This window comes from Cyanistes caeruleus, chromosome 3, assembly GCF_971803275.1.
Source record: "Cyanistes caeruleus chromosome 3, bCyaCae1.hap1.1, whole genome shotgun sequence".
NCBI lineage: Eukaryota > Metazoa > Chordata > Aves > Passeriformes > Paridae > Cyanistes > Cyanistes caeruleus.
Window position 1 is genome coordinate 101,847,982 of NC_141703.1, and position 288,358 is coordinate 102,136,339.

The 288,358-nt window shown below is 42.8% G+C and overlaps 5 protein-coding genes and 2 long non-coding RNA genes across 12 annotated transcripts; 5 read left to right on the forward strand and 2 right to left on the reverse strand.

The window, feature by feature from the left end:
* Positions 1-14,939: 14,939 nt before the first annotated feature.
* On the forward strand, positions 14,940-19,228 carry LOC111944001 (somatotropin-like). Its single transcript, XM_023946835.2, has 4 exons — positions 14,940-15,104; positions 15,737-15,853; positions 16,225-16,386; positions 18,932-19,228. Exons 1-4 carry the CDS (start codon positions 14,970-14,972, stop codon positions 19,130-19,132), a joined length of 615 nt encoding a protein of 204 aa, XP_023802603.2. The 5' UTR covers positions 14,940-14,969; the 3' UTR covers positions 19,133-19,228.
* Positions 19,229-20,170: 942 nt separating this feature from the next.
* LOC111940993 (uncharacterized) lies at positions 20,171-29,989 on the forward strand. Its single transcript, XR_002869800.2, has 4 exons — positions 20,171-20,694; positions 22,927-22,989; positions 29,627-29,704; positions 29,849-29,989. It is a non-coding gene; the product is annotated as an uncharacterized LOC111940993 (long non-coding RNA).
* A 12,409-nt stretch (positions 29,990-42,398) lies between these two features.
* On the reverse strand, positions 42,399-89,736 carry MAP6 (microtubule associated protein 6). 4 transcript variants are annotated; one of them, XR_015285152.1, is made up of 5 exons: positions 88,957-89,736; positions 57,664-57,877; positions 55,756-55,952; positions 49,259-49,534; positions 44,824-49,047 (listed from the first exon to the last, which is right to left on the reverse strand). XR_015285152.1 is itself a non-coding variant. In XM_086883386.1 (4 exons), the coding sequence occupies exons 1-4, from the start codon at positions 89,673-89,675 to the stop codon at positions 42,525-42,527; spliced, it is 1,173 nt and encodes a 390-aa protein (XP_086739512.1). In that variant the 5' UTR covers positions 89,676-89,736; the 3' UTR covers positions 42,399-42,524. The 4 variants fall into 4 exon arrangements, 3 of the variants coding, with proteins under 3 accessions (XP_086739512.1, XP_086739511.1, XP_023802212.2); XM_086883386.1 differs by lacking the exons at positions 44,824-49,047; positions 49,259-49,534 and adding an exon at positions 42,399-42,567; XM_086883385.1 differs by having other exon boundaries at positions 44,824-49,534.
* Positions 89,737-102,515: 12,779 nt separating this feature from the next.
* On the forward strand, positions 102,516-131,212 carry MOGAT2 (monoacylglycerol O-acyltransferase 2). Its single transcript, XM_023943946.2, has 6 exons — positions 102,516-102,708; positions 115,662-115,840; positions 125,519-125,723; positions 127,138-127,312; positions 127,458-127,657; positions 129,605-131,212. Exons 1-6 carry the CDS (start codon positions 102,615-102,617, stop codon positions 129,757-129,759), a joined length of 1,008 nt encoding a protein of 335 aa, XP_023799714.1. The 5' UTR covers positions 102,516-102,614; the 3' UTR covers positions 129,760-131,212.
* A 17,541-nt stretch (positions 131,213-148,753) lies between these two features.
* DGAT2 (diacylglycerol O-acyltransferase 2) lies at positions 148,754-172,615 on the forward strand. Of its 2 annotated transcripts, XM_086883405.1 has the most exons (8): positions 148,754-148,978; positions 156,523-156,642; positions 157,627-157,734; positions 158,513-158,583; positions 166,068-166,272; positions 169,412-169,586; positions 170,267-170,469; positions 171,186-172,615. In XM_086883405.1, the coding sequence occupies exons 1-8, from the start codon at positions 148,852-148,854 to the stop codon at positions 171,338-171,340; spliced, it is 1,164 nt and encodes a 387-aa protein (XP_086739531.1). In that variant the 5' UTR covers positions 148,754-148,851; the 3' UTR covers positions 171,341-172,615. The 2 variants fall into 2 exon arrangements, with proteins under 2 accessions (XP_086739531.1, XP_086739532.1); XM_086883406.1 differs by lacking the exon at positions 156,523-156,642 and having other exon boundaries at positions 148,859-148,978.
* On the reverse strand, positions 156,485-164,586 carry LOC111941021 (uncharacterized). The gene is made up of 3 exons (XR_002869803.2): positions 164,456-164,586; positions 164,218-164,309; positions 156,485-162,405 (listed from the first exon to the last, which is right to left on the reverse strand). It is a non-coding gene; the product is annotated as an uncharacterized LOC111941021 (long non-coding RNA).
* A 12,650-nt stretch (positions 172,616-185,265) lies between the features above and the next one.
* On the forward strand, positions 185,266-283,108 carry UVRAG (UV radiation resistance associated). Of its 2 annotated transcripts, none has more exons than XM_023943973.2 (15): positions 185,266-185,692; positions 200,177-200,294; positions 201,711-201,745; positions 203,489-203,650; positions 204,486-204,560; positions 209,142-209,227; positions 222,437-222,542; positions 224,454-224,580; positions 225,497-225,581; positions 226,060-226,147; positions 226,704-226,764; positions 228,756-228,921; positions 247,104-247,182; positions 266,799-266,890; positions 279,455-283,108. In XM_023943973.2, exons 1-15 carry the CDS (start codon positions 185,612-185,614, stop codon positions 280,155-280,157), a joined length of 2,064 nt encoding a protein of 687 aa, XP_023799741.1. In that variant the 5' UTR covers positions 185,266-185,611; the 3' UTR covers positions 280,158-283,108. The 2 variants fall into 2 exon arrangements, with proteins under 2 accessions (XP_023799741.1, XP_086739533.1); XM_086883407.1 differs by lacking the exon at positions 185,266-185,692 and adding an exon at positions 194,789-194,946.
* Positions 283,109-288,358: the final 5,250 nt, after the last annotated feature.

Here is a 288,358-nt window from a genome sequence, read left to right on the forward strand (position 1 = left end):
CTCTGCAGCAGTATTGCACATGCCAAGGTGCCGCCTCCGTGCAGAGACCTGCTTTGCCTGTAGTCCTGCACAGCATATATGCAATCACTTCCATGTATTGCCAACGATGTCATCTTGGAACCACCGAGGCTTGCAACCTCCACCTACAGCATCACCTCTGGCTGCTTCTGTTGTTGCAAGGAGGCGGGGAGAACAGCGAGGAAAACATTTTAACACAGGAGAAGGGACAGATTTGCAAGAAGCAGAATCACCAGATCCAGAAAGAGACCCATCACATTTTAAATCAAGGGGATTTTACGGAAGAAGTTTAAAGTCACTTCATTGGGGTGAAGTGGGACAGAAAGCTTTAAAGGGAGGAGATTTTGACGTAGCAGAAGAACAGTTTTCAGCCTTGCCAATGCTCTAACACAGAATGAGATGAAGAAGGATCGTGACAGTGTGAGCTGAGAAGTTCAAACTGCAGGACAAGCTACATTACATCTCCAGGAACACTCACACCTGAAGCTCAGGAGGCTCTTGGTGGAGTGGCAAAAGCCTTTCAACAGAGACAACTAATGACTAAGCTGTGGACTCCTTCCTGACTCAGGACCCCATTTTATCTCCCTGCTAACTACTGGTCATCTTACCCCAGTCTCACACCATTGGTCCCATTCCTGGATCTCCCCCTCCCTATGAAAACCCCAGCTTTTGCCCAGATCAGGGTTAGATGATCACTGGTCCCCTTCACTGAAGCCTGCAATAAAGACTCTGTGGAGCACCACATGGTCTTCCCGTCTCTTGTCTACATGTCAGCTGGGGTAACCCCTGAACAGAGCTGGCTGGGCTGAACAGAACTGCTCACTGCAAGAGCAGAAATCACTTCTAAAAGAGTTGGTCACCTAAAGCCACTGCCTGTGCTCCTAAGGATTACCCCTGGCTGGAGACTGCCTGGAAACCGCAGATGGTGGCTCTCTTCCCCGGGACGTCTATCTGGGCTTGTTGCCAGCAGAACTAGGGGTCAGACAGATCCCCAGCACCAGCAGGAACAGTCCCTGATCTTGAACTCCACCCTGGTTCTGTCCCTCAAAATCCATCACCCTGCCTCTGTTCAGGGCTCTCTGTCTCAGGATCTGAGTTTGTTCCTGTGCTGAATAAATGGTTTCCTGAGCAGAAGCCCATCTTGTTTGTGTCCCATGCTGGTTCCTGGTAACTGTGGCTTCTCTGGACACAATCCTGCAGCTGTGGAACGCAACAGCCAGTGATGGTCACATCCCCTGAACTGGGCAAAAGCTGGGTTTTATAGGGAAGAGGAGAACTGGGAAAAGGACCAATGGTTTAAGACCGGAGTAAAATGACCAATAGTTTACAAAGAGATAACATGGGGTCCCGAAGCAGGAAGGGATCCACAGCTTAGTCACCATGACTAAGTAGTTTTGTTTTTCCTTAGGGGACAGATCTCCAAGGCAGAAGCCTTTCAGAGGACTGGTCTTCCTCCACAACTTTCTTCTCTGTATTTAGTAAAAAAGCATCTCTCCTGTAGCTCTTTCAGAGCAATGGAGAAGGCACGAGAACATAACTAATACAATAATGATCACAAAAAAAATCCACAAAATTCCCTTAACTAAAGATGACACCCATCCCATTGACCCAGTCCAGGTTGTTTTCCACTTTTAAGTCCTTCACTAGTTCCTTCAGTTTTTGGATGTTTGTGTGGATGGATTTTGAGTGTGACGAGAGGTTGAAGCAGCACATCACTTCAAAGTCCTCATAGCCATGTCCATGGGCAAGTAGCAGGAAGTCTATCGCCACATGATTTTGTAGGGATGCATGTCTTATGGCTTCCTCATCCCTTAAAAGATCGCTCAGGGCAGCAGGTGTTGCGTTGGCCTGTGTCCTGGGGTGACTTTAGGATACTAGTATCCCCAGTCACCTGGTTTATGTTATATATCAAGTTCTGCATGTTTAAGACTGGCTTTGAGAGCTAAGGAAGTTAAAACTGCTGGAGGCTGATGGGGGTTTTTCTCCTGGCCAATAACTGGCCACTTCTGAGATTTGACAGTAGTTTTAACCATTGAAAAGTGAGATCAACCTGTGAACACCACATTAAGACCTAAGCCCGAGACTTTCTCGCTCTCTTTGGTTTCCAGCTTTTGAAGAGGCAACAGAGCTCCAGTTCAGCCTCCTCCCACCCCCACCAGGCCGGACAAGGCCGCGGAGGGTGGCGGGGGGAAGCGGGGCTGGCCAGGCCAGGCCGGTTCCCCAGCTCAGCTGCAGTTTCTGCCACTGAACTGAAACCTGGCACCATGAACAACTGCAGCTTGAGCAAGACTTTAGCTCTTTTACTACCCAGATGAGACTTGCAGATTAATCCTTTTTTCCAGAGAGAGGGGGAGAGAGTGATCAACAGGTAAAGAGACAACATAAACTATCAAAGACAGTGAAGAAAGGAATTAAGCTTCAGAAGGGGGAGAGAAATAAGGAGATGCTGTAATAAGCTGAAATATTTTTCTGTTAAAGCTATGGAGATGGACAGTAGTGTTCTGAAAAAACTCCTTTAATTCATGATAGAGTATGTTGGGGAGAATGGAGCATTTCAAAATATGGATTTAAGCAAATGGTGATGTAGTTATGATCTTATGAGATGCTGGAACAGAAAAAGAGAGAAGTAATAGTTGAAGTTTTGTAGCCTTTAAGAGGCAAAGAGAAAACTTCTGTTTCCAGAGAGGCTCACAGAGACAGGTGAAGAGAACTTTGGCCTTTGAATAACTCATCCTTAAAATGACACCCCTAGACTCATGACCTATAACACACCTCTGAGTGATGTGAAATGGGAGGAGAGAACTGATGACAGAATTTCCGAGCAGCTGGCATCAGAGAAATAGAAAGCCATGAAGAAAATGGTTTTCTTGTGAAGAAACTTCATAGATTAGCAGAAGAGGACTTCTTTTTCTCTACAAAGATTGATCAAAAGACTATAGCAAAACAGAGACTGTTTTAACCACCTGGGTTTTTTTGTTTCTCTGTTGTCATGTGAACAAGGGAATGGTTGGGTAGTGGGGGAAGAAGGGTTTCTGGAAGTATTATTCTGGTTCCTTCTTGTAGTTCTTGTTAATAAACTTTCTTTGTTCCTTTTAAGTTTTAAGCCTGGTTTGCTCTTGTTCTAATCCATATCTCATACCAAAAAAAATTAAGTTTTCTAGTGATTTTTTTAGCTAATACATTAAAACCACGACAGCCTGCTTGCTAAGCCAACACCCCAGGTGATTTATTTCACCAAGGGCTTTATCTGCAGCTACCGAAGAGAGAAACAGGGATGGGGCTTCTGATAGGGAATATAAGCAAAATTTGCTTGTATGACACCTCTGGCTTGTTTTTGGGTCCTTGATGCTGTGGGACTTGGTAAGGGAAGCTTGGGAGGTTTGGGACCTAATGAGGAAGGTCCAGGTTCATCCCACTCACTGTCACCACTAGGTTGTGGTGTGTGTGGCCTTGTTGGCTCTCCTAGTTGGGGAGTTGGTGGGGAAACTCCTACCTTAATCGCTGTCCTTTCGAAGAAGGATGAGGCCCCAAACGAAGGGGGGATGTGGGGGAGGTCGGAGTTGATGGTGGTTCTGAGCTTACTTTCTCTTCCACCCTCCCTCTTTCTTGCCTTCTAGGGGGTGGTCTAAGTAAGTCTACTGTTTCTTGTTCCAAAACCTCCACTTGATATATCTTGTCAGGGTGTGTGCTTCTTTGATTTATTGAGCATGCACTACAACACCTGTTAGCTTTATTCTCTTTCTCAAGGGCCAGTACCAAGGGATCACATGGTGGTCTAATCTCACAATCTCTCTGCCACTTGGGGTGACCCCAAAGAGAAAAAAACATACCAGCATAAGTCACTTCCAACCACTTCTGTTCACGCCAGAGAAAAAGCAATAACTGCAATAATGTTTCGTAGTCCAGCGTACCATTTGCGGGCCACCTCACACCTCTGTCAAGCCTATAAAGTGGCTGTAGCCCTGAAAATTAAAACCTTCTGATAATGTTTTCATCGTTTTAGTTACTTTTCCAGAAAAGTTCTATAAACATAAGTTGTTTATGACATTCCTTCTAAGAAACATCTTCTGATGAATGTTTTTTATGACCAGTGTGCTTGGGAGGGTGGTAACTTAATTATCCAATCCCTGGTCATTGTCAAGAATCTATAAATACTGGAGTCAGAGAAAAAGGTTGGGCTTTTCTGTTCTGACACTGAAAGGTGTTTGTGTGAATCATTTTGTGTCCTTTAGTGACAAGCAGCCACCATTATGTACTAAAAACAATTTCCCTCTTGGTTTCTGTACCATCAAAGGCAACCAGCCCTTTCCAATGTGTTAAAATGCATCCTAAAGGGCTACTCTTAGGAATCTCTTTGCTCTCACTTGCCCCCATGCTGGAAGTTCTTTTTCTCCTAATGTCTCTCTACTATGTTCCAATGTCAAAGCTTCACTTTGTAATATTCTTGTACCTGAGTGTACTGGGCACACTCAACCCTAAGGATTTCAATAGGTTTTTGTAGGGTCCCTGAGACTCCATTCTCTAATAGCTAAAATATCTTACCACTGCCCTGTGCTACTTTACCAGTTATCAATAAGATCTTTATCACTATCTGAGTGGTTTTATTTTCTTCTGAATGACAAAGCAAACAGATTTCTCTTAGGGGTCCTCCACTTTAATGCCCAACGTCAGACCCAAGGTTCCTGACAAATGACACAGTGAAACGCAATCCATGGACTACAATCACAGCCTTTCCTTAAACAGGAAAGTTCTTTCACACTGGGTGACCAGCGCCCCTTATTCCTAGGCACAGAACCTTAGTTAAGAAAAAGTTAGCAGTATCCAATTATTGCTTTTGTCACTAGATGGCAGCGTTTCCTCAAAATGTTTATCACACCAAACCACGGTGGGGGAACTTGTTATTAAAGGGGTTCACGCAGCCAAACATACCCCCGGAAACACTTCATCCTTCTCTAGCCACTCGCGGTTGCCCAGAGTAGAAGCGTAGATTTGGGCTACCACAGTCACAAGCACCACGTGCTAATAGCATGTCTGAAACACACACGTTTGCTCACCTTTCAGCACACACACACACACAATAACAAACCAATTTATGTCTCAAGCTACACAAATTGCTGCTGCTGGGCTGAAACTGCGTGGAGTACCGTGTGGGCTATATTTGCAGTGCTTCCCAGAGCCATGGGTTGGGTCCTTCGGCTGGTGCCAGACCTATGTCTTGGACCACACGCTCCCTCCTTGCGGGTTTCTAGTAAAACTTACCATCCCTCATCAGAGAAATTATCTTGCTGGATTCAGCAATTTAAGCTTCAGTTTAAATTAGATGTTTTCTGAAAGGTATTTTATATGGGGTTTTAATAACATTTTATATGGGGGTTTTTAAAATAAATAATGACCCCATTTCTTAACTGTGCCAGAAAAAAATATAAACAAGATAAAAACTTAAAGCCAGATCTTTCTATTTGCCTACCTGGGCTCCCAGCTTAGATGGAGCTGAGAAGCTGTAGTGGGAATGAATTATGATTTTATTTTGCAGCCAGCCAGTTATGGGTTGAGGGATGAGAAAATGTCTGTCCATTCTCCATCTGATGCTCATCTGCTTCCAGCCTCTCACAGATGCACTGAATTGTAAATTCACAATGGAATCTGGTCCAGAAGAGGCATGACAAATGAGGACAATTGGACAGTAATGTCAGCAGAAATGACCAAATACTTAAGCAGCTGAGGCAATCTGAATAGATACGTATTAGGGGATGGAAAGGCCATCTGGTCCACAACCAAACCAGAGGGCTTGTTACATGGATTTCCACTCAGAATGAATAGGGTTACTCATGGCTACTCTGTAAAAAGACATGGTTACTCTGTAAAAAGACAAATCTTGTAAATACAGGCTCTTTGGGGAAATGTTTAGACAGCATAATCCAGTTTTACCCTGACTTTCCAGCCACTGGTCATGAGTTGGCATTCCTTTTCCATTTGCTAATGGTCTGACATTTACAAGATGTTGGATGCACAAACAGCAAAAAAACCCCAACCAAACAAAAACCAACCGAACAAAAAACAACCCGAAGAAAAACCAAAAAGTAGCTCCCAATCTGGGGCTGACCCAGGGGCCAAGTTTGCTTTTGGGAAAATCCTGCCCTCCTTTCTCATGGAATAAATATATTTCCCCTGATAAAAATTTAGGTATTAGGTTCTTGGTTTCCCTAAAGCCTCTGCTGGGTCAATGCTTCCCCTCTTCCTTCTCTTGTGGTGGTAGAAGCAGCCCAGACTCTCCTTCAAAGGGAGGGGAAATCCTGACTAAAAAAGCAATGACCATTTCAGTCATTAAAGCTGTGAATGATCAACTTGCAAAATGCATTGTAAAGGTGTCAGTTGTGCTTAATAGCATTTGGATGGTTTTATGGGTCTGTTCTGAGAAATCATCAATGAAATTACCCTAGAAATAAGCAGATGTGAGCAGAAGGGTCTCATGTGGTAAAGCACAGGCTCTGCTGCAATGACCCAGTGTTAACCTGTGGTTAGTAGACCACTAGTGAGCTATAAAACCATGAGAAGATGTTCCACAGAACAGAAACCACGTGTATTGTGTATTGTGTATTGTGTATTAATACATTGCTGAAGTCTGTAGACATCATCAAGGGCTGGTCCTGACTATAATCAGTATCCAAAAGCTAATGCAGAATTGTACAAATTATCCTCATTTAATTAACCTTTTATAGTCATTATTGTATAATTGTGCTTTGTTTAGAGCAATAAATTTATTATTAAATTTAATTTATTAAATATATTCTTATAAATAAATAATTATTAATTGTTATTATAGAAATTAATTTCCATTTTAATATTTAATATTTTTATTTAAAATATTTAATTTATTTCTTTATAAATAAATATATATTTATTTTAAATATACTGTTTATTCTCCCCAAATTCACCCAGACTATTTTGCTGATTTCCAAACACAGATGCAAAGTGCAGTGTATCTCCAAATTGCTTGGATGCTCCTAAGACTGAAAAGCATCTGGGAAATCTTTAATGCCCCTACATTTTGAATGAACTACCTTCTTCCACCCAGCCTGAGTGTCAGGACTTAAAAGAGGGATCAGTAGGTGAGAGATGTCAGTGGCATGAAGTCCCCAGGCAATTTAGCTGTCATGTCCAGAGGAAATGGGCCATGCATGTGGGATTCACAGTGGGAGTAGGACATGTCCATGGCACATGCCCCATCTCTGGAAGGGTTCAAGACCAGGCTGGACAGGGCCTGGAGCAACCTGGTCTAATGGAAGGTGTTCCTGTCCATGGCAGGGATTGGAATGAAATGAACCATCATGTCCTGTCTCACCCAAACCATTCTGTGATTCCATGGTTTCTTCAAAGATGGCATCTTGGAAGAATTTAGCAGCCAGGTTTCCCCCCTGAGTGATGCAATATCCGATGCAAATCTTGTGGGTTTGCCCCGAGAATTTGCCAGTGTCATGCAAATTCAGATAGCTTTTCCCTCTGAGGACCAGTGATTGTAGTTGCAAGATTTTAGTACTGAAATTAGAGCTGCACATTGAAATATTGGTGTCCAAGGAAGAGAGAGGAAAGCAGCTCAAAAGATGATGGTTCAAAGTAAACCAGAGTGTTTTCCTTGCCTCTTCCTGGGGAATGAGTTAAACATTGGGTTGAAACACACAGCAAAAATAAAGACAATTACAGGTCCTGAAAATCTCAGCTAAGGATTTAAATATAATAAATAAATAATGCCTTGGAGGGGAGTAACAGAAAGTTCTTGCTTCACAGGATGTGGCTGGGTGCATAGGAACCCTGAGGAGTCAGGGAGGGCCAAATTTTGTCTATGTCAAGTTCTAAATGGTTCAAGTTTTCATTCGAGCTTCTCCCTAAGCAAAGAAGAAGAAAAATTTCATAGTTGCAGAGAGTTTTGCTAATGGAAATAGTCAATAACCATAATTTGAGCTTGGCTTTCTCATAAATTCAAAGTAATTTCCCCATAATATCATGAAAATAAATGGCCTTTCTTGAAGTGGCAGAAACACCAAATAAATCAAAATTTTAATTGACTCAAAAACATTTGCCAGCATTTCAGATTTAATTTGTCTGATGAGATGGAGTCAGAATATAAAACCAAGCAGATATTAGACCATGAATACACATTAGTGAATCATAACAACAAAAAGGAAAGGAGCCACAACCCTAATGCCCTAAGAAGCAGCCTACCCAGAACAAACCTTGACCAGAATCTTCAAGTATTGCAAAGACAGGAAGTACTTTGGACCTGATTAGCCTAAGAGATTTGATAATCAGAATGCCTTGGAAAGAACAAACATAGATTTGAAGATTGCAAGAATGACCAGACTGGTGACAGGAAAGAAGATTGAATCAATTTCTGCAAGTAGAAGAGATTTTGCAAAAAATGTATAAGTTTGATTGTATGATGTTTAACCCAGTCATTGTAGTAAAAAATTACTAGCCTTCCTAGAATGGTATATAAGCATATGTAGCTCACAGTAAATTTGGATTCTTATCACAACTCAGTTGTCCCCATCTCTCTCAATCACTGATATTCAAGGACCAAATCTTTGATTTTTTGTTTTTTCCCAAAAAATGTACATTTTAATAGACGGATAAAATATTGCTACCTCTGAGATTGTTGTTGAAAATGGGTTGAGAAATGCACAGAAGCCAGGTATGTGGTCACACAACATCCCTTCCATCTCAGGGGTGGTCCAAAGCACCTCTTGAGCATCCTGGAAAAGAGTTTTTCCTAACTGAGCCACTTGGGAGCTGAAGCAGTGGGGAATGCTTCTGAGAATGAGTGCGCTTCAAAACCCCTTTGCATACATGGGGAAACTGGAACAGGCAGTAAGATGGCTTTCTCAAAATTAAATTACAAACTGAGTCAGCCCTTTTGCAGACCTATAAAATTGCAGTTGAACCATGCTGGCAGACTCTGTATTTGCTGACCATCCCCAGTAGCACCACTGGAGTAAAAAGTGCCTTTTTTCAGAAGGGAAGCTAAAAGATCAAGCCAGAACTGAGCACCCAGAAATCAGATCTATGAGAGCTTGTGCTGAACACCCTAAGCCATAGAATCACAGAATGGTTTGGGTTGCAAGGGGCCTTAAAAAACACCATCTTCCATCCCCCTGCCATGGGCAGGGACACCTTTCACTCAGGAGATTGCTTCGAGCCCCATCTAGTTTAGCCTGGAACACTTCCAGGGATGGGGCAGCCACGGCTTCTCTGGGGAATCTGTGACAGGGCCTCACCACCATCACAGCCAGGAATTTCTTCCCAGTATCCCGTCTAACCCTGCCTTCTGTCAGTGTGAAGCCATTCCTCCTTCTTTTCACTCCATGCCTTTATCCAAAGTGCTTCTCCAGGTCGTTTGGAGCCCCTTTTGGCACTGGAAGGGACTTTAAAGTGTCCCCAAAGCCTTCTCTTCTCCACACTGAACAATTCCAGCTCTCTCAGCCTATCTCCAGAGCAGAGGGGCTCCAGTTCTCCTCATACTGTGTGCCTTGGGATGGCTCCTCTCCACACCCTACAGCAAACCCTCCAGCATTAGCTATTTTGGGAATCTCTATGGGACTGTGGCATTGCTAGAGCTGGGATTTGGCCTCAGCACCTTCCCTCCCCACCCCACTGGCATCCCATAGGACAGTGCATTCATTTGGAGAGGCACTGACCAAGAAATTCAGCCCAGGAAATTTAAGGCTGATGGTTCCTGAGTGGCAGCTCATGCTGGGAGACACATGATGGTGTCATATCCACTGGTGGACAGAGAAATTGAAAAAATGGGAATGAATGACTTTGCAGAGTCTGTTTTTATTCCCTGCTGCTTCCTGTTCCTGCACAACTTGTTGTTGCTGCATTTCAATTTAAAATACTTAATAAAAAAATAAAAAAAAAATGACTGGAAAGGGGCTAAATTGACTGGCTTTGCTTTGTTTTCAGCAGAAAAGATGAGATTTATTTTTAGTTTACCTGTGTCTCTGCAATCATTACCTGCTTTCCAGCTATGTTGCTAACGAGTGTCAGAACCATCATTTTACTAATGGAGAAACTGAGGCATGGGCAGTGACTGTAACATTCCTCAGGACATGGGTAGGGATTATTCCTGGGATCTGAAATCCCCTTGTCTGGCTCTGGTGCTGCACCCCCAAGCCAGTGACACAGAAATTGCACTTCATTGATACAATCTTACTGACTGCTTTTGCACACATCTTTATATATGATTTTTCTTACAGGTAATTATAATGGAAAAACAATTGCAGAAGCAAGGAAGAGAGGTAATGGTCCATGTGGACCATTTGCTCATGGCCAATGAACATGAGCAGTAGACCTCCAGCCTGACAGGTAAAGCAGAAAATCAGCATTGGTTTAGTAAGGAACCAGGCTAAAAACTCCAACCAACATGTATGGATACAGAAAACAAGAGGGTTTTCAGGAAAAATCATTGTAAAATACATTTCCACAGGCTGGAAACTGGAATCAGGACTGCTTGGACAAGATGGCTGGTTTTGCATAGACTGAGTTGCAGTCCTGGACCTCTTTAGCTTAAAAGAGCCCACAAGATGGAGAGAGACTATTTACAGGGCAGTGTAGTGACAGAACAAGGGGGAATGGTTTCACACTGACAGAGGGCTGGGTTAGATGAGATATTGGGAAGAAATTCTTCCCTGTGAGGTGCCAAGGCCCTGGCACAGGTTGCCCAGAGCAGCTGTGGCTATCCCATCCCTGGAAGTGTTCCAGGCCAAAATGGATGGGGCTTGGAGCCATCTGGTCTAGTGGAAGGGGTTTTTAAGATGATGAAGAAGATTATTTTTAAGGTCCCCTCCAATCCTGGCCATTTTATGCATTTATGATTCTAAAATCTTTCCAAATGGGTTCAGTGAAATTGTGCAGCCTTACCTCCAGTAAGCAAAACCCATAAATTCCAGAAGGAACTTACCTTCCAAGCAGTGAGCCAGAAGAGATATCAACTGCCACTTCAATGCTCTGATCATGTTGTTGCTTTCCAATGTGCAGAGCCTAGCCTGTGGGCTGGCAGTGGCTCCTTGGTCAGGACTTACCAGCCGTGCTTACCCAAGAAGGTCTGTGGAGGCAAGTGAGCCTGCCAAGGCTTTCCCTTGGAGGAATGTGTCTTAAGGGAGCTGTAATAAACTTATCTCAACCCTCTCCTGGAGAGATAGATACCCCTTAAATGTGACTATCCTCTCTTCTCATGGTAAGCTATCCCATCTTGCTTTGGTGACTGTGCTGATCCTTTGTAACCCATTGGTTTTCCCCCCTGGTACCAGCCTGGCTTTCCCCCGTAAAAACCCCAGCTCCTGCCCAGTTCAGGGGGGAGCTGCTGTCCCTGGCTGCCCTTCACAGAGCTGCTGGACAATAAAGGCTGTCTCTGTGGAATCACCACACTACACTCCTGTCTCTGTCTCTGTGTCGGCCCGGGATAACCTCACAAGCTGAGCTGGAATCACTGAGCTGAAATCACTGAGCTGAAATCACTGAGCTGAAATCACTGAGCTGAAATCACTGAGCTGAAATCACTGTGCTAAAATCACTTGTAGCCACAGGCTGCCCCTTGCTGAGTTTACCTGGTGGCCAGGGATTGCCAGAGATCCCTCAAAGCCTGTCTCTTGCAGGACAGCTCCCTCTGGGAAGGTTGTGGCTTCCCAGGTCAGATCAACCGACCTGGCCTGGCCCACCACAAAGGTCTAGGCAAGAAAGGTCAGGCTAGGAAGTTGAGGTCAGGCTGGGAAGGTCCTCTCCACATAGCCACCCCATGATGGGGGGTTCCCAGTAATCAGGGAGCACATGCACTGCAAGGAGAGTTGTTTCACTTCTTTAGTGAAACTTGTTAGAGTAGGTGATGCTCAGGGTAAAGTGGGTGGATGTGTGAACGTGCTGAAGGGAAGTAGGGTTTTTCTCTCTTTCAAAAATAAAAGGAACTTGCCAATTACAGAGTGACACATTGCTTTTAAGAGATACTGCTTTAGATTGCAAATTCCTGTGTCTGAAATCTATAAAAAAAGGTTGAGATTTAAGAGCTTATGCAATTAAATTTTTGCCAGTGGTGTGTGTTTTCCCAGCCCAACATTTCAGTTACACTGCCTTTCCCACAATGCTTCTTTCTCATTTAACGCCCAGAAATGATTGAGGACAACCCAAACCTCAGGGGAACCACACAGGCTGATCATCCCAGCATCTCCATGCTTGGCTACAACATAAAAAATGTTGATTTAGCACCAAGCTTTCACTAACAAAACCAGAGAGCCAGCCAGTGAAGCAAGAGGCAGCAGGACATGGGTTCAAGGTGCTGCAGTGCCACATTATCATCATTCACAGGCAGCAGCCCGTGGGTTGTGCTGAGGTGCTGCTGCTTTGCTCATCTCTGACAAATATTGATATATTTAAACATAATATGGAATAGAAAAACACAACCAGATGTTGCTGGTTATTGGGTGACGGGATACCTGATAGCCATTCCCACTTCTCCAAGGACTGACATTTACCTTGTGACACCACCACATCTCCACCCCAGGGGCTTTTCAGAACAGACCATGCTCTCCACAGCATGTTTATTAACCACCTCTCCACCTTCTGCTCCAGCTGCCCCAGGGCTGATGCTGCCTCTTGGAAACTGGACCCACACTGGGAGGCATAGCAAATGCTCTGTCTGGGGTCTGGCAAAGACAAATCACCACTTGTCCAGAAAGAAACAGACCCTGAACTCCCAACAAAAGTTCAAACCAGTGTGGTTTGGGATAATCAGACTAGTGCCTTATGAGGAGTAAAAGGCCTTTAAGACCCCTCTGTAGAACCATCCAGGGTTCTGTTTCATTTTGCTCAAAAGGAAGTGTAGGCATGCTGTGGCATTTCCTCTTCAAGGTTAGGCTGGACTGGGCTCGGAGCACCCTGGTCTAGTGGAAGGTATGCCATGGCAGGGGCTTGTAATGAGATGAGCTTTAAGTTCCCTTCCAATCCAAACCATCCCATGATTCTATGACTCTTTTCCCCATCTTCTCTTCTACCTCTTTTCTACAGCAGCCCTCTGCTTAATCTGTTGCGGAGCAGGAAGATGTTCTCAACCAGATCTTTTCACAGACTGAGAATGAGAGAAACCTCCCAGAGCTCTGGCAGTTGTATTTGCAGTGGGCAGGCTGGAACACAAACAAGCACCTAGGCATGACAGCTCTTTGTCACACCCTCAGCAATACTAATTGCTGAATATTTAATATTTTGGTAGAAATTGAAAGAAATAGGATTAATCTGACAACATCCATCCAGCTCTATCCCTACTAACAATAAAGAGGAAAACATACCATCACAGACCTGTTTAGGTTGGAAAAGTCCTCTGACATAACTGAGTCAAACTGTTCCCCCAGCACTGCCAAGCCCGCCACTAACTTATGTCCCCAAGAGCCACATCAACAAAGCTTCTGAATCCCTCCAGGAATGGGGATTCCACCACTGCCCAGGAAAGCCTGTGCCTGGTTTCCTTTGAGGAAGCCATTTTCCCTCACATCCAACCTGAACCTGCCCTGGCATAACCTGCCATTTGCTTTAAATCAGAAATCTCTCAAACTGGTTAGTCAGGCCTGTGAATTGTGAGCCAAGGCTGCAGAGCCAGACAGTAAAAAGAGGTGGACAAAGCAAATTCCACCATATAAAAACACTGATGTGACTTGGGATGGGTATTCCAATGACCAGGAAACTTCTATTCGTCATAAACAGCAGGATATGGTGAAATCATTGAGCACTGATTTTATTCTGAGGCAAACAACCTTCCCAACTTGTACTTTTGTGTATAAATTACTACAATGAGGCAGCACCACTGTAACATCTGTGCATTTATGCATGGAGAAGATGCAGAGTTGTTGTGATCACAGACACACAGATCCATTTTAAACAGACCCCCTGCTATATAAAGGGTGGCTCAACAGTTCCCCTTGCCAGATGAAAGGAGGAAATATTCACTGTCAAGCAACACCTGAGAACTCACCAGGCAGAAATGGCTCCAGGTACTTTTTATTACAGTTTTAAAGGATTTGTCAGTGGTGCCATGTGTGTAGGGTGAGAGGAGATGATGATGATGGGGTGGTATGTGGTGGGATACGCATACTCTGTGACAGCCCTAACTTAAAGCATGGCAATTTATAAACCAATGAGTAAGAATACCTTTCCTTGAAATGTGACTTTAATTCATTAGGTAATCTTTAGCCTAAACAGGCCAAGTCCTACAGGCTCCAGGACATTTCTCCTCCAAGGGGTATTTGTCTGAGATTAAGTTTGTGGTCTTTGCAGCAGACAGACACTAGTGTGAGTCAGATGTCACAGGCTGAAAATATTTAGGGTTGACAAAGAACACCAAATTCTGCAGTCATATCCCAGGAGTCAGTCAGAGCACAGGCAATGTGCTCTCACCCCAGTGAAGCAGACAGCCAGCATCACATTAACAGTACAGCATAAACCATGGCTACAGTGAGGTGCTCCCAGGCCCTCACTTGGTGCTCACCATCCACTGCTTGCTCATGTGTGTAGTGCACCCTCAGAGTGCACCATGCTCTTTTCACATGGGCAAGGACTCATGAGAAAAGGAAAACCTTGAGTGTATCACGTGAAAACATTGGGGTACACACTAGTTTTCATGGAGCAACCATGACTCCTCCCAGGAAAACACTGCTGGTAACACTAGGAGAAGCACAAGCTCTTGGTGGGTGTAGGTCTTGGTAAAAAGGGTTTCAAAGAATTTTGGAGAAAGCTAAGCTTACTCTTGGTGCCAACAGGCACCAAGGAAGATAAGCGTTCAGCCAGCATGGACAGAAGAGAATGGGAATTAACTCCCAGGTGCCACTCCCTCCTCAACCCAGTTTCCTGAGGACTACTAACACCTTCAGTTGTGCTTTGCTGCAGGGTCATGGTTCTCTCCTCTTGCCATTGCCATGATCATTCTGGGACTGCAGTGGCCACAACAAGCTGCCACCTTCCCGGCCATACCCCTTTCCAGCCTGTTTACCAACGCCGTGCTGAGGGCTCAGCACCTTCACCTCCTGGCTGCCGAGACATACAAGGAGTTTGTAAGTGATGTGGCCTCTGCTCATCTCCTCCACTTTATGGCTTCAGGACTTTGTAACAGACACCTTTCAACTATTGGTGTCTCCTTTGTCCTCTTTTGATGAGGAGAGAGGGTTTTAACAGAATAGCACAGGTTAGGTCCCATCAGATTCAACCCTGTTTCATCCTCTCAGCCCTCTGCCCCCATACTCTGTATGTCCCTCTTCTCAGGACCATGGCTGCACAGGATCAGCTGTGACATGGCATAGATGTGTGATAAGACTTCCCTGTGTTGGTCACTTTTGTCCCTGGGAGAGTCTGAGTGCTTAAAACGATCTAGTTTCTTCTGCTGACAGGAGCTGGCATGAGCTGGCACTTTGTCAAGAGCTACCTTTTGGGGTCTTTTACTCCTTGGGAGAACCTAGTTCAGATGTGGTTCCCCTCAGCACCTTGGCTTAGGAAGACCTTTAGGCCCAGTGGCTATTGTGCCAACATGATATTCCTGCTTCCCACCTACCAACCCTGTCCAAAGGCACCTCATGTCTCACATTTATTTCTTGCAAGGAGTAACCATTTCAGAGCAGCTTTGGAAGTGTCTGAGGTCTTGTCCAGAACACAGGCAATAGATCTGAGTGTATTTGGGATGTCTCCATAGGAACGCACCTACATTCCAGAGGACCAAAGACACACAAACAAGAATTCCCAGGTAGCATTTTGTTACTCGGAAACCATCCCTGCTCCCATGAAGAAGGATGATGCCCAACAGAAATCAGTAAGTTTTTTTTTCACCCTCAGGTCAAGCACAGACATGCCTGAAGAGCCCAGCTGTGCTTCACTGCAGGAACAGAGGGTTTTCATCTGAACCTTTGAGTGTTTCATCTCTCTCCTCCCTTTTTCATTACTTGAACCAAGCATAAGTAAAGAAATACTATTTTGGGCTACACTATAAATCACATTCCTATTCCAAGCATGAGAAAAACTATTGTCTGCACAGGACACAGGTCAGGGTGGTGCTTCCCAGCATGAAAACTTTGTGTCTGCTGAAGTTGTAAGTGGTGGCACATCTCCAGGTATTCCAAAGGGTGCAGGACACGCTGTCAAATACCCCTGCACAGCTTTGACTCTTTTCTGTCTTAATTTCAGGACATTGAGCTTCTTCAGTTTTCCCTGATTCTCATCCAATCCTGGCTGACCCCGATGCAGTACTTAAGCAAGATGTTCACAAACAATCTGGTTTTTGGCACCTCAGACAGAGTATATGAAAAACTAAAGGACCTGGAAGAAGGGATTCAAGCTCTGATGAGGGTAAGTTGCAGCATGTAGCATGACTATAGAACTGAACTCCCAGACAGAGGGCACTCAGCTCTCACGGATCCAAAGACCTTGAGAAATCTCACCACCATCCATGCTAAAGACCAGTGGCATCCTTAGGACTTTGTTTACCTTTAGATAATGAGATCATGATACTACATATTGGGTTTCATTGCTAGGGAGGATAAGAAAACACAAATGTTAACACCCATCGCAAAGCACTACTGATCAGGAATCACAATTCACACCCAAAGTCTTCCCAAACACAGCAACAAAAAAATATTCAGTTGTACTAACAGCAAAATAATGTTTGCTGCATCTCCATGCAAAATACTTTGAAATGTGGCAAATTTTGCGATGATTCACATTTTATAAAAACATCTGTGTACAGATGGAAGCCTGGACTCTGGTGTTTCCCTCCTACATTATTACAGCATCCAGAGAGCTGAAAGGTGAGGGGTGATCCTCTTCAAGGAAGGACTAACCACAGATTCACAGAATGGTCTGGGTTGGAAGCGACCTTAAAGCTTGTTCCAACCCCATGCCATGGGCAGGGACACCTTCCACCAGACCAAGTTGCTCCAAGCCCAGTCCAGCCTGGCTTTGAACACTTCTAGGAATAAGGCAACCACAGGGTCTCTTGACAACCTGTGCCAGGGCCTCATCATCCTCATAGGGAAGAATTTCTTCCTAATACTTTATCTAAATCTCTCCTCTTTTAGTAAAAACCATTCCCTCTTGTCCTGTCTCTGTCCATGTAAAAAGCTACTCTCTACCTTTGCTCTAAGTCCCCTTTATAATCTACTTTATTTTTGCACTGTTGTTTTAAATGAAGTTGTGCATTACCTGCCAGGACACTTTTTCAGTTATGTTTATTCTGTAATTAAGTTTATCTGGCAGGTTCATGTTGTAGCTAGAGTTCTGAGACCTGCAGCTGTGAGAAATGAGTCTGGAATATTGTTTATATCTTCCAGCATTAAAATTATTCTGAATGTCAGGCTCAGAGGGTAAACAGAGACCTTCTGTCCTGGCACTTCAGCAGGAGAAAGTAGGGGTAGGTATCAGTACCACTTCCAGATTTTTGTGTGGGTGAGAAATTCTTTACTGTGAGGGTGGTGAGGCACAGGTTGCCCAGAGATGTGGCTGACCTTCCCTGAAATTGTTTAAGGCCAGGTTAGATGGGGCTTGGACCAGCCTGGTGTAGTGGAAGGTGTCCATGGCAGGGGGGCTTCAGATGAGGTGGTCCTTAAGGTCCCTTCCAAACCAATCCAGTCTGTGACTTCACGATTCTATGATTTTGGTGCCCATTAGGTATGTGCTTGGACATTAGGAAATGGTGCACAGAAACCAGAAAACACTCATATTTCACCCATTTATGGCACCTTTTTTTAACCAAAACTTTCCTGTTTGTGGCAGCTGGTGACCACAGCAGGGCAGGAGGAGTGCAGCTCTCAGCTCCAGATGTACATGGCTCGGGTCTCGGTCAGAGATTTATTTGCTGGCAAAGTGGGAGAAAAGAGAGAATTATTTGCCTGGTTCCCTGTCTCTTTGACTGGAGGAGCTACAGAGAGACCCTGAAACTTTCCCTTTAAGATCCCAAAGACACACTGCTCCCTCCCTGCAGCTCTGTGCCCAGCTCCCTTCTCACTGTAGCATCACCCCTGCATCACTGCTCTTCCTGCAAACACACACACTCAAAAATATGTTTGAAATATGCTTTAAGACTGGAGGAAGAAACCCCTGACCTCATTTAAAGTTCAGTGGGAGCTGTGGCACTGGGCCTGTAGAAGATCATAGAATTATTGAGGTGGCAAAAGACCTCCAAGATCACTAAGTCCAAGACTGACCACTGCCTTGTCAACCAAACTGGAGGACTGTGTGCCATGTCCAGCCATTCCCTGAACACCTCCAGGGGCAGTGACTTCACCACCTCCCTGGGCAGTCCCTTCCAATGTTTAACAATCCTACCTGTAAATAAATTCATCCTGATGTCCAGTCTGAAACACCTCTGGCACAGCTTGAGGTTGTTTCCTGTTGTCCTGTCACTTGTTCCCTGGGAACAGAGCTTGACGCCCACCTGGCTCCACCCTCCTATCAGGGAGTTATAGAGAGTGAGAAGGTCCACCCAGAGCCTTCTTTTCTCTAGTCTGTGCCCCTCCAGCTACTTCAGCTGCTCCTGAAGCTCCAGACCCTTGCCCAGCTCTGTTCCCTTCTCTGGACATGCTCAAGCACCTCAATGTCTTTGTTGTAAGGAGGGGCCCATAACTGCCCCCGGGAGGTATCCCAGCAGTGCCCAGGACAGGGGGGCTATCATGGCCCTGGTCTTGCTGGACACACCATGGCTAATGCAAGCCAGGTGCCATTGGCTTCTTGCCCACCTGGGCACACATGGGCTCATGTTTAGCCACTGTCAACCAGTATTCTCAGGGCCATTCCCAGCCACTCTGCCTCAGCCTGAAGCACTGCATGAGGTTATTGCGACCCAAGCTCATTCCCAGGCACCCACCACCTCCTTCAGCACCTCTCAATCCTCTTGCAGGAGCTGCAGGACCGAAGCCCACAAGGTCCCCAGATCCTCAAAGCCACTTATGAGAAATTTGACATCCACCTGCGCAGTGAGGACGCACTGCTGCAGAACTACGGCTTGCTCTCCTGCTTCAAGAAGGACCTGCACAAGGTGGAGACCTACCTGAAGGTGATGAAGTGCCGGCGCTATGGAGAGGGGAACTGCACCATTTGACACCAGGGACAGCTCTGTTCCCACTCCAGCCTCCTGCTGACCATGGCTGCACTACTCCTCTGAAAGAAAGCTGGAGAATAAACCTGCTACTGCCAACATGTCTGTTTTTTGGGGTGGGACAGGCTACTCTGAGGGGCTGGGAGGGGGGAGCGGCCAATGGGACAGGTTGGATCTGGGGCTTGGGATGTAGATATGGGATTAAGAAAGCATATTTGGAGCTTGGGGGGACAGAGGATTTAGGGGTAGATTTGTACTGGGGAGTAGGTTTGTTACTATGGGGTTAAATGTTTCTGAAAATCATGTAAAAGTAGGGCACAAGAATGCTTGGTATTAGGGATGGTTTAGCAAACTAAAATGTTTATAGTAATGGGAACCGGTACTTGGGTCTCTAAGATACCCAGAGATAAGATTTGTACATGTTTGTATACGAATGGATGAGCTAACTCTAATGAAGCAATATTGATAAAGTTAATGAAGCAATATTGATAAGATTGTTATAGTGATTACTGCTACAGCTGAAATTGTATAAATATGTGCACTTTGGACAAAGACAATGGAGCTAGATTTGGGTTGCTGATACCCCTAGTTCCTGTGTGCCTCAATAAAAGCACCTGCATGTAATCGTTCTGTGATTATGTGTGCTCCTGAATGCTAACAGGTTCAGGACTGTGGGTAGATTTGGGGCTGGGGAGCAATTTGGGAGTAGATTTGGGGCTGAAGTGTGGATTTGAGTCTGAGCAGGGTGGATTTGGAACTAGGGGGTGTGCAGATTTTGAGCTGGCGTGTGGATTTGGTGCTGAGGGTAGATTTGAGACTAGGGGGTGGATTTTGGGTTGCAAGGGATAAAGTTTAACCAAAACATGTGGAGCTGGGACTGATGGTTGGATTTAAGGCTTGACGGAACAAGAATGAAGAGTGAAGTGCAAGAGAAGGTAGAATGGGCTTGTATTCCCAAAGAAGATTTTCCAGAGACATCTGTTTGAAAAGGGTTATTGGAAAAGGTCCTGCTGTGTTTTTTATTTTTATTTTTCAGTATGAATGTGGTGAAGACCTGGCAAAGGTACTCAGAGAAGCTGTGATTGCCCCATCCCTGGAAGTGTTTACAGCCAGGTTGGACAGGGCTTGGAGCAACTTGGTCTGGTGGAAGGTGTTCCTTCCCAAGGCAGGAGGGTGGAACTGGACAATTCTTCTAAGCCAGTCCATTGTAGGATTCTATGCTGTAGTCCTATGAGTATGACATAGTCTCTTGGTGATGGACATTCCACGCCCAGGGCCCCGGTCCTGCTCCAAGCCATGACATGAGCACCATCACAGCAACGCCCCAGGCTCTGCCTCCTCTGTTACCAGGTGACTGCAGGCAGTCATGGTTCAGACGTGCTCACACATCCCATGTGTGATCTGCTCCTGCTGGGCTTGCTACTGGCACTGGCCCTGTGCCCAAGGCACTCCAGGAAGCCCTTCTGGCACCCCTGAATCTCTCCACAGTGTCAGCTGCTGGACTGCTGCCATGCTGGCCTGACCACTGTGCCCCCAGCCACCAGTGGATGGGATCTTGCTATCTTGTGAGTACCTGTCAATCCACAGAGCCCCTTCAAATTCCTCTCCTCAGCTTGTTCTTGCTGGCAACCCCTCCTGGGACTGTGGAGGAAGCCAGTCCTCTGACAGGCATCTTCCCTGGAGATCTGCCCCCTAAGATAAGATAAAACTGCCTGGTCACTGTGACTAAGCTGTGGACCCCTTCCTGCTTCAGGACCCCATGTCATCTCCCTGTTAACCATCGGTCATCTTACCCCAGTCTCAGACCATTGGTCCCCTTCCTGGATCTCCCCCTCCCTATGAAAACCCCAGCTTTTGCCCAGATCGGGGTTGGATCATCACTGGCCCCCTTTTCTGGAGTCTGCATTAGAGACCTTCTGTGGAATGCCATATGATCTTTCCATCTCTTGTCTGCGTTGGCTGGGGTAATGAATGGAGCTGGCTAGGCTGAACAGAGCTGATCACAGGGCAGAAATCACTGCTAAAAGAGCTGGTCACCCTAAAGTTTCTGCCCATGCTCCAGGGGTTACCCCTGGCTGGAGACTGCTCGCAGAACCCTGGACGGCGGCTCTGTCCCCTGGGACAGCCTGACTATCTGGGCTACTTGCCGGCAGAAGCTGGGGGCTGGACAAGCCCCCAAGACCCAGCAGCAACATGGGACAGTGCGCAGATCTGAGCAAAAGTATCCATTGATGAAGCTAAGCATGTGATCCCATGAGATGCTGGAACAGAGAAAGAAATGAGAGTTGATAAAGACCCTTGGCCCCCAGACAGAAAAAAGAGAAAACTTTTGTTCCCAGAGATGATCACAAAGACAGATGAAGAGAACCTTTGCCTTTGAATAACTCATCCTTAAAATAACACCCCTTGAGTTCATGGCCTATGAACACACCTCAAAGTAGTGTGAAAATGAGAGGAGGGGACGATGGCAGAGTTTTTTCTGGGTGGCTGCCATCATGGGAATGAAAAGCCATGGGAAAATTGTTTTTCTTGTGGAGAAATCTCCATGGAATGACAAAAGAAAACCCCTTTCCCTACAAAGACTGATGAAAAGACTATTGTATAGTTAGTACTGCTTTAGCCACCAAGTTTTATCTCTGTGTTGTCAGTTGGACAAGGGAAATGTTGGGTAGTGAGGAGGAAAGGTTTCTGGAAGTTTTATTCTAGTTTCTTATTCTTGTAGTTCTGTTAATAAACTTTCTTTATTCCTTTTAAGTTTTGAGCCCGTTTTGCCTTTCTCCTAATCCATATCTCACAGCAAGAAATGAGTAATTCTAGTGATTTTTAGCTAGTGCTAAAACCACAACAATAGAGTTTTAAGGCACTATGATTAAAGAATCAGCCTTGAAAGTGAGGCACTTTCAAATTTCTCTTGCAACCATCAAATATGCAATTGATGCACAGATGGACCATATCTCTGGAGACAATGAACTTGCACTGAAGGAACTGTTTACTCTGGGTTGCTACTACATACAGTTGTTCATGATTTACTTTTAAAAATAATGTAATTTATATGAATTTCCATTTTCTTCCAGGAAGTGAAGGGGGGGGAAAGCCAACTCTGCCAAAGAAATACTTAATCACTTATTGTGGCTAAATGGTTTCACAATCAAGCCCCTGGAGGGACAGAGGCAATAGCTAACCAAATTAAAAAGATATGGATAGCTCCAGGTATTTATGTTGCCATGAAAAGAATCACAAACTGTTTCCTAACTTTCCAGAAGTTCTCTAGTATCAGATGAGCTCAGAGTTAGGATGGCAACCATGGACCTACCTCCTTTCTCAGACACTGCAAATGGACTCTGGGACATGCCACCTATGCTGGGTGCAAGCATTTTCCAGTGACAGTAGATAGCTGTCAGGCTGGGCAGAAGCCTTTCCAGCAAGCAGGGCTGACACAGGCAGAACTGTAAAAGCCCTGCTAGAGGAAATTGCACCTAGATATGGGGCTCCACAGTCAATTGAATCAGCCAGAGGTGTAATTTGACAGCAAATATAATTGATCAGCTGTGTCTTTGGGGACAGAGAGATTCTTGATTCCATCCTCTCCAGCTGGATGGAGATTAATGCTAGAAACAATGACCAAGCAGTTGATCAGTAACTGACATTTGAAATTCCTATGTGATTTTATATTGATAATCATTTCCACTTTCTTAAGGCAATCTTGTTAGCCTTAATTGTGTTACATTTGGTACTTGAAATAAAGTTAGATGGAATGACAGTGTTTAAATGTATTGAAATTTCTTTTTTCCTTTCAGAATATTAACAGCAGTGCTCAATTAAAACAAAGTGATGGCTCTTGAGGAACACATTCAGTGCAGGTAACTTGGTGGGCAGCTGCAGTGTGAGCTGCAGGTCAAGCTCTGGACAGGAACCTGGGGAAACAAAAGGCACAGGGTGACCAGACACTTAAGAGACACAGCAGGAGCCCATGACCCAAGACTTTAACACTTAGATATGAATGTAAAAAAGCTTGGGGTTTCCTTTGTTCAGGCCCTTGTCCACAGTCACTCTCCACCTCTTTTGGAGCCCCTATATGCATTAGAAGAGAGATCTCCCTGGAGCCTTCTCTTCTCCAGGCTGAACACCCCAGCTCTCTCAGCCTGACCATAGGAGAGGTGGTCCAGTCCTCAAAGCATCTCTGTGGCCTTCTCCAAACTCCTTCTTGCAGCTCCACATCCTTCTGATGTTGGACCCCAGAGCTGGAGTCAGCACTACACGTGGGGTCTCACCAGAGATGGACAGAATCCTCCCCTCCCTGCTGCCCATGTTGTGGGATCAGCCCGGCATGAGGGGTATCAAGGTGCCAGTGCACACAGCTGGGGTATGTCCAGTGTTTATACATTAGTACCCCCAGGTCCTTCTCCATTTCTACTTTTTTTTTGGCAGCCTTCCCTCCTCTCTATTTCTAAACCAGACCTTTGCGGAAAATAAATCTTTGCTACAAGATTTCCTTTCTTCATAGAGAAAGAAGAGGGAGAAAAACCCTCCAAAGGAACAATTTTTGTGATTTAGTGTCTCAAAGTAACCATATCACATTTCCAAATAGATACATAGTCTGTGGCATGAGTAAGGCCATTCCCTGTTTAAAATACTGCCTTAGGCAAAGGTTCATCTCCAAGTGCACTGTTTACAGAGCTCCTTGAACACACTGGAGATGGGACTAGCTGGTACCCCCTTGTCAGGGTGTGACACTTGTGGCTGGGTTCTTTTCCCCCTTGGACTGAGACTGATGAGAGGGAGGCAGTTTTCTCTCATTTGGACTTGGTTATTTATTCTTCTCTTATCTATTTTACATACATACAAGGTTCAAGGAGCTATATGCACTAAGATAGAAAGGTGCAAAATGGCTAACAAAGAACTATTTCAGGGTCTTTTATATGTCTATTTATCCAATTAACAAATGCCAAGTAAGTTATTTTTCTTAGTGACCCAATGACCTGACACCTGTGTGCTGCAGTGCAGCATCTTCTATCCAATCCCTTATTATTACCCAAAAGTCCCTAGAAGAAGATGAAGAAGGAAGGAGAGACAACACCCTGAATCCTCCATCTTGTTTTTTGTTTTTTTAAAAGAGCTTAAACTTTTAACTTTTTCACCTAGTCACTTAAGAAAATTCTCTAACTTACACACTCACACTCCTAGTTTTTGTACTTAACTTGAACAGTTGTCTCCATGGTGTTATGTGAAATTCGGTGCTTTCTTGGATGTCAGAGCCAGGTATCAAAGATAAGGGCACACACTCTGTGCCTCTGACTCCAACACACCCTTCATTCTGTGTTTGCTTGTCATGATCAAAATATGGCAGGATAATTTCTCCAAAGAGATCAGCCTCCATTTGGTCATGTGGTGTTTCTGAAGCATCTGCATCCCAATGTGCTGCCAGATCCCCCTACTGAAAACAGCTCAGGAGCTGGTGAGCTCTTCCAAAAAGGAACTTCCTTCTGCACAGATGCACTCTTGGCTTGCTTCACACAAGTGGTAAAATTAAATCCAAACCACAACTAACCAGATGATTGAAGAACTCAGAGTTAAGGATTATAACTCATATATTTTTAAGCCCATTAATAACACAACATTCATTCTGAATGTTCAAATAATTCTGAATTCAAATAATTTGCCTTTTTTTCCTCTCTGGCTTAGCAATGAACTGTTCAAGACATGTCTTTTCTCTGCACAGAGGAACAACAGAGATAAGACAAACCAAGAGGGGAAATTTGGTCTAAGAAAATGTGGATGATATCTAGAAGCTTTTCAGAAAGAGCCAATGAGATTCCCAAATACTTTGGTTTGTAGCACAGAGGGACACCTACTATCAAAACCTTCTCTGGTGTCTACAATTAAAAACACTGAAATGCAAGGGCAAAAAGGAAATCCTATATCTTGTATTATATACAGTGGCAAAAGAGAAGAGAAAATGAAGGAAGAGAAGCTGGATGCTGCAAAAACCCCAAGGTGTCTAGGGACAAGATAGCAAAGAAATGCTGCAAGAGAAAGGGATGAGCTCTAGAAACAGGTTGGAGCTGTCACTAAGAATTAGTCAAACCCTCAGAAAGTCATGTTGGATGCTGTATTTCACCTGCATGACAATGACAAGATATTTCTACGCCATCAGCAAAAGGAATGTTGATCAATGATACAAGAGAACATGATACAAGAGGTTTCCATTACCAGATACCAGCTGGGTGACTTGAACTCTCAAATTGCTTGCAGAACTTTGGAATAGAGATCCACAGAGGCTGCTACTAGGCTTGATGCTCTTCAATGTTTTCCTCAATAATCTGAAAAGAAATATAAAATTATTACTGATACAATGCACAGAAAACATATAAACCACAAAAACTGTCCAGGAGACCACATGGGTCACCTGGGGGACGTAAAGCCAAAATACATGTTAATAAAACCAAAAAGATCTTGGAATCTGGGAAAAAGTAGGAGGTTATGGCCCGATTTCTTGGGAGGAAGGGCTCTGAATAGGCTTTGGGGGTCACCAAGAGAAGGCAGTAAGTCTCATCTTCTGGGGAAAAGGGGCTAGTGAAATCCTTCAAGAGGAAAACACTGCCATCAAGAGAAGCTCCTAAAAATTCAGTGGGGCTGTTTATTATCGGACAAAATAAAGCAATTCATATTTAATTGTCAAGGGAGAAGAGCTTTGTGAAGTAAGGGGTGACTTGCCATGTCCTGATAAGATGCCCTGCTAGATGAGAAGGATTAACTCTGAGCTCTGCTCAGAGCATAACTGGGAAGGGTGGAAAAGCCTTGGCTGCAGAGCCTGTCCAGAGAGAAAGCATCTGACTATGCACTGCCATGAGGAGGGGATTGCAGGATCTTCCTGTTTCTGTGAACCCACTAACCTATTTTTATTTCTGCATTACTAGAAAGCTGAACCACAAGCACAGCTGCACACATATCACATTTCCTCCTTATGCAACTGTTCTGAAAATTAACACCTGTCATACAAACTAAAGAGAGACACACCTCATACTACATATTGGGCAGGATGGAGGACCTTTGCTGCTACTAGCCCAGAAAGGTGGGCTGAGGAATTAAACTGATATTAATTAATTAATGATGGGGAAACCAAGACCTGGGTTTTTCACTCTGTGCTAAATGGTTGGTCTGAGACACCACTGTCACAGGCAGTCAGATCAGCTCAATGGTGACACCGGTTTTCAAGGAATTATGGATTGCAATGATCTCTGTTGGGCATAAGGCCTTTCAGGATTGGGGTCTTCTGGATGACTGGATGTATAAGAAATGCTCCATGACTGTTTGGAAAGGGAACCCCCTCTTGAAAGAAATTTCTTTTGCAATTGTGGCCATTACACTTAAGCCTAGGGGCTGTCAGCGAGCAATGGAGTGTTGCTGCCTTGAAAGCCCATCAAGGATGGTGGAAGTCACTGAATTTCTGTACTGGATAAAACTGGTCATCTCTTCAGTGTCCTAGTGCTAATGAGGCCAGCTCCAGAGGGATCAGAGGAGAAGCAGCAAAAACAATGAAAGAATAACAGTGGCAACATAGACTCAAAGAAGACCTAAATTTTACTTCACTCCATTGAACCCTTCCTTATTTTGTAGTCTCCTAAGATCAAACTCAGTCAGTTCTTAAGAAGGAATATAATGTCCATTTCCTTATTTTGTAGTCTCCTAAGATCAAACTCAGTCAGTTCTTAAGAAGGAATATAATGTCCATTTTCCTGCACTTACAGCCAGGCTGTCCTACAGCAGGAATCTGTTTAGGGCACAATCTGTAGAAAGCCAGTACAGAGGGGTTCAAGTTCAGTAATGAAGACACCGACTTAACCATGGGCCAAGCCAGTAACAAGTGTCTGCTTGCAGGAATTATTTAATCTACAAGAGTGGACATTGATTGACAGCACAGAGGTGATTTTAAGGATTTTTTTCTCCAAGGACTTTGCTCACACTGCATGCACATCTGAAATTATCTCTGAAAGCTATTGAGACTCCTTCTGCCATGGATAACACAAAGTGACTTCAACATCTGAAGCGTGCAAATGAGATACTGAAGCATAGAAAAGCAGGGCTCCACTGCAATTCAGAGGAATATGGTCAAAGATCCTCTTCCTTCACTCTTTTAATCCTGTGATAAGTGGAGATGATTAGTGCTAACTAAATTGCAACTATTTGGAAAGTTATTATTTTAAAGCAATCAAGGGAATTAGTGTTAGAAAGTTATTATTACAAAGCAATCAAGGGAATTAGTGTTAAAAGGCAGATGGACCCCTTTGCAGATGTTACATGTTAAAAATAGGATACAGGATGTAATTTTAAGATAAGTAATGTCTCAAGACAGAAGTGACCTTGAGATGGACAAAGCTACAACGACTTCAAGCATAGAGTCTAAAATAATGGTTTTACCTACGAAATGCAAGGCTAGTTATTGGAACATAATGCTTAATCACATAACACAATGCTTAGTACACACATGCAACCTGTAAGGTTATCCAGAGGACAATGAGGATGACTGTAAGCCTTCATCACAAGACCACCAAAAGGAGACTGAAGACCCCCTAGCAACAAGTGAGGCATGCAACATGAAGTATAGTGACGTAAAATTTAAGAATTGAAAGTAGGAGGAAACTTTCAGGAAACATGAATGAATATGTATAAGAAGAATATAGTACATAAATTTAGTTTGAATTGCTTTGTTTTGTATGTGAGGTAGGGTGAGAAGCCTGTACCCCAGTTGGTTTTGCTTATGTTTAATCATACTTAATTACTGGCAAATTACATATATATATATATATATTTAGTATATTCACTAAATTGTATTCATTTATACCAAATTGCTATTCAATTCACTAAATTGCATTCTTTTAGTGAATTGTATTCTTTTATACCAAGTTGCTATTCAATTCACTAAATTGTATTAATTTTTAATTAAATTGCTATTAACTCAATAGACCTAGTTGTCTAATTTCATTCATAACAATGCAAACTTCATCTACTTATGCCAAGTATAAGGAAATTCATGTATAAAGAAGCAGTGGGTTGGTTATTTTCCCCCACTGGAAATCTGGCCTCAAATTTTTCTTTAAAGTAGTGGGCACAAGAGATTTCAGACTTAAAAATCCAGCAGTGAATAACTAGATTTTTTTTTTATGCTGGAGATGTGATATTATGACTTAATGCTTGATGTGTGATATTTTAGGGGAAAAACAGTCTAGAAGGAATACTGCAAAAATAGCTTATCATGAAAAGAAATCACTGCCCTAATTGAAGCAAGAGCACCTATTTACAGGTCCATAAAGGTAAACAGGAAAGGCACTGACTTGTTGGAGTGAATCCAGAGGAGGCCACCGAGTTGATAAGAAAGATGGAGCACCTCTGCTGTGAGGAAAGGCAGAGAGAGTTGGGATTGTTCAACCTGGAGAAAGATTAGGGATGACCTAATTGTGGCCTTCCACTACCTGAAGGGAGTCCACAGGAAAACTGGAAGGGGATTGTTTTACCAGGGCCTGGAGTGACAGGACAAGGGAGAATGGCTTCCCACTGCTAGAGGGCAGGGTTAGAGTGGATGTTAAGAGGAAATTCTTTGCTGTGAGGGTAGTGAGGCCCTGGAACAGGCTCCCCAGAGAAGCTGTGGCTTCCCACATCCCTGGAAGTACTCAAGGACAGGTTGGACAGGGCTTGGAGCAACCTGGTTTAGTGGAAGATGTCCCTGCCCTTGGCAGGAGGTGGAATTGGACAATCCTTAAGGTCCCTTCCAACCCAGATCATTCTGTGATTCTGTGATTTTGTGACTTACAAAGTTCTCTAAGGTTCTGACTCCAAAGCCTGTTTGGAAGAAGTGGTGAGTGCTGTGGGGAGGGTGGATAAGGAGCATCAAGTTCTTCCCAAATCTCTTTGTAGTACACCTTTGGTTTAACCTTTTCCTTGCACTTTTTACTGGGAAATCCAGCCTATCGTGTACATAATGTCATGCAAATTAAGACAAATGAAAATGTTCCTGTAGTAATTATGAATAATTTGTGTGTACCTAGACATAAGCATGAAATCCATTACTCACTCATTTCTATATTCTATACAAATGCGTGAAAGCAATTAAATTCTTTATGATTTAGTTTTCTATTTGCAAACATGCAAAAAAAGTATCTTGCTCTTTTACAGCATCAGAGTAGATGATCTAATGTTGTGTTAGCAGATGCAGCCCTGACATTTTTTGGGGTTGGTGTGTGTATATATTAAATTTAGATGCAAAGAATCCACATTTTGGTATTGTAGCAAGGCTTTATCCTCTATATTTCATGCAACCTTTGATGCAATGCACACTTCATGTAAGATGTTTCTGGACTTTTGTGTATGCTTCTCTGGGGCACACCAGGGAGTACAATTCCCTGGATATCAGACATCTAAATATAAATATTTGAGATGATCATTCCTGACCCAGTTCTCTGTGACATGATTCATGCAAGCTATTTTTACCATTTCTCTTAGTATGAATTGTGTTGTCTCCTGGAAGAGCTTGTTTCTCTTTTTTGGCCATGAAGAAGGCTGGAGTGAACATCTTGGATGGTGTGGACTTGTGTACTTGGATAAATCCCTCCTTGCAATTTCAAACCTTCTGCCCTTCTCTTCTGCTGCCAGTGTCCCAGGTCACTGCCTGGACGAGTACCTGGGCCTGATGGCAAATCTGTCTCTCTTTCCACCTCCTTCTAGGCTGAGGCTGGACCAGTCCCTTTCAGGATGTCTCCAGTCCCTCTAATTCCAAGTGAAGTTAAATAGAGGCATTTGTGGTAAACCTGGAAGAATCTGAATAAAATATGTCTCTGGTGATGCTTTCAGCTCCTGGTTGCCTTTACACATGCATACAACTATAGAACCATAGAATCACATAATGTTTTGGGTTGACAGAGAGAGACCACTCTCTAAGAGACCTTAAAGATCATCCTGTTCCAACCCCTACCATGAGCAGGGATGCCTTCCACTAGATCAAGGTGCTCCAAGACCCATCCAACCTGGTCTTGAACACTTCCAGACATGGGGCAACCACAGCTTCTGTGGGCAGCCTGGGCCAGGGCCTCATCACCCTGAAAATTAAGAATATTTTGCTTGTGCCTCATAATTGGTTATTCCTATTAAAATACTGTATGTGTGCATTCGACTTCTTAATCAGCCCTTCCAAGGACACTGGAAGGGTCTGGACCAGCATCCTCAACTCAGTTTGATGTAGCAGTTCTGATCCTAAGAAAATGTCCTCTCAAACCCTTGTTCTGCTTTATAATGGGTTGACTTTGGCTGGATGCCAGGTGCTCAGCAAGCCGCTCCATCACTCCCCTTCCTAGTGGGACAGGAGAAGGAAAATAAGACAAAAAACAGCTAGTAGGTTGAGATAAGGCAGTTTACTAAAGCAAAAAGAAAGTGAAGGTTTTTGCACACATAAATAGAAGGGAAGAAAGTTTAATCTCTACTTCCAATGTTCAGTCACTTTCCCAGAAGCAGGACTTCAGCATGCACAGCAGTTGCCCTGGAAGGCAAATATTTTAGTATAACAAATGTCCCCTGTTATTCCTCCATCCCTTAGCTTTTGTATCTGAGCTGACAGCATACAGTGTGGAATATCCCTCTGGTAAATCTGGATCAGCTGGCCTGGTTCTGTCCACTCCCAGGATCTTGCCCACTTGCAGCCCCTTGATGAGGAAGGGCAGTGTTAGAGAGATAGCACTGCTCAGGAGTAGTCAAAAAAGTCGTGTGTTATCAACAGCTTCCTAGCTACCAATGTAAAACACAGCACTGTGAAGGCTGCTATGGGAAAATGAACCAAATCAAATATACTCTTCCAATAAAAGATAAAATAGCTACCAACCTTGCCTCACAGGTATCCCTACATCACCAGGACTACAGCAGCTCTCCCATCTACTGAATGAATTTGTCACTGATGTTGGAGACAGGCACACAACAAAACACACTGAAGTTTGTGCAAAAACAGCCAAAATTTATTGATCAGTGCCCCCTTTTATAGGGGCTTCAAATTTCCCGCGCTTACATATGTGATTCTTAGTTCTTAGCACTGCCCAGCTCACTGGCCAATGATACGTATGGATCTGTCATTGAATGGGATTGGCTGGGGTCTCCTGTTTGAATTTGAATAAAAACTATCATTATCTTACCTGGGGACTTGTTTACTTCTATTCTCTGATGAGCTAGGCTGGTCGAGTTGGTGTCACTTATGGCTGCTTTTATCTGCGCAGCTTACAGACTGACTGTAGCAGTCACAGGAATTCATGAGGGTCATAAGTCTCATCTACATCTTGGGATCCATTTTGGACCAGCTTGGGGAAATATGCAGCTCAGGAAAATTAATAATGGAATCTTGAGTGGTTTTGGAATCCTGAGCTGTGTGAGTAAGGTTTTATGGCAAAGATGTTTGGGGTCTTCCTCTTTAAAGTGGTTTATCTCTGTGCTGCTTAGCTCTGAGCCATCAGTGAAAGTATTTTGATGGTTCACATCTGTCCTGTTTTTGGATGGGAGAGGGAAAGTTTTGTTCTTAGGTTTTTGATGTTCTCTACTATAAGGCAAAGTAAAGGTGGGTTTATTCCTTTCTCTTCTTATCCAGACCCCAAACATTACCATCATCTCAGCTGTTCCAGTCTTCTCTTTCCCCTGAATCTTGTGGCTTATTTTGCACCAAAATAGTATCTGGGGGTAATACCTTCCAGCCCATCTCTGCTCCTCAGCATGGAAAAGGCATTTCAGGATGGTGATTTCGTTATACATCTTTGATGTGTGATAAAATATTAAAGCAGATTCATACAAAATTAAAGTTATTTTACACAGGAAAGAAATTAACAGTAACAGTAACCTAGATATGCCACAAAAACTGACTCCACCAGAAGGAAAACCTGCCCCTTGCCAGAGGAAAGTGGGGTGAATTATGAAAGATGCATAAGGGTAGAAGGAGAAATGAAGTGACTGGAGTGACAAAGCAGAAAATAAACACATCAAGGTAAAGGAAACAAAAAATAAGAGTCAGTGGAGGAAAGGGAAAGTCAATCAGGGTTAAATAATTCAGGTTAGGATTTATGAGAGTCGAGTAAAGAAGGGAACATAAGTCATCTAGGAATCACTGGAGGAGGGGAGGGAACCAACCAAACGCAATATGATATTCATGGCATTAAAAAGACCTGTTGGATATTTTGTGCCATTGAAATTGAATCACCCCAAAGCAGGTGAAGAGACGTTTCCGAGGCAAAGTCCAAGAAGTGCGTAATCGCTTTATTCGGTGTGCTGTGTGTGTGGGATATCTCCTCACACGCACACACCATGAGTACACAGCAGATGACAAGATACGGTTATACTTCATGCATATTCCTTGTTTGCCTTGGAAAAGGTGTGGTTACTATGTACAAACTATTTCTTAGAACTCATCATTGTCGTTAGCATACACAAAGAGCAGGCATGGTGCACCCTTGTGGTCGCACTGAGGAAGGCTCCGCATCTTCCTCGGTGATCCTTTGATGAAGGTGAGGTATTTTCCTTGCCGTGCCCTTTTCACCTTTCTCCTCTAGGCATCCACAGTCTCTTGTTAGCTGTTTCAGTGATTTCCTAATTAGTTTTAGCAAGCTTTGTCCTTCATTATTTTCGAGTTTTGTTCCCTATTTCTTGCCATGTTTCATCTAGCTTCTGTCTTGGTTGCAATGGATCTTATTCTTGCCCAATGTTGCATTCTGCAGCTGCAGGATCATGTCCAGAGAAGCTACAGTGGCCAGGAACTGGCATGGGATACCCATGAGATGGGCTTTTGCTCAGGAAACCATTTATTCAGCACAGGAACAAACTCAGATCCAGAGACAGAGAGCCCTGAACAGAGGCAGGATGATGGATTTTGAGGGACAGAACCAGGGTGGAATTCAGGATCAGAGACCACTAAAAACACAGCAAGGGAGAAACCCCAGGGTCTCAAACCCAATCAGAACTCCCTGGGCTGACACCTCATGAGGGGTCTGGGGTGGGTCAACTCTTCTTGGGTTCACAGGGCACATCCCCTGAGGCAGAGGTTTAGAACTTACATTTCCTGGGCTTTAAAACCACGCCTCTCACTTTAACAATGCTTATCTGAAACTGAATCTTTGCCTCCCTGGGTGGGGGGCGCCTCACAGCCCAAGAATGCCTAGGCACAATGCTTTTAACCCTTACAAATTAAAGAATTGTTTTGCATAAGCAAGCAGAATAAATTAGCATAAGTAAGTTCTTAGGCAAGTATACAGAAGTGCTTAGCATAAATTAGAATAAGAAAGCCTGGCAGGCCTAGCTTGACATGAGTGTGACTTGACAAAAAGTTTTAGTATACCAGAGTAGCTAACAGGCAAGTAGGGAATCAAGGAAGCAATAAGGAAGACTAGCTGCTTTAGGCTATGTAGATTGTGTGTGGACAGCGCAGGGACACTAACTTAACCTATAGGAATCTGATGCAATACAGCTCTCATCACTTTCTTATCAAACACTAACCTTAAAAGTGTGAGGATGTATGGTATTTTTTATAAAAAAAATTTATATATTCAGTTTTTCAGTTTTTATACAAACCCACTGAAATTTTTAAGCATTGGAGAAGCGCTTTGGTGTCCTGTGGACCCCTGCTCTACTGACAACTAAAATAAAAGTGCTTTTGCAGACAATCAATTTGTCTGTAAATTCCTCTGAATCACTCTTATAAATGGCAATGTAGTTATTGGTTTTCGCATTTATGTATTGGCTTTTGCAAGTTATTATTAATCACAAAAATTCTGATATAGTTCAATATGTATTCCCTTTTAACTGCTTTTTTGATATAATCTGCCAGCTTTTGTATACAACTGTCTAGCTTATATAAACAGTAGTGTGATAAATAGAAATATATTATAGCTTAGACCATCACATAATATTAAAATAGAGGCTATGTACTGTTAAATACTATTATTTGTGTAACTAAGTCAGATAATGGTGTGAAATAGCTATGCTGATTCAATGTATTTGTGGACTATACTGAATTATAAGATAATTAGATATAAGATAAAGGTGACAAGAACCAGGACACCAAGAGAAAATTTACTACTGACTCTCCAGTTATCAGGAAGTGTCAAAACAACAGAATGGAGCCTTGAGAAGAAATAAAATATATTGATTTAATCCACCGGGTGGCATGCAGACAAGTCAAATGTTAAAACCAAGCAAAAGAATTCCCAAAACATGTAAACCCATAGGAATGTTTGAGTATGTATCACCTTCATTAATATGCATTAACGAATGTCATGAAAAGTATATAAGAAAATTGTTTTAAGATAATGGGGTGCTTCTGGCAGCTTGCCAGGAACCCCAGTGCTGGCTACTGTCCCTTTTATCCCTTATTAAACTTTTATTTTTTAAAAAAAAAGTCCTAAATAGTGAGCCTTGTTTCTCACAATCACCATTTGGACAGACTGATTCAGGTAAATCAGCAAGAAGTCAATCTAGTTCTGGGTATTTATACCTTACCAGGACCGTGATGAACCAATTTAACTTTTATTTATGCCTCAACATTTTCGGATTTTATGTTATAAAGCCATTTTCTGACATCAGGTGGAAAATTACCAGATGGGCTGAGCCCTAACGCGTGGCATGTGTAGAAGGTGGCTGACACATGTGAGGAGGGGTGGAGACTGCCAAATTACAGTCCCTACAAAGGCAACCCCTTTGGAATATGGAGGGGAGCTCTGTCTCTGGGGGTGACTTCGCCTGACAGCAGATCAGGGGGGAGAAAACTTCCACCTCAATTGGGAACAACCATTCCCCTTCAAACCAGGCTGCAAGTCTCTCTCCCTGCAGGCAAACCCCTGCTGACTAGGAAAAATTTCCCTGGCTAGCCCATGGTTGTCCTTAAAGGACTGGGCTATGGGAGGAACCTGAGCACACCAAAACTGTGTTAACTGCACCATAACTGATTCCTCCCATCTCACTTTCTTGCTGGGGAGGTTCTCCTTTGGCCTCTGCTTGCCTTTTCCTTGCAGCCCTGCTTCTTCTCCACCTGTCTCCCCTGCCAGCACCTGTTCCATCTCCTCTTGTTTCACTGCTTGCCCGCAGCAGCCTGGCTGCCTGCAGTAGCCACGCCTGGAGCTTGCCCACCGCCACTGGCAGCAGCCCGCTTGTGCCCCAAGCCTGCTATCCCTGCCTTTGCCCGGCAACAGCCCACCATCGCTGCCCGCGATCTGTCGAGACGCTCTTCGTGCTTCTCATCGCCGCCACCATCAATGGCTCTACTGAGGGCTCTGACCACCACCATGATCATCATCATCATCATCATCATCATCATCATCACGATCATCATCATGATCATCATGATCATCATGATCATCATGATCATCATCATCATCATGATCATCATGATCATCATGATCATGATCATCATCATCATCATCATGATCATGATGATCATCATGATCATCATGATCATGATCATCATCATCATCATCATCATCGTCATCATCATCATCTTCATCATCATCATCATCATCATCCCGCAGCCGGCCCTGCCCGCCAGTCAGCCTGAGCAGCAGCTCACCGGGCATCCCGCTGCCCATCACTACGGGAGACACGCTGTCTGTCAACCATCCAAGCCTTGGCTCCCACCAGAGTTGCACAAACTCCCCCTGCAGGGAGCGCACAGATGCCAGCTGCCGATCGAATGCCAGTGGTGCATCCCAGAAAGAGTCCCGGTGGTAATGTTCTGTCCTTGTCCTCCTTTCTCCCTTTGTGTCTTTCTTTTCCTCTCTACACTCGACTTTCTATCCTTCTCTGGTTGGGACACATACATGTCTTTATCAATAACAGTTCTCACATTCAATATTCGGCTCGTGTGTGCTTGATTTCATCTGAGCAGTCTGTTAAAAGCAGCATCCCATGGTTTCCCTTACAGCAAAATGCAATGAGGACATAACCCATAAATCAGATGGACAGATTGAACAATCCCAACAGTTTTGGTCACTTCACACCAGAGATGCTCTTGCCCTCAAATCCTAATTGAATCCTCCCTCACTTCTGCCCTGGTCTTTGATGGATCTGTCTGGGAGCTGTTCTTAGCCACTGAACAAGTTCAGTCACTGCCTCATTAAAAAGAAATAGCCCATAAATAATTAATTTAATTAATTTGCAGCATTAATCCCTGCCCATGCTGCCAGTGCTGCTGGTGAGTAAAGCATCTCCAGTGTGAACATTACACATCTCCTATCCCTGGGCAATGCTGTTCCCTGAAAATGAGCAAATGCCCTCAAAGCTGTGAGGCCTGGAGCCTACAAAAGGTGAAATCCAGTCTGAAACACTCACCCAAGCACTTTCTTTTCCTTTGTTTTTCAGTACAGCTGCTCCTCTTCTCTAGGGTATATGTACTCTCTCCACCAGTATTATTACCCAGCTCCTGGATGTAGGAAGAGAAAACTTTGCCCCCTTGCTTCTGTATGAATGAAATGAAATTATGAATGAATGAAATGAATGAAATTCTCCATTTCATTAATTTCTGAATCTGAAATACTACTTTTCTTTCACTCCTCTAATTTCTGGTCTCCTGTGTTGCTCTTATTTCAACTTTGACTTTTTTTGCTTGAGGTATTTCCTCTTCTCCCTCAGTCTTACACATTTACACCACTCTGAGGCAAACCACAGCCAGGGCTGGAAGAATGGGCCACATTCACAACACAACAGATAAAAGTAGGCATGCACAATTCAGCAGCATTGAATTAAGCTTGCTGGCAGGAGGATAGTTCCTACTGTCACATGTATTAATTACAGTAATAGCTCAGGATAAGATCAAGATGAGCAGGTCACAAATGTAGGGAAATTCCCAGCTGCAAAGACTTTGCAATGTAAAAGGAAAACCAAGGCAGGAAATCATCTATTATACATAGGATGGGCAGTGCAGTTAGTAACTTGATTATTTTTGAGAGTAGGAAGAACCTGAGGAGAACATAATGTGTAGGGAAAGAAAAGGTAATGGAACAAAAAGTGAAAGGAAACAGGTGTCTGAGGATAGCAGCTGACACCAAGAGGGAGGGGAGAGAAATATGAGGAATGGAGAAATTATTGATTTTTCTTTATAAACTGTAAATACTCCAGCTTGTGGCAAAATGAAAATTCTAAGGTGATGAAGAGGTGATGCTGGTCTGCATCCCCACAGTGGGGACAGCTGAGGAGGGGGAAGACTGTCCTGTTCAAGAGCTCTCCACCTACAGTGCTACCTCTGGCTTTGGGGTCCAACATTACAAGGACATGGAACTGCTGGATCAAATCCAGAGGAGTCCATGGAAATGCTCCAAGGAATAGAGCACCTCTGTTATGGAGACAGGCTGAGAGAACTGGAGGTGTTGAGACTGGACAGGAGAAGGTCCTAGGGAGACCTTAGAGCCCCTGCCAGTGCCTAAAGGGACTGAGAGAACCAGACAGGGACATTGGACAAAGGACTGGAGTGACAGGACAAAGGGGAATGGCTTCCCATTGCCAGAGGGCAGGATAAGAAGGGATATTGCCAAGAAATTCTTACCTGTGAGGGTGGTGAGACCCTGGCACAGGTTGCCCAGAGAAACTATGGCCATCTTATGCCTGGAAGTGTTCAAGGCCAGGTTGGACAGTGTGCACCTGATTTTTTGAGCCTGTAAAGGTTTTCAGCCTGTCAGTAAAAAATCCTCTTCCCAAGGGAAAGTTTCTTGAGAACATTTCTGTCTCAAGGACTATTTTTGTAAATAGTTTATGGTTCTCAAAACAATATTGTACAGCTGTGCTAAGTGTGTTTTCTCTTGTTCCACCAATGGAACTAGAGAGGTATTGTTCCCTTTACCAATCATGTTAAACCTGTAATGGAACATCTTATAAAAGGGGCAGAAAGTTCCAAAAAAAAATCCTTTCTGATGATCTACCTCTGCTGCTGCATTGAATCAACTCTCCTTATTCAACTGTTCAACAGCAACAGGACAGGGCTTGGAGAAACCTGGTCTAGTGGAATATGTCCCTGCTCATGGCAGGGGGTGGGATGAGAGGGTCTTTAAGGTCCCTTTCTGTTGCGATTCAGCATTCATGACCTCAGGACCGGACCAGCTGGGAGCTGAGTGGCAAAATAGAAATAGAGATGGGTACAATGGAGTAGCCCAGAAAAGAACTTTAATAACAAGCAAAACAACAAAGGAACATAATTTGTGCACAGAATAGGGCAATCTCCAAAGACCACAAAACGGGGGAAACATAATAATATATATAACACAAGCAACTAATCATCAACAGGAACTCAGAACATAATCTTATACGTAAAATGATAATAACCAATCAGAAAAAAAAACTAGAAACATTGTTTAGTATGGAATGACAACATTAGCATAATAACTCTCATGATCCTGTTCTTCTCACCGTAGCCTAGCTAGATGTTTTCCCTCTTGGCATCCTGCTTCCCATGGCCTTAAGTTGATGCCTCCTGTGTAATCGGTTGAGGCCAGCCCCCTGTCCATCCCAGCCAGCCTGACTCCCACACCTTTCAACCCAAACCATTCCATGATTTTATGGTAAGTCAGAACACTGCAGTACTATATGAAATGAAATTAGAACTTTAGGTTTTTTTTGGTTTGTCTGAAATATTGTACCCAGTCTGGTGGAAAACCATGTCACTATTTACACAAGTGTTACACAAATGTTTTCTTCTGCCTTGATTTAGGTCAGCATTTAAATCAACTCTACTGCTACAAAACCTACCTCTGGGAAATTTCACCTACTTAACTCAGACACATTTCCCTACATTTTCCACTGGTGAAATGAAAGCTGGTGACCATTTTTTCCTGCTCTCACCTTCAGTGAACTGAAGAGGCAGACAAAATGTTTCTTCTGATGCATGTTTGAGTTGGATTTTCTGCCTCTCCAAGCCACTCCAGAAATCAGATACTGCTGGAAGAACAAACATCTTTTTCTCAAGTTTTCCACTGTGGATATGTGGGTTACTACTCATAATTGTGTATAGATAAGGTTTTTGGCTAACTGGACACCAACAGCTCCAGGGAATTAGAGCAAAACCTCCTGCAGGCAACCAGCATCTGGCACCTGACCTTTGGACTGGTCTCCTCTGTAATAATTGTGCAATCATGGTAATTATATATAAGAACAGTTAATTACTTAATCATGTGTAACAAGGATCCTTGAGCTGCTGAGGCACACAGTGCAATTATTCATAGGCATGTAATCTCCATCCCTTTAAAGTAAATATTTAATTAGTTACTATTACTCTTGTCAGGGAAACTCCTCGCAGGAGGGCTTATCTGTTCTGCCTGTCAGCTGGTGGGATAGCTCAGGGCATCTTCCCCCCCACATGAGTTTGCTGTTTGGTGAGATAAGCTGGACATCTGCCTGGTAGTGAGTTATTTCTTGAGCCATTGAGGTGGCATTCCCAGGTGACAATAAACATGCCCTGAGAGTGAGTGTGGAGGCTCTGGAGCCAAAAGCTATCATGGCGTGGAAGGAGACACAGGGTGTAAGGCTCTCCCCCCTTTTTAAATTAATAAGAAAGGCTTTTCCCATAGCGCTTTGCACCTCCATTTTGTTGTACCCCAGTTGCTATACCCGGTTAGCCTGTTGGCTGTCCGTCCTCTTTTTACCTTGTACCTCTTGTTACCTTGTTTTTACCTTCCCTAGAAAGTTCTCCCTTCCCTGTTTCCCCATTGGCCCCAGTTTGGTGCAATCCTCCGCCCCTGTAATCCCATTGGCTCTCCCTCTCCTTGACCCCTCCTATGCACCACTTTCCCCTGTTTCTATTTGACCCTGACCCTTGGATCCTCCCCCTCAATCCTATATATATTCCTGGACCCTCGATTGCTCCTTATCTTTGTTCCTGAACCTCTTTGGTGTGTGGTTGGAATAAACCCCACTGGAACTCCGTGCAGAGACCCTTCCTGCCTCTCCGTTAGCGACTGCTATCCATGGTGTGTCTGAGAGCGTGTGAGTGTGTGTCTGTCTGTGTCTGTGTTTGTGTGACTGCAGCCTGCCCAGATGCTGTCTCCTCTGGAGGTGCTTTTGGGAAGGTAGCATCACCTTACCATCCACACCCAATGCTACAAGTGAGATTGAAGAAAGATAAGCTCAGATTTCTGATTGAAAGACACTTAACTTTACAAGCTGTGAAAGCTACACAAAATTTACACAAAACAGAATTCTTCTGCACAATTCCTGGATATGTGTGGGGCTTTTCCCTGAAGTCAGGACTACACTTTGTGGTTACTATTCCAGACACTGAGTGAAAAGACTCTTTGTGCCATTGACTCCTAATCTATACTGTTTCTTTGCTAGCTATAGTATAGGCACATTTATGTTGTGCACAGTTTTATGGAAGTCTAGTAGTAGTTCTTCGTTTTAATCTGTGTAGTAAGTAAATCTGTTTAAGGCCTTTTGTCTGTTATCTTCTATTCAATCAGTAACTCATTTTTATAATAGACCTGATTGGCCATTCCTGAGAATTTGCAAGCCAGAGCTTTTTAGGAGCAGGTTTTCTGAGTAAAGCTGCTACCAAAAATCTGAACCTAATGCAGAGATGGTCTAAAGGCTCTCACTTGATCTATAAAAGGTTGTAGAAACAAAATTGTGACAAATATTTCTCTGTATTTTATCCCTTTAACAAGGATGTTCTTTCCAACTTCCTTGCTACCAAAGAGAACTCCCCACAATGTGAACATCAGGAGGTGGGGGAGGAGAACGAGGATGATGACAAGGATGAGGAGGAGGAGGAGGTGGAGGAGGTGTGTCATGGACTTGCATTTTCACTTTGTAATACATTAATGACTTCTCCAACCCCAAGGCAATTTTCTTATGAACTAGACCCAGCAAGCCAAACCCTCTGGATTTGGAGGGCTACGGAGCTGCCATGCTCCGTGGAGTATTCCAGTGAAGTACCTCCTTTGCATAACTAATTTGTGAAGGAAGAGCAACCTTTTGCCTAGTTACCACTTTAGGAAAGTAAACCTAATCTCATCTCTAAGTGTCAGAACACTTCAGCCTAAACCTAGAAATATATATTGGAGTATGCTGAGTCACTGCTTTGCTGGAATTGCAGCCTGGGGACTCCATGCCATCTGTACAGGACATGCTGTAGAACTGGATTGCATCTCCTGTCATGGCGCCACATGTATCCTATAGGAATCATAAAGGTTGGAAAAGACCTCCAAGATCACCAAGTCCAGTCTTATAAACATACAGAACCTCATTCAGAAAAGATGAACATACAGAACAACTATGAGTAAACTATATTTTTCCTACATCTCCATTTGTGAACAACCTCACAGTTTTTCAGTAAAACATGTTTTAGAAAATAAGCTGAGAAGAAATACTAATTTTCCAGCAAGTTTTGATGTCTTGTCCAGCATTTGATAAGGAAACGCCTCCCCTGAGAAGACAGGCTGAGAAAATTGGTGCTGTTCAGCCTGGAAAACAGAAGGTTGTCTGGATACCTCAGAACATCTTCCAGTATATGAAGGGGTCTACAAAGAAGACAGAGAGGAACTCTGCATCAGGAAATGTAGTGACAGGACAAGGGCTCAGACTGAAAGAAATAAAATTTAGGTTAGATATCAGGAAGAAGTTCCTCCCTGTGAGGGTGGCAAGACCCTGGAGCAGGTTACCCAGAGAAGCTGTGGCTGCCTCATTCCTGGAAGTCTTCAAGGCCAGGTTGGATGGAGCTTGGAGCAACCTGGTCTAGTGGAATATGTCCCTACCCATGGCAGGGTGGTGGAACTGGATGAACTATAAGGTCCCTTCCAACCCAAACAATTCTATGATTTGCCTTAAGTGATACCCAAATTTGCAATTAGTTGAATATCAGCAGCCTCAGAAGGTCTGAAATACTTGTGGCTACAGCACAGTGACAAGGGGATCTGCCAGATGTTGCACAAGGTGTGCCTCACTTGGCAATATCCAAACACAAGTTCCAGTCAGTGATTAAAAATTTATAGTGCATGAAATCTTCCAAGGATCTTTGAAGAGAGTTGTTGCTTCTATTGGCTTGGATTCTGGCCTAATCTCTGAAATCTAGTGTGATATTTCCACAAGCTATGGATATGCATCTATCTCTCTGTTGCCCATGTAAAATACAGAGACCTTTAAAACCAGTGCTGCTTCCCATCTATGAATAAAGGGAGAATTGGGCCCATTTTTTTCTGTAACTTTACTATACATAAATCAAGGCACAGACATGCTAACTGCATCACACAATAACTTCAAAGTGCTTGAGAGACAATAGAAGTTGTCTTTCAGCTCTCAACATCAGCTTTATTTTATGCCAGCCAGACAATACACATTTCATGCGAACTATACATTTGTTTCAGCCGCTGCTCAGTCCGAAGTTCCTGACTTCACGTGAGTTCGTCCTGCACTAAGGTTCTTGGTCGGTAGCACCAGTGTTTTTTTCATGGGTCCTGGAAAGCAGAGAAAGAGCGTCATTGCAAAGCTATCAGAGCAATCAGCTGGCCCATGACAAAAAAATGCCACCCCTGAGCTGGACTTTTCCCCATTACCAGTGGCTTTGCAGAGTGTTCCCCAAGCAACCACACATTTGGTATGTCCTCAGGCTGGCTGGTGAGTGGTTCTGCTCCCTGCAAAGAACTGGTCCAAAAGCCATGGATGTCCACAAAACCTGTGAGGGCTTGGGTTGGACTTTTTGACCAGCCCTTCTTTTAACTGTGACCAGGATCATGTCTACCATCAGCTACAAAAAATGCTTGCAATTTGATTATAACCTGCATCAAACAAACACCTTGCTGTAAAATTGTCTCACAAAGAAGCAGTTTGTTTCCCTCATGACAGGTAACAAAAGCCGTGTCACAGCTGAGCTGAGCTCTTGTGCCACTCAGGAAGCATCTGGAACCTATTAAAATAGGCAGGAAAATAAGCACAGCTAACATATACTAACTCCCAATTTTTGAGAACACCCCTTTTCTGTTTGATACCTCCAGAAGACACCAGGAGGTGATGGTGGCACCAAGATACTGGATGCCTGGCAGGGTCACCTTTGTACCTGGACAGTCTTGGATGGCAGCACAAAAGAAAAAAGGCACCCTGGAGTTAAGGTAGATGCTGCCAGTAAAAGCTCTGGACACGTGTTGGAAAGAAGGCTGGGTCTTTCTTGAGAAAGCACAGAGGGAGGGATGGGAAAGGAAAGACCTGTAGGGAATGAGGGAATCAATCTTCATTAGGAAAGAGGAGGAGGATCTCTGGGGATGAGGAGAGACATGGATGGATGGGAACGGGTTTCTGAGGGTGCAGAAAGGCATAAAGCGGTTGATGATGCACAAAAAGCCTGCTTAAGATTTAAAATGAGCAGCTTTACATGGTGGTTTCATCAAGGGACTGTGGAGATCCCCATTTGTACCCCAGTCTTGCATCATTTTTCTGGAAGGAATGGTTCCAGGTTAGAGGAGGGAAGGAGGGGCTGACACCATGGAGTGTCTGGTTACCATTTTCTTCATCTATTAAATCAGCCCAACCCAGACACAAGAAAAACTGTTTCTGTGTGAGAGGCTTGTGGGGCAGGACCATGTGAAGAGCCCTGGAAGGACATCTGTCTCTCAAATACTCACCCTCAACTTGCTCTTTTTGCTTACTACAGAGAGACATTTGCTGCCAGAAGCTGTTGGCAGAGGTTGGTAGGAAATCTGACGAGTTCTTTCAGCCCAGTAGTTCCTATGGGAATGAGGTGAGCCCAGCACTGTAAATCGAAGGATTAGGGAGAAAAAGCAGAGCAGCTTCTCTTTGGAAAGATGCCCCACTGTCAGGGTAGACCAGGTCCATACTGCTGATGCAGTCATCTGCTAGGATGGGACCCATTGCCTGGTCACTGGAGGAGGCTGGAGATGCCTGCACATCCTTGCCAGTGGAAGTGGTGCCCAAGGGCACCTGCACTTGCAGTTTGAAGGCCATCAGCAACTACTGCAGATACCGAGCACATTGTCACAGCTCATTCAGTGAGGGAGGATGCAGGAACTATGGGGTATGATCGCAGGTGCCAGTGTGCACATGATGATCCATGTTCAGCTGGCTCCAGGTGGGTCAACACCAGAGCCATCCCACCTCTTCTTGGTATCCAACCCTGCTCTTGCTGCTACCCTGCATTTCAAAGGAGAGCTTTGAAATCAAAAAATCATCTCTCCCTGAAGCAACATAAACTGTTTTCATTTGCCAGCATTTTCCTGAGCCCTTGCTAGAAACACCAGGGGAATTCCTCTATCTCAGCAGCATTTGGGATGGTCCCCACCTGTTGAGACAGTCAAAAAGCATGCAATGTATGTTCTTCATTTTAATCTGCTGTCTCTTTTCCCATGACTGTGTGCATCCTTCAGCCATGGATTTCAGGCCTAAGGAGAGAAAGAGACTATGTCACATCTCATCCCCTGGCTTCCTTTTTGTTTGCATGAATATAGACAATTTTGTGACTGTCCATTCAAACCTGTTTTAAAATGGAAGGAGTGTGAGCGGTAGGTAATTACAATATTTTCCCCTGGAGTTGCATGAGCATGCACAGCTGACAATAACTGTGGCTGTTCTCTTCAGGGCTGCACAGTGAGGTCTAGTCCTAGGTACCAGCCTTGGGAAGAGTGAGCTGGCAGTGTGCAAATTGGAAAGTTGAAAGGAAGCCTGATCCTGAAACATAACAAGCCCCAACACACATGCAGTAACATTTATGAATGATCTTTATTTAAGCCAAGCGAGGAAAGAGTCTGGAGATCTTTGCCCTCATGAGGGCTGCTGATGGCAAATTGTTGGGTTAGTTTTGTGAGAAGGTGAGAAATATAGAAGAGATGAACTGGAGGTGACAGATTTCTCCTCCTGATATGTCTGAGAGAGGTGCAGAAAAGAGTATGAAATTCAGCAGGGGTTCATTTCCCAGTGGCAGCACAAGGTGTCTGGAAATAATCAGGGGTGTTCATGTGCCACCATGAGCACACATAGCACCATCTCCTCTTTGTTGGTCCTGGTATAACCACATGGAGCTGGGATTTTGTGACTTGGGTCTAAACTTGCCTCTGACAGCTCCAGCAGTATTATCCTGTTCCTCAGAGATGTGGAGGACCTGCTCACATCTCATCCCTGTTCCTCTATGAATTCACATCTTCATGTTGGCCTCATATCAAAATGATCCGGTAACTTGTCTTCTGCAAAATGACTTTAATTTAAAGCAGTTTAGCTATTTGGGAGCTGTTATGAGTCTGTAAAGGCACAGAGAAAATTAAAAGTTGCCTCTAAGAGAACTAGAAGCAGCAGGAATCCTCTACCAGTAGCTCAGAAACAGCCTCAGGCACAGAACTTGGGTGCTGAAGGAACATTTTAAAGAAATCTGAGAAATCTGTCCTTTCTTTCCCAGAGGATTCAGGCGAGAAGACAGCTCTTGTCTGTGGAGGAACCACCTTTTGGTTAGTGCCCTTATCCAGGAGGACATTGGCAGGTTCATATTCCTCAGAAGACAGAAAGTTGATTTCTCGGCAAATGCAATTCCCAGTTAGATTGTAGTAGGGTATGACAAGTCAGTTCTGTCTTCCAAATGCTGTGTTGCCCTTTGTGCACTGAAACTTGTCTTTACAAAACAGCAACAAAAATAAAAAAAAAAAACCTTTTTTGTCCTGAAAAATGGTCTTAACATGGTGCTTTATAATTGGTCTCAGGTGTATTCTTTGGAAAAGGCACATCAAGCAGTAGAGGTATCACTGTGAATCGTATCAGGGAAGTGCAGAATTTCAGCCTTGCTGTATACCTCAGCAAGCAGAGGGGTTGCTGTCCTTGCAAAGGTGTGAGACCTGGAAACGTGCACCTGTTTGGGTCCAGCAAGGTCTGAAGAAGAAAGTGCCTGGTTGTATAATCTGGCCTGATGTAGGTGTGGGATGAGCAACAAGGAATTCAGCCCTTTGGAATTCAAACCAAACCAGCAGATAGACAAGCTCTTACAGAGCTCTGATAGCAGAAATCTAGATGCTAGAAGACTTCTGCATACCTCCAAGTCAGATGAGGACCTGAGCAGCATGGAGGTATCATGTCCTAAACACTACTCAGCCCCTAAAACTGCAGCTGAGATTTTCTTTCAGTGCTTTTTTTGCTGGTGGAATCTACAGCTTGGAGGAGGAGGCAGCAGCACTGTGGAAGCAAGGCAGGTGGAAGTAAGTCATGGTGGCACATAGGAAAAGATGGAGGATATCACCTTGTTCTGGGGTGACTTTATGCTTCTATCCCCAGTTGCCTTGTTTATGTTACATACAAAGTTCTGCACCTGTAAGACTGAGAGTGAAGAGTGGGGAAGAAGAAGTGCACAGTCTGTGTTCAAAAATAGCACTTGCTCCCCTGCATGCTGCTCCTGGGCTGTGTTGTTCTCCCAAATTTGCCCTAAACCAGGACACACCTACATCAAGTGATTGATCCTCTTTCCCAATGCCTCCTTCCAGCACCTACACCAAAATTCCTGCAGCCTGGAGATGTCAGGCACAACCCAGCTTCAAGTCTTGCTTGTTCTAGATGGCATTTCCAGGCTCATCACTGAATATTTGAGCTCTCCACACATTTAATCTCTTCTGTCTGCTCTTGCACTGAAGGAGGCCCAGGGGACTGAGCACTGCTCCCATACATGTCCACCAAACCTCTTCAGTTTTGCCTCTCGTTAAGTCCTCAGACCTAACTCCTGCAGATGGCCCATGAAATCAGGCTGATGACCACGCTCTGAGCTCACTCAGCATGACCAGGAGTCTCCTTTGCTTTCTGGCAGGCTGGTGTCACACCACAGGCAGGGAGGGTCACTGTAAGGGTTGAGGAACCAAGCTGCTCCTGTAACTTTCCATGAGCACTTGGGAAGAAGTACCATCTTCATGTGCATCAACAGCTCCAGCCAGCACCAACCAAACTGGCACTTTGAGGCAATAAATTAGGACAAGGAGGTAGCAAAGAGCCATCTGAGACTGGGTCACAACTGGGTCCTTGATGTACTCACAGGTAGAAGGAACCACAGGCAGGTGATGGTCCTTCATCTCGCCTGGGATGAAGGAAGCAGATATCCAGGGCACCTTCTGAGCCACAAGATGCCTCCTGGGCATCCATCTCTGAAACATGCTAAGCCATCTTTTGCTGATTCCCCTGAGACATATATCTGCTTGGATTTCCACTGAAGTATCTCTGCCCACTGCTTCCTCTTACAGTGAAACGTCATTCCTTTACCATCAGCTGCTTCTGCTCTGGGCTACAAGATTTCTCCTTCACTTTCCTCATCTGCTGCATTTGTTGAGCCACCTGGCAGCACAGGACAGCTCTGCAAGAAGCTGGAGAAAGGCCAACCTCTTTATCAGATGCACCAGAATAGCAAGGGACAGAAGATCCTTCAGCTTTGAATGTGCCAGGTTCCTACACTGATAACAAAGCTTGTCCCTGTGGCTGTAAAAAAAAGGAAACAAAGGTACCAGAGGACAAAAGCATAAGCCAGTGTCATCCTAAAAGACAGACAGATCTGTAGAAGCAAGACTGGCCACCAGGACAGACACACTTGCAGACACATCTAGTGAAGTCACACCAAGAAAAGAGATAGAAGGGGCAGTTGGTAGGTGAGGTATCATTTATTCAAACAGTGAGTGATATCACACAGTACAGGCAAAGAAAAAGGCTTCCAATCTAAGAGAGACAGGACATGAGACAGTAACTGAGAGAGGATGGGAAGGAGAAGGTCCTTAGTGGAGCTGGGTATTTGGGGTGATGTGGAGGGGAAAGGTGTTGGAGGGGGAGGGGTGGGAGAAAGCAAAGACTGAAGAAGCAGCTGTGGGACGGACACAGAAAAGCTGGCAGAGAGGATGGAAAATTATTCTGAAGGCAAGAAGAAATGGTGCTGTGGCAGGCAAATGGGTCAGATGGGGAGGTGAGGGCATTGCAGACTGCAAGGGAAGGAGCCAACAGGGAGAGATCTCTGATCAGCAGAGAACCTTGGGGAGAGGGGAGAGAGCAAGGGCAAGGAGGGCGAAGACATTCACTATCCTTTGTGCAGCTCCAAAGCGTTATCTGTTTCATTAAATTCAGGGTACACTGGGGGGGGGGTGTCCCTGCTGATAAATCACAGGATCACAGAATTATTTGGGTGGGAAGGATCTTCAAGATCCTCTTGTTCCAACCCCCCTGCCATGGACAAGGACACCTTCCACTAGACCAGGTTTTCCAGTACAATCTTGCTTTGAACACTTCAGGTATGGGGACGCCACAGGTTCTCTGGGAGAATCTCTTGGGTCCAAACAAGGCGGCTGCAGCTGAACTTGTCTTCAGTTGGGTACTAAATCCTGAGGAGCAGGTCAGTCCAATGGGCAAGGTCTGCTCTCAGGATCTCCCTACCTCGACCATCTGGTACTGGAACCATGAAGTGCTTATGGATGTTGTTAACTGACAAGAACAGACCCACCTGCCACCCATCATATGGTGAGATTCCCTCCGCCTGTGCCATGCAGGGTGCTCCTCACTCTTTGCTGTGACCCAGTTCTCCAGACCTCTTTCAGAGCTAGAGAGGACACACTGGATTCTCCAAGAAGATATGTGAACATCCAGCTTTCTTTGGGGCTTGGGGTTGTTGCATGCCACAGGCTAGGTTGGGGTAGGCAGAGGACAACAAGGAGGGTTCAGAAATGCTTTCCCTTTCCCATTTCTCATACCACTGAACACATTGAAAGCAGTCAGGGCTCTCACATATCACTAAGATCTGCCACTACCATCCATCATTTTCTTGGTGACTGGTCCTTGTCGTTGGCTCCCGTGGAGTAGACTGCCTGAGGGGCAAGCTGGCATTTTAGAAAGCATAAAGATGCCTTCAATGCACTTGTAGGATTCTTCTATTCTTGCCTCACATGTCCTTGTCATGACAGCCAGGATAAGGCAGTTGTTCCCAAGGCACCCTGCAACAGAAATTAAGAGTGTTTACAAGCAATTCGGAGTTAATGACAGACCTGTTCTGAAGTAGTCAGAGCTGTGTTACCCCTCATCACACACCCCTGAGCTTGGGAGTAGACTGAGTGGCATCAGTGGAACTGCTCTCAACCCAGAAAGCTCAGGTGAATAAGGACAAATGGAAGTGAGGTGCCAATTCCCCAACAGAATCCAACTTACCATGACGCTGCTGGAACAAGGCAGAGCAGAAGCCTATGTCTGAACATCACAATATTTTCCAGTTTTGGAAAAGACACTGTTCTTAGAGCTGAGCACATCCATATCATCATGTTTATACTAAGGAATTTCTCCTTCCTGTATGTCTTCTCTTCTTGATCTGACGTCACTGTTGGGGATGGTTGTTATTCCTTGGATGTTGGGAGGTGCAAGCCATGTCAGAAGCATCTTCTTAAAAAGTCTCTTTCTCTCCTGCACTGGCACATCTCTAAATAAATCCTAAATCAAAAGAATATCATGACATGCATTTGTATAAGGGCTGATATGTCAGCTGATGAAGCATCCTTTTACCAGTCAGGGATGTAAAAATGATAACTGAGGTTTTCAAAGGGAGCTCAGTTCTGTGCCCAAGCTGAAATGGAAGGATGGAGAGTGTCAAGGAAAAACTTCTTCATCCGCCCATGCACAAGGATCCTAGATGAATGGACACAATGTATTCCAAAAGCAGCTCAGTAAAACTGGACGCTGGGAGGCAACTTCTCGTGAGACTACTCATGGCAGTCAAAGCGACAACTCTGCAAAACCTCTGATCACTCTCTGATTATTTAGAATTATTTAGGTTGGAAAAAGAACAAACTCTAAGACACTCCGTTATTAAGTATTTGAGAGGGAGACTTGACTTTCAAAATTCCATTTGTTGTCTGCCCTCCTTGTTCACTTCATCCAGATGCCAACACTGACAAAGACTCCTCCAGCCAGTGCCTCCACACCTCCATACTAAACGCTCTTGTAAGACAAAGTACTTCATTTTCAATGAAGCCCTCCACACAGCCCTTGTAAAGAGGTGGGCAGTGCCAGCCACTAGTGATTTGGAGAAGATTAAGGGGTCAGTCAGCACCAGTGGGTTCAGGAAATGATGGTTAAACACCAGGGAGTCCAGGCCTTTCATTAGCCCAGTAGGTCCCACTGTTCCCTTGAAATGCATCCTGCCCCTTTCTACGTTTGGGCTTTGCAAGGCTGAGCGGGTTCAGAGGTTAACAGGGCAGGGAAGGCATGCTTTCCAGCATTCACTTTGGGCAGCTGCAGGGATCAGATGGATTACCTATCCAGACTGCAGCATGGAAAAGACCCCATACCTTTGTGTTATGGGGGAAGCACTTCGTTGCCCATCATGGATTGTCACAGATCAGCCCAAATAATAACCAACCTTTTAGAAATGGGCATTTTCTCCACTACCAGCTGTAGAGAGTGAAATGATAAATCCTGCAACCTACAACCCAGCTCAAACACTCCCAAAATCATATAGGTAGGTGTAACTGATGAATGGATGAAACTGGTGGGGAAGGGAGAGGGAAGGTAGGGTGATACAAAGGACATCAGAAAGCAGCACTGGTCACATGTGGTCACAAGTGGAATAAATTCAGAAAGTGATTTGTAAACCAGGCAGGGATGAGAAATAGCACCCTTATGAACAGGAAGGCAAAGAAGGTTTGGAGGTCCATGGATGTCAACAGAGAGGAGGAGGAGGTGGAGGAGAAGTTTCAAAATCATAGAATCATGGAATGATTGGATTGGAAGGGACCTTAAACACCATCAAGCTCCAAACCTCCTACTATGGGAAGAGACACCTTCCACTAGACCAGATTACTCAAAAATACAAAAATACAAAAATTTTCTTCAGTTTGGTGGGGATATTAAAGGAGAAAACATGATTAAAAATTGGAACTGTGGGCTAATTAAAAGAAAAAAGAGATTAAGCTAAGATTAGGGTTCACAATTTAAAATAAAATTGTGTCCTCAGTTGTGCTTTCTTCTCAAGCGACATTTTCTCCAGATAGCCAATACTTTCATTAATAAAAAATCACTGCTTTACACTTCTACAGACTCTGCCAAGCACTTGCTCAGCAGGGGCTGGGTTTGCAGTGCACTGAAAGTGTTTTTCACAGAACAATAGAAAGGTTTGGGCTGCAAGGGACTTTAAAGCTCAGTTAGTTCCAATCTCCTGCTATGGGCAGGGACACCTTCCAGTAGACCAGATTTTTCAGGTGTGGTTTAGAGAGAAAACAAAAGCTGTAGGCAGTTTAAAAATGTGTAATTAACATTGGTAAATACACATCATCTACCCTCCTCCAGCTCTTGATGGCATTTGATTTCTGTTTCCTAAGCCAGTACAAGGTAGACATGAGCAAGGCACTGCACAGACCCTCTACTCAAAAATATTTTATATAGAAAATTAAAGTTTCACCATCCACATGACTTCACTGTCCATCTTTGCAGTTGCAAACACGTATAGCTCATGCCAGACCGATCTGAGGTTAGCAGCCACCTAAAGGGAGTTAGACTGTGCCAGCCCAGCTGTCCCTACAGCAGGCATGAAAAGTGGCAACTCTAAGCAACACAAGCCTCACTTTGGTTGGATAGGCATTTCTTTCACTTAACTGTGCTTCTGATTGAGAAAACAAGATCAAGGAGGTGGTATTTGTCTTCAGCATTTATTTATCATTGGAAAAAGAACCCTTTGAGCAAGCAAAGATCACAAGCACATCACAATCAATTGGCGGTACATTAATGTGTGTGTGTGTGTGTGAGTGTGTGTGTGTGTGAGACTTTCATCAGAATATCAACAATGAAAAAGCACCACAAGGAGGTATGCTTAACATGTTTACAAGAGACAATTTGTGATATGCAACCAAACCCAGGCCACAAAATATTAATTAGACACTTCCTATCTGCCTCCAAGAGGCAAGAATTCTTGGAATGCATGGGTGCCAGGTTTTGGCACTGGCTGCGCTGCAAATGAAGAAGCAGGTGGTTGGTGTGCAAAGCAGTCAGGAGCTCAGCCAGCAATTAGCACCATTTTGCAGAAAGGAGTAACAGTACAACAGTGAAAATGCAAAAGCAAGCAATAGCACAGGAGCTCTCACAGAGTAAAAAGCAAATAATTTCTTTATTTTCTTTTTACAATAAAAGTATAATACTACAAATCAGCAGTGGAACAGAATCAGCATTGTGGTAGGTGGAAACACATAACAGCACAGCACTGTTTCCCAGTGGGATTGACAAGTTCAGAGCCCAAAGTGAATTTGAAATGGCAGAGATTTGGTCTCCTTTCTGATAAATGCGAGTGGGTTGGATGGGCACAGAGTCTGTGGAAGGTACAGCACTGCAGGATTTCACCCTGAGGCTTGCCTCTGCTGTAGTTCCTGGCATTCAATGCAGTGCCAGCCCATGTGCTTGGATATGTGTGTGTGCTTGGATGCATGCTGCAGATGTGGTGCACATGGAGCACAAGCCAGGATTTCTATCCCTATTTGGCTGATGTGAGAGGAAGGCATCCAGCCCTTACCAGTCTCCCAAGCTCTTTCTGCAAAGAAAACCTTTCAAGGACCATTCATCCCACCCAAAGACAGGTGTCAAAAATAGGCAGCTCAATGACTCTTGGAAAGTTCCTTCACTAGAGAGGAAATTAAAACCACTGGTTAACACTTCACACCTAGCTTTGTAGTGCGCTCATGGAATGGCTTCGGTTGGAAAGCACCGTAAAGATCTTCTAGTTACAAGCCCCTTGCCATGGGGCTTCATGTATTATGGAAAAATTTCATGTATTATGGAAAAAAAACCCTTCTATGTATTATGGAAACTAAACGGGAAATATTTATATGCATATTTATTTAAGAAAAATAAAGCTATATTCTGACCAGTCACTGTGTATGTTTCAAATACTATGATGGATGCTCTTCATTAAGAAGAAACCATCCCAAGCTGGATGATCAGCAGTTCCTCCAGAATCATGCAGATGCTTAGATTAGGTGATTTGAGCATCTTAGTGATGTTTCTTGGGCAAAATTTAGTTCACCTTGAAATCAAGGGCTAAATTCTCATTGAATTCCAGGTGAAACAGTGGCAAGAGTGGTGTATCTTTAAATGTGAAACTTAGGGCTGAAAAATAACAGGAAGAATTGTTTTGTATGGTCTGTCCTCATGTAAGATTGGTGTGTTGAGCTATTAGAACTGTCTAGTGCCTTCCTGATGTGTTCTGCCTGCTGTGACATGTCATCTTCACAGCTTATGCTACATCCTGTAGGAAAGGACATTACTGAGGAGTTTGAAGATGCATGAAGCATCTTAAAAGCCAAGGAATCACACCAAGTCTTGGGAGCTCATCTTCTCTGGCCAGTTGTCCCTCATGTGACAGGTAGGAAGAACTGCAAGCAGCACAACACTCCACCAGCTCAACACAAGCCTTTTGCCGAGCTGATCTGGAGACAGAGCTGAGCAGTGCTGCAGGGGCTTCTGAGCACTCAGAAAAGCAATGATCAGTATGGACAGGTCAGCATCTCCATGTGGCATGCACATAAAAAAAATTCCAACCAAACAAAAAACAAACAAACGAACAAAAACCGAACAACAACAACAAAAAACCCAACCAACCAACCAAACAACCAACCAACCAACCAATCAAAAAAACCTACATTCACAAATGTTTCAACAGTTTTACTTCCTGGAGGATTTTCCCTGGTTTCCTCCTAAACAGTGGAGGTTTAAATATATATATGTATTTATATATATGAATATATATTTTCCACATGCACAACCTGACTAGCTCATAGCACACAGTTCTAACAAAGCTAAGCTTGGAATTACATCACTTAATTCAAACACTACACTTACTGATACTCAAAGGTTTAGGCTATTAGTGCAAGGCAAACAGGACACATCACATGATACACTGAACTTGGCATTTACTCATTACTAAAGCCAGCAAATGTCACTACCTGTATATCACAGAGCTTTCCTCCTCATTGGAAACTTTCACTCAACCTTGTAGCCCACCACTCATTTATGTTTCCAAAAGACCAATTCTAATGGGATGTAACCCCCAAAATAGGACTCCTCACCTTCCCAACTCACCCATTTTTCTGCTAGGTAGTTTCACATCTCTAAAATACCCCTAGCATCCTGCTAGGGTCTTACCCCTAGCAGCAAGACTTCCCTTATTTCACCACCTCTACAGCAACACACCACCTCTCTACTCTATCCCATCTCTGTCTTCATGCTTTCTAATTGTCCACTGCAAGTTTCAAGCTGGACTTCATATTAAGAGAGAAAATTTGGAGCTGCAAAAATAAGTAACAAGAACCCTGCATCTTACCTTGCAGCCACTCTGCCATGGGAGAGTTTAACAGCTCAGTTTGGTGGGATAAAGATTAATCCTTATGTATTTAGGACCCAATCCAGAAATCAGGCACATAAATTTGGACTGGGACCACAGCTCTCCCACTGATCCAGTGACACAAATTCTATGGCATGCAATGCCAAACTGTTGGGCCGGTTCATACTCACTGACAAATGGTCCTGCTGTATTTACGGCTTCCAAACTGGTTGTGGGGATTTCCTAGAGTAAGAGCACAGTAAATATGATTGAAACCCTGAGATCTTGTCTGGAGGGAGTCTAGGGATCCCAGTAATTTTTTTTGGCCCTCTTGAGATGCTCATGAGCCAACATGAACAGCTGGAAGAATAAACACAATGGGGGCTGACAGCTCTAGCCAACCTTGGTGACACATTTCTTTCTACCCCTTGGAAGGTCAGGCCTGCAAACTAAATCACTTTCTGAAACCTAGCTCTGCCTATTGGCATCCCAGAAGTGAACAGACCAAGATTCAAAACAAAACAGGAATAATTAACAAGATCCATAACTTAGGGAAAACAACAGGGAAGAACAACCTGCTGACAACCTAGTCTAACCTGCCATATGCTTGGAATGTTTTCACTGCTCACTGCACCTTCCCTCACCTTTTTTTTTTTTACGTCAAGGACTTCAAGTGGTGTTAATGAGTGAAGCTGCCTTGATGCAGCTACACGTATTTCCAGCTACCCTTGGAGAGGATTTGGCCCTTTACTTACATGGGATCTCCTTCCCCGTTGCTTCTTGGAGCAGAATTCCCATCACTGTCACCAGGGGAAATCCTTCTTGGCCACACCATTGATTTTGGTGGATTTACAGCATATCCATGGCATCATGAATGAACCTGATCCTCTCTGCCTCCAAACTCTTTACCTGTTGACACCAGTGGGAGATGGCACAACAATGGCCAACCCAAAAGGGCCTCATTGGATGAGAGCACAGCCCCACCATGGCTCAATGGGCACTTGCATGCTGTCAAAGCACTGAAGAACCAAGCCCGAAGAAAGGGACAAGCTGTTGAATGCAATCACTGTTGATCCATCACCTTCATCTCTTAGGACCCTGCTTATGCATTCTCACATCCCTCACTCTGTGCAGAGCCGTGTTGTGCAGGCAAAGCAGAACAACCTGACCTCAGAAACAAGGATTTCCTAATCCTCCTTGGAAATAAAACAGAAAAGCTTCTAATACAATCAGAACAAAAAGCAGATTAGAAGCCTCTAATTAATTTTGTGGCCTTTATTTAATCAAACAGAAAAAAAAAAAAGAAAGGAAAAAAATGAGAAAGAAAGAAAAGTGCAGTGACATTTACTCTTTTGCCTCAGCCAGTTTATTGTTCATCTCTTTACTTTTCTCCTTATCCTCTGGCTTTGCGGTGTTGGAGGTCTCGGCGCTCTTTTTCTTGGCAGCCCGGCCAGATGCAATCTGCTTGTCTTTGGCCTTTTTCAGGGGTTTATGGCTTGTTGTGGTCTTTTTTGGTTTGGAAGGCTTTATGCTAGGCTTTTCCACCTGCATGGAGGGTGACAGGCAAAACGACAACACAGAGATGGAGAAAAAGAGAGAGAGAGAGAAGAGAGAGAGAGGAGAGAGAGACACAAGGACAAGTGGAAAACAGGATTTAGATCTGAAACAGCACAGATGCTACTTATCTGCTCATCTCTGCCCTGCCACAAAGGCAGGGGAGCAGCTGAGCTTATGCTGAGTTGCAGATGGCCAGCTCCTTTCAGGATGCCCTGAAGTCACTGCCTCTGGAGCCAGCAGAGCCCATTGTATCCAGATCAGGATAGAGCAGAGTGAATAGGAGAGGGAATATTATCAGTCATTTTATCAATTTCTGCATCTTTCTCTGACTTCAGAAAGGGTTTTGCAAACCCACAGAGGATAGTAATTCTCTGGACTGGAAGCAGAGAAATGATGCTCAGGAAAAAGAGGCTGCTGTAAGTCTCCATCTTTCTTGAAGGAGGGGATTCCTCTATTTGTTTGTCCTCAAACAGATTCTCAAAATGGAGGAAGATTACTTTGGGGTACGTGAGGTGCAGAACACTAATTGGCACATGAGAAAATTCCACAACAATGTCTTCTTTCTACACCCCCAAAATAGGAAGGACAGTCACAAAAATCAAGGGAGAACAGAAGCTTTCATCTCTTACATGCTCACCCTGCAATCCTGAGGACTGAGAGCAGTCCTCACAGATCTCAGCACTAATCAACTTAAGGAACAACTTATTTCCTCTGTTTAAAACTTCACAGACTGACTCCTTTTATATGCAGATGCTCTGCTGGTCCTAGAAAACAAGGCTGGAAGCCATTTCAGCTCAGGCCCTTCTCAACACATGTTCTTGACCTGATCAAAGCCAGAAGTGCATACTGTCAAAATATGTGGGATGCTCTGAATTAACAGATGTCTGGCTCCTGGAATAAAATGTAAGGTGGGGCTCCTAAAGTTTTGGAGGAAGGAAGAGAAAGCTGCCTGGACAATCACATAGGAAATGGCAACAGAAAAACCTCTTCATCTCAGCCCTACCCTCACTTCTTTACAATTTGATGTAGGGCACTATTGTCTTGAAGTGCCTCAAGCTGTCCCAGAGCCGACAGAATTATAGAACAGTTTGGGTTGGAAAAGTCCAAGAATTTCTTCCCAATGCCCCTTCTAACCCTGCACTCTGGCAATGTGAAGCCATTCTCCATTGCTCTGTCCCTCCAGGCCCTTGTCCAAAGTCCCTCTCCAGCTCTCCTGGAGCCCTGTTAGGTACTGACAGGGGCTCTGAAGTCTCACCAGAGACTTCCCTTCTCCAGGCTAAACATCCTCAGCTCTCCAAGCGTCTCCATGGCCTCTTCTGGACTAAGTCCAAAAGATCCATGTCCTTCCCATGCTGAGGACCCCAGAGCTGGAAGCAGCACTGAAGGTGGGGGCTTCACAGAGCAGAGGGGCAGAATGGAACAGTGGGACAGAATCCCCTCCCTGACCTCCCTGTCCATGCTGTGGGATCAACCTAGGACCCTGTTGGCTTTCTGGGCTGACAGCCCACATGGCCAGGACATGCCTAGTTTTTTATCCACCACCATCTCCAAGGTGGATCCCGAGATGCACCTGTTGGTTGGAATGAGGATACCACATAAGGGGAATGACAGTGAGTGGTGTTCAGCCCAGCCTTACTGCACTGGACATGTCCCACCAGGAGCAGTGATGGCCCTGTGTCCTTTCTGCCATGTTTCTCACCTTTGGAGGTTCTTTGTAGGGTTCACTGTAGAGAGTGCGTATTCTTCTGCGTTCCAGGTATTTGTTATCAGCTGGAGAAGGCTTACTGGTTTCCCCCTTGAACTGAGCACTGTAACTGGTTTCATGGGTCATTTTCTCCTCTGGTGGCTTGTACTGGGGCTTTGCTTTTATCGCTTTCACAGGCTTGACATCTATCCAGGGTCTGAACTCATTTCTGAAGATCAAAAAGAAAAAGGGTTCAGGAATTAAACCAACAGGAGAACAATGATAACATAGGAATGGAGTCCTGCACTGCTTAACCAAGTTTATGTGGAAAGGATTTTGCCTTCATACATCCAATCAGGTTTACATAGAAACTGTCTCCCAACAATTTGTTTTTTACCTCATCCAAAACCTATTGACACATTATGAGAAATTCAAATGAAATGTGGTCTATTAACATTAGCTGGTCCTGGACACCCTTTAGCCATGCCTGTAAGTACAGACTGGTATTATTCCACCTATATTCCAACTATTAGACAGAACAGTTAACCAATTAACACAATGCCAACTGAGATGTAAACTCAAGCTGAGCAGGGGATGCAGTTTATCAGGTATCTTGTGAGCTACAGCTTCCCTTTACTAACTGATAGTGGATTCCTGATTTACAGGGAAAAAATAACACCATCTTTCATTTCTTTTGGACAGAGCTGCAACTTCTGGTAGAAAAAGCCTCAAACACAGTTGGAAGTGTGTATCAGTGTCTTCTGGACACATTCTGCTTCCCATCCAGAACCTCCTTCTCTTGCTTTTTTGTAGTTCTTCCCAATACAACACCAACAACCTTCCAGGTTTGAAGAAAACCATTTCAATTTCTCTCTAAAACTCACCATTCACCTGAGAATGGGGAAGGAGGAACCCTAAAGGGGTTGCTAACTTTGGGAGTTGTGCTCAGACATAGACCAAGACCGTGTTTAGATCCTTAAAACAATGCAAGCCAGAATCTTGCATCTGCTGATGCAAGCCCTCTGCAAAGGGGTAAATTTTCCTTGGAAATCACTTGGTTTGAGTTGGCCAGCACCTTACAGCACGTCTCGTTCCAACCCCTTTCCATGGGCAGAGACACTTTCCACTAGACCAGGTTGCTCCAAGCTCTTGTATTAATTTCAGGACTTCCAAGGCATTAACCCTCTTGAGTTACAGACCCTGCCCCTCTTGCCTGTTCCACTTAACCACTTGTGGGTTGCATTACTCATTTTCAGCCTGGATTACTAGGTGTCCTGGTTTAAAAGACAAATGTCTGCCAAGGAAGGTGGGAACCTTCCTGGAATGGAAAATATGATTACCTCTTTACTATTATAACTTGGAAATTACAGGTTTTTCAGGCAAAAAAAATGAGTTTTTTAATAAATAGATATGTTATGAATAAGGTGTCATGATTAGCTCATACAAATGAGGAAGATTTATTAAGTATAATAAATTCAGAAGAAGTTCTGTTAAGATTTGCAGTTCCTTTGACATGTACTTTTGTTGTTCTAGTTTGGTTTTGAGTCTTTTTCTGTTCACCCTTCAATCCTCCTCTCCCCCTTTTGTGGTTGCTGCCTGGCAGGTCTGGCTAACAGGGCTGTCAAAACATCTGGGGGAGGGTGTGTACTTGCCCCTTGCAGGAGGGGCAGGGAGTGGGGGACACGTGTTGCTGGGAGGCTTGGCAGGATAACATCAGGATAACTTCATGATAACATCAGGATAACATCAGGATAACATCTCACCAACATCTCACCACCATCTCACCAAGATGCGAGAGAGCCTCCAGCAGTGAAAGCCACGGAGGACTGGCTGACAGACCTTGGGAAGAGACAAATCTACCTATAAGGATGAGGCCACAGACACCAGGAGAAGCCAAATATACATATATGGGCAAAGCCACTGTGGGAAGTGCTGGGAGGGACATATAAGGACTGTTTATTAATATTAATGTAGCTGATGTAACCTTGAGTGTCTAAAAGGCAGAGATGCCATTTTATGAGCTGAGCCTCTGGTGAGCAGAAAAAGCCTCACTATGCTCCCAGCACTGTCCTCTCTTTGCTTTGCAACTTTAATGGGTTCTAATTAAATTTTATTTACTCACTCCTGCCTGGGGTCTGAGTTGCTTATAACAGATATAAATATTTATATACACACATGTATATATATAAAAATATAAAACAAGGAAGATAAACATCAATGACAACAGCAGCAACAACAACAAAACAGAAAAAAAAAAAATGCCAGTAACATCCTTTTTCTTCCCGTCAAGCGATTTCCCCTTTGGTGTAGTTGCAGTCACAACTGGCAGTGGGGCGCTGATGTCTCCTATTGAGACAAAGAGGCTGCAGTGACTCCCCCACAGCTGTAGGGGGTGCTGTTGGCTCCGTGTGAGGCACAGGGCGGCTCATTGAAGCACTGCGCCTCCTGAGGGGATAATGGTTTCCCCAGGAGGAGAGAGGTGGAAGGTGAGGGGTGTTTCTGTTTTCCCCTGGCTCTCACATGTCCTGTTGAGGGCTGCAGTAAGCAGGTCTGAGGTTCTCTCTCTGGAGAGAGAGGAGATAGGGGCCCAGTTTTCCCCTGAGGTGCCCAGGCAGATGGGTGAGGGACTTTCTTAAAGCAGTGGGTGCCATAAAGTCCTATTCCAGTGGTCGCTCCTATGAACAGTGGCCCACCAAAGGCAAGGAGAAATGGAAAGGAAGGCTCAGCTGTAGCAGCGAATTCCCCTGAGCAGGAGAAGTCCAGCACCAAAATCCACAACAGTCTGCCCTCCAAGCTAGGCAAAGACTGACTCACACCCAGGCGCAAGAAACTGCCAACCACCATAGCTGCTTCTCCCCCTCCCCCAGAACTGTTCCATTGAAATACCAAGGCCCTGGCTACGTCTTCTCTCTTGTAAATCAAAGTCCATTCACCATCTCTATGACAACAAATTAAGGAAAAATCCCTAAAGAAAAAGAAAACCTAACCCTCAACACCAGGGAAATGAACTCTGTGTAAGGGGGATGCCAGTCAATCCCTTCCCGTAATACTTTTGAACATCTTAATCAGCTTCAACCAAATTTGTCAAAAGGGAATGGAGATAGTTGGTTTCACTTCCATAAAGGTATGCCGCTGTATTGAGTCCAGAGGATCAGGAAAGTTTGAAGTATGGACATGTGCATTGTGAGAAACAACGCTCACTTTTAAAATTTCAAAGGTTTATTAAATTGTAACAAAATAAAAGACTGAAAAAGGAGAAAAAGCAGCACTGGCAGCACAGAACTAAACCACCATGTGTTCATTTACAAAATGGCTGCACCACCTTTTATAGTCCTGGCGTCACATCAGCCACCCCGGCCCCACCCAAAGGCTGCCAATCAACTTATCTTTGCCATCCATTGGTGGAGACTGCTTTCTTGCAATTTGATTGGAGGCGAGATGTTGTCATGCCACACCTCCTAGTAACAAGCCAGCCCTCCCCAAGTGCCTTGACTATCAAGGCCATCCTTTGACAATACAAGGGGAACGGGAAAGAGTACTGTGGAAACAACATACCACAATAATGTTGTGAATTCATATTGTAAATATTGGCTTTTCGCAAGTATTATGATAAATGTTATATGCTATATGCTTTTTGCTGTATTCTCTCTCTTAGCAAGTTACAGGCTTAGAAAGGAATTCTGAACGGTAGGGATATATTTCATATATATCTGGACAAGGCAAGATAACTCCAACAGGCAAGACAATGGGAGGACCAAGCTGTTTTCAGTGGAAGGACAATGAAAACCAGGCTGTTATCAGCAGCAGGAAATGGAGACCAAGCTGTTATCAGCAGCCAGGACCAGGCCGTTGGCAGCAGGGGAAGGATATGAAGCCCAGCTGCCCTCAGAGGAAGGATGAGGGGCCCAGACTGTAATCAACACTGACCATTCGCAGAAGAAAGGAAACCAAACTCAAAAATAACGAAGATCAGCAAAAATAATGATGATCAGCAAAAATAAAAACCATACAGAGCATGTTCTAAATAGGCGGAACCAGGGAGGGGACATGCTAAATATTTCTTGAAAAAGTTTGAATATGCATTAAACCCTCACAGCAGGATGGGATAAAAAGGGTGTTCCCAAGATACCAGGTGTGTTCCTGGCAAGGCGCCAGGGCACCTGGCAGTTTTAACCCTTTGCTTTATTTCCTTTGTCTCCTAATTGTCTTTTTGTTTATATTAAACTTTTTATAATCTATTAAGTGAATCTCGTTTTTCACAATAACATAACTCTACATCTATAAAACTTCTCTTAACACACACATAATATTCATCCCTTAATTGTGAGAGCAAACCACCGCATTTCTCATCTGTAACATGCATGTCATCAGAGGATTCTCAGGCAGGGATGCTAGGCTGCAGAAGGTTGTCTGTTTTCCTGAGGACAGAAAAACGTGAGTTGCCTCAACCCAGCCACCTTGCCTTGCCTGCCCTGTAGTCTCTTGTGGCAAGGAAGGCTAAATCCTTCTGCAAGTTGTAGCCCCTTAACCCAGAGAATATCAGTGGGAGCTCTAGCTGTCAGGGAGGCAGAGCAAGGAGGTGGGGGAAAGACTGACACCAGCCTTCCCTTTGTCCTTCGAACCACATGCTTGACTGCAGAACGCCATGGTGGCGGATGCAGGTATGTGTGTGTGTGTCCCCAACATTTTTGGGTCTCTTTTTGTTCTGGTGGCACTCCATGAAATTCAGAAATTTTGTATCTATTTGTTATTTTTGCCTGTTGTTGTTCTGCTTGTTAGTAAACGTAGTAAAGTTCTTTTTTCAGTTATCTACTCATCTATGTTCCTTATTGGTGGAAGGGGACTGTTAGAACCCATAAAGGGAGAGAACTCATTCCAGAGCATTCTCCATTAAATTGTCTCAAACCAAGACAGAATGACAAATTCAAAGATCATCCTAAACTCCTTAGAAGAAGTTTCTTCCTAGGTTCTACATTTGTTCCAAAATAGACTATATATTTTCAATATATGGAAATAAATAAAATGGTGGACTAATTCTCTCTGCCCATATCTGTCTCTCAGATTTCTTTGCTAGTGACTTCAAAACCCATTAACTATTTTCCATTGTATTTTTGGCAGAAGTAGAAATCTCAAAGGTGAAAATCACAATAGCTTTTCTCAAGATCAGTGAATGGGTAACATACAAACGGCGTTCTGCAGCTGAGGGAAAGAGGTAAAATTTCATTCTCAGGACAGAGAACAACCAGCCCCCACAGATCACCAGGTCAACTAGCAAGACCAAGCACAGGTTGCATCTACAGAACCAGAGACAAAGGCTATTGTACTGTGGATGTAGTGACTGGATTTTAAAGGTGGAATACAAACTAGGATTTATTCATTCTGCTGCTCATAGAATGCTGGTTTATACAGAAGTGAGCTCTGAAGCAGCATGACTGTATTTGTTAACATAGTGCCTGGCAACTTCATTAGCAAATGTATTACACAAACATAAACATGCAGGAAGTGACAAGGTTTCCTCCCATACCACTGTGATCTCTGCAGAAAGGCACAGAAAAGCCTTGCACTCCCTGTGGGCTGTCAGGGAATGCATTTCTGCAACAGAGCTGGGCTCTTAATGCAAGTCTCGTCTGACTGTGAAAAATGAGACTGCTTGTCTCCATCCTTGCTTTGCTGGTCTGAATGCAGATATAACAATTCTGTGAGTACTCAGCTCCACTGTTCTTGATGATTGGACTTGACCCTTGACTACTTTATGTCTCCTAAGACGAGCCTTTGCAGCAAATTATAGAACAGCAGCCACTCTTAGGTGGATGTGCACTGATGCACTGTGTCTACCAGCTCAGGAATAGCTCAGCCACAACTCTGGAAATGGAGGATAGAAGGCTATTGACCTAGAAATACCACACCTTGTTGAGGAAGGAATTCTAAACAGCAGTATGTCACATGGATTCAGTGCACATCGAGAAATAACAGGTTGCCCAGAGAAGCTGTGGGTGCCCCATCCCTGGAAGAATTCAAGATCAGGTTGGATGCGGCTTGGAGCCACCTGGTCTAGTGGAAGTTGTCCCTGCCCATGGTGCCCAGCCTGAAACATCTGAAGGAGGTTGCAAATTAGCCACTTGCTTAGAGACAGTGCTGTACTGATGCTCATGTGGCCAGAGACACCTGGTCTAGAGGATCATGCCATTGTAATGTGGCTGTAAATAACCTTAAATGTATGATGGCATCGTGATGGATTGTGGAAACAAACTTCCCAAGAAAGGTACCATTAACACAGAACTAAATAAAAATACTCCTCCACTGCAGTCTCTTCATGCATCACCCATGCCAGACCTACCTGCCAAACTCAGCTGCCAGCACACAAAAGTGTGTACAGCAATCCCTTTCTTAAGGCAAAAAAGCTCCCAGGCAATAAATTTAGGAACAAAGAAATAGAAGCACCACTTTTATAAGTATTCTGGGAAGAACTAGAAGGAGGATTTGTTGTTACAATGCACTTTTGTACACACAGCAAATGTTTACAGCCCCTCCAAGCCGTTTGTATCCTGTTTGGTAAATAATTTGTCTCATTTGAAAATGAGGTGATCTGCAAATACTTCTTCCTTTGGAGTTGTTCCAAACTTAATCAAAAAATAAAACATGCTAGGAACAAATGTATTAAGCAGGTATTGAGAGAAGAGATGATGGAAAAAGGCAGAGTTCTTGTCTCCCAGGCAGAGCATGCAAGCTTTAAACACACTCTTAGTTTGATCCTTATTGCAACTGACAGCAGAAAGGCTCAGAAAAAGCACTCCTTCCCTTCCCATAAATAATTCACCTCCCATAGCAGTTCATAAAATATTGATATTAAGTAATAATTAAATTTTACATTGCAAAAACCCCAAACTAACATGCTAGCCAAGAGAAAAATCAACCCAAAGGATGATGGGGAAATGATTGCATGGAAGTTATCACCACTAAAGCAATTCAGTGGGGTCATTCTTGGCTGTATTCTGCTCTGTTCGGTCAAATCTTGATCCTGCCCTGAATGGAGTGCTTCCCATTGATCTCTGCAACAGCTACATAAAGCCTGCTCTTGAGTCATAGAATCATTTGTATTGGAAAATATTTCTATGATCATCAAGTCCAACCATTAACCCAGCACTGCCGAAGGCCACTATTAACCCATAACCCCAAGTGCCACATTCACAGACTTTCTGAGCACCATGAAGTGTTTTCCAGCCAAGCAGGGTAGGTTCAGTGGTCTCACATTAAGCTCTGCTGTCAAGCAATAATGCTTTTGATTTCAAGCCAACATGAATGTGAGGAAGCTGTGAGCCCACTGACAGGTTATTTGGTCTTGGTTGCAAAGATACACAAGGTCCAGCATGGAGTAAGACTCCAACAGTTGGACCCTAACATGGGATAGAGGACAGAGAGCATGGCAGGGAGGAGAGAGGGTAGTGGAACAATGACTGATGATCAGCAGAAACCATCAAAATAATGGAAATCAAATGTCACCACACATACACCCAGGCAGCTTCTATTAAAACTCCAATTGCTTGATCCAATCCGTGCCCTGGGGAGCATAAATAAAAGCTAGCAGCACCAAACATTGCAGACAAAAACATCAATGCAGAGAATGAGTGATAATAATTTTTTTTTTCTCCTAGATTCACAGAGAGGGACTGTAGAGAAATCTTCCTGGCATCCCCAGAGATTCACAATAGCACTTGGAATTTCTCTGGCAATGCACTTAATACATTTTCAACTTTTGACATCCAAGTTTTGCTCCTCTTGGCTGTGACAACAGCAGTTTTGAGCATCCTAACTGTTAAAAATAACAATATAATATTATCTTTCACATTTATATATTAGCCTTTACATGTTGTTATTGATCGTAAGTATTGAGATATGGTACAATTTGTAACTCTTTTTAGCTGTGTATTAGTATAACACAATTTATTAGTTTTGGACTGTATAGCTCATAGAAGTAATGGTGTGATGAATACATTATATCTATGTGTGCACCATATAGCTTATAGTGGTGTATACGTAAGCCTTAGCATAACATGAAATATTAAAATGCTTCTATGTAACTAAGAGAGCAGTGTGAAGCAATTATGTTGTTTTTCCCACATCTGCTGACTGACCTCTCCAAGTGATAACAGGGACACAAACCAGAGTACCTAAGAGGAGTTGAAGAACTTGTTAACTCCTCATTATCAGAGAAGTGTGAAGCAACAGGATGAGAGAATTAAAATATGGTGACCTGATCTACAGAATGTCATGCAGATAAGTCAGCATGTAAGGTCAAACAAAAGAGTTTCTGCAAATTCAAAAGCTCCCAAGAATGTTTGAGTACTGTATGAAGCACATGAATATGTATAGACCTCTGTAATGTAACAGTATATTGATAACACTGTCTTAATCCACTGGTGTGTTCTTTGGCCAATAGCCAGAAACATCCCAGTGCTGGACATGGTCCCTTTTTATTCCCTTATTAAACTTTTAAAAATTCTAAAGAGCGAACTTTGCTTTTCACAGATTTGGAGCTTCCACCAAGATTTAGATCTCAAGTCCCCATGACTCCAGAGGATCCCAGGCAGGGGACGCCCTGCTTAATTAAACAGCTTGTCCAGGCTTCTCCTGCTGCCATGAGAGACTGAAGGCTAACCCTCAGTAGGATAAAAAGGCACAAAAAGAGAAAGGGACGTAAAACTCCCTAAGAAACCACAGCAGCTCCTAATTTGTGAACAAAAACCTAGATGGGTGAGTATATTGCAAAAAACAGGGGTTGCAGAAATACTGGCATGTGCATGTGTGTGTGTGTGTGTATGAGATGCAGACAGGACAGTCCCTGATCTGTGAAGCGAATTGCAGAGTCCTTCTAACCGAGGTTCTGTTTCCCCACAAGGGGCCTGGCTGGTGAAGGGACAAAGCGAATGCTGGAGACTGAGTGGGAGCCCAGAATGGGGGAGATTTAGCTATTTTGGGATTTAAACAGGGAATTAAGAAAACAAGGAGGAGAGGAATTGCCTGCAGAAATCCTAGTTCCAGGTAGTTCTGCATTTGACCCATGTCTGGTTGCCTGCAGGAAACTTGGCTATATTGGGGGCTGGAACAGTTAAAAGTTGGTGCAGAGTCTGCAAAAAGGTGAGAAACAGAGAACCTGAAATCCCAATATATCTTGAGGCATGAATGACTGGGCTGATCTGAAGTGTTATGCTGCTGAGTAGAAAACACTACCTGAGAGATGTGAAGAGATGGATTAAGCCTGCTTGATATCAGGGAAAAAGCCAAATCTCTGTAGCAAAGCGTTGAGGTTCATTTCAAGTGATGTTATATGACGTGGGTTTTACAGGTGTGTGGGTGGCAAGAGAAAGATTTTAAATTTAGGAAAACTTTAGAAGGATTTAAGACTAGTTTTGGGGATTAAGTCATTGTGTAACAAAAAAGCACCTGTAAAGGAATATTGATACCTGATTTGACAACAAGTGTGCCGTCTTATTATTGTGTAAATGTTTGTGAGGTATATGTGCGTGTCCCTAGTGTGACTGGCAAGTATAAATAAATATATAAATGGATGGGATGTACTGTTAGTATGAAGTGAGTGGAGAGCCTGGATCTGCAGTTTCATCCTCTGGGTGACCAGAAAAAGGCTTGAAATGCTTGTTGTCCTATAAGATTTTGTATTGTTTGTATGAGTGCAATATTGTGCTCAAGTTATAGACCCAGGTGTGAGCCTTAGGTTTTGTGTTAGTGTAAAAACTATCATAAGAGGTGGTGTTCCACTGCTATTCGCAAGAGTGCCTGGTGCCAGGAGTGCAGCAGAGCAGAATTAAGAACCAGATATTGGGCACTGAATTTCTTAATTTCTGTAGGACACGAGAAAGTAGACAGCCCCAGGATAAGAACAGCTTGGAGGGAAGCAGAGGCTGAGTCACAGCAGGCAGAAGTAATTAAAGTACTGTATAGAAAACAGTATTTAGTTCCCAGAAGTTAGACAGTATCTGAGGAGAAATGGGGAAATACTTGTGAAGAGTGTAGAGTTAGATTCGCATAGAAGTTAAGAAAAAAAGAAGCAAAAAGAGTAATATGAGAGGCGATAAGATAAACTGAAAAGATAAAACACAAAGCAAGGAGAAAGCCCCCAGGGGAAGGGGAAGCCAGGAAGCATCAATAGATGTACCTCCAATAGGCCCCTGGGAGTAAAATTGACACAGTGGGAACGTAACCGTGACACAAAGAATAAAAATAAGATCAAAATGATACATTACTGTGTGATAGAATGGACTAAGGAGGAGGTAAGATCAGACCATTTATTCTAGCCTCTGCATGCTTCCTTTAAGGAGATGTACCAAGCTTTGAATATTTATGGAAATGCCAAAAGTCAGGAAGAAAAAGATTACACTGCTTGTTGGGGGTACGGAGCCTCCCTGGGGGAAGTGAACATATTTAAATTAAAAGGAATAAAAACTGAGACCGCTTAGATTGTTTGGCCCCTCCATATCCAACAGCACCTACTGCACCCCCTCCACACCCTGGTGGACCCAGCCAGAATACCAAGGGAAGAGTGGTCCAGCAGAAGGAATTGAAAAATGAGGACAAGCAGTATCACTATAACCCCTCCAGGAAGTTCCATTGGGAGGGGCACAAGGAGGAATTAGATTTGTAACTGTCCCATTTAACTCCTCTGATGTGAAGACATTTTAAAAAGAATTAAAAGGCCTGCTAGAGGATCCTATCGGATTAGCAGAACAAGTGGAACAGTTTTTAGAGAACAATATTTATACTTAGGATGAAATGCAATCTTATACTAAACCTTTTGTTTACATGCAAAGAGGGACAAATAATCTGAGCAGCAGGGATGCAGGTACAGGAGAGGGAACATGCAAACAGACCCTGGGGAGGAGAAGATGCCATTACAGCACCCAATGAGAGATCACAATAACCCCAGAGGAAGACAAAACATGGAAGAGTACAGAGCATTAATTATCAGGGGAATTAGGGAAGCCACTCACTGAAACCAAAATGCCCATAATGCATTTGCTGAACAAAAAGAAAGAGGAGATGCCAACTGAATAGCTAGAGACATTAAAAAGAAATACGAGACAGTACTCAGGAATAGACACTGATACAGAGACTAGACAAACTCTGTTAAAAGTGACCTTAGTCAGTAATGCTTGGCCAGATATAAGAAAAAACTGGAAATATTAGATTAGCAAGACAGAAGATTGAATTACCTGTTAGAAGAAGACCAAAAAGTATATGTACGGAGGGATGAGGAGAAAACAAAGGCAAAAGCTAATGTAATGGCAGCTGCTATTGCCAAAGGAAACCATTGTGCAAGGAACCACTCCTATAAGGAAGCGAGGCCCCAGTCAGGCCAGAACAAGGGGGACCAGGTAGAAGGTTAAGGAAAACAGAGCTCCCTGGGAAAGAGGCCCTAAAAAGGAAAAAGGGGAGTTTAATAACTGGGGCCCAGTCTATCCTTATTGCAAGGAAATTGGACACTTAAGGCAAAGTGGCACACAGTGAGAAAAAAAATCTGAATGTTTTCAAAGAGATTCAGGAAACAGATGAATAGGGGCGTCAAGGGCTCTGTCTCCTAGGGTCAGAATATCAGCAGGAGCCTTTGATAACTTTAAAAGTAGGTCCTCAGGAGGAGGAATTTGCATTTTTAGTGTATACATGGGCAGAGAGGACATGTGTTTGTAGAATTCCAAAAGGATGCGAGATATATATTTATTTATAAAATACAAAAATACAAAATACAATTCAAACACAATACAAAATACAATTCAAGTATTAGGGACAAAAGAAGAATGATTTAAAGATCCAGTTATAAAACATGTAATACTTACAGGAACAAACAAAATTGGACAGGGGCAAGATGTAATTTGCTAGGGAGGGATTTACAAGTGCAGTTAGGCATCAGGGTGCTTCCAGAAAGGGATAAAATAGTCAAACTTCTCTGATTAAAAGAGGAAGATGAAGAACAACTTGAAGAAGTAGTTTGGGCCAAGCCAAGAAAGTTAAACATAGTTAAACATAACCCCTATAGTAATTGAAATAACCAATGAAGACCACCAAATTCAGGTACAGCAATACCCTCTACTCTCCTCTGAAGTGAGAAAAGGGTTGAAAACCCTAATTCAAGAATTAATAAACGATGGAACTTTAGAACTGTGCATGTCTCCCTACAATATCCCTATATTACCTGTAAAAAAAGTCAAATGGGACATACAAGCTCGTCCAAGACCTGAGAGAAGTGAAAAAAAGAACTATAGATCGATATCCAGTAGTACCCAATCCCTACACACTATTAAGAAAAATTCCTCCAACCCATTGGTGGTTCAGTGTGATCAATCTTAAAGATGCTTTTTTGGCTTGTCCCCTTGCAGAAGAAAGCAAAGATATTTGCTTTTGAATGGAAAGATCCCAATACAGGGAGAAAGTAGCAATATAGGTGGACAAAATTACCCCGAAGATTTACTGAATCCCCTAACTTATTTGGAAAAGCTTTAGAATAAGTATTACAACTCTTTCCTATTATACAGAAATAAAACTTATCCAATATGTAGATAATTTACTTCTTTCAGGAGAAGACGAAGAGAAAGTCTGAGAATTCTGTATCATTACTGAATTTCTTAGGAAACCAAAGTATTTGGGTATCGACAGAAAAGCTTCAATTTGTAGAGAATGAAGTGAAATACTCAGGGCATATAATAAGCCAAGGAAGCGGGTGATGAAAACTTATAAGGATTACAGGAATAACCTCACTCCCCCAGCCTAAAACTAAAAAGAAACCATAAAACTTTTGGACTTGTTAGGATATTGTAAGATATGAATAGAAAGGTATACCCAAGCTGTTAAATTCCTATATAAAAAATTTATGAAGGATGAAATTACGTGAGAAAAAGAAGATAAACAGAGATTTGAAAATTTGAAACAAAAGTTGCCCCTGCACTAAGTCTCCCTGCTTTATATAAATCTTTTTACTTATTTGTAGATGGAGAAATGGGGTAGCCCATGAAGTCCTAGCCCAAGAATAGGGGAGGGACATGAAACAGTGGCTTACCAATCAAAATTGTTAGACCCTGTTAGAAGGGGGTGGCCCACCTGTATCCAGGCAATAGCTGCCACTGCCTTACTAGTAGAAGAAAGCAAAAAAAAAAAAAAACTTTTAGAAGAAAATTAGAAGTGCACACCCCACATGTAGTTAGAAATACTTTGAATCAAAAAGCTGAGAAATAGCTCTGACTCTTGACTATTGAAATATGAAGCTATTCTCATAGATAAAAGTTATCTAGAGCTAGTTGCAGATAAATGTCTCAATCCTGCCCAGTTTTTTTTATGGAGAATCAGTAGAAGAACTAGTGCATGATTGCTTAGAAATGATAAACTATCAAACCAAAATGAGAGAAGATGTGACAGAGCAACCCCTTCAAGGTGGGGAAGCGATTATACATTGATGAGTCTTCAAGAGTAATTCAGGGGAAGTAAATGTCAGGATATGCTTTAGTGAATGAAGAATTAATAACCATAGAAAATAAAAAGTTACCACCCAGCTGGTCAACCCAAGTGTGTGAATTATATGCTTTGAAACGAGCCTTTGAAGTATTAGCACTAAAAAGAGAGACCGTGTACAATGATTCTAAGTACGTCTTTGGAGTAGTGTAGTACATACTTTTGAGAAAATTTGGGAAGAAAGAAGATTACTGAATTCAAAAGGGAAAGAACTAGTCCATAAAAGGTTAATCTCAGAAGTGTTAGAAGTGTTTCAACTGCCAAAAGAAATTGCTGTTGTACATGTTCAGCGATACTGGAAAGAAACTACCTTAGAAATATGGGGAACAACAGACTTAGAGTTTAAAAATGCAGGCAAAACCAGAGAAGAGAACATAATGATAGTCCTGACCCTCACAAAAGAAATTCAGGATATACCAATATTCAGTGAAAGAGAGGAAAGAAAATTCCTAGAAATAAGAGCAAAAAAGGAAAATAAAGAGAAGTGGGTGTTATCCAATGAGAGACAGTTATTAAATAAACCACCAGCAAAGAAAATATTAGAAAGCATGCATAAAAAGACTGAGGTACCCAAGAGCTGAATGATCAGTTCCTGAGAAACTGAGGTTGCATAGGGATTTTTAGAATAGCTAAGCAAGTAACTGAAAAGTGTGTGATATTGCCAAAAACGTCATGAGGGGAACATGCTGAGGAGGGCAGGAATTAGCCCTAGTGCCCTTCCAGAGCATCCAAGTAGATTTCACTGAACTCCCCCAAGTGCAACAGTAGAAATTTTTGCTAGTTATTTTGGTCCCTTTGGCCCTATCAAGTCGATCATTTAACCCTTTAGGTAAAAGTGGTATCAGCAGTTAAAGCTACTGCCAATGTGGGAAGCAAAACTCTTTTAGAAGTAATCATTCCTCACTATAGAATAGTAAATAACATTAACTTGGACCAAAGAACTCATTTCACATCAAAAGTACTACAGCAGGTGGTCCAAGCTCTGGGTATAGAATAACACACTCCATGGCATCCACAAAGTTTGGGGTGAGTTGAAAGGATGACTCAAACTCTTAAGAAAACTCAAACTAAACTGATGAGTGAAACTCAAATGTCATGGGTCAAATGCCTACCCCTAGCTTTGTTAAGAATCAGAACACAGCCCAGACTGGATTTAGGGATTTAACCTTATGAAATGAGTTTTTCCAAATAGTATTACCACTCATGAAGAAGTGGAGGACAGTATCAAGAAATATGTCCTGTCTACAGCACAGGCTCTAGAGGAACACGGGAAAAGGGAAGAATCCCTCAGACAGCTACCCTAGATTTCAAAATTCATAATATTAATCCTAGGGAATAGGTAATGGTTACATAATATAGAAAAACAGCCTTAAACCCCCCAGTGGGAGGGTCCCTTTCAAGTATTGCTGACCTCTAAATCAACTGTATGAACTGCAGAGTGAAGCTAGACTCATGCTAGCAGAATAAAAGGACCAGTAGAAGAACCCCATGACTAGAAGATCATCACTCCCACAGAAAAACTAAAAATGACCCTAAAACAGAACGCACGGGCTCAATGTGGCAAGTAAACTATGGGCAACTGCACATCAATCCAGACTGAGAATTCCCTGTAGGCTTTATAGATTCTTTTGTATTCCCAGAGGCTTTCCAAACTGAGGCAGTAATTCACTACGTTCTCAGTCATGGGGATCAGGGTTATATAGATTACCAAACACCAGGTCCATAAGTGATCCTGGAGTTTTTGCTTTAGCCTGTGACCTACAAAAAGCAAAACCATCAGCTCTCCCTGTTAAAACATCTCCCAGATTTATTCCTAGTCACATACCCTTCCTAAAACACTCTAAAGCAACACACTCAAGCTAAGTACAATGTCAGTGAGAAAACTGGCCAGCTCTAGCATTGTAGCTCCCCCAGGCGACAAGCGTGTTGCAAAATTTGTTGAGAGAAAGGGAAAAGTTCAAACACAAATCAAGAGCAAGTACCAATTTTAACACTTTGTTACAGAGTTGAATTGATGCTTCCCAATACTGATGAGCTATTAGAAGTTGAGTGGGAGGCTGTAGTAAAAAACACGAATCATATTTTGAGTGAAGACAACAACTCCATATAACTCCATAAGTAGCAAAGCCCTGTTCTGTAAATGAAATTACTAGGTGCTGGCTTACTAAAAAAAGAACCAAAATACAAGAAAAGCAGGTAACACAGATAACTTTGTAGTAAGGAGATAAAGAGGCAAGATCAGATTAATCATTATACTTGTCACCAAGAAGATCACACTCACATGCTGTGGGCAGCAATCCCATCAAACATGGAAGATGGGGGTACATGTTATACTAGACTCCTGTTACTCCTTATTAATCTTTGCCCCCTTGAGAATCCAGATGATCCATGTCACAAATGCAACAGACTGCTGTATCATGGAAAAATTCAGAATTCTTATTTTAGCTTTCATACCTTCCTCAGCCACTGCTGTTATAACTCATCCAATGTAGACATTTGCCTACAAAATGACTGAATGTATGGGGTTACAAAAATTCAAGGGTCAAAACCCAGATGCCCATGGGGAGACATATGGGTTTACTTCTCCATGACCTAAGAATGAAAAAAAAAATGACATTTGATGCAAGACTTAATATGGGAGATAATGATAAGCAAATAGAGAAAACAGATGCAGCAACCCACCCCAGAGCCAGCTCCACATGGAGGTTTATATGCAAAACTCAACAACTGGAAAATAAAATAGAAATCCCAGAGTTAGGAAAGAATTTGTTTGTAGATCTGGGAGAAAGAATCAGTAAAGAACTAAATGTAACTAGTTGTTAAGTATGTGGGAGAGCTTTAATGTCCAAAGAGTAGCCATAGAAGGGTAGTAGCCTAGGCCCAGCTGAACTTCTCAAATAGAACAGAACCAACATAAAAATCAAAAAATGGCCAGAAAGGTGGATATTAAATTCAGAAATAATAGGAGAGAAGTGCTTCTAGGGTATGAAAAAGGAATTTCTAGACAATGTAAGATAAACCTGCTGTAAAAGATATGAAGTTTACAATAGAACTTCCACATAGTAGATTCCTGAAAAACCAACACAGTATTGGGCCCAAGAGAAAAAGAAAGAATTATAAATATGAGAAAATAATGAAAACTTTTCTTGTGTAATGACTCTAAGAAAAAAACCCTGTTATAAGATTCCTGAAAAATCTAAATTTTGAGAAAACATGAATAACCAAGGAAAGAAAGCACCAGATGGCTTATTCTAGATATGTAAGAAAAAGGCTTATCCAAAACTTCCTCCCTTATAAAAATGAAGTTGCACTCTAAGAATTATACAATGAGGATTTTTCCTGTTACCAAACCAAGACAGAAATAATTCAGGAATACCAGTGTACGATGCCTTAAAAAGAACAAGAGAAACCTAATCAGAAAAATTAGAAGGTACCAGAAGTAGGGCAGTGAGGAGTGGCCTCCTGAATTAATAATACAAACATATGGTCCAGCTACCTAGGCACAAAATGGGAGTCAAAGATATCAAACTCCAATTTATATGCTAAATCACACCGTAAGTCTCCAAGCAAATTGTAGAAATCATAACCAATGAAACAGCCAGGGCCATGGAATTGACTACTAAGTCAGCCAGCAAAAGCAAACCAGAGTTGCACCATATCAAAATCAGTTACTGCTAGACTATTTATTAGTGGAAGAAGGAGGGGTTTGCAGAAAGTTTAACATATCTGATTTTTGTCTACAAATTGATGGTAATAGAGATGCAGTTTTAGATAGAGCCAGAAACATCCAGAAAATAGCTCATGTACCAGTCCAAAACCAGGAATCTATAATGCATAAAAGATAATTAGAAGAGTTTTTTGGAATATCCTATTGGAAAAAGGTAGGGGTTTGTAGTGTTATGTGGAATAAGAAGTCTGATTTTTCTTCCATGATTAATCCCATGCCTTATCCGACTAATTACTTACATGTTTCAAAATATGCAAATAATGACAGCACCCACCCACCCAGAGTCAAGAACCATAAAAAATAAGCAGAAAATTACAGTACTGAGAAAAATGAAAGAGGATAGAAAGCTAAGGAAGGCAGCATTTGGGATCTATGAAATGTATCAATATGCCAAGAGCACAAAAGATCAGCGAGTATAACTCAAGCCAAATGCAGTAAAAAATAAAAAGGGGAGGAGTTGTTAAAAATAACAATATAATATTGTCTTTTGCATTTATGTATTAGCCTTTACATGTTGTTATTGATCATAAGTATTTAGATGTGGTACAATTTGTAACTCTTTTTAGCTGTGTATTAGTATAACACAATTTATTAGTTTTGGACTGTATAGCTCATAGAAGTAATGGTGTGATGAATACATTATATCTATGTGTGCACCATATAGCTTTTAGTGGTGTGATAAATGATAATGTGTAAGCCTTAGCAAAACATGAAATGTTAAAATGCTTCTATGTAACTAAGAGAGCAGTGTGAGACTGACCTCTCCAAGTGATAACAATGACACAAATCAGAGCACAGGACAGGAGTTGGAGAAGAACTTGTTAACTCCTCATTATCAGAGAAGTGTGAAGCAACAGGGTGAGAGAATTAAATATGTTGACCTGATCACATGGACCTCTGTAATGTAACAGTGTATAGATAACTGATAGCCAGAAGCACCCCAGCACTGGACATTGTCCCTTTTTATCCCAATTCTAAAGAGTCAACTGTTTTTCACACTAACCCACTGTTAGATTTCATAGATGCAAAGATAATAATCCATTTTTCTCTTCCAAAACCGTTCCATACTTTCCATCTTCCTTCTATTACTATGTCTGCTGCACTCCTGGCCTCTCTAATGGGTGTCCTCAGAACCTTCTCTGGTCCATGACTGCTGAAGCACAAAACCAAAACCTGAACAAAAAAAAATCTACCCGAGTCTTGGCTAATGTGGAAAGATGTCACATCCTCTCCATGTATCTCACTACATTACTTGCCCCAAAGTATTTATTTTGGAGTGCTTTTTTTTGTTAATTGTTTTTTAAAATGTTTTTTTTTTAAATCACTGACATGTGATTTGTGATTCCCTGCAGATTGTTCTCCCACCAGCTGTTCCCATCTGCACCGGCACCATTGCTGATCCCTACCTCTCCTCTCCTACCAGCCCTCACCTCTCCTAAAGTGCTTCTTTGTTTCAAGCTATTTCTTCAATATGTCAAGATCTCTTTGAATTCCAATTCATGCTAAATTATTTAGTCAAACATAAGTGAAGGACTCAGCATGAGATTACATGGATGAAATATGGCTCTGGACAGCCTCTTAGGTGGGAGGGTCCATCCTAATGCCACATTCTGCCCTTATAAATCTCTTACCACTAATAAAGTATCAGTTAGAATTACAGGAGGAACACAGCGCTGCAAATGTGAATTTCCTGTGGGATGTTGTCCTGGGGTGACTTTGTGATGCTTGTATCCCCAGTCATCTTGTTTATGTTACATATTAAGTTTTGCACCTTTAGGAGTGACTCTGAGAGTGAAAGGGGGGAAAGAAGCAGCCGCAGTTTGTTTGCAGGAACAGCACTCACTGCCCCACATCCTGCGCCTGGACTGTGGTGTCTGTGGCATGGACAGACAGCTGGACAGAGCTCCCTTGGCTGTTAGTTTTTAGCTAGCTGAGGCAGGGAAGTTCCCTGGACTGTTTTTAACTTGGATCTGTTCAAACCTGCTCTGGACTGAACACCCAGCCAAACCCCAGGAGCTCAGGCCTGTGGTCCATCGAGGCCTGGGCCTCAGCACTTTCCAGCGCTGGAGGGACTGAGAAGAACCTGAGTGAGCCAAGCTACACCCCATGACAAGGACTCTTCTGGATTTGGCATCTCATTGGACAGCGAGACATTTCATTGTTTAATATGATTCCATTTCTGTTAAATAAACAGGTTTTTTCCACTTTTCTCTAAGGAAATCTTTTCCTGAACCATTTGGGGGAGGGGCTGCTTGAATTTGCTTTCTGGAGGGACCCCATTCAGAGGTTTTCTCTCAAATTTGCCCTAAACCAGGACAGGCATTTAAGGCATCTTACACCTAAAGAGGCTTCAAGAGAGCTGGACGAGTGTCTGGAGGAACAGGACAAGGGGGATGGCTTCCTACTGCCAGAGGGCAGGGTTAGATGGAATATTGGGAAGAAATTCTTCCTTGTATGGTCCTAGTCACAGGTTGCCCGGAGCAGCTGCAGCTGCTCCTTCTGTGGAAGTGTTCAGTGTAAGACAATCTTTTTGATGGGCTATTGAAGGATAAATCTGAGATAAATAACCCCTAAGTGATATGAAAGACCTGCCCAAAACTGAGTTTGTCGCCATCAGCTGAGAAAAACCCAGGAATGACATGAGAACTCAAAGGCTGGTGTCCCTCAGGCTGTCTACCAGTGATCTTTGTCAGATCGCCTGAACATGGACATCTCTCTACCTGCAAGGTGGGTGTAAATGAATGAAATCAAAGGAAAAAAGAGGAAAAAAAATCTAGTTTTAATACATTTTGTAAATAAGTATCTTCCCTTTCCACAAAATCTTACACTGAACATTATACAGTAATTTCCTATAATATTTTGTAAGTGGAACATCCTTGATTGTTTGTTCCTGTGGAAGCTTGAACACATTTCCAGCACCTGTGCAGCTGCCCAAGGGATGTCTCCACACAGCAAAGAGGGATAGAGTGTGTACAGCAACTGAGGTCATGGTGATTCCCCTCATTTCCCCTTCTGCATAGCACATCCATGCAGCTTCTATGTCAAGGGCATAGCCCTGACTCTGGACACTGCCAGACTCTAGCACCCAGTAATACTTCTATGGGCTGGAATGTGTCTGCTGAAGTCCAGACTGGGGACCAGGTTAAATAGGAGCTGTTTGCAAGTGTTTTGAGACTTCAAAACTAAAGACAACCTCTGTTTCAGCCTCTAATACAGCCTCTATGTTGCACCCCTCATTAGAGCAACACGGCTACAAAAGTGAGGTACAGCAGTGCACCACCTTCGCATCTTCACTCTTCCCAGGCCTGAATTACAAGACAAGCCTCTGTTTCCTCCTATTTTGCATCATGTCCTAAGTCTGACATGAAAAGACCAATTTTACACAGCCATCCAGTTTGACTTCCCACCCAATTTCCATATCAAACATCAGTGTCATACAGTCCAAAGCCTGGTTACTAGATCCCAGCACTAACTCCTTGGAGCACCCCTACTGCCCAATAGGGTGTGAGAAAGATGATGATGATGATGATTCACCACTGATGGACTACTAGACATCAAGACCCACTGGAAGACCAAAGATTGAGATAGGAAGGGCTCGACAGACACACTTGGCTGCAACTCACAACCACAGTGTATTGAGTTTAAAGAAACATCTTTCAGTTATTCACTGCCAGCTTTGGACATTGCACCACCCTGCAAGATTTTTATTCTAGAGGAAGCTGAGGGCTTCCCCAAACCACATAACTCCAAGAGCTGGGCTTTGTAAACACTTACCAAAAATACTGCCAAGACTTCAGTGACTAGAGGACACTAAAGAAACCCAATTGGAAAACCATCCTCTAAGGTATGCTTGTATTTTCTGAGGGCTTCCAATTTTCAGAGCAGCCAGGGAGACAAACTGCAACTGGTCACAGAAGAGAAATCTTGGGAGTATGAAAATCCTCCATGTACAGGGATCAACATGCCATGTTAGTATGCAGTCCTAGAACAAGCATGAAGGAGAATCTCAGGAAATGGGGCTGGGGAGAACCTCAAGTACACATGTATTTCATCCCATGCTCTGGGATCAGCATCAAGCAATGGACCTTTGTATCTCCTCTGAAGGTTGGCTGGCTTTCTGTAGAAGCTACAGACAGTCAGTGGCTGAAACAGCCTGTCCTGTGTCATCCCAGAATTCACATCAGCCAAAAGCTGCAGACCTTCTCAGCCTCGTGGGTTACACAGAGCCATGGGAGAATTTCTGTGAGACACCAGGAAATCACCTCTTCCCTTAAAACAAGCTGTGGCTGCCCAATCCCTGGAAGTGTTCAAGGCCGGTTGGATGGGGCTTGGAGCAACATGATCTAGTGGAAGCTGTCCCTGCCCATGGCATGAGGTGGAACTGGATGAGCTTAAAGGTCCCTTTCTACCCAAACCATTCTGTGATCCTCCTCTGAGATTTGTTCCAGTGCTGCAGTGCTGTCAGAAGCTTTTACCCACCAAGGGAGGCTCAATCACTGCAACTTTCAATGCCACTTTCTCTGCTCTCTGCATGATGACACTGCCAAACCCCATCCCAGTTTCCCAAAGGGAACATATGTTTTTTTCTTGTATCCTTCCTCCACTGGGCTGCTTGCCAACACATCCCTCTCTGGGAATCCTTTGTGTGAGCTGCCATAGCTGTTGACTGACAGTGACAAAGCTCCACTGCTTGGCTGAGACTGGTGCCTTCATCCCCTGGATGCACAGGGTACCTGGCTGGGGGCTATCCTGGGCAAATGCAACCCAGGCCTTTCATACCTTCATAGGATCTTGTTTGGGCAACCTCCAGTCCCACCTTTCTTCCCTTACCTCACATCTTCCACACATCCATTTACATCCAAATAACAAGAGCACAAAACATGTTCAAAGTCCTGATCTGCGATCCAGCATGCTGATGTGCACAAATCCAGCACACTGGAATAATCAGACCTTGTTGGCTAATTCCCTCCCTAGTTTTAGGAACTTCACTGATAGTCTGCTCTGATGCACTGGTGGAAAAGTGTGGCTCAGGCTGCAAAAGAGTTTGAAAGACACCCAGGGTCCTTTCAACTTTCTGCTGAGGCTCGCAGTGATGGAACTACACAATCAAAATAGATGTGAGAAGGGAGAGGAGCCACCCGTGCAGTGAAACGGCATCCTGAAGGCATCTGCAGATTTTCCTTTAAAGTCTCATCCAATCAACATCTAACCAACAACCCCACTGCTGCCTCAGCCTGGGAATGGGACCAATCAGAGTTCACATCTCTGCCTGTGTTTCCAGCCCATTGGAGTGTGATGCTGATTGCTTTCAGACAAAGCTCCCTGCATGAGAGCAGATGCGCAGCCTCCTCCTTCAAGGTGAAAGGCAAAGTGAAATCTGGGAGGAAGCCTGAAGCTCAGCAATCAGGTCTCAAGAATTTCCTTCTGGATCTGGAAAACCTCTTCTTTTCCCATTCACCCAGCATAAAGACACTATTTGCTCTCACAGGGTGTTTATCTACCCAACTTTTCAGATGCTGAATTAGAAAACAGACAGAGATTTCTCACTGGAATATTTTGCAGGGTTGCTGGTGCCTGACTAATGGTGCTTGACTGCTGCTTATTTTTTTTATTGTGTTTTAAAAGGGTTAAAGATGTGTGATGCTGTGCAGGTGCTTTGCTGCTCAGGAAAGGGAAAAAAACAGAAGGTGATGGTCTTAAAAAAACTAGTGGCCGTCTGCAGTGAAGCTATATACTAATTAATCAGATTAATTAATCCCAAAATGGCTTGGAATGGGAGGGACCTTAAAAATAATCTCGTTCTGACCCCTGCCACAGGCAGGGACACCTTCAACTAGACCAGGTTACTCCAAGCCCCATCCAACCTGGCCTTGGAACACTTCCAGGAGCAAGGCAGCCACAGCTACTCTGGGCAACCTGTGCCAGGGCCCCACCACCCTAACAGAGAGGAATTTCTTCCCAACATCTTACCTAAATTTCCTCTACTTCAATTTGAACTCATTCCACCTTGTCTTAAGATGAAGAGTGCCCCTCTGGCTTCTTGTAGGCCCCTAGAGACACTGCTAGGTGCCGTGAGGTCTCCATGCAACATCCTCTTTTCCAGGCTGAATCACAGCTCCACCAAACAACAAACAAACAAAACCCACCCACTCAAAAAAACCCTGAACAAAAAACCTCAAACGACTAAAAAATAGTTTAAAATTTAAAGAAAAAATTAGATTAATTTAGATAATTATATAATTTAAAAATTAAATTAGATTTTAAAATTCTTAAAAATTATTATTTTATACTATCATAATATAAATATTTATATAAATTATTAAAATTCTTTAAAATGTGAAGTTTAATTTTTAACATTTTTAAAATATTCATGATTTTTTTTAAACGTAACAGCCTCCCTACCTTCTCAGCTCCTATATTGTACTGTCAACAGTACAGCTTGCATCCAGCTCACCAAAGCAGCAGCAGCAGTGTCTCCATATGCATACTGTGTGTGCAAAGTGCTGCAGGGTCCCCTCAGCTAGAGGCACTTTTTGATCAAAAAGAAATTACTAATTCAAAAAACAGTTGCCATATAATGAGCTATTAATCAAAATAAAGCAGTTATTAACAGAAAGCAAAATGTGTTTGCAATAGAACAATGCTGCAATGCTGGATTTGGGGAGGAGAAATGAGTTGGAGGCTAAAGGACTAACAGCCCCATTTGGACATATAGTATTTTAATAATAATAAATTGAATTTAATAATAATAAATTGAATTTAATAATAAAAAATAGATATACATAGATACAAACATAATGTATAAAACATTATTATATAAAATAATCTATAAAAATAAATAATATATAATTGCAAATAGTTATATATCCTTACAATGTCCTTTATATATATATATATATATATATGACATTGGAAGGGTATCTAGAATACCGAGTCAAACATCAAGAGAAATAAAACTTCCATCCTATAAAACTTCCCTAAAATGGCTCTTTCCCTCCTGGCTGGTGCTGACCACAGTAGCAGAAAGGCATCCATGCTCTTGCCACAGTGGGGCAAGGCTTAGCCAAAGACACCATATGAATAAATAAATAAACAAACAAACAAATAAATACATTCAGCTCAGAGCAAAGAACAGTGAGATTGATTCAAGACTGGGTGTAGAAGTACTTAGATATTTTGTTTAGCTGGTAGGAGACAGAAAAAGGAAATGTCATGCTCTAAATGCAAGAGGAAACAGATTTATAACAGCTCTTAGTGATTCATTTGAAAAAGAAAGGATGGGTAATATAAACAGTTTATCTCTCTCCTCTTTCTTTGCCCTTTGTCTTACAGTGGTGGCTTGAAGCCACCAAGTAAAAGTGGCATCTGCCCTACAGCATCAGCTTCTGCATCCCAAAAAAGTTGGTGGTCTCACCAGACACAGAAGTGTGTGGAAAAGGCGGATTAGAGAAGTTTGACATGATAACTGACTTAACAGACAAAAGAAATGTGAAAATCTATTTGGTTTCAGCAAAGCATTTTATCCAGGGCCGTGTGGGAAATGATTAATTAAACCAGTGAACATGAACATCAGCAGAATGGGAAACCAGGCAAGGGAAATGATGAGTGTTGGAATGCTGAGCTGCAGCCTGGAAGGAGGTTAGCAGTGTTTAACATTTTTAAGGTTGACTTTGGCACTAAAAAAGTAGGGCAACACTGATAACACTTCCTAATGACACAATATAATTAGGAACACCAATGTGTAGGAGCATCAGGAAACCACAGAGGAAGGAAAGGATTGACCTTGACTGCCATGTTCAAAATGTAATGAAAGTTAGTAGTTAATTCTAGCCTTGGTACTAATCACCAGAATTATTTTACTATGGGATGTAACTACCTAAGAAGGAGAAAAAGGAGAACAGTGTGGACATCCTTGTTTTCAAAGAGTAAATGAGAGATTCAGAATGAATCCATGATGCCCACAAACATGACTCATGAATCTTCAGTAGAAATGACAATGACATTTGATAACGATGGACATCCTTGTTATCAAAAGTATCATAATTGAATCCTCAGTAGAAATGACAATGACATTTGATAACAATGGACATCCTTATTTTCAAAGAGTAAATGAGGGATTCAGAATGAATCCATGATGCCCACAAACATGACTCATGAATCTTCAGTAGAAATGGGGACCTCATCTCCAAAGGGCAATAGTCTGCATCTCTGTTTAAGAAACAGAGATTTTATCTAGGAAGAGCTAGAGAGACAAGGTTAATAGGAAGTAAAAATTTTTATTTCCTAGCTATAGAGCTAAATGATGTGGATACTGTACTTGGAGACACTAAGCAGTGACATTTGAACAGGAGAAAATCATTAAGTATGGCAATAAAACAGAAAAAATATAAGAGAGAAATAAACCAAATACAACAGCAAACTACAACTTGTCCATTTCCAGACTGGAAACGAGTTGCAAATCATCAGAAACTGAGGTCTTGGCACACCCTTCCTGCTGGCATAATGCAACTAAAAATTCTGCATTTCTGAGACAGAGCCTTGGGTGTTATTTATAAAGACTAAACAGCAAACCAGATAATTGTCCTTCAAGGTTCAGAGGTTCCCATCCAGCTCCATGTGCCTAAACATCTCTCTGAGGTGACCCACCTGAGCAGGAGCAGAGGCATAGTTGCTCAAGCATGTTGACTCCGTCACCTGAATACCGCCTCCACCTCTTCCACCTGCTCTGCCATGTCCTAAGGCCTGCACAGACCAGTTCCAGTTTGCACACAGTCAAAGCAGCAAAATTCGGTCTTACCTACACTGCTGAGCAGCTCCTCATTAGCCTTTGGGGCTTGATGGTGTCCACCTTGAACTGATTGCAGGGAATACATTGCCAACTTGGAGCTACCTACTGCAAGTGTCCCCAGCTTGGAGACACCAGCAGTCTTTTCAGCTGATAGACTAACATCCAGAGGACATCAAGAGTGTGGTAGAATACCTCTCTGTCTGTGTGTTGTGGTTTGACACTGGCCAAATGCCAGGCACCCACAAGAGATGCTCACTCACTCTCCCCTGCTACAACTGGGCAGAGGTGAGAAAAAAAAAATAAATGAATGGTTCATGAGTTAAGGACTGAGAGAAAACACTCCAAGGGCAAAAGATGCTCAACTTAGAAGTACAAAGCAAATTTATTACTAACAAAGTCAGAGGAGGATAATGTGAAGTAAAATGAGCCCTTAAAAACACCTTTTTACCCCAACCCCTCCCTGCTTCCCATCGACAGATCAGGAAGACAGAGGGTGGGGGTTTTGGTCAGTTCATCACCCAAGATCTTCCACTGCTCAGGGAGAGAAATCCTTCCCTGATACACTATGGGGTCCCTTCCCATGGGAGACAGTTTTCTGTGAACTTCTCCAGCATCATTCCAATCTCACGATCACCGGTCCTCCCAAAACTGCTGCAATGTGAGTCTTTCCCATGGGCAAACATTCCTCCCAAAACTGCTGTGGTGTGGGTCACTCTTCCATGGGGCACAGTCCTCCAAGGACAGGCTGCTCCAGCCTGGAAGCAGGGGTCCCCTCTCTCTACCAGGTCTCTCACTGGTCTCCTCCAGGCATCCACCCACTCTGATGTTGGTACCTCCCCCATGGGCTGTGGGTGGATCTCTGCATCCCCCATGGATCCCCATGGACTGCAGGGGGACAGCCTGCTTCACCATGGTCATCCCCATGGCCTGAAGAGAAATCTGGGCTCTGGTGCCTGGAGAACCTCCTCCTCCTCCTTGTCCACTTACCTTGGTGTCTCCATGTTGTTTCTCTCACATGGTCTCACCTCCTCCTCTTCTCTGGTTATAGAAAAACTGTGCCCCACTTTGTTTTGATTTTCTTCTTAAATGTTATCACAGAAGCATTACCAACATGTCCCGGGCTTGTCTAGTGGGATGTCCATCTTCAGAGCCATCAGGACCAGGCTGCTCCAAGCCACATCCAGCCTGTCCTTGGACCCTTCCAGGGATGATGTAGCCACAGCTTCTCCAGGCAACCTGTGCCAGGGCCTCACCACCCTCACAGCCAAGAATTTCTCCCTGATATCACTTCTAACCCTGTCCTCTGACATTGGGAAGCCATTCCCCTTGTTCTGCCCCTCCAGGCCCTTGCTCAAAGTCCCTCTCTGGCTCTTGGAGCCCCTTTAGGCACTTTAGGTATCCCCAGAACCTTCTCTTTTCCAGTCTGAACACCCCCAGTTCCCCCAGCCGGTCTTCAGAACAAGGAGGAGTATGAATTTCCTGCCCTTTTTTATCTTGGTCCAGCCTTCCTGAGTGGACATCCCTCCCTAAATTATCTCTGCTGTATCTCTGAAAACCACAGCAGCAAGTCTCCAGCGCTGACTCATTTGTCTCTATAGCTACTACAAATTCTCATTTGCTCCACATCTTTAGTAACTCCAGGGTTTGAGATGAATGACAGAGCATTAGCAACAGGCAATTCATTAGTACTAGAGGCAGTCCAAAATTTTCCACTGAAGCCTATATTGTTTTGTTTCCTCTGCTAGGAAAGGAAGTTGGTGAGAGAGAAAGAATAATTGGTTTGGTTTGGTAAAAAAAAAAAAAAAAAAAATTCAAATCTGGTTTTGTAATATTACTCCTCAGGGGGAAATTAATTTTCTTAGTACTCATGTCGATACTTTACAAAGGGAGTAAATGGTTTCCCTTTTGTATCTTTTTTCTTCAGGGAATAAAGGTAACAAAATAAGCAGAATGTAAGACAAAGAAAGGAGAGGGGAACATCCAAGAAACAATTCTGTAATTTTCCCATAATTTTCAAATAAAAATGGAAAGCATTCATTCCTTCTTTTATTTTTGCCAAATGTGCTTCTAATTTTTTCACATCCATCAGCAAATGCCGCTGTGTGCACATTTTGTCACTTGCTCTCTCTGGTCCCAAATCCCCAGGGTCAGGTCCAGCCCCCTCCACCCTTTGGTGCAGTAGGGAGAAAGGCTCTGCCCATCCCATCCAGAAGTTCAGGGGGAGAAATCCCTTCACCCAACACAGATAAAGCCCTCACAGAACTGAACAAGGCTTCATCCACCACCAGTGGCTTTCCAAGGGGCTAGTCACTGACCTGACTGAAGGATTCCCTAGTCCTTGGTCCCTCAGGGTCCACAGGCCACCCTGAGAAGCAGGACCAAAGAGAAGAGGGGGGTGAAGGAGATGTAATCTGCCTTGGTAACTTGTAAACTTGGGCAGCTCATATGCTGGGGAGGGAAACTGAGGCAAGAAACCCCTCAGTGCTGGAACCTTGCTTGACCACGGCACAGCCAGTGAGAGCAGTGGGAATAAGTACACATATAAATCCCATATATAACTGAATAGTTAATAAATTATCATTAATAAATATCTAAATATAAATATATAAATAATGCAGATATTATGAACGAGATAAAGAAATACTAGAAATATTGGAAATAAATCCTATTTGTTCTGTAGGATCCTTGGGCACAGGCAGTCTCTGGCAGACATCCACAGTCCTGCCACTCTGCCCTCACTGAAGGCTTCTGGCTCAAATGCTAATACAAACAAATCACTCATTCCTCTGGCTGGGAGGAACCTCCATCTTCCATGGACATCACCACCAGGCACCACCTCTGCTGTGTACCTCTGGGTGGACCTGGGAGGAGGTCACAGGCACATGGTCTTTGTGATATTCATCTGTCTAGGTACACACAGGTTAGAAAAGAGAATTCTTCCCTTTAGCGTGGACTTCCCCCATGACCTTGGGCTAGTAGCTTACTCTATCCCATGCTCTCAGGTATTCCTCACATGGAAATAGTACCCAGTGGGACAGAGTGAGCTTAACTATTGCTGATTTGCTCTTTGGTTTCACCAAGGAATTGTATACCAGCCTTGGTAACACTGATTTGCATCAGTGACAGAAGACTAAGGAAATCTCCCCCCCACTCTCTGCTGATGGGGAGCCTTGATCCACGCACAAGGAAGAAAAGCCCCATGTAAGCCATCCTTGCTCCTCTCTAGCAAGAGGTCATTAGGAGGTAATTTTTGGCTCCTGGGTGGCCCATAAGGTTGCTCCAATAGGCTGTGAGTCTTCATCCTTGGAGATGTTCAATACCCACCGAGTACGTCAGCAGACAGGATCTTGGTAGTAATTAGGATTTGGAGAATTTGGTTTTTAAAAAGAACCCAAAGAATAAACAGCACTTAGAAGATGCCTAATTTGAACAGAAAATGAGAACAATTAGCCAAAACATCACTTATTCATTAATGAAGAGGTGCTCATGTTCTACGGTTGAGCGTCAGAGCAAACACTTCTGCAATATGCGGCAAGGAAGAAAAACATGGAAGTGGGAAAACACTTTCTCAAGTGGAAAGAGAAGGCCTAAGAGTATTGTGAAAGCCAACAAGCAACACAAAGAAAGCTGAATCCTTCTAGTTCTTCTTAGGTTTAACATCCCTGCTGATCCAACCCCTTTCCTTGAGGGGGAATCCTAGCCCAGTGCATTAGGAATTTGCTGGAGCAGACTGGAGGGATAGGAAGGTGAGCAATCTGCATTTAAATATGCAAAGAAATCTAATTATCCTTTGTAGCAGTGGAAGAGAAGCAACACATCGGCTCTCCAGTTCCAGGGGAACTTTCTGCTTTAGCCCTGCTGTCTCCAGCACAAGCCCAGAGGAGCAGACAAAAAGCTGAGTCTCAGTTCACAGCGGATTTAAGAGCTGTGTCACTCCTAGAGATCCCTTTCCCCACACTCTCAACCCCTGCAAAACAGAGGCCCCAAAAATCCCTGGCCATTTTCTTGTGTCTCAGCACCAAGTCACTACTCTATGCACCTGAGCCCCCAGCAATATCCAGTGAGAGCTGATGCCAAAAGACAGCAGAAATCAAGATCTCACTGCTTGAAGTGTTTCCCACTTACACAGGGGGGAAAGCAGATGACTGACAGCTTTTCTGCACCACCAGTGGGACGGAGAAGTCAAGTCACAGCTGCCACCTCTAATCTCTCCAGGAAGGAAAATAAATAATTCAAAGGCATAAACACCTCAGCATTCACACAGCTATAGGGAAAAGCAAAAAGGCTGCAATCACACTTTTGTCACCACAACCCCCAGCTTTGCTCTATGCCCCCCTCACCCTGGTCTCGGCAGTGGCGGGCTCTGACAAAGAAAGCACTGGAAAACACAACCACAGCAAACCCTCCTTGCAAAACGTACATGCAGGGCAGCCACCCCGTCACTTCTGCTTCTGCATTCCCAACACACTGAACATTGACCCAGAGAGAAAAAAGCAGCTCACTGCAAGGAGTTTCACACTCTGAATCCCCAACAAAGTCTACTGCTGAGGTGAAATAAGGGCATCCATTTCTAGTTGGCTGGGGAGCTGTTAGGGGGAGACAGAAAGATGTGTCATCCCCTGCTGCGCTGCATTAAAACATGGCAGCATCTCAAGGCTGCCCCACCCAAGCGGCCTAGGATACAGATCCCTCATCCTGGCGCATAGCTGGGATGCTTTGTCTTGAGCACGGGCCAGCCTGAGATGCCTCCTGGGATGCTCCTGCGTGTCGGGCATCCCATTCCTGCGTGGGCCCCCTGAGATGCGGTCAGGCTGCTGATCCTTTGGGTTGGCTGCAGCAATACAGCCAGGGATGTGCTTGGAAAGGACTAGAGGCGATTTGCACATCCCCACGGAGGTGACCCCAAACATTACCCCTGTGGAAATCCAAGGTGGCGGCTGTCTCTGAATTTTGTAATGCAGTGGCGGCGGGGGAGTGGGGTGGGGACGACGGCACGACACAAAGGCACTCAAACCCGCTGCCAAACCCGCTGCCGACAAAAAGTGTCCACAATAGCACAATACCTACTGCCCCATCATCGATTCCCAGAGAGATGGGGAATTTAAGGACACCCCCCCGGCAGGAAATCTGCAAGCCCCCCCCGGAATGTTTCGCAGCCGCACTCCCAGGGTGGGATGCTCCTCCGGGGAAGCGCCAAGAGGGACCAGATAAGACCGGGCAAGGGCGCGGCAGACTGGGGATCTAGACGGATGGGGGTGGGGACGGGGAGATGTCTTCTCACCTGTAGGACGAGCTGACCCCCGCCGCCACCTCCTCTTTGATCTGCCTGTTGACAGCATCGGCAGCCGCCCGGCCCCGGCTGGGCTCCGCCGGCTGCCCGCCCGCCTCATCCGGCCTCTTCCGACCCTTCTCTCTCCCGTCCCCGGGCCGCACTGCTTTGGGATGCTCATCCTCCACCTCGGCGTGTTCCTCCTTCTTCTCGGCAGCGAGGTGCACCTTCCGCCGCTTCTCCTGAGCCGCTTTCTCCGGGGGAGCGCGGTCCAGGGCCAGGACGGGGGAAGGTCCCGCTTTGGGGATCCAGGGATGGTCGCCCCGCTTGGGGATGGGCCAGGCACGGAAATCCTTCTGGTACTGCGTCTCCTTCTCGAAGGGAGTGTCCGAGGGCTGGTACTCGCTCTTGGGTTTGCAGCTCGGCTCCGGCCGCTGCACCTTCCAAGGCTTGTAGTCGTGCCGCATGACGGAGTCGGCCGGAGGAGAGGCGTGCGGGGCCGGGCCGGGCCGGGCGGGGCCGGGAGTCGGCTCGCTGCCCGCGGCCCCCGCCGCCGCCTCGCCGCCGGGCTGGGTCTCGATGGGGGCCGCGGGGCGCGGCGGGGGCGCGGCGGGATGCTCGGTGGCCTCCGAGTATTTGGTGAAAACGAGGGGGACGGCAATGTCCGCCTTATCCAGCTGGTTCCAGAAGCGGGCTATGCAGCAGGCACGGGTGATGCAGGGCCACGCCATGGCGGGCCCGCACCGGGAGCGACCGCTCCGCGCTCCGAGCCCCGCACCGCTCTCCGCCCCGAGCTCCGCGCTCCGCAACCGGGGGGCGGGCCGGGGAGGCGGCGCTTGCACACGCACGGGCAAGGCACGGACATGCGCCACACACCTGCACATCCCCGCACCTGCACACGCGTGTGCCTCCTGGCTCTGTGTGTACCCACACCTGCACATCCACACACCTGCACACGCGTGTGGTTCCTGGCTGTGAGTGTGCCCACCCGCACATCCACACACCTGCACACGCATGTGCCTCCTGGCTGTGAGTGTGCCCACCCGCACATCCCCGCACCTGCACACGCGTGTGGTTCCTGGCTGTGAGTGTGCCCCACCCGCACATCCACACACCTGCACACGCGTGTGGTTCCTGGCTGTGAGTGTGCCCCACCCGCACATCCACACACCTGCACACGCGTGTGGCTCCTGGCTGTGAGTGTGCCTACACCTGCACATCCACACACCTGCACACGCGTGTGCCTCCTGGCTGTGAGTGTGCCACACCTGCACATCCACACACCTGCACACGCGTGTGCCTCCTGGCTGTGAGTGTGCCACACCTGCACATCCACACACCTGCACACGCGTGTGGCTCCTGGCTGTGAGTGTGCCACACCTGCACATCCCCGCACCTGCACACGCGTGTGGTTCCTGGCTGTGAGTGTGCCCCACCCGCACATCCACGCACCTGCACACGCGTGTGCCTCCTGGCTGTGAGTGTGCCCCACCCGCACATCCCCGCACCTGCACACGCGTGTGGTTCCTGGCTCTGTGTGTGCCCCACCCGCACATCCACACACCTGCACACGCGTGTGCCTCCTGGCTCTGTGTGTACCCACACCTGCCAACATACGCATGTACAAGGCATTCATGTGTGCACCCGCATGCAGGGTCACGGCAACCTGCACATGCACATGTAAGACGTGCCCGTGTATGTGCACACACCTGCACTGCCACAGAGCTGCACAGCTGCACACATACGAGGAGACACACCCATGTGGCCCATGTGTGCACAGACCTGCATACTTCATACACACCTCGACAGACACTTCTGCACAATCACACACCTGCCAGACATGCAAACCCAACAAACACCCCTGTGTGTGTGCACACATGCATGGTCACACACCTCCACACGAATCTGCAAGGCTCCCGTGTGTGCAAACACATGCATGTGTGGTCACACACACCTGCAGGCATACATCAGAGATTCATGTGTTTGTTTGCACACGTACATCTGCACAGTCACACACCAGAGCACAAACATGCGAGAAATGCCCATGCATGTGTGCACACACACAAATGCTTGGTCACATACCTGCACACATATGTGTGAGGTGCTCATGTGTTCATGCACATGCATGCATGGTCACTCACACCTGCACACACACGTGCACAGGAATGCAAACACACGTGCAAGACACGCTTGTGTGCACACACCTGCACAGGCATACGTGCACATGCACACACAGGTCAGCTCACACACACACACACACACACATTTGCACACAGACACATGGACATGCAAAACCACACAAATCACATTCACATGTGTAGGTTCTCATGTAAGTGTAAATGCAGTGCACACTGACATTTGTACACACAGGTGTGCACACACATGTACACACACACGACTGCATACACATGGAAGCACATCCAAACACATGCATGTACACCCAAACCTGTACACATACACTTCCCCCTGTACACACATGCACAAACATGCACATGAACAACTGTGAAAATACACCCCCATGCACAACACTATGCACAGTGTTCACATGTGCAAGCACATACGTGCACACTACATAAATATGAATGTGCACACAGATATGAACACACACACAACTAGACGTGTCTGCCCACTCACATGTGCACATGCACACTTGTATGCACAAGCACATGCCCCTATACAAATGCATGCACACATGTGCACATACACACAGTCACACACACACATGTCCAGTCTCACAAATGAGCACATGCTGTACACATGGATGTGAACATGTGAACCTGTGCACCCATGCACAGATAGATATAGATACACAGATAGATACAGATAGATGTAGACACAACAGGGGTGTGCTTCCATGTGCATACACTCATGCACAGATGCTTGCACACACGTGTGCACATATGGGAGCTGCCCATTTGTGTGCACACATATGTGCAGACACACATACCCACACATTTTATCTCTTTTATTTTGCCTCTTTTGCAGTTGAAAACCCAAACCAAAACATCCCCCAGCCACCTCCTGCTGAAGGCTTCCTCTGAAATCTGATTCTCATGGTGGAATCACAGCCCCAAATCCCACCCTTCTAGCCTTGCCTGCACCTTCACCCCATCCATTATACCAGCCGTCCAGCCCTTCCTCCATCCCTCCATTTCTCCATCAGTCCCTCCATCCCTCCCTCTCTCCATTCCTCCCTTTGTTTCTTTATCCCTTCATTCCTCCATCACTCTATCACTCCATACCTCCATCTTTCCATTCATCCCTCTATTTCCATCCCTATATCACTCCATTCCATTCTCCCACTGTCCCTCCATCACTCCCTCAACCCCTCTATTCTTCTCTGCATCTTTCTCTTTATTCCCTGGTGCCAATAAAGTCCATTTGCACTCAAATCACATCTATACTTGAAGCCCCCCAGCCTTTGTCAGCCTTGTGGCACTGCCAGCATTTCCACTGAGAGCAGAACTCCAATAAAACCAGTGAAATTCACACACCCAAATGCTGAATTACAAAGAGAAAAAGCAATTCCCACTCATCAGTGACTGCAGCTGCTGGGAGTTCAGTGAAAGACGGGATTACCCCTGCGGGGATTGCTTCTCTACTACAAAGCACTGTATCCCCTTATTGATTCTTAACCCCTGAGGATTTTGGGCTTGGGTTTGATTTTTTTTTCTTTGCTTGTCTTTGCCTGGAATGGCTTAATTTAATTCTTACCTGTAGGCAGATTGTGGAAACTCATTTTATGGATGGTATTTGAGCCCTCCGTGCTGGGGATAGATGGTTCAAAGAGCTGCTTTCGGAAAGAGAATAAATAAGTATCAACTTATAAATAAGTATCAGTGTCTCTATATAGACATTGCTTTGTCTTCCAGAATTATATCATTCCTGCTATTACATCCAGTGCAATTAAAAGGGAGGATTACAATTAAAGATTTAGGAAGCTCCTCAGTATTTCCCAAGTTGGGACCCAAGCCATAGTGTTCTGGGCCATCAATACACCATGTATCACCTTTGTAAGTGTGCAGTGTACTTCTGTGCTCATCTCTGCTTAGGCTGGGTTTTGAAACAGAATCACAGGATCATTGAGGTTGGAAAAGTCCCCTGGGATCACTGAGTCCAACCATTCTGTCAGCACTGCCAAGGCCACCACTAAACATGTCCCAAATGCCACATGTACATGGCTTTTAAATCCCTCCAGGGATAGGGACTTCACCATTGCCTTGTGCAGTCTTTGCCACAGCTTGACAACCCTGTCCATGAAGAATATCCAATCTAAACCTCCCCTGGTACAACTTGAGACCATTTCCTCTTGTGTTGTTTGTTACCTGGGAGCAGAGCCCAACCTCCACCTGGCTCCAGCCTCCCTCCAAGGAGTTATTACAAATGGAGATGAGCTTAGACAAGTTCTGTCTTTGACTCAGATTTCTGGCAGTAGCTCTGTTTGGGGGGGCCTGCACCCAGATTGCTTGTTTGCAAGTTCCTAATAATGTCTGATTAGGTCTATTGCAGAATGAATTATTTCTTGAATAGACACAAAATTAACAGACATAAGACTTTGAACAGTCTTTCTACACAGGGTAAACAAAAAAGAACTACTAGTAGATAAAATACATAATCCACAATTAAGTACCTATATTACAGCTAGCTAAGAAATAGTGTAGATTAGGATTCAATATAACTACCAGATTGATGATGGAGTACACATAGAATTCTTTCACTCATTTTTCGGGAAAGTATCCACATTATTTGCATCCAAAATCTAGGGAGAAGTCCTACATAGTTCCCAGGTGTGTGTGTGTATGAAGCTTCTGCCTCTGTAAAAGTTTGTGTAGCTTTAATAGTTTGTAACATAAAGTGTCTGTCAGTCAGGAATTCCAACTTATCTCCCCAGTCTTGTTCTCAAGGCAGTTGTTTATTGGGATTTCCACCCCTGGGGCCAGAGAGAAGTATCTCACTAGCTAGGCAAGCTGGCCTGGGTTGTCTTGTCAATTCATGTGGGGGTGGGGGGAGAATGTCTGGAGCTGTCAAACCATCTGATGGACAGAGCAGATGAGCTCTTCTGTGGTAGTGGGGGAAGTCCTGCCACAGGAGTTGAAGACAGTGAGAAGGTTCCACATATACACCTTAAACCATCTATGGGACCCATAGAATGACAATTTACTTATGACTTTATTCAAAAAAACCTCAAAAATCAAATATTTTAAGGACATTGTTAATACAAGGATGTGTCACTTCTAATCATATACTACAATATGACATGTAAAAGCTAAGACAAAGAGATGTTTCCTTTGATAATTTTGAATTAGTTTGATTGTAAAAAAAAGGTAAATAGTACTTTCAAGAGAATCGTATCTATAAATATGCATAGATATAGTTATTTACAAGTTATTTATATATCATTAGTTATTTAGCTAAGGATAGTTAACAAAGCCAGCTGTTCTATGAGTCATTACTGAAAGACTTCTTTTAAAGATATGATAGGGAAGCCTTCCTAGTCTGGACAGGCTCTGCAGTGCTGGCCTCTGTCTTCCCCTGCTCTGCTCGCAGGATGGCTGTGTCCTCACATGGGGTACCATGTGTTACATGCGGTCGTGGGTTGGAGACAGATTCATGACTTAAGTCCAATGATCATGAGATAAAAAGGCTGTTTAATTGTTCAGAACTTCTTTTTACAGGGGGTTTAAATTTACTGGGCTTAGACAACTGATTGGTCTGGGTCTTAACACCGCCCAGCTCCTTGATCAGTGATATGTCTGCATTTGGATTAGATGGGACTGGTTGAGAGTCCCCTGTGTAGGTTTGAATCCAATCTATCTTTACCTTTTCCAGGGATTTTACTTCTAGGCTGGTTGAGTTTGGGGGTCTGATATGGCCAGATTAATCTGGCATCTACAAACCAACTGCACAGTCACAATTTTTGAGAGCGTGAACCCCATCTTGACCTGTGAACTGCTGCCCACAGAGGCCCCACATATGTTTCTGGAGTTTCCTTCAGAAAACCTTTTGAAGTGCATCTGTATTGCTGTTTCAGGACTTGTTGCACTGAGAGCTATTAGTGAAATGAGTTGTTCTGAATATAACAGCAAAGTTTTGTGGGAAGAAGGACAGGGACCTGTTGGAATGAGTCCAGAGGAGGCCACTAAGATGATCACAGGGCTGAAGCCCATTTATTCTGGAGACAGACTTGGAGAGCTGGGGCTGTTCAGTCTGGACAAGTAAAGACTGTGGAGACCTTAGAGGCCCTGCCAGTCCCTGAAGAGGTTCCAGGAGCTGAAGAGGTGTTGGGGTCAGAAACACAGAAAATAAGCCCTTATTTGTTGTGCCTGGCTCTAACACCCAAGAAAGCACTGAGTTTAGCACAACACCATGGAGACAGCTTTTAAAGTTAAGCAGAAAAACTGGGAATGTGAGTGTGTAAGTAGACAGAGTTTTCTTAAATCACTGGGTGAGAAAGTTAGTTTAAGGCTTCGGCTATGTTAGAGAATAAAAGACAATAAGGAGGATTTAGGCCGTTGTCCCTTTCTCCTTCTTCTTCCTTCTTCATCTTCTTCTTCTAAGGGTTTTTGGGTAATAATGAGTGATTGGATAAAGAAATCTGCAGTGCAGCACACAGGTGTTGGGTCAATGGGTGACTAAGAAAAATAACTTAATTGGCATTTGATTATTGGACAAATAGACATATAAAAGACCTTAGGGAGATTCTTCGCTCTCCATTTTGCACCTTTCTATCTTAGTGTATGTAGCTCCTTGTACTCTGTATATATGTAATATAGATAAGGAAAGAATAAACAACTAAGCCTGAACATGAGAAAACAGTCTCTCTCTCATCAGTCTTGGTCCTGGGAAAAAAGAACCCACCCACCATTGTCGCATCCTGACAAAGAGGGACTTTGGACAAGGGCCTGGAATGGCAGAACAAGCAGAAGTGGCTTCCCACTGACAGAGGGAAGGGTTAGAAGGGGTATCAGGGAAAAATTCTTGTCTGTGAGGGTGGTGAGGCCCTGGCACAGGTTGTCCAGAGAACCTGTGACTGCCCCATGCCTGGAAGTATTCAAGGCCACACTGGATGTGGCTTGGAGCAACCAGGTCTAGTGGAAGATGTCCCCACCCTTGGCAGAAGAGTGGAGTAAGATGATCTTTTGAAGTCACAAACCATTCTGTGATTCTGAGATATTAGTGTGTTCTGGAGGGTGCAAACCTGTACGAATACATTGCAACAGCTCCCACTCTGGAGCTAATCCATGTCCTAGCTCTGCATTCAGCAGTGCCATCACGCAGGGGTTTGCACGGCATCTTGAGCATGTTTGGGGACTGGGGATTGGCATGTGCACGAAGGGCTTTTGAGCCTCTTTTTGAGAGTCCCTCATCTGCAGCAGGCCTTGGCTCAAGCCACATGGAAATGCTCAGTCATGCATTAATCATCTTTATTTATAACAAACATCATGGTCAAAACTGCCTTGTGAGGTTTTGCAGCATCAGGAGACTTTGCTGCTCTGCAGATACCGTGCAGACCCAGCTGGTGTTAGAAGCTGCAGAATTTTAAAAATTGCTTAGTGTCTCAGTGGAATATATGACTATATTTCTATATCTATATCTGTATCTTTATCCTGAAGCATGGTTGCTTATTCTTGTTCAGGAATCAGCTATGGAAAAGCATCATGAAGTAAAATCCATTCACTCTAATCAGCGTAATTGATGTGTTGGCTGCAAGCATCTCTGAGAGAGGATGGGAGTGAAAAAAAAGAAAAAAAATCTGTTTTTAAATTACAACCATCATGGCAGGAAGGAGGAATTCCTTCTCCAGCCTCCTCTGGAGGTGATACCACATTGTGGGACATGAGGAGGTGGTCAAGGACATGGGTGTCATACAGCATCAGACTGTATCAGTCTGGGGCACAATCCTGCCAAAAAGTTCACTATTAGGAAGAAATTCCTCCCTCTGAGGGTGGTGAGGCACTTGCACAGATTCCCCAGAGAAGCTGTGGCTAATCCATCCCTGGAAGTGCTGGACAGGGCTTGGAGTAACTTAGTCTAGTGGAAGATGTCTCTGTCCATGACAGGGGGTGGAACAGGATGATATTTAAGGTCTCTGTCAACCCAAACCAGTCTGTGATTGTATGATGATGCTAAAGGCATGATGGTGTGGTACAAACCAGAGCAAGACCAATATTTTGCAGCCCCCAAAATCATCTCTGACTTTGAGCAGAGCCCCAAGCAGTGGTTCCTTTCCCTATCCATGCTGGGATCCACTGGTGTGGAGGCAAGGAATCAAGGCCAAGCATCCCCTGTGCAAGGATATCCAGGATGTTTTGGAAACTGATTAATAAGGTACTGATTATCACAGTTTGTTGTCTGTGATCTGGGGTCCAGTCCCACCAGGAGGTGGCAATAATTCCGAGATGGGTACAGTGGAGTGCCCAAGATAGATTTTAATGTTCACAGAAAGACCTCATGGTCCGTTGGCTGCAATCCGAAGACCCATGGGCATGATGGGCTTCACAATACCTAGGGTTACCTGGGGCTGAACAGCCAATTGTAGCCACAGGACAAGGTTTTGACCTAATAAGTCTAAAGTCATGCCTATTCTGGATGTCTCTATCAGCATCTTCCCAGGACTCCACATTCCAGGGCCTCAGATTTATCCCCTCTATGCTAGGAACTTTGCCCAGGGTATGATCTATCCTAGGTAATTCAGTTCCCACACCTGATGAGCCTGCTTCTCCTGGCAGTATCACATGAAGCCAGGGCACCTTTCAGTCAAACTTAAGCCATTGGAGGCTTTACCAGTGTGTATAACCAGGCACACAAAGAACAATAACTACAGCATTAACAACAGAACAGCAGCAGGGACCCCGTGACAGCCTTCTGGGCCGAGACGGGAAGGGATGGAGGAGAGGCTTTGCTTCACAAACCCCTGGGGCAGTCAGTGCCGGTGCTCCTGCAGGGCTCTGAGGAACACTCAGCTGGAACAGCAGGGATGAGCTGAGATCCTGGGCTGGGGGATCCTGGAGGTGGATCAGCAGCTCTGTGGCGGTGGCTGGCACTGCCACATGTCCCGGCAGGACAGGGGGTGCGAGGCTCACAAAGAAAGAAGGAAGAAGCAGCAGCTCCATCTGAGTGATGGCGAATTCCCTTCTCCCAGCCACAACTCTTAGTGGGAGCTCTGCTCTGAAGCTGAAAAAGCCAGACAGTCCCCAGCTACCCCCACCCTCTCTTTTTCCTGCCCCCACTTCCCCACTGGGCCCAGCTGAACTCTTTGTGTTTCTCAAGCACCCACTCAGTACCAGCAGTCAGATTTTCCCTGCCACTGATGGGTAAAAATTCCCAGAAGTGAGCCAGAACAAAAGTAAGGACACGTAACCCCTAACATCCTCGTGCTCTTGAGAGGGACATTGCTCCACTGAGTCACAATGGCTACTGATAGAGGTATTACAGAAGGTGATTTATGGAGGGATTAAAGGAATTTAATATTCCCAGACTAAATGCAAGCCATAGGAGATTGAACAAATGATTGTATATGAAGGGAAGAGCCAAGAGGAGTGCAGTTGGAGCTTTATCATGGCCTGCACATGTGCAAATGCCTGAGTGTGTTAGGAAATAAGACTAACTAAGGTATCAGGATATAAGATACAGAGATCAGGGCTCAGTGTTTGGGCATGTCTGAATGGTTAGCAAGTTCAGAGACACAGCCCTGCTCTCCCCTAAAACAGGAAAGAGGAGGCTGGTGAGGATGGACACCTTCTTACTCCATACAACTTCCTGACAGGAGTGTGGAGCCAGGAGAGGGCCAGTCTCTTCTCACAGGGAACAGGAGACAGAATCAGAGGAAAAGACCTCAAGTTGTGCCACAGCAGGTTTAAATTTGAAATCAGAAAAAAAATTCTTCCCCAAAAGGGTTGCAAGCTCTGGAACAGGCTGCCCAGGGTGGTGGTGGAATCCTCATTCCTGGAGGGATTTATCAGATTGCAGATGTGGCACTTGTGGACATGGGTTAGTGGTGGCCTTGGCATTGGTGGAATGGCAGGACTCCATGACCTTAGATGTAGCAATGGGGAACAAAGCGACATGGACCTCCTTACGCATCTGAAGAAGATCACTTTATTACAGAAATCACCCCCTTTTTATACCTTTAATCTCCACCAGATATAACTGAAATTTAACAGAAGAAGGGCACCCATTGTCTGACTCAGCTGTAGTTCTGCTGTCCGTGTGTCCTATCACTCAATCAGCTTCCCACTCATTTGCTGCTCATGCGTTCCTCCAGCAGCTGCCTCTCACCCCACAACCCACTTCCAGCCCTCCAGCCTGCAGCTCTGCCTTTCCCACAGGGCCTTCTGCTGAGCATAAGCCTTAACAGCTTTAACAAATATAACCCCATATTCCACATTAGAGATCTTTTCCAACCTAAATTATTCTGTGATTCAGAGATTTTAAGTCACGGGTTAGGTTCTATTTTATTTACACTCAGTAAAGAGATGCATCTCTTTCAGCTTCTCCTGAGTGGGAATCTATGATTCCTCTCTTATTTAAGCAGAAGTTTTCAAAGCCATCCATTGTTGTTGCAAAGACGGAGAGGACTTTAAATCTGATTAGCATAAGAGAGTTGATAATCAGGATGCCTTGGCAAGAGCAAATGGAGCCTTGAAGATTGCAAGAGGATTGGATCAGACTGGCTGCAGGGAAGAAGATTGAATAAATTTCTGCAAGTAGAAGAGATGTTGCAAAAATGTATAAACTTGTTTGTATGATGATTAACCCAATCATTGTAGTAAAAAAATACTAACCTTCTTAGAATGATATATAAGCATATGTTTCCCACAGTAAATTTGGATTCTCATCACCAGTCAGTTGTGCCTGTCTCTCTTTCAATTGTTGATACTCCATAAGTATTTATTTTTCTCCTCTTAATTAAAGTAGAAAGACAAAAAGCAAATGAAATAACCACAGCACAGCAAGACATAAATATGTATTACCCAGCCAAGCACTACTTAACTCCTTGGTCAGCTCTTCCAAGGAGCTGACTTGTTCATCAGTCCAGAGGATGAGGCTTCCTTGTCATAAGCAACAAGCAAAGACCTGGGACTCTCTGCAATACAGCTGCTTTGGAATTCAGCAATACAACTGCTCTATGGCTTAGCCTAAAATTTCTGGGAGCAGAAAATGTTTCCCACATGTCTGGGTGTCCCCAGGGCACAGGTGTGACTCTTCTAACTAGTGAAAAACAAGAGTTCCTTGGCATGGCTAGTCGCCAGAAAGAACAAGAGTGCTGGATGGAAAACACCTTGAAACATCATAACTGGACCAGAGATGTCCCTGCCACAACTTCTCATAGGTCATAGAATTGCTAAGGTTGGAAAAATCCTCCAAGACCATTAAGTCTGACCATTCCCCGGGCACTGCCAAACCCACCACTAATCCAACATCTACATGTGTGTTAACAGGAATGGGGACTCCAGGAATGGGGACTCCACCACTGCCCTGGGCAGAACCAGGGCTTGAAAACTGTTTTGGGGAAGGAATTTTCCCTAATAACCAATCTAACCCCTCCTTGGTCCCACCATCCACCTCTCTGAAAATGTTGGTGTTGCACAATCCAGGAAGACCAAGAGCCCTGGGCCCACAGATCTCCCCACAGAATTTTGGAAATCACTGATGTTTTCTCACCAGGAAACATCCTGTCTCAATGTAACGGTGCTGAAAGAATTAAAAACCTCCTTTGCTTTCTTGAAGCAGGCAGGGTCTGAAGCATTTGCAGCAGAAGACAAAGGATGGGGAGAGATTTGAGTAAAATCTAAACCAGTTTTATCTCAGTTAAAGCAACCAATGCCATTAGGAAAAGATCCCTTGGAGTTTTACCAGAGCCCCGTTATCCAAGTGATTTGGGAAAACTGAGTCTAACAGATAGCCCAGCGTCTTCCTAGGCCTGACAAAGTGTGTGTGTGTGGGATTATTTTTCAGCTAATATCTCTGATTTGCTTCTACCAAAGGCTGCTTTTAGTTTTCTTCCTGTAATTCTTGGCTGCAGTGACCTTGGGATTTGAAATGCCTGTTAGACATGTGAGTGAAGCCTTTGTACGTGGCCAGTCCTTTCACAGTGCTCATAGTTCAGTGCAGTCTGTTCATAGTATTATTCTGTATCCTGGTTACAATGAGACCTTTGGTTTTCCCAGCCTTCCCATGAGATGATTTCTTTGCTTACCTGAGTGGCTTGCCAGTTCCTTGAGGATTTTTTCCCCCTCAAGTTTCTAATTTTTTTTCCACATAGTAAATTGCATCTCTTTGCACATGACAAGGCAGAGGCTCAGACTGTGCACCTGCTTGGGATAGAAATGCAAAATGGGAGTCATATTTCCTTTCTCGACACCTTTATAAATGTGTGCAAGGATGCACATGGGAACTCACCTGCTCCATCCATCCACCATCCATCCATGTCTTGGCAGAGGCATGAGGTTGCTTATGTGCCCTGTGGTCAGCAGTGAAACACTCTTGTGTTGTCTCCCCACCTCCTTGGCTGAGACCGAAACCTATCCACATCACATCATTTGCAAACCAAAGTGACCTGCCTGTGCTCATCCCTTTTGCTTGTCCCTTGCTGCTGCTCACAGGGTGAATTGATTTGCCAAAATATGGATATGATCTAGTATCAATATCCAACTGAGATGGACAAAGACTCTTTAACTGTTTTAGGGTTACAGAGTGTATGTTTATTAGCAGTGCTGGGCCACCCCTTACACACAGCCCTGAGTGCAGATGATTACAGGCTTTTTATTTGCAAAAATATTGAATACAAATACATATTCATAACCCAGTTACCACCCACTCTCTGCTTCCTATGCTAATTAGCAAAAAAAGCAATTAAGCATGTGTAGTTTGTTCCTTGAAATGGGTCGGTGGTCTTTACATGAGGAGGCATCACAGAAGGGAGGAAGACATATTGCTCTTCCTCATCCTGACCTTTCTACCTTTTCCATGCAAAGTGAGGAATGGACCCCTGGCTGGGCTCCTAGTTTCATGTCTTCAATGGATTTCTGATTTGCAATTGTCTTATGTTCTTGAAGTTCCTTACCAGATTCTTTGTTTCTCATTACAAGCCCAGCTGAACAAGCATAAGGTTGACAAACAATTAGTTACTAGCCAATGATTAACCTCTAATTTTAGCAAGACCTCTCTATCTACCTTTAATTTTAGCAAGGCCCATCTATTTCTTTTAATTAGCTGTAACAAGGCTTATTTTTAATTAAGGCCTTATCTTCTCTAAAATTATAAATTCTTTGAAGTTTATGTCTCAGAATTGTAGGGGAAGGGGGAAAATAAAAGTGGTTTACAGGCATGAATGCCTCGTTGTCTCTGCCAACATCCAAATATTGCCAAATTTGAAAGAGACGGGATCTTGAACCTGTTGGGTCCTGAATGGAGTTTAGTTCCCAGATTTGTGTGGTAGAAGCATAAAATTGTCACCATCTAACAGTGCTGTGAGTCATGACGGTGTAAAGTCCGTGACACCTCCCTCTCCTCCCCGTACAGCACGGTGCTGTGTGCAGCCACCACCTCAAATGTGTGTTGCACAATCCCTTCTACTGTAACACTGGGTAGATATTGACAGGTGACTTTGCACTTTGCATTTGCCACTTGCTTCCTTCTCCTTGCAAGACGTGCATGCAGAACCCAAGATGAAGGTTGAGTTTGCACCACGCTCTGTGCCACTTCAGAGAAGGCTTCAGACAGCATCAGTGGCTCAATGGGTCTTCAGCTTCCTGTGTCTAGGTAAGAGACATCTCTTTTCCCTTTTTCTGAGAAGCCAGAGAAGCTTTCCATACAATTGCAGTATGCTTTGGGTTGGAAGGGACCTTAAAGATCATCCAGTTCCAATCCCCTGCCACGGGCAGGGACACCTTCCACTAGATTGGGTTGCTCCAAGCCTGTCCCACGTGGCCTTGAACAGGGCCCCACAGCTAGGGATAGATAGAGCAGCCACTGCTTCTTTGAGCAATCTGTGCCAGTGTTTTTGGCTTCTTCTCACCACCTGACCAGAGCATGGTGGCACTAAGGAATTGTGTGGCTGACTGTGCATGCCAGTGTGTGGGACTATTTATGGGTCTTATGCAGCATCTAAAACCAGGGTGGGGTTTTCAGTTTCTCTTGCTCTTTAGGTTCAGAGTTTTCCTGGTTTAAGCTGTTGCTCTGCTTTGATGTTAGGATAGTAAATAGAATTACCATGGTTGAGGAATGGTACTACAGAAGTGTTGGGGATTCTGCTTTGAAGCCCTGGGAGCAGACACTTCGCTTTTTACAGATGCCCCTGCACATTCTAAAAAGTCATTTTTTCAAGAAAATCCAAGTAGTTTGAGGAAAAGACACATCAGCAAACTGAGATGCAGACAAAGTCACTCCTTGGTGGAGGGCATCAGGTGCTGATGGAAATGGCACACATGCAGTTTTGGATAGGATGCACAGGGAAATGATGATGGGAGACACAGGGGCACATCATCAGAAAGTGCAAACTTCCTGGGTATATATACAGCCCATCAGGCTGGAAGGTGATATCCCAGTGTTTCCTAGTTTTAGGGAAATAAAGAGATGGGAGTATCAGAGGTAGGTTACCAGTGTAAAGTGTCTAGGGCCATTTACAGCCCATCAGGGACCAAGCTGAAAGGTAATATCATAGAATTTCCCACTGTTATGCCAGTTGTGAATCTCAGATTGGATGTGTGTAAAGATCCTCATTTGCTGTGGCTAGACAGTTGTTAACTAGCCCAAAACACAGCAGATCTTTGTGTGTATCCAGGTACAGGTACACAAATACCTCCAGAACTATACCTGCACAGAAAACACAGGCTGTGCTTCAGACTCCCACTCAGTTTCTGAGATGGGCCCTTCCAAGATCTGCCACAGACCTGAGCCTGAATGGCCTACCTTTGCACCAGTATCTGAGGGGCTGGAGGACTGTGCCATACTTTTCCAGACAATGCAGATCTTCAAATGTTTCTTGGTGTAGGATTGGCCCATGCTATGTGTCAGGAAAATTAATCTACAAATACCAGAGGTTTGTGTCCAAAAAAGAGACAGAGGAGTCCTGTAACTATATTTCAATAAAAGGAGAGGCCATGGGGCATTTTCCTAGGGGTCTCTCAAATTTTTAGAGGATGCAGCCTCTTTTTTATTCTAGTTTCCCAGCTGCATTTCCCTCTCTCTTTCCCTGTTGGGTGAGGTATTTGGGAGGTACAGACTTCCCAAAATGCCTAATAACCAAGACCCCCTTCTAATATGTATCCTCCCCTGCACTTTTTGTGTTCCCAAATTAATTTATCAGCAGACCTACAGTTTGTTTGTAAAGACAAATCTCTCTCATTTAATTTATCAATCAGTGGAATCCTTCTCATTGTTTCTTTTATCTCTCACTGCTAGTTTTACCTACAAGCAGACTCACAGTTTGTAAAGACAAATCTCCCATTGCTTTCAATCCCTCCTCTTTTATTTTCTCAATAATTGTTTTTACAAACTTTAGTTATCATTTACTTAATTTCTGCTCCTGGGTCTTTTTTGGTTGTGCAGTTATTTGCAATGACATCAATTTCTGTCCTTTTGTAGACATTTCTGGATTGGCAAGGCTACTACCTGCATCCCTTTGATCACACATTGAATACATTGCACTAAGCAAGGGATCATACATGGTAAAAAGATTAGAGTTGCTATAGCACATAAGAGGAAAAAAGCATTTATTTAACCCATAGTCCACCAGGTAACCACAAAAACATGTCCCATTCCCATCCCTTCCATGTTTGGACTGGTACATGAGCTAACTTTCTTATTCCTTTTGTTATTTGTTTCACCACTTTTCTATTTGCTAACAGCAGTTTGAATCATTTAATTTTCCATACACTTCCCCTTCTTCTGTTAATTGATAATCTATTACCATTCAATGTTTAAATATCACATTCCTCATCTGACTGGATTGGTTAGCAAGGTGGTCAAGAGTTGTTGCTATCTTGTTGGTTATTATTTCAAAGATAGCTTCTAATCTAGTTATCCAATTTAAATTATAAATGGGTTGTCTGGCACCTGAAATTAGTTCATTTGGATTCCAAGTGTCTGCTCCATAGTGTTGTATGATTTGCTTAGGTGGTCATTCATCTTTTCCTCGCTTTTGGGTGCTCCCTCCAGCCAGGGGTGCATCAATTGACCACTTTTCTCTAATTAGATCATCATATACCTTGATTCCTAACTGATTTGCCTGAACTTGTGGTAGCAAAAATAACAACAGTCTAATATACCCTACATAACATATCCCTGACCAGTTTGAAGGTAACCTGTGATGCCACCCATGCAGGGCCAGCCTTCAGATCTTCCTGGCCCTCTGCAGATACAACAAATGTTAAGGGGAAAGATTTTTGCTACTTCTTCTCTTTGGATTAAAAAAAACAATTCTCCCACTCCTGGCCCAAACATAACTGACAATATAAAGGTGAGATTATTAAGAAAACCATTCTAATGGTGTAATCTAATCTCCTAACCTAATTCTTCTGTTGTCTTCCGCATCACTTCTGGTGACTGAAGGCACAGAAACCACTTAACATAAACAAACAATGACAGCAAGGATTAGCCCCCCAGTGACTGGAGATCCACCATACAGATTATTTCAGCAGATAGCCTGTGGGTAGGCACACAAGGCTTCCCCCAGTGTTGATGCACTGGCTGCTGCTGTGGTCCACTCCTGTGTTAGTGGAGTGTTGGCTGTGGTCTCCTGTCCTGCTCCTCCAGCTGAGATGTCCAGACCTCTGGGGCGTTAGAGATCTTGGCCTGAGTGTGATGGGTCCACCCATGCTCAGCTGCCCTGAGGGCTGTTTCTGTGGTCAGTAACAATTGGAAAGGTCCACACCACTTGTCCACCAGCGGTGCTTCTTTTCACTCCTTAACTAGGACCCAATCTCCTGTTTGGATGTTGTGAACAGCAAAGTCCAAAGGCAGTGTCTGTGCTAACTGGGCTTCCTGTCTGTAAGGTGCCAGTCATGGGTCAGGAGAAAACCCACAACTCGTGCTCCAGGTGCTCATGAGACAAACAGCCTCGTCTATTATTCAGAACTCACTAAATACCCAATTCAAATTTCCCGGGTTTGATATCTATTGGCTGAGATCTCTTTCCCTGCCCAGCTTCCTGGGCTGTGGTGCGCTTTCTTCTCAGCTTGAATGGGGCTGGCTGAGGGTCCTCTATAACTTATCCAGGGACATGTTCAGACATGAACTAGGCCAGCTGAATTGGATTTGTGTTATGGTCAGATTCACTTTGTCCAGTCCAGAGCAGCTGTATTCTGACAATATTGGGACACCTGTCAAAGAGCTTTCATGAGACACAGTATCTTGGCCAGGTACTGGTTTAAATATATGTGTTCACCTCCCTGCCGCAATGAAAATTAGCAGGGTAAGAATCCCAAACAATTTAAAGGGGAATAATGGAATATTCCCTTGGGTTTGGCTCTTATTCTTGCCAAAGCTAATGGCAAAAGATGTACCCTTGGCATTTTAGTTTCTGTCACCAGTTTCAAAGGGTATTTCTTTATTCCTCCATTTATCCTTTCTACCTGATCTGAATTCTTGGGGTGCCAGGGGGTATGGAAGTCCCACTGTGCTCTCAAAGCAGCCATAATCCCCTGTAGGATCCCCCTGTAAAATGAGTTCCCCTGTCCAAGTCCACTGCCTTCACAATCCCATTTGTTAATTGAGCAAATGGTTGCTGAAGCCACTGGGAACTTTTCTGTCCACTCTGCCAGCTGGCATACCACTTCCCTAATCCTAATATCTAAGCCCTCTTGTCCAGGGCATCTCAGCAAAGTACACCCAGCATTTCTGGAAAGGATATACAGGCCAAGGTGATTTCCCTGCCTTGCAATCTCCTTTGTAGTCTGGCTATTAGTTTTAGCCAGGCACTCTTCAACAGCTGGTTTTGCTACAACAAAGACCCAAGGCAGCACATCTTGAAGAAAGTCTCTCCCAATGCTCAAGAGTCCAAACAATTCCCTTCATGGAGACTCCCAATATTTGCAAGGTCAAGGCTCCTGGTATTCAGTGTTTATTGTCTTTTGTAACTTAGTTCTCCCCTCTTTCCTCTGCTGCACTACCTTTAATTATCTCCCACTCCTCCTCTGGTGGAAAAGACAGCAGCAGCAGCACAACCACCACAACCGCTGCTTCTCCCCTTCCCCTGGGAGCAGCAGAGCCACAGGGAGCAAAGGGGGGATTCCAGGGACCTCCAGCAGAAATGCTCCTTTCTGAATCTTTCTAGACAGTCAATTACCTATTGTCTCTTTTGAGAACCTTGCCTGAATGTGCCTTAACAGCTTTTTTTCCTATTTCTCTGGGTAAATTCATTACCTCCAACAAGCCATAAATTGAGCTCTTGTGACCGGACTTTTCCCCTGCAAGTTAACAAATTTCTCTCTTCTTATCTTTCCAAACAAATGTACCACCCCACATGCATATTTGGTACCAGTAAATATTCACTAACTTTCCCTAAGGTATGAAAGCTGGCTTTTTTGTATTTTATGCATGCCCTATTTGCAGTCTACAGCTGCTCCTCTTGGTTTAGGAAGGGGGATTCAACCATTTCTCACATAACATTTCCTTGGGTTTTTTGTTAAGATTCTTTTATTCACTAATCAGTAAATAAAAATATTTAGCCAAATTATAATAATTTTGAAGCCTTCTGAGGCAGAACTGAGAAGGTTAACACATATTAGTCTGTTTCCAAACATATAAAAATTCTTATACCAACTTAGCATAAAATTGGTTGAGACAAATTATACATCCATAAGACCTTTAGTGACATCATTTTTCACTAAAAAGACAAAACAAAGTAGACAAAAATCAAACTCAAGAATATGTAGAATGCTTTAACTAATATTTGATCTTTCACCAAGTTATATGCAATGAAAACAGAAATTACAAGCATTAATAAACTGTCAATGCAAGCAATTATGGTGATACTTTAAATTTCATTTGTTTTCATGCAGCTCCATCTCATGGGTTGGCATGTTCCTATAAAAAAAAAGTTAAAATTTGGCCTACTAGGCCGATTATTAAAAAGAAGTAAAAACTTCTGGTGGCTAACACAAAGTGACAGAGTCCGTGGGAAGAAATGGTTATCACATTTAGGTGTGATTTTGCTGCTTGCAGTTTCTCTGCCCTCAAACTGTTTTCCTTATCTTTGATGCAGGGAAGTTTGACATTTCTAGAAAACGCAAAAGAAACAAAGTTCCCTGGCAAAATATGCCTGAGTGATACAATTCCCTCAGAGAAAAATCCGTTCAAACTTCTAAGCTTACAGAAGAAACTACAATTTCCACAATCCCTTGAATAATCAAGGATCTTTTTGACAATTCCCCTCTCCAAGGGATAAAATGTAAGGTGGATCAAGAGGCCCCTGTGTTTACTAGGATACACATCTCCTGATCTGGACCCACCTTAAAAGTTAATAAGGGCTCCAGGATAGCTGGTCCCTGGTATAATGGGAGGCCCTGACACTGTTAACAATCCATCTCCATTATCCTCTGGAATTCCTCCTCCTGAAGGTCCAGCTGTTTTTGTGAACATTCCCATTTCCAGTGTCCCTCTGCCCTGCAGAAAGTACACTGATTCCTTCTCAACCGCTGTTTGGGTCAGCTCTTTGCTCCTGAGGAGGGAATGCTGAGGAGGGATGAGAGGGTCATCCTCGTGGCTGACCCTATCCATTCTATTTCAATGGACCCCTTGGGTCCTGCAGGTTATTGTCTGGGGCTGTAAAAATTCTGCCATCACCTTTGCATTTTCCTTTCTCCTTTTCCTCATCCCTTTTTACATACCCTTGCTGTATCTTTTCAACCAGTTCATCCAGGGACTTGCTCTGTCCTTCTTCTAGTTCCTCCCACAACTGCCTGTGGGTACTCATTCTCTGACACCTCAAAACTATTCATTTTTCCAGTGAACCAAACAAAATCCTTAAAAGAAAATCCTAATTTTTTGATGTACAATCTGCATTTCCTTCCTCCTTGTTCTCCCTATATCACACACCGTAGACCAGAGCCGGTCCTTCTGCTGCAGCATCCAAAGGCAGTTCCTCCCCACTGGCAGGCTTGGCTGGCATCACCACACGTGGCCAGGGTGTCCCACAGCCTCACAGGGCCGGCAGCCGCTGCCCCCCCTGCCCTGGGCTGGCGGTGTTGGGCACTGCCCGGCACTGAGTCCCAGCAGCTCCACAGGCCCCCAGCCTGTGCTCCCAGTCCCACACCTCCATGCCTGGTCCTGCTGCTCCTTACCTCAACTATATCTCTCCACACTCTCCTTTAACCAATTCTATTCCAACACAACAACACAATCCATCCATCCCCTGTTGTCAAGACCCCTTCTCAACTCCCTTTATTGTACACTGCTCCCCCCAGTCATGGGTTGTCAAGACCACCTTCTTGCAATTGCAGGTCTTCAGGCAACATAGAAGAGACAGAGCCTTTGTAAGGAGTTCCTTGGGAGGCTTTATTCAGTTTCTTCTTCAGAGTGCTCATGAGACAAAGAGCCAGGGAGTCAGATGGAGCAGGGGTTTATATAGGAGGAGCAGGACTAGCCAACTGAGGGTTCAGGGGCAGAACAAAGGGGAAGGTCCAACGGGATACATACAATCTGCATGGCATACACAAAATTTGCATGGGCTGCAAGGCATCCTTGGGGGGTGGGTGGGGTGGCTCCTTTATGCTTGCCACAGCTGGAAAGTCTGATAGCTGGCATTTCTCTCCCAGGGGGCATGTAGCAAGCTGGAGAGTAAGGGCTTTTTCTGCAGGGGAGAGTGGCTGCCCTGTTGGTTGCCTTATTGGCCCCCACACAGGATCTTCTCTTAAGATGGGAAGTGTAAATTCTCTCTGAGTTATTGTTATTTTGAAATTAAAGGGCTCTCAGGCCAAATATATGGGAATAGTTCTTTGCTAGTATGTATAAATAAAGGAAACTTCTATAATTTAATAGGAAAATTAAAATAAAATGCAGTAGTACAAAAAACACTGATAGAGTTACAATACAACCTGACACCCTGTTGGTCAGGGTGTTGGCAGCAGTCCTCCTGGGGTGACAGACATGGTTCTGTTTGAACAGTGATCCTGTAGAATGGTGTAGTTTTCCTTTGAATGTCCAGTGGTGATGTAGAACAGTCTGGTCTTCTGGGAATTCAGTGGAAAAAGGCTTCCTGTGGTGTTCTGGGTCTCAGATTATATCCAGGTAGTAATGCTTGGCTCCTCCCCCTGGGTAGAGCATTTTACAATGGGATGATGTAATTTTATCAGTCAGGCTGTGAGACTCAATGGCCCATTAACAGAAGATGTTCCCCTAGAGGGAGGATGGATTGTGGAAGAGATAAAGAACACTGTCACACCTGGTTTTAACAGATAGTAATAGAAGACACACTTTTGGTTACATCTTGCATTGCAACCTAAGATGTTTTTGTGGTTTTGTTTGTTTCATTTTTGTTTTGTTTTTGGCTTTGGTTTAGTTTGGGTTTCTTTCAGTGATACAATCTGAAACCAAAAGCAGTTAAGAAATGCTCTTAAAAAGGGCATTAGAAAGTTGATAACAAAACCTTATGAAGCAGTTCCAGCTGGTTTGGTTCATTTTACAAAGTTTCTTTAAGCCTGGAGCTTTCCACCCAAAATCTCCCAGTTTAACAACTGCATAAACTAGATGCTAAGAGATACCCTTATTTTCATCCCATAAACTGCCAAACACCCCTTGTTGCACTGTTAAAATCCTCAGGCACAGAGCCCACACTTTCCATGGGCAGGGTTTAGCTGCCAGCTGCTCCTTTGTTTGGGAGATAGGCTTGTGTCTGAAACACCGATTTGACTGATGCACAGCCCTTTGGCCAGAGATCCCCACGGCACTGATTGCAGACAGCTGTTGCTATGGTTGTGCAAATGCATCCCCTAAGAAGCCAAGCACTGGGGGAGGGACACATTCATTCCTGGAGGGATGCTGGATGAGGGCAGCAGCTCGGCCCCAGTGCTGGCAAGGAGCTCTGCTCCAGCATCCCTTACAACAGGCAGGCATTGTCCATACTGCCAGTTTTCTTGAGGATGCTCCTGACAAGAGCATGGAGACAAAAGGTTCCATTTATTTCAGAGGCTGACAGCTGCTGGAGGAGGAGTGCAAGGTGTAAGAATAGGTTACAGGATAAGGAGTGGGGACCCCATTGCCTTCCCAGTACACGATCCGAGTACTGACCAGTGCCCCCTTGTAATGGAGTTACCAGGCTATTGCAAAGAACTGAAATCAGCAGGCTGGTGCCCAAGCCTGCTACACTGCTTCCTTCTGCCTCTTTCATTCACACTTTCCACTGGGCATGGATGCCCATCCAGGCAGACCGTGCAGAACTATGACTGCATGGCTGAACCATTGCAAACAAACCCAGTGCAGGGGCAATACACCTGGGAATTCTGCCTCTGCAGACCCAGCATACCAAACCCAGCCTTCGAACCTTCAAGTCATCAGGGCTGGCTCAAAGGGCATGTGGTACCAGCATGATCAGGCTTCCTTGGCAGCTGAGTGTAGTCCACAGCCTGCCCAGATCAGCTGTGCCCAAGGGTGCAGTATCTGTGTAGGTGGCCACAATCAGGGACTCCAGGCTGGCACTGAGGACCTCAGCAATCTGTCTTGGAAGTATTCAAGGCCAGTTTAGATGGGACTCTGAACAACCTGGTTTAGTGGAAGGTGTCCCTGCCCATGGCAGGGCAGTTGGAACTGGATGGTCTTTAAGATCCCTCTGACCTAATGCATTCTGTGATTCTGTGATGATCTTGCAAACCCTTCTGACAAGTGCAGTATGAATCTGACTCACTTTGGGGCTGCTGTGATAACAAAAATCTCTTTCTGTGGGCTGCAGTTTTCCCTTTTTCAGGCTGAATTACCACATTTTGGGTTAGGAGCACTTTGATGGGACATGGTCCATAATTAGACTTGGCAAGAAAAGTCCTCCATGTGCTTTGAAACCTGTGTGGCCAAACCTTTGGAATCCACTTGGAGCCTATGGCATATTTGTGCTCTCTGTGATATGCCATTTTCTAGTCCAGAGAGGGATTTACAGCTCACAGCAAAAATACTCAGCATAAGAAACCCACCACTTCATTTTTGCTATGAGCTTCTTTGAAGGAATCCAGCCCAGGAAACTATTTGACCTGTGAAAAAATCCAAAAAAGCCATCAAATGCAAATTGATGTGTCTTTTCTTTGCTGAGTCCCACACAGCCATAGAGATGTGAGATGCTAGGTCCTGGACCATGACAAGTTGTTGCACCCCTGCTCAAGAGGTGCACTGCAAGAATCCAGGACCATCTTATGAATGCTTTACCCAGAGCCAAACCTCACCATGGACAACCACAGAGGAAGCTTCCTGAATCTGGACTCATCATAAAATGCAAGATTTAGGGTCTGCATATGGCATTATTTCTTGTCAGGGACCCTTTGATTTTAGTTTTGGTTTGAAGCAGTCTTTTCTTTCCATGACAGTGCAGCAGCTAATCTCAGCCCAGCCCAGAATTATCTGGCTGTTTTTCAGATAACAGAACTGATGCATCTGCATTTGCCCTTAACCCTGCCCTTACAGCCCTTGTCTGCCATGAAAGAGCTCTGTATAAGGGCTTAAGCCATTTTATAGCAATTTAGTATATACCATTGGGCTATAGCAGAGGAGTCCAGACCTGCAGGAGGAGGAGATGAGGATCATGTCTGTTTGCAGCCTCACACCCAAACCTGCCCATTTCTTTTGAGCAGTGAGACTGGTGGTGGTAGACTCAGTTTGGGGACCTGACATGATTTTTGGGAAGCACTAATAGACCTCTGTGGCAAATAGCCTGCCTCTGGTGGCACAGAAAGTGTCAGTGTCCAGACAGTGGTACAGAGTTCCTCCTCACCAAATTGCAGACCGTAATCAGGTGCCTGCCTAAGACTGGAATTTGTTTAGATGCAGATTTAACTGTATATTCTCTGGAACCTTCCTGTCTCTTTGGTCCCATCCACAGTAACTTTTAGACTGACAGTCCATTCTGGGACAGGAATGGGCTACTTTCCCACAGAGCACCAAAAGGTTTCAAAAGGACAAAAAAACCCCACATCTTAAAATAGAGTGAAGGTCACTGAGTGCAGACTCTGCTTTGGGGGAAAAAAGGTTGAATTGTAAATGAATCAAGGAAGAAATTAATAATTATATAATTGTGAGATAAAACATGGATTTGGATCAGAACTACTCCTTCACTTTGCAGAATGTACTTTGAGCTTTGCACAGTATGATAAAAAGAGAATTAGGTACTGCACTGTTTTGCAGCAGACCTGATGACTTGGGTCCCAGGTGCAGTAAAACTGTGTTTATTTATCATATGGACCCTGGAGCTGCAGTTTATGTTCTAGGCAGTTCTTGAGAATTATAAAGTCTGTGTCTGTGGCATTTGAAAAAGAAGTGTGAGCAGCAGGCTGAGGGATGGGATTCTCTCACTCTGTTCTGCTTTTGTGAGACTCCAGTTGGAGTGGGTCCAGAGGAGGCCATGGAGATGCGTCAAGGGCTGGAGCCCCTCTCTTCTGGAGACAGGCTGGGAGAGCTGGGTGTGTTCAGCCTGGAGAAGAGAAGGCTCTGGGGAGACCTTAGAGCCTCTTCCAGTGCTAAAGGGGCTCTAAGGGAGCTGGAGAGGGATTTTGGACAAGGGCCTGGAGGGACAGGATAAGGGAGAATGGCTTCACACTGCCAGAGGGCAGGGTTAAATGAGTTATTGGGAAGAAATTCTTGGCTGTGGTGGTGGTGAGACCCTGGCAGAGGTTGTCCAGAGAAACTGTGACTGCCACATCCCTGGAAGTGTCCAAGGCCAGAGTTATGGGGACTTCCATGATTCCATTAAAAGTGTGGCACCAGCAGTGGTTCTTTTTGAACTGCACAATGCATTATAGGTTAGATCTGTTTCTTTGCTGAGAGTTGCAGTTTCTTTCCCTACTGCAAAAATCTTAGTGCCTACCCAGGTGCCTGCTGCAGTGTCTTTACTTATAGGAAGATGCAATCCCATTTGGCTTTAAGGGGATTTAGGATCCTGTTAGATTATTGGTTTTTTTTCCCCCATAGGAATTATTGGTACCATCATGACAGTTTTAAAAAAGGGCAAGAATTTGTTTTTCAATGCAAAGCTTTGTAATCAGGGTGACTTATCACCAAAAAAAAAAAAAGAGCTACAAACACAATCTACTTATTTATTCTTAAGTGAAAGCAAACAGGAGGTACATGAAGGTCTTAGATGAGAGCATATTCCACTTCTGACGGGCATTAGCTGAGAGAAGGTGGAAAGAGCAGGTATTAGGTGACTCCCAAAGATGGAAAGGATGTCTCAGAGCATGAGGGTATGGATGCATCTATGTCACAGCAGAAGCTGAAGCTGAGCAGGGCATCTCCATCCTCATATCTTCCGGACCTGGGTGGTGAATCTGTAATGAAGATGCAAAGCAGAACAAAATATACAAAACATTATGTAATCCATGAGCTGGGGAAGGCAAAAGACTTGGATGAATCTTTGGATTTTCTTCAGCTCAGTCTTCCCATTCAAAAGGGTTCCAGAGGGACAGATGGGGAGGATGCAGCACTTCCCAAGGTGCTCTGAAAGAGCTCTATGTAAGGGCTTAAGCCATTTTATAGCAATTCAGTGCCACTGGGCTATAGCACAGGAGTCCAGATCTGCAGAGAGAGGAGATGAAGATCATGTCTGTTTGCAACCTCACACCCAAACCTGCCCATTTCTTCTGAGTGGTGGGACTGCTGGTGGTAGACTCAGTTTGGGGACCTGACGTCTGCTTTACCAGGTGGCAGCTTAGTGGCCATCTTCACTTTCCAGTATCTGCAGACAGACAGTGTTGGGCTGGGGTGGGATTTTATGTACCAAGTGATGTTTGTTTGCACAAAGACTTTTGTTCTCTTGTTTCCAAAACACAGGGTATAAGGGGGGTGGGAGATAGTGGTCAAAGCTGGGCACTAACTGGAGAAAGTCCCAATCATGGAAGTCTTAGAGAATGAAATAGAGCATTCTTATAAAATTCACGATGACACCAAGTTGAAAGAACTGAAAATCCTCTAGAGTCCAATATTAGAGACTGAACCTGAGAAGTGTAGGAAAGGGTCCAAAATCAATAATAAAAAACTCAGTAAAGAGTAAAATCTTATCTATGGGTACAAATCATGGACACAATTAAAATGGGGAACCATGAGCTCAAGATAAAGCTATTGGGGACTGTACATACTGGACATCATAATATTATTTTTTTTTGCTTTTTACTTTTTGCTGCCATTGCAAAATATTGGATATCATCAGGGGGTATTAACAGAAGTTTTGGGATAAAACAAGGCCATTATAATTGCAGAGATCAGTTGGACTCCAGGGAAAAGCAAGACAGCAAAGGGATAGAGAGCTGGTCCATGAGAACACTGTGAATGGAATGAGATTTCATCAGTCTTTTGGGAAGAGGGGGACATGGTGGCTACAAGGGAGGTGACTGGTGTCTTTTCAGGTTCCTGGGGCAGGTAGAAAACAAACCAATTCTGCATCAGAGGTGCCTTCACACTGATAAATTCAGCAGCAAGCCCAGTGGAGGCTCCATCCCAGGACCAAAATGCCTCTCCAAGTGAACCACTCCTCTCCCAAAGTCTACCTAACCCAACTATCAAGTCACTGCTGGCTTTTCTTTCAGCACAGTGCTGTACAGTTGCCTTCATCGCCCTCCTCTTCACTCGTTTTTGGCTGGTCAGTGCCCTCTATGCTGCATGGTGGTTGATAGACAGGGAGAAACCCAGGAAGGGTGGGCGGCGGATCCACTTCTTCCGGAACGGCATCGTCTGGAGGTACATGAAGGACTATTTCCCCGTCACGGTAAGTGCCACCAATCCACTGGCTTTTCAGTGTCTCAGGGACCAGCTTTGTCCTTGGAGTCTAAATACAGTCTGGGGCCAGCAGTCATGGCATGGGGTGCTAGGAGTTTGGTGTTGAAGGATGATATTGCCAGCTCCCAGATTACTCAAAGACACGGTAAAAAATGAGGATTACCATTTTTAAAAACTGCGTCCTTCAATCAGCTGTCTATTCTGCACCTTTTTAACCTTGTTGCACTCCAGCTGTTAGGGAAATCTCACCTTTGTTTTCCATGTCTATATTACAATATTCCTGCCCTCCAGTGTTGGTCAGAATTTACCCAGTGGACACAGGGCCAAGTTTTAACCAAAATCTAAGATATCCTGGGTGCCTGGCAATGTCAGTATCCCATTCTGCTGAGGAAGGGGATGGATGGGCAGAGCTGGGGGTGCACTGGGCAGTCTCACAGAGCTGCTGTTCTCTTGAGAGGGACATCTGAGACATTTCCCTGATTTACTTAATGCATGTGGCTGGCCATTGCCCTTACTCTGTTATCTGGTATCCCTTTGGCATGGTATGGATGCATGCAGCAGCAGCAAGTCCTGCCTCAGAGCCATCACAAGTTGGTATAAATCTGAGCAAGGCAGCAGAAGAGTTCATGGGTTGTGCAAGGAAGCTTCAAGGGTAGATCAGGCAATGGGAATTTCTAAGGTAATTCCTTTAGGAATATATTAGATGGGATGCACCCAGCTGGTCAGAGATCACTTAGAGTCAGAAGCTGAGTGCTACAGTCCAGGATAATGAAGTTGGGAGCCCAAAAAGCCAAAGAACCTACCAGCCCCAAGGCAAAAACAACCCAGCCTGAGAGTCCATTCTGCATGGAGTAGGGGCTGGGATAAGGATTAGGGGGAGCCAGGGCAAAGTGAAGACCAGAGATGACATGCTCATCAGCTTTTGCTCAAACAGAAATAACCCTCTTCTCTGCTCTCATAAGATCACCCCTGGAATTCTGTGCACAGTTCTGGTGCCCCAGTGTAAGAAGGTTGAATGGCACTTCTGGGGCAAGTCCCGAAGAGGCCACAAAGTCGATAAGGGGACTGGAGCACCTGCCATACAGAGATGGCTGAGAAAGTTGGGGCTGTTCATCCTGGAGAAGGTTGTGTGGACACCACACAGCACCTTCCAGTATCTGAAGAGGCCCTATAGGGAAGATGGAGAGAGATTGTTCATCAGTGTAGTGATGTAACAAGGGGGGGATGGGTTCAAACTGTAAGAGAGTAGATTTAGATAGGATATTGGGAAGAAGTTCTTGGCTGTGAGGTTGGTGAAGCCATGGTACAGGTTGCCCAGAAAAGCTGTGGTTGCCCCATTCCTGGAAGTGTCCAAGGCCCCGTTGGATGGGGCTTGGAGAAACCTGGTCTAGTGGAAAGTGTCTGTTCCCATGGCAGGAAGTGGAATTTTAGGGTTCCTTTGATACTGAAATCAGTTAGAAAATAAACTTTCTAACATAATTTGAAGTGTTTGAAAGCAGGCATTCTTTATCTGTGTGGGACACATTGCAAAGATGTCTCCTTTAATCTAATGTGGTTGGTGAGGCTTTACAACATTATAATCATGTATATTCATTAAAGCGTGACTCTTAGCTAACACATAAACATCACATTTCCTAGAACTAATTTGCATGCATCTGCCTTCTATTGGAAATCACTATATGATCCTGGAGTGATCTCTGGTGGTCCTATTCAGTGAATAATTCAATTTTAAATGTGACCTTTCCTTGAACTTTTTCTTTGAGTATGTGCTGTTGGTTCTTGTTACCTAACTTGCAAGAAAAACCACTGTAGCCCTCTTTATCTGTTCCTCCACTGCTAAGCTACATTTATCATCCAGTGTGCATACCTTTACATAATTTAATCTTTTTTTTGCTAGTTAATCTTTAATCTCTATTCAGCAACTTCAGGGGAATTGAAAACTTATATTCTCTGTTATTTATCACATTCCAACCCAAACCATACAGAAATTCAATGATTTATGTGACTGCAATAACTATATGCAAGATATATTCTGCAAATTATTTGTATTAGCCATAAGCCACCACTTGTGAAGTGTTGGACCAATCTCTCTGCTGAAATTTAGCTGCCATCTCAGCCCAGCAACGACCTTTCTCCTCTCCCTTTCTAAAGAACATGGAACCTGAATGCCTCACTGCGTTCTGTCTGTCCTTTCTTGTAGCAGGACCACTAACACCAGCAGAGGGAGCATGGTGTGGGGTCTGGCTGCAGCTCCCTGGGTGAGGGCCCAGGGGGCTCCTCAGAACCTTTCTCTCCACTTCTCCGGGAGAACACAGAGGAAGTTCCACAAAAGGACAGCAGAAATATTTAAAAAATATATAATATAGACAGCATTATAACCAAGAAATCAAATAATGCTGCTTCTCCAAAATATTTTCTCAGTCATAGAATTGTAGAATCAAAAAATGTTTTGGGTTGGAAGAGACCTCAGTGATCATGCAGTTCTAACCCCCCTACCATGGGCAGGGACACCTTCCACTAGACCAGCTTGCTCCACTCCAAACCCTGACCAATTTGGTCTTGAAAATTTCCAGGGATGGGGCAGCCTCAGCTTCTCTGGGAAACCTGTGCCAGGGCCTCACCATTCCCACAGACAAGAATTTCTGCCCAATATCCCGTCTAACCCTGCTCTCTGGCAGAGGGAAGCTATTACCCTTGTCCTATCCCTCCTGGCCCTTGTCCAAAATCTCTCTCCAGCTCTCTTTGAGCTCCTTTAGCAGGAGGCTAGAGCCACTGGCAGGGGCTCTAAGGTCTCACCTTTTCTTCCTCAGGCTGAACAACCCCACTTACCTAAAGTCCAAGTGCAAGGGACACAAGGAAGTGAGATCTGGGGACACAGACTGTGTTGGCATCCAGGACTCTGGGTTGTATTTGTGTGTAGATGGAGTTTGTTAAGCCCTGGAGAATTAGGCTTTCTGGGAAGATTAGGTATGACTCCTAATCCTACCAGATCCCAGCAGCAAACTTAGTATGGTCAAGTGTTTGGAGGCAGCAAGTGCTGCCTGCTCTTTTATTTTAGGAAACAGCTTTAAACACTGCTTTTAAGGGATCCCTGTGCATGTTGGTGTCTTGGAAGCTAAGGGAGGTTGGGATGAGCATCTGCTTTCCGGGCAGTGTGAATTTGTAGTGTGCTGCAGAACATGGAGCATGCCAGTGCTGAGCCAGGCCACCACAGTGTGTGCAAGGTGCACCTTCTGCACATACTTGCACTTCACCACCCTTGCACAAGTACCACTTGTTGTTGGATTTATCCCCCTTGGAACTGACTGCATTTTAATTAATGATTTGAAAATCAGAGTCAGACTTGAACGAGCTTGAGTGTTTTTAAAAGAGGGATAAGAAAAACTGCAGTGAGAAACCAAGTCAGGGTCCAATGCATTGCCCAGGGAAGTTATTTCTGCTTAATTTCCCTGCATTTTAAACCTATTCTAGTCTGCTTTTGTTTTGTTTGTTTATTAAAATTTATTTATTTATTTTCCTTTTAATTTATTTATTCATTTTTGAAATATGCTCTCATTGTAGTCCTTCAATTTGCCTGGAATTGTTTCAAAATCGTGTAGACGTGGCACTTGGGAACATGGCTTAGCAGTGGCCTTGGCAGTGCTGGAGTAATGGTTGGACTTGATGGTCTCAGAGGGCTCTTATGACCTAAATGGATCTATGATTCTTCATTTCCATCTTCACACATGGCTGAGCTCAGTTGCATTATAATGTTGTGGAAAATACACCAAAAAGTTTTAAATTAATCTGTTTGAGCTAGAGTATGTCAGATAACCTGTGATGCCTGCTGTGTTGATGTTGCCTACAGAGTGACTTTGGATGCTGTCAACTGCCCTATCTATGCTATGTTCAAAAAGAAGTCAGTAATCTGTCTGCTGCTGCCCAAACCCTATCTCCATTTTCATAATGCCTTCCTCATCATTTATCAGTGCGTCTTTACAATGAAGAATACACCCAGACTAACAGTAAAAACAAATTCTGTCCCCATGCCAAGTGAATGGACATCGCTGCTTTTTTTCCCCAGCCCCATATTGTCCTGTCACCATCCTCCCTCATACAGACAAGGTGCTTTGGTGACCTCAGATGAGGAAGGTGGAATGGGGAAAGTGTAAGCATAAGCCTGACAAAATCTATCTTTACCACAGTCATCAAACAGAAGTCACCATCTTTCTCACTGACTGAAAATTGGGGCTGGATGTTTGGCTTAGACAAGACATCTCACCTTTGGATCACACAACTTGGGTTATGAGTCTGTTCTAGCAAATAAAGGTCTCAGATAATTTTGGGGACTGTTGTGGTTTTTTTAGGCTTCTCAGTGAATTTCTTCCTGTTGTTATCAGGGAGACGCTGGAAGGGGGCGTCTTTTTGGGTGAATAGTTAGCGATCAAGACACAAAAAGAAGTCTCCTGGCATTCCAGTGGAGTTGTTGTGGGGTTGGGGAGTTTTTGGCTGGGGGAGTGGGTTTTTCTCCTCAGAGTTTTTTGGGAATTGTGGCGTGATGTCACCACAAGTTGTGAACTCGGACTGGAGTCGTGGTGGGGGTGAGGTCTTACCTTCCTTTCCTCCTTTCCTAAGGGGATTGAGGAGAGCGGTTGCGCCGTGCTGCAGGAGTTTGTGTACTCAGCTCCAGGACTTTGCTACGCTGCAATTCGGCACTACCATCCAATCTGCCTGCTTCCCTTGCTTCTGCCAGCTGCTCCTTGGTAGTGCCGAGATCGAACGCTGCCCCGAGTTTGCAAAAGGAGCAATTTCCTTCCTTCCCTCACTCCGCCAGCTGAGGGAATCGCTCTGCCTTGCTAGGGCGGCCAGAGGCCCCTGCCAGCTGTGGTCATAACTACACCATGAGGAAAAACTCCAGTTGGAGGGTTGGAAGCTTCTGTTACAGAATCCCAGAATCCCAGAATCACTAGGTTGGAAGAGACCTTCAAGATCATCGAGTCCAACCCATGCCCTAATACCTCAACTAAACCATGGCACCGAGTGCCACATCCAGTCTTTTTTTAAACACATCCAGGGATGGTGACTCCACCACCTCCCCAGACAGACCATTCCAGTATTTTATTACTCTTTCAGTGAAGAACTTTTTCCTAACATCCAACCTAAATTTCCCTTGGCGCAACTTGAGACTGTGTCCTCTCGTTCTGTCACTTCTGTCAGTGGCTGTCTGGTGAAAGAGACCGACCCCCACCTGAGAGTGACAGGCCACCTCTGAGTCTCCTTTTCTCCAGGCTAAACAACCTGAGCCATTCCTCACAGGGTTTGTGTTCCCAGCCCCTCACCAGCCTTGCTGCCTCCTCTGGACACACTCCAGCATCTCAACATCCTTCCCAAACTGAGGGGCCCAGAACTGGACACAGCACTCCAGGTGTGGCCTCACCAGTGCTGAGTACAGGGGAAGAATGAGCTCCCTGCTCCTGCTGACCACATCCTGATCCAGGCCAGGAGCCATTGGCCCTCTTGGCCACCAGGGCACAGGGCTGGCTCATATTCAGCTGCTGTCACCAGAACCCCCAGGTCCCTTTCTGCCTGGGCACTGTCCAGCCACACTGTCCCCAACCTGTAACGCTGCAGGGGATTATTGTGACCAAAATGCAGGACTCGGCACTTGGACTTAATAAATTTCATCCCATTGGACTTCGACCATTCATCTAAATGTTTCAGGTCTCTCTGCAGAGCTCTCCTACCTTCCAACAGATTGACACACGCTCCCAGCTTAGTGTCATCTGCAAATTTGAAGGACTCAATACCCTCATCCATGTCATCAATATAAATACTGAACAGACCTGGCCCCAGCACAGCCCCCTGAGGGACACCACTGTTCACTGGCCCCCAGCTGGATGCAGCACCGTTCACCACCACTCTCTGGGCCATCCAGCCAGTTCCTCACCCAGCACAGAGTGCTCCTGCCCAAGCTGAGGGCTGACAGCTTTTCCAGGGGTGTGCTGTGGGGGACAGTGTCTAAGGCCTTGCTGAAGTCCAAACACACAGCATCCACAGCCTGTCCAACATCTACCTGGTCATAAAAGGAGACCAGGTTGGCAAACATGACCTACCTCTCCTAAACCCCTGCTGGCTGGGTCTGATACCCTGGCCATGTTGTAAGTGCTGTGTGATGACACTCAGTATAAACTGTTCCATTACCTTACCAGGTCAGGCTGAGTGGCCTATGATTATCAGGATCCTCCTTCCCACCCTTTTTGTGAATGGGTGTCACACTGGCCAGCTTCCAGTCATTTGGAACCTCCCCAGTGAGCCAGGACTGCTGGTAAATGATGGAGAGTGGCTCCACAAGTTCAGCTGCCAGCTCCTCATCACTCTGGGATGGATCCCATCTGCTCCCATAGATTTATGAACATCCAAGTGGCTCAGCAGTTCTCTGACTGCCTCCTCTTGGATAACAGGGGGACCATGCTGTCCCAGGAGGACAGTTGTTCTGGGGGCAAGTTGCTTTCCCACTAAAGACTGATGCGAAGAAGGTATTAAGCACTTCTGCCTTCTCCTCATCTGCAGTTACTAAGTTCCCTCCCTTATCCAATAAAGAACAAAGGTTGGTCTTCCCTTTTCTCTTGCTGTTAATATATTTGTAAAAACATTTTTTTATTGTCCTTTACAGAAGTTGCCATTTTGAGTTCAAAGTGAGCTTTGGCCTCTCTATTTTTTTCCCTACATAATCTAGCAGCCCCCTTAAACACTTCCTGAGAGACCTGACCCTCCTTCCAAAGATGTCAGGATGGAGGATAGTCCCACTCCTTGACACCTCAAATCCAGTTCCATTAGGCAGTTTGGCTGGACAGCAGGAGGGGGAGGCTGTACAGAGTCACATTATTAACTTTCCCAGAAGTTTGGGAATGGACCTCTGCCAGGTGGAGAGAGAAGGAGTGAGACAGTGAGAACAATCCAGAAGAGAAGATGGAGTTTCTGTGTTGAAGAGTTTCCAGAGGGAAAATGGCAGTGTAGGGTCTAGACCTATGGTTAAGTGACTTTGCCCAAGTTTCTCCTCTGTTACAGATTTCCTTCTCAGTCTTGTACAAGCTCTGATTTCTCAGAGTTTTGGCAAAATCATCCAGATGTGAGAGGACTCTGTGATAAAATGAGGACTTTCTGTCCCAAGGCTACTGCAGGGAACAGCTCTTGCAGAAATATTACCCAGATCCACCAAATCCTGAGGAACTCAGCTGTTACCCTCCAGCTGCCTGGTTTAGAGCAGGGAGTCAAAAAAAAAGATTCAAAGACTGGGGTGACATTGGAAGAGAACTCTAGAGGTCAACATACCCAACCCACTGCTCAAGCAGGGCCATCCAGAGCCAGGTGCCCAGGATCATGTCTTACCACAGAATCACAAAATTGTTTGGGTTGGAAGGGGCTCATCCTTGTTTGAATGAGGACACCTTCCACTAGGCCAGGTTTCTCTAAACCCTATCCAACCTGGCCATGAACACTTTCAAGAATGGGGAAGCCACAGCTTCTCTGGGCAACCTGTGCCAGGGCCTCACTATTCTCATCATAAAAATTTCCTCATAGCTAGTCTCATAGAATAGTCCTCATAGCTTAATTTAAAAGCATTCTCCCTCGTGTTACTACTCCAAGCACTATCCTTTGTTATTTCCTTTCTGCTCCTCCCTCTTCTTTCACTGGGATGAGCACCAAGATAGCAGCTGGATGTTTCCTAGGGAGTGTTTTTACAGATGTGTGGTGTCTTACGAGAGGTGAACTCTCCCATCAAGGCAATTTGACCACTCAGTGGCTGCCTTCTTACACCGGCCTTCCCCCTTCTTGTCTCCCTGTACACACAGAGCCAGAAATGTAGCAGTTTCCAACAGGCCTGAGAAAGGTCGTTTGGAAGCTGAAGATGAATGCAGGAAACATTGATGCGAGCTGAGATTACTCAAAAAAGAGCAAATGGTGGAAGGGGCCTTGGGCACTTAGTGATTCAGCCATCTGCCTCTCTTCCTGCCTAGAGACCTCTGCACCTGGGCAGCAGTGGGACTTTTGTTTGTCCATTCCCTTCATTAGGAGCAGGTGCTTGAATGGGCACATGTACAGTCAATAGTGCTTTCAGACAGGTGGAAAATGAGCCATGATGGAAGAAAGTAAAATACACTGTCATGGTTAACCTGCAGTTCTAGTTGCTTCTAGGAAAACACATGCACCATTAACTGCACCGAGTGCAGATGGAATCAGGGTATTTGGAGGGGTGACACTGAAATGCATAGGGCTTTGGTCATTCTTGAGCACAAATGCCTTTGAGTTGTCTGGAAAGGCATGGTGGCTCTGTGATGACAGAATCACAGAATTGTTCAGGTTGGAAAAGCCCTCTAAGACCATTGAGTCCAACTGCTCCCCAGTACCATCACAAACACCACTTAATCATGTCCCCAAGTGCCACATCATATTTTCTGAATAATTTCAGGGATTGTGGTCCCACCACTTCCCCAGTCATCTTGTTTCAATGTCTGACCACCCTTTCAGTGAGGAAATGATGTGACGACTAACCTTGGAAAGGTTCATCCTTCCTTGCTACTGTGAGGGTCCTCAGCATCCACAGAAATGGTGCAGAGCTGTCAGCACTCAGTTTTGCCTGCTTCTGCCTGGGCTGTGCACATGCTGGCTCATTGCATGTTGGCATGCGAGGTCTTCTTGGCACCAGAGCTGGAGGGTGGCTTTGTCACACCAGCTCCTCTCCCCTGGGCAGCCCATAACAAGTGTAATGGAGCTCAAATCCCAGTTGTCCCTTATCTCCCTTTAACCATTCCCTCTTGTTCTGTTTGGTACCCATTCTCTCATGTAGTATATCTGAAGCTTCAATATCACTTTCAGATCGGCTGAGGGTTTTAACAAGCTGCTTAGCCAGCCCTCAAGGGCAGGCCATGAACTGCACTGTATCTGCAATCCATGCTGCCCATCCCTAAAATGCTTGACATGGGCATTCCCTGTTCCCTCCTGCTAAAGTCACAGTAGCCTTGGACAGACATCCATTGCTCCTTGATGGATCTGGGCACCCAACACAGGCACAAACAGCTGGCATCCTGCAGGCTTTCCCCAGTGGGAAGAAAACCATCAGCTTCTCAGTTAGATGTCTGGGAATTAGATTTCAACTTACCGTGTGTGTAAACATCCTAGAATCACCTGGCACGTGCTTCTGGACAGGATAAACCTTTGATCCACACCAAATTGTTGTGTGTGACATGTGCTTGCACTGTGTAGTAGGTCTACCAGAGTGATTATGTACTCCCTCTACAGTTCTGGTTGTGGGATCAAGTGGTACTGTGTGAAAGAAATCACCCTTTTCTCGCTTTTTCCCCCTTATTAGAAAATGTGTTGGAGGATATTTTAAACAAAGTTGGTTCCCAACAGCACCTAGACCAGTTCTAGGCTACATAAGGAACTGTGCCATTAGAAAAGTCATTTTAGGCCAGTGGGTAGGAGGAGATGGAAATATGGGCAATGAAATACATCTCAGTTGAAAATGAGGGAATTGTTCCAGTTGACCTTTCCCAATAGAAAGGCATGGTGGGTGCAAGACACTCCCCTCCAGGAATGCCTTATCTGCTCTCCATAGCCAGTGTTCCACCCTGCTGAGATTACAGCACTAACTCTGGCCCCTTTTTGACTTCATCCCTGCCTCTAGTTGATGAAGACAGCAGAGCTGGACCCTCGGCAGAACTACCTGCTGGGATTTCATCCCCACGGAGTCCTGGCAGTTGGAGCCTTTATCAATTTCTGCACAGAGGCATCTGGCTTTTCCACACTCTTCCCAGGCATCACCCCCCACCTGATGATGCTTTCCCTGTGGTTTCGCTTCCCGTTCTTCAGGGATTATTTGATGAGTGGAGGTAAGGAACACGGGCCTCTGGCAAGCAGTGGTATGTGTGGGTCCTTTTTTGAGGAACACAGAGTGAAGATGCATGGGGAAGAGGAGTCAAGGATCTGTTTTCCCTCATCTGGAGCCAACTGGATCCCATTCAGGGACACAGCTATTTGAGATGGCAACCCAAAACTTCTGAAGTTAAAAATTGCCCTCCTTGCTTTTATCTCTCTTGTTCAACTTCATAAATGGTCTCTGTGCTCAGGGCATCACTGTGCCAGGTGCTGTGTAACAGCAAAATGCAGAGCAAACTGTGAACAGAAATGCTGTGAGCTGCAGGCCAGGATGTTTCTGTATTTCTTTCCATAAAAATTATATTCAGGCTTGAAACTGTGAGGAGAAAACTTTTTCTGAAGCATCTGCTGCTTCCAGGGAAGCAGTATCTAGGGACAGAGGATGAAAATAGTAGCTCATGCTGCTGCAATGGAATGTGGCGGTGGAGAAGATGTAGTGAAAAGGAATTCAAAAAGGGATAGGTAAAAATTAAACAGAGAGAGGTGAAAAGGCAGTTTTGAGAGAATTTTGGACACCAGCAGGATGATCTCCATCTCTCATCAGTGGGCTTGGCAATTCAGCTTCTCCAGCTGACTGTGGGCAGAATTCAATAGGCTAAACATAGGCATCCAGTTCCATCTGATGTACCCCAAAGCATCCATTACCCAGTTTCCCACAAAAACTCTGGTTCCTGCTGCTAGAGTATTTACGTGGAGAGTGAGAAATCCAAACAGTGAGATATATGAGAGACCTATGGCCCAGGTGAAGGAAGGTTTAATCACTGTAATGTTGGAGTTGGGTACATAATGCTCAGGTCTATTGAATCCATTTCACAGTGAGGTTTTAATATGCAAATTATTTTAGCCCCTGAAACAAGGACTTTTTTTTTAAAAATAGTCAAAACAACATTGCTTTGTCATTTTGGAATTAAAGATTTCTATCTTATTCAAGTAAATAACATCAAAGGACCAAATCCATCATCAAATTCCATTTTTAATTAGCGCCATCCACTGAAAAGTATGTGTGTTTTGACCTGAAGCAAACGTTTCTCTGACTTTAGAATTATTCAGAATTGGATGTGATCTCACTTGACAACAAATTGAAACAGATTTTACCTAGAGCTCAAGCGCAGCTAGTTCCCCGTTTATTTTTTTTCCTAATATTTTTCCCTCACTTCTCACTTCTGAGCCAGACAGCAAATGGATTATTGTGTACTCATCCAGCAGAGCTCTAGGCAAATCTAGTACCTTTAAAGGGAATTGGGCTGGGGTTTTCAAGTCTGAATATGAAGTGTTCAGCATCTCTCCAGAGATGGGTTATGGGGAAAAAAGGTCCAGAGCAAACCACAGACAGCTGGGTTTTACATTTAATTCCTCTCTGCTCTCCAGGCCTCATCCCCTCTGACAAGGAGAGTGCATCATACGTGCTGCAGAAGCCAGAGGGTGGGAACTTGCTGGCCATCATTGTTGGTGGGGCCCAGGAGGCACTGGATGCCCATCCAGGATCCTTCACCTTGCTGCTGAAGAACAGGAAGGGATTTGTGCGCCTGGCCATCCAGCATGGGTAATGCAGGGTGTGGGGTCCCGGGGTGCTGAGGGAGACCTGCTCGGCTCTGTGGCTGGTTAATGGGGTGTTTTGGAGAAGAACAAAAGGGTTTTGGAGTGGGCTTTGCTAATCATGACACCCTATTGGTTTTGACTCCCTGCAGCACACCCCTGGTCCCTGCCTTTTCCTTTGGGGAGAACAATGTCTTTGATCAGGTGAAGAATCCTAAGGGCTCCTGGCTGAGGAGGATTCAGTACTGTCTCCAGCAGATCATGGGCATCTCCCTTCCCCTCTTCCATGCACGAGGCATCTTCCAGTACAGCTTTGGGCTGATACCCTACCGACGGCCCATCTGCACCGTGGGTGAGTCAATCCACAGAACTCTGATGTGATGCCAGACACGCTTAGGCTGGCCAAACTGGGAAAACAGGGACAGTCCCTGGGCTGTGTCATCCTCTGGCCAGGCTGAAGCATCATGCCAGAGAGCACAAACAGTGGTGGGCTAGAAAGGTGCTGCAAAGCAGCGTTCTAAATTGTTCCTGTGTCAGACTGGTTTGGTAATCTGGTTTGATCTCATGACAGATCCCAGGCCCTCTGGGCTGTGTTGGGAAAAGCCCCAGAGCAAAAATGTGGCCAACCTCATCACTCCTGTGAGATGCAGATTACCCCAACACCACAAAAAAACAGGTGACAAAAAACACTGCAGTTGAGTTGTGTTAAATACCTTCCAAGGCAGTTTTACAAACAAAAGTAGGACCAGCAGGTTTAAGGGAGAGTGTTCTGCCCCTATTCTGACAACCAAGGGCTTGGAGCATTTGGGTGACAGGCTGGGAGAGCTGGGTATGCTCTGCCTGGAGAAGAGAAGGCTCCAGGGAGACCTTAGAGCCCCTGCCAGTGCCTAAGTGGCCTCCAATAAAGGGGGAATTTGAAGGGCATATTTGAAGGGAATTTGAAGGGGGATTTTGGACAAGGGCATGGAGTAACAGGATAGCAGGGTTAGATGGATACTGGGAAGAAATTCATGGCTGTGAGGCCCTGGCACGGGTTGCCAAGAGAAGCTGTGGCTGCCTCTCTTCTCTGAAAGTGTTCAAGGGCAGCTGGGACGGGGCTTAGAGCAACCTGGTCTAGTGAAGGGTGTCCCTATTCATGGCAGGGGGTTGGAATGAGATGATCTTTAAGGTCACTCCCAAGACAAATCATTCTGTGATTCTCTGAACACTCAAGCAGTTTGTAAGTTTGCTCACTGTCCTGTGCAGTCATATCTGAAAATCCAAACCTATTTGCATGTGAGGAAGATGAACCATATTGACTATGTCCATGGAAGACCAAATTTCAAGAAAATCTTTGTTTTTGAATAAGTTTTTCAATATCTCCATGCTTGGCCCACCAGTGTGGCTGACGCTCTGTGAATTAATGTAATTAAAAATGCTATTTGGAATGGCACCACTGATTAAGTTTGACAACCAGCAATTACTTCTAATTGTATTACAGCCTGTTTGGATTGTCTCAATGGTTTTATGAGCTGTGTGGTATCACATTGGCTCATCATTAATTGGATGAAGAATAGCCTTAAAAGATGTTGAAACCCTCTGCCACTTGGCGAAAACAATTTGAGTAAGAGACCAGAGCAAGAGAGGTATCTCATGGATCTTGTCTGTCCCCTGCCAGGTACCTGGTCCTGGCAGCTCTAGGAGATGGAAAGGCTCTTCTAGAGATAGGAATCAAAATAACTAGATTTTCTGTTGAATAAAACATGATTTTTAAAAGATAAGTAAGTACTTGGTTCCTAATAAAGATCAGATATTTCACAGAATCTTTAATCTGATCAAAGTAGAAGCACCTTTACTGCAAGTGTTTTTCAATAGTGTGGGGCTCCCCTGTTCCTCACATTCTCCATTTGCAATGCAGATTCCCAGGGTCATGTGGAAACAACTTGGAAAGCCCAAACCAAGTATTATCCTGTCTTCATATTATGTTTATCTGCAGCACGTCTGAGATGTGAGAAGCACTCTTGGGACTGCACTGGGATACAGCACTTCTTACTTCAGAAGGCTACACAGAGGGTCTTTAACCAACTTTGCAGATGGGTAAACTGAGGCAAGGACCAGTGTGATCCTGGAGACCAAGAGCTTGGTCAGGATCTGAGCCACCATCCCTCCTTGGCTGTGCTATCTCCCAGGCTCCAGGAAATAACTGGTGATACTGATGTGTCCATCCTGGAGAGGCTGCCCTCAGCTCTGTGCTAGTGTGAGCAAGGTGTTCAGCAGTACCTGACATTGGCTCCTCCTAACACCTGTGCTTCTTTTCCAGTTGGGAAGCCAATTCCAGTGCAGAAGAGGCACGAACCCTCGGAGGAAGAAGTTGATCAAGTCCATCAAAAATACCTAAATGAATTGTCCAACCTCTTTGAGAAGCACAAAGCTAAATATAATATCCCAGAAGAAAGCCACCTGGAATTTATATAGAGTGCCTCAAGCAAGGTGAAACCATGGAGATGAAGCTCCAAGTTTCCCCCTTCTCTGGAACTACTTCACAACCTCAATATAGTCACAGTTAACATGTAGTCTACATAGTGTAGGGAAAAGAGCTTGATTTTCCCAGTATTTGCATGGGTGTAGAGCCATGTTTTTTTTTTCTCTCCATGTAGAACACATAAAAGATATAAAAGAGAAGCAAAAAAGAATCCCATCTGTGGTCAGCACAACTGACTGAAACTCCCCAGCACAAAACTAACACTTCTAGTCTGGCATGGATGCCAGTTTATACAGATATTTCCAGGCATATCTGAATTACTGACATTATTTCCTTTTCATAATTTTCATTTTGAAATGGGACAATGAGCCATAACTTGCATTGAAGGCATATGCTTTTAAAAATATAATTCATCTAGATCAACAAATGAACATTGTTTGTTTGGTGCACTTCATGCTTTTAATTACTCTAGGGTCTTTTCTCACCACCTCAAGTACAGTTTATCGGAAAGGTCATATGCCTAGCATGATGCCAAGCACCCTCAGCAGCATGATGCCATAACCCACTGGTGAAAAAGAAATTAAAATATTTCTAATTATTATAAAGAAATCAGGAGCCACTCTGGCAGTCACACTCACACCACCTGAGCTGCAACTGAGGCCCCTTAGCAGCTCCACACTCCACACTCAGACTGGCTCAGTTCCTTACTGGCTCAACCCCTGGTTTCCTATAGCAGTCTCAGACATCTGGATACTTCAAATAATTTAATCATGCAAGAACAAAATAACAGCTTGGGGTGGGAGCCTCCAGAAGTGATAAGGAATCTCCAAAAAAAAAGAAACCCTCAGCTTATGTGCCCTTATTATCTGAGTGTGGGGGAAAGTCTGGGCTCTTCTCGCTGAGTCCTGGGCTCCTGCTGTGTTGGTACATCCATGTCCCTGGCTGTGCCAAAGGTCCCTGGGCCCTTTTGTTTTGCAAAGGGTTGGCAGCTGCCTCTTGCCTCCAGCTCTTGCCACCACAGCCCCATCTACACCTGGCACTGCAGCTATCCCTCAGCTGCCTGCTCTGAATACATTATTTCATAATTAATTTAGAAATGCAAATCAGAAATAAATTTATAATGTCTAGGGACTTATCCAAAGGGTTCACTATACTGGGGCTCTGGGAGTCCTGCTTCCAGTTTGATTGGTTTATCCCAGACAACCCTGCATAGGAACATGCCCAATTATCAGCTATGGTAGCAGGTCACTGTGCATTTTGTTTTAGAAATGAGACCATTTTCTTAGGAAAGAGGAGCATGACCAGGATATGGGGGAAGGGAAAAGTGATTTGGGCCAGAAATATCTATTGGGGTTTGGGGGAGCCACATTTGGCAGGTGATCGAGGCTTTAAATAGCTGTTTCTTTTTGATATCCAGCACTTCATTAAACTTTGCATTTAATGGGATTTTGCAGTGTGGAAGTTTCAGGTGGCAGGAAGCTAGCTGGGAAGTTCATCCTTACAGAGCCCTGATGCTTTTATCTTTTTCTTCTTTCTCCCTCCCTTCATTTCTTTCTCTTCCTCACATCCTACTCCTCACTTGCAAGGAGCCACCAAAAATCTTGCAGATCACAGGAACTTTATTTTTTGTTCCTGAAACTGCAAGAAGTGCATTTAAGAGGAAAAACTTGTTAAAAAATTGAAAACTGTCTCGGCTGACAATACCAGGCCATCACTGAGGTTTGTTTCCTTTCCTGCCTCCTGTCTTGACCAAGGCTGTAAAGATTTCACCACATTCTTAATCTGAATAACCCCGTGCAAATGCCTCCCATTTCCAGAAAAAAAGCAGCAGCAAGGAAGAATTTAATGGAGACCTGCTCAATATTCTAAACACTCCTATAATCCCACACTTAATCCAATCCAATAAAACAGGTCACGTGCTCTGATTTCTTGCTTGCTTTCCATTTTTCTTTTCCTTTGTTCTTAGTTAAGGACAGAGGTGCCCAAGCAGGAGGAAGATTTTCTGCACCAGAAACAAACAAAAAAAATATACATCTCCCACCCCTTTCTCTCGGAGTTCATTACCATCCAAGCTTTACCCTGGCTCCAGGTTATTTTCTCTATCCTTTCTTCTGCCATTCCTTTTACTTGGCCATCCACTCACAGACCTCAAGGATGTTGCCATGACCTTCTGGAAACATCCCAGTGGGGATCAGTGCCAGAGGGAAGTGAGTGATGGGGATGTCCCCAGCATCACAGGATGTTGTGGGGATGGGGGAGGTCTCCAGAGGTGAGGATGAGGAGCTGAGATCTTGATGCAAGGGGATAGAGAGTGAGGGTGCTGCTGTTGGGGTGAAAATCAGCAGTGAGGGGAGGAAGGGGATTTGTGGAGATGTGGTGATATTTTGGGGGTGTAGGAAATGGAGAGGGGCAGGATGCAAAGTCACAGAGAAGGATGGCAGACATTGGTACTGACAAGAGGGGTTTGGTCAGTAGGAGGGACTTCTACATCAGTGAGGAGCCACATTAGAAGGTGTGTTTGCAATTGTCCACAGAGGCCTCAGTCTTATCCTTTTGGGGCTGTCACAGTGATGCCCCTGGTGTGGAAGACACGCCTGCTTGAGAGGTGGGCTGACCCCTCACCTTCCTGGCTTGTGTTACCATTCTGAGAGAGAAAAGGCAGAAAATGGGTGGTCAGGAAAAAATCTCCTGGAGGCAAGGGAAGGAGGATGCTGGAGCTGTCTGAAAGCTGTTGGGGTGGTCAGAGAGATCCAAAGGTGAAGAAAGACCACAATGCTGGAGAGGAGGAGTCAGAGGAGAGTGTTGGCTGTACGTAACTGGCTTCCTTTCAAGGTCAGTTTTATCTCACAGACTGGAAAATACCCTTGATCCCTTGGGGACCTATATAGCCCAGGAGGGAGAGGTAAGTGCCTGGGTTTGTGTTAAATACAACATTAAGAACAATAATTCATAGGCATCCTTGCTGCCTCAGGAGCTGAGGGAGCTCAGCACAATGAGAGGTCCCATCTCAAGAGGCCAGAGCTTCTCTCTGAGCTGTCTCTGAGTGAAACACTGTAAGACAAGAAGCTTCTGTGCTATTTCAGCCTCACACAGAGCTGTCTGGAGGATTAAAACTCTGATGCTACACAAGGCAGGAGAAGCCTAAAGGAAAGAAAAGTGCTCAGATCAACCAAATCAAGCAATGTTTAGGTTTGACTCTTCAGCTTGAAACTGGCTCAATTGGAGGCACCCTCAACTGAGGGAACTCCAAGCTGTCACCTCAAAGTAAGGACCCCTCAAAGCTAAAACAAAACTGTATGTTTCCTTCCAGCATGTCCACTCCCTACTTACTCAGCTGGTTGAGAGGCTCTAATCTGGATTTGCTTTACTTAGGTTCAGATCATGAGGCTCAGAAGAAAACCTCTGATGACTGATGAATGCAAAATATGGACTAATTCTCCAAGAGGAGGAAAGCCAAACAAAAAGATGCTTTTTTGCCCTTTTGCAGCTCTAGAGCTGCAAAGTTGCTTTACTGCCCTGAGAATGGGATTAAAAGACTGCCTGCTGTTGCAAACAAAATTAAAAGGTTTTCTGCTGAAAAACATGATTTTCTACTCAGGGAAAGATTTGCTGCCTTTAGTTCAATAAAGTCCCAAAATGTGGTGTGCTAAACATCTCTCTCTTATGGCATACCTTTCAAGAAAGGAAATAAAACTGCAAGTCCATCTGAAACCCATCACTTTGCATTAGAAAAAAAAAAAACAAAGGAAGAAACACAAAACCAAATCCAAATCAAGAAACAACATCTTTTTGTTTCCTTTTTAATTTAAACATTTTGAACAATAACATTTAAAACATTTAGAAAGCATGGGTCTCCTCATAAATAATGACACATATTTTGGGATAATCTGTTAGTTCTGTCTGACTTGTGCCCAGTGAACTCTTTTCTGCATCTCCCATTATGTGAACTCACCTCTTGACACAACCTTTCTTGGAGGAAACATCTGATGCAGGATTTTGGCAAACCACCTTGTTCAGGTTATAAAACCCCATCAGTAAAGGAATAATCTACAATGACCAACAAGGCAGGAGGGTATATATTGGATTTAAGGAATTATTTGGTACGATTCATCCATTTTTCAAGCTCATTCTTGGCTTTACTATTACCCATGTCCTAACCCCAGCCCCCTTGGAGATGCTAAACCATTAACTTTGGGCTGGCAACCCAGTGAGCCACCACATCTCTGGGACACAGGGGGTTTTTGTGCTTCAGGCAACAGGTGACCTTCAAAACAGAATGCATTTATCAGGAAGGAAAGCACCTGTAAAATCAGGTAGTTGTGAGCCAGCATCTCGGGTGTCAGGATACCAAACAATTCCTGTGAGCTAAAGGGATTAATATTTTATTAGATTATAAGAAGCCAAAAAAATACAGACCAAACATGATTTTAATGAGCAATTCAAGACACAGAAAATTACATGCAGAAAGCAGTACAGGAAGGATTTGAAGTCACTTGGGTGACTTCTTGAAAAGCTTGCAGAAAACCATGATCCTTCCTTGAGATAAAAGCTTCCAGAAAACCATGAATGCACAGAATATCATGCATTGTGCATGCACAGAAGAAAAATAATGCAAAGGAAAAAAAGTTCATGCTTAATTCTTGGTAAAAAAAGTTTTCTGATCCCCTAGAATTGAAAGGGAACAAGTGCTAGCAAGCAGTGCTTTTATCTTCACTACTGCCAGCAAGAACAGAACTTGGTTGCTTCATGGACAAGGGTGCATGTGGGTGCTGAGGAGCTCACCTCCACATCAGAGTACTTTGAACTGGGAGAGCAGTGTTGCATCGTCAAGAGCATGTAAACAAGGCTGTGAGGTCAGGATTTTCAGAATTATTTACAAAGTGCTTAGCTTCTACCTTCTGAGAGGGAGATCCTCTAAGCTGCCATGTGGCAGGATCTCCTAGGAAAGCTAGGCACCTCATTTTCCTCATCAGCACCCCAGAATCTAGAGATGCTCGTTCGCTAGAATCAGTGTGTCTGTCAGAGGAGGGAATGAGCTGGCTGCCAGATTTTTCCATGCTGTGTTTTTGACATTATCTACAAGTCCCACAGTGTGCCTTGCTTCCAGGAACTGCCAAGCACTTTACAAGGAAATAGGATCCATAATCCCTAGAGAGGTAGAGGAGGAGCTTCTTTAACCCTTCTGTTGATGCTGGGCTACTGTCAGCCCAAGATCAGGAACGTCACGAGGCCAAAGAGCAAGAATAAGAATGACCTGTGGCCCAGATTACCCTGTCATATAGATCCATGTGATTTGTGGCTGGTCAGAGGAAGACTGTAGCAAAGTTGAGACCCAAATCCTCCTGAATCATAGCATAGCTTACCACCCTCATTGTAAAAAAACTTCTTCTTGATATCTAATCTGAATCAACCTTCGCTTCTGTGAATACTTACAGTTAAACATAGAGGGGGAGAAAGAAGAGTATCAGTCTAGGAAGAAATAGGCCAAACAAGTTGAAATTATAATTATTTTAAAGCAAGCAAGCAAAATGGCTAAATTCTTACATAAAAATTAGAAATAAAGAAGTGATGACCAGATTTAAGAGGTATTTAGTACAAAAATTATTCCCTTCCTTGGAAAGTGCAAATGACACAGAAAAAGTCCTCTCCACAATAGCCCTATGTCTCAGGAGTCCCTACAGCCCCACCTCCTCTTTCAGTGGCTATCTCTGTTAGTCTCTATTTCCCCTCTCCTTCCTTCTTAGCTTGCCACTCTATTTGACTTCAGCTCCCTTGCAGAAACTCTTGCAATTGTGCTGTATCAGACCTCCTTGTGTCTGGGATGTCCACATCCTTTGGCCAAAGGTTGAGGTGGAATGGATTTCACATCTTGCTGAGAGCATGTGCTGCAGCACAGAGGTCAGTGCAGCCCTGGCACAACACATTGATGATGGTAAGATGTGCTGCTGCTTCCCCCTTGCCAAACTGTAGGGCTGGCCATGGCTGGAGCAGTAGGAAAGGTTAATCTTTGTTGAAAGCTTTATTTGGGTAAAGAGGCCTTCTACCACTTCACTTTCCTTTGCACTGACCAGTGCAGAGCATTAGGAGTGTTAGATGCATTAGAAGCAATGAAACCCAGTAACAAGTGAAGCCATTGGACAGTGGTGTCTAAGAAGGAAGAAATATTCACCACTTCCTAGCAGGTCACGCTAAAACTGGCCTCACATAAGATCTTCTGAAGCCTATTAGCTAAGGCACATCCTGTGGGAAATCCTCTTAGAGCAGTGGAGGTGATAATGTAGCTGAAATTACTGTTCCCAGGACTGCTGTCATAGAGAAACAGGGCTGGGAAGGGGTATTAAGAGGTCACTGGGGCCATGCCCTTTATCTCAAGGAAGGATCAAGTCCATCCATGTCATATGTCACCAGGCAGACATGGTGTTAATATGCTATTGAAGACTTTCTATGTGATAAACATGCCACAGCCTTCCCAGAGAATTTATACCTAACCCAAATTTTAACTCAAATTCTCAAGATTTGCTTTGGCTCATGGCTTTTTTTCCCCATCCAGTATGGGAAGGAAGATAAGATTATTCCCTTCTCTGTCTTCTTGTCATCACATATCGTGTCTTCTCAATCCACAGGTTTTCAGGCTAAACCATGTTTATTTGATGTGTTGGATCCAGTAAAATCTCCATAATAATCTCTATCACAAGGGGTGCTTGAGTGTACACAGACAAGTGTATTTTGATGATCATCTCAACTTCTGGAGTTGGACAACACAGGGTTATAAGGACTTCCATGAGTCTGAAAGTACTGCAGCACAAAAGAGCTGATAGAAAATAACCTGTGAAAGGAGATCTTCCCATTTGTACCCCAAAGCCATTGATCTGTTCTTGGGTGTCCTCAAAACACTGGTCCATATTTGACCAAGAAATTTCTCATGTGGCAGGTCGCTGAAAAGACCTGCAACATGGTCTAGCTGAAAATGTCCCTGCCCATGGGAGAAGGGGGAGTTAGAATAGATGACATTTCAAGATCCCTTCCAAGCCAAACCATTCTCTGATTCTATGATAAACTTTTCTTAGAACACTCCAGAAATGTGGGACGAGATGAAGAGCAACTGAAAGGCTCTGTAGAGAGTAAAAACAACCTCAGGTGACTAGATTAGTTTTTTGTCCTTCAGCCTGTAGGTAGCACCAAGAAGTACCACTCTTATTCTGCATTTCCTGGCCTGTTCTTGCTGAAGTGGAGTGCACAGGGAGCATCTGCAGAAACAGTCTTGTTGAGGTCAGTGTGACTCCCTGGTGAATAAAGGGTTGCAAGACTGAGTCTGATGCCTACAGTCCAAATACGTGTGTGGAACAATTCTACTGAGACCTGCAGGAGTTGTGAAATAAAGCTGGCACCCTCTTCCTGCAGACTTTGTTAACTCTTAGTTTTTATAATTTTATATTTGATTGTGATGCAGCCCCCTAAATTTTACAGTATGGTGAACTCAGGCAACACTAGTCCACCACGTAATCACATCACGTGCAATCTCTACATCAATTCCTGCAGTAGAAGGGCTGAAAAAAATACTATAGAAATTATATTTCCACATTTCAAGCTATTCTAACGCAGTGGGAAGGCTCAGGTTATTGCTCAGATTGGCTGACCCAGGAGGAATTAAGATTCAGCCTCCCACAGGATGCCCACAAACCCTTTCTGCAAACATGCAAAGTGCAGTGGGGATGGTGTGTTAGCTGCCTTCCTGAGGGAAGGAGAGGAATTTCTACTGCAAGATCCTTCTTCACCCACAATGGGGAGGTACTTTCAGCCATGCATGGTTTCTAGAGATGTGCTTTGAAATTCAAGAGCCAGCATAGAATATGCAACCATGCATGAGTCAAAGACCTAGAGAAAAAAGTGTTTTTGCACCACAGCCCTGCCAAGCAGGGTCTTTTGTTTTTTTTTTTTAGTAGCAAGGGGTGCAGGAGGGTATCCAGAGAAGGACAATGGAGCTGGAGAAGGGACTGGAAAACAAGTCCTATGAAAAGTGTATGAAGTCCTAGGGGGGGCTTAACCTAGAGAAAAGGAGGCTGAGGGGACACCATCTCACTCTCTACAACTCCCTGAAAGGAGGTGGAGCCAGGTGGAGGTTGGGCTCTTCTCCCATGGGACAAGTAGCTGGGCAAGGGAAAACAGTCTCAAGTTGTGGGGCTTTAGGTTGGATGTCAGGGAAAATGTCTTCACTGAAAGGGTGGTCAGACATGGGAACAGGTGATAGAATCACCATTCCTGAAGCTGAAAGGTGTGTAGATGTGGCACTTGGGAGATGTGGTTTAGTGTTGCCCTTGGCAGTGCTAGGGGAGTGGTTGGACCCAAAAATCTTAGAGGGCTTTTCCAACCTAAAGGATTCTTCGACTCTATGACTTCAGGACTCTGAGTGCCTAAGAAGAAACCAGGCTGCAGAAGGAATATCAGGAGAAGCTCAGGTAGGTCCTGACACTTTGCTCTGAGAGTTATATGCTTTTTCTCTTTGCATCTGCATTTCCAATTTTGTAACTAACATTTAACTTCTTTTCTGTGCTAAAATAACCCTCAATTTTAATTGGTGTGGTACCAACACTTGCTCTAAACCAGCAAACTATAGCTTTGAAAACAAGCCCTAAAACTTTTCCCCATCCATTTCTGTAGCAGAGAGATGCAGGTTTTTATAACCAGAAGTACTTCAGGGAAGAGCATTTGTGCCATTTGTATCTCCCAGACCACCAACAGTGACGCTGTCCTGCATTCAGAGGAGAGAGCTCTGGGACACGGTGAAAGGAGGCAAAATTATCTTTGCAAGATTTAATTAGCAAGCAGTGGTTTGATTGCAGCTATTCTCAGAGGTGAAGGCTAAATGAGCATCAGCAGCAGATTTGGGGCCTCTTTTGAATGTCCTGCTGAATTTCAGATGATTATTACTGATTTGTGTTGCAAGAACTTCTTATGTGTGGTCCAAGGAGTATCACAGTAAGTTTTGATATGGTATCCCAATCCTATCTTGCAGCTGGAAGTTGCAGCCAGACTTAGTCAAGGGGGAAAATCTGTGAAAACACAGGGGAAAAGGTTAAATCTCTGGTAAAAATGTTGAGATCAGACTTCCAACATTCCTGGGGAGGAAGAACATTCTGGGGAAGAAGACTGACTCAGTCTGAGACCCTCCTGAGTCCCCTTGTTTGGCTTCCAACCTCTCCTCAGTGGAAACCACTTGGTTCAAGACTTCAGTGGCAGCTTGGACAGACTAATATCTGGGCCTCTGCATTACCCATAAAGCACAGGTAGGTGGGTGACAGTGTGTTCCCAAGCCTGTGGGCAGACCCACATCTCACTCCATGGGGAAAGAGGTGCAGCAGATGGCCATGTATTTCTTCTCTTGCACCTTTTCCCCCACACAAAGCTCGCAGAAGTTCTCGTCCTGCAGACCAAGGATGGGCCAGGGCGGCTCAGACTGAAGAAAGTTTCAGCCTTTACATTTCAGGGCTGGGATCAAAGAATCATGGGATCATAGATTAGTTTGGGTTGGAAGAAACATTAAATCTCATCTCATTCCACCCCCCTGCCATGGGCCTAGATACCTTCCACTAGACCAGGTTGCTCCAAGCCCCATCCAACCTGGCATTGAACACTTTCAGGCTTGGGGCAGCCACAGCTTCTCTGGGCAACCTGTGCCAGGGCCTCACCACCAAGAATTTCCTCCCAATAACCCATCTAGCCCTATTCTCTGGGAGTGGAAAGCCATTCTTCCTTGTCCTGCCACTTCAGGACCTTGACCAAAGTCCCTCTCCAGCTCTCTTGTAGGTCCCTTTTAGTATTGGAAGGCTTCTGGAAGATGTCCCCTATCCCTGTGCTCTCATGCACATCCTCTTCCTCTCCTCCTTTGAGATCCACATGCTGGGAGTCATCCATGTGCAGTCTTCACTTCCTCTCCTCCCACTGAGGCAAATCCTTAGATGTAGGCATGAAGTTAGTAACAAAACAATGTTTTTTGCCTCCAAACTACACCTCCCAGTTTGCAGTCCTAAGGAACCTTTCCTAACATCTTAAAAAGGCCACAGGCATCCTCCTGTAGGAGGGATGCATCCTCCCTTCCTAAAAACCTGCAGCTTTTCTCCAGTGAAGGAAAGAGACAAGCAGCCAACAACATGGAACAGAGATACACCAGCTAAAGGCACGCAGTCTCCTCAGAAACAACCTACAACTGCTTCTCAAGGAGCAGATGTACCCAGAACACGTCATGCTACAACCTTGAGAAGCCAAGTGCCTGTGCAGCAGTGGGGAACTTGTCTCTCTGCCATGTAGCAAGGCAGTCTCTTCTCACCAGGCTACTTTGCAAGGCTGGGGCACATCTTTCCTTCTTCCCTGCTTGAAGTCATCCTGCGCTCTGTGCATGGCTGAAACCTGCAGGGAGGAATGTGGGGCAAAGGGAGGACTTCCCAACCTCTGCTTTTCTCTGCAATGGGTGCTGGTGCTGGAGGGACCCCAAAGGGTTCAGGAAGGTTTGCTGCAATTGGGAAAATCCTTGGAAGCTGGAAAGCACAGGATGGGCTAATTCCATGGGCCAGTTCTTGGATTTGTCCTTGCAAACTGCAGGTAATCTGTTGGGCAAATTTCTACTTTTTTAAATCAATCTTTCTTTATGATCTTGGGACTGATGAATCCTGCACAGGATTTGGGGCCATACCTGTCATGCCCAGGGGGGTGGAGAGCCCTTAAGAGGTCTGACTGGCTGACAGGCAGTGAAGGACAACCTTGGCTAATAGCTTTAAAGCCTTGCTTGTCAGCCCTTGCTGTGCCCAGGGGATGGAGGGTGTACGATGCTTTTGCTAGGAATTTGTCTGGCATGAGAGCTGTGATGGAGGCAGGGAGGTGCACAGGAACACCTGCCTTGACTTCATCAGAAATGCATGCTCTGTGTGTGTGCTGGTCACCTTTCCAAGATTCGTGCCTCAGTTTCCCCACCTGTGTTTGGAGACCAGTGCTGTCCCATGGCTGTCTGGTTGCAAACACAGGAAAAACCACAGAGGTTTGAGGGTTTCTTGGGGAAGCCTTTAGGAAAATGCAATCTTCATCATGGGCAAGAGCTGAAAGTGCTCATTTTCAAAGAAGTATAGCAAGATGCTTCCTAAAAGAACATGAAACTTTCCCACCCTTCAATATTAACTTTTTTTTCCTATTATATTTAACCACTTTCCCATGTCTCATTCTCCCCCCACACCTCTTAGCAAAGAAATCAAACCTATTTAAGAAATACACTAACATCACCTTTTTTTGGTCTGTGTGTGCCAATTCTTGTTTTACAAAACATCCTGTAATTGCATTAAATGTGGAGCTGGTCAACTGTCTATTTAGTAACTCTCCTCCTGTTCTTTCTCCTGTGCTAAGTAGTGCTCATTCAGCACAGGGAACAAAGTTCTTTGGACACACAGTTAATTTTTAGGTGCTCTAATTTTAGACTGCAGCTAGGCAGCTCTACCATGACTTGCTGCTGACAGCCAGAATCTTTGCTTTCTGACTTGCATAAATCTTCTTATCTGTCTGCTGGGGAAAAGTGAGGGTGGGACTTAAAAAAAAAAAGAAAAGAAATAATGCCCTCTGGCACGAAGCTCACTGTGAAGTCTCTCTTGCAGTTTTGGCCTGGGCTCTTCCACTTGTGAAAAAAAGGAGGTGTAAGTGCAGCTTAGAAGGGGAAGAAATAGCTACATTTCAAAACCTCTGTAAATGTTAAATAACTTAGCTACATGAACAAAAAAGGCAAGTGCTATGAAGACAGCTGATGCCAGCTTTGGGTTTCAAAGTGGTTGTACCATTAACCAGTGAATTGCAGAGGAAACACTCTTTACTCCAAATCTACAAAAATAGTGTCTGTGTACACAGAGCATGGGGGTTTGCAGTGTTGGTGCTCCTACCTCAGACAGTACCTAATAGTACTGATCATCTAAATGCTGAGGCATCAGGAAGGATACAGGACCAATATCCAACAAGCAGAGAAGGAATGTGGCATTTCCCCCGGTGCTGGGCACTGCCAAGACACCTCCAGTCCTGAGGGCAGTTCTGGGCCCCTCACTCCAACAAAGGCACTGAGGGGCTGGAGTATGCCCAGGGAAGGGAACAGAGCTGGGAAAAGGTCTGGAGAACCAGGAGTGTCCGAGGGAGCTGGGGAGGCTCAGACTGGAGAAAAGGAGGCTCAGGGGGGACCTTTTCACTCTCCACAACTCCCTGACAGGTGGAAGTTGGGCTCTGCTCCCAGGGAAGAAGTGACAGGATGATAGGAAGCAACTTCAATTTGCCCCAGGTGTGGTTCAGGTTGGATATAAGAGAAAATTTCTCCCCTGACAGAGTTGTCAGGCATTATAAATAGGCTGCTCAGGGAAGTGGTGGAATCACCATCTCTGGAAGTGTTTGAAAGGCATGTGGATGTGGCACAAGAAACATGGTTTAGAGGTGGCCTTGGCAGTGCTGCTTTAACAATTGGACACAATGATCTTAGAGGGCTTTTAAATCCCAAATGATTCTGTGATTCCATGCCCATTGGGGTTTTACCCTCTGCTTGTCCTTTGCTTGCATCAGTGGTCTGCTCATCATTCAAATTCACTTTTAACACAATCTGGATAAATTCAGGCTTTGCACCACCACCTAAATAAATGCTTTTTCTTTCTTAGTTTCTTTCCTGGGGATGTCCCAGGATGCAAAAGTCACAGGGATGTGTTGGTAGGGGTTTTGAACAACTGGGTCTAGTGGAAGATGTCCCTGTCCACTGCAGAAGGTTGATCATTAAGGTCACTTCCAACCCAAACCATTCTGTGATTGTGTGATTTTACATGTCAATGTACTCCTAAAGTGCCCATTGCTGCAGAAACCCCTCTAGAAAATAGGGTTTGCAAAGCTCTGTCATGCAAACATCCCCTTCACAAGCAAATTCTTTGAACTGCAAAACCTGATAAATAGCTGTGAGATAACAGCTGGATGTGATACCAACACATGGGAAGGGTGTAAAGCACAACTTGGCTGAAAATCAAGCCATGGGCTGGGGGCTTGGGCAATTTTTTAGCCACGAAGTGGATTCTCCACATGCAAAGGTCAACCAGCTCAATTATCATGGTGGTGCTCAGCTGTCTGCATGGGCTCTGCTGAGGTCTCCTGGGGAGGGAGGCATTGCTCCCTGCTCATTTAGCTCTTTCTGGCTCTGGACATGGTAGAGGACGCCTTTGCACCCTGGCAAAACATAAGCCAATGTCACTGGTCCGTGCAAATGACCTGGCCCAGAACGACTTCATGCATCTGTAACATGTTGACCTGTTAAGCTCTCGTTAGAAAGTGTATGATGGCTTTAAACTGAAAAAGAGTAGGTTTACAGATTAAGAAGAAATTCCCATGAGGCTCTGGAACAGGTTGCCAAGAGAAGTTGTGGCTGCCTCATCACCTGGAGGCGTTTAAAGCCAGGTTGGATGGGGCTTGGAACAACCTAAGAAGTTGCCCCTCTTCATAGTAGGGGGTTGGGACTAGAAGATCTTTAATGTCCCTTCTAACTCAAACCATTCTGTGTTTTTATGATCCTGTAATTCTATGATCAGTGGTTGATCAAAGAATGGGCCATGCACAATTTGTTAGTGGGTTCAGAGATACCCTGGTTGACACTCTGCATGTCTGAAGCGTGGCTGGTCCCTGCTCACATGGCAGGCACTTCTCTGGTGGTGGAGCATTGGAAAGTACCGGTCTGGGCTCCTAAAATATAACACCTAGCTGAGAAACATGGACAGAGAAGAGACATCCAGGCACTGATGTGAACCTGGGGTGACAGAACAATTCCACCCACCCACAAGGGCAAACAGGATTTGAAGGATCCTACCAGAAGCCACAGCCAGAAGCAGGAGAGAGCAAGGGGAGCTTTGAAGCTCATGAATTCAAGACTAAGGAAAGGGGTGAAGGACCAAGAATGAAATTCCTACAACCACCTAAATCTGCGTTGTTTCTTCAGAAGGATAGAACAGCTTAGCTCCCCAGTAAGCTTGTGCCTCAGTTTCCCTCTCCATACCCTGGGGTTACACAGCTTTTGGGTTTACTTGAAGTTCTGTAGAGAAGCAGGTAATGTGTGGGGATGTGGGAGCACACCTCTTCTCCCTTAGCTCAAGATTTAGCTCATTACTTGGGTGAGCCAACAGCACATTTCCATAAATATTACATAAATGTGAAGTGCTCCCATTGGGGCAGGAAAAACAACCAAAAGACAGATGAACCCTCCACTGTTTTTCTGCTACCTCAGTACAAAATGCTAAAAATACTTGTAGGAAGCTGATGGATGGACCTCCAAAAAGGCAGGAGCAGATGTCCAGGAGCATAATTTTGTCAGCATTGATGTTTGTGAGAGCCTGAGCTGGGGTTCTTGTGGTAACGCTGTCCCTGCCTTCTGTTTCTTTCTCCCTCCCCCTTTTTCCCCTCTCTGCTCCTTTTGCTATTCCTCCCCTCCCACCTTAGTAGGAATACTTCCCCTTTTCATCAATAAACAGTTCTCAGATGTAATATTACTGTGTTTGTGCTTTATTTTCACCTGAGAAATCTATAAAATAATCCTTCCTGACTCCTTCTTTCGTAGTGGAATGGATATCTTAGTAGGCTCAGGAGTCAAAACTGTGCAGAAAAGGCCCTTTTCAGATGCTGTGGTTGCAGCTTGTACAGAGGCTACTAGAGTAATGAACAGTCCTGGTAGCTGTAAATCCTCTGCTTTTAAATCATGTATCAACTCTCGAAACAAAAAATTTCAAAAAATACTACTGCTCTAAAATAGAAAATTGAAAAATCCACAAGCACAGATTTAACTCATGCAGGTAAGTGATTCTATGGTTATAAATCAGAGAAGGAAATTACAAAGACGCATAATCCCTACACTGGGGGGTGTAATGTGTTCTGACAAGCCAAATACAGGAAGTTTCCATACATCCAAGCCTCTGGGTGAAGACATTGAATACTGATTCTTTGAAAGCAGGGCATTTTCTGCCACTAAGCAGTCGCACAGAGATGAAGCTACAGAGCTCTACACCCAAGTTCTGACTCAAAAGTACTGCAAATCCACCCCACACCTTGGAAACGATTCCTGTAGTCTCTGAATAGAAGTGGGAAGGGAAAAATAAATGTGTTTTCAAAAGCTTTATTCAACAGGCATTGCCCTAAAAATTCAGTGCATGTATTAAAAAAAAAAAAGTGACTGCATAAGGATTTTTTTGCTGTGAGATTTTGTTGCCATTAAAACCCAGAATAAAGGTGTCTAAAACTATTGTGAATTGTTCTTGGCTGCAGAGAGCTGGAGGATTGGCTCCTCTCAGTGTTTCTCTGTCCGCAGCACATGTTTTTCAGACTCATGTGAAGTAATAGTAAGGTATTTGAACAGATGTTATTGCTGAAGAATAATCATGCCAGACACACAGGTTAATATCAGACAAAGTTTTGTATCTCCTGCATCAACCAAGACATCAAGAAAACGTCCTGGGCATTTCCAAAATCATCTATCAAACCACCACCCAGTGCGTGGCTTCTTGTTGGAAAAAACATCCTTATGGGAACATTGCCAAGATATTTCTAATCTATTATTTGGGACTGCTGTTTTTCAGTGAGTGGGAAAAAAAGTTGCAGAACAAGTACTGGTAAAAGAAATGAGATATTGGACTGCACTGCTCAAGTGGTGGGAGTCAAAGAATACGAGAATGGTTTGGTTTGTAAGGGTCCTTAAAGCCCATCTTGTTCCAACCCCCTGCCAAGGGCAGGGTCACCTTCCACGAGACCACATTGTTCCAAGCTTTATCCGACCTGTGCTTAAAAACTTCCAGGCATGGGGCAGCCACAGCTGCTCTGGGCAACCTGGGCCTGGGCCTCACCACCCTCACTGGCAAGAATTGCTTCCCAAAATCCCATCTAAACCTGCCCTCTGACAGTTTAAAGGGATTCCCTGACTGTGTCACTACATGCCCTTGTGAAGGGAGAGGCTGTTCTGGGGCTCAGTTGTATCATCAGGTCGAGGCTTAATTTTTCCCTTCTCTACAAGAACTTTGGTGACATAATTTGCAACTTCAAGTCACAAATTAAAGCAGTGGCTTAGGCTATGTATGGTGGTTGCATTTTTACTCCTGACAGCTGTAATAATCCATTAAGCACTAAAGGATGTTATTCTTGTTATTAGTTTATTTATTTAAATTTCAATGCATCCATCTAAGCTGGGATACCATTGCAGTATACAGAGCAGGAAAACCAGCCCAGGAAAACCCCATGTCCTGGGCCTGAGCTAATCCCACAGCATGGACAGGAGGGGAGGGGGTGATTCTGCCCCTCTGCCCCACTCAGGTGAGACCTCACCTGCAGTGCTGCCTTCAACATCAGAAGGATATGGAGCTACTAGAGACCTTAAAGCCTGCCAGTGCCTAAAGTGCCTCCAAGACTGCTGGAGAGAGACTTTGGACAAGGGCATGGAGGGACAGGATAAGGGAGAATGGATTCCCACTGCCAGAGGGCAAGGTTAGATGGGATATTGGGAATGAAATTCTTGGCTGTGATGATGGTGAGGCCCTGGCACAGGTTTCCCAGTGGTTTCTCCACCCCTGGAAGTGTTCAAGGGAGGTAGGATGTGGCTCACAGTAACCTGGTCTAGTAGAAGGTGTCCCTGCCCATGGCAGGCGGGTGGAAATGGATGAGCTTTAGCTTCCTTACAACCCAGACCAATTCTGTGCTTGTATAATCAGGATTCAGAGAATCTGCACCAAAATATATAAAAGGTGAATATATAAATAGTAAGATGATGGATCTGGACAGAGTGATCCCAGCAATTCAGCTATTTTCCATCTGCCTGTCTCATGCCTGTCATGACCTAGCAGCGTTTTTTTTTTTTTTTGCAGGCTTTTCTTTCAGTTACAATAAGAAGAGATACCTCAGCCTTTCTTTGCTTGCAGATAACTTTATTTAATTCAACAGGGAACATAGGCAGGCAGGAAGACATTATCTTTTCACTCAGCAGTAAGCAATAGTGATTTATTTCAGTTCTGCGCTCCCTTTTGGAGGTCTTAGCCAAGACCTGTTGGTCAAGACTCTTTCTTCAGACAGGCTCTTGCAATTTTACATTATTATGCAGATTTCCACAGGCTACTACAAGTGCTGGAACACAGCCTTATGGTCTAATGGGGAGCAAACAAGTCCTGTTGCTATTTTGACACATAAGGATGGGTGTGGGAATGCCTCAAGGGACTGAGAAGAAAAATAAACCATTCTTTCACCTCTGAATTGTATATTTAAGCTCTCCACAGCAGAAAATATTAATTTTTTTTTTTTTTCAATGAAACACACTGCTAGACATGTCTCTCTGGGCCAAAAAGTGGATATTGCAGCAGCATCTCCAAAGCAACTAGAAAAAACTGCTGACACAGCTAGGCATGATCCTGCTCCCACTAAAGAACTAGTCAAAAATTGAAGCATTTTCAGAGTTGTTTCAGTTGTGATTGCTGTCCTCTGCATGTAAGAAGCTCATGGCTTTCCACAGGCTTTTCTTTGAGGGATGCTGAAGTGCTTCTTAAATACAGATTATTCCATTTTCTCCAAATTACAGAAGATGAAACTGAGATTAAGGAAGAGACAGAGGCCTGATTCTTTGTGCAGAGCTATATCAAAGTCCCTCCTTTACCATCTTACCCAGACATGATAAAGTTATAAAGAATCTGGTTTAATGTCATGGAAGCTGGGACAGACCCATCTGTCCCCAGGAATCTCACATGGCAAGTGCAGCTACATTAAAACCTCGTAGTTTAAGGTTTTAAATTTAGGTTTAAACCTAAATAACACCTTGTTTCTTATGGATCAGTTGAATAGGCCCTTAAATATGTTAGAAGAAGATGAGACTTGATCAGCGGTTTGGACATTACCTGCAGGTCATCTTAGTGAAAATGATACTTAATGAAACCATTAGAGCTTCTGTTAAGTTTTAAAGTTTTCATTAATTCCACTTTCATTAAAATTCCTTTAAAAAAAATCATCAAAATGACAAATTTTTCCTTCTTTTTACCTTTTCTCTTAATTTCATGATTCTTTCAGGAGCCAAGAACTCCCAAAGCCAAACTGGGAAGATAAAATCCGCCAAGAATGGGGTGGGAGAGCATTTGAGCAAGAAGAGTGCTATGGTTTCTTAAACAGCCCATCACTAGTAGAGGAATGGGGTGATCCTCTCCCCACCAGTGAGGGGGAAGAATGGATTGAGAGAAGCTCTGAAAATGAGGACTTGGTGCTGGTGAACAAGAAGCTGAAGATGCCCCAGCCATGTGCTCTGCCAGCCCAGAAGCCCCTGTGTGCTGGGCTGATCCCACGGTGTGGGGAGCAGGGGAGGGGGGTTCTGCCCCTCTGCCCCACTCAGGTGAGATCCCACCTGCAGAGCCACCCTGGGTCCAGCATCAGAGCAACACGGAGCTGCTGGGAGTGTGTCCAGAGGGGACCGAGGAGATGCTCAGGGGGCTGGAGTCCCCCTGCTCTGGAGATAGGCTGGGAGAGCTGGGGGTGTTCAGCCTGGGGAAAAGAAGGCTCTGGGAAGACCTCAGAGAGCCTGCCAGTGCCTAAAGCAGATGCAAGAGAGCTGGAGAGGGACTTTGGACAGGGGCTTGGAGGGACAGGACAAACGGGTATGGCTTCCCACTGCCAGACAGCAGGTTAGATGGGATATCGGGCAGAAATTCTTGGCTGTGATGGTGTGAGGCCCTTGCACAGGTTGCCCAGAGCAGCAGCAGTGGCTCTGGAAGTGTTCAAGACCGTGCCTGGAAGTGTTCAAGACCAGGCTGAAGGCGGCTTAAAGCAACCCGGTCTAGTGGAAGGTGATCCTGCTCACGGCAGTGGCAATGGATGACTCTTAATCTGTGTGCCAATCCAAACCGCTCAGTGATTCCACAAAGCAGGCCATGAAATACCCTGTTTCATGAGGGGGCGGGCCTCCGCTCGCTCCCCCCGCTCCCAAATCCCGATCCCGTGCAGAAAGCAGCATCGGCCGGGCTGGAGAGCCGCTCTGCCGGGCCGGGCCCGCCGCTCCGCCCTCCTTTCGTCTCCTCCTCCTTCCCGGGCTATATATGGCTCGGCGGCCGGAGCCTCTCCTGCCAGCCGGCTGCCCTTCTCCATCCCATGGCCCTGCTCCACTCCTAACCACGCCTCTCAGCATGAAGACCATCATCGCTGCCTACTCCGGGCTGCTCCGAGGTGCGGCGGGGGGGGCGGCGCTGGGAGGGCTGGATGCCAGTCCCGCCGGCCGGAGGGGGATGCTGGCTGCGGAGCAGCCTGCCCCTGCTCCAGGGCTTTGGGGGGCGGCGTGGGGGATAGCACAGAAACACAGAAACACTCCGCTTTATGATGTTCCCCCCCCTCCCCCCCCTTTTTTTTTTTTTTTTTTTTTTTTTTTGACCGCAGGAGCATTGTTCAAGGGCATTAAGGAGGGGGATGTGCGGTGGCGGGGAGACAGCTGTAGCTTTTCTTGGGTTGAGGATTACAGGTCTCTGCGCAGGTTTGTTGTTCGAGCGGCTCGGGCTGCGCTCCCGGGGCTGCCGGAGCTGGTCTCGCACATTTTGCCGAGGTGCAGACCATAGTGAGCTTGCAAAAAATGGGCGTGGGGCGCTTGAGTGTAAACGAGTCTTTTCGTCATGGTAGGAAGAGAAGTGGAGTAGTTTTATAGGCACGGTGTGGCCGAGTTCAGGCTCAGCTTTATTTTCGTAGAATCATGTAGCTTGGAAAAGGCCTCTTTAGCGAGTCCAGCTGCTTCATAATTCTGTCTTCCCGACACCTCCATCGAGGGGAGAAGGAAAAAAATGGCAATCTGTTGCTATTTTTGCTGTCTTACAATGAGGAGTTGAAGATGCAGCGCTCAGCAGGAGTGTGGTGGTAACCAGTCCTGCCAAGTTTGCTTGAGCAGCCCTCCGTGCTGGTGTGGTGTGTGACTGTCTGAGAGAAGTGCCATGGGTGTCAGTGGCTGACACCCATCGTGGGCAGAGCTGCTGCAGACACCCAGCACTTCCCTGCAGGCTGGAACATGTTGGTTAAAGGCTTTGGAGAGACACTATAGGAAGTCCCAAATCACAAGTTACCTTGCCTGCTTGTAAAGGAATCTCAAAGGATCTTGCAGGAATAAATTCAGCCAGTCTGAATGTTTTGCTGGGTAGAGTAGTTTTGTATCCCTTCTGCTAGGGTGCTTGCCTAGAGAAAGATCAGGATTAGCTAACAGTGAGGGCTTTTCATGAAAATGCAGTTTTCATGAAAACTGCAATGACAGTGATTTACCCTGCGGTTTGTGGAGGGTCTTTGAGAGATTGCTCTGTGTTGTGAAAGGCTTTTTACCCTCAGAAAGCAATCTGGTAATACCTCCTGGGATTAAGAGACCTGTGAAATGGCTTATTGATTAAACAAATCATTAGCAGAGCTGAAAGGACATGAGCCTGGTGTATTAACCCCTGAGGTCTTGCTTTCGCACTGTGCTGCCCCTGGGTGCTGAGCTGCTGGTGCTCATCTCAGGCAGAAGGATATTAGAGATTGATCTGAAGGATCAGTTGTGAACCGACTGGGGAGAAGACCTGCATGTGTTTCCTGTATTCGGATCTGTTTCTTAAAATAACTTTGCTTGCTTGCATGACTAACAGAGGAGAAGTTATGTTTTCAGTTGAGAGAAGTCATTTGAATTAGCAGCATCTGAACCATAAAATTGAGAGTTAACTGCAAACTAAGTGCAGAGAATAAATAATTCAGGAAACCTATAAAATATGTAGGGTTGACCTGAAACCTCAGCAGCCTCCTTGTTAGGAAGGGCATGTTAATGATGGATCTAGGACACATGGATAATTCAAAATGGAGTGTAGTTTAGGGACAGTGATTGGCCTCATCTCTAGATAATCCTGATTAGTGATGGAAAGATGTCTTAACTCTCCTCAGGTCAGTTTTCCTCTGAGGCACCTGGTGGGGATGCTGCAGTAATATTTGTGCTTTTTAACGTAATGTAACTTTTTTCTGCCTGGGGGGACAGGGGATGTTGCCTTGGTGACTGCAACATCCACCAGCCCCTCGCCAGTGCTGTAGCCTGCCTTGGGCAGGAGAGCACAGGACTGGCTTCAAAGCTGAACCCAGGTGCCTCCCAGAGGAGCTCTGACTTGCACTGGGTTTTGAGGATAGTGATGTGGGATCCTGCAGGTCAAAACTGGCAGCGGTCGTGTGGTGTAGAGGCTCGTTCATGAGATCTGATGTACTGCTTGATCACTTTGGACAATTTCTCCCACTACAGAGGATGTGTAGAACAAATACACTAGCTTTCTTTTTTTTTCCTACCTCCCTGAATATTTTTTTCCAAGTATCATGCTTGTGCAAAGAGCTGACTTTAGGGTGAGGATCTGAATAGCTCATACTGTCCTTTAGCATCATTGCTTTCCTGGAATCTGATTTTGTCTTGGTGCCTGTAAATTTGGCTGAATTAAGTCTGGTCCTATTTAAAAGCAAGCAGAAAAAGAAAGAGCTGCAGGCATCTGCCTCTATATTCATCGGTGTATATATGCAGAGGAATATCCTTGGATATCAACTCAGTATTGTAAAAATCAGAGTAGATCTTGGACCAGTGCCTAGGGTTTGATGGTGCTCTAAAACACCTGGTTGGGTAGGAGGGGTTGTGGCCTCCTCATCTTGACCTGCCCCACTTTGGCCATAGGATGCCCAGGCAGTCTCTTTCTTGTGTTTGGCAGAGCAGCAAGGAGATTTCTCATCCCTCTCTCCTGAGGAAAGATGCCAGTGTGGCTGGAACATTGAAAGGTGTCCTGTGCTGAAGTGTCCCCTAATGTTGCTTCATCAGTCAGAAGTTTGGGATAAGGAAGGTGATTTTGCTTAGCTTTACCTTGGAGTTAGTCTTACACAGCATGTGAGGTTTGCCAGACATCAGTTCTGCTCTGGGATGGGCAGCCTGGGAGCTCCTGTTTTGGGAAAACAGGATCACAGTTGGCTGTAATGAGGTGTTTTCTCTTGATGGAGTTGCTTGGGAGGTTGCTCACATGAAACTCCTCTTTCAGAGCTCTCATGTCCTCTGGACACACCGATGAGCTGTAGTAGGATGGGCCATTTTCTCTTTTCTAGGCCTGTTCAGTCTTGCTAACTTAAATCTAAGCTTGTTGGCTGGTCTGGGACAGTGGGGTCCTGTGGTTACATCACTTTTACCTACATACAGCTGTGAGTGTGGAGACTGAGGGCTGGGTTTTGTGCTGTGAGTAAATGCAGAACTAACGAGAAATGTCAGGACAGATTTGTTTACTGGGTCTGGAGAATCCCAGCTCCTTTCTAGAAGGGCTGATACAAATTTTATTTGCATGTCCCTGTTAACAGTATTGTTGATCTCCAGTTGTAGACACAGTGTGGTGCAGATAATACGGGATTGAGTAGCTTCCTGGGACAGGAGCAAACTCTTCTAAAGCTGTATACAGGGCAGGATAACTATTCTCTGCTCTGGTTACTCATTATTTTCTTAACAAATTTTTTACTCTATAGTGAATATGCTTGTACTTGGGGCACCCAAGTAAACCCAGGACACAAAATAACTTGTATTGCTCAAGGGGTTTTATAGCTGTACCAGTGTGCTGTGTCTGCTCCTGCTCTTGCATGGGAGCCTGAATCCTTCTGAATATTCTAGTATTGGTCTGTTTATCTTATCTGTCTTTCCTATGCCTCCAATTTCAGCTTCTCTTCCAAATACATAGCTCAGAATGTCCATTTGCAGCTTATGTTTTGATGGATCTAATATGATTTTCCTCTAAATAACCCGTGTAAAGCAGTTTAATTCTTGGCCAAGAATTAACATGCTAATTGTCAGGAAAAGGTGGCGGATAAGTTTGGCTTTAAGAAGGTTTTGGTATATTTTTAACTATATGTAACATTTGTACTACCTCTCAGTTAATTTCTTTGTCTGACTTTTATTTAAGTCCTGTCAGTTGGGTTTTTCTGGTGCCCACATGTGAAGTCCTGTTTACTTCCACTCTTGGGATCTTTGATTCTACTTCCCTGCCTAGATAAATGTTGTTTGTGTAATTTATGTGAAATAAACTGTGTTAGAAGAGCACCAGATGCTGAGTCTGTATTGCAGGAGTCAAACGCTTGGCCAAACTGTTTGCTGACTCCAGGATCTTCTTGGTAGCAACTCCTGCATTTGATGTTAAATGGAATTAAATGATAAAAGTATGGTGAGCCCATCATCAGTTGCAGGATAGCTGGCTGATGTTCCTGAGTTTCCTTGGAAGGCTGCAGGTGACAGCCATCTCTGAGCAGCAGGGAGGTCTCCTGGAGAGGTTGTTACTCTGTCCATTGTTACAAGGAACATCCTTGAGAGCCTTGCATGGCTTAGTGCAGGGAGTATCCCATTGGTACTCCAGAGAATGGCCTGCAATATCAGCTGGGGTGCTCAGGATCTCATCTGAGACTAGGAAAGCTGTCGGGAAAGTATGTCCTCTGTAAATGTGGTTTGCTAAGGCTGACCCCAGCACTCATGGAGTGGCTTGGGTTAGAAAGGATCTTAATCATCATCTAGTTAAGGCTTCCCAGTCAGGTTTTCCAGCTCTGGGACAGGTACCCTGGAAAATGCTCCAGAGTCTGTGCTGTGTGGCCAGCGCAGGACAAGCTGCTGTCTTCAGTGGTAGAAGATGGAGGTTTGGGTTTCTTCGGGATTCAGAATATTTCCTTGGGAAAAGACTGATCAAAATGGATACAAAATATAGTTCTGTCTACTGGGCTCTTTTAAACTAGGTTATTAGGATAATCTGTTTTCTGAAAGTTACAGAGAACGCCTTGGGTTTTTAAATAAGTGAAGGGTGCTTGGAGTGGGCCCGCATGTGAGCCCTTAGAGGAAGTACTTTCTCTAATGGACTGAACTCAAGTGTCAGTGTTGGGTTATTCTTCTGTGGCTGAGTGCCAACTCCCCTTCCCTCCCTTTTCTGTTGACTTGTCAGAGCTCTTCTGCTGTGTCACTAGTAACTGGCCTGGTTCTCCAAAGCATGGAGAATCCTTCAAAAAAATGCCTCCCGGCTACTGAAACTGAAAGGAGACAAGGCTTGCATGGGAGATTGAATACACAGTGTCATGATATGATGAACAGGAATCTCAGGACTGTCTGGAAAGGGTTATCTTGGCTCTAAAATCTGTGAATGCCTGGTTAATGAAATAGGTTAATCTGGAGTCTGCTGGTTTGGTGCAAAGGTAGACCTTGATGGACTTGCCAGGCTGACTGACCATTGCCACAGTCCTTTCCTTTGCTACTGGGCATCTTTTATTTCTTAACTGGGAATTAAGTGTTAATATTCAGGCCATGGTAACTACAGACTTTTTTGGTGTGGAAAATCTTGTTCTCTTTGAAGGGTATCTTTGCTTTCAGCAAATAAGTGACCCAGGACACTTGTCCAAGGGCAGGTGCTTAGAGCTGTCTGCCAAACCACTGCCTTCCCTCTGTCTGCAGCAGTTGAATGTTTCATGTGGTTTGAAAAACAAGTTGACTTGAGCCACCCAGTACTGGTCTATTTACAGGGCTGGCAATACCTACAATTTGTTCAAACATCTAGAAAATGTTCAAGTGCAAATTCTCATCTAGAGGGATCAACAGTTGTTCTCTTTGGGAAGAGGTTAGGAATTTAGCTGATCCAAGGCTGGAGTGTTGGGTTTATGAAGCCACAGAGGTTTGGTAGAGCAAATGCAGGTGCTGAGAGAGAAAACTTAGATGGGGCTGGGCTTTTTTTGTGAGTCACAAATAATCTCTGAGACTTTTGGCTTCTTTTGAGGTGACACCACTATTGCCAAATGCTTTCTTTAAACTTGTATCTGGTAATCTTCAGTCTACATCAAGTCTGTCCACATGCAATTTGGTAAGGTTTTTGGGATAGCAAGTTCCTGGAGTTGTGGCCCTGTGGCAAGAGTTGAGCAGCCTGGTGTAGTGGAATGTATCCCTGCCCATGGCATGGCATTGGATTGAGATGAGCTATGAAGGTCTCTTCAAGTACGAACCATTCCAAACCCAAAGATTTCTTTTACCCTTGAGCAGGCAACTGGCTTTGTGAAAAAACAGGGTAAAGTTTATCTGTCAACCCAAATTTGGGGATTTACTGATAGATTTTACAGCATGGGATTTCTGAATCTGACTGCTTAGATACTCTAGTGTGGCAAATCAATGTGTGGTGACAGTTTAACTCAACATATTCTCCTGTCTCACCTCACAAACAGGAGAATTACTTGCTGGTTTCATTCTTAATACTGTACTATATTGTCTTGTAAAGAACTGTCTCCAGCTCTAGCTGCTGCTTCAACCTGGATTAGTGCTGTAGGTTTCACCTTACTGGCAGTTGTAGTGGTGTGATCTATCCCAGCCTAAAACTTGGTCTGCTTAGAGTAATTAATGCCCAATGCACTCCTGGGATTGTCCATGTAACGTGGACGAAGCAGAACCAAGGGTCTGAACTGGGTGGTCTGGCTCTAAATTTAGACTGCAGCCTTTGGTGTGACTGCCCCCTGAGTGTTGCCAGGGATGAGGCATCTCTGGGTAACCTGTGCCAGTGTTTTACCACCCTCATAGTAAAAAACTTCTTCCTTATCTAATCTAAATTGACTCTCATTCCTATGAAACAGTTGCGTTACATATTTAAAGGATGTGCCAGTGAGAGTGTCTCTGTAGAAATGACCAAAAATGTGCCTGCTTATACCTAGAGAAGCTATTTTCAATCATTTTCATTTGACTGAGTGTGAACACTTGCTATGCTATTCCCACCAGCAGGCTCATATCTTGTCAGCAAGAACTGAACCTATTCAGTGTAATTGCTTCTTTCATAGTCCTAATAACAGGCTAATCCTTAAATACAAAAGGAAATATGTAAATACACATGAACGTGATTTGTATTTTGGCCAGTTATTTATGGTGCTTGTAAAAAAAGCAATGAGGAAAAGTGAAGGAAAACCCACTTGCAAGTGTTTCTTTCTGAAAGTTGGGTATATTGCCAAAAGCTGCAGTGGGTTGTTCTTCATATAGAAAGCAAGTGTTTTCAGTGTTTTAAACACTTGTGGTTTTTTTCCCCCGCTTGAATATCTTAAGCTTCTACAAGAGTGGCTTTCAGCTCCTTCCTTCTTATTTACTGCTTCAGGAATGCTGAGAGCTGTGGATCCTCTGGGTTATATGTTGAGGTGTTGCTCAACCAGCCCTTGGGCTGTGCTGAGTAAGGCTGGAGCACAGAGCTTTCCTTGAACAGCACTGGGAGTTGTGCAACAGGTCTTGCCAAGGGTGGATGAGAATAGCTCAGACCACAGCCTGGTGTCTGCTTGCCTGTGGTTTGAGGCAGCTGATCTTTATCTTACTGTGAGCTCATGGGGTTCCTCTTATCAAACACCACTTCAAGGAGCTGGCAGTTTGAGGTGAGGGTATGTGTTAGGAGCACGTGTTAACATCCTCTGCATTTTTGTGGTCCAGTGAACCTTGCTCAGGTGGGTACTGATGGTTACCATTAACCCCCTCTAGTCATCTGAAAAAGGCTGGATGTTGGCAGATGGCAATCCTTTCTCTTCTAGGATGCCCAAGCTCTGTGGAAAATACTAGCCTTTAGCAAGCCTTGCTCTAAGAGCAAACTGCACATTCATCTGAAACCTCTTATTAAATAAGTTGGACTTGATGACTCTTCCTTCTATGATTCTATTTCGAAGGAAAAATATTGTTCTCTTTGCTCAGTGTGCAAATGTAACTTCTTTTATTTTTCTTTCTTTAGGTACAGGATCGAACATTCTTTCTGCTCTGCAGGATTTGCTCTGGCTATTGAAATCCAAAGTAGAGAAACAACTCCAAATTATCTCTGTGCTGCAATGGGTTCTCACTTTCCTTATCATGGGTAATGCCTTCTGGCCTAAAGCAAAGGGGTTTTGGCTGTAATTCTGAAAGAATTTTAATGCAAAAATGTTGACTTTTGCATAAGTGTTGATTACTGGATGTGTACTGCAGCAGTGTAGTTCCTGGGGTGTGTGGGTATTGTAAACCAGTTACACTGATATTTTCAACCATAAATGACTTTTCCTGGCTCTAGAAAGTCATAAGAGCTATGGAAAGACTGACTGATGTTTAGCTCATGGCTGTGTCCACTGTGCAAATGAGGCTGAAACAATTGGAAATGTCTTGGCTTGCTCATGGGAATATCCACAGGGGTTTCTTAGAAGCAACTGGTAACTGGTGCAAGTGATTGCAACAGGAATGCCTTCCTCTTGGCTTGGTCTCCTTCCAGGAGGTACCTGAGATGGGCAAGAAGTGTTTGTGTTAGACCAGTAAAAGAGTGAGGCCTGTTTGTCCCTGAGTGCTTGGATTTTGTAAAACATCAGGCTGTTCTGCTCCATTGGATTGTTAATAATTAAACTGGAGAATGACTGCTCTCAGCATCTGTCTCACTCTACTTTCCCAATGCAGTTTGTGCTAAAATAACAGTGTCATTTGTGGGTGGGATCCTTGGCACCCTGTTTGGGATGGCCGATGTAGAGCTGGTGTAACCTGTGGAAGATGTGTGTAGCTGTGGGGAAAAAAACCCTTGGTGTGGACCAAAAAAGAAATCTTGGTGCTCATCAAGTCTGGTGAAGCAGCTGCCCTACCTGGAGGTATGAGAAATGCCTGGAGGCACCATTAAGGTGAGGTTGAGGTTCTCCAGAGCTCTAGAGGAAGCTGCCTCAGCCCTACATTAAGGGGTTTTTAGCCAAATCCAATTTGATTTAGGATTAATGACAACAAACTGAGACTAAGATTTCAGCATAAAAGAGTCAAAAGGCAAGGAGTGTAAATAGAGACCAAAACCTCATGCAACCTTGTTTTCTTCTTTCTTGCACCTCTCCAGGTATTGCTTGCACTTTAATCCTCATGTACATACTGTGCACAGATTGCTGGGCAATTGCTGCTCTATATTTAGCCTGGCTGGTATTTGACTGGAACACACCAAAAAAAGGTAAATATTGCAGAACACATCCTTGTTGTTAAAGTGTCCCTGTCTTGATACTTGGACAAAGAAGCATTTCCTTGTAATGCATGACTTCCCTTCTTAGTGGGACTTAGCTGAATCACTGACCAAAAGCATTATTCAGTGAAGGATTTAAATGTCAGCCCTCAGCATGAGCAGTGACTGCAGGTTTCATTGATGCTGAAGGCAATATAAAATTAACATTCACAACTATCATAGGTTCTTTCTGTAGTTCAGAAAGGTCTAAAGATTCAAGACCTTGCTGTCCTCTCCACCTCTCGCAAGGTTCAGATTATGATGTGGTTATTGAGCTGTGGCTTCTCTATGGAGCCAGTGTTGCTTCAAATTAAGCAGAAAACTATTTAAAAAAAAAACAAAACAACAACCTGTAGAAGCCAGCTCTGGGAACCAGCAGTGGTAACAAGCTTTGGCAACTACTTTCATAGCCAGATGAGCACAGTTCTCCATTGCTTCAAGATGGCTGAAATCATCCAGGATTTTGGCCTTTCCCAAAGGTTGAATCTTAGTGTTTCTAGTTTGAATTGTAAAGTTGTCTACTGTGAATTTGCAGCCAGGCCGTAATTTGCTTGAAGTACCTTGTATTCCAGAGCGTGCACTGATTTCAGTGAATGATGCAAGTGCCCCACTTGGAGGAATGAAAATGTTGATTCCTGTAGTGAGACAGGAAACACCAGAGTCCTTTAGGCTTTTTGATGGACAGACATGTGGAAAATGCTTTAAAAAAATGATTCATTTTTCTCAACAGGGGGAAGAAGATCCCAGTGGGTGAGAAATTGGGCTATATGGAGGTACTTCAGGGATTATTTTCCAATAAGAGTAAGTGGAAGTTTAACTCTATACCCTGAGATTTAACTGCTTTAGTGTCTTGTACTGGCTCTAGTCTGTCTGTGACACTGAACTGTAAGCAAGACATGGCTCAGCTACCATTGTCATACTGCTGCTTGTCACAGCTGTGGTTAGAAAATCTGAAATGTATCACCAGTGGTGGCAATGTGATTGCCAGAAGCTGCTGTTTCTAGTGGTCTTACTGGATTCCTGGAGGCAGTCTGCAATCCTCAATCATCTCTCCAGTTTCTGGAGACACTGGCACAGGTTGTCCCAGCAAGTGGTGGCTGCCTCATCCCTTGAAGTGTCCAAAACCAGGCTGAGTGAGGCTTGGAGCAGCCTGGTCTTAGTGGAAGGTGTCCCTGCCCATGGGAGGGAATTGGAAGTGGATGATCTTTAAGGCTCCTTACAGTGCACGTCACTCTGTGATGCTCTTCTCTGCTGCAGCAATCCTATAGTAGTGCCTGACCCTAACTGTTCCCCTCTCCTAAATCATAAAATCTAGCTCAGTTTCTTCCCATTTTCCAGTAACACTTCTTCTCTGGGATGTATTGGGCCAGAATATCTCAGACCCCTGTGCACCAAAAGTCTAAGCACTTCACAGGGAGCAGTGAAATTTGAATCTATTTGCTTTGGAGAAGTGGATTTTCTAGCACTTGGGAATAGCTTTAGTTCTCCAGCTTGTAACTTGCTCACCACATACTTGTATTTTTCCTGCTGGTTCAGATGTTGCAGAGAGAGGACAGGGCTGCCAGACTGCTCTGGGACCGCAGATTTAGCTGGATGACTTGGAAGGGAGCAGGGGTCAAATTCAGCTAGGAGGGAACTTGATCCTCTTTGGAAGGGCACACAGCTGAAAGGACTATTATGTAAGATTGCTGGCAAGTTTTATTCAGCTTGGGTATGAGGGAGGGGCCTTGATATGGCTTTTGAGCTACCTATCCCCAAGATAGTCCAGCCTCAGAAAGGAACAGAGAATCTAATTCCAAAGCGGCTTAGACTGGATTCTTCCTTTGCAAAGTGACTTGAACTCTCAGGGTGCCTGAACGTGCTGCTGGTGAACAAGCCTTTTGCTGTACTCTTGGAAACATAGAACCATTTAGGTTGGAAAAGACCTTTGAGAGCAAATCTGACCATTAACCCAGCACTGCCAAGTTCACCATGAAACTTGCTGTTGTTAACAGGTAATTCTTGGCAAGTATAAGCGTACATGGAAAAATTCACTATGCCTGCACAGGCTGGAAGTCAGTCTGGGTCTCATGGCTGACAGAGAGCTGAGCAGGATCTGCTGTTGAAGATGTGTCTCAGATGTGTTCTGTTACAGTACCAAGTCCTCAGTGCTTCACTAAACACTGCTGCCTTGGATATTGCTGATTTGGACTCTGTTATGCTGGGGACTTCATTCCAAAGGATCACCTGTAGTGCTGGCTCTGCTGTTCCATCGTTCTTTTGATGACACATTTATCCTTGTCTTCATGGAAATATGCTCTGCAAAAGCCCTGCAGGTCAGATTCACTGTCGATATTAAAAGTTCGTCAAAGAGCTGGGCTATTTAAGTAGGTTTAGAGATGAGGTAGATAAACTAAACTTTGCAGCAGTTTTTAAATAAACACTTTCTAGTTCACATAGCCCATTTATGAGAGCTCCTTATGGGTGTAATTCCTTTACCACTAAAGGGGGAGTAGTTGTGCAAGGTTTATGGAGTCCACTGGTAATTCACATGCAAAGGGCATGAACAGGAGGGCTGACAGCTCAGAGATGACTCCTGCACATATTTTGAGGAACAGAGAGCTGGCTTGGTTGGTAAAAGCTGCTACAGGCATCTTAGGATAGAAAGGTGCTAGGAGTGTTTTTTTACAGTTACAGGACTGATGCATTAACAATGCATCAGCATGAAGAATAAATAGTATCTCTGGATATTAGGAATGGTACCAAGAACCAGAATGCCTTGGGCCTGCTAAGAGCATGGGAACAGTTACCTGTTCTTGGCCAAGAGAGAGACAGGTCTACAGAGGATCACTTGTTCAAATGTTCTCTCTGCAGAAATCCCTTTTACTGGATCCTGATCTCTGTAATGTCTCAGTAGGGCTTGGTTTATGTCCCAGGCTTATGGTCTGTCAGGGCAGTCCTCTGCTGCATCTCATCCTGTGCTGTGTGTCAGCCGAGCACTGCAAGGACAGATTACACCAGTGACAGTCACACTGGTGGTACTTGTAATGCTGAACTTGGTTCCAGCAAAGTCTGCATATAGAGCTGTGGTAGCTGCATTCATACCTGCACAGGTACCAGCTGTGTTGGGCTATCAGCTCAGATTTAATTAATGGAATCACGGTACAGTTGGAAGGGACCTTAAAGCTCATTTCACTCTACCCCTCTGCCATGGTCAGGGACATTTTCCATTAGACCAGATTGCTCCAAGCCCTTTTTAACCCGACCTTGGACACTTACAGGGATGGGGACAACTACAGCTTCTTTGGGCAACCTGTGCCAGGGCCTCACCATCCTCACAGGGAAGAATTTCTTCCTATTTGGCTTGCTGTATTAGAGCAGCTGCATGAGAATCAATCTCTGCTCCGATGTTTATGCTGATCAGGCTGGTCTCACTGGAGTCAGCAGTGCCTCCCAGCCTGAAACACCAGGACTATTGTACCCATACCTGAGGTGTGAGGTCATGTTTTGTAATTCCAGGTGGATTTGGAAAGCAGCCTGAATCTGGTCAGTTACTCAGCATGAGCAGTCATTGGCCATGTTCTCTGGGACTTCATGCAGCTGCTCTGACAGTAATAAGCTATTTTAGGACACTAGAAACTTGTCTGCTGGTTAATGGCTGGTCTTGTAAATAATGCTTTAAGCTAAGCAGCACATGAAGTGGCTGAGGAATGTCCCAGTGAACTGAATCCTGGACCTGAAGTGGCAGGTGAAGCCCAAGCCCTTGCCAGGTGTACGCATGGGGCTGGACTGGAGCAGACATCACCTGCACACACCATCTCCATCTCACGGTGATGCTCCCAGCAGCCTCCTGGCATATACTGCTGATCTGATGATGTCATCCTGCGAGTGCCATGATCTAAAGGTTTTGTTTAGGTAAAGAAGCTGTCACCTGAGCATGTGAATATCTCCATGTGCAATAGGACTCCAGGTAGCAGGGTTTTGGACCTTTGGCTCACCTTTGTCAGACTGTGAGCGTTTCAGGTGTGTGCAGGGAGACCTGCTCACTGCATCTGGCCAGAGCAGGAGTTGCTGCCAAGTGTCATTTTTGTTTTTTGGTTTCTTTTCCTTCTCAGTATGTCTTGTATTCTGTGTCTTGGCTAGCTTCCTGGCAAAGCTCCTCCTTAACTGTTGTACATGAGCTACAGAATGGAAATAGAAGGGTTTGATTGCTATGTCCTAACCTAGTGTAGTGGAAGGCATTCCAGCCCGTGACAGGGGGTTAGAACAAGCTGTGCTTTAATGTCCCTTCCAAACTAAGCCATTCTGTGAATTTGTGACATATATAATACTGTGAGCCTGGCAGGGGAGTTTCAGGTCTTGGCTTGCACTGCTGGGAAGGTAAGATAATTTCTTCCATAGTGTTGCTGGGTGTGATGCAGCTAAGTGCAATTCTTGGGTTGTTTTGCAAGTTTACATGCTCATGAGATCTGCTGTTTGCATCCTGTAGGATGAGCTCTGGTTTTCTGCTCTCTGCATGCTTCCATAGTCAGTGCTGCTCAGCTCCCACTCAAAAAACTGATTTTCTTCCTGCTCTTTGGCTCCTGGTGTTGAACGGAGTGGTTCTGCAGTCCCCTTTCTCCACTACTGAATGTACTGCTGTTCCTAAAAATAAAATTGGCAATATGGTTCTTTAGCTGTATCTGGCACACAAATATTAACACGCATTTTCTTTACACTATTGCATTGGCTTACTGCTTCTATAGGCTGGCTTAGTTCTGTGTGCAGAAATCTGTTATTATTAGACAGGTGGATGGACTTTGCTCTCAGAGAAACAGGTTTGGTTTCTAGCAGCAACTGGAAAGGGTGTGTTAATGCAATGGGGTGAAGGTTCAGCTTCACTCCCAGTACTGACTGTCCAGCTGAGATGCAGCAGGACAATGTGCTGACTCTGCCTCATTATGGGAGCGCCAAGGCCCCAAAAAGTTGTGTGGGACTGGAGAAGCCCTTGAAGGCAGAAGGAAAAACCAGTTGGAGGTTCAGAACAGAGTTGCAATAGTGCTGTTCAGTGACAGCTACAGCAGTTCCTTGGGGCAACCTGCTAACACTGTTTGCTTCTCAAGGGGAAGGATTCAAACAATCAGCAGATGATCAGCCTCCTGAAGAGAAACATGGAATCAGATAATGGTTTAGGCTGGAAGGGACCTTTAAATGTGTTCTAATTCCAAAACCCCATCTTGTGCACTTTACTCTTCTTGTGTCTTCACTCTTGCTTGAGTCTAGAAATACATGATCTATAGTACTTCAAAAATTCCTGCTTCTAAATTAAATTTAGGGAGAGATGAAGGTGTTGGCAGGTCAGACCCTCCCAGGGTCAGACCCTCCTGAGTTTGTGCTTTAGCAGATTCAAGACCTCCACTTGCAGAGAAGTGCCCAACCCTGTCTGATGTCTGTTGGTCTTAGGTTCCCTGGCTTGACTTGGGTGGAAGAACACATAGAATCACTAAGGTTGGAAAGGACCTTGAAGATTGAGTCCAACTATTCCAGTGCCTTTTGGGTAATTTTTCCCTAATACCCAATCTAAACCTCCCTTGGTGCTACTTGAGGCTGTGTCCTCTTGTCCTATCACTTCTTAGCTGGGAGAATAGACTGACCCTCACCTGCAACCTCCTTGTTTACCTTCTGTGAGCCCCTGTGCTGTGGGACAGGTGTAAGGGCAGTGGCAGCCTGCACAGGATAAATGGGGGGAAAGCACATATGTATGAATACCAGGCTAAATCTCAGCCCTTCTCTCTTGCTGTTGGTGAGTTGGATCCCTGTACACCTCTTGCCCAGCTCCTGCAGTGCTGTGGATGATTGATTGTCATGGGTATTGCCAACTCTATGGCTCTGTAACAGGAGCTCTTGGAAAGCAACCACAGCAATAAGGCTGCAGCTTGGCTGAGGCTCCTATGAGGTATCCAAGCAATGGGCTCCACTGGGATCTGGGTGTTCTTGCATGTGGTGGAGGAGCTGGAGCAGCAGAACAGCATGTCTTTCATATGTGTGCCTCTGCCAAGCTCAACATGCAGGTGTCTCGTGGTCCAGAATGATGAGGACAAATGCTCTTTCAGATGTCTTTCCTATAAAAGGAGCTGTGCTTGGTGCACGTGAGGGATGAGGCTTGGAAATCACCACCTTGCTCTGACAGGAGCTTTAAGGAAGGAGTGTCTGCTGCTTGTCCAGCCTAGCCATGTGTCTGTACCTACCAGGCCTGGAATCAAAAAGTCAAAATACTGTCTAGGTTGGCAAAGTCCCCTAAGATCATCAAGTCCAGCCATTCTGCCAGAAGTGCCAAGGCCACCACTAACCCAGCTGCCACATCCACAAAGCTTTTAACTCACCCCAGGGATGGGGAGTCCACCACTGCCCTGGATAGCCTGTTTTAGAAGTCTCTATACAACTAAGCAAGAACTGATAGATGGAGGGGCTGCTTACCATATCACTGCTTTTTTCCTGAAGATTGGTTTTTGGTCTTTAGTCTGTGGTTGCTGTTTCTTGTAACTGATCAAGGGGACAGCCCTTCTACCCTGCAAAGTGAAAGCAAATTGTCTACTAATTGGGAAAGAAGGGAAAGGGGATGAAAGGATGACTTGGTGTGATATAGGCAATGGGGCCCTGCAGAGCTGTTGCAACCACAAGCCTCTGTGCCCTCTTCCTGGGAGCTCTACATGACCTCAAAGCCAGAGGAAATTCTGAAGAAGGCCAGTCAGCTTGTGGGACCTGCTGCTGCATCATGCCTATATCACAGACACTGTTTTGAATAGCACAGGAGCTGTAGCTTCATCTGGGGTCAAGGCTGGGAATGGGAGGAGGGAATCAAGTTTCTGGGCATGCTGCTTTAGTGTGTCACAATGGTACTTCAGTTCCCTGTAGCATGATCCAACAGAATGAACTTGCATAGTGCCAAAACACTTCTTGTCCAAGGCAGCAGGGTGAGCAATGCTGGTGTGACATCTTGAAAAATCTGTGGGATTTTTTTTTCCTATGGGAACTGATGCAGAGCGGCCTTTGCATATACAGTTTGAGGGATGGGGTGCCAAAGCTTCAGCTTGTAGGTCTGAGAGCTTCTGGGATGTTGCAGTTGGCAAAAAGTGGCACTGTTGCAGCCTAAAAAAAGATGTTTAGATTAGATGCTAGGAAGAGATTATTGACTCTTAAGGTAGTGAGGTCCTGGCACAGGTTGCCTGCAGAAGCTGTGGCTGCCCCATCTCTGGAAGTGTTCAAGGCCAGGATGGACAGGGCTTTAGAGCATCTTGGTCTAGAGGAAGGTATCTCTGTCCATGGCAGAGGTTTGGAACTGGATGACCCACAAGGTCTCTTCCAACATCAATTATTCTACCATACAGAAAAAAATTAAATTTGATCTCTATTTTTGTAGGATGGTGCAGCAGCCCTGCTGTGTTTTGTGCTTCCTCAGACTGCATGTGTACTGCCTGGGGAAGATGTTCTGACACATGGGGTGATGCTGCTACCTATAGCATCAAAAAATCCTGGCAGTAGTGGTACCAGAGAATGGGTTGTTCCATGCTAGCTGAGACAGGTGTGGAGAGTCCATGCTGTGCAAACAGAGGAGTAAGTGGTTAGGAATGTTGCAGAGCCTGAGAACAATATGATCACAGCTCTAGAGCATTCCCTGAAGGAATCAGAGGTGGTTTGAGGTGTCTTGTTGACCCTTTGGCATATAGGCTAGGACAGAACCTCTTAAAAGGAGGGATAGTTTCCAGTGGTTACCACCCTTCTGCACATTTTCCCACTTGGAGGGTGGCCAACAGACCCATTAACTGGTTGGCTCTTTTTTTCAGGCATTAAGTGAACTTGCTTCTGCTATGAGACAGTGATGTTTATGTTCCTTCCCCCTCATACTGGGATGTGAGCCACTAATGTGCTGAGAGAGGGCCTGGAAGGAGGTGTAGCTGTGGCTACAGGACTGAAGATCTTGATTGGTTTGGGCAAGAGGTGTGTAAGAATTCCTTAGGAAGGAGTAGAGAACCAAAAGGCCCAGGCTGCAGGAACCCATGCCCTATTCCTTGGCTGGCAGGCTTCTTGTGTCTGAGATCAGCCTGTTTATCCTGCTCCCTCTGCTTGGGAAACTGAAGTCTAAATGGCTGCTCCTACCAGAGCCTCTGAAATCCAGGAGAGCTCATACATGAGCTCTTAGGCTGTTCTCCCTGGTGGGAAGAGAGACAAAACCTGGGGGATGTGACTTTTTTTACTTCTCCCATTTTTATTTACAACCTGAAAATATCCATCTTCAATTGAGGTGTTTTTTTTTTTTTCTTTCCTAGCTGGTTAAAACCCATAATCTGCTGACCACCAGGAATTACATTTTTGGGTACCATCCACATGGCATCATGGGCTTGGGTGCCTTTTGCAACTTCAGCACAGAGGCCACGGGTGTCAGCCAGAAATTTCCTGGGATCCGACCGTACCTTGCTACCCTGGCTGGGAACTTCAGGATGCCCATATTGAGGGACTACTTAATGTCTGGTGGTAAGCACAATTACACTGTGCCATTTCTGCTCTTGCTCTTGGCTCTGAGCTGTCTTCACCTCTCAAGTGAAAAGCTGTAACCTTTTGTAACCTGGAAGTTCACGTAACCACTTCATGCCCCTAGCATCACCCAAACACTGATTTCATGTAGCTGTCAAGAGGAAGCTGTGAATAAACATGAGAAATCCTGTCTAGTGGGAGGTGTCCCTGTCTCTGGAAAAGGGTTGGAACTGGATGGTATTTAAGGTCTCTTCCAACCCAAACCATTCTGTGATTCTGTAAATATAACTAGTTTGGGCTGCAGGATATTCTGTCCTCTGTGTTCATCCTTAACTCGAGGATACTCTTGTCCAAAAGCATAGTAAAGATATATGACAACTGTAGTTATGGAAGGTGGAGATACGGAAGCAAGCTTTTCCTAGTTATTGTGAGAAGGTACAGGAAGAAGTTGCACTGACTGAAAATACTGAGTAACCATGGCCAGCTCAGCTCCTGGGCTCACTACCACATAAGTTGTCACACATCTGTGTTTCGTGGTGGTGGATGCTGTCTCCACCCAACTGCACTGCTGGTGCCTGCCAGGTGTAAAGAGTCTGGGGTATTGCATGATTCCAGCTGTTCAGAGAGCCCCTTCCCTGAATGTATTCCTGTAGATGGATCACATGGATTATGCAGTGATCTAAATGTGCTGAATTACATCAATAGGTCTGTTTTAATGGAGTCCAGGATTTTAATGCTGCACTCTTTTAAGCTATGACCGGGCAGAGGAAGCAGTGCTTAAAATACCAATAAAGTGTTCTTGCATGGCCTGAGCTTCCTTTTTGGAGTGAGGACACCTGTGAATTAGATAGAGGTGAGGGAGTAATACTTAAAGACTGTGAATTGAGCAATCCAGTAACCTGTTTGCTGTTTCTGGAACTGATTCATCAGTAAATAAAACAGATACCTTAATAAGTGCCATGGCTGGGAAGACAATAGGAGTAGCTGTACCTGACTGATTTGTTAGAATTGACTATTTCTGAGACTGCTGTCTTAATTGAGGGAGAGAAATACTGGCTCTAGTGCAGAAAAGGTGTTTGTCCCTATCTAGAAAGAGCAGGATCTCGAGCTGGTTTTTTATCTTCAGGTACTGATGCTAGTTGCTGTGTGAAGTCCCTAATTTGGGAATTCATGGGATAGTGGCATATGAGAAGTTGGGTTCTGCTTTCCAGTCTGTTATAGCTGTAAATTTAGTTGTGTTGCTTAAGTTTCCATGAAACCTTTTTATATTTTAAAGAAACATCTTCAGTCTGTTCAGTATGACTGGCTGACAAGTCTTGTGGCCAGCCAGAGCTTTCTCCTTTTTGGAAGGAATGTTGGGAGTAGTCATTAGCAACATCCTTACTGGCTTGGCTATCCCTGAACGTTGTGGTTAAACCAGAGGAAACTTGTGCTTCCTCTGTTCCTAGCACCTAAGCAAAACTACAGGTGTGATGAAATTAACCTTCTGAAAGCCATAATTTGTCTTCACTTTCCTATACTAGAACTTAAGGGTGCTAATACAAAGGCCTTAACATCACTTGGAAAGTGCTGATAATACCATCTTTTATTTATTTTTTTTTCTTCCTGTGGACAAACCACTTTCAGGTGGAATTATAACCAATCATAACACTGTGCCAATAAATAGCTGGTTTACAACTCATACAAATTCTTAATTTTACAGCCTGCTAGAGGTTAAGGTACAACAGGGATCCTGTAAAGCATGAGGGGATGACCAGAAAACCTTATATACTGTGTGAATGTGTTAAAGAGCAGAATTTATCTCTTGCCACTTGTCTCCATGTCTCATTGCACTTTCTGAAGGAACTGTTTGGTGCTGTGAGCAGCAGTAGTCTCCTGCTAACAAGTGTGGAAAAGGTGAACATAAATCTGTTGCCAGGCCTGTGTAGCCAGTATGAGCCTTGGTGTGGAGAATGGGAGAAAGCTGGAGCAGTGAGTATAGCCTGAGCCTTTCAGAGGAAAAACAGTCAGAGAGATGTAGCTGTGCTGAAAGACACTTAATGCTTCATCTTCAATTCCAGCTGATCTGTCTCAAGAGTGGTCTGCTCTGTTCTTACCTGGAGCTGGGATAGGTGATGACCCTGATGCCCAGATAGACCTCAAGGCTGACAGACTTGTCCTGCCTAAGTCCCCAGGACCTGTCCATCATTTAGTTCTTGGCTCAAGCAATCAATAATATGCGATGTGCAAAATTAGCTTCTAAGATTAAATAGTGTAATAGGGCAATGACCTGAAGTACTCAGATGAGATGTGTTGTGTGATGGGAATGTAAGTGATGGCATCCTGCTTCTCCTTGGCTTATTCTGGCCAAAGACTTAAGGCAGGAGCAAGCTTGGACACCAACTGTAGAATAAAAGTAAGAGTTCAAAGAGCAGGCAATCCATTTTCTTCACATTTTTAAAGCAATACAGAGGAAATGAAAGGTGCTGTCTTTGGGTTTTCATTTTCCTGGAGTGGGGACTGGTGCTTTAGGACAGATTGCTTACTAAGGGTGAAGAGAGGTCCCGCTCTTTCCACTGTGGAATAGCAGGAAAGACCTTCACAGACACTTTCCTCAGAGTATGGTCTTAGGTAAACACTCTGTCCCATACATTGCAAGAGCTTCATATCACAGATCTGTCTTAAAGGTTTGTCCATTTATTCTTTTTATATCACTAAACAATTCTCCCATATATATTCCACTACTTAATTTTGCTGAGGAATTGGTCAGACTCTCATCCATCAAAATAAAAACTGCTTTCTTCCTCACTAAAGGTAAACCAAATCCTACTGTAAAATTTACATGGAGGAAGGATGTCTGATGGCAATGCCTTTGATACCACTAGGTATAGAAAATCCTTGCTGAAGTCTTTTGATAAAGGAAAATTTTTGAGAGCTGATGTTTGTGGAGTTTGACCAAGTCTAGTGCTGCCAGGCCTATGAACTGCTTGTTTAGTTGAGGAACAGGTTGCTTGCTAATACCACTCTGTCTGATCACAGAGAGGTTGGGACAACTCAACTTGCAACTGAGGTATAAACTTTGTGCTGTAAGTATGAGAAGATCCTGAAGTCACCAGCCAATCTCGTAGCGTGACCCTTGTGTCTGTCTTCCTTAATCCAGGTATATGTCCTGTGAACCGTGACAGCATAGACTACATCTTGTCCGAGAATGGCAGTGGCAATGCCATCATTATCGTGGTTGGAGGGGCAGCAGAGTCCCTGAACTGCACCCCAGGGAAGAATTCTGTGACACTGAAGAACCGGAAAGGATTTGTGAAACTGGCTCTACGGCATGGGTAAGGGGCAACCTCAAGTGCTGCACAGTACTGCTACCTTGTGGAAGGTGCGTTTATTTGAACAGCTTGGTCTAGGTGAAGATGTCCCTGCTTAATGTGAGGTGATAAGAATAGATGGTCTTTAAAGGTCCCCTTCAGCCCAAACTATTCTGTGATTGTTCCCTGAAGTAGCTGATACCTTGGAGGAATTCTCCTTTCTGCAGTATTTGTGTTGTGCGGATGCTTGCCCAGAGCATCAGACATGAGTGTCCTTTGGCTTCTGCCCCTGAGCAAGACATAGGGGCAGAGGGATCCCTGGGACAGCAGGAGGCTTCCAGGGAAAGGAAGAGGCGGTGTCAGTATGGGGTGATGACCTGTGTAGTCCCCCTGATCCCCATGTGTCTGAAAGGAGATGGCCATCAAAAATAGGAGTTGAGAATATATGGAAGCATGGCCACTGCCTGACTGAGCAATGTTCCACAGGACCATTGTCAGTACAATTCTCTTGTATGCCTTCAAAGTAGATTTGTTATGTCATGCCAAGTCTGGCTGGCTTATGTCAGTACCTTGTGCTGCAATAAAAGTTCTGGGCAATGGTACAAGCAACTGTGCAGCCTGGCAGAATACACAGCAGCAAGTGTGGGGCTGTCATATGAACTGTAGTCCAGGGGGTGGGGTCCTGAATCTTTCTGTCTTTCCAGAGCGGACTTGGTTCCTGTCTACTCCTTTGGGGAGAATGAAGTCTACAAGCAGGTGATCTTTGAAGAGGGTTCCTGGGGAAGATGGGTTCAGAAGAAGTTCCAGAAGCACATTGGCTTTGCTCCATGCATCTTTCATGGCCGTGGCCTCTTCTCCTCCAACACCTGGGGGCTAATACCTTACTCCAAGCCCATCACTACTGTTGGTAAGGTTTTGGTATAAACGTGCTGTGTGCCTCTCTAGGTAGCAGAATACTTGAGTCTATGCTGAGAATATGCTGAGTCTAAACCGAGAACAAGCTAGAAGTGTTTCCAGAGGTTACAAGCCTTCATTGAATGTTCTGCTTCCAGGCAGTTTTGCAAGAGAGCTCTTTTTTGGGGGAAAAGGCTGTAGCTCTACTTTCTTTGTCTTTGGATAGCTAAAGTCAGAAGCAACCTGACCCCCATGCTCCAGAGGGATGCATGTCTGACAGTTGAATATTAAAGCCAACCCTGAAACTTGCATTTGAGTCTTCTAACCCAAAGCAGTGAGGCTTTGAGGGAAGGGGGAAAAGGTCAGCTTTGCTTTTGTGATGTGTACAGGGGTATACATAAGAACTGACTCTTGGCTGCTGTTAACTGAGGAGGGATTTATCAGTCTGCTGTAAACAGAAGGATGACTTCCCAGCCACATGAAATAGTAGAGGCATTTGTGTAGCTGAAGCAAATCTGTTACTGCTGCAGATGGGATGTGTGTCCTTGTGGGAAAGTTGTGCTTCAGAGCCTGGTAAAACTGGGAGGAATCAGGCAAACCTCTGCTATAATGGCAGACTGTGTTGTGCCAGAATGGATGTGCTGAACTACTATAGCTTTGTCCATAGAAGACAAATATCCAGGTTGTAGGAGCTTTTAAGCTAATGTGGATATGTCCCTTTTTTGTCAGTTGGAGAGCCCATCACCATCCCCAAAATCGATAATCCATCCCAGAAGGATGTGGACTTCTACCATAGCATGTATGTGGACTCCCTGATCAAGCTCTTTGACAAATACAAGAGCAGATTTGGCCTGCCGGAGACTGAAGTCTTGGAAGTCAACTGAAGGCACTGGCTCCACAGCACCTCCTTCTTTCAGAACCAACACATCTTTTCCAGGAGTCCAAGTTATCATTGTGTACTTGAAAGCATGTGTGGGTGTATGTATCCTTCAAAGCAAGTGTTTGAAGTATTGCTAGACCACTCTAAAAAATAATAAAGAAAGGCTTTGCTTTAGAGAAATCCCATTACAAACATCTTTTAAAACAAAAAAAAACAAACCCACAACTCTGCACTGCTGTGAGGATTTAGATGACTTAAATTATTGCCTTTGTAATCTGCTATATAATGCTCTTGGACCACCAGCAATGGATTAGAAAAAATTCTACAGCTACTGTACCCACTAGCACAAGCGATTCTGGGAGAGTAGAATCCATGTGGTTTTCAATCTAAAAAGGAGCAGGTTGATTTGAGCAGCATGGCAGTTTTACAAGTGTGTTGCACAAGACCCCTGTTGGGACATGCTTATGTAGTGCAAGGGTATTTCTGCTTTGGGAAAACCCTTTCTGGAAGTACAGTTGGGCTGCCAACCCCCCTGGTGTGGCATCTGTGCCAGATGGTGCAGGAAGCCAAGTGGAAAGAGTCAGGTGAACCTTGATCCATAGTATAGTGGATGCTTTTGTGGCTGTAAATTCATCACTGTATTTGAAATGTCAATTTAGAAGCAGGTGTGTCCCAGGTGCTGCTTGTACAGAGGCTTGTAGCTGGAAATATGGGACTTCTTCACAGCCACAAAACTCCAAGGATAAGCTCCAGGAGCAGTGGATGGTGCAGTTGTGTAGCCCTGGTGTTGCAGAACTTTGGGGTAGCCCATAGGGAAAAAATGCAGTTGGACTATTGATGCAAGTGCTTTGGATGCCCAAAGTATTTGGGGAATCTAGAAGTTACTTCTGGCCTGAAGATGGCTTCTAATTACTCCGTCCAGTGAATGTAAAGGAGTAGCCTTTGCACACATAGGATCTAAAGTGAGCTACTTTTAAAAGTATTTATAAAATGTTTACGTGGATATTAACACGCTTGTAGTGAGATTTCTTGAGAGTACAATTGATGTATAAACCTGAAACACTGCACTACTTGCATGTCTGACCTGCCTTTTCAACCATTCAATTGAGTGTATCTTGAGCTCTAAAATGTGCCTTTCTTCCATGCAAGAGGATGGTATTTCACGTCCCTGGAATCTTGCCTCTAAAGATAAATGTTCATCTGTCATATTTGATAGATTATTGTATTACAGAGTATCAATTTTTGTACAAATTTCTAGAAATAAACTTGGGCAAAAATAGTGGGCTGCTTTGGTCCCTTCAATGTGTTGCAGGGTTTGTGGCTGGTATTAGTTTGTATGATTGCAGTTGTGCCTTTTTTCCTATGGGGAAAAAAATGGTTTGTCTCTACAGAAGCAGACTCACACCAAAATCACCATCTTTGGAAGTGTGTAGTGGTAGACCTGGAAGAGCTAGGTTAAGGGTTGGACTTGATCTTAGAAATCTTTTCCAACCTTAATGATTCTGTTCTGCCATCTGCATTCTCCCTGCATGGGGCAGCCAGGATAGTTAAGCAAATCTTCACGGTTTAAGGTTGGGATTTTTCCTGGGAGTGTACAAGATGCTGAGGCAGCCTCCATCTGTGGATCTCCTTCACTGAACAGGTACAGAATGAGCATGCCCTATTGCTCCTTATAGCAGATTACATTGGGTTTTGTTGCTGCCTAGAACAGAAAATGTTGGATTGCAACCCTGGTGCTCAGGTGAAGAAATCCTTCCAGCCCTTTTCAGTACTTAAAAGGGAGCTTCATAAAAAAAGTGACTTTCTATACAGAGTGTTTAGTGATAGGACAAGGCCCAAATAATAACTTCTCTAAATAGGCAATAAACCTGATAGAGGAGAGCTTTAGATTGGATATTGGGAAGAAATTCTTCATTGTGAGGGTGGTGAGACCCTGGCACAGGCTGCCCAAAGAAGCTCTTGCTTCCTCATCCTTGGAAGAGCTGCAGGCCAGCAGCCTGGTTTAGTGGAAGATGTCCCTGCCCCATTGCATGGGAGTTGGAACAAGATGAGATTTAAGGTCACTTCCAACACAAACCACCCTGTGATTGTTCTTGTCAGAGCTCCCAGGCTTCTACTGGAGGTGCAAAGTGCTCCAGAAATAGCTCACAGTGCTGAAAAGTTCATGAGGACTCTTCTAGTAACAAGGGAGGGTTTAACCTGTTTTTTTTGGTCTGGGTCTGGCCTGTGAACCATGGCAGTGATCAATCAGTGCTGGCTGACTTTCACAGCCTGACTGCTGTTCTCCAAGGTGAAAGCTAAACTTACTCTTTGCCCTTTTCAAGCTTGGCCAATGGAATTTGAAAGCATTCTGCTCAGGAAGATAAACCTGGTTGTGTTGCTTGCTTCCCCTTTTCCTCACCCCCAGTGGTATTGATTTGTAACTCTGTTTTCTGCTAGCTGGTAGTAAGGTTGTGTTTCCAGTGACTTCTCTGGAAATGTGTAGCAAGAAAAGCTCTGCCCAAACCACTTACAACTACTTGTGACAATTCACTGGAATCTACCTTTGAGGATTCCAGAACTGGAGGAAGTCAGTTCTTGCAGAGCTTTTTTCCAAGCAAAGTTTTTGATTATCAAGTTTTAGATCAAAGAATAGCTGCAGACTGAAAATCCCCCTAACACAGAGGAGGGAGAGAGTTATTTCAAACAAGGCTCTGTTCCTGCAAAAAGTGGTGTACTAATGAATATCCTGTGATTTTCCATACTGCAAGACCAGCTCTGACAAATTTTTGGCTGTGCTGGAAGTACTATTAATTAAAGTCTAACATGAGATTGACACTGAACATTGTTCTTTTGCTATCTATCACCAGTCCATGAAAGGGGAACTTTTATCTGATCTCAGCTCCTGCCCAAGGTACTAGCCCAGGCTGTATCATACAACAGTATGCAGAAGGCTAAATGCATCTTGGGCTGATCCTACAGTGTGGCAGCAGCTCAGGGGAGGTGATCTGGCCTCTGCTTGTGAGGCCCCACCTGCACTGATGCCTTTCAGCTCTGGAGTCCCCACAAAGACACAGACCTGGCAAGTCCAGAGGAGGACACATAGAGGCTCTGAGGGCTGGAGCCTCTCTCTGCAGGCAGACTGGGGAAAATGGGGGGTGTTCAGCCTGGGAAAGAGAAGGCTTCAGGGAGACCTTAGAGCCCCTGCCAGTTCATAAAGGGGCTCCCAGAGAGCTGTGGAAGGACTTTGGGCAAAGGCATGGAGGGGATTGGACAGGGGGTAATAACTTCACAGTGACAGAAGGGCTGGGTTAATAGGGTTATTAAGAAGAAATTCTTCCATGTGAAATGGTGCACAGGTTGCCCACGTCTGCTTTGGCTGCCCCACGCCTGGAAGTGGTCAAGGCTGGGTTGGATGGGTCTTGGAGCAGCCTAGTCTATTGGAAGGTATTTCTGCCATAGCAGGGGAGTGGAACTGGATGATTTCTAAGGTTATTTCCAATTCAAGCCATTCTGTGGGTCTATGAACTTAAGCATTAATAGGAGTTAAAATTATCACCTCTGACTTTGTGGTGATAAGCATTAGAACAGTCTGCCCAGGGAAGTGGTAGAAGTGTGATCCCTAGATGCATTTTAAAAGCTTGTGGACGTGACTCTTGTGGACAATGAGTTAGTGGCCTTGGCAGTGCCAGGGTAATGGTTGGACTCAATGATGTTAAGAGAGGACTTTTCCAACCATGACCGTTCTGTGATTCTGTGGTTTATGACTATGCTGTGTGTTGCTGGGACAGTGTCAGGGTAGAATTGCTATGCTCTTGCTGCCTTATCTAGGTCATTTCCCTTGGCTGAGATAGGCTGCTGGCCACAATAGACCAGCTCTGATAAAGCTGTTCTTACAATCCCTGTTGAGAAATGGGCATCTTTGCTTTCCTGTGGGCCTGTCTTTCCTTTAGCTCAGCACCCACCTCTTTCTCTGCTTTTGCTTAGCTTGATATATGAAGTAGATTTGCACTTCTCTGGTTCTTTAAGATTGCCCCGTCCTCCTAACATTCCTCATTATACCTGCAAGAATCCTGATAAATCTGTCCCTCACTAGAGGCTGGAAGAGGGGACTTTCCACTTTCACTGCTTTTTCCTCATGTGTTTAGACATAGTTGCTGTCCTATTTTGTTGTCTTTCTCTCAAATCAGAGCTCTCTCTGGCAAACAGAACAAAAGGGTATATGACTCAGTTTATGGAAAAGGCACGGCAGCTGGATGCAGGCCCACCTACAGTGATTTACCCTTTCCTTCACTGCCAGCCATAGGGCATCCTGAGCATGTTACATGAATCCTGGGTTCAGTTTTGAGCCCATCATGACAAGAAGGACATCGAGGGGCAGGAGTATGTCCACAGAAGAAAATGGAGTGGGGAAAGGGGCTGGAGTGCCAGAAGTGGCTGAGGGAGCTGGGTGGGGCTCGGTGTGGAGGAAAGGAAGGTTGGGGGAGACTTTCTCACTCTACAACAGCCTGATAGGAGAGTGAAGTCAGGTGAGGGTTGGGCTCTGCTCCCAGGGGACTAGGGACAGGACAAGAGAAAACAGCCTAAAGTTCCACCAGGGAAGGTTTACATAGTATATTAGGGGAAATTTCATCACTGAAAAGGCAGTCAGGCATTGGAACAGACTGCCCAGGGCAGTGGCAGTCTCCATCCCTGGAGGGATTTTAAAGATGTGTGGATAAGGCACTTGGGGACATGGGTTAGTAGTGGGCTTGGTTTGGACTGGTTGGACTCAATGGTCTTAGGGGGCTTTTCCAAACTTTATGATTCTGGGGGTTTGCTCAGCTGTTTTTTCCCTTTCTGTGAAGTAGGGCAACATTATCTCCTACAGCACCAGCTGTAAAGGTGGGATGTCACCAGCTTTCTTTGAGCCCCTCGTTAATTAACATAGCATAAGCAAAATAATGCTGTCTGTATTGTGTACACCGCTTTATTTTTATTCAGTGTGGAAGCAGAGCTGGGTCTAATGAAGGAGATTAGAAAAAGAAAGAAAGAAGACATGCTGCCCCCACGAGGTGCCTGTCAGTAACTCCATGATAATGTAACGAAGTCCCCGAGCAATTTGGGGGAATGCCAAGAAATCACTCACCCAGACTGGAACGGCCTTCTCTGAGCAGGAGGCAGAGAGCAGAAATGGATGCATTACGCTCTGAATAAATTTTTTGTCAATTTAGCCCAAGCAGCAGTACCACAAGGAGTAACAATTTTTTTTTTCTACATTCTCAAAAAGTGCACATTCTCAAAGCTTCGTGCTGTAAAATGATCCCCTTGAAAGTGGTTCTGTTTGGTAACAGCTTAGATAAATAAAGTTTTTCCATTTAAAGAAAAATCCATACTATCACAAAAATAGGCATTTTCTTGCCTGGTTCTGCCAGTGATTCAAGGGACCACGTTAGGCAGCTGAAAGGGCAGGGAAAAATTGCTTATGTAGGGATTTCTCTATTTTGCTGTATAGTTATCTTTATTTTTTTCTCTCAGATGGGGTTTATGGGGGTGAGGATGTTTTAACAGGTTGTAAAAGGCCGTAACGTAAGCCTGGTGGGAATTTGAACTCCATCCATGATCTGGTTATTTACTGGTTCCTATTTGATTTGATCCACACTCCTAGCTAATCATACACTGGGAGTTTTTGCCCCCCATTAGTTTTTGGTTTGCTGTGCGCTTTCTGCTGTGCTTTGATCAAGGTGGAACAGTGCAGGCAGGAGCACCCTCCTGCCACATTTGACTGAGCCAATATTATCTTCTGTGCCAAAATCTCATACTGCCATTGTGTGACATCTTGGGAATGGTTGAGCTTGATGATCTGAGATGTCTTTTCCAACTTAAATGATTCTGTGATTCTATACCTTTATGCAAATAGGCTGTATAGTATCAGCAACCATAGTACCCATCCTTCCTTGTCACATCGGAAGGTCTGGATATCCCAAATTATTTCTAAATGGATGTAAAGGTTTCATCAGTGAAGAGTCACTCAGAATATTATGACCTATAGATGATACCTTGTAAATATCAAAGATCAAGAGAGTCTTGATGGTTTGGTATAATGGCATTATATTGTCTGGGAGATGCTTATAGCCAATGAAAGTACAAAGTTTTAGTGCAAATGCTGTCCTGCAGTGGCTTAACAGCCAGTAGGCTCCAATTCAATGGGTATACTGATTTTTTGTCTTCTTATGTACGTCACACTATATTAGGAATGGCAAGGAGTATGACACTGACTCCCTTAGCTGCATTGTCCAAGAGAGCAATATTTATTATTCTTAATCTTCTTTTATAGACATGTTTGAGAAGGTCTGAGAGGTAAAACTCTCATTGGTCATTAAAGGTACACATCACCATAAGTGGAACACCACCCCTTGACTAAACACCACCTGCAGATTGTTGTCCTTTACCAAGGACTGTTTGGATTCTTTCTCACGCTTTCTCAGGCCAGACTGAGATGTCTGTGTGACTTAGTTTCACACAGGTCTGTGCTCCCTGCCTGCTTTTTGCATGTAGTATCCACATATGTATATTTAGCTTTCATCAATAGATCATCCTGCAGAAACTTATCATTCAAAGGTCCTTAAAGGTCTCTATAAATACTCCAAAGAAGGATTTACTTTTCCCATAGATGGAATGCAACCACCTGGCCATGACATCTCAAGTTAAGTGATAAGATCTCATTACCACCTCTGCAAGATGAAAATGCAGGTGCAATAAAGGAATGGACTTTATTTCAAGCAGAATTCAGAAATAAGTTGCCTTCAGGGACTTCTGGTAATGTACCAGGAGTTATTTCGTGCCTGTACTTATGTGGGAGCTTAGGAATTTTGCATCTTGTTTGGAAGACAGTTCTTGCAGCAGCCTTCAGTCCTAGTGTTTATCCAGTTGTGAACTGCTAGCTTTGGCCTTGATCTTCCCACTGAAATCAGAAAGTATATTCTGGTTGACTTACATGGGCTTTTAATGTAGTCGCCAGGGGTAGCAACCACTTTGAGGTGGGTGGGTGTGATGGATCCTGTGTGCTATTCTTCATTTAATTGCCTTCTCATTTAAAATATATTTAGTTTCATAGAATTACAGGATCATTTTGGTTCAAAAGCCTCTGAGACCCTTGAGCCCAACTGTGGACATGATTTTCTGGGCCTGAGAGAGTTTCAGCCTGTCAGTGGCTGATCTGTTTCCCAAGGGAAAGCCTTTTGGGAAACTTTTCTCTCTCAAGGACTGTTTTCTGAAAATAGGTTTTGGTTCTCAAAACAATGTTGTGCAGATGTCTGAGTGTTTTTTTTCTCTTATCCTACCAATGGGATGAGAGAGGTGCTGTTCCTTTTACCAATCATGTTAACCTATATCAGAACACCTTACCAAAGGGGTTGAAAACCCCAAAATAAAGGCTTTTGCCTCCTTGGGATTGAAACCTCGTCTGTTGTGACTTGGACCCATGCTTCTATTTCACGTCCTCTAGCAACACCCAACTGTTACCCCAGCACTACCCAGTCCAACAACACAAACTCTTCCAGGGCTGGACAACCATTTCCATGAAAAAAATTTCCCAATCTAGATTATCTAATCTAAACCTCCTCCCACACAACCTGAGGCCATTTCCTCTTGTCCTGTCCCTTGTTCCCTGGGAGAAAGCCTGACTTCCACCTGGCTCCACCCTCCTGTAAAGGAAGTTTTAGAGAGGGAGAAGCGCCCACCAAAGCCTCCTTTTCTCTAGGTTGAGCCCCTCCCCAGCTCCCTCAGAAGCTCCTTGTCATACTTGTGCTTTTGTCCTTTCACTACTTTCCCTATCTCATTCACAATATATATTTAAAATATGTTTGAGTCTGAGAAGTTTTTTGCATGCAAATAATAGCCCTTCTAAGCACCAGGAGAGTAAAAGATTTTCTAAGTATCATTTGCCCTCCAAAGCACCATGGAAATTATCTAATAGTTATAAGCTGACTTGAAAATGTCTTCTACTGAAAGTGGATCTCCTCTGTGCACATAATGTGACCTAAACAGCTTGATGATATGTCAAAAACACAATGAAGTGTCTCTGTCTGAGGTGGGGTTTATCTATAATGGGAATCAGGAAACTTATGATAAATTAATTAAATTGGTTTTAATACCCTCACATTTATACAGCTGATGGTGTGATGGTAAACTGCAACCAATGGCCAGCTGGAAATTAATACAGCCCCCCTTGGAGTTTATTGCATTAAAGACTTACATTACTATTAATTTAAAACCACATTGAAAAGATCTGACTTTTACTGTGCTTTTCATTGTGAGCTTCTGATACATTGCCTAGGGATGACCAAAACACCTTAGGTATCTGTAAGTGTCTCACAGCAGTTCAAAATCACCTCTGTGAAGGGAGAAAACATATTCAACTACACTAGAAGTACAGGTTCTAAGTATATCTAAGAAATACCTTGGACACAAACAGGTGCAAAGGTCAATGCCCACAAAACCAGTCTCTTGTTCTAGTTCCTATTGCTTGATACTGATCTCTCCCAAAGCAAAGCTAAACAAACTCTTTTAACCCTTCATCTGTGGCTGTAAATTGCACTATTTAATACACATTCTGTGCAGAATTTGTCCTTTTTTCTCTTTAAACAGATCACAAACTTCAGGTACTTTGCTCTGCATTTGGAATCCTACCACCCATCAGTGAAGTATGTTGTCTCATTGGAGTGATTTTGAAATGATCTCATACCCCAATAAGAAGCATATTTGACCTGATCTGTGGCAGAAGTAGGAATTACTGTTAGCCACAAGGTAATTTCTCCCCTTCCCAAAGGTTCTGCCATGCCAAAATTTGGAATAAAGTCTATTAAATAGTATCTGTAATAACTTACAGGTGGTATCTCTCCACCACATGTAATTTTGAAGGACATGAGTCCACATTGCAACTTCAGTGCAAAAAGACCACTGATAAAGTAGTGCTTCCAGAAATGGCAATTAAATATTCAAATGTAATTTCTGACAATTCCTCATTGGCATTTTATCCAGCTTTCTCCAGAGGCTTTTCAGAAATGCACTTAGTTCTGCAAGAGTCTTTACCAGATTTTCTTAAAATTAGTTTTGGAATTTTATTAGTAGTAATTTTAATTATTTTCTGGCTTTTCTTTAAAAAAAAAAAATGCCCAGAAGAAATGGCTTCTGGTATTCCACAATATCAAAGTGAGAAGCTGCCAGTGTGAGTTCAGACAACACATAAACATAAGACAAGGGTCAGTAATCTGGTGATGTCTTTGACTGTTGAATTCACCTGAAGAAAGCTGAAGATCACTGAATCACAGACTGGCTTAGATTGAAAGGGACCTTAAAGCTCATCTTGTTCCAGTGCCCTGCCATGTGCAAAGACACTTTTGACTAGACCAGGTAGCTCTAAGCCCCATCCAACCTGGCCTTAAACACTTTGAGGGATGGGGCAGCCACAGCTTCTCTGGGCAACCTGTGCCAGGGCCTCACCACTCTCACAGGGAAAAATTTCTTTGAACTATCCAATTTAACCCTGCTTTATGAGGTCATTCCCCTTGCCACAGACTCAGTCACAGAATATTCTAAGTTGGAAAGGACCTACTAGGATCATTGTCATTCTAGGCCCTTGTCCAAAGCCCATCTCCAGCTCTCTTACAGCTCCCTTAGGCACTGGCAGGGGGTCTAAGGTGTCCCTGGAGCCTTCTTTTCTCCAGACTGAGCACTCACAGCTCTCTCAGCCTGTCTCCAGAGCAGAGATGCTCCAACCCTTAAAGCATCTCAGTGGCCTCCTCTGAACCCACACCAGTAGCTCCACATCCTTCTGATGTTGGACCCCAGAGCTGGAGGCAGCTCTACAGGTGGGGTCTCACCTGAGCAGGACAGAGGGGCAGAATCCTCCCTCCCCTACTGCTCTTGCTGTGGGATCAGCCCAGCACACAGAGGCTTCTGGGCTCTCAGTGTACATGGTCAATCCTGTTGACCTTCTCATCCATCAACACTCTCAAATTTTTCTCCCCAGAGCTGCTCCCCATTCATTCTTTGTCCAGCCTGTGTTTGTGGCTGGGATTGCCCTGACCCATGTGCAGGACCTTGGACTTGGCCTGGTTGAACTTCACAAGGTTCACACAGACCCACTTCTCCAGCCTGTCCATATCCCTCCCCATGCCACCCCTTCCCTCTGTGCAGGAGACACGCCACTCAGGTTGGGTAGACTGGGGAAGTCATGGATGTGGGATCTGCCCAAGCTGAGTGGTGTCTACTGTATTAGATGCAGCCACAGGAACTTTATCTTTTATGATAACACACTGAAGGAACACCCATGGGGACATACTAAAGGTTATACTGTGATCTTTAAAATTATGCAGACAGATAATGACAGCCTTTTGAGGTGGTTAAAAAATTCAAATGACAGTTTCCTAGGGTATCTGTAAATTACACAGGGTCCTGTGTAATGCCATATCCATGGGTGAGTTGGGCAGTACTCCTCCAACATTACTGCCTCCAGTGTCTGCTCATAATTAGGGACAAAAGAAGCCACTCCTCAGCTGAAGCTTGCAAATACTCTGCTTAAAATAATCCAACAATCCTAATTAATGAACTAAGCACTGCAATTCAGGAATTATCTGGGTTATTAAAAGTCTGCCATTATGTTGAATGGTCATTGTGGGGAACTATACAAGGCAGGTACTAATCCTCTTAAAACTCATGAAAATCAGATGTAACTCTGAAACCTTATCCCTACAAACTTCTCATGGTATAATGTCCTTGGAAATGGTTCTTTTTCATGCTGACATAAAAAAACCCAACAATAAATCTGAAATTTAGAATGAGGTCAAAGCTTGAGCTAGCATGAACTGGTAATCTGCCAGGACTTCTTTTCAGCTGTATGAGTTACACTGCTACAGAATCACTAATAAATCCACATGGGTTTTGGGATCATATTTGAATTTTTCTCTGGGCAATATTTTACTTTTTAGTCCCTGAATTGTGGGTTAGAGCTCTCAGTCTACATAAAGCAGTAAATGCAATCTCCAGACACATGGCAGGTGAACTGCTATGGTAAGTAAATCACTTGACTTTTCTAAACATCACTACTTTATTATCACAGTGTGTTCCTGTGGAAATGAAGAAAAGTGGGAAAATTCTGCTATAGTAATGATGTATGGACTTTAAATTCAGCAAATCTATGTAAATTAGTGTCCTGGTCTTCTCTGGGATAGAGTTAATTTTCTTCTTAGTAGATGGTAGCAGTGGTTGTGTTTTGGATTTAAGATAAGAATAATGTTGATAACATACTTTTAATAGGAGAAGGTGAAGAAGTGGGGGAAAATCAGTCACAGAAACATGTTTCATCTGAGGACGGACTTATTTTTTTTAAAAGTTTTTTTTGTTTTTTTTTTTTATTTTGGGTAAAAAAACAGTGGCATCTTCACACTGCTTCCATAAATTGTTTTTAGTGATTTATCTCAGGAAAAGCTATTCTTACAGCTATGATCTTCTCTGATTTTATATCAAAGTCTAAGTTAGAATTAGTTTTGTTCCTTGGAGGAAACATAACAAGAGTCTCAAAGGCAGAAAGCATTCTCAAAATTTCTTGATGTTTAGATAATTTTGTCATTCTGAATGCATTTTTCACACCTTGAGCAAAGAAACAGCCCTGATTTCATCATCAAAATCAAGTTTCAATCATCCAAGGTGAAGATGGGATGCTCAGAAGGAAGGAGAGTATGTCTTGTAATCAACCAGAAACAAGGCGGTTAATCAAACTGATACAACAGGTCCAAAATTACTATGTTTGAACTTCCTGATCTCAGCATGTCTCAGGAGTCTAGGTGCTTGAAAATAGTACACTGGCTATAGAAAATAGTGAAACAGAAAGTTGTTGGGTTTTTTTTTATTCCATCAGAAGGAAAAAATGGAGATACACTTGTTCTCAGATCTTCCAAAAAAGGCCACTGTATTGAATTATTTTCTGATCAGAGACAGCAACATCCAGATCTCACACAGAATACCAGGCTCAACAATGTCCAAAACTTAAGCTCGAGGTATCAAATTTATTTGATGCCTACATGCAGAATCAAACAATTTGGGAAAAAAATGTCCATATAGATGTGTTACTATGGGATAAACCAGGGAATCACTCAAAGGAAATGTTTAGCATCTCCATTTCAAGTAGGAAGCATTTTGGAGAAAAGCAGACCATGGTGAGCAACTGCAAAAGAAGGACCAGGATGGAAGATGATGACTTCATCCCACAAGGATGACCATCAAACCCCAGAAAACTTGACTTTCCATTCCAATTTTCATTTTACTTCCTCTTTTTAACAAGTTCACTTTTTAATACCCTAGACCAAAATAAGTGCTAAAGACAACTCTACTACAACACCTCAACACAGCATGGATATTACAAACCCAGGAGTACTGCAGGTGAATGAAGGCTTCCTGGGCTTCCAGCAGGATGGTCTCCATGGTGTGGGAGATGCATAGTGCTGAGGACTGGAGGAGAGGAAGAACAGAGGACAGGGTTTTCCAGCACTGTACAGAACACTCAACCCCTTCAGAGCTGTCCAGCCCAGTGGGAATGGGCATTTTCAGTGCTGTAGCACACACTAGGGACAGGTATTCCCAGTGTTTCTGAAGGGATGGCAGGACTGGTGTTCCCAGCAGTGCAGGGACAGGCGTTTTGGCTCAGTCCCTAATGGTTCCTGGCAGTGCCATGAGGATGAGCATCTCAAGTATGACCACATATGCCAGGCAGGTGCTGCAGAGTGCTGTTGGGATGGATGGCCATGGTGGGGTACAGGGGCAGGACTGGTGCTCTGAGAGTTGAACGATATGTGGGGATGGTGCTGTTCCAGGGAGGCATGCTCCCCCCTCAGCTCAGGATGGATGTTGCCTGGGTGGGATGGGCTGGAGGTAGGTGCTGAGGAGATGGTTGCATTGGGTTTTGATGTGTGTAGGCATCATGGTTGGTATGATGCGGCATGAGTTGGCCTGATGTGGGATAGCTTGGCATGGAATGGGATGTGTCCGTGTGATGTGGGATGGGTTTGTCTGATATTGGGTTGGTTGGCACAATGTGGGGCAGGCAGGTCTGTTGTTGGACAGGTCAGGGTGATATGAGACAGCTTGGGGTGACATGGGGCAGGTGGATGTGCTGTGGAGAAGGCTGGGTGATGTGACGCAAGTGGATGTGATGTGCAGAAGGTTCATAGAATCATGGAATAAGCTGAGTTGGAAGACACTCATCAGGATCATCAAATCCTATCCCTGGCCCTGTGCAGGACACCACAACAATCCCACCATGTGCCTGAGAGCATTGTCCCAGTGCATCTTGAGCTCTGTCAGACTTGGTGATGTGACCGCTTTCCTGGGGAGCCTGTTCCAGTGCTCAACCACTCTCTGGATGAAGAACCTTTTCCTGATATCCAACTTAAACCTTCCCCACCTCAGCTTCAGGCCATTTCTTCAGGTCCTGTCATTGGTCAGGAGAATTAAGAGATTGGTACATGTCCCTCTGCTTCTCCTCCCGAGGATAATGAAGACCTCAACGAGGTCTACTCTCAATTTACAGTCTCTCCTCCGGGCTGAACAAAAGAAGTGACCTCAGTTGTTCCTTATAAGGATCTCCAGATCCTTCGCCATCCTCATGGCCCTCCTTTGGACCCTCTGCAGTAGCCTAAGGTCTTTCTTATATTGACACGACATAGATGGATGTGACAGGCCGGCCTGTTGTGGGGCAGGTGTTACATGGGGCAGGTGGATATGATGTGGGGCAGGTCGGAGAGATGTGAAGGGGTGGTGAGGATGACGCCAGTGCCGATCCAGAGGCGGGTCCAGCCTCGCAGCCCCTGCGGGTGCCATGGCGACCGCCCCCCCCTCCCCTCAGCTGAACTATTTTCCGTCCCACCACGTGATGACAACAGCTCCCGCACACGTGACGGACGGCGTGCTGTCAATCAAACTCGCTCTCCTCCAATCACCGCCCGCGGTTGGGCGCTGTCCCGCCTTCCGGAAGCGCGCCCTCGGAATGACGCCGGCGCGCGTTCCAGCGGTTTGACAGGGCCGGCGGAGCGGGGAGTTGATTTGCGTCAGATTAAGCCAGTCGTAACTCGAGAACTCGAGTGGGCTCCCGCCCCTGCGGCGCCAGGACCAATGGGCCTGCGGGAGGTGGCGCTTCACTCGCCGCCTGGCACTGCGGTAATATGGCTCCGTAGCGGGCGGCCGGCTCGGCGTTGCTGCCGCCATTAACCCCTGCGCGCCCGGCAGCCTCGGGGAAGTGGAGCGGGGACCCTGCGTGAGGATGACCTCGGCTGCCGGTTCCGCCGCATTACCGCCCGGCTCCGCCGCCCGCGCCCTGCATGTGGAGCTGCCTTCGCAGCAGGTACGGCGGGGCCTCGGGACGGCTCTCGGTGGGGGCTGAGGCGGAGGAGGGTGTCCTGGGGTGAACCAGGGGTGTCCCCCGAAGTGTAGGGTGCTGTGAGGTGAAGAGTGCTCTTTTAGGTGTGGGACACCCTGAGGTGTACACAGGGGCGTGCTCACTGAATTGTGGGCTGTTCTGGGGTGAACGGAGATGTTTCCGGAACTGAGGGGGGCTCCCTGAGGTGTACAGGGGTTGCTCCCTCGGGTGAATGGGGGTGCTCCCTGAGGTGTGGGGTGCCCTGAGGTAAAGGTGTGCACAGGTGCTCCATAAGGTGTCAGTGGGGCTTCCCCGCGGTCTGGGGGTACCTGAGGTAGAGTCCTCAAGATGATGGCAGTCCCTGAGGCAAGGGTGAATTTAAGCATCTTTTAGGCTGGTAGGAGGGCGAGAGGAAGCATGGGGCTGGGGAGTCTGTGCCTCTCTCCCGGGGGACTCAGGTGGTATTCCCTCTCCCAGGAAACTACTTCTGTGTCTACAAAGGATCTGGAGCAGACGAAAGGTGGGAGTTGCAGCAGGAATAACACAGTTAAAATCGGTGTTAAACTTGGGCACTTCGTGAGGCCAGTGCAGCTGGGGTGCCCTCTCCTCTTGGTGGGGTGGGGCACAAGTGTGGATATAACATGAAGTGTATTCTAAAAAGCGGTGAAAGGTTCTCTCCTCGCTGCATCCTTCCTTCACCCCCTTTACCTGTTTGCTCGTAGTTGGCTTTTGGTTTATTGGGCATTTGTCACATGTTTTAACTTTGGAGAGCATTAATTTTAAGCGAGGAAGACTAGGTTCTGCCTGAGCATTTAGCAATCCTTGTTAAACTGACTGTGCCCTTTCCCCTCATGCATGTGGTGACTGATTGTACGGCAGCTGGAGCAGAAGTGGTGAAAGTGGGAGTAGTTAGCAAAATTTTGGTTTTCTTTAGAAATACTGTAAGATGTGAGTGTTGTTTTGGCTCATTGACTTGGTGCAGTTGATGTTATTATCTGTGTTACTTGAGCTACATGTTACCAGGTGGGAATATAAAGAGTACCTAGAGAAAAAACCAACAAATGTTAACATGAAGTGGATCTATAACTGCTCTTTTGTTAAACATGTTCTAGGAGACATCCACTTATGGGCAAAGGCAGGGAATAGAGGTGGCTGTTGGCCACCCGACCCTAATTTGTAAGCAAATACTGATTCTGAAATGCGGGTCTGTTCTATGCTAGTAAACATAAACATAAACACTGCTCTGTATGAACAGGAAACAGTGGGTTGTCCATGAGATCAAGTATAGCCTTCTCCTTGCTGAATTTTTGGTTTTCTTCTTTCTCAGGCTTCTGCAAGGACCAAGTGAATGCTGCAGGGAGAGGCCTGAGATATTAGTCATTGGACTTTGTTTGTGAAAGTGAGACCAAAACACAGGCTTTTTCTCCTAAGAGCAGAAACTTTTATAGGAGTTCCTAGGAGCAGAAATTGAGTCATCAATTATAGGATGTTCCAGTTCAGTAAATATTTATTGAGGATGCTTGTATGTTAATTGTAGCAAATATAAGGCTGTGATAGAGACTGAGGTATTGTTCTGCTGTGTGCTCTGCTGACACAAGGAACATGTGCTGAGGGATCTATGTACTGTGTCTGTACTTAGAATCAAATTGAGAGGCTCAGCTGAACACACTGACAGCAAATCACCCTCTTTATCTGAGCTCAAAAGTCTGTTACTGAAGTGCAAGATATCTTGAAGGGGGTCAGCACACTGGAGCTATTTTACTGCAGAATTATGGAAAAGTCATTCACAGTACCACCTCTGTAATGCCACAGTCTGGCTGATCCAAGCTGTGTGGTGCTGTGTATGGCAAGATAATTGTTTGCTATGTGCCAGCACAGAAATCAACTTGGTGATTTATTTCAGTAGGCAGTTTTCTCTAGAACAGCCAGTGCTACATTTTTTTGAATATAAGGATCAAGAGCAGAATGGTCTGAGTCATGACTATAAATCTCACTAAAGACAAATTCTCAACTGTGAATTCAAGGTGAGTGCTTTTAATGACTCTGCTGGTTTTGTATGACTGAGGCAACTTTTTAGGGGCATAAGTACTGATGATGTAATTTGGGTTTACTAGTTTTAATTATTCCAGTAACATTCACACTGATTAGAAAACAACATTCCTGGTACTGACACTTTTGCAGGACTGAAAAGTTAAGTCCAAAACCTTTTGCTACTGTGATCACACTTAAGTCAAAACTGACTGACCTCTTCTTTGACTTGTTTGTGTGGTGGGATGTGTGGGGCATAGAATGCTTTTTGATGTTGTAGTCTGTATTTTAAGGAAGAGAAATAGAGCATACAGCTGTGAAGAAATGCATCTGATTAAACATAAAATTCCCATTTGAATCCCTTAGTAATTGTGTCAGGATGTTGTTCTCTTTTGCTGTAAGAGTGAGCACAACAGAACTGAAAATGTGAAATAATTGCACTTTAGGAGCACAGATTCTTTAGTATTATCTCTTCCCAATTGCTCAACGTAAGAAAACTGGGAGTGTCATGGTAACTTAAGGATTTCTGAATGCTCAAAATAAACTGTTAAATCCTGTCATTATAAGCAGTTCAATGCAGTGAGGAGGTTGGGGAATCCAAACCTTTTAGATTCTTATATATCCTCAATGGAAGGGATTGGACAGAAAAATGAAGCTTGAATGTAGACAGGCAGTCATGCCACAGTCAAGTGATCTGTTGAATGCTACTGTGCTAATTGCTGGCCAAAACAGATTTCACATGTGGTTGTCTAGTGACAGGAGAGCACATAGTCATGGACTCCAGAACCAGTGCCTGGGAGGGTGTATGTGAGGAAGGGAGATGTATCTGCTGACTATGGATGTGATGGTAAGGAGGGACAGGGTAAATTGTGCCAGTGTGCACAGCCATGAATTGTGTCAGAGCAGGTGACCCAGTGTTTTCTATATCTTTCAGTTCACAAACATCTCTTGACAGATAGTGAGTTTGTGTGGAGAGGAGCAGCAATGAGGTTTCAGCTACAGGTGTCAGAAGTGTATGTTTAGGGTAGAGCAAAACAGAGCAACCATTAATGAAACTTCCCAAGGACACTCTGTAGCTTCCATTATCGTTAATGCTGGGATTCCTAAAGGTCCAGGTGGAGTTTTGTGCACTTCTAAGAGTCAAAGAGCAGTGCTCAGCATACTGCATATTGGCTCCTGTGGCTTCCATACTAGTTTAACTCTGGGAGCATCTCTACCCTTAGGATTTGACCATCCAACCAATTTTTTATCCATTTAACAGTCCACTCATCAAATCCATCTCTCCAATTTGGAGTGGTGGACCATCTCAAAGCCTTTAGAGAAGTCCAGATAAATGACATTTGTAACTCTTCCCTTATCCACTCTTGTAGTCACCCCATCATAGAAGGCCATTGCGTTGGTCAGGCCAGACTTGACTTTGGTGAAGCCATGCTGGCTGTCAGATCACCTCCCTTCCATGTGCCTTAGCAAAGCTTCTCAGAGGATCTGTTCTGTGATCTTCCCAGGCACAGAGGTGAGGCTGACAGGGTGGTAGCTCCCAGGGTCCTCCTTTCTGGCCTGTTTTAAGATAGGTACTATGCTTCCCCTTCTCCTGGGACTTCACCCAACTGCCATGATTTTTCCATTATCATGGGGAGTGGCTTGGCAGCTAAATTAGCCAGTTCTCTCAAGACTGTGATGAATGTCATTGGGTCCCATAGACTTGTGCACATTCAGGTTCCTCAGGTGGTCATGAGCCCTATCTTACAGTGTAAGGGCCTTTGTTCCCCCAGTGCCCATCCTGCTGCCCATCCATTCAAGCGGAGCAGGAAGAGAGGCTGTCATTGAAGACTGAGGCAAAAAAGTTGTTGAGTACCTCAGCCTTCTCATCAGTTGTTACCTGTTTTCCAGTGTTATTTATCAAGGGGTAACACGTTCTTTGACTTTCTTTTTCTAGGTAGCATATGTGGAGAAGCTCTTCTTTTGCATCCCCTGCCAGGTTCAGTTCCAGATTCAACTTGATTTTTTTCTTAAAAGATGTGTGTCATTCATGTGTCCGCTAAAGATGTGTATCAGGCAACATTTTGGGCAACGTGGCAGAAAGGGATGATTCAAAGTGTGCTGGCAAATGTGTTTGAGGGTCTTGTGTAGGAGAAGTGAAGAAAGTTACTGTATGGGCCCAGGGCTGCACATGAATGAGACTTCCAATTAAACAGTATGAAATATAATAAAAAAAATAGTATCCTTTTAAACAATAGTTTCATATTCCTCCTGTTATATATTCTGCTGAGTTAACTGAAAAAATAAAAAAAAGACTGATTCTTAAGTATTTTACTTCCCCTTTCCTACAAAACATGGAGGAATCAGAATAGTGGATGGAAAGTGTAGTATTAGAATATTGTTTTGACTTCTCTTTGACACACTCTGTCTTTAAATGCTGAGTGGGAGGGAAGTGCTGCTCCAGTGTACCACCACAATGTGAGTTGTGACCTGCTAATTTTATTCAGTTGTAACCATACCCAGCTGTTTCTATGTTTATTGTTTGTTAGAGTCAAATTAGGAGGAATAATTGTTAAAGTTGCTGGGAAGTTGTAATTTTAGCCCAAAAGGCTGGCTGTTAACCTGGGGCTGGAATTTTTAGTCTGCAACGTACTACCAGTATTCTGTAAGGGATGTAGGTGTTGATCTGTTGATAAGTTAGAGAGACTGTTATGTCCAAAAGCCATACTAAATTGGTTTTCATGCTTTATTTGGGATATTTATAGTAGGTTGTGGAATGCTCTTAATTGAGCAACTTACTAGCTAAAGACTGAAGTCTCATTTTTGAAGGGAAAGTGACTTAATTGTTCTTGATTTATCATCCAGCAACAAGATAAACATTAATATGCTTCAGGTTATTAATCATCATATACTGTTTGCCTGTGGAACCTAGAGCATCCTTAAGTGCTTCTATAAGGTCAAAATTGCCTTTGCTTTGATTTTGTTGATGCCCTTGATAATGTAAGGCTCTGCTTACTTTTTGGGTGCTTTCTTCTGCGTATCATCTTGATATTCTCAGGTTATTCCCACAGCTAATGTGGACTAGTGCTCCCTTCCCCAGGGTCATGCTTAGAGGCTTAAGGGACTTCTCTCAACTGCTGCAGTGTGTTATTAATGAGGTGGGACTTGCACTCTGATGTTCTCTTTTCTATCTGGTGGGTTAGTTCCCATGCTGTGTCCAAGAAGCACATATTAATGTGTCAAAGAAGCAGCTACAGTTTCAGTCTTTCATCTTGAGACTAAATACTTAATTAGACAAACTCAGAGAAGAAAACTGAAAAGGGAAGATGTTAATTCTAACTACCCCTTCTAAAACGTTTTGGTTAAATATGGAAAGACTGTCTAGTTTCCTATTATTTGCATCTTATGTAAATACCTAGCAGGAAGAGCTTTGTCTGGCCAGTGGGCAATATTTGTAAGATTTTCTTAACCATAGTGTAGAGCAATTTTTTTAGGGTGTGCTGACAGGTCTTACTCTTTGGAGCTGTGATATTTGCCAGCTTGCTGGATCTGTCACTCTTGATGTTATAGTAACCATAACCAAACACAGCTGTTGAAAGAATACACAGAAAGGACTTCATTTGCCCAAGACCCTGCATTTTTGAGCCCTTCCTGCTAAACATTGTTTAAGTTAATTCTGTGTATTGAGTCTTGTTTTGCCATCCCTAACCAGCTATCATGTTTGTGTCCCAAGACTGAATGTGTCTACTGTACCTGCCCCTACAATATGTTTTAAATTACAGGCTGTTACAGTCTTTCTGCAGAAGTTAGCATAAATTCTGGATGTGAAAAAAAAAGGATAAAGATGCAGAAGATTAGTGAGTCATGTGGAAGTCATGAGCTTTTATCAGTTTTAGTCTTAGTTCTTTCATTCATTTTTGACTCTAAGTGGTGTAGATTTTCTACTATTATTATGGGGTACAAAGAGAAGATTTCTTGCGCCAGCTGAACAGTTACCAGCTGTTTACATCATTTCATGGGGGTAGAGGTTGAGTTCTGAGTTGCTTCTCAGTGTGAATGCAATTACTTAGTGAGGAAGGAGTTTACAGGGTAGCTAGCAGGAGAGGGTACAGGGGAAGATAGACCAAAGAACACAGCTGGCTTTCAAGAGTAATACATAGTCTTAAGTTTTTTTCAGTAATAGTGTAGTTATCTAAGTTTTAATTATCTTCTGATGCTACTGTTGCTTTAATTAATATTAAAGAAGCAGATCATGCCATAGACTAACATATTTTGGTATACCTAACATTGACTTCAGATGTTGCATTCTTTAACTCCATACTCACCTTGCAAAGGGCTATTTTGCACTCAGATAGCTGGAAAATAATTTTATTTCTGCATGGGCCATGTCAAGTATTGGGATATTCCTTATTCTTCCTGTTTCACTTTCTCCTTGTGTGAGTTAGGGCAGACTTGGTCTTTTTTGAACATCTTCCATTTGCTGACTATTCCTGGTGAAGCTCTCACTGCAGAAGCAGGAGTAGCCATGGCATGGGGTATGGATTGTTAGAAACCTGTATTGACCCTTGATGTGCTCACGTGAAAGCTTCATAGCTGTTTACCTTATTAAGGGAAACTTTCAAAAGCCTTTCAGCTGCCCAGAAATGTAAAGGAAAGGAGGCACTTTGATTTAAGGAACTATAAACTAAAATTTGCATCTTGGAAAACTTTGAGCCTATGTTGATGAAATGGCTTTGATTTTTCTTGTGGTCATTTAGGCTTTGACTTTTCTTGTGGTCATTTAGTCATTGAGTAAATCACTCAGCACAGGTTCAATGTATCTGGTTCCTTGCATAAGATCTTCAGGAATGTGAGGTATGTTATGTATGTGACCATGTTGTGCCTTCCCAGGAAAAAAAGTGCAGTTGTGTTCCTACAGTGCATCTTTGAACTGGTGTTGTCCTCAGTTCTGATTCCTAGTAGAAATAGTTTTTTAAAGGCACTTCAAGAAAGTAGCTGTATCTTCAAATGGGAAAGGAGCTCCTGGGTGGCTGTTGATCACTTGACATGAGGAAATGGAGATGGGAAGGAGGCACAGTTATGAGAAGAACCACAAGTGATTCACTGAACTAATTATGGCTGTGTAGCTTTGAGGGCCTAGATGTCTTCAGGTGTGTACTGGAAGACATTAAAATAGAACTAAAAATTCCTTATGGTGTGTCCCACAAAATTGCATATCAAATGCTTCTGCTTTTCATCAGAAGTAGATCTGAAAGCCCGTTTGATTCTCTTGACTCTGAACTGTGGAAAACTGCTAAATTGTGAATTTCATAAATCTTCCTAGCAAGTGTGTAAATTGGAGTATGAGCATTTTCTTGCCCTTCCTGTGGTTTTAAGTAACCACACATCTGTGTGGTGCCTGAACTTCCCATGTATATTTATGGAATATTAAAAGCTTTGTGTTTTGCAGCAGAGTTGACCCAAACCTTCTGTGAGATATGCTCCACTTCAAAAAAAAAAGGTATTAAATTGGAAAATGAGGCAGCTTGAAAACTCATATAACATTAAGCATGAGTTTTTGTCTACCATTTGACTTGCAAGAGATGGGATAATGTGATTGCTTCTTAATATTCAAACCGGCATGGAGAGGTGAAAGCAAATAGTGAAAATCTGATTAAGTTGAAAGGTGCCATATGGAGGTGTAGAACATTGCTGTGGTAATAAATAATGCTCATGTTGGCTAAATGTAGATCATATTTTGATAACTTTTTTTTTTTTTTTGTTTCAGGGCTGGAGGTTTTATGCTTTTTAAGAAAAAAATTACTAACCTCAACCTGTCTGCTATGAGCTACAAAGTACACAGAGCTCTCTGTTTTAATAAGGCTTAATTCTGACAAATATCCAGACATCTAAATAGCTGGCATTGCAAGCTCAGGTCCATTTAGTTCAAGAACACTGGATTTGCTGTAGTAACATTTGTGTTGCTAACTAATCTTTGCCTCCTGCTTTAATGCTAAAATAGTTTGAAGGATTTTGCTTAAATTCTTCCAGAGCTTCTGTGGGTCATCAATCAAGGAACCAAGCTACAAAAGTCATGTGAAAGCCAGGTAAAAACAGAGCATGTGCCATCTTATACAGAGGTCAGAGCTGATCCTGATCGGAATTCAAGGAATTTACTTCCTTGACAGAATTGTGAGTAGGCCACCAGTCTGAAAATAGAGATGGTGCCCAGAGATGAAAACTGTCTTGGTGTGTCTGGATTAAAAACTGTTTGATAAGTAGGTTACTCCATTAAAGGCTAAGGAAGGAGATCTGCTGGTGAAATTTTAGCCAGTGTTGAAAGTTCTTTGTTCTGGAAATACAATAATTGCTTTTCAGCTCATCAGGTGTCTGAGAGAACTTTGAGTGGCGACATAATTTTGGTGAATTTGGGCTAAGTAATTTATGTAAACTTCTACTTTGCTTGTACAAGATGATTTCCCAGCGTTCTTAATGCTGCTTTTAGCATTGTATTTACATTTCAGGCAAAAGTAAGTTTCTGGTTACATGAGTTGTATGGAAAGTCATCAGGAATGGGTAGGTGGGGCAGCCTTTTTCAAATTCAGTCGCAGATGTATAAAACTTTCTTCCTGGGCAGTTGAATTTAATCTTCATTCTGGAAAATGTATTACTATTTATAAAGTTCTTAAATAATCTCCCTGACAGAATTTGTGAAACTTGCTTATGGCCATGGGTGCATTGGGCCCACTGTTACTTGGTAACATCTCCAAGTTTTCAGTCAAACCCTCCATTCACAGAGGGGGCTGTTTGATGGCATCTTGGATGGTTCTTCCTGGAAGAAACCAAACTGCCTACCTTGCTTAAGTTCAGACACTTCCTTGACACCTTTGCAAATTTATTTAACATGTCAAGGGCTTGCTAAGAGTAGAGTTCATGAATGGCTTTGCTAAAAGTGCCAGTGCTATAGAGAAGGCAGATGTGGGACAAAGAGAAGACAGACCTCCCCCTTTTCCCAGCTGTGAGCTATTAGATCAGCTCAGCTGCTGATAGCATGATAGGCTCCATGTGATAAGAATGGGCTTTGCTGTTGCCCACATTTGTGACCTGAGCTTCAGAACTGATACTTGGAGCCAGAGCTAGAGTCAGTGTGATGGCTGAGTACCAGAAATAGAAAATGGTGTTTGGCTGTGTTCTCATCCACCTTGGATATACTGACATTATTTTTGTTTTTTTCCCAGGATCTTCAGATTCTTGTAAGGGAATAATGAAGTGGTTAAGATGAAAGAGGAGTCAGAACTCCCCATGCATGCTTTTGCTACCCATTATATAACCTTGAACAAATACTTACGAAATTTCATAGATACTTGAGGCTGTTGTAGGTAGTCCTGTTCTCCTGCCATGAACAGTCCAGACCTTGTGTTAACCAGTGCACTTCTCTCTCATTTGTCTTACTCCCTTTTCTTACCTCCCTGCTGTAATTTTTATTAATTATGCCAGATTATTAGACAAAAAAACAGTGAATATCTTTATCATTTTGGTTTCTCAGACCTGGAGGTAAGCAAAGAGTGGCATCTGGATCATCTTAAGCTGTAAAGAAACTTAAGTGTTGAAGTCTGCTTGCTCTGTCCTCTTTTGTGGTGGGCATATCTGTGTTGCTGTAGGGAGCTGAATTGGAGTAACTTACCTAGATTTTGCCCTTACTCACACAGTTAGATAGTCTTAGTAACTCGTGGTTTTGGCAGCTTTACCTTGGTTCAATTTGCTGACCCTTACCATAAGTCTGCACAAAACACATTTTGCAGATGGGAGCATGCATCAGGATGCTGAAGGTGACATTCTAAGCAGAGGTAGTGAAAGATTATGGCATCTTATTGTTGAGGCAACTAAAGCATGAAGGGACCAGACATTTTCACTCCTTTAGACCACAAAAGACTGGGTAGACGGTCTGGAATCATCTGATGAAAAAGCTGTCTTAACAAGGTTGATGATGAAAATACTTGATTCTGGAGTAATCTGATTTATTTATGGCCTGTGATAAATCTGGAGGGGTTCCCAGAAGGTCATTAAATGGGAACACTGGATATATTACAGAACTGCAAATAGTTCCTCAGATTGATGAAAGCTGAGTGCTTCTCTGAGTTTTGAATGAAACTGGTGGTTGCTGAGCAGGGATGGTCTTGCTGCACTCCACAGCAGCTCTGTTAAGATGCTGTTGTAGAATTCCAGGAAGCTGCTTTTCTACCTCTGCAGGCATGAGGGATGAAACCTGATGGTAGATTCTGCTCTTCAGATCTCTTGCAGCTTTCCTGATTAGACTTTGTATTTATCTTTGGGATATCTGTCTGCTTATAACCTGTGCTATCTTTACATGCAGCAGTGCTTTTAAAATACAAGCTACTCAGGATTCCTCCTAATGGAAAATTAGGAGCTCTCTTCTCCCAGTTCGTAGTCATTTATCTTCAACATAGAAGGAAACACAATTTCTGTCATGTGAGTCAACACGTAGTTGCTATATAGTGGTTGCTTTTAATCAAACGCAGCTTAGAATGGCAATCAAAGCAAAGGATAACCAGGCCTGCAGTGTAATTTCACTGCTTTATTTGCTTTCTTGGGAATTGCAAAGGTCTAGGACTTGTGTCACAAACCCCTGAGAATGAGCTGTTCGACTTGTTGTACTACCGTGCTAATCACTGATCCACATATGGCACTGTTAAAGCTGTGTGTGCTAAATTGAGAGCTCTTGGAAAGGTTAAATAACCCTTTCCATGGTATCAGTTCTGCAAAAATAACCTCTTTTGCTGTAGTATATCTTATTAAGATACTTGCTGTAGATGGCTGTCTGAGGTCTTCAGTCTTGTATTGCTGGTAATGTGTAAACACTTTGAGAAGATGGCAATGAAAATTAGCCACATTCATTGAATATTTTGCTTCTTTTTTTTTATGGAAGCAGGTCCTACACTATCATCTTGCACATCAGGCCTGCACTGGCCTTTTTGAAGTTAAGTGACTCATGAGACATTTGGGTTGTTTTTTAGCCCTTTTATTTTGATTTTTAAGATGGGCTTTTTGGAATGACTGTTCTGACTGCAGAGCATTTTATCCTGGGGGACTCCTTCTTCATGATGAAGATTTCTTGCCACTTTTTTAGAAAGAGCAAAATAGCTGAAAATTGTCACTAAAGAAAAGGGACCTTTTTTAGCACTTGACCCAGAAGGAGGAGGAAAGCAAAGAATTGTCTATTATTTGCAGCCACTGTATTCAACATAGAGTGTACTGGTTTATTCTCTAAAAAGAGTTGCTTTTGCAGTTTGAAATGCTCTGGTATCTCATTGTGAACTGCCTTCCCCTTGGCTTGTGGCAGTGCCAGGCTCTGTTGCTCCATGTACACTTCAAGCTGGTGGTCTCATTCCCACAGTTCCCTGCCACTGGCCTCTTCTTGCTGTCCTGTCCCCTCCTTGGTCTGCTTGTCCAGACATGTGGTGAACCATATTGAAGAACTGAGCTGGTGAAACTAACTTAGGAAAAGGAGAGCTGGTTAGTTTCCATCCAGACTGGTTCCCAGATACAATTCTGTGAGCAGCCTCACAAGTGCTTATTTCTGGTGGAACAAATAAGAAAGGGTGATGTAGTGCTGGGGGCTGGCAGTATTTGATGTCTGTGTTAGCTGAGCTACAACACAGTGTTGTTTTTGTTTGTGTGTTCCAATGTCTCCAGCACAAAATGATATGAAATGCATAGGAGGTAACACTAGAGATGTAAAACTTCCCTCAAAATAATATTTGCTTTGTCACAAAATAAAGCCCTTGATGAGGAATTCTAGAGCCTATTTCAGTTGTCTTTGGCTGTGTCTTTGTAGGTGATTGTCTTCTGGTTGAACCTTATTATCTTTCATCAGGAGAGGTTAATTAACTCTGACTGTTGCCTCTGTAGAGTTCTGAAGAAATTTGAATAATTCCACATAGTATCAGCAAATATAGTGGGCAAACGGGAAGATTTATTTTCAGGATTCAAGTCTCTCATCATGACCTCACACTAAAGAATGTGAATGATTAAATTGTCTATATATTTGGAAATTTGTTCCCTATCGGCCAGGCTAAATGGATAGGAAGACAGTACTGACTAAGCTGGAGATTCAAATAAACACTCATTACCTGTTGCACATTGAGTTCTGAACTCTGTTGTGGTCTCAAAGCCCCAGATTTAATGATCCTCTTCCAACAGGTTTGGAAGTGAGACTTTAACCTCCAGATCCTGAAGAGTGCAAGGAGGTCAAAAATCATGGAGATAAGGACTCACCTCTTGTTGAGAGGTGCAAGGTGTAGGTTAGGACACAGGACAGCTTTTTTTTTTTTTTTCAAACCTCATTGACTGCATGTTTACTGTGAATGCTAAGAAACTTGTTTGACTTTGCTTGAGAGCTAATCAATGAAACATGCTACTTAAAACAGGCATGCAAATTGGTTTGCAATCCTAAAGAGACCTGGAGAAAGTTGCTCTCTTTGTTAGGGTGCAATGTGGGCTGTTCTTTGTAAGGGATGAAAGGAAACAAAAAGTTACCAAAAATGAAGGGAATGAGCATGGTAGTTGATTGATTTCTGTGCTACTGAAGTTAATTAAAAGAGATGGCACATAAAATTCTTGAATCATTTTTATAGGTAGCAAAATGCATATTCAAAGCTGTTTCTTAAGGAGTGTTTCAGTTGCACATAAAAACAGCCAGCAAAGTTATGCAGCTTTGAGATTAGATATGAAAAAATATTAAAGGTCCATGTGGCTTCTTTTAAGTGAGGCTTAATATTTCTGTTGACATTTTTGATACCAGTTTCTAAGAAAATAAGACCATGTAGTCCCACAGAACATTGTTGGTTGCAATTTTTTGTTTTTAATTTTGTAGTTGATGTCTGTATACCAGACATACCCAGGCATCCTATGTCAGGCTCTGTTTTTAGTCTAAGTCGTAAATAGACTTTGAATGGAATAAATCCATCAATGACTTTTAGGATATCACATGAACAGAAATTTAGTATTCCTCATACTTTTCCATGAACGAAAACTAATTTATCACTGGAGTGGTGTTAAGTGATAGAAAGTGTTATACTATGATTCTAAAAATAGATGGTGGCCTTTCAACTTTTGTTAAAAGCCTTTTAAGACAAACTACAAACAGGAAAATTGTCTTTTGGTTTCAAAAACTTTTAAAATGTGCTCTTGATCAGTCAGCTTTTAAGATGGATTCAGCCTTAAAAATCAAGATGCTTTTGAGAAAAAATGGTGTAAGATGAACTCTGAGGTAAAAGTATGCACTAAACCAGTTGTTTGAGGCTTGTTGGTGGATTGTGGTGGTCCACAAAGTATGTGGAGTCATTTGTCAACATCTCCATGGTATTGGTGAGGTGCTGGTGAGTTGAGAGATTGATTGGGAAAATATGACACTGAAGGATTTGGTGAGAACCTTATGTATTTGAAGTGGCAGTTCGCTGAGCACTGCATTCATAGGAGACTGTTTGAAGCATGGGTCTTAGAAGTTACAGTAGAAACAACAGCTAAGCAATGATTTAAGTGTGACAGTCCTGCAAAATTGCCTTGTTAACTAGTTAAATTTTTTAAGAAGTTAATAATGTAAAATATTTGTCAGAGATTAAGGGTGTGGTGTGATTTGAAGCTAAGACCTTAGCCACAGCTTTTAAAGCTGCTGGGCACAGAGAGGTGGGAGAGAGATTGATTTGATCTGATGATTTTCATTCAAGGTGCAGTATTGTAGATGATGTTGGAGTTTGATGAAATCACTTAAATGAAATATTTTAGTGACGTATCCTACTGTATTCATTCCAAGAGGAAAGGCCTCTCATCAGAGCAGATGGTAACTCACAGTGAAAATCTCAAATTTAATTGTGCCCTTTATTATCCTTGAAAATCTTGATATGTCTTCCTGATGTAGTTTACTTTTATTTAAGGTTGTTAGAGCAGTTTCCAGGCTTACTGTGAAATTAGGAAGCTTTGTTCAGCCAGTTCTTTATGGCTCTGGATTAGATGGTGGTTTGTTTGAGCTCTTTGTCCATTAATACTCGTTGAAAATAGCTTTGGCTGAAAAGTGTTTCCAGTGTGATGATGCAAAACATCTGGGTGATGGTGCTGCTGTGTTTGAAGCTGATAGTGTTGCATATTTGCTTTAAACTGCACAAAGACTTGGGGTGATTTAGTCATGTGGGATAACAGTGACATACAGGACATGAATAGGAATAGCTTCTTGAGTATCAGTGTTGCTTAATCCAAGCTTGTAGGTGCTTGTTGCTTGTCCTGAGGCTTTGCTAAATCTTGGCTGTTTACAATTGCTGTTTGACAGAGAAAATTGAGTGTTTGGTGGGATTTTTTTTCTTTTTTTCACAACAGTGCTTTTGGAATCATTAAAATGCCCTGAAAAAAGAGAAAGGGTTAATTTTCCATCTAAGATACTTCTTTGAATTTTCTTTTTCTTATTTTTAGCGCCGGCTTCGTCATCTTCGGAATATTGCTGCACGTAACATTATTAATAAGAATGGTTATCGCCTCTTGGATACATACTTCACTCTTCACTTGTGTGATAATGCCAGGATCTATAAAGGTAAGCCAGGCTTGCTGTCAGCTCTTTTGCAAGTTAATGTTTGAATTCTTATGATATGAATTCTCTTTCTTTTTTTTTTTTCTTGACAACTTGTTGCCATTAGTTATGTCACTTTTGCTAACACTGGAAAAGAACTTTCCAGTTTCCTCAATTTCATTAAAGTTTTCAGTGTTAGCAGCCAAGGAAGCAAAACAGATGACGGGTTTTGTAGTCTCCTAAATCAGCCTATTTTTGTCATTGTTCTTCCCTGAGTGATGATGTAAGAAAAGGGGAACTTCCAAGGGCACATAAGTTAAAGCTTTTGGAGCTTTAGTTGTCCTTTGTGGGGAAGAGTGTCCCACTTGGTGTATACCAGTTTTACAAAGCATGTATCAGCACATATTGTTACCAAAGTTTTCAAAAAAGAGAATTGTTAGCCAGTGACATGAAGCATCTAGGCATCTGTTCTAGTTTAGATAACTGTGTTCAAGCATTAGATCTCCTCTCTTTCTTGCTTTTCTTTCCCACTACACTATATAGTTCTTCACTGTGGAGAGATGTTATTAAAAATATGTTTTATGCTTATTTCGGTGTGATTAAGAGAAAATCAAAATTCATCTCCAATTTTTTTGTCTGACACACTGACAGATCTGGCATCTTGCCTTGCTTTTTTTACCAAGGTTGGTGTTTTAGAAGGATAGGAATAGAAAATGTGAGCTTGCTGCCTGGACTTTGTTGTGGTGGTTGCTTAAACCTGTCACTTATGACTGTTTCTGCAGTGTTAGGTGTTAGGGACTGTTTTGCACTTTATCAAAGCTTTATCCTTGGTCTCCAGTGGGCTGGGATATTGTGCTAAATCTGTATTTCTGCCTCTATTCATGTACATCTGAAGTCTTCTAAGCTCTTGCTTTGACTGGGAAAGCCAAGGTTGGTGCGCCAGAAGTTGCTTATTCCCATTTAAATACAGGATTGTTGGCACGTCTGTCAGGTAACTTGGCTGTTCCCTCTCTGAGTACCTAGAACAGGTCAGCATCACTCCTCTGGAAAGTGCTACAATTAATTTATCCAAGCTGCTGTGTCCCAGGAAGATGTTGTGTGGCAAACCAGTAATTTTTGCAAATGTCATCCAAATACTGTTAAGTATTGTGCCATGTTCTATCCTCAGAAATAGAAGCCTCAGTAAACCTTGAAGATTATCATGGGTATAAAGATGAAATACTAAATTTAAATAATGATTTGTAATAAGTAAGTGTGAAGGAGTGATTTTAGTCAAAAGCATGACTGCATTTTGAAGTCTCTTATCAATTGATTACTAGTAAACTGGGTCCACTAACATTTGTCTTTCTTGATTGTTATTTTTTTTCTCTGTTTAAATACTAAGATTTGTATCAGTGTTTAAGCTAATCTAAAGGTGCTTTTTTACTTATTTTTCTTTAGAATTTTATAAGAGTGAGGTGATCAAGAATTCTCTGGTAAGTTACTTCAATGTGGAAAAACTTTGTTTTAAAAACTGTTTATATAGTGCAGTATATTGATTTCTCTGCTAAATACTATAACTGTTTAATGTGTCTTTTCACTGTTCAGTTCCGTTAGGAGCATTGTGTTCTCCTCCTTTTCAGATTCTTTTCATTAGGGTTAGAATAGGAAGCTACTGAGCAGTAGAAATGCTGATTTCTGTGAACATCTTCGTATTGTGTAGAAAAAGAGCAAGGAATGTGTAGCTGCCAGATATATATGTATATTCTTTGAAGAGCTGATAGCTGTAGGAAACTGAAGTTTGAAAACATGTTAGATTTTCTGGATTTTTCAGCTTAAATGAAGGGGCCAGAACTGAACAGTTTATTACAAATGAGGAAGGGTGATAATAGGCTAGGAGTAGGATGTTGCAAATGTTAGCTAAGGGAGTTTGAAAACCTGCTGAAGACTTTTTAATGCCTGCATTAACAGGGTAGAACTGCTCCATTTATAGCACCCTAGGTAACTGTTTTGAAACCCTCCTGAATGATGGAAAAGCTGTCTGCATACTCAAGGCTGCTAACTTCTCCAGTTTCTCTCTTAAGTTGTTAGGATTTTTAGCTCTGTCTGTTCTAAATCAGGAAAAGGAAAAACAAAAAGGGAAACTAACCACAGTACCTAAGAGATGGAATGACGAAAATCTAAATAAAACATGTCTTGAGGACATCCTGTATATAATCTATGGGTATTTTAATGACCTGATATTCTTGTTCCTCAATAGCTATGAAATATTCCTTCTTGTTAATAAGACCTGATTAAAGCATTTATTCTGTAATACTTACTGGGTAACTTTGCCTCTCCCTTCTTTTCAGAGGCATCCTATTTCAAATAGACTCATCCCAGTTCAGGGGTGCTAGGCCTTTTCCAAGCTGCTTAAGCAGCACAAGAGAAGGCAAGTTCTTTCATGGGGTGGTGGGTTCTTACCTTTTGTTTTGGAGGAGCTGCTGTTTCTGTGTTTAGCAGAGGAGGGAGAGAAATAAATATAAAAAAAAGCACTTCCCATTTCTGCTTTTGGACACCCTGTTGTCTCTTGGCACTAGTAATGTTGGATTAACTTAGTTTTGTTACAGCTTGGGTCAGTTCTTTAGATGTTGTTAGGTATGAGTGGAAATTTTTGGAACACGTGTTTGCAAATCTGAGTTCTGGTGGAATTTGCAGTTTAGCTTAATATGTGCTGCTTCTGAGAAGCTCCAGGTGCAAGTTTGATCTTGTGGAGTAAAGATGTGACAGCATTTGAGGATTAAGCATCAGTCGAGGAGAGGAATGTGAGCAAATACGTCAGCAAGTTCTGCAAATTTAATTATTGGGGACTAGATCAGCATTTAACTTTGGGAATACAAGCTATATTCTGGTTTTCAGAAACTAAATTGTGACTGTAAAAATGGAAGTAATATTCGTTTCAAAGTTACTGATTTGGTTAAACTGAATTAGTAATTTCTGAAGTAAATTCTTTGAAGTCTTGTAAAGGAAGGAAGCAAAACCTATTCACAGTTTCTGAAGTACTTTACAGCATGTACCTTTTAACTGAAGAATTCTGTCTAGCAAACAGGGTAAGGAAACAGCAGAGTTTGAAATGACTGCTGTTCCTCATTCTTAAGATTCTTAAAAAATCTTTGAGGTGGGATTTGCTACTTTCTGAATTGTCAATTTATGGACTAGTTTCAGCTTGTTTAAATTGTGTTTATCCTTTGAATACTTAGAATCCAACATGGAGGAGTCTGGACTTCGGAATAATGCCTGATCGTCTTGATACCTCTGTCTCTTGTTTTGTTGTGAGGATCTGGGGTGGCAAGAAGGAGCACTTTCAGCTTTTGATTGAATGGAAGGTCAATCTAGATGGGTTAAAATACTTGGGCCAGCAGGTAATGTGAGATTATTTTTTCACAACGTTTTTCTTCAGGAAACAAAACATCTGGATGAATTAATATAGAGAATGTTAAGAAAGGAAATGAGTGTGTTTGAAGATTGTATTTTAAAGTTTGGTTACAGATATTCATGTTAGTTTACATCAGAGCTTTAAATCATAAAATCGTATAGTGGTTGGGGTTGGAGGAGACCTTAAATATCATCCTGATCCACCCCCTACCATGGGTGGGGGGGGGACACCTTCCACTAGACCAGGTTGCTCCAAGCCCTGCCCATCATGGCCCACTTCCAGACATGGGGCAGCCTCTGTGGGCAGCCTGTGCAAAACTAGTACACTGTGCCAGGACCTCACCACCCTCACAGCCAAGAGTTTCTTCCCAATATGCCATCTAACCCTGCCCTCTGGCAGTGAGAATTCATTCCCCCCCGTCCAAAGTCTGTCTCCAGCTCTCTTGGAGCTCCTTGAGGCACTGGCAGGCACTATTGGGTCTCTCTGGAGCTTTCTGTTCTCCAGACTGAACTCTTGAGTCTTACCTTTGTATAGTTTCCAGCTCTCTTATTTATTCTTGTCACACAGAAATGTGATAATAGGAAAGATCCTTTGTCTAGTGTTACTGATTCCAAAGTAGAATGGCTGAACATAGTGACAGTAAAGCTGTGAAGAAAACAGGTTTTCCATTATTGAAAGAGTTTTCTGTGAGGTTTTATGTACTTCTAGAATTACAAGTGATAAAAAACTGCTTTAGACTTTTGGAGAAATTTTTGCTCATTTGGTGGGAAAATTTGCAGTAAACTGGCAGTTAACTGATTTGTTTTCTTCCTTCCCTACAGATCCATGCAAGAAACCCAAATGAGATTATTTTTGGTCTCAATGATGGTTATTATGGAGCTTCATTTGAACAGAAGGTAAGGGTGTCTTGTATTTGTTCTGTCTTGTTTGTACTGGTGACAAACTGAAATTCAGCCTGTGAAACTGATTTTTCACTTTTGGATGCTTGGAACGTTAAAATGCTTTGTTTTGAGAAGGAATAGTTTTTTGACATGACAGATGTGAACTAATATCTTGCCTTGGTTGCATAGATATCTGTGATGTTTTGAAAATATTTAAAGTGTAGTATTTAGGGTCCAAAAAACCTTCTGGTTACTGCAAATAAGCTTTGACTGTATTCTTTGAGGCAGACATTTCATTCAAACATTGGACATATTGAAAGTGATGTGGTTGTTAAGACTCATTTTAACAGCAACTATAATCCCACTAAGTTTTGATTATCAGTCTGAAGCCTAGATTTCCTTTAATGGGAAGCTATTTATTTGCTCATGCTGTACCTGTTTACCCCATGTATTTTTTACCCTAAAGATTCATTGTAGTATTTGTGCCTGTCCAGCCAATATTGTCTCTGGGTATTACCTCATTAATGATGAAAAGGTTTAAACTTACCTGTTGTAAAATAGTGCATCTGACAGGTTTTTTAATCTCAAATTGTTGGTGGCAGTACTGTGGTACAGATAGCTTGTGTTAAGGAGTCCCTGGAAGTTGGAGAGGGAATGACTCCTTGACACACAGCTGCAGTTTCTACATTCAATTTTCCTGAAGCAGGATGCAATTGTAGTTTTTCAAAATTTCAAAATGACAGCCTGAGCCTGAATTTGAAGATGGGAACATTATCTTCTTTTTCTGATTGTTGTCAGGGCTTGTTCCCTAGCTCATAAGGTTAAAAGGTACTTCTTGGTTTTGTTTATAGAATTATATCATAGAATCATTTGGGTTGCAAGGCATCTTCACGACCATATTGTTCCAGCCCCCTGCCATGAGCAGGGACACCTCCCTGATTGCTCCAAGCTGCATCCAACCTGACCTAGAACACTCCCAGGATGGAGTGGCCACACTTTTGTGGGCAACCTGTGGCAGGGCCTCCTCACAGGAGGAATTTCTTTGAAATACCTGATCTAACCCACACTCTCAGTGTAAAATCATTCCCCCTTGTCACAGAGTCACAGAATACTCTGAGTTGGAAAGGACCCACTGGGATCATTCTGTCTTTCCAGGCCCTTGTCCAAAGCCCATCTCCAGCTCTCTTGCAGCTCCTTTAGACACTGGCAGGGGATCTAAGGTCTCCCTGGAGTCTTCTCTTCTCCCCCAGCTCTCCCAGCCTGTCTGGCTGTACACTGTGCACCCCCAGATCTCTCAGCCTTTCTCCAGAGCAGAGGGAGGGGCTCCAGCCCTAGGAGCATTTTGTGGCCTCCTTAGACTTGCTCCAGTAGGTCCATGTCCTTCTGATGTTGGAGATCGCAGAGCTGGAGGCATCACTGCAGGTGAAGTCTCTCACCCTGCAGGTTCCTCATTCTGTATCTTGGTAGCAAATACAGTCCTAGCCTGTCACGTAGAGGAGCAAAATAGGAAACTCTTGTAGCATTACTGGTGGGAAATTCTAAGTATCCCAGACAATTGTAGTATATAGTAATTGTCTTACCTGAGTTAAAGAACCATAGCCAGAGCCTCTTTATTGTTATTGTCACTGATTCTTCACTTTGTTTTCTAGAGATGCCATAAAACTTTTAAGTTCTGTATCCTTGACAGTATATAGGTATTAGGAGCTTTACCTGTCTTCTACCTCTTCTGTCCAGCAGCAATTTGACTGGTCTCTTGGATTCATGTTCTTACTCAAGTTGCAGGTTTTTTACTGCCGTGGACACCTAGGTCATGGCAAGGAAAAAGGTTTGCTTTCATATGTTTCAAAAACCTGTGTGTGTGCTTTCTGAGCTCTGAAGGGTAGTCTTTCTTTACTACAGATGTCTGACAGCAGCTGTTCTAGTGTTTACAGCTTTTCTTCTCAGTGTAAATTCAAAAGTTTGCTGCCAGTATACTTGCTTTGTTCTTGATCACATTTGACTTTCAGATAATTGTATCTCCAACTTCTGGACTTGAACAAGTTTATTATTATTTTGTAGAAGCATTTTTACTGGAAGATTTCAGCAGCATTCTGCTGATCTCATCAGAACCATGTCCAATGTATTTATTTCCCTGTTTCCCTTCTGGCACTGGACCACTGAAGCACTTGCTCCTCTCTGTTTCACCCTATCTACTGATCATACACTCAGCCTTTATTTGGAGTAGCATGAACTGGACTAATGTTTAAATAAGATAGGTATGTGCTTCAGGGATTTATTTTGAAGCTGTTAACCTGGATTTAAAGTATTCCTGAACCTTGAGCAGCTTTCTGAATGTTTGGTTTTGTCTGAGCCTTCATGCTTGTGTGTAAAACCAGTATTTACCAAGGTTCAACATAATAAATTCTAGATGCTATACTAACTTTCCTAAAGCCAGGCTTCTTGTTGTGGTTTACTCAATCCCTTCCTGACTTACACATTGCCTTTCAACTGTTTTATGCTTGCTGCTTCCAACTGATAAAACTCACTCTTGTTCTTGCAGAGATACCTTTTCAGAAAGTGCATTGAGGGAAGGAAGTGTAGCTTCTAGTTAATGACTAGCTTTCTGATTTCTCCTTAAAGAAGTAAAAGCAGAACTAGCCAATACAGCTCTCCATAGCTCAAAAGTTGTCAGAGGCATGGAGAAGAGAAACATAAGTTGTATTTTTCAGGGATGCTGAATTCTAGCTTCATTTTCAACCAGCAAGAAGGAAAGATCCTCATCTTTGGAAAGCTGCATCTCTCTATTTTTTCAGTCTGTGGTCTCCATCAGTGTAGGCAGAGTCTTCTCCACATATGCATATTAAGTATTTTTTAGCAGTTAGATCCTGGCCACTTTGCACAAGTAAAGCCTTTTTGTGTGTATACAAGTACATGTGTCTATATCTAGTAAATGAGGCAGAGAAAAGGGACACGCTCCTTTTTCAGAGGTTAAACGTCTTAATAGCTAAGTCTGAAACCCTTACATGTTCTGTAGATTTTCTCTGGGTAGAACAGTTTGCATATACCACTTGGTGCCTGACTGGAAAATTCCTTTCAAAACTGTAGTGGGGGGGAAAAAGAAAAGGCTGAAATAGGTTGCTGCTCCAAATTTTTTCACTCCTGAAACCAGTTATTCCATGTCAGTCCTTTTGTTCTCTGAGAAATGTAGCACTTTGCTTTCTGAAGGGAGTGTTTGTTGAAACACCATCAACTTCATCCTATAAAATCCTAGAACGGTTTGGGTTGGAAGGGACCTTAGAGCTCGTCCAGTTCTACTCCCCTGCCATGGGCAGGGACACCTTCCACTAGGTGAGGTTGCTCCAAGCCCCATCCAATGGGGCCTTGAACAATTCTAGGGATAGGGCATGGTGATGCTGGCACCTTGTGCATTTTCAGTTTTCCACCGTCCTAGGTCTTTCAGACATTAAGATGATGTTATTTTGGTATTTTTTTATGGACAGATTTCTGGATTTCAGCATTTAGCATGCAGTGTCTTGGGTGCTGAAATGAGGAGCTGGGATGGTGCCTCTACAGCAATGTGATGTGCTACATAGTGTGTAGATCTCAGGATTGCTTAGGTGGAACCATATTGTTGGTGGAAAGGAATGTCTGCTGTGTGGCCTGTGGTTAACACACTTGTGTCAGGAGATGTTGATGTTTAACTCTGAATTTCAACATCTTCTATATGGAGACAGACTCCCATTGGGACAGGAAAGAATCTTTAGGAAGGGATTGTGGTACTCAGAATCTGTCTCTATATGTTGGAAAACTGGCTGATCACAGATGGGGCTCCTTTATACACTAAAGTAAGTGCCTTGTTTCCTGCAATCCATAATCTTTCTGACAGTGCTGCCAGGTGGCTTGACTTGCTTAAAGTTTATTGTGTAAAGCAACACTTCTGAGTTTGTGACTTTTCTAGGAATTTGTGTGACTGTGCCTGATACAGAAAAGCTCAATATTTGACATTTGCAGCGTGAGAAATTGCTGTTTGTCTGTTACTGTTCTGATACCTGTTGTGCAGAATCGACACTTTGGTCTCTTGAAAGAACAACCTTACATTATTCTTACTTTATCACTTCCAGAAACTTGTTCACATCACTCAAAACTAAGATTTCTTTGATTTTTTAGTGTATTACTGCATGGATAAAGGATAGAGCTTTATCTCATGTTCATGTAATTCCCTGGCACGTGGCTCTCAGGGTTCTCAGGTCTGACTGAAGCTGAAGAATGGCAGTGTTGTCAGTTGCACTTTCCAGTGTTTCTGTGCATAAAATTTGGGCAGTTACAGATTATATAGTTCAAGAAAACACATTATGTGTCTAGAACACAGAAAAACTGATAGGTAAACTTTTATACCTTTATAGGTAAGTGTATAATCTAATACATTAATATATATAAAATATTATAACGTTAAGTTATTGCTACCTTAAACTGTTCCTACCTACCACAGATAAAACGTGTAAAGACAGATTTAAAATACATTAAATGCAAGATCATTTATTCTACTAGAAGTGCATGCTCTTAGTCAAGATGGATTTTTTTTTTTATTTTAAAAATAATATTCTTTTTTTCCTCAAGGATCACTCAGGTACCCTGAAGAACATTCTTCTCCAGGTGGATCAGAACTGTGTTCGTAACTCTTACGATGTCTTCTCTTTGCTTAGGTAAGGTTTTCAATAATATTTTGTGTAGCTCCTGTAACTTCTGTAGTGTCTGTGTGGGAGGAATCTTTCCAAATATTGAAAAAACCCCAGCATTCTGGTGTGGAATGTGCAAAGGAGATAGCAAGGTTGTGCTGATACTCCTGTAGTTCCATGGTGGTCTCTGGGCTTCTGATGTGTAAATGCTTGAGTACTCTGAACTAGGACTGACTGTGGAGCTGGCCCACGGACATGCCTTGTGAATGCCAGAATCATGGAGCTTCTTTGTTGGAAAATTTCTGTGAAAAGCCTCTACTCTGTTCTCAACAGCAATAAAATTTCTTTAACTAGGCAAGAACACAGTCAGGACCTAGTTACTCCAACACAGATGTGGTATAAGAAAGGTACAGTGTTTTTTTGCTTTTGAGTGGCTGCTTAAATGTCTGTGGTGATAAAAACCATGAAGTGCTAATATTAAGTTAAACAAAATGTCCTTTTTCAGATCTGCTTTAATTATAATAGTTCAAAAATATTAGTTATGAAAAAGTATCATTGTGGTCCACCACTGTCAATAAGTTGATTTTGAGGAATCTATTTAAATGGCATCTTACAAGACAGGATAATAACTTCAGTTCTTCAGTAAATGCAGTAGATGTGATATGAAGAAAACCCTTGAGTACGAAATGTTTAATATGCTTTCAAAAGTCTATATAAAAATACATTTGACTTTTTTAATTAGTTGTACAAGTTAAAACCATTTGACAGTGTTGACAGTAGGTGTCAGTGTTGCCTGTCTAAAGAGGGAGGAAAAGTCAGCTTATGTTGCCTATTCAGATGTCTTTATTTAAGCTCTCTTAAAGTTTGAATGTTTGAATGTTCTGTTTCTTGAATCTGTAAAGCATATTTAAACTGATGGCTGCTCTCTAAATGTTTTTTTTCCGTGCTTTTAGTGGGAAACAATCAGGGGGAATGCTAGGAAGTTCTGATTACATTCTGGCACCGTCCCTTAGAAGAGAACTTGTACTACCTAACATTAAGTCTTTCTTAAACAGAGAAGGAAAATATGTGCAGTGTATCCTGATTACTTCACTGATGAGGGTTTTTCACATTTTGTATGCACATCTATGTAGTACGAGGTACGTTCCAGAAAACAAGACTCTCTATGGCCATGAACTTGACTAGCTGGATCCCTGTCCAGCCCTGTGTAATTGATTGGTAATCCTTCTTCTGAACATGCCTGACTATTTTTCCTCAAGCTGACAAGAAATTAAGATGTCAGCTGTGATAAACTTCACTTTGTTGAGTCCTTACCAGTGTGTTTTAAATCCTGACTGCTGGAGCTTCTCTCAGTTTTGAGGATGTGAAAGTTCAGGCTCAGTCTCTCACAGTGCCTAGGTATGCTGTTTGTTTGGTTTGTGTTGAGTTCTGTCTCTGAGCTGAGAGATCCTCCTTTTTAATTTTTTTCTGAAAAGGAATAGTGTTTTCCAGACCTCAGAACCAGGCCTGTTGCTGAGTGCATTTTAGTGGATTCTGCATATGTGTCAAGGGGTTTACATTACATTGTTCTGTTCCAGCAGAAGTTAGAAACTGTAATTTGTGATTCTACCTAGGTGTCATTTTTGTCTGATGTCATTGTAGTTAGGAAAGTTCATCAGGAACTAAGGCAGAGACCTTTTTGTAATTTAGAATCCGTTCTATTCCCTCTCACATAAATTATGTTTTTTTACAGGTGCATTTTCTATAGTGCTACTTACCTTTGATATCAAGCTGAAAAGCCTGGTGATGGTGTTTGCTTTAAAATAATGTCTAGTCCCTTTTTGCCAGGTGTCTTTTTTCTTTTACTGTGCAGTTTGGTTTGCCACCTCCTCCAGGAGTCCATGCTTGAATAATGAGCCCATCCCAAGGGTCGTTCATATGAGTGTGTTGTTCTTTGAACATGAGAGAGAGATGGGCATAATTTGACTTAGGATTTATTAGACAGGATGTACTTTGGGAGGAAATGTGTTGCTTTCTTCCTTCTTCTGTCCTTTGGCTGTAAAGAGAGTACTGAAGTGTCCACACCATAAAGATTTTCATCTAGTAACATAAATCCCATCTTTTGAAGATTTTCTAATGATATCTGTCTGTGTCACACACAATTAGGAAGCCATACATGCAGTTTCCTAATGTTTTCACAATAAATGTAAATATGAAGAACAGCTTTTACTGGCTTTATTTAAACTTGTACAAAAGGAAGCAAATCCTGGTGACAGTGGGATCTGAGTCCCAGCCGTTGTGGTGGTACTTGTGCTGCCAGATGTGGCAAAGCCACTGATAGCCAAAATGGAGAGAACTGGTTCTAGATCATCCCCTAACTCTTGACTGCACAGTGAGAGCTTCAGTGGTTGATCTGTGTTTCAAAACTGCTTTTGAGGGAAGAAGTGATGTAGTTTTTTCCTCAGAAGCGAATAGCTAAAATTTATGAAGCTTGTGAATAGACCTTAATGAAAAGTGTATGTTTGGCTCAAATTATGCTGATTAATGAAATTAATTGGGAATGACAGTGTGTTAACAATAGAAATTTTTTTGTGCGTTGGATTAAAGTAGTGCTTGTGTGTTCAGATGCTGAGTTACATGTTTTACAAGTTCATTAAGCAGGAAGAAAGAGTTAAATGTTGAGGCAACTTCTCTTTACACAAAGAATGTTTCAGCACCTCTGCAGCTCATGACCCTTCTTGTTCTAGGACAGGGACAAGATCCTCAAGCAAACATGGTGCTGCTTGTTAAGTTGTTTGCACCATATGGAAGTTACAAATTTGCTTTTAAAGGGCTAACTAACAAAAATTCACCACATCTACTGGGAAGCTCAAATCTTGAGGTTTTTGTCCCTTGTCCTATTTCCTGAAAAAGAGATAATTTAATGACTTGACAAACATTATGTTGCTGGTAGTAATAGGTTATACAGTAGCACCTTTCACACAGCACTTGGGATGGGCCAAATTCATCTGAGGTCATGTTCTGGACGTGTCTCAGTCATCAAGTTCTCAGCACGTTTGCAGCACTAATGGGAATAGGTTTATATTTAGTATTCTCTTGGTTTTCTAGCCTTTCTTTTCTTAAAGCTTTGCAAAATGGACATTTAGTATTAAGTGGTGTTGAGAAGATGAGATCACTAAAGAAAGGGCTTAAAATGCTATGTAATAAAATTTTACTTCAATTTCTAAATACAAAAATTAGTACAGTGTGTTCTGCAACAGCTTTTTGTGTTGTTGTGACACTTAGAGAGCAATTGGCTTGTGCCTCTAAGTATGTGAATGCCTAAAATCCTCCCATATTCTGCCTGGAGACAAAAAGAACTAGTGAAAATCTGCCCCTTTGAAGTTTTTTTTCCTGTAATTTTTGTTACTCCATTCAGAACTGCTGTCTTTATGGCCTAACTGTTCCTTCAGCAGATGGCATGGTATGTTTGTGGTATTTAGCCAGCCAGTTAGTGTGAAGTGAAAACAATTTGCTTGTGTTTTTGCTTAAAAAAAGTGGTTTGTTTACAACAAAACCAAAACCAACAACAAAATCTGACTTTGGCATAATTTGAGTGCTGGGATGGGCAAAAAGACTAGTTTTAGGCAGCTGCTTAATATTATTAGTGTCTAATCTGCCAGAATTTGATTTGAATAATACTTCTGGGTATTAATCTCTCATGGGGCAGGGTATGCTTCAAGTGAAAGGCTTTGCTTCAGTGTTTACCATCTGTAATGTAACTGTTAATTTAAAAAAGAGTGCGTGTCTCATCACTGGAGAGATACTATTTAAGAATATAAATGTTGGTAGTGTTTGTCTGTGATCTGAAACTGAGATATTCATAAAATCACCTTCTAATGACCAAGGCTAAAACATGTTGTCATGGTATAAAATCGGCTTTTGTTTAGCTCTGCTTATTTTAGGAAAGATGGTTTTAAACAGTTATTTTGTTTTTGTATAAAATCTTCCATCTTTATTAACAGTTTTATTGAACAAACAGAACTTTATCTTTGAAACTAGAAATGAAGGCAGAATATATGGTCAATGTAGGCTGCCATGGAGCTGAAAAACTTATTAGTAGCTCCTCAGCACAATTTCTTCAAGTCCACAGAGTCACTGGGATTGCATATACCAAATGTAGTAACTGTGTTTGTGCAGCTATTTTTAACACATGGAAATAATGCTGAAAGTGATACTGTTTTTCCTAAGCTCTGAGTAGTGAATAGTAGAGTGGCACAAGGGCTTCATGGGCTGGAGCTGCTCAGTGCTAAGGTGTATCTCAGGTACCTTAACTTGTTTTCTGTAAACTGGTCCATCTTGGACAATGTCAGTGTCTTGTCTAATGAGAGATCAGCCAGACTTTGCTATTGTATAGTTGATTTAAGTAGCAGTTCCAACCTTTAGGCTTCCAGTGGTTTAGTGGGGTAAAAAGAAGGTAAAGCCAGAAGAAGACATGCATTCATCACTGGCTGTCTGACTTAAGAGAGTTGCACAGCATCTAATAAATCTAGATATAAGCCATGCTAAGCTGTACTGCCTTTTGAACTTCCCTGAAGTTCCTCTATTTTCGTCTTCATCTTCATGAAAGAAGTGAACCCAATGGAGCCAGGCAGTAGATGGGACTACATGGAAGTGAGTTGCTTTTTGCTACTCTATTCCTTGTGGTATGCTGGTAGCTGCATAGAGTGATAATCAGAATCTGAGTTTACTCTGGGCTACATATGCTTATACACCATGCTAGGAAGGCTAGTAATTTTTACTACAATGATTGGGTTAAACATCATACAATTAAACTTACACATTTTTGCAACATCTACTTGATTCAGTCTTCTTCCCTGTAGCCAGTCTGATCCAATCCTCTTGCAATCTTCAAAGCTCTGTTTGTTCTTGACAAGGCATCTTGGTTGTCAAATCTCTTAAACTAATCAGGCCCAATGTACTTTGTCTTTGCAATATGGTTCCACCTTCCTGCCATGGCAGACCACGTTGCTCCAAGCCCCATCCGGCCTAGCCTTGAACACTTCCCGGGATGGGGCACCTACTATCACCTTGAACAACCTGTACCAGTGTTTCATCATCCTTATGGTAGAAAATGCCTTCCTTATCTTTAATCTAAATAGCCAAGTGTCACCAATGGAGGATCTAAGTAATTACCTGAGGATACCTGAAAGTTTTTAAGAAGGAGGATTTTGTGAACATCAGGATTGTTTATTTAGTTACACCTTTGTCCTAGATAAGGCCATGAGAATGGTGCTGTGAGTTGCTTTCCTGGGCAAAGATTCTGGTGAATGCAATCACGTCTCTAAAATTCTCAGAACTATCCAACCACACTGGGGAAAATCAAGGCAGGATTTTGACTGAGAACAAATAAAATGGATTAAAGATCTTGTCATGGGGAAAATGCTCTGATGGACTTGCTCATTAAAGCAGGGCAGGATAGGGAATGCATGGATATGCAAGAAGCTGCAGAACACTCCTGAGAGTCTTACAACCATCCTGTTAGGTAGGAGTTTTCACAAGTATAGCTGGAGAATTCTGCTTCTCTTGGGAAGAAAACTCAGATTTGAATTTGGGGCTGGCTTCCAGGAGGAAAGTGCAGCTTTGAAACACGAGTCACCTGAATATTGGCTAGTGTTCCCGCTCCTTCCATTGCATAATCCTACGCTCTGCTCTCGCAAGCACTTTATCAGCTGTGTGGCCTTGAGTGGAAGAACACAATCAAGTGTAGAGCAAGTGGTTTCTTTTTGGGTGGAGCCTGGAACACATTCAGTCTGCTTCCTTTTCAGTTGTTCAATGAATCCCAGTCTTAGGCTTGCTCATTGTCTCAGAGTGAGAACTGAAACTTCTATGAAGATTTGTTAGGAAAAGGCTGTTGAATTCTACTGGTGTTACTGTTCATCTGGCTGCAATCATCTTGACATGGTTATGCACTTTAGAAATTTGATTTGCATCTAATTTACCTTTTTTGACTAAATACAGTGGCTTGAATATGATGCTGTGTGCCCTGGCAGCAAGGTTTCTGTAATCACAAATTGTGAAAGAACAAAAAGAAGCTTTCTTTGTAATTTGCCACATTTGTTTTTTGAATTAAAAAATATCAACCCATAAATCCATCTGTGAAAAACAGTGTAACTCTTCAGGATTTTTAAAAAGTTTAATAGGGAATAAAATAAGAGACAGAAAGTCCAGCACTGGGGTGTTCCTGCCAAACAGTCAAAGAACACCCCATAGATTGGAAACAGTTTGTCTTTATACTGTATCATTCCTGAGGCTCATGCATATTCATATATTTTATTATTCAAACTTCCTTGGGAACTCTTGATATTCCAGGTTCTCTTCTTGTTTGATTTTTAACCTCTGACCTGCCTGCAGGATATTCTATAGCTAAGGTCTTCCCATGTTCCTATCCTGTTATTTCACACTCTGGATGCTTATGCATCAGTTCACAAATGTAAGGAAAATTAGTGGTTTTGCACCATTCTTCAAGTTGGTTACATAGAGGTATTTTTAGTCTCTATTTGTAACAGTTTGCTAATGCCTACAGCACAACGTATTTATTACATTACTATTCATATAAACTCTACAGTGTATATGGAAACTGACAGATTATACCATCCAAAAGTAGTTAATAGTATAAATTGTTCTATATTAAAATACTTGTGAAACAAAAAGTTAATATATCAATGCAAAAGCTGATATTATATTGTTGTCTATAACGCACCCATTTAACTGGTGTTAAATGTGTGAATTGGAATAAGAGAACTTGAGACATCTCACATTTTGTTGCTTCATTTCTCAAAAAAAAATGTATTTCACCTTAAGGGTCTCCTCTTCCATTCATGCCCTGTGAGTATTGAGGGTGATCTGTACCCTAGCTAGCTTTCTTAAATATTCCTCAAACTGGAGGCTGGAACCTGCCCTGCTGACCATTTGACAAACATGTTTTTTCCTTTTCTTTGTTTCCAGATAGCTCAAAGCATTCACTTTTGCAGTCCACAAATTCACGTGGACTTGATTATTAAAGCTTAATTTGAGTCTTAAATGTGTAAGGCTTAAATGTAGACTCTCCAATGTAGGCATAAGGATTACATGCAAGTGATTTACATGTGTAGGACTCAGAACTGTTTGAAAGAATGATAGAAAGTTATCTGTGCTGCAACAGCACTATCTTGTGTCAGTTTCTTACATCATTGACTGTTGTAGAGGTTTGATGTCATAAATAATTAAGTCAGACTTGGATTTTATTATTTTCTTACTCCCTACTGTATTTTCTTGCCCTACATCTGCTTTTGACAAATTGTAGATATAAGTTTCTGAAGAAATTGAAAAGGGAGTATATGATTAGAAATTAGGAATTTTTTGTTGTGGAAAAGCACATGTAGCAAATTGTGAAAAACGAGGTTGACTGTCCTGGTAAAATTTAAAAGGTTTAATAAAGACAATAAGAGACACAGATAATAAAGCAAAGAATAACGGCCAGGTGCTTGGTGCTCTGCCAAGAGCATACCTGGTGTTTTGGGAACACCCTTTATATACTATTTCTTTTGCATCACCTTGATGCATATTCATATACTTTATACATATTCAAACTTTTCCATTAACTAGTTTACATCTTCCAGGAACTGTCTTGCATGGCCACTCCTTGGAGCCGCCTTTTTAGAGCATGCGCATTTCTTGCCTTGTGCTTTTAATTCTTTTCTTATCTTTTAATTTGGGCTTTGGCTCCTTCTTTCCACAGGCATGAGTGTTGATAGCAGCCAGGTCCCCATCACCTGCTCACTGGGGGTTATCCTAACTTGTGGGCAGTTGAAACATACTATATCAACTATTACACTTATGCCTAAATTTTTGCTAATATCAGGAGAGAAAAAAAAAAAAAATTACATCCACACAGCAAAGCCATTCTAACATTATACATATAACATTCATCTTAATACTTGCAAAAAGTATTATAATAGGTATTTATAACAAAATGATGGTTTTAAGGGGTTATGAAAAAATTCTTATAGCTGGCTGGCGCTCTCCAGAATCTAAATTTGTGGACTGACATAAAGTAGTGTGTATTCTAGTTTCTGAATTTAATAGGAAAGTCTTTAATTATTTTTTTATTTGATAATAGTTTTGGGTACTTTACTTCTAGGACTTGTCACTTATTGCCAGGAGTGTTCCATTCTAGTTTCTAAATCCCATGTAGTAATTCTCAGTTTAAATTTAGTCATGCTGTAAACTAAGGCTGTTCTGGCAAATATGACCAGAGGCATTTATTTCTCTTGTGAGAAGGAGCTGTAGTATGTGACTGCTATAACTAATTGATGTATTTATGGTTTAAAGTTCTGTATATGAAAAATCCAGATTTGTCTGATAGAAAACAGATATTGGCAGTGGATGATAGAACTGCAAAATCATGTATCAACTGACTGATAAGGTGAGACTCATTAATGTAAGTATAAGCATAGGTCTTAATGTTGTGGATGAGGATTTTTCCTTTTGTTTCTTTCTCTCGTAGTATTTTGTCCCATCTGTTGCTAAGAGACAACAATGACCAGTACTTAAAAGAGACAAAAAATGTCACTAAGGGGGACGGGGAGGAGTGCAGCTGGCTGCACTATGGTAGCTGAGGGGCTTTCTCTTGGAAAGGGCAGAGATACTGCCAGATTTTGACAGGGCAGTGCAGGGCTAGGCTCCTGTTGGGCTCTCAGGATCGGAGGAAGGACCCGTTGGTCTGCAGTCACTGCCTGGAGGATTTGCTGCCACTGTGGACCTTTTGCCCTCGCACTGCGTCTTCTACTGTGGGTGAGCCTGTGCTCATTAGAGAAGCTGTTGGATTGGGCCCTTATTAATACCTGATCTGACTGGAAAAAGGACCCTCACAATCTATTTGGGTGCCCCAGGGGAAAACCCGGGAACCTGACCCCTTCCCTATTCCTGGAGGGTATCTCCCTGGCTGCAGCATGCAGCCAACCCCTGTGGCTTCTGCTAAGGCTGTGGAGTTTTCTATTACATTTTGTTTGCCATCTCAGGGGGTGTGCCTGCCTCTGCCATCCCAGCTGCTGCTCCAAGGTTCCTGCTGTAGCCTATTTTTGACATCCAGCCCCCCAGGCATTACCATGGGAAGTAGATGCAACCGACCTAGCACTGCAGTGCCCCTTGCAACTTTGGGGAAATCATCACACCTGCCCTGCCTGGCTGGGAGCCAGCAGCACCCCTGCCAGCTGTGACTGTAACTACACCGAAGGGGAAAGTGCCTGACAGACGAGAGAAGGCTGATTTTACTGGGTTCCTGGTTTTGTTTGTTGTTGCTGCCACTGTTGGCGTTTGTTTGCCTTGTTGTACACATACATACTAGTAAAGAATGGTTATTCCTTTTTCCATATCTTTACCTGAAAGCCCTGTAATTTCCAGGTTATAACAATTTGGAGGGAAGGAGGTAATTTTTCCATTCCAAGGGAGGTTCCCGCCTTGCTTGACAGATCCCTGTCTCTCAAATCAAGGCACTTAATAGGCACAACTCTCACTACACTCCAGCTTTCAGTTTTTTAGAGATTGCTGCCAGAAATGAACTTGCTACACAAACTAGCAAATCACTGGATTTATGCATGATCAAGAGAGACTAGGATACTGTAGTGTGCTATAAAGGAAAGTGCTCCAGCTGAACCTTCCAACTTACTGCAGGCTTAAAGAAAGTGAATGTGTTGTTACAGCACATTCCAAAGTTTTAAAGTCAAGTTATGTTGGACCACTGCACTGTTCAGTCCTGGCAAGTAAGGAAAGCTGATTGATCTTGCAAACAAGACAAGGACATTATGTCAAGGAAGTTTAGTAATAATGAAGTCCAAAACTTGGTAACTATTTTTTCCCCCGTCCCCATCCAAGCTGGTACTCAGATTGGTTTCAAATCTTACAGCCAATGTAGAAAGTGGGTTGTGGACCTTTTTTGCAGGGGGGAGGGGACAGTGGTTGTTGCGGAAAGCATTTTGATATAAGACTTGAAAAGCCTTGAGGAAATTATCTAAATTGCCTGTATTTGAGGAACTTGGGATCTAGAAAGTAGAGGAGAGACATTGAAATTTTATGTGCTGGTCCTTTGTAGACCAAGTCTTAGCTTACAATACATGGATTGCAGTTTTAATGTATCCAACTGTTTTCTAAACTGTCAAAGGAAGAGAAAGTGTGTATCTTTCTAATCTCCCCATCTCAGAAAGCAGGTGCTATGGGGATGGAAGTAGAACAGCAGCCTTGTGGATCTCCACCTCCAGTCAGTCAGGATGCTCAGGAATTTTAATGTCTGCTTTGCTTTCTTATTCTTTCCCAGGCTACAGCATGGAACTGATCTGATGTTGGACAATTGCACAACATCTCTCAGGGCCCCAAGCAACAGCAGTAAATTTGTCACACTTCATGTTCCAGTTGCTCTGCTTCTGGCTGACAATGGCTGTGAGCTGCTGCAGACATTGTATGACAACACTGTTGGCTAAACTTACCCCTTTAAAAAGGCTGGAGTTTCTGCTGTAACTGGCTTGGCTTTCCCAATTGCTGGAGGAAAATTGGTAGCAGGCCAGTGGCCTCTTCAAGCCCTCAATTAGCTTTTAAAGTGCTGTGGAAGTGCTAATTTTAATAAAATACATTAAAAAATGAAGTCTTGGTCAATATAGGAAGAATCCCATGTTGGCTAATGGCATGTAGGGGATGTAATCAGTTGGCTTATGCTATTGTTTAATAACCTGGTATTGGTTATTAAACCAAGCAGAATTGTGCTCAAAGTGCAGCTTGTGCTGACTAAGTTGTAGCATTGGACCTGCATTTAGCCTTGAAATGGAAACAAGATGTGGTCAGTTAGAGTTGAAGTTTCTCTCTGTTTATTCTGTATGTGTTTTAATCCAGATTTATGGCCTCAGCTTGCTGATCTCCATTGGTGTAATCGTAACTGCTTCCATCAAAGTCTGCTTGTGCAGAAGTGATAGACAATATTTCTCTGTTGGCATTCTTACAGCTTAATTTGTATTCGTCTTGTTGGATGACCAAAGATTTCTACGTGGGGACATTTTCTTGGCTGAGAAAAGAATTTCTGTTGATAGTTGCTGTGTTTGTGACATAAAGTCCCTAATCTTGGTAGATTTAACTTTGGATTTGGTCATGTTACCATTTTAAAGTTCTTAGAACAATAGTGGATGTACTGGGATTGAGTCAACCGATATCAGTAATTTTTCTGTCTTGAAGTGTAAATGGCCCTCTTTGGCATCAAGGCAGCAAAGTTTAACTGTGCAAGGAATGAGTGGATGATGCTTGGCTTAAAAAGAAATCAATTTCTTATTAAAACCAGATTTTATTGCTGAATTATTTTGTATAGCAGTTTATATGTCAGGAATATATATTTAGATACTGATTCACCCAACTGAACAAGTATTCCACTGTATGTATTGTTTTGAGAAGTCAGTCTCTGTAGATGTTTATTCCTTACTCTTTGGGCATGGGTAGGAGAATTTAGATACTACACAATTTGTAGGTTGTTAATGAGTATTGATCAAATCACTGTGAGAAACTCACATGGCAAATGACCTTTCTAAAAATTTCTCCATTTTGTAAATACATTCAATGAGTAGAGCACTGTAAGACTGTCTCATGATCACCTAACAGACTAAATCAAGAATGTTCTTCCAGTGTTAAAAACTACATAAAAAGGGGAAGTGTCACTCAGTAAACTTGACCTAAAAGTTTTAGCTTTTTTTATATGTAGAAGGAAAACATTCCAGACTTTAGGAAAGAGACAAGTTGGCAAGTGTGGAAGTAGAAAACTTAGCTCCTGCTGGATGACACGACAGCAGAGCTCTGAGTGATGTTCAGGATGGTCAGCAAACCTTGGATTTGACCTGCGTAACCGCATGTTCCGTAGTCAGCAGCCTCAGGATGCGTTCACAGAGGTGGGAGGTGTAAGTAGTTCCCAGTAGGATCAGAGTTTCCAGGAGGTCTCAGTTCTTCATGGAGCATGTTAGACCGAGCCCTTGGGTGATGGAGGACTTTTGGTCTCAGTAGTCTTAACCCCCTCTCACCCCCTCAGCAGCCAGCAGAGCAGTGTTTCTTAATACAGGATGGAGTACAGCTGCTCTTGACCAGCTCTGTCACTGCTGGTGGTATGAGCAGTGTGAAAAACCGAAGAGAAACCAAGGGAATTATTTAGATTCTTGTTTTAAATTATGCTATTACTGGTGTTTAGGAGAAAGAAAAGTGTGAAGGAGCTAAAGGCATCTGATGACTTCAGTGTATTCATTTAGAACTGTGACATGTAAAAGTCCTAAATTGCAAGACCTTGTTTATTAATATTACTAGCATTGTTTGTTTCCATTCCACTCCTCTCTTTTTCTAATAAATACAATAATTTCTACTCCATGTTAATTTTAAGAAAGAGGTTAATGTCTCTCGTAGACCTGTTTTTGTCATCTTTTTTCTCTTATTTTTTTTCCAATAAATATGGCAAATAATTATTTTTCTCTCTTCACCCTGAAGCCAGGGCTGACAATCAAAGTAACACATCATCATAACTTTTTAATGTTTTCAAATGTGATTCAGTTAAGAAACCTATGTTTTTGCCACAGGAGGGCCTGTAGCATAGTGGGAAATGCTGAAGAATGTTTCATGTTCTTGGCTGGGTAACTGTGTTAGCTAAAGGATACTTGCACTTTTTCTAAAGCTGGCCTGTGTTAACAATGCTTGTGTGTATCTATCTTCATGTTAATGGTGATTTAATTTAAATGTGATACCCATAGTTACCTGCTCTCTCTCCTTCAGCATGAGCAGCATCTGTTGAATTGAAAAAATTAAGAAGAGATTTTGATACTTGATGAATTTAAAGACTTTGTGGTTTTCTTCATAAACTATGCAAGTTATCACAGAATGGTTTGGGGTTGTGGGACCTTAAAGCTCATCCAGTTCCAACCCCCTGCCACGGGCAGGGGCACTTTGCACTAGATCAGGTTACTCCACGTGCTGTCCAACCTGGCCTTGAACACTGCCAAGGATGGGGCAGCCACAGCTTCTCTGGGCAACTTGTGCCAGGGCCTCACCACCCTCACAGGGGAGGAATTGAATTCCAGTATCCTGTCTAACCCTGCCTTCCTTATGCTTCCTCATTTGATATTTTGAAGTAGAAGCTGACAGTCTGAGTTTGCGTTCCTGCTGCTGGTTTTGAGGTGTTTGCACATGTGGGGAACCTTTATCACAGCTGTAACTTTCTCCTTGCAGGCTCCACAGAGCTCAGTGTGCAATTAAACAGACTCAGGTAACTGTTCAGAAAATAGGAAGGGAGATTGAAGAAAAGCTGAGATGTACATCCACAAGGAACGAACTGGTATGTTTGATTTATTAAAACTTAATTTCATGGGCTTGCTGAAGCATCTGGCTGATGTCTTTGACCATAAGCTTGGTTTTTATTTTTAACACTGGAATTTGAAATCTTTATTTACACCTATCTTTTTAAATGGGATCTCATCTGAGAGCTGTGTAACATCATCAGTATGAGTTGTGTGTGTTGCTCAGCTGGACTGATAAATTGCTTATCCTATTTTTACCTTTATTTTGTACAATCATGCTATCAAAACATAAACATTGCACAGTGTATGAAAGAATTATTTTAGGAAAAACAAACTTCTAATGATTTATATGAAATATGACAGGAACCTGTGGTGGATTTAGGGTGAGGTGAGTCTACTGGGTGTATCTTCTTGCACCCTGATTCCTTTTGGATAAACAGAATTCATGCAAATGCTGCCACTCAAGTGACATAGTCATTTTGAACAGAAATTGTACTAGATCTTACAACAGCTTCTGACAGTTGGTTTTGCCTGCTCTCCTCCCCTCCCCAAAGAAGTCTGTTGATATTAACTTATGCTTTCTGCCCAGGAAAGCTGATCTTGGTTTAAAGATGAATTGACAGAACAGGAGTGGTTTGTGGTTCTTTATTACTTCCATGGACTTCATTATGTTGGTACTGGTATGTGTCTGGTGCCTTGTAAAGGGCACATTTGCAGTGTGAAGTTAATTTATTGCTGTGAAGCAGATTCTGAGTTAAGAGTACTCAGCTACGTTCCAAAAGTGTCAAACTGGCTCAAGGATTTGACAAACTGGGAAAAATAGGAGCTTGTTTACTGGCTGTAATTAAAGGAGTTACATTGTAGATGAAGAGGTGAAGAAGTCACCTTCCATAAGGGACAGTATAAAATCTCTTGTGAGTCATTCCAACCCAGGGCTTCTTTACCTTCTCCTGGTATCTTGACTGTTTAACCATAATCTTTTTGGTTATGGATATGCTCGTCCCTCCTTGCAAAGGCTTTTCATTTTTAAATATCTGAGAGCAAAGCTATATCATACAATCCTAGTATGTTTTTGGTTGTAGGGGACCTTAAAGCTCATCCAGTTCCAACCCTTCTGCCATACACAGGCATACCTTCCATTAGAGTAGTCTGCTCCAAGCCCTGTCCAACCTGGCCTTGAACACTTCCAGGCACGGGGCAGCCACAGTTTCTGTGGGCAACCTGTGCCAGGGCCTCCTCACTCACCCTCGCAGCGAAGAATTTTGTTCCAAATATCCCATCTAACCCTGCCCTCTGACAGTGGTAAGCTATTTCCCCTTGTCCTGTCATTTCAGGCCCTTGTCCAAACTCCCTCTCCAGCTGTCTTGGACCACTGGGGCTCTAAGGTCTCCCGGGAACCATTTCTGTTCTCTAGACTGCACTCTCAACTTTTTCTTTGTATCCTCTTACTCTCATTGTCCTGAAGCTGGGAATTGAATCTAATAGTGCAGCTTGAACATCTCCAGCCTTTTTCCAGTTCCTGGGGAAAAAACCCAAAAACTTTGTATAAACTTCTTACTGCTCAGCTTCCCTCTTTCTGGTGAGCCTTTTGCCAGGGAGTGAATGCTCATCCTGCTGCTAGTGCTGTGCTGTCAGTTTTTATGTCCTGGTGAAGCGCTGTTCTTAGTTTTTGGTCTGGGCTCAGGATAGACAATACATCCCATAGGAGGAGCAAGCACTGTGGCACACAACTATGTTGCTTTCCCTCCAAAGCAGCAAAATTATTAGAGTCTTTGGGAATCTGTTTCCTGTGGAAATCTGTGAACTCAGTTCTTAGGCAGGTGCTAGTCTTGTCCTGTTTTATCATTCCCTCCTATCACCTTTTTATGAAACTGCTTTTATGCAGAGAAGGTTATTTTTTTGGGGTTTTTTTGTTTGTTTGTTTTTAAAATCTGTATTTCTTCCTGTAGAAAAAGGAGAGCGAATGTTTACAGTTGAAGATCCTGGTGCTACGTAATGAACTGGAACGGCAGAAGAAGGCCCTTGGTCAAGAAGTAGCCCTGTTGCATAAGCAAAAAAGTACTTTGCTTGATAGAGGTAAATGTAGAAACCTTAGCCTAGCTTATGACCAGAATGAAAATGCTGGTTTCTTTTCTATTTTCATTGCCTGGCTGTAAGGTGCTTGTGTTTTTTCTTTATCTGAAATTTGCAGCTAGGTGTAATTTCTTCACTCTGTATGTTATACTGAGTTTTAGACAGCAGTTTCTGGTATCTTGTCTCTAAATAACTTCTTATTATGACACGTCTCCAAAGCAATCTTAAATCTGTGTTTGACATTTTATGAGAACATCAGAAGAGCTGCAGTATAGTACAGTAAACATTGCCATGATAAAGAGATTTCATAATGTCATGAGGGAAGTTGCTGTGCCTGTGATTTATATTCAGTTTTAAGCCTTAGAAGACAAAAATCCCTCTTAATATTTTGATATGAAAGTGACAGATGAAATGCTCAGCCATCTTGGTATCATTCTTTACCAGGCAAGTCTCCTGTAGTGAAATGCTGTATCACTACCTCTTTGGAGCTCACCAAGACCAAACCAGGCACGTGTTTGATCTTGTTGCAGGATTTTTTGTTTCAATACTTAGTTGAGTCTAAAGTAATTAGTCACTGCTAAAAAGGATGGTTTTTACCATGTACTTTATTCTGGCTATGCTGGTAGTGAGACCTGATAACTGGATTACTGCACTGTGTGGTTGTGAGAGGAATAGGTATTAAAGAAGGATGAAATCTGATGGGTTGTATTTGGCTGGTGAATGGTGTGTAGTGCATGAAGACAAGTGTTCCTCCTGTGCTGGCATTCTCTAGTTTGGGAGCATAATATGGAAAATGGGAGGGTAAGAATAAGTGGAGGATTATTGCCAACATTTTGTCAGTATCTACTTCTAAAACTTTGGATAATTAAGAAAATACTTCATACTGTTTTTTTTTTCCCTGATTCCTTATGTTCCTTAGAAAATGCATTTGGAACTGAATACCAGAAACTTGAAGAGCATAATGAATCTCTGTATGAATTAAAAAAGGAATGCACTGCTAAGAGGTAAAAAGACCTATGTTTATTCTGTAACTAAAAAAAAAAAGACAAGCTTGAGAGTAGGCCATTGAAAATGGGACTTCTGGCATCAAATTCTTCCTCATGTTGTCCTAAAACTTTTGTTAAGACATTCCTGCTACAATTCATAGATATCTAAAGTAATGATTACCAGTGGCAAGTCTAGCAGAGACAAAACAGAGGCTTGGTTGTGTGGGTAGACTCTGATAGGACTTCTAGATGTGCTTTAGTGTAACACAGCTTCGTAATACCTGATTCTGGCAGTCAAAATATGTCTATAATGTATGGTATGCCTGAAAACAAAAATTAGCTTTTAAATGCTGTATTATTTTTTTGGGTGGATTTACCTAACTTTTTGGAGGATAGGAGGTGATAACTGGAAAGCTGCAAAAGGGATGTGACAGCTTGGTACCTTTATTTGGAACTTTTGAAGAAAATAATGGTTTTGGAATCTCTTTCCCCAAAGAGAACAGTTTTTGAAGACAAATGCCCAGCAGACTATTCGATGCAAGCAGTTGCTGTCAGAGCTATCCTACATCTACCCCATTGATTTGGTATGTTTTCAACATCCTGACAACCTGCTCAATATGAAGTGGACTTCCTATACTGCAAGCAAATATTATGCTTTACTTGTGACAGAATCTGCTCTTTGCCCATTCTGTTTATTTCAGCTTTTTCTTACATTTGGTCTTTAGATTACAAACTTTACAGAGAGGGAGCTTGTGCCAGCGCCTCTTACACAGTGCCCTCTATGAAAATAGAATAGCTGTAATTTAATGGATGCTTTCCATTTTGTGTACAATTACATAAATTAACCCTTACAGTAGGCTAGCTGAGTGCACAGAAACATATGTTAAAATGTTGAGCTTCATATATTCATATAAGAATTAATATAAAGCTCTTCACTCTTTAACAAAGTGTTTTATTTTTTCGAACTGTGTGAGATGTGGATTAAAATACTGTCAGTCACTGTAAGTTTAGTTGATTATTTAGTTTCTTTGATTTTGATTTTATTGTTTGTTAGGTTTGTTGTCGCGTTTAATGAAGGTTTTGGTGTTCTGGGTGTTATTGTTCCATGCTCACTTTCCACTGTTGATTTTAAATTTACAGAATAACCAAAAGGATTACTTTGTTTGTGGAGTCAAGCTTCCTAATTCTGAAGACTTTCAAGGTAGCTGGATATTCCTAATGTAGTTGTTACAGTTAAGACTGCTTCTAAACTTTGTAAAATTAATAAGCAATAGCTTGGGGTCCAATTTTTGACCAAAAAGATCTGGTCAAAATTAAGAATTATTTTTTAGCATTTCCTAGCTAAAGCAAAGGTGGTTTCTTTTGACTCTTAGCAAAGCACCTCTGTGTTCTAAGACTGCGTATTGAAACACCGGAACAGGTTACCTAGAGAGGCAGAGAAGTCTGCATGCTTGTGGATGCCCAGAACCCAGCTGGACACCGTACTAGGGACAGCCTGCTCTGACCTGGGGTTGAGGGCTGTGCCATTCCCAGAGGTACCTTCCAAACTCAGTGAACCTGGAAAATATTTGTGTCTGGCCTAAAATTCTGTTGGGGCTACTTTTAGTCCATTAATCTTGTGGCGCAACAGGCATGAATCCCCATTTGATTTGCTGTAGTTGGTGGTGAACTTGTCAAATAAATACCTTGCAAAAAAGTACTTTGAATCTCTCTAACAGTATGGAGTACTTTATAAGTGACCTTCTACTTTAACTGTCAGCCCTCATCCTATTTCAGAAGCAAATATATCATATGCCTGCCTGTATAACAGTTGTACAGTAACTGCATGCATTCATCTACAAATGTTTGATGTGAACTGGCAATTCATTAAAATACCCTTGAGGGTTTCGTGTCCCCAGCACTTATTCACCCTGGTTTCTTGAGCAAAAACCTCCATCTCTTTAAAGCCACCTCATAGTAATTAGCTTGTACTAATAATGTGTATATTGGATATTAGAATATTGGAGGAATAATCTTTAAAGCAAATTAGTTTGTCAGTAGGACAAAATCTATCAGTCTATTGCTTTGTTTCCATGATTGCATTAAATGTGAGGATGAACTCAGTTTGCTGACTCTTGAGAAATCAGTGGTGTGCCATCTTCTGGCCAATTTTCAGTTTCCTGGTATTAATTCATTGCAAAAGAATTACTAATTCTTTATCCAAGTCTCTAGAAGTATTGTATTGTAATGAAGAAGTACTAAGCATTCAATTTAGTGAAATGGGCAGTTAAATTTGAAACCCAGCTGTCTGGCATGGATCTTATCTCAGACTCAGTAGATACTATTTTTAAAAAAGCTAGGCATCTGAAGGATGAAAAAAATTCTCTAAAAAGCCAGTTTTGCTGCAAATTTTCAACATTTTTTACAAAATCCATTTAAACAGGGGTGTAACTGAAATACATATATCATGACAGGCTCTGGTAGAGCTCATTATGGTCATTGAATATCATTATAAGCTTTCTTGAAGGTTCTCTGTTCAGCTAGTTTCATGGATGCACCAGAAGGGATGACTATTGCTAGTGCTGTCTGTATCCCTTGAAAAAAATTAAAAACAGTGAAAAGAGAAAGAAAAAGCCTTTATATGGCTAAAAGATGTAGTTTCAATTGCAAGATCTGTTCTTGGCAGGTGAAGCTTTAATGCTAAAACCTTAAATGTCAAATTGAAAATGATACTTTAAAACAATGGGTCAATCTAAGTTTTTCCAGCTATTGGCAAAGAACAGAGTTCGTAGCTTGGGGTTAGTGTCTCCCAACTGATCTCACTCATGAATAAAGTTGAGGAGGAATGCAGCTTTCCCTATCCCACTCTCACGTGTCAACTCCATCTAGAGAAATGCAAAAAGCTTAATACTTGAGTTTTGTCTTGGGAATTTTGTTTTACTTTTCTCATCTTTTCTTTCCCATCCTGTCAGTGTAGCTTTGAAAGTAAAATTTGCAGGAGAACAAGCCATCACCCATTTTCTGTGCCTCGTCACAAGAGGCAAACACAACACAGTGAAGTGCAAACACTTGTAAAACGCTCCAAAATTACTCCAGGCCTCCTTCTGTCCCTGAGTTCTGAGAGCTGTATTAATTGTTCTTCTCTGAACAATAAAGATGAATACTAGGATTCAATGGATACAATTAATAATAGAATCCTTTTGTCATTGACAGCAAAAGATGATGGAAGCATCGCTGTTGCCCTGGGCTATACTGCTCACCTGGTTTCCATGATATCCTTCTTCTTACAAGTGCCACTCAGGTATCCTATAATTCACAAGGGCTCCCGGTCTACAATCAAAGATAACATAAATGACAAGCTGACGGAGAAAGAGCGAGAGTGAGTATATTGTAAATACACTGATCTAATTTCTTCAAAACAACACCAAAAAAACTGATCTTAAACAGTTTTGGGTAGTCTGAGGTGATAGGGATTTGAAGCTACTTGTTACTGCTTTCAGTAGCCATGGAATAGTTGTTGAGTTTCTCTTGTTGGAATTTTGGGATACAATAGAGTAACTCAGGTTTGTTATTTTGGGTCTGTTGGCACATATTTGGCTTTGATTTGGTATCCACTAATGCTAGAAAAATTTAAATAGTGTTTCTTAGTGTTTCATGAGTTTTGGAATTTCAGGAGTTTCTATTTTTTATGTTTTGCTCTTGGCTGTGGGAATAAACTGCTGACAGCAAGTGTAGTTTCACAGAGGAGCTGCTGCCAGTGCCTGAATAGTGGTTGATGAATGGGAGAAAACAAATAGCTTTCTTTTAACACAGAGTTTTCTAATCAATTGAAAAAGCACAGTAACCTGCCACCTACTGTAAATCTTCCGAATATTCAGTGTAGAGCTTTTCATTTCTTCTGTTATCATTGTCTTTGAACATGTAGCTACATTGTTATTGTTCTCCTTCTAGGAAATTGTCTTGCTGTCTCTAAAATCACCCTCTGAATGTCTTCTTCTGTGTTTTGGAACTTTGCTTATTTTCCCACTGTCTTTGCACCTGTGTGCTGTAACATGAAATTAGTGGCAATTACAAAGGGTAAGGTTCCCTTTGTAGCCTGAAACCACTGAACTGCCAGGAATCCAACACTTGGTGGGTATGTCAGCATTTGTGGGAGGCAAACTGCTCTGTTCAGTTTCTGGGCACTGGCAAAGTTTTCCCAGAGAGTTGTTGGACTACCCATCCCTGGAAGTGTTCAAAACCAGGTTGGATGGGGCTTGGAGCAACATGGTCTAGTTGAAGGTTTCCTTGCCCTGGCAGGGGTTGGAATGAGATGAACTTGAAGTATCTTACAATTCAGGGATTCTGCAACCTTGTGTGTGTGTATGGATGGCTACAGTCAGGCTTGTAGCATCAATAACTTCATTTTTCCACAAAACTTCGAAAAAAGAGCAAAGGAAATGACTGAGGGGAAATTAACTTGAGGAAAGTAACTGATTCTACTGACAGGAAGCTGTAAAAAGCCAAATTCTTCTATTTGGAAATAGGGAGTCAGAGTATTGCAGCATTTTAACACTAATTCCTCATAATCCAAATAAAGACAGATGGGTTTTACTGTGCCTAGTTGACAGGATTGGGATGCTTGAAAGCGTCTGATTTCTCTTTAAAGGTTAGTGACTTTTGGCAGGACAGGCAAGGTAATTTGCCTTAAGATTTAAACTTGCTGAGGTCTTTCTGTTTTGCCACCATAGAACACAACTCTATAATTATGTTTTGCAAAGTAATTTTGATACCATTTTAACAACTTACCTGAACACACTTTCTGGGTACCTTAATAGAGCATTGACCTGTTTTGCTTCAGTGTAATTCTTGAAGCAGATGATTATACTCCTTCTTGTACATTACTTTGAGAAAGGTTGCAAACTAGAACATTTTTATCTCAAAAACAAATTTCTGAGTAGTAGAGCTCCCTGTATCTGGGTCTGTAAAGATTAATCCAGTTTCCTGTTCTCTCCTACAGACTGAAAGGTTTAGTCCTTAATGCTACAGCCTTCCAAACTCTTGTGACTTAATACTTGATTTCATAACAGATTTTTGAAAAGGAGAGAGTTTAACGAAGTATATGAATACCTGTTTGCTATTTACCTGTGTTGTGCAAGATTTTTTCAGAATCAGCTCCTGCTGGAGATCTCTTCCCACCTATTGCAGAAACAGTCCTACCATCTCCAAGGTCTTATGTCAAATATCTTAAATTGCACTTTTCTTTCTAAACTAATACATCATGTTTCTCCTTTGCTCCTAATTGTGTTGAGCACAGCAGTTAACATGCATTATTAAATTTCTTTATTTCAGTTACCTGTTCTTTATCAGCTTTTCAAACTCCAACATATATTGTTGAGTAATTGTAGTGATATAATCCCTATATTTGATCTTTACTATAACACAATGTCCTCATTATTGACTGGCTTATACTTACATGCTTGGCTTTTTTTTTTTTCTTCATTGTAGGGTGTTGGAGGTTAGGATTTTTCCTTTTTTCTTTTCATTCTCAGGAAACTTTTCTCCCAATTGTTGTCTCAGAGATGGGAATGACAGATATTTAAGAGAGATAAAAGATGTGGCCAGGATGGAGAGGGGGCACAGTTTGCTTCTCTTTCTTAGCTGGGAGGTTTTCTCTTGGCAAGTGTAGAGGTACTTGGAGAATTGGCTGAGGGCCAGGGACTGGGCTCAGCTCACTCTCTTGATATCAGAGTGGAGACAGTTGTGGTTTTAGTGCCAAACTGCTGCTGCCCTGGGGGATTCACTGCTGCTGTGGAGTGTTTTTGTCTTTCACTGTTTCTCATTTCCGTGGGTGAGCCTCTGCTCGTAGGAGCAGCTGTTGAACTGGGATCTTTTCAACATCCAGCCTCACTGGAAAGGGCACCTTGACCTCTCTCCAGCGGGAGTGTCTCTCGGCTGCTTGTGAAAGCCTGGCTGCTGCTGTCCTGCCCTATTGTTTTCTGCAGCTGCTTCGGGCTTTTTTGCTACACTTCAACTCCACAAACAGTGTCTAACCCCCACAGCTCATGTCACTGATTTGGAGATTTTGCTGCACTTGTTTTACCATGCTGGGTCTGCTTGCTTCTGCTGTTCCAGCCTGCTGCTCCAAGGTTCCTGCTACAGTCTATTTTGCCATCCAGAGTGGCCCTGAGACCAGCTGCCCTCCGTGAGTTTGCAGAGGGAGCCCCTTCTCTCTCCCACCAGCTGAGGTGCCGCTGACCCTGTGGGGAGAGGTTGCTGAGCCCACATCACAGTGCCCCCATCCCTGCCCAGCTGGGAGCCAGCAGCACCCCTGACAGCTGTGGCTGTAACTACACCGAAGGGGAAAGTGCCTGACAGCCAAGAGAAGGCTGTTCTTGGGTTTCTGATTTTGTTGATTGTTGCTGCCACTGTTGTTGTCTTGTTATACATATATATACTAGTAAACCCCTGTTATTCCTTTTCCCATATCTTTGCCTGAAAGCCCCAAAATTTTAAAGTTACAATAATTTGGAGGGAACGGGTTCATATTTTCCATCCCTGGAAGGTTCTCGCCTTCCTTGGCAGACACCTATCCTTTAAACCAAGACACAGGGTTTCTCTGAGATCTTTATGAGGAGTTTCTAAAAATTGTTCATTGGGGGAAATAGCTGAGGTTTTCTCTCAAGAGTAAATTCATAACTCCAGATGTTTGTTTTTAAAGTTACACTTTCAAGTTTCTTTACCAGCTTTTCTAAGTCCTCCTGTTGAGCTGCTTAAATATTTTGAGAGCTTTCAGAATGTAAGTAAGTTCTGGGAAATGTTTCATCGGCTTCATATTGGTTTACTTGCATGATCCAGGTCACTTCTATGAGGACCTTGAGAATTTACAGGGTTTTTTTGCATGCAATATGTAGGAAGAAAGAATCCTCAGAAGTTCTGGAGTCTGAAAGATTTCAGAGCAATGAGTGAGCTTTGAGTCAATTTGCAGAGGACACTGTGTTTGGCAGGAGTGTTGACCTGCTGGAGGGGGCAGGAAAACTCTGCAGAAAGATCTGGACAGGCTGCATTGATGGGACAAGGCCAGTTGTATGAGGTTCAGCAAGGCCAAGGGTTGTATTGTACCCTTGGGTCACCACAGCCCCATGGAACACTGCAGGCTTGAGGCAAAGTGGCTGGAAAGCTGGGAAGGGCCCTGGGGGTGCTGATTGACAGTGGCTGAACATGAACCTAGGTGTGCCCAGGTGATCAAGAGGCCAATGCACCTGGTCTGTACCAGCATTGGTGTGGCATCAGGCCCAGGGCAGTGACTGGCCCCCTGTGCTGGGCACTGGTGAGGCACCTGCAGTCCTGGGCCTCTCTCAGCAAGACAGACATTGAAGAGCTGGAGTGTGCCCAGAGAAGAGGATGGAGATGAGGAAGGGTCTGGAGCACCAGGAGAGACCGAAGGACTTGGCAGAACTAAGGCTGGAGAAGAGGAGGCCTTTCCACTTTCTACACTTCCATAGGAGGGTGGAACCAGGTGCGGGGTTTCTATTCCCAGATAACAAGTGACAGGATGAGAGGAAACAGCCTCAAATTGTGCCAGAGAAGTTTTAGGTTGGATATTAGGAAATATTTCTTCCCTGAAAATGTTGTCCAGCCGTGGTCCGGTCTGGTACAGTGGTCAACATCCCTGGAGGGATTTAAAAACAATGTGGATGTGGCACTTGAACATGGGTTAGTGGTGGCCTTGGCAGTGTTGGGCAGGTAGTTGGATTTGGGATGTCCTTGAAATCTAAGAACCTTAATGATTCTGTGAGTCCAAGGATACGTAACTCCCAAATTAAAGCTACTTAGGCAGCAACATGGTCCTCTATCCAGTGATGAACAAGCTCGCTCGCAGAATAAATCACCTATTCTTTGGCAGTGTTCTGGTGGAACTGAAACCTAACACTTCATCACATGCTCAACAACAGAGTGAGAATGCTGCGAGGAAGCTACTTCTGATACGTGTCTTGGTTTAGAAGACAGGTGTCTGCCAGGGAGGGCAGGAGCCTCCCTTGGAATGAAAATGTAGACCCGCCTCCCTCCAAATTATTATAATTTTGAAATCAAGGGGCTCTCAGGCAGAGATATGGGGATAGGAATTACAGTTCTTTACTGGTGTGTATAACCAGGCACACAAAGAACAATAACTACAGCATTAACAACAGAACAGCACCAGGGACCCCGTGACAGCCTTCTGGGCCGAGACGGGAAGGGATGGAGGAGAGGCTTTGCTTCACAAACCCCTGGGGCAGTCAGTGCCGGTGCTCCTGCAGGGCTCTGAGGAACACTCAGCTGGAACAGCAGGGATGAGCTGAGATCCTGGGCTGGGGGATGAGGTGGATCAGCAGCTCCACGGCGGTGGCTGGCACTGCAGGATGTCCCGGCAGGACAGGGGGTGTGAGGCCACCAACAAAGCGGGAAGAAGCAGCAGCAGCAGCTTTGTCTGAGTGATGGCGAATTCCCTTCTCTCAGCCACAACAGCTCCCAGCAAATGTCTCGCTCTCAAGCCGAAAAAACCAGCCAGCCCCCAGCTGCCCCCGCACCCACTAAGTACCAGCAATCAGGTTTTCCCCAAAACTAATGGGTCAAAATTCGATAGGTGAGCCAAAACTAAAGGAAGGACACCTAACCCCCAACAATATATTCTGATACTATGTCTCTCAAGCCCTATATTTAATGCTTCTATTAGTCTGCTAGCAGTTAGATAGTCTGACTAGATAGCGAGTCTTTCAGATATTTAATAAAGAATGGCTGTCAGTTTAGGGCAAAATAAGGATTGTTGTGGCTGGAGTGAGACATATGTTTTGACCTTCCATGTGTTGGTGTTCCTGCTCATGTCATAGTATTTTTGAGTATAAATAGCTTGGAGATATATATATATATAGAGAGATATAGATATATATTCCTCTAAGAAGAAAAATAAGGTTTTTAAAGTTCAGTCATCTTTCTGGTATGCTTTGTATATCTGGGCAAGTGAAATGCACATTCATGTGAAATATTTATGTTGAATTTTTGCACTGTCACTGCTACTGTATCTTCAAGATTTTCAAGAACTCTTGCTTCTCTTCTAGGTAACTTGGAGCTGGAAACCATTTCAAGGAATAATTTTACTAACATTATTTCTCTGTAATAATAGTACAGAGAAATCAAATAGTGCACACAAATCTCATGAATGCTACACATTCTTCCCACCAAAGTGTGTTAAGGGAAGACTAGTAGGAGCAGTAGTAAGAAAGTGGCCAGTGTCATATTTCAGACTGGGGAAAAAATGAAGGTGTAGAAAATGGCATCAATGCCTAAAAAGATTTTATACTTAAAAGGTAGCAAGAACATTGTCATTTCCAAGCATAGCTTGGCATTGCAGAGTAGTCTGATCTCCAGAAAGGTTATTTTTTTTTTTCTTGTCATATCTTTAAATATTGAACTTGTTGGTATTCAATGTTATAAAGGCCAAAAATACATATGAAATTCAAGATAAACAGGACCCAGACAGTAATGGAAGAAACCTGATCTAGTCTGGTACATTTTTTGCAGGAATATTTGGCATTAGTTGGTCTGATATAACAGATCTAACTAACTGAGTAAACAAATATAAAGGTTTCCTTGGCTTTCTGTATTGGTTTCTATAAATTTTGTAATTTATAGAAAGACTATTTTTTTTCTTTCACTCTGCCTGACAAACACAGACAGCAAAGGTCAAAGGATTCAAACAGCTACTATGCATATCTTGGGCATGTACATTGAGGCATCTGTCATCTTTGAAGTTGTTTTATAACTTTGATGTACCTCAAGAACCAAAAGTTGTATGAAATAGTGTAAGGTGGAATGAAATTAAGGATGCTACCATGGGTTACTTGTCCTGTCTAAATACCTGTTTTCTGTCATTAAAATAGGAAACATCTGTCTGTTGTAACACTGGGTCCTCATAGAAAACAGGATCAAAATACAGCTACGTAATAAGACAGCTAGAAGGGATAGGTTTGTTCCTGAAGTAATTTCCTGGAAACTGTTTCTCTCATGTGGAGCTACACCTCAAATTTGTCTTTGTCTGCAGCTGAGCTTGATCATTATTGAGAACCTCAAGCATGCCAGAAGATTCCAGTGATTAGTCAGTTTTTGTCTTGATGTTTGATTTCTCTAGGTGCTGATACTTTAAAGGCCAGTTTGATTTCATTGTTGTAGCCCTTGTGGGAAGGGCAGATGTATAAATAAAAAAAACAGGTCACCCTCCACTGAGATGATGCAGACTTGTTGCAACTGATGAGTGTATCAAGCATGAACCAGAGATGCCCTTCTTGGGTCTTCAGAGTGGTTCTGGATTTCTTAAGGATGCAAAGCATTGAGTAAGTTTATCTTAATACAACTAAAGTTGATGTACAAGGTCTGCAGCACCTTTGCGTGTGGACAATGTTGGTGTATCTCCACAGTCTGTTGACTGAACCTTGAACTCAAACCCCAGCAGATTGGATTACTGCAGTTTGGGGTTCTTTTCATTAGTTTAGGAAACCAGATTTCAGAAAAGTGGAGAAGATTAAGTAAATCAGGCAGGACTGATTTTGAATCTGCACATACTCAAGGAATTATTTTGGTACATTGGTGTTGTATTTTAGACCTACTCATTTACACTGCTCAGGAAAACTTGTGTGTGGTTCACACAGTGTTAAACCATGAAAAGTGAGTTACTGACAGTGGAAGTTCTGATGTAAAAAATTTATTTTCAGGCCTGTGAATAAAGCATACATATGGGATTCCTTGCCAGTTCTGCTCCAAAAATGCTTCCAAATTTTCTTTCTTGATGTATTATCTTTAATTTCTTTTAAGTGTGGCAAACTGGATTTGCAGATAAGTGGACCTAAGTGTTGCTGAGCTGGACTATGGATAATTTTGGAGCATTTGCAATCCACTTGTTGAATGAGTATAATCTGTAAGTGATCCTCCTTATTGTGACCTTACTTCAGTTTGGAAGAATGGGATTTCAGCTGCAGTAGACTTAGTACAACACGGCTGAAGTTGTTATTGTTCTGTGCCTGGTAACAGAGAAATCACTTGCAAACAAAGTCTGAAAAATTAGAATGCAAGCATGTGAAGAATAACTTTTCACTGACGTTTTTTCCAACTCATTTGAGAAGTCTTTAATCATATTTGATACTTTGGCTGAGGTAATGAAATGGCAGCTTTGGGAAGAAACCTTGGCAAACTTAGATGGAGGGAGATGGTTGCTTGAGAAATCTAATAGCTATTAAAGAAAAATTGATTCTTTGGGGTAGACTGAGTGTTAAGGATTCAGCTGTATTGCTCAAATAATGCTTTTTGCCATGAACTTATCTTGAACTATATTTTTATGTTCTACAATTTTTTGAGGGTATTTAGCTAGAATCCTGGTATATTTGATTCTTGATTAGCAAAATAGCGATTTTTCCTTCATTGAGTCAGCAGATACTGCTGTGTATAGATAAAGTGTTAGATCAGGTGTTGTTTAATGAATTTTGATACTTAGATACTGTTAACACTTTCTGGGAACTAGAAGTTTTTACATGCTCCTGGCCAGTATGAGAAGGCAGATTTTGTTTACTCAGTAGATGAGACCGCTGACCCCACACATCTGAGACCAGCTGAGAAATGTTTCTGTGAAGACATACTAGTCTTAATTTACTCCCATTGGAACACTATACTTCTGTTGAGACTTTTTTATTCCAACACATTACTTCATTTTTTAAAATAAGCCAGGACTTGACCTGTATAAAGTGTCTTCTAGTTAAAATTGATCCTTCAGTGGCAGTGAGATTTAAAGTCCTGATAGCGAGGTTGTGTGCTCTGTCCTCACAGACAGTCCATGTTCTGTGACATCCATCATGGCTTCTATGGTAAAGCCTTGAATCCAAGCTGAAATATGTCATAGAAATGCCCAGTTTAGAAAAAGTCATCAGTGTCGCTGGCTCTGTGGATTCATTGCTGTGATTTTGAGGTGTTTGAAATTATTTGCTGAAGCAATAGAATGATACCCTCCTGTACAAAATGGTGACTGTCTTGCCAGGAACTGCCTGAATTTGATAATCTGGATGTTTGCTTTCATTTTCTCTCTACGGTCTGTACATACTGAAGCTGTTCCCCAAGAGCAAGATCACAGCAGTTACACTTAACACAGAAAGATGCTTCTGCTTTTGATTATCATCATCTGAACTGTTCAGAAAAGCATTTTGAAAATAGATTTCATAAAGTTAAAATAATGTTTTCTTTTCCCAGTAAACAAATTATTTATGTATTGTATAAAGCTTGAATAGGGATATGCTTTTTCCTCATGGCACTCTATGTTTTTGTCAACAAATTTGTTTTACAAGTGTAGCTTTTTCTGTTAAGTAGGAACTCAAAACCATATAGTAATCCAGTCTTAATTTGCTTGTGATTTGTAACTCATATTTATGTCTTAATCTGCAATTACCACCAAAGTGCATGCTTGTAGTCCTTTATTCTGCCTTTTCATTTAATTTTGGGTCTTCTGCAGAAGATCTCTGCAGTCGTTGCTCTGAAGCTGATAGAGCTGTGGTGCAGCTTATCTGAGGAGGAAACAGGTTTCAAAGCTGCACAGCCAAAAGTTCTTGCGCCTTGATCTTCAGGTGAAGTGCTAAGATGTTAGGAATGCTGGATATTTTGGTGCTTGTAGCTCTGGAGTCACTTATTTGTCCTAGTATTTGATTTGAATTGTCTTGGGGAACTGTGATTTCAAGAGAGCTGTCTGGAGAGTGGTGGTCCTTCTTACTTAAAAGGCTTTCAGAGTTTAATTTCTTTGGGTTCAGAGAAGCCCCAGGACTTTTAAATAACACAAGTTTCCTCCTCTGGCTATGACATTCCATTAAAGTGAGCAAACAGGATGTGGTTAGGTTGGAGGGAAAACACTAGTTCTTTCCTATCCTGCCTGCTCCTCTTGCAGACCCCAAAAAGGGGTGAGGCTGAAATAACTCAAACATAAGTAAATATTTAAACCTTTTCTTATACACTCTTCATACTTCAGCCATATCAAGCAAGAACTTGTGACTTTTTCAGGCCATTATCTTATCTGGATTGTGCTATTCAGTCCTATCCTTGTATAGAGTATCCTATCCACAGTCTAAAGCTTGAAACACGTTTTTTTCTTAACTGACCCATTTTTAGTAGTGTTGTGTGAGACACAGTTGTTCCCCCAGATCTAATAGATGACTCTGTTACAACATGAATGACTTGCAATCACAGAATTTACATCACTTCTTTATCTATATGATAGTGAATAACTGGGTTTCAGCTGCAGCCACCTCCCTGCAGTCATTCTGCTTACTGTCCTAAAAAATGAGAAGTGAAAGAATAAGCCAGGTTGAATTTGTTCTCTGACAAATTTGACACAATTAGGCAGGAAGTATCAAAGATAGTATAAATACAATGATGTGAAAATGTGGTGGTGTCAGCTTCATTTAATCTTTGGATTAAGATTCCAATCTGCACTTAAACTATTGGGTAGTGTCTTAATGTTCAAAATGGACAGCAGTGACGATTGGTGTTTTCATGATTGGGAATTGTGATCAGCACTGTTTAACTTCTAAGTCAATGACATGGGCAGTGCGGTGGAGTTTGCCAGTGACACCAAGCTGTGTGGCGCTAGAGGGAAGGGATGGCATGCAGAGGGACCTGGACAGGATGAAGAGATGGGCCTGTGCCAGCCTCATGAAGTTCAACTAGGCCAAGTGCAAGATGCTGCACTGGGATTGTAGCAATCCCAGGTACACTTTCAAGCTGGGTTGAGTAAGGATGGAGTATGGAGTATGGCAGAGTAAGGATGGAGTATGGAGTATGGCAGAGTATGGATGGAGTATGGGTAGAGTACAGATGGATGGAGTACAGAGAAGGACAGCTTGGGAAAATGAGTTGATGAGAGACTGGCCATAACCTGGCCATGTGTGCTGACACCCAGAGGCCCCCCCCCCCACCTCCACATGCTGGGCTGATCCCACAGCAGGGTCAGCAATGGAGGGGGGAATTCTGCTCCTCTGTCTTGCTCTGGTGAGCCCCCACCTGCAGAGTTGCCTCCAGCTCTGGGGTTGAATATCGGAAGGATGTGGAGCTGCTGGAGTGAATCCAGAGGAGGCCACAGAGGTGCTCCAAGGGCTGGAGCCCTTCTGCTCTGGAAGGCAGGCTAAAGAACAGAAGGCTCCAAGGACATCTGAGAGCTCTTTCCAGTGCATAAAGGTGCTCCAAGAGAGCTACAGAGGGATTTTAGGTAGGGGCCTGAAGTAACAGGACAAGGGAGGATAGATTCCCGCTGCTAGATGGTGGAATTAGATGGGATATTGGGAAGAAATTCTTCCTGGCGAGGGTGGGGAGACCCTGGCAGAGGCTGCCCAGAGAAGCAGTGGCTGCCCCATCCCTGGAAATGTGCAGGGGCAGGTAGAATAGGGCTTGGAGCAACCTGGTTGAGTGGGAAGTGTCCCTGCCCATGGCAGGAGTTTGAAACAAGATGGGTTTTAAGGTCCTTTCCAACACAAACCATTCCGTGATAATTAAGTGTTCTTAAAGTGTAAGTGTCCTAATTTAGATTATAAAGGTGCAAATATTACTGGTCCTTAAAATTCTGAATCACTTGGAAAGTTAAGGCTATGTAAAATGATTCCAAACTGGATTTCGAATTTTACTTCAATTTGCCAAATGAAATGTAATATGATATTTAAATTGCACCACACTCCAGCGTGTGCAAGACAGTTGGATGTGATGTGTAAAAACCAGTTTTTCACTTACTTCTTCCCTTAAGAGCTTTCTGAAGTACAGATTAAACTTTGATACTTTAATATAATTTGGGATATGGCAGAGATCTGAACAGATGAGAGAATAAAAGATTTAAAACATATAGTGTATTCCCAAGTAGATGCAGGTGAAAGCAGTTAAAAATTAAACAATTTCATGAGCTTTAAAAATAGTTTGTATTAAAAGCAGGTGGTTACAGACAATAAAAGTGGGTCATCAGTATGTTGGTACATATGTGATATTTCTGGATGCAGAGTTCATAAATCACAGAACACAACAGTAAATGTATTTGGACTTGAATTTGTAAGAGATACTTGAGGTCTGAAATAAGTGTGTGGAATAAGGATTCTTTCAACTTTTCCTAACATTTACCATATTCCTGAGGCAGGAATCTTGTAGTGATTCACTTGAGTGTTCATCAAGCACCAAAGTGACTATGTAAAACATCTAAAGATGAGCTGAAGATACAAAATGAAATGAGATCCTGATTGCTGATAAGTACTTGTTGAGGGTCAGCTGGAAAAAGTAGGACAGTGATGAGTTTTTAGTGGTTAGAGTATAATACTTAGGAGAATTTATTTGAGTTGTAAGAATGGTCTAATGCTTAAAACACCACAAGTAGTCTAATCATAATTCTACCTTTGAAGCATGCCTCTGATTTTCCACAATCAACATCTGTGGGCAACTTTAAGATACCTTTTTCTGTAGTCAGTTTTCTGGTTTTTGAATATATCAGTATTAGTGAGCAGTTTTGGTTGAAGACACTATGTTAGCTAATTGTTGCCTGTGCTCTTACCAAAGCCATGGGGTTTTAAAAGTCAGTAAGGGATGGATTGCAACCTTTAATTTTGTTGAGAAGTCAGTAATACTCCCTATATGGTAAACAACCCCACCAGAATAGATTATGGAGATGAACTGCAAGCATCACACCTCAAACTGTAAATGTGAAAATGAAAAGTCCTTCCAAGAGGCTTTTCCTCCATCTGCCCCTCAAATTTCTTGGTTTTACTTTCAGCAGCGCATGAGCGCAGTCTTCTTTGTTACATCCTGAATCATGGAAAATACTTAAATTAACAATGGAAGGTGACTTTAACAACCTTCCGACCCCTAGGAAGGATGAAGTTCATTTAGAGCAAAGTGTTACAATAGCTGAGTGTACAGGGTGGTTTGAACTTGCCTTAGAGGTGATATATTAGACTTCCTTGTGCCTGTAGCTTTATGTTTACAGGATGATCTCCTTACATCTGGAAGAACAGCAACACAGAGCGGTGTCTTGTGGTCTCATGGAGACCTCTGGATCAGAGGATCCTGCAGGGATCCCTTAGAATTAGAGAGCTGACCTCTCCCAGAAATTCCTTCTGGCCCCTAGACAAGCACAAATGGAAAAAGTGTTCATCTGTAATCCTGTCTGCTGCTCCTGTACTGCCACCAGACCACTAATGTATTTAGACATATTCAGGAATCTTTCTTGAACTAAAAGCTGGAATTTGCCTTGGTTTGACACTGAGATTTCTGTTCAGCTGTTTGCATCTGCATAAGCTGACTGTAGTGGAAATGCTGACAACCAGCCACCATTGATTTTTCATATTGACTGTAAACACATATATTTGGTTTATCATTTTTAACAGAAATACTTTTAAACCAGAGTGGATGATTTAGTATCCTGTCTAGTCTTTGTAATCTTGATGTGATTTACTGTAATGAGATATTATACTTTGCTTTCAAGTTTCTTAGAGTTATGTGTGTTTCTTACGTCTACAAAGTGTTCTATTTGATTAAATGCCATGTTAGAATAAAGTCTAATTAGATAAACAAAGTAACAGCTCCGGGAGTCCTGTTGATGGTGTACCTTTAAGCTCGATACCTACCAGAATGATATTTTTTTACACAAATTTTCAAACTAACTATTTAAAAACTTAGCATTTGTGAAGTGTTATCAGGTCCTTGAACTCAAAACTTAATTCCATTGTTGATGGTAGTGTGCTGGTTTTGTAGTTTTAGTGTAAATTATATAGGTAGATTTTCAGCCCTGGGTTTTATGTGAAAGCCTGACTTTATGTTACTTTTCCCTATCAGGGTAACTGTGAACCAAGTACATAACCTCTGCCTCACTTTTTCTTTTTCACAACTCTGTTGAGCCTTGACCTGCTCACACTTGTTTCCTTACTCATTGCATATCAGCAGGTCTTCATAGCTTTAAATATTTAAATATTAGATGCTTTTGGTAGAAAAGCAAGTTTTAAACTGAAGTGTTCTTTATCCAGTAGCTGATGTCTGCTTAGGAAACGTAGCAGGAATTAATAGAGACAGGATCAAAATAAAGTGATGGATAATGACTTGCTGAAATTAAGATTGCAGGTAGAGAGGTGGTATCGGGATTTTGCGAGAGAGACGGGACCACTGGGAGACGTTTTAAAGCATGATTTATTGTTCTTCTTCTACAGTCTCATGAAAGAGTGAGTGAGTGCATCTTCACCTTACTCACCAGATGTTCTTAGTCAGTGGTCACAAGACTACAAGTTACAACATCTTTTAAAGATTATTTAACCAGTAAACTAATGCCACAAAAGAATGTTTCTACTTTCACACCAATAGCTAATTATTTTGTTTTATATGTCTTTGCTGCAGTGCGGACATTCTTAAACCATCATATAATGACACACAAAACTACTTGTTATACTTTAAACTTATTATTTTTATAATTTTATATACTTTTATAATTACTTCTATATCTTAGCTTTAAAACCTTAAAGCTTCTTACAACCTAACTTAATATCATTCTGTTTAAACTCACATTCTTACTTACGATTCTAAATCTGAAAGCTTTCTCCAAGGCCTCAAATCAAGCCCTGTGTCCATGTCTATATCTATGCTTACAATTGTAAAATTTTGAGAGCTTTCTGTGCTTAGAATTCCCACAAGGAGGGCCTTATTCTTGGGAACCCTCCAAGGAGAAGAGATGGGAGAGAGGTCAAGTGGGTGAGGATGAGACAGGTAAGGTTTAGGGCATGATAGAATAATAGGGCATAAGAGATGAATTGTCATCTCTAGTCTAAGCTCTGCTAAAATGAAGCTATTCACAGATGATTAAAAGTGTATTTTATCTGCTTCTATTATTTTGGGTTTTATTTTATTTTTTGGTAACCTGTGAGAAATGACAGACAAAACCTCTTATTGTAGGGCTGGGAATGCTTGGGTCTTGAACATAACAGTGTTGGTTCACTAGGGGAGAAACTGTTCAGTCATTGTGGCATCACTATAGAAAACACAGATTTTGTTCAAATTGACATGCCATGGAAGGGGATATGAGCTATGTGCCTAAAAACGTCATGTATATGTTTTGTTGTTTATTATAGATATTATATTTATTATAGATATGCATTATGATGCAGCTGGGTAACACTGGCCATCTGACTTGTATCCCAGTGAGCCCTATAAAACAGAACATGACTCAAAAAAAAATTAGTAAAAGCTTAGTGTTTGTCAAAGTCCTATAGGATTAAATCAGCAAAACATGAGACTCCCAAAACAAATAAGCTTTTAAGATCAATAATCTTCTTTATATTATCTTAGACCTTCAAAGCACGTATTGACCATCTGGTTCAAATCAGTCTGGTGTGCAGTTTGGATCACTCTTATCCAGAGTTCTCCACCTTCCGAATTCAGAGTGAGGGTTTAATTTTGGCATGCTTGGCACAATTCTCATAGATCTAAAGCCACCTTTACACATGCTTGCTGGCTGATTATTCCCTTAGTCAGACGTGGTTCTTTTGCTTTTCCTCAGCATAGGTTCGTACCATTGCTGACATGTCTTGAAAGCAGTGGAAACACCATATGCAGAAACAGCTCCAAATGGGGTAAACCTGTTACAAGTTACTAAACATGGTAGGTTTTTTCTTGCATCAGGTTAATGTTCTCTAAACTAGGATCTTTAGAAGTCACTGTTAAAACTACTATTGCTGTATTTCCCGTGTCTTTATGTACAGAAATAGTTCATCTACTGTAAACTCAGGGTGTGTTAGCCCTGTATTTTAAGAAGTCTACATGCTATTGAAATACTATATCTGTAGCTGTATGTAAATGACAACATATTTTTACAAAGACACATGTTGATCCTCACTGAGAAAAAGCTGTTTTGTTCATAATTCCGAACTGTTCACATGGCAGATGCATGGTTTCCTAGAGTGTGTAAGTACTACTCTGAAGAGGACCAGAGCTCGACTTCTGAACTATGTTCTGGACTGAGAACAAATTTCCAGCACTTGATAAGTTCTCTCAGATAATATTTTCTGTTGATTATAGAAAGGGTACCTGTAGCTTGTGGTTTTTGAATCTTTCTACTAAACATATCACACTCAGTAGAATTTTTTATCTGAGAATAAGTATCTGTGTTTTGCTTTAAAGGAGCTTAGTAATTTTATTTTTTCCCCAAATTTATCAGCAAGAATGGAAAGAAGGAAGGTACACTTTGGGGCAGAATAGGTAGGTGGATGCCATTTTGAATTTTATTATGTGTTTTGTGATTATAAAAACACTAAAATAGTGTTTCTCAGAAGTATTTATTTATAACTAAATCCTTACACAGCAGACTCAGCTTTTTACAGCATGCCAAAGGGAGACATTAAGCTTACTGTCAATGCTTTTCTGTGGAGCAGACAAGAAGAATTTCACGGAGGGAGGCAGGAAGTTGGGTTCAATTATACTTACTGAAGCACTATGTAAAATGTTTGGGTTCCTCTCCCTTGAGTTTATTGCTTGTGAACAGCCTAAATGGGAAAACAAGATAAAACACAAAGAGAGAGGCATAAAACTTAGTAATATTTTTCTCTTGAGTCACACATGTATATATGCAGAGACATCCACTTACAGTTTTCAAGACTTGTTTAAGTGATTATGTTGTGAAAGCTGACCTGAGAATGTATGTGGTTTAAAGCCTTTCAAGATTAATTAGTGGAAGTTAGAGGATAGAAATGTGAATATTGGCAAAGAAGCAGGATCAGCATGATAAGCAGAAAAGCCTGATTTTCCCTTTTAAAAGAATCTGTGTGGGAGATTTCAGCAAGCACCATAAACCAGTTTTTACCCCCTTTCTATAGGTGGATCAAAGAGCTCTGTATCTAATAATAGAATACATGGTTTCCATTACCAGTGACTTCATGAAATGCTACCTTCTAGGGAAATATGGTTTGTATTCTTAATGGTGCTTTTACTGTAAAAAAAATTGGTTAGTTTTAGACTGTTAATTGTAAAGTTATCCTTTAAATCTAACCCTTGCTCTGTTTTGGGTAGTGTAATTGGAGATACTGAACTGAATTCCTCTTGCTTTGCATTTTACACTTTGAATAATATGTTGCGGAATTTTTGCAGCATGTGTTCATTTGGAAAAGTTTCATTTTCTTTAATGGAGAACTAGTCTGATTTGTAGATCTATTAAGCAAGGTGAGCTAGATATATACTATTCACAGAGATTTTTATGTTCCTTGACTTAAAGAGACCTAGTAAGTTTGAAAGTAGCATAAAACCTGGAGCTGACATCTCAATATTTGATCTGCTGTGATTGACCTGTTAAACTTCAGCTTTAATGGCACTATATAATTCTTAAAATTACAAATGTACTCTACTGTGGGGCTGATGGATGATAAAATTCACTTTGCCTAATCACCTCTCCAGAATGTGTGTTGTTTCTACTAGATATTGATCTCGTGTATTTGTTTTTTGAGAGAGGCCTTGGTTTCTGCTGTGGTGTGGGGCTTATGTGGATAAATCATTCAGCATCTTGATTAGGAGCTGCATGATGTGGTTGGTGAAAAGGCAAAATCTTGATTCATGCTGTAGTTCCCATAAAAATAAATTTTAGTTTGTACTAAGATTGCTGAATTTACCATGATGACGTCATAACCTCTGGTGCTAAGGAGGAGTTGAAAGACAATCCTTAAAAGTACAGTGTACAGCTGGTAAAATTGTTTGAGAACTGCTTCACTTAAGCAGAGGTTCTTTAAGCAGATGTATAAAATTATATTCTTTAATGCAGAAACTGTCAAGGAGTTTCAATATTTAAGGGACTAATGTTTTAGTTCTCTTGTCTCGCACAGCAGTGCCAAGCTATGTTCTTATAAGATTTAGCAAATATATGAGTACTTAAAATGGTGATCAGTATTTATTATGTAGGAAAAATAAAGACCGGTAATAAAATGTTTACAAGGGCTGTAGTGACCTTTGGTACTGTGACTCAAGTGTGTGTGAAATTTGTTGAAGGAGATCAACTTCTATTCTGAATGTTGTTCTGGTAAGTGAGCCTGCATTACACATTTCTTTGTGTGAAGGGCTCTTTGTGCTCTGTCAATCACAGGATAATGATCAAAAGAGAACACCTTTTTTAAAAGATTATTTCTGTTTGTAAATGAGCTAAACAAGTGTGACTGGCTGAATGCAGAGGGATAACATGGGATCTGGAATTGTGCTGTATGCTTCTGAAATTACACTTTGATTGGTGAGAGGGATGTTGCAGCTCTGGGAGAATCATCAAGTGTCTTTTAAAAACCTGAAACATTTTAAAAAGTGGAATTCCATAGCTGAGCTTTGACATCAGTTTTTAAATTCTGGTTGACTTGAGCTGCAGAGGGTTCCTAAATACATCCTATGGAGAGGTTCCTGGGAGAAGTCAGAAAGGGAAGCTTTTTAAATCTTCACCTTCTCAGAAAAGAAATCTGGGGCTTTTAGAAATTTGCATAAGCATCTGAATAATTTCACCTTAAATACTTCCTCCCCCTTTTTTCTTTTCCTCATCAGATTTCCTTTATATGCAAAAGGAGGGGAGAAGCTTCAGTTTGAATATGGAGTTTATCTTCTCAACAAAAATATAGCACAGGTTGGTACACTTGAGATTATTTTTAATTGCTATTATTTGTATCTATTTTCTGCTGAGTGTGCATGTGTTGTCTTGTGATGCTGCTCTCTGTAGTGAAAACCTTGAAATAAGAAAAATGTCTTTGAAAACATAATTTTCACTTACCTTACAGCTTTGTGCTTGAGATTTGCTTCTGTGGTGCTTAGAGAAGAACTTGCTGGATAATAATGAAACTTCTCAAATAGTACATTCTATGAGTCTATAAACTTCATACTGTTTTGAAAACTGTAAATATTCTCTATGTTTTTATTCTGTCGTATTTGAAGATCTGTTTGTGTAATTCTTGCTCCTGTGTTTTTGATTTTGCTGTACTACTTCAAATAGTATTCTACCCTTATAAGAATACACAATACGTGGAAAATGTGAAGTATTGCAAATGTGTGACTTTCGTTTATAAAATCCTCTAATCAACCTTACTTCCTTGTTTTTAATGTATTTTAAAAAACATCCTTTACTCTGAAAAATGCAAGAGACTTTGCAAACTTGTATTTGAGATGATGGTAATACCTGCAGCTAACACATTTAGTATGGAATTGAGAGAATGTTCAGAAAGCTGGTCTGAAAGAGGCCTGGCTGTTTCAGCTGGTATGTAATCCTAGAGCAGGGTTAGCTGCTCTTATTGCTGTCCCTGGTGATGTTCTGTGAAGAAAAGCCTGTGATATAAATACTGCTTAGTTCCAATGCTTGACTCCATTGGCCACTAAAGACATCTAATTTCTGACACTGAATCCAAACAATCTTGCCTCTGTTTATATATTATAATAATCTGACCCATTTAAGTCTCTTCCTCTTTGCAAACTTTTATGCATTGAAAAACCACTTTTCAACACTTCTCTTGTCTCAAATTCTCCATCAGAAATCACATTTTTCTTGAAATGCAATGCCCAAAGCTGGATACATTGAGCAACTGTTGCTTTCAAAACATTGAGTAGGATGGGAGAAATACTTCCCAAGTCTTGCCCTTTTATTTCCAGTTCATTGGTTTCTAAAAGATTTGTTCTCTTAAAAGCCTAGGAGAGTAAATCTTACTATTCTGTGCTACCAACAGCCCCAGGTATCTTCAGCACAGCATCAAAACAGTCCATTCTGAATTTGTGCAGGTGACTTGTTTAATTCACATTTTATATGCTGTACCTTGAATGTATTCTTAAAGATGAACTGTTTTTATTCTTAATCATGTTTCTGCTTTGGTGGTGTAACATCAGAGGTTGAGAACTTGGTCTCAGCTTTATTCTGGATCCATCTGAGCCTATACCCTATCCAGACTGCGTAATTAAAATGTTGGATAGAACTGTGATTCCTAGAGCTCCATTTTGCTACCACTTCAGTTGTAACCATGAACCATTCTTTATTACATCCAGAGTACTTTCTGTGTATTCACTTGTACTTCATCAATATCCCATTAACCCACCATGGTTGTGAGCATATTATACCAGAAAATACTAAGAGATTTAAATTCCAACAGAAATTCAACATTTCTGTTTCTAGCCTTTTTGAAACTACATTAGCCTTAAAGTTTTATTCCTGAAAAATCTGACCTTTTTATGCATAGTTTCTAACAGTCTTGTTTGTCTTTCCAGTTTTCCATCACTTCTTTGACATTCCTTACACCAAATTGAAGTAAAGCTTCCGAGTCTTTGTTGTTTTTTTAAGTTTGGATTGCATTTATCATTTTCCAGACTTGCCCATGCTTAGTGTATTTTGGACAATAACTTTTGAAATTACTTAAAGGCTAAAATATCTTAAGACGAAGTTAATCAAGTCCTACTAATCTTGGAAATTCACTTAGCCAGGCTGTTGATGTATCTTAGACTGTACCTCCTTGTTGGTGGTATTAGTGATGGCAGACAGATGTTCACACTTGACCTCCAGAGGGAAGATCAATGAGAAAAAAGGATTAGTCTTTCCCTCAAATGCTTTGATAGATCCCTCTCTTCATTACTATCAAATCAATGCTTTCCTTAATCTCTGCTTCCTAGTTCATTCTGCTTACACTTGTTAATTCTGTAACTTGTGAGTCATGATGCTGCTTGCTTTGCCTTTCCTTCCTGGTTTTTTACCTTATTCTAGAGTTTCATTCAGTGATGTGATGCAAGCAAAAAGCTGTCATTTTTTTCATCCAAAAGATGAGTTTTTCATTGAGCCCAGGGTCTTTCCTGTTCATGTACTTTGGGTTACTTGACACGTGTGCCTGTAGTATTTTTTATAGGAACTGTCACCACTTCACATGTTTTCCCATTTATCTCTTTGACTTGTCACCCCTGAGTTGTTACCACTCTTGGACCTACTGAAACCTCTCATTCTGATTTTCTTGTCCTATTTCTGAAAGAGTCTGGGTAGTTGAATACATGATCACTCACCCTGTTGCCTTCCAATTCCTTGCAGTTGGTTTCTGAAATCACTGGTGTGTGTTTATTAAACTTTACTAAAGTAAGTGAAGGCTTTAAGTATGCATTGGTATAAAAAGAGTTTCTAACTCTACTTGGGGTCATTGGTGATGGTGCAAGCTAGTCAGAGGGCAAACTTTAAAGTGGTTGATACAATACTAGGGGTTCACTAATGCTTGAGATTGTATGCTGTTGGATATTAAAATGCAATAAAAGTAAATCGGAATTTCTGGGTGTGCTTCTACTACTTATTTAATCATGAAAGTGTTGGTGATGTCCACATAAACTGTTGTAGTCACCTTTGTTTTGATGTCCTTGGTCAAATATTGCTGGTTTTTATAATTCTGCCAAGGGGAAATTCCACTGTGAAAGCAGAGCAGATAGATAATGTGCAGAAATGCATCACAAAACCTCTGTGCTCTGGGGCTGACTTGACCTAAAAACCCAAGATTGTCTGAATCCTTTGTGTGTTCCTTGGGATGCTGAAACTGTTGAATTTACATAGCCTTTAGCAGACCTTATGGCTGCTTTCAGAGAAGTATCCAGATATGCTTAGTTCTTGTGAATGTGTGAAAAATTAAGTTTGGACAGAGAATGAGCAGCTGCCTCTCCCTTATCTCCAGAATATTACTCAAAGGTGTTTGCCTTAATTCAGAGAATCAGTACTCTTTGTCAGGAAATCTAAATCAGTTGCTTAATTCCCTCTGTGTGCTGTGGGAAGGTTGGAGGTACCTGGGAAGAATACTGGTGACTTCACTGTAGCATGAAAACAAGACCCTGGGTCTCTATAACCTCACTTGAATCATTCATGTAAGTTTGGAACACTGTGACAAAGAGCCCAGAAAAGCTCTATCAACTTAAATATTTTGAAATTATTTGTATAAGCTTCTCTGGTTTCACAGATTTTTTATTTTTTTTTCCTTTCACAATTACCTGAAATTCTGGCAGCAAGGAGAAATGTGAATGTGGAAGAAATGAGATGGGCTTGATATTAAATAAAATTACTAACAAAAAAAATTCTTCTAGCGATAAAGTGGTACAGTTTTGTAAAACAGCAGGATAATAACACTAGAAACCACATCTTGCACTCAGGAGAATTCAGCTGGAATTAGAAGCAGCTTAGTGCTGGCTTGGTATAGTATTTTTTGGAGAAACTTGCTTTGCTGTTACATTCCAAAGCTGCAACAATGTGTGTTAATTCCAAGAGTTCATAATAACTTCCATCTGTATGTGAGCACAAATTGTTTCTGTTTTTAAAACTGAATGCTTCACAAAGTTCACAGAGGAGCTTTTTGAGTTGGATAACATTATCTAAGGCTATACATTTCCAGTTAAGATTTCAGCTATTTGACTCTCACTAGCATAGAAATGTGGGGGTTTTTTTTCAAAGAGAAATTCGTCACTTATGTCTAATAATACCTACCAAAAAAATTCACTATCATTGTCAAAGGTGAAGTACAATAGATTTGCTAAAAACAGAAGTTAATTACACAGCCCTCCAAAGTATTAGACAGTGGGAGAGCGCTCAGCAAGTACTGGCCCCAAATTCTGTAGGTCCTAAGTCAGGGATATATATATAGAGTATCTGAGGAAGCTGAGCCTTTAGTGGGAGAAAGAAGTGAACTCTTGTCCTGGTATTCACACCAGAGTTATTGAGATTACACCGTGAAAACCTCTTGTTATGGTGGATGAATATTAGGAAATCCCTGAAGCATGGTGAGGTTTTTTGTGGGTGATAAGTCAACACAGAACAGAGTCAAAATGTCATCTCTCAGTGTTCTTTTTGTTCTGAACATACAATGTGGGTGGCATCCAGTTCTGCTGGGACACAGACATGGACCTTGTGGAACTGAGCTCTTCTTACTTGCCTTTATTCCCAGAGCCTTAATTGCTTTGGGCTGACTTCTGTATAGATTCTTCATTGCACATGATGAGTTGGTCTTAATTTGGTGACCATCCTTGAGGTGAGTGAGTCTGTAGTGAGCACACACTGTGGAAGAATAACTCACCCAAAATTTTATATCCAGAAAAAGATGAGGATGGTGAGGCCCTGACACATGTTGCTCAGAGCAGCTGTGGCTGCCCCTGAAGGTGTCCAAGGCCAGGTTGGATGGAGCTTGGAGCAGCCTGGTCTAGTGGAAGGTGTCCTTACCCATGGCAGGGGGTTGGGATGAGATGTGCTTGAAGGTTGCTTCCAATCCAAACAATTCTGTGATTCTGTATTAAATTATTTCTGTCCTGTATTGGTCATTATGTCTAATGCATTCATTATGATGTGTAGCCACTGAGGAGAGCACGTCCATCTTGTTCATCAAAGTTCCAATTTCTGTATGTATTCAGGTGGTTGTCTCTTGCATGATACTTAACAGGCATTACTCCTTGTCCAGTTGCAAGACTGCTTGTAGAGGACATAATTTCAGTGGAGCTGTAAAGCCAGTAAGAAGGGAATTTACTGCAGCTATTTTCTTGCATAGGGCAGTCCAGTCAAGTTATTTACACTCTAAGTGTCAAATGATTTGCTATTTAAGTCAGCCACTGAAGGACATCAAATTAATTAACCTCTTGATCTTCTGGGTTTCTTATTTTTAGTCTTATCTCAGCTTTTCCACAGAACCAGAGGGCAGCTGTATGACTGTTGTGAGACTCCTTTTATTCTTTTGCTGTGACCATGGTGACTATCTCCATCTGACTTTATTGGACATGGCCTCAAGAATGGTGGTGTTCTGTCCTTGTCTAAATTACTGGGTTTTGAAAAAAGGGTGGTTTTTGCACCTTTTTTGCAAAACCAGGTGTCAAATAATTCGGACCATTTTATACCTCTTTGTTTTTCTACAGCCAACCCAAGTAGTGAATGCATCTAGTCTTAGTTCATAGACTAGTACAACAGTTTGGGTTGGAAGGGAACTTGAAAACCATCTTGTTCATGGGCTGCGACACCTTCCCTAGACCAACACCTTCCCTAGACCAACACCTTCCCTAGACCAGCACCTTCCCTACACCAACCCTAGACCAGGCTGCTCCAAGCCCTTACAACCTGGCCTTGAACATTTCCAGGGATAGGGCAGCCCCAGCTTCTGTGGGCAACCTGTGCCAGGACCTCATCACCTTCTGAGTAAAGAATTTCTTTCTAGTATCTAATCTAAATCTGCCCTCTTTTAGTTTAAGTCTCTTCCCCTTTTCCTATCCCTGTCTGTCCGTGTAAAAAGTTCATTGCTGGTGTCTGTTAGTGGGGTCTCTGCATATGGTGTCAGACAGAGCATCACCTTCCAGGCATCACTTCCAGGTTTAGTGAAACCTGTGGAATTTGTTACACTGTATGAGTTGACGTTATTTTTCCTTCTTTTCAGCCTGAATGCTGTGGTCAGGATCTTTTCACAGGGAAGGCTTCTTTTCTCATCCTCATTTGTTTTGTCAGACTGCTATTGAGTTGTGTTAGAGTGATACTCTCATTGGCATGACTTGCTCAGCCCTGGCCAAAGAATAATTCTGCTGTCATCTGACAGTCATTAGCAACGCATGAACTTTGCTATTTGATATGAAAAAAAAATAAATAAAAAAAATCACTCTCTGGTCAGCTCCCCCAAGGTTCCTTTTCTCATCAAAAGAGTACAGATCCAGAGAAGTAACAGATGTCTAGCCCTCCTCTTATGTCCATGGCCATTGTGTCCACATGGTGGCAGGTGGCGTTAATGTGCTGTGTGTAACCTGCCTGAGAAGCTGAACAGCCAATGCTGCTTTCCTGGGAATGCTGCTTTGTGGGTGAGTTGCTTGTCTAATGCACAAAGAGAGATTTTTAATACAAAAGCTCAGGATGAATGAAGTAATAGGAAATAAGTGTGCCCATTTCCTATAATCCAGTAAACATCAATTAGTGATACTGAACCCTTCTCTGACCTGAAACTGTAAAGGTAATACTATAGTTTCATCTTATCAAGCTATAAATGCAGCAAGACTGCAGTAAACATGGTTTTACTTATTTGAGTGCTTCACTGGGGAGTAGGGGGAGCTTTTTGGAGGCTCTATCTTCTAAATTGCCTTTTTTATGTTCTTTTATGAAACAGTTGTGGCATATGAGCCTTTATGAGCATGGGGGCCCATATATGTTGGGTTGTGTAACAAGCCCAGTAACTGCAAAGTTTTACAGGAATACTTTACTTACCAAAGTGGTTATTTCTCCCAGCCTGTCTTTGACAATGGTTCCTCTTACTGGGACACCAGACTGAAACCATGAAGGTTTCAAGAGGTCTAATGTTGGAGACCTCTCTGGAGGGGTGTTGTGTTTACTCTCAAGAAGGGCTTCATAAATATCAGTGAGGGAGTAACTTTTAGGCTCATCTAAATGTTTATTTCTACAGTGTGCTCTACATGTACTCAAACACATACTCCTATTTTCTTATTTTCTTGAGGTTCATCTCCAATAAACACTATTGCTGTGAACTCAAAATCCAGTATTAAATATTGCTGCAGTTTTAAAAATTAGAACACTGCTTCATAAATGTTTGGCAGAATAATATAAGTTGCTTGTTGTATTTAGAATTGAGGCTGCTGCTGTCTTTGAATAAAGATCAGACTTCTCTGATTGCATTTTGGTGAATGCGAAAGGAAGAAGCAACTGAATTCTATCAAAGAATTCAGACAAATCAAAGAAGATAAAAGGGAAGTACGTCTGTTATCCTCAGATGAGAATATAGTTTCCCTGATCAATTCTGAATCATTCCTGTATGTAGGTTTCATGCATGAGTTTCCCCTGCCTTTCAGATAAAAGTGAATTAAAATTATCCAGGCTGAGAGGAGAGGAAGGGAGATAGGCTGTTCTTGGGGCAGGAAGAACCAGTGGTGAGAAAAAGTTTCCATCTCAGTTTGTGAGAACTGAATCAGACAGAGCTCTGTGAGGACGTTTTGCTCTAATGTAGAGCTGAATGTTTCTGAACTGTCTGAGACTGTCTTGATCCAGGGACTGTGTAGCATCTCCAGTGTTAGTTATCACTGTTACAGATCAAAGTGAGAGAGTGAGGGGCCCTCAACATCAGAAAGACGTGGACCTGTTAGAGTGAATCCAGTGGAGGCCATGGAGGTGCTCCAAGGGCTGGGACCCCTTTGCTCTGGAGACAGCCTAGGAGAGCTGGGCGTTCAGCCTGGAGAAGAGAATCCTCCAGGGGGACCTTAAAGCCCTTTCCAGTGCCTAAAGGGGCTCCAAGAGACCAGGAAAGGGACTGGAATGACAGGAAAAGGGGAAATGGCTTCCCAGTGACAGAGGGCAGGGTTAGATGGGATACTGGGCAGAAATTCTTGTCTCTGAGAGTGGTGAGACCCTGGCACAGGTTGCCCACAGAAGCTCTGGCTGCCCCAAGCCTGGAAGTGTTCAAGGCCAGGCTGGACAGGTCTTGGAGCAGTCTGGTCTGTGGAAGGTATCTAGGCCCATGGCAGGGGGGTTAGAACTGATGAGCTGAGAAGTCCTTTCCAACCCAAACCATTCTAGCATTTTTTGATAACAGGAAATTATCTTATTGATATCTGCATCTTCCTTGTTAATGTGGGACAAATTAGCATAGTTCAAACTAAGCATGCTTTAAAAATGACTGATTGTAAGTATCTTTCAAAGGTACAGCATAAAACACAGTTATCTCCTCTTACTGCTTTGATTGCTGTTTGTGTGTCTTATTTGCTATTGCTACATCAAAATTGTGATGGGAGTCTTTTATGATGGTTTTAGTGAAGGCTTTAAGCACACTGAGTCTGCTTGAGGAACTTGAAAGCATACGTTCAATGGATTAATGAAGGACACAGGTCTTCAAGGATATGGATGTAACTTGCTTTGTTGTTAATTGAATACTCTTGAATGAGTTACAAAGTAAACATCTGCTTTTCAGCTGTAACTCTGGGAGACAAACACAGGCATATGAAGTCATAATATCTATAGAAATAGCTGTTTTATTTGAGCACTTCCTCTTGCTTGCATGTGGGCTGTCACTACTGTGGCAGTCCTCTATTTGCTCCTTCTGAAAGCAAGATTGAGGACTTCAAGATTTGAGGACTTTTTATAATCACAGTGGTTATTTTTTTTTAGCTCCTACTTCCCCAAGAATCATAAAAAAAGCTTTTAAAACCTTTTTGTTATGTTTGATTTGAAACTGTAATTGATGCTTACTGATAGTCTTTTGAAGTATGAAGAATGAAAATTATTTTTAGATGCTTAGTTTGGAGGTACATTATCTAAAGAGCTATTGATACCACAACGTGTTTCACTAATGTTGTTATTTAAGGGTTTTTCAGTAAACCCACATAGGTGTTCAGAGCTAGAACAACCGGCCAGATTCAATCAAACAAAGGCAAGCAACATGTGAAGATTTCAGTAATCTAAAGCTTTATAATTGCCCCCAAAAGGTATAAACACACACAACTGTTTATATAGCAGCAGGCACTATTTCACTGATCCCCCATAGTTGTTTATGTAGCAACAGGCATTATAACAACACTTCCCATTTTCATTACTGCAGTGCTTAGTCATCTGAATCCCTGCCAGTGCTCCATAATACCCTGAAAAGTTACCCATGAGCTTGTAAAACAATTAACTATGTCATTTTATTTAAACTTCTACAACTCAATATTTCTGTCCTAGTCTTTGACATTCTCTGAAAACCTTATGTAAATGCTTGGCTTGTGACCAGCTCTGCAAATTCGATTAAAAAAAAATTTTACTTCCATTTTTACTCTAGGTTTTCACATTTGTGGAGCAGATGTTCTTTTGAAATTATTTATGCTGTTAAGAGAAACTCCTCATATATCTGAAAATAATTGAAAATTTCTTTTAACTGTCTTAATATTTTAAGACTATCTTTGCATAGTGTAATAGTGGGTTGAGTCCACCTATTGTGTAGGTACAGGTGCTGCTACATCATCAAGAACTAGTTGCCTGCAGTGGGGACTAAGGGAAGTCCAAAATACAGCAGATTTTGGCATAGACTTGAATATTATGCACAATATATACTAAAGTGCCTGCTATTTTGAACTTTAATAACATATTCTGGCTGTTAGACTGCTTCTACATGGCTTAGAATAAGATGAATATGGCTGGGGAAACAATATGAGAAATTATCAACAGATGAGTTTAGAATTGGAGTTATTCTGCATTCACCCCTCAAAAAAACATTTGAGTCCACATACTCCATGGTTTCTGGCTGGAAGTAAATGTATAAACCTGCATACCATTAGTATTTAAATACTGCTGAAAGAATTAGGTTAGGAAGTGGATGGTTGTTCTTTGCACATAAATACAGGATATCATTATTTTTCTTAAGAGCAGGCCCAGAGTGGCAAATACCCTAATTTTGATCTTGGATACAAACTGTAATTGCCTAGAAGTAGAAAGGTAACTAAATGGTTTCTTTTTAAGCCAACTTAAATGAAAGACTTCAGTAGTCCTAGTACTTCTTTTGGACTTTATAGGAAAGTAACTGAACCTTTGCAGGTTTGTATTTTAGTTATTTGACAAATGATGTATCTCTACTGGTAGATTTGATGAATGGACATTTTGCTGTGGAGTGTGTCTCCTTTAGGAAGGCAGTAAGCTTTTCTATTGCCTAACATGATTTTAGGTCATGGTTTTTAGGTCTAACAGTCCAGTTGATGAAATAAAACCTTGGAAGCTGTTTGGTTGGCAGTAGAGTTGAGTTGTTCAGATTGGAGCTGGTTCACTGCTGGGGACAGACACCTTCCAGTGTAAGTCCAGACCATTGCAGAGAAGGAAATACAGATAGAAACTGGAGCAGATGAATATTATTTTTTCTCATTCTAAAGAGTGTAAAATAATTATTTTGTTTAGTATAAAATATAAAATAACTGTTTTGTTACAATTTAACATCTGTTTGTTCTGCCTCACCTTCAGCTAATGGTGTGATTTTGTTAGTATTAGTCTTTTAAGGAAATTCAGTCTTTAAACACTTTCTTAGAAAGCTAATAGAAGTTTTTTAAGAACAAATTTACCTTTAACTCTGAGAACCATTGTTTTAAATGCAGCTTATTTTAACATTTATGGTTTTCTATGATGTTAGAATATATAGGTATAATGGAAAATACCCACTGGTATGATTGGCTGGTCATCTGTAGAGAAGTTGGCCTTAAAGTAAATGTATTATCCTATTTCTTCAGATTTCTCCATACAGATAATTCTTGAAGTTCTTCTGCCTTGAACTATTCATAAAATATGATGCATCTCATCTCCTATATATTGTTTCTATGGAGTAAGTGTTGCTAGTAATTAATATGAGAGTAGCACTTGGAAAAAGAAAGCTGTGCATAGGAGCTAAATATTGGTATGGAAATCAGAATTAATATTTTATCACTGGAACATCATTTATGATTTACTCAAAGTCCTGTGGAGAATACATGGTAGTCTATGTGAACACAAATCTTGGGACACCTCTTCAATTAAAACAGACATGTTTTCTTTGGATGGTTGGGTCTGTAATGTCCTGAGGAAACGAACTAATCTTTAAAATCTTGTTTAAAATGCTACTTTTGAAAATTATTGCACGGGAAATCTGTTGGATCTTTAATTTCATTACTAATAGGACGTGACTGCAGGTGGGCACTCTCTGAGCTTTTTATTCAGTGTCAGCCTCATCAATACAAGGTGAGACAGGAAAGATGTTGAAAGCTTGTGTCATAACAGCAACAGCTAAACTTTCTTGGTTACAACGCCTTTTTAAAAACTTTCTAGCCAGTAGCATAATGATAAAATCTTACAAGCGTTTGCTAAAGCTAATCATTAAAACTACTTGCATACCTTGCCTCTAACAATGCCTGCTTGTCATAGCTTAAAAACAACGGATAAAGCTTTTTTATTAAACTTACATTTTTCTATTATCTTGCTTACCATATTTTCTAAGGCCTATCTCTACACAGCTCAAAAACACAGCCTTATTATTTCCTGTCCTTGCATATCTGTATTCTTGGATTCTTCTATTCTGAAATCTGCTTTCACACAGCTTCTGAGAGTTTTCAGCCTTTCCTATTTCCCACAGTTCCCCCTCTTGGTACAATCACAAAGAAATCCTCTTATTAGCTTTGTCAATTATTAATTACTTTGCATTACATAGTTCTATTACAGCACATTTTTTCTCATCTAGTAAAACAGCATTACAAGTTTTTTACACAAGGTTAGATTAACAAACTTTGAAGTTTTTTATTACTTAATATGTTTTTTTCGGTTTTTAAAGGCGCTTGTTTTAAATGTTTTTACTTTAAACTACAGTAGTAGTTTTAATGTTGCAAAAGATCTGGTTGATTTTAAAGATGTAAGTTAAATCTGGTAGTAAGTGCTATTTCTTGATTTGTTAAGTCTTGTCTGTTCTAAGGCTTTGAGTCAAAGCCTTTATCTATGTCCACATTTGTGTACACTACCTTGGGATCAGTAGACAACTCTAAAGATCCCGTGATCTCTTTGTAAGATTTTGAGAATTTTCTCTAATTTTATTTCTTACATTTTTTTCTTGGACTGCAAAGGCTTTTTTGATGGATCCGTCCATCATCCATTGCGCCCACTGAAGTGCACGGGGCACTACTACTACTATCACTACTAAAACAATCATATAACAATACATATAAACCTCTCTTGCAAAGCTCTCTTAACGGAGTTGCAAAGCTCTATTCCTCAAACAAATCATTTAACCATGATTATCATATTTTTTGATTTGAGATGTTAAATCTTTCAGCTTTTGTATGCTTTTATGGATGGACTTGGAGTGGTCAGACAAGTTGATACAACATAATCCTTCAAATTTTTCCTAACCATTTCCTTGTGCTAGTAAGAGAAAATTAGTTCTATTTTGTAGGGTGGCATTTCTAACACTGCTGACATCTGTCAGAATATTTCTGATTGCAATGGGTGTAGCATTGGTTTGTTTACTTAGCAAACACTTGAGTTGATCTAATTGTTTCAATGCCATGGCTGAAGTAAATTGGGCTAAAAGCAAACTTGCTGCAACCCTTTTTGCAGCGTTTCAGGGTCTAAAATTGTTCTTACAGTTCTCTTTATATGGATAGGCAATTTTTTTCCCCCCTGTGTTTTTTCTTAACGACTGCTGTAGCACTAGGTGCTCTCACAGTGAGCATTCCAATGCTACATGGACCACCTTCAAGGTGCGATGGCATGCCTTGTCAAGCCCTATTTCCATAAATGGACTAGTATCTTTTTGGTAGTTGTGGATATTGGTCAACCCTGGAAAGCTCATCCTGTCAAAATAATTACACCAAAAACTCAAATTTGTGTGCAACGTAATGGGGAGTAACATTGTACTTTGGAGGATAACTTTCTTGACAATTACTAGCTGAAAACGTAAGGCAGAAATCTGTTGTTAAAGAACGAAGGATTTCCAGTTCTTGGGGTTTGGATACTGCTTTGGGAAGTGATTTGGTCCAAATGTCCCAATCAGTCATGGGATTGCTCCTGTTGGCAGCCTCGCTTGGCCAGTATTTTACTGGCACACTGACTAGACAGATCAAAAAATGCTTTTCTGGGTTTGAATTAGACAGGCATATGGTGTCAGCCTACAGCCTTGGCCAAGGCAACCCAAACATTTGTTTTAGGTTGTCCCATAGGCAAATCCACACTGATTTATTTGCTTTTTGCAAGCAAATCTAGCAAGCACTAGTATAGCAATCGATTTTGCTCTATACTTTTCATGAGCTATTTTTTGGCAAAAGACTTCTCCATACATTTCAACTTCTAAATTTGTTTGGGGGTTAGCCAACTGTAGCAAAAAAAAGAGTAATTTTACCTTTACAAATTTGGTGGGGGGATACACCCCTCTTTCATTAAGTAACATAATGGATACCAAGCTTTTGTCAACAGTGCTCTAGGAAACCAACAATTTCCACACTTTTTCCATTGACATGAAAGTCAAGGTTTGTAGGTTCCACAGATGAACAAGGAACATCAGATGTAACCCACAGTCTCTCTGTTTGGCTCATGTCTGTGTACTTGCTTCTCTGCTCTTGAAATTGTCTGTGCATTCTCGTGTGTGGTACGGTTTGACATTCTTTGCTGGTACCCACTTCAGGTACTGCACCTGGGGAAACACAAGCATACCTTTTGCCCTAGGTTATTAGTCAAAAAGGACTTTCAGTTTGTTCTGTCTCAGAGTTTCTAATCAAAACGGGTATTTTTTTTCAATTTTGTCTGTGTATTATTTGAAAAATGCCAAAAAATTGGCAGATTGGGTTCTGCAAAAGAGCTATGAAAAAAATTAAAAACATACAAAGTTTTGCTCAGCCTCGTCTGTGGTGTCACCTCTACTCCCTGCTTCTGTTGGTCTAGAATGTGTTTCAGGGTGTGAAGTCTCCTTTATACACATGCCTTTATAATAATAATTGCCTGACTTGTGGGGGAGTAGGGAATACTAGAAGTGTGGCAAGCACCTCAGTCCATTAAAAATGTAGTTAATTTTTGGGCTGTATATGCAGGGCCATGGGCTGTTTCTCCTGTGTGGACAAAGACTGTGTCTGAGAAGGTGTCCACTGACACATGGATATTTTTAAATTTCTTAAAGGAAGGGTACTTAGTGATATCTGTTTGCTATAATTGCAAGCTTTGTAAGCCTTGTGGGTTGACAGTTCTTGTAGAGACAGGAGGTTGGACAAGCTGACAATCAGGGCAAGTACTAATGATAGCTTTTGCTTGACTTTTAGAAACATGAAACATTTGCACAAGTGCTTGTGCGTTGTGGTGAAAAAAGGCATGACTTAGTTTTGCTTGTTCAAAAATGTTTGGCAGGGTGTTTGAAACAACTATTGTCAGTTTGTCTGCTCTTGCATTTCTTTCTGCTAGAAATCTTGGAAGCAAAGAATGAGCTCTAATGTGAGAGACAAAATACTGGTTAGTTCTGTGTTGCAAAACAGTATGAAGACATGAAAGCCAACGATATAGGTTATTATTTCCAACATTTTTTAAAACCAGTCCTTCTATTTTTTTAAATTACATTGGCTACATAAATTTGTAATTAAATTAAAAGGTTCTGAAAAAAGCTGAAAGGCCCTGACTACTGGGGCCAGTTTGGTAATTTGAAGGGAATTTTTACTGAATATCTGATTCTTGTGTTTTAGTTGTTTGGTTTAGCTATACTACTATTGATTTGTGGTTTTCTCAAATCTATCAGTGAAGAGGGTTATAGCACTTAAAGGTTCTTCATTTAGCATACGTTTTTCTTTAAAACTTAATTTTACTTGCAACAATTTGTGGCTTGGATAATGAATAGAACAAGCACTTGAAAATTTTACAATGTATTTTGTAAATCATCTGATTTTTGTAATGCCTAATCAAGGTAAACTTTTTTCACAGGTAAATAAATAATTGCAAAGTCTTGTCTTGTTAAGGTTAACAGTTTTGTTCTGGCTTTGATTACTTTGATTACTAGCTTTGATTTGTGCTGTCATTTCTGTAGTTGCAAAAATTGTTTTTAGTGACTTTTAAGGAAGAAAAACCCACTCTATTTTTAAAAAAGGATCTTTCTCAGAAGAGTCCTGTTGGAAGATGGGGCCATAAAGTTACTTTTTTTTTTTTCCCAGTACTTTTTAGTACTGCTAGAAGGAAGGGCTTTTTTGGAGAACAATGATGGTTTTGTCTTTTCTGGAAAGCTTCTTTGATTTTTTTTTTTAAGATCTGTCTGTGAGTCAGGTGTTAAAGTTCTGGGAGATTTGATGTTGCAGTCTCTTCTCAATAAGTCAAAGAATGGGGCAAGCTTATCATTGGCAATTCTTAAAATAGGCCTGACCTAATTAATTTTTCCTAATAGCTGTTCTAAATTTTGTAAGGTATTGACACTGGTTCAGAGTTGTATTTTCTGTAGTTTAATTGTTTGTTCTGTCATCCTTCATCTCAGATATTTTTAGGGTGGGATTTCTTTTTTGTTTTTTTTAACGCAGAAATTTCTGGTGCAGTATTTTTTACTTTGGAAACAACACTGTTACAAGTTTGTTCTATTTCTGTCTGTGTTGGTGCTGCAATGAGCAAATCGTCTATGTAGTGTAGAACTATGGATCATGGGTGCTTCTGTTGAGCTGGAAATAGAGTTTGTGCATACAAAATTTTTGTAATGGTTCACCTTTATGGTTAGCTGGAACTGAAAAGGCAAACTTTGGTGCATCTTTTGGGTGCAGCAGAATGTTAAAAAAACAGTCTTTTAAATTAATGATAAGAAGGGGCTAGTCTCCTGGAATCATTGACAGAGAGGGAAGTCTGGGTTGTAGAGGTCCTGTGTTTTTGATAACTTCATTGATCTTCTTTAAGTTGTGAAGTAATCTTCAGGAGTCAGAAGTTTTCTTGTGGATGATGAGCACTGGTGAATTCCAGGTGCTATTTGTGGGCATGATGTGATTTTTTTTGTAATTACTTTTGTACTAATTTTTTAAGGATACTTATTTTTTTCTCTGGTGAAGGCTATTGATCAATCCAGAGAGGGTTATTGGTTTTCTATGATAGTTTCAGAATGGCAGGCATCGACATGGTCTCTATCAAAGGCTTACTTCTAATCTGGTTTTCTACTGGGACAGGACATCTCTCCCCCATACTGTGATGGGTTTCTGCACAACAAAAGGACAAACAACAGCTGTCTTCCCTTCAGGACCTGTAATATTAATCATAGATTTACTTTGCAGACACACAGTGGTACAGTTAATTCCTGTGAGGGCACCCATAGGTGACATTAAATTCCAATCACTTGGCTAAAACATATGAGAAATCACCTTGACATTAGTGCTAGTGTCTGGTATGTTTGTGATGTAAACTGTTTTACCAAGGTGAGTCAGGTTGTAAATTAGCTCTGGTTGGTCACGGCTAACACATTTTACCTAAAGGACATCAGACACTGGGGTAGGATTCTAGCCAGTAGGGTAATGTTAAAAGCTTACAAGCGTTTGCTAAAGCTAATCATTAAAACTACAACAATTGCCTCTAACAATGCCTGCTTGTCATAGCTTGAAACAATGGATAAAGCTTTTTTATTAAACTTACATTTTTCTGTTATCTTGCTTACCATATTTTCTAAGGCCTATCTCTACATAGTTCAAAAACACAGCCTTATTATTTCCTGTCCTTGCATATCTGTATTCTTGGATTCTTCTATTCTGAAATCTGCTTTCACACAGCTTCTGAGAGTTTTCTACCTTGCCTATTTCCCACAAGTGTGGAGATGGGTGACCTTTCATAGCAACAATTGAAATTTGAACTGTTTCTTAGGAAAACCAAGACAGCACATGGTTATCTCTGTCTGCTCTTGTTTTCCTGCCTTCTTAATCTTAAGAGCAAAGCAGCTTCCCCCTACATTTTTCTCTTTTTACAATTGATTTTGGTGTTAAAAAGTACCTGTGTGAATCCTACTGTAACAGGTCACAGGGAATCATCGAATGGTTTGGACTGGAACAGACCTTAAAGACCATCCAATTCCACCCCACTGCCATGGGCAGGGGAACCTCCTCTAGATCAGGTTGCTCCAAGCCCCATCCAACCTGGCCTTGAACACTTCCAAGTCTGGGGCAGCCACAGCTCCTCCGGGCAATTTGTGCCAGGGCCTCACCACCCTCACAGCCAAGATTTCTTCCCAGTATTCCATCTAACCCTGTCCTCTGTTTGTTCGAAGCCATTCTCCCTTCTTCTGTCACTCCAGGCCGTTGTCCAAAGTCCCTCTCCAGCTCTTGGAGCCCCTTTAGGCACTGGAAGAGGCTCTGAGGTCTCCCTAAAGCCTTGTCTTCTCCAGGCTGAACACCCCTAGCACTCCCAGCCTGTCTCCAGAGCAGAGGTGTTCCAGCAACCCTTGGTGTATCATCATGATGTCCTCTGGATTCAGTCCTTATCACTGTTGTTCAGTGCCTTATTATTTATTGGATGAGGTGGAGTAACTAGCCCTGCATGTGTAGTGTTGGATGTTAAAAAAATTTAACTTAAGGGAAGGTGTGTGAGAAATGTCTTACAGATTAGGGGGAAAAAACCCAGTCCTTACTAATATATATATTTTTTTATTTTTTTTTACATTGTCAGAGGTTAAGGAGAGGAGGAAGAGGAGTTTTGATCTTTTAAGTAAAAACAGTTGTTTCTAAGCTCCCTCCCCCTCCATGTTCTATTTGCTTGGTATTGTACCTGTAGTGGCCTGCATGATGCAGCAAAGCAGAGATTTCTTTGTCAGGATACGTGAAACTACTACAGAATTATGTGAAGCAGGAGTTAACCTTTGCTGTATTAATGGAGAGGTAGTTTTGTATCCAGACTAAAACCCAATTCATCAGCTCATTTTTGTATGTTACTTCCTGTCCCTAGAAGGCAGATGAGTTTTTCAGCAGTTTCTGGATTTGTAAATACTTCAGCAGCAGCTTGTTTTGATGCAGACACAAGGCAGTATTGCTTTGTTTTTAATCTGTTACAAAGCCAAAATAGTATGCAGTTAATGAAGTTAAATAATAACTTTTTCTAGAGGTTTCATATAACTTGCATCCTAACTTTATTTAATATGCATCTCTACTATTGGAAATCTGAAAATGTCTTTCAATATAAGCAGTGGTTTTGCTCATGTTTGGGTAGTGGGGTCTCCCATACATTCTTCTTATCTTGGCTGTTGGAAAGATCCCTTAATCCACCTTATTTTCATGCTCTGAAACCTTAAAATGTAAGAATGACTATTAAAAGGGGTATTCCATGAACTTTTCATTGCTGGAGGAGGAACAAATGTAAAGTTTTTGAGGTTGGTGGGTTTTTATTTCTTTATTTCTTTTGCTCCAGGCTAGTTCCCCTGTTAACCAAATCCAGTCTAATCCCATCAGGAGAATGTGGTGATGGTTTTGTAATTTATATTGTATGGTTGTCTTAATCCAGGTTCTGTCATTGTGGCAGAAAATATGAACCCAAGCCCGCCATATGATTTGGCTTTATCCATATGGAAATAATAAACTGTAATAAATGGCTGGTGTTGTACAGTGCAGTACCAAGGGTTATTTTCTTCCAAAGTAATTTTTCTTTCTGAGGCTCAGACAAGCATAAAAATCATTCCAAATTTCAGGAATATTTTTCTCTGAAAAACTGATTGATTGGGAGAAGTCAAAATGTTTTGAAACGTAAGATACTTTCCTATATCTTACTGTCAGGAATTATGGAAACAGGTGTGTGATTCTAAACAAAAGAAATTTTACTTTGAGTGGGACTGTTCCATGTTTCAGCAAGTAGCTCTATCAGCACTGAATGAACATACTTATTGTGAGTGCCTCATTGGAGTCATGTGGACTCATTGGAGTCCAGCAGAGACTTCTAGAGTGTGTTAACATATGCTGAGAACTGCTTATTAAATTGGTAGTGCATCTTTCCAGTAGCTTTAGAGATAGTAGAATGTAGGGTGTTGGGTTTTTTTTTTCATATTTTAACCACAAGGGATAAATTTCTTTGCAAAGTTTCCCTGAAATTTTGAGATTCAAACTTGAAAGACAGACTTTTTCCCTTCCATGTGCTCTTTTCTTCAGAGGTATTTTTAATTTGGTGACTTGTTAAACATGGAGTTTATAATTCTCAGCAGTGACAATTATCTCATGTGAACAACGTAAGAACAACTTGTCAGAGTCAATATTCAGGTTAAAGTATGCCAATGAGCCTTTCCCTTAGCTAAGTAGCATCTGATTTGAGTGCTGGGTTTAATTATGATACTAATAACAGGAGTTTAAATGCTGATATAAACTGTGTAAGGAGCACAGATATTGATCAGTTGTGTGACAATATGTATTTTTACTCATTGATGTTACTATAATAATTCCATTACTGATTCCAGTGTACACTGATACACACTGACTGACAAGTACACAGAAATAAATATTTGTAATTCATGAATATAAAGCTCTGTGATGGAATTTTGTCTCTTCCTATAATAGCCTTGTTTTTATTAAGCTGTGATCCTTCTCTCCTGTTGCAGATAGTAAATGGAAAAAGTGTAAGGAGGTTTAAGAGTCAGGCTGACTGATTATTTTGTCCCTGTTCTTGGGTGGATTTCCTAATACAAGTAGTATATGGAACATTTCCTTAAGGGGAATAAATATCTTGGAACTGCTGGATAATCATCCTAAACTTTCTAAAAACTTGGTAACTTAACTGACCATGATGATATATTCTTTGGGATTTAGAAAGCTGTGCTAATTTAGGATTTTTTTTTTCTGTTTTTGTAGCTTAGATACCAGCATGGGCTGAGTACTCCAGATCTAAGGCAAACTCTTCCTAACCTGAAAAACTTCATGGAGCTTGGGCTAATGGTTAGGTGGTAAGTATTCATTTTTTTGTCATTTAAAAGAAAGAGGTGAGTGCTACAAAAAATGGAAGGTAAGGATCTTTCTCAAACAAGCAGCTCCTCTTCACAAGCTGAGCATGCCTGGTGAGATTATGACCCTCCCAAAATACAGACCATGTAACTGTCCACAACATTCTACTATCTGTTTTCTTATGCTTTCAAGTTACTCCATATGATGGGCGCACAACCCTTCTCAGAGGTTGATGTAGCAAGGGAGTCCTCTTTGAAGAAATAATGTTCTTCACTAGAAGGAGGTGAATTAATTGTTGTCTTAAGACTGTATTTAGTGTTTGGTAGCAGGTGCACCTTCTGTATCAAACTGCTTAAGCAGAGCAGGTCATAGCCTGGGTAGTCCCTGACTGTGAAATTCAAGTGAGCTGTATAGGAATCTAAATGATAAGCAACACAACCTCTGTGTAGTGTAATTGCTGCTAATGAAAACAGCTGTTGCATGTTCAGTGTTCTTGCTAAATGAGAAGCTACATAAATAAATAACTGAAGGTTATAGTCTCTTCCAGGGAAATCCCATGTAATTCTGATTTACTTTACAGGATTCAGATTCATCTTCCACTGTCTGCAGAAAATCAAATCAGACAGGTTTCTATGTTTCAAGGCTAAAGTTATTTTAGGTTTATCTTGCAGCAGTTGTTCGAGCAGGAGGCTTAACCAGTTCTCCTTAAACAGAGGTGAACTTTACTAAATGTGAAGTTCAATTTACTATCCAGTGTGTTTCAATGGGTGATAGATGGTTTGTATTCATGTGTTTTTAATTTATGCTCTTTGAATTGTATGCACTTATCAAGTCTCTTGCTTTAAGCAATTATTTTGTCCTACATTCTCATCTTATCATATAATGATAGAATAGTTTTGTTTTCCTGCCTTCTTTACTCTCATGAGCAAAGCAGTTTCTTTTCCCTACATTTTCCTCTTTTTAAAATTGATTTTGATGTTAAAAAATACTTGTGTGAATTGTACTATAACAGGTCACAGGAAATCATAGAATGTTTTGGGCTGGAAAGACCTTAAAGGTCATCCAGTGGGACATGTCCCACTAGAACAGGTTGCTGCAAGCTCCATCCAACCCTTGAACACACCCAGGGATGGGGCAGCCCCAGCTTCTCCAGGCAACCTGAGGCCGGGGCCTCACTCACAGGGAAGAATGTTTTCCCAATATTCCATCTACCCCTTCCCTCTCACAGTGGGAAGCCATTCCCTCTTATCCTGTCATTCTAGGCCCTCGTCCAAAGTCCCTCTTAAGTTCACTTGGAGCTTCTTTAGGCACAAACAGGGGCTTTATGGTGTATCTGGAGCCTTCTCTTCTTCCAGGATGAACCCCTCTCACTTCCAGGTTGCTGTTTGGAGTCTTGGCTAAGGAAAACAAATAGAGGAGTAGAAAGTTTCCTCTTTGAGCAATACTGTAAAAAGTGTTGCTTGATAGAAATTCAGCTCAGCCAACAGGAGGAAGTAAATAGGTCCTGAAAAAAGGAAGCTTAGCCCCTTCTTTAGCTTTATTCTCTAAGTAATTTCAAGCACAGCTGAAAGGACTTTCCCTGCTTTTATTTGTTTCCCCTAGCAAGATGCATAAAGAAAAGCCTTCTTCATTGGGAAAATATCACTGTGAGTTTTCGTATGGTATCCATCACAGTAGTGTAAAAATCCTCAGATGATGTGTGGTCCCCTCAGAAAATCTGAAAATGGAAGGCCAGACTGTGTTATCTGTAGCACTTCGCTCTGCTCATCAGTAGAGGGAGAGGGGTGAAGGTCATGGATGTCTCCTACAGTCTTGAATAAGCAGAAGTGGGTTGACACTGGAACATGTGAAATGGGAATAATTTTCAGCATGGATGCCTGTTCTTCCTTTCTGCCATGTGCTGTCTCTGAAGAACTGATCTGGAAACTTTAGTTGTGCCTTAGAGGTTTTGCCACCAAACAATCCTGTTGTTTTCTATAGGTGTTGCACAATCTTTTTACAAAGCAGAGCACCCCAAAAAGTCCTCCATGGCTTTTGTAGAAGAGCTATTTCATCCATCTATCAGAGCAAATTTGGCTCTAAAGTCCCTGCTTCAGTCTTCTACGAGTTCCCCTGTTTTGCCTGGAGCTCTGGGCTAGCCTTTGGACCTTTGGAAGGTCTGCAGAGTTTAGTGTGCATCAAGGTTTAGTGGCTAGTTCCCTGTGCCTGGTGAGGTTTGTGTTGTTTTGGTTTCTCAGACCTTACACTTAAGTGATTAATACATGTTTTCACATCCCAGCTTGTGTGATTTATTGCAGCAAGCTTGCAGGTCTGCAAGCTCTGCTTCCATCTTCATTCCATGAGTGGTGGTAGCATTCATGGTATCTTCAGTCCATGAAGAGATGCTATGCTTCTTATTGGTGCCTCTCCTGGTACCAATATCCTGCTGTGATTACTTTTGTCCCCCGAATCTTTTCTGTTTCCTTTTGGGAAAACTTCTCTTTGTGTCCAGTTTTTCAGTCCTGGAATTTCACTGGATTCCAGAAAAGTAGCTCAGTTTTTAGGTTAGCTTTTGTGGATGGAAAAGACCCTACACAGATTTTGTCTTAAATTATTTTTCTTGTGAGCAGGTGGTTTATTCTAGCATTTGAGACTGAATCATAGAAAGGTGTGGATTGGAAAGGACCTTAAAGGTCATGTTATTCCATTCTCCAGCCATGGGCATGGACACCTTCCACTAGACCAGGTTGCTCCAAGCCCTGTCCAGCCTGGCCTTTGAACACTTCCAGGGATGGGGCAGCCCCAGCTTCTGTAGGCAACTTGTGCCAGGGCCTTACCACCCTCACAGGGAATAATGTCTTCCAATCTCTAATCTAATTCTACCCTCTTTTAGTTTAAAACCTATCCCCCTTGTCCTGTCCCTCTCTGCCTTATTAAAAAGTTGCTCTCCCTGTTTCTCATAAGTCCCATTCAAATCCCCACTTTTGTGTAGCCGGCACATTTTTAGCATAGTTTTTTTCTTTTTGCATGTTCAGATTTATCTTTCATAAGTTTGGGCTCTTTAGATCATGATTGCATTAAATCAAAAGACTGACTCATTTTCTCTCCTATTCAGCTTTTTTTTTTTCACTCTGTAACTTATGAGAGATAGTACACGTGATTAACAGAAAGTAAAGAACGTGCTGCAAACCTGAGCAGTCCAGTAAGAAGATATTTTCTTAGTGAATAGACAGTAGACTTATCTAATGCTGGCAAATGCAAGATACTCCTTTGGAATGGCTTGTCTGTAGGCAAGGAGATGCCCTTTTGATCTGCATTTAAAGGCTTTCCTCAAGAAAACTTGAATGCCAAGGCTTAAATTTGTGTTTTGAGGCTATGTCTTGATTAATACACTGCTAGATACAAGAGGAGCTCAAAACTTCTTAGCTATGAAAACTCTACTGGCTTGATTTATGAAGATTTCATTTTTAAAAAATGTGTTGCAGAATTTCTTAGCTGCCGAAAGATGCAGTTTTGTCTTAACTTCATATTGGCAGCCTTCCTATTCCTATTGTACATTATTAACCAGTAATCTCTAAGAAGGTGAGAAACTATTATTGCTTTTTAGCACAGTTGACATGATATTGGCTCTGAACTGTTTGTGGAGCTTCAAGCATTTCAGATGGCTATAAGCCAGCTAAAACACCTTCATTTAGTATTCTTACTGCCATGAGGTCATAGTTTTCAACACAAAATGATCAAATAGTGTTTAGGTTTTTGTGGGTGTTTTTTAAGCATTCTCATAGCAAAGAGCTGTAGCTGTGGATTTTGGCTTTTGGCCAAGCAATCAAAATTTAGTATTTTGTCCAGCTGTGATTCAGTAATGTTCCTCACAGGAAACATTTTCTGGGGAGGAAGAGATACATATTTGAGCCTGTAAATGGCATTTTATCCCTTGTGTTGCTTTACAGTTTCTCTGAGCCACTTGCAGAGAGATTAAATAATCACAGGTGAATCTGACCAAAGAAACGTTTCATCAAAACTGCAACCAAAATGTGTTTGCTAAGAAAATAATTTCAGAAATGTTTGTGTCTTACTTCAGTCACTTTATCTTACCTGTTTACAGTGGAGAGTCTGTGTCTTCTGCCTTAGGGCTAAGAATGCTCAAACTGACTATTTGTTAACTAGCAAAAAATAATATTTTGAGAGAAAATAGCTACTTTTGTCATTTTGCTGCCAGAAAAACTTAGAGCTGAAGTCAGACTGTTAGAATTGGCTTTTGAGATTTGGATGCAATTGAAACATTGAAATTGGTGACTAGAGGCTCCTCAGTTTTGTTTTTTTATTTAGAAATCCTGGTTTCTGACAGGAACTGTACATACCTGTATGCATAACCAGTTCTAGTGTCATCTAACCTGATGACTAAAAGTCATTAGGTCTGATGACAGTTAATCAAATCAGTTTTTATACTCCACAAGTCACAAGCCATTCTTTTTGGACAGACATCCACACTTGTCTGTTGTCTCAGGAGACCAACCAAGGGATTGTTGCTGGAAGCTGAATGAGCCCAACTTGAGTCAATTAAGCTCAAGGCTGTGCCTTAGAGTAAAGAGCTGTGCTCCTGTAAGCCAAACCCTTCTCACTGGGGACAGTGGAGACTTGACAGTCTCTAAAGTTTCTGAGTAACTAGATGATAGTTTTCTAACATTACTTCCTTTTTTATATACTTCTGTATATTTTTTTATTAATTTTATGAGCTGTGAAGCTCAAAGGACAAGGGACAATGTCTTTAAACTGATGGAGGGTGGGTTTATATTAGGCATTAAAAAGCAGCTCTTCCCTTTGAGGGAAGCGAAGCCTTGCACAGGTTGCCCAGAGAAGCTGTGGCTGTCCCATCCCTGAAAGTGTTTAAGGCCAGGCTGGATGGGGCTTGGAGCAACCTGGTCTAGTGGAAGGTGTCCGTGCCCATGGCAGGGGAATTGGAACTCAGTGGTCTTGAAAATCACTTTCCACTCAGACCCTTCTGGGACTCTATTCTGGGATTCTTTCTCTGGACTTCATCTTGATGTGAATGCTGTGAATTCTGGTAACAGGACAGCCTCAAGGGAAACACAGTTTGAAAAGACACCCTTCACCAGCTGCTTGTTTTCATAGGTGTTATAGCAACCTTGTATTTCTGTGCTCTGTGGTGCTGGGGTGACACTGGTGGTTCAGTTCTTTTCCCGGGGACTGAGATTGATGAGAGAGAAACTTGTTTTTGTGTTTGGGCTTAGGATATTTATTTTTCCTTATCTATATTACATATTTACAGAGTACAAGGAGCTATACACACTAGGCTAACAAGGTGCAAAAGGGCTGAAGAAGTATCTCTTCAAGGTCTTTTAAGTGTCAACCCATCCAATAATGAATTGCCAAGTAACTTATTTTCATTATTAACCCAATAACCTGACACCTGTGTCCAGCAATGTGGGTTCTTTCATCCAATCACCTAATATTACCCAAAAACCCTAGAGGAAGAGGAAGAAGAGGAAGAAGAAAATAGGAAGAAGAGGAAGAAGAAGAGAAGAAGAGGAAGAAGAAGAAAAGAAGAGGAGGAGGAAGAAGGAGAAAAGGACAACACCCTAAATCCTCCATATTGTTTCTTATTCACTAATATAGCTTAAACCCTAAACTCTAACTTTCTCATCCAGTGACTTAATATAATTCTATCTAATTTACACACTTACATTCTCAGTTTCTAAACTTAGTTCTTGAAGCTTTCTTCATGGCTTTAGGTTAAACTCAATGTTCTCTTGACAGTCAGAGCCTGTGAGCACAGATAAGGGAATATTCTCTGTGACTCTGACTCTGACACTATGCCTCTGTCTAAATATTACTTTTGAATTAAAACCTCAGTATAATTTCCATTCTCACCTGGAGACAACAGTTTAGCTCACTGTACCCAGAATCCTTATGAATTTGTTTTACTTGCCTGCAAGACTATGATCATTGTTCTACTTAAAAGTCTATAGAGAGCTTTTATCTTCTCATGTTTGCCTTGTAGACACTTGTCATTCAGCCTGAGCTTGTTGCCTAGGTTGCCCCCCTGTGATCAAGAAGAGGCATCCAGGGAAGATGACTTTCTCACTGATCATAACTGGCTCTCAAATAGAGGATTACTACCCTTTCTTATTTCCTGGGCTCCAAGGCAATTAGCTCTTGAATGGCTGATCTCCAAAGCGCTTCATACATACTCACTTCTATCTAGCTGCCTTAGGTAATATTTGATAAGCAGATAAACCATACTATTGACTTCATTCCTCCATTCTCAGATTTGGGATGTGTGATGGATTGGCATTTAGGGCAAAAAAGTGAGGAACACCCTCAAAACCTCAGAAGTGAGGATTCTGAGAGAGGCTGCTGGGAGTTTCTTCTCTGCTTGAGACACGGCCAATAGCTGGCCATTTCTGAGAATTGACAGTGTTTATCACCACTGAAAAGTGCGATCAACTTTGTGAATACCACCTTTTAAACCTAAGCCCAGGAGCTTTTGTCTCTCTTTGTTTCTGCCTTTGAAAGGTAGCAGAACTCTGTCTGGCCCCCACTCCCCCTGCAGCCTGTCTGGCCTGCAGGGAGGGGGCTGAGCCAGCCTCCAGCAGCTCCTGGGCAGGAAATATGGAGATTGAGGGGCTTTCCCCGAGCCCAGGCTGGGGCCAGGCTCTGTTGTGGCTCTCCCGGGAAGCCTTCCTGGTCCTATTCCAGCAGGGCGGCTGAAGCCTTTCCACGGGGGGCCCCTGCCCTAGGCCAGGCTGGGCCAGGGCTGCTGACATACCCCCATGGCCTGCACAGACAGCTCTAAGCTCAGAACTGTCTGCTCCTTCCCTAGCTGCTGGGCTGAGAAAGAGACACCTGAAATCCAAAACCATGAATACCTACCGTGGCTTGGGCCAGATTTTAACCCTTTCACTACCCAGATGAGACCTGCAGACTTAAATCTCCTCTCCAAGAAAGGAAGCAAGTGGGAGCCATCAACATGTAAAGAGACAAACATGAACCATCAAAGTCAGTGAGGGAAGGAATCTAGCCTCAGATAGAAGGAGAATGAGGAGATGCTTTATTAAGCTAAAATATTCTTTTGGTAAGGCCATGGAGATGGACAATAATGTTCTGAAAAACTCCTTTAATTCATGAAAGAGTATTTGGGGGGAATGAAGTATGTCAAAGATCTGAGCAAAGGTATCCATTAATAAAGCTAAGCAGATGGTGGAGGAGTTGTGATCCCATGAGATGCTGGAACAGAGAGAGAAATGAGAGTTGATGAAGACCCTTTGCCCCCAGGGAGAAAAGAAGAAAACCTCTGTTCCCAGAGATGATCACAGAGACAGACGAAGAGAACCTTTGCCTTTGAATAACTCATCCTTAAAATAACACCCCTTGAGTTCATGGCCCATGAACACCCCTCAGAGTGGTGTAAAAATGGGAGGAAAGCATGATGGCAGAGTTTTTTTTCTGGGCAGCTGTTAATCATGGACATGAAAAGCTACAAGAAAACTGTTTTTCTTGTGGAGAACTCTCCATGAAATTACAAGAAAAAACCTCTCTCTCTACAAAGATTAATAAAAAGACTCTTGTATAATTGGGACTGTTTTAACCAACAGGTTTTGTCTCTGTGTTGTCAGTTGAGCAGAGAAAAAGGTTGTGTGGGGAGGAAAGGTTTCTGGAGGTTTTATTCTAGTTTCTTATTCTTGTAGTTCTATTAATAAACTTTCTTTATTCCTTTTAAGTTTTGAGCCTGTTTTGCCCTTCTCCTAATCCATATCTCACAGCAAGAAATGAGTAAGTTTTCTGGTGATTTTTAGCTAATGCTTAAAACCACGACAGGATGTTATCCCTGTATTTATTCCTGACTGAAGCTCAAGCCATCCTATTCATATTTATTGGTAACAATGGACAGTTTCTGAGTTCTGTCCCCATATTTCTCCAGCAGCTTAAAACCTGATTTTAAACTCTTAAGGTCCTTTTCAGTGCATGTCATTCAAGGAATCTGGCTGCAAGCACTTCTTGTTCTAATACATTAATTTGAATATCTACACAATAAATGGGGGTAATTCCTGCTTTACTGCCCTATGGGGGAGCCCTTATGTACTCTGCTGAGAAGTTACTTTGTAGATGAGAGAGATGAACAACTTACTGCTGCTACGTTTAGATCACTTGGTACAGATTGTTCTGCCATTTCAATTTAATAAGGAAGGGAAGATTTTTTGGCTGCTGGCCTAAAGAGGTATTATTCAGGCATACCTAACATGCTAGCTTGAGTAGCCTTGTCTTAACAACCTGTTAAAAAACTCTCCTGGTCCTGCAAACTAGTTTCTCACCTTTTTTCCTGTAAGGTCTAGTTTTACAAAGGAATCTAGGAATTTTCTTTTGAGGGAGAATTTAAATTTGTACATCAACTGCAACAGTTTTTAAAGCTGTTTTTCTTGTGCTAGACACCTCAGTTTTCAAGTTGGTTTACTTGGACACTTAAATTTCTTCTGCTTCATAGAAGAGTTGCTGCTGTGCCTAAATTGAGCTGATCAACATTTTCTAAAGAATCACAGAATATCCTGAGTTGAAGGAGCACACAGGGATCATCAAGTCCAACTCCTGGCCCTCACAGGGCACGCCAGCAATTCCACCCTGTGCCTGAGAGCATTGTCCAAATGCTTCTTGTGCTCTGACAGCCTTGCAGCTGTGACCACAGCCTTGGGGAGTTCAGTGCCCAACCACCCTCTGAGGGAAGAACGTTTTCCTGATAACCAACATAAACCTCCCCAGCACAGCTCCAGCCATTTCCTTGGGTCCTGTTCCTGGTCACAGAGAGCAGAGATCAGAGCTGCTGCTCTGCTGCCCCTTGGGAGGAAGCTGCAGACTGCAGGGAGATCCTCAGCTTCCTTCAGGCTGAACAAGCCAAATGACCTCAACTATTCTGCATGTAACTTGGGGTTTGCTGATTAGGCAGTCCTATGCCATTCTGAAGTCTGTCCTTTAAAGAGTCCAGCCTAAGATAAATTAATTTGAACAAGTTTGAGACACAGCACAACGGATAAGAGGTATTACTCGTTCAAGACGGCAAAGAGACTTTGCCTTGGGTTTGATCTTTCCTAGAATTACCTGTGTTTTGCACAACAGTATGCCTCTGCAACTTCAGAAGCTGGGATTAAACCTGCTTTCAGCTCTCCTTTCCCTCCGTGTCCTTCTCATCTGAGATGGCACTTATTTTTGTGAGGTCTTGCATCTTGTGCTGCAAAGTGATGTATTCAATAGGAGGGTCTACTCCTATTGAATCTATAATATCTATATCTAATAATATCTAATACCTATATATCTATAATATCTAATATCTATAGGCTATTCAGGCCACTGTGTAACTTGTCTGGGCCAAATTCTGACTGCTTATGTTCCAGGCAAGAGTTTTTGTCACTCAAATATTGTGTAAAGAATAGATAGTCTTGTCATTATTTTGAAAAACGCACATCTGTACTTAAATCCACAAGGTACAGTTTGAAATTCTTCCTGAACTAGATTTTAGTCTCCTAAATACCTATTTTAACCTGTGGATGATTAAATAAAACCCAGAGAAGTGGCAGAATTTCCTATAAACCTTCTAGTCATTCTGTCTAGAAGGGGAGATGGGATGCCCTCACTGCTGTATGAGGTGTTACAGATCTAATGCTTTGATGTCAAACTCTTCTTTTACTCTGGGAAGGGTACCATAACTTCTGTAGCTGCTAGAGACTGTTCCTGCTGTTGCTGTGGAAGTCTCTTGGTGAACCTGAACATAAACTGTTGGAAGAAGAACTAAACATCTCTGCATCTGCCATCTGCCTCTGCACGAGGGAGAAAAAAACCCTATCCTTCCAGTAAATCTTGTATTATAACTAGTCTTGGGGTTCTTTTTTGATTTTGTTGGTTTGATTTGGTTGGTGAGGGTTTTAAAATATTTTTTTTTAAATTTTCCTTTAAATTTTTAATTTTTTGTTTTTATTATTTCAAATGTGGGAAATGTTTCTGTGGATTGCAGTCCCCCTCAGTTCCAATTCAGCAGTAATATTTCCATTTCCTTACATCTTGATAGAAACCAAGTGGAATGATTTTTATCATTATTGTTGCAGAGGGTATAGCACCAACAACGGTTTTTGGGAATGGCCCATTTCTTTCTGAAAGGGATGGCAGTCATAGAATCACTAAGATTGGACAAGACCTCTGTCATTGAGACCAGCCATTCCCCAGGCCAAGGCCACCACTGAGCCATGTCCCTAAGTGCCACATCCACACATCTGCAATAAGTGGCCCTTGAGTTTGAAAAGAAGCTCCTGTGGGAATGGTGTCCACCCCATCTTCTTTGCATACTCACTCTTTTAAATGCTAATGGCCAACTGATTTGTCAGATATGTCCAAACTTAAAAACAAATAATATACAGCTTATTCTAGAGCTGCAAAAACTTAAAACTCTCTTGCCTGGAGGCTCCTTTTTGTACTCCTCCAGGCTTGAATCAGACTTGAGCTGCTCTTAACAAAAAGAATACTCCCAGCCTGTGCTCTGAGCTCAGTTCTGTAATGAACAGGGAAGAAGGAAGTCAAATTCTGTTGCATGGAGCCACTGGCTGGCCTTCTTTCTGTAGCTCAGGGTGGGACATGCATCATGCCACATCTCTTTGGTAACACATGCAAATCACCTTGTTATACACTGTCCTTCCCAAATAAGAGAGAGATAATTCAGCTCTGAAACATGGGTGTATCTAGGATGGGAAAGGCAGCAAAACCTTACATCTCTTGCACTGAAAAGTACCACCTACTTCTTTGCAAATTGTCCTATAATTTGGGTAGTGATCTGTATATTCAGCTATCACTTGTCCTGAGCAATTAGTTCACATAAAAATGGGATGATGTGACCTTTTACATAGTGAAGTGTCTTGAATATCTGTGTTTGTGAATATTTGCATATCTTGGAATTTGGGTAAATTCCTAGAACTTGTCATTTAACTATAAGATAAACAGAATCTCATCAAATAAGTAATACAGAGTATTCCTTTATTTTTCCAAATGAAGGCAGAAAGCACTAAACTGAGGGAAGGGATGCCAGATCATCCCTAGTATATATTTGCAGTGCAAATTGCCCAAGTACAGTCACAAGTCTCCTGCTGCAGATTCTTTTGTTTGTTATATTACATCATTCTGAAAATAAGTGGTTGATGGTGTAGGGGTTGGTTGAAAGACAAAGCTGTAAAGGCTTTGTGGAGCTTGCTTTCAAGAGGTCTGAAACAGCTGTTGAAATCTAAGAAGAAAGTTGATATTTTTGCTGCTGCCTTCATGTGTGGCCTTTACCTCTCTACTTCACTGTCTCCAACTGTGTATTCTGAAAAACAGCTTCTCCTTAAGGTGATTTTAGGGTTTTGTGGAAGAGACAGAAGCCCTACAGATGCATTTAGGGACAGCCTGGGAGGAGGTAATATGAGAATGGAAATTCAACAGCAGTAGCACTACTCACTGCCCTCCCATGGAGACTGTTACTCTTCACAGAGGGACTTGTTGCAATCGACTTCATTCTATTTATAAAGGGGAGCAAAACAAGAAAATTCATGTGCAAAAGGATCTGCACTAGGCACTACTCATAGCTGCTGTTTCCAGACAAAACTCAAAATGTATCAGGCCTTAAGCAGAAGTTGCTTTTAAATGGAGTTCATGAAGGAGTTTCATACTGACAGTGGTTGACTCCTAGAGTTGTATATTCAGCACATCAATAATAGCTGGGAATTTCACTATTTTTTTAATTTGGAAGGAAAATTAACCAGCTGCTTATGTTTATGTACAGCATACTATTTGCATATTAGGGTGGTGATTATAGTTGGGTAAGTATTGAGCTGATGAAGGAAAATTCTCATACCCAACATGACATAAAGTGGATTTTCCAAATTACAGAGCTTGAGACAGTGCAAGTGTCTTGTGGAACTGTATTAAACAGTAAATTAGACTTGTAAATTAGGCTTGATTGGTTCATGTTCCTTAAGAAATAGAGGTTGGCATTTGTCCAAAAAGTTTTGGAATGACTGACACAGAAAAGCAGAAGATCTGGCAAGAATAACCCTCTGCAAATGGTGAAGTTGGTGTGTTTTTTCTCCTTTGTGCAGCTGTCAGGGAAGTCCACTGTTGGATTCTTTGCTCATAGAGGATTCAGCCATTAATACTCACTTTTGAAGAGTTTATGATGACCCAGTACAGGCCATAAATACGTAAATATATGGTTGATAGTAATATTTCATAAAGTGCAGTTTGGTCCTATAAAATGGTGTTAACAGTATGAATTAGGATAATGTGATGATTTCTTGGGTGGTTGGCTTGCCAAACCACAGAGCTGTGTAAATGTTCCTATACAGCCTCACTGTTTTTCAGTATAGCTGTCCTCTGGAGCGTCTTCTGTGGTTGATATGGCACTAAACCTGATAGTGCTTTAGCACTTTGGCATACAAGTCATTGGTCAAACAGAGCCTAGAATTGCGGTAAAACAATTGTTTCAGCCTTTGGTTAAACATCTGTATTGCTCATGAGCATGCCTGATGGGTGTGACCTATTCTTTCCTTCTTTTGTAGTGACCGACACCATACATCCAGTGCAATTCCTGTTCCAAAGAGACAGAGCTCTAGCTTTGGCAGATTGGATATTGGCTTTTCCAGTGGGCTTCCTTCTCCAGATAAAGGACTCCGAAAACGAGCCAGCACAGGAAATGAGAGACTACAGTACAAAACTCCTTCTCCTAGTTACAGCTCTGCTTTAACACAGCCTGTTGCTGTCACAGCCCATGTTGGAGAGCTGGATAAAAAACCCGGACCCATATGTTCTTCCTTGGACACCTCTATGGACTCCTCCAAAAGAAATACCAAGAAAGGCCAGGACTTGTGCAGTAGTTTAAATGGAGAAAATGGAAGCTTAAACAATACCCAAGACGGGCAGGAATCTTTCCTAGGACATTCTAGTGCAACAAATGGGGCATTTCTGCCTGGTGAGTGCTCTGGCACCATGAGCAACAAACAGCCCTGTGAGTTTCAGCCTGCACTCAACCCCGTGCTTTGCTGCACTGTGGAGCAGGCAGAGGAGATCATGGGTATGGAAGCAACAGGGTTCAGCACAGGAGATCAGCTGGAAGACTTTAACTCCATCCCAGTGGAACACGCTGTAGCAGTTGAGTGTGATGAACAAGTCCTAGGGGAGTTTGAGGAGTTCTCTCGAAGGATCTGTGCACTGAATGAGAACATGTCCAGCTTCCGCAGACCTCGTAAAAGTTCGGACAAGTGAGCTCGGACAGGGATTTAATAGCAGACATTGAGGTGAAATCAGTGATCTGGAATAGAAATAAAATTGCACTTATTCTTTATATTAATTATAAAAATAAAAAAAGCTAAAGCTGTTCCTATGGTGTTAGACAAATGGACTTGAGCACAATAACACAAGATCATGGTGTATTCACAGCCCAGGTAAATTTTCATTCCACTTTAAGTCCTTTTATGTCCAGTATTTATGATCTGTTGGAGGTTTTGTGGGTTTCTTTTCTTGGGCATTGGAATCCATTTTTAAAGGCTTTCCTGAAAACAACTTCTAGTGCTGATCAGCACCTTCTATGAATGTTTGTTAAGTTCTTAATTATTATTTAGAGTTAAATTAATTTTAATCTTTTCAGAAGGAAAAAAACCTTTAATTTAAAATACTTTTTTGATGTCTTTACATTGTCCCATGTACATGTACTGTGTTTGCTTGAACAATGTAGTCAGTATTAAGAGAAATACCATATATTTGTTACAATTGGACAACTTTATTTTGGCTGTGCTCTGTAGCCTTTGAAGTTCTAGTTTGCACTGAGGACTCTTCACTTGGTGGTGTGAACTTGCCAGAGAATGAGCATCTGTGTGATTTTTGCAGTTTCCTTGCATCTGGTTAATCAGAGGTGATATTTGGGGTTTTTTTCACTCCTCCTTTCCTCCATACTTGCTTTTCCTACCAGTGGAAGCCTTGAGGAGTAAATCACCTCTAAGGTTCTGTGTAATAATTTCATCCTGACCAATCCCCAGGGATTAGGTTGGGCACAGATCTCATTAGTAGAGACTTAATGAACCCAGAACAAAAGTGGGGTTCAGCTGCTACCCTCCAGGGTGTGCAGTGGGGACAGTGTGCTCTGAGATATTTCAGACATCTTCCAAAAAACCCAGACTGGGAATGAAGCACTTTGGAATTAAGTGAATGTGTGGAATTGCTTCACCCTCTTTAAAAAGGAGGCACTTAAAATTAGTCATCTGATTTTTTATTTTTTTTTTTTTCTTTTAACCATCTATACTTTGAGGGAAGAAACTTCCAGTGGTTTGCTGGAGGTAGAGTTTGCTGTTGGGTAGGTTACCACTGCCACATGTGTTCAGCTGCACTAATGGGAAAGCAATTTGCAGCCTGCTCTGTGATTCCTGGTATGTGTTTCAGTTTGGATTTCATTGCTTTCACTCTCGCTTTCTATATTCTATACCCAAGAATCTGGGCTCAGCTGTGAGCTCTGAAATATAAAAGTATATAGCAGAATAAAAATACTTCATCATGCCTGGCTTTTTTTTCTCTCCCTGGTTTATGTTTTCTTTTGAACCCACCACCTAGTCTAGTCTAGTTTCCTAACTTCACCATAAGGCTAGCTGAAATTAACTTTTTTAAAATACAGATATGTATAATCTCAGCTTTCTGTTGTCAAAACAAAATGTGTTTGTGAGAACCAGTATACATAATAGCACTGTTCTAGAATATGCATTTTTCCAGGTAACGCCTTAATGATTGTAGTAAAACTATATTCACATTCCTTCAGTTAGCTTTTAATGGTTGTGTCTGCAGTTGAGTGGTTGGATCAAGCCTCTCTGCAGTGATTTGTTGGCTTTGGTTTGTCCCAGGATGATGTGCTAGATGGGAGCACCTGGAGATCTTGAGACACTGAACATGATTTCAGGTGCAAAGTTGGACACATCCATGAGTGTCTTCTCCAAATGAGTTCCTCTGTACCAACCTCACGAAAACTTCCCCAAAGGAGGTGTTGCAGCAGCTCAAAGCACTGCCATCATCTTTGGGAAGGAATAGGTAGGAAGCTCTTGTTGTGCTTTGGCCTAGAGAGGAAGAAAGGAACACCTGAAAGAACAGCACTTTGTAGTGATGAGCATAAGATAATCTGTCCTGGGCCCTCTACCATCTTCTGATACCAGTATAATTTCAGGTGCAATTCAGTAACTTTAGGTCATTTTTGCACCTTGTGCGCACTCAAGGCAGCACAGGCCTGTTTGTACACACACTTGTATTCCTGTGTAACAGAAAAGCATTAGCTTGTGTGTGATGGTGACTTTTCAAAGCAACCCAAAGAGTAGTTGTGAAGTCACTGTTTCATAGGTGAACATGAAGCGTCTCAGTGCAATTGAGCAACATGTGAAATTAGGTTTGTACTGCATCAGTGGGACTTTTTTTTTTTTCATTAGTTGTTTATTTCTCAGGTTGCACAAACCAAATGAAGTCTAGTTCTCCTCCCCAATGTTGTGTTGCTGTTCCTATTTAACCCCTGTAATTATTAATGTGTCAAACACTACAGTTGATCTTTGCATCTGTTGCACAAAGCTGCTCAGATGGGCTTTCTATGGATGTATCTTTAGTTAGCCTTAAATGATTCCTGTGTTTCTCTTCCACTTCTGCCACCTTCCATGTAGCAGGTGGTGTGAGGTGGGACAGCATCACGGGGCTGATGAAGCATTGACCACACCTTGTGGCTGTGAGGAAGGAGGTTGTACAGATGGCATAGCTTTCTCCTTTTGGTGTTTATGTTTATTCAGCCCCTGTAAATTACATTGGAAATAGTGCAGTGGAAGAGAAATGAACAGGAGGTTTGAGGGTGAGATAATGGATCAAGTGTGCTTTCAGTTTTCAAGAGCCTTTCAGTTCCTGCACAGCTGTGGCCATTAAAAGTCTACAACTGTCTTTAAATGGAGAAAGCATTTCATTGCAATTTCAACCTAATTCATTAGAAATCCTTAAGGTTTTTGAGCATATTAGTTTTGGAAGATCAGATCCCACTATATTTTTATAGCGAGCACAACAGCATTGGTTTATCCTTGCTTGACCAGGTATTTAAAATAAGCAAGACCAGAATATCCCAGAGTAAATGACACATTAAAGCTGTGTTGGCAATTGCAGGAAAGCTCATCTGTCTTTATAAAATAAAACTGATTTGTATCTCTCAACTTGTATGTCTTCCTCAGTGGCTTCTTTGTGTTGGTTTTCTTTAAGAGCCTGGTTTAAACCCCAGTGCCCTTCCCAGCCTCAAAACTCCTTTGCTCATTGTTCATCAAATCTATATTGCTTCAAATGTGAATGTTTGGGCAATAAGATTTGCCTGAAGAACTTACTGCTTTGATGGCTCCAAATCCAGTTTCAGGAGGACTGGTACTGCAATTCTTTTTCATGCTTCTCCCCAAAAGATGGCCTGCAGCTAGAAAAATAGCTCCAGCCTGTGTTGGGGCTGTGATTAAGCTGGATTAATAGACATTTATGGATAGTGGAAATACTGTGTTCCTGCAACAGGGAAGCATTGCTACTCATCCAGCACCTTCTGTGATCCCAGATAATAATCAACATATGTCTGCCCAAAATGCTGATGTGCATCTTGAACAGGAGTCTGCTGCATGAGTCTTTGCAGGAGTCTGTCCACACCTCATGAGTCTCTGGTGGGAAACTGAAATGTGAAGAGCTACAGGGACTCTCCAGGCATCATTAGATTTTTGGGGTGTTTGTTTGTGTTTTTTTTGTTTTGTTTTCCTTCTACCCAGTCTGTCTGCCAGCAGAGAGTAAAAACCCAAGGCATCATCTGTACAGGTCAGGAGCTGAAGTGGGAAGATGCAGAAGTTTTATTTAACCTATTTTACAGTGTTGAACAGCATTACTGAAATACAATTGCATGAAAGTGAATAAGGAGTGGAAAGAATAAGATGAAGGTGCTGCTGGAAGAGTGGGCTTAATCTAGATAAGCCTTGGGCTCTTCTGTGCCTCATTCTGTCACTTTTCAAATGGCCAGAGAGGGTCTCCTTGCTGTCTGGATTTTGACCTTTTGCAGGTGGAAACGTTTGCATGTGTTCTGTCTGCTCTGAAATGGTCTGGCATAGCTGGTATCTCTGGGCAGCCATGAGCACCTCCAGTCTGCAGGCAAGCTGTTCTTAATCCCAGGTGAAAAAATGTTTTCCAGAGGAAAAAACATTATCTAATCAAATATTTTAGTTGCTCATTATTTTAATAACACTTTATTTTGTATATGGTAGAATGCAACATTGATTTACAATTTTTCATTAATTAGTATGAAAGCTTTTTTGCCCTAAATAACTGGGAAATGTCAGCTCTGCTGCTGCTCAGTTTAGTGGTGAATGTATTGCACTGACTGGCTCAACATTTAATCTGCAGGACTCTTCAATCTTACTTTTAATAGACTCATAGAACAGGTTTAGAAGACACCTTCAACATTACCCAGTTCCATCTCCTGCCATGGGACAGACACCTCCCACTAGACATTGTTGCTCAGACCAACCTGGTCTTGAATGCTTCCAGGGATGGGGCAACCCCAGCTTTCCTGGGAAACCTGTGCCAGGGCCTCAGCACCCTCACAGGGAAGGATTTTTTTCCCAATATTCCATCTAACAACCTCTGACAGTGGGAAGCCATTCACCCTGGCCCTGTAATTCCAGGCCCTTGTTCAAAGTTCCTCTCCAGCTCTTTTGGAACCACTTAGGCACTGGCAGGGGCTCTAAGGTCTTCCTAGAGCCTTCTCCAGACTGAAGAATACTATTTCTCTTGTTTTTTCTCATGGTGGAGCTGCTTTAGCCCTTAGAGCATCTTTTGGTGATGGTGCTTGAACTGTGAGCTGAGCCTGGACTTCCATGAGTTCATCTGGCCAGCTGCCTTATGTAGTGTGTTTCTTATGTCTCTGTTAAAAGGAGTTTGCAAATCCGGTGGTATAGTCTTGTCTCGGGTGTTAAGTGAAACCATGGATGAGAACCAACTGGCAACTCAAATTGAACTGCCATAGCATACTTATGTTTACACAAAGCAGACGTACAAACATAGAACACTCCTACCTGCCTCAAAATTTCATACAAAATGTGTTTATTTTTAAAATACAGCAATAAGGTAGTTCGGTCAGTTAAGCTGCACAAAAAGCTGTAAACCTTGAACATGCAGAGTTGGTACACATAGAAAACCTGCCAGCCCAGCCACTGTGCTGCTGCCAGGCATGAAGGTGTGAGATTGCACCTTGTGGACAGGGCAGGCAAAGGAACTCCTGCTCTTGGGGGGGACATTTCTTGATCTGAAGAGTAGAAACACTTCTCTTCCTTGCTGATGGGCTGTTCCTCCTCCAGCACAGGTTGTGTTGTGTGCTCAGGTAGGACACCTTCAGTTCTGTGCAAGAGAAGGATTAAAGCAATTGTATGTTCGTTTTCTGCAATCTGGGAACACCTCCTTTAAACCCCTCTTGGCAGGCTGAAAGTTACCTGGAATTCTCTAAAAGCATTCCCTATTTCTGTTACATTTGTAACCACAAAAAAAAAATTATACGTTTTGGAAAGAGATTGCCAATTTCACATATTTTTCAGATGGCCTTCAAAGACAAGTGCCCTATGGATTCTATACGGGGTCTCCACCTATTCATGTGTGTCCATCTCCCTTCATCCTGTGTGGGTGTTGGTCTGTCCTCTCAGGGAATGAGTGATAAGACAAGAGAAAAGCGCCTCAAGATGTGCCACAGGAGATTTAAATTGGATATCATGGAAACTTTTTCCCAAAAGATGGTTGTTGGTCAGCCCCAGCACAGGCTGCCCAAGACAGTTGTGGAGTTCCCATTCCTGGAGGGGTTTAACAAATGTGTAGATGTGGCATTTGGGGACATGGGTTAGTTATTGGTGGCCTTGGCAGAACTGGGGGAACAATTTGATGTTTGACTTGATGATCATGGAGACCTTTTCCAACCTTAATGATTCTGTGATTCTATGTCTGTTCAGAGTATTGACTTGGGCAGCTAAAACTTCTTGAAACGGCAGCATCTTCTCATTTAATTCCCTGGTGAGTTTAAGCACATTCAACCATGTTCCTGCTGCACATTTTTACCACCTACTTCATTTTGTTTTAACATCTCACCTTTGGATTTCATCTTCCTCATCTACCAGATGGACACCTCCTTTCACAGATCACTTTTCTTGGAATTTGAGCACTGATACAAGGCAAGCGCAGGTCCCAAAGTGCATGCTGTGGCAACACTCTTTACCTTTGCCTCCAAGTGTGCCTTTAATAACTTTTTCCCCTGAGCGAGCAGGAAATGTTCTCATGCTGGAGTAAGTGGAAGGCTCTGGCTGGCTTGGCTCAGTGTTTTTATAGTGATAACTTTGTCAATAACACATAGTGTGACAACAAAAAGCAGTTTGGTATCCTATTGTCCATGGATGAGGCTTGCTAAATTGGGGTAGGATTTATCCTGGGTGAGAATTCCAAGATGTTGTCAGCTTTGCTGGGAACTTAAAGGGCCAAAGAGGGAAGCTTTAATCTCCCTGATGTCAGCCTGATATCAGGTGCTGGAGTGTGTGGGTTCGCTCTGTGCAGCAAAGCTTCCAGCCTTAATGAAAAGTGTTGCTGCCTTGAACAGAGTTTGTCAAGCTGGGGAGCAGTGGGGTAGAGGAAGATTTTTCATGCTCTTTGGCTAAGCATCTTGATTGAAACCTGTGCCTCAGCTGTCATTTTTAGCATAAGATAAACAAGCAAAACAGACACCATTGATCCTTCTCTACCTGCCAAGACAAATGAGTCCCAAAACTTTTTATCATTTTCATTATAAGCCTGTCCAGCCCCAGAACAGGCTGCCCAGGGCAGTAGTCCCCATCCCAGGAGAGATTTGAAAGCTATGTGGATATGGCATTTGGTAACAAGGTTAAGTGGTGGGTTTTGCAGCGCTGGAGGAGTAGTTGGAGTCAATAGTGATCTTTTCTGACCTAAATGATTCTGTGAACTACCTTCTTCCCTGACAAAACCACCATGAAATGCTTGTGGTTTTAGTTTGACTTAATATCCCTCACTTTAATTTTGGTGCTAGTGTAGTTAGTGAAAGTAGAGCAAATTAGAGGCTCTGGAATCTGAATCACGCAAACAGTCACTTGTACAGAGAAGGAAGAGCATGAATTCTCCAAGGGCATGGGCAAATGCTTCCAGCCTAAGCTGTTTCCAGTGATTGGAAGCCAGAAGGAAGAGTGGACAAAGGATGGAGATGACCAGCTCCTCCTGCTGCTGAGTGTTTGCAGGGAAGAAAAGAGGCTGCAAGTGCCCTGCAAATAGCATTCCTAAGCAGAAAGTCACAGGGGTGTGTGGCCATGGTCTGCCAGATGATTGCATGTGTTCATGTGCAAGGCAGAGGAAATTCAGTGCTCCCTTGAAGCAAATAAATACCTGATCTTACCCAGATTCACCATAATCAGGTTAGAGAATTATGGGGTAGAGTTATGAATAAAGATTTATGATTATTTTATTTAATTTTTTTCTAAGACTTCCGTCCCACAACCTTTGGTTGGAGGAACCAAACTTCACCTTCCTTTTCTCAAAGTATTTTCTCCATCCAGCTAACTATAAAATGTTGTAGAGTCTCTGTGAGAAGAATTTAGGTGGAAACCTCAGGATATGTGACATTAATTAGGGAGAACATCAGGAATAATAACATTAGCACCTACTGAATAGAAATTTCAGCAAAACCATGTATTTAGAGATGGTGTGTATTTGGACAGCACTCTCAGGCCCTTGATTGGACCTGATGATCTTTGTGGGCCCCATCCAGCTCAGGGTATCCTATGATTTGCATTGGATTTTTCTCATCAAGCTTGAAATGATTTTAAAATCTGGCACAGGGCTTGTACCTGAGATTTCAGCTTCCTCTCAGCATCCCCCTGGTAGGATACCTTTTCCTGCCCTGTGTGATGGTGTTACCCCTCTGTGGATGCCAGCCTGTGCTTCCTGCACTGCATAATACCCTGTGGGTGCTGCTGTGTGGGTGCAGTGAGTAACGGGTGGCAGAAGGGAATCAACTCTCACTTCCAAGTGCTTAGGATGAAGCATAAGAAATGGAGGTCCCCAGTTTTCCAGTCCAGTCTCCCTGTTTCTGTATAAATCCAGGTTGATGCAGGAGTGTGGATGAAATCCCAGCCACAAGCTGTCAGCAGCCCTTGAACAGGTAATTCCTGCAGCATTGTGGCAGCGTGCCTGGAAAGGAAGACGTGTTATCCCTCTTGTCCCTGTCCACCTCTGCTCTAGCATACCATTATGCTCTGGATTAATTCTTTTGTACCTTTAGCACAAGGGGTGGGATCTTGTCTTCACCTGTGTCTGGGAGGATGGGAATCGTGATTGCAGCTGGGACTTTAGGCTCCCAGAATTACACAAATTACTGTGATTTAGATGTGTACCAATAGAGG

What these genes read in the sequence shown, in the direction of transcription:
- LOC111944001 (XM_023946835.2), top strand. Translation starts at nt 14,970, where the DNA reads ATGATCATTCTGGGACTGCAGTGGCCACAACAAGCTGCCACCTTCCCG. An exon ending in CCGAGACATACAAGGAGTTT is followed by an intron (nt 15,105 to 15,736) that starts GTAAGTGATGTG and finishes ATGTCTCCATAG; the next exon opens with GAACGCACCTACATTCCAGA. An exon ending in GGATTCAAGCTCTGATGAGG is followed by an intron (nt 16,387 to 18,931) that starts GTAAGTTGCAGC and finishes ATCCTCTTGCAG; the next exon opens with GAGCTGCAGGACCGAAGCCC.
- MAP6 (XM_086883385.1), bottom strand. Translation starts at nt 89,675, where the DNA reads ATGGCGTGGCCCTGCATCACCCGTGCCTGCTGCATAGCCCGCTTCTGG. An exon ending in GGGGTCAGCTCGTCCTACAG is followed by an intron (nt 57,878 to 88,956) that starts GTGAGAAGACAT and finishes TTTGATCTTCAG; the next exon opens with AAATGAGTTCAGACCCTGGA. An exon ending in AAACTGGCTGAGGCAAAAGA is followed by an intron (nt 49,535 to 55,755) that starts GTAAATGTCACT and finishes CTTTTGATTTAG; the next exon opens with GATTTATTTAGAGATGTGCC.
- MOGAT2 (XM_023943946.2), top strand. Translation starts at nt 102,615, where the DNA reads ATGAAGGTTGAGTTTGCACCACGCTCTGTGCCACTTCAGAGAAGGCTT. An exon ending in CTTCAGCTTCCTGTGTCTAG is followed by an intron (nt 102,709 to 115,661) that starts GTAAGAGACATC and finishes CTTTTCTTTCAG; the next exon opens with CACAGTGCTGTACAGTTGCC. An exon ending in ACGGCCCATCTGCACCGTGG is followed by an intron (nt 127,658 to 129,604) that starts GTGAGTCAATCC and finishes CTTCTTTTCCAG; the next exon opens with TTGGGAAGCCAATTCCAGTG.
- DGAT2 (XM_086883405.1), top strand. Translation starts at nt 148,852, where the DNA reads ATGGCTCGGCGGCCGGAGCCTCTCCTGCCAGCCGGCTGCCCTTCTCCA. An exon ending in CTACTCCGGGCTGCTCCGAG is followed by an intron (nt 148,979 to 156,522) that starts GTGCGGCGGGGG and finishes TTCTTTCTTTAG; the next exon opens with GTACAGGATCGAACATTCTT. An exon ending in TCTCACTTTCCTTATCATGG is followed by an intron (nt 156,643 to 157,626) that starts GTAATGCCTTCT and finishes GCACCTCTCCAG; the next exon opens with GTATTGCTTGCACTTTAATC.
- UVRAG (XM_023943973.2), top strand. Translation starts at nt 185,612, where the DNA reads ATGACCTCGGCTGCCGGTTCCGCCGCATTACCGCCCGGCTCCGCCGCC. An exon ending in ACATCTACCCCATTGATTTG is followed by an intron (nt 226,148 to 226,703) that starts GTATGTTTTCAA and finishes TTAAATTTACAG; the next exon opens with AATAACCAAAAGGATTACTT. An exon ending in CTGACGGAGAAAGAGCGAGA is followed by an intron (nt 228,922 to 247,103) that starts GTGAGTATATTG and finishes TTTCCTCATCAG; the next exon opens with ATTTCCTTTATATGCAAAAG.